This window comes from Loxodonta africana, chromosome 14, assembly GCF_030014295.1.
Source record: "Loxodonta africana isolate mLoxAfr1 chromosome 14, mLoxAfr1.hap2, whole genome shotgun sequence".
Classification (NCBI taxonomy): domain Eukaryota; kingdom Metazoa; phylum Chordata; class Mammalia; order Proboscidea; family Elephantidae; genus Loxodonta; species Loxodonta africana.
In genome coordinates this window covers 6,324,873-6,569,341 of record NC_087355.1, presented here as the reverse complement: position 1 = coordinate 6,569,341, position 244,469 = coordinate 6,324,873, and the positions used below count along the sequence as shown (strand labels likewise).

The 244,469-nt window shown below is 39.9% G+C and overlaps 1 protein-coding gene across 7 annotated transcripts; it reads left to right on the top strand.

Moving 5' to 3' along the window:
• The first annotated feature begins 24,339 nt into the window (after positions 1-24,339).
• Positions 24,340-156,363, top strand: ATP6V1H (ATPase H+ transporting V1 subunit H). Of its 7 annotated transcripts, XR_010317760.1 has the most exons (15): positions 24,340-24,637; positions 26,373-26,526; positions 32,380-32,482; positions 35,282-35,371; positions 40,601-40,714; positions 43,471-43,575; positions 47,187-47,240; positions 58,682-58,779; positions 67,631-67,823; positions 92,969-93,147; positions 95,967-96,092; positions 107,045-107,146; positions 124,319-124,432; positions 128,568-128,657; positions 156,008-156,363. XR_010317760.1 is itself a non-coding variant. In XM_023545691.2 (14 exons), the coding sequence occupies exons 2-14, from the start codon at positions 26,414-26,416 to the stop codon at positions 156,066-156,068; spliced, it is 1,452 nt and encodes a 483-aa protein (XP_023401459.1). In that variant the 5' UTR covers positions 24,340-24,564; positions 26,373-26,413; the 3' UTR covers positions 156,069-156,363. The 7 variants fall into 7 exon arrangements, 6 of the variants coding, with proteins under 6 accessions (XP_023401459.1, XP_064123779.1, XP_010586611.1 ...); XM_023545691.2 differs by lacking the exon at positions 128,568-128,657 and having other exon boundaries at positions 24,340-24,564; XM_064267709.1 differs by lacking the exons at positions 128,568-128,657; positions 156,008-156,363 and adding an exon at positions 147,956-148,628.
• Positions 156,364-244,469: the final 88,106 nt, after the last annotated feature.

Genomic DNA, 244,469 nt, shown 5'->3' with positions numbered 1-244,469 from the left:
AAAATTCTGTATTAGTAATGTGTGTGAGGAAATTGTACTTGACAATCTTGGGCTATGCAATCGATAGGCAGATGCTCAGCCTAATTTTTTAGGTTTCCTAAAAGATCATTTTAATAGCAGCCAATTTTGCAGCTAGAAACTAATCTTAAATTCATATTCTAAACTTAAGCCCAAGCATTGTTACGCCTTTTACTTAAAAAAAAAAAAAAAATTTTTTTTTTTTTTTTTTACTTACATCATGTAAAATTAGTCAAGGTGATTTTCTTATGTGGTAACTAGTCACCTAATGATGAAACCAAGAATTAGCTTCTAATACCATACTTTATATTTGTAAAGTGTTTTATAAATATAAACTCGTTGCCGTTGAGTCAATTCCGACTCATAGCGACCCTACAGGGCAGAGTAGAACTGCCCTATAGAGTTTCCAAAGAGCGCCTGGTAGATCTGAACTGCTGACCTTTTGGTTAGCAGCTGTAGCTCTTAACCACGATTCCACCAGGGTTTCCTTTATAAATACGAGAATATTAAATGGAGTGAAAAAAGCACAGCACATAACACATTTCTCTACGATGTGACTAATGGCCAAGTAACTCTGTGGGGTTAAAGGTGCACAAAGGTAAGGGCTCCACCTGTTGATTACTGGGGACTGTGAGCTGAAGAAATTTTTCTTTTATGGAAGTGCCTGGGACTCCCGAATTAATGTACAGATTTATAGCAATTAATATGAAAATCCTAGCTGCCTTTTTACAGAAATGGACAAGCTGATCATAACATTATTATGGAATTGCAAGGTACCCAGAAAAGCCAAAAAAACAAAATAAAACAACCCTGGAAAAAGAAGAACAAAGTTGGAGGGTTCACACTTTTCCAATTTCAAAAGGTACTATAAAATCACAGTAATCAAAAGAGCACGGTACTGCTGTAAGGATAGTTGTTAAGATAAACTACTGTTTGGTTTTAAAAAGACTTCAGGGGATAGTTTTGGTTTAAGGTTTAAAAATTATCTCAGGGCAAGAATTTTGGTGGTTCATCCAGCTGCCATGGCTCTAGAAAGTCTGGATTTCATGAGAATTTGAAATTATGTTCTGCATTTTCACCCTTTTGATCAAGACTCTTCTGTAGAGTCTTTGGTCAAAATATATGGCAAATTGCTTTTTTTTTAATTTGTGCTTTAGGTAAAAGTTTACATAGCAGATTAGTTTCTCATTCAAAAGTTTATACACAAATCATTTCATGACATTGGTTGCAATCCCCACAATGGGTCAGCGCTCTCCTCTTTTCCACTCCGGGTTCCCCGTTTCCATTCGTTCAGTTTTCCTGTCCCTTTCCGCCTTCTCATCTTTGTTTTTGGGCCAGCGTTACCCCTTTTGGTCTCTTGTATTTCATTGATCTAAAAAGCATGTTCCTCGCATGTGCTGTTGTTTGTCTTACAGGCCTGTCTAATCTTCGTTGGAAAAATGAACTTTGGGCTTAGCTTCAGCTCGGAGTTAGAAGGGTGTCTGGGACCATAGGCCGAGGGCTTCCTTCAGTCTCTATCAGATCGGTAAGCCTATTTTGTCTCTGTGTGTGTGAATTTGAATTTCGGTCTACATTTTTCTCCCACTCTGTCCAGGACCCTCTGTTGTTATCCCTGTCAGAGTGGTCTGTGTGGTAGCTGGAAACTAGTTCTTCAGGGCTCAGACTGGTGGGAGCTGTTGTAATTGTGGTCCATTAGTTCTTTGGACTAATATTTTCCTTGTGTCTTTGGTTTTCTTCATTTTCCTTTGCTCCAGATAGGATGGGACCAATAGATGTATCTTAGATGGCCACTTGCAAGCTTTTAAGACCCCGGACACTACTCAACAAAGTAGGATGCAGAACATTTTCTTTATGGACTATGTTATGGCAATTGACTTACATGTTACCTGAGACCATGGTCCCCAGCCCTCAGCACCAGTAAGTTGGCTCCTCAAGATGTTTGGTTGTGTCTGGGAGGCTTTTATGACTGTGCCACCTTTGGGCTTTACTATATATATGAATATCTTATGTATCCGCTTGTAAATTTTCATTTGTTTTTACTGTTGTTGTACAGTTGTATATGCTATGGTATTAGCTGTGGTTGTTTTTTTTTTTTTTTTTTCCTTGTGTTCTTCTAAGTGTTTTTCTTTGGCAAATTGATTTTTGACAAAGTGCCAAGTCCATTCAATGGGGAAAGAAGCCTTTTCAACAAATGGTGCGGGGACAACTAGATTTCCACATGCAGAAGAAGGAATGTGGATCAAGCTAGTGTTCATGGTAGTGAGAGCATGGCTAGAAACAAAGAAGGAGAAAATGTGGGAAACTGGAAAAAACTGAATCCTTAGGCCCCTCCCAAGCACTTCTGGTCCATTTCCTATAAAGAGCTGCCTATCGTGCTGACAGATGAGAGCTCTGTCTCCCCGACATTAGGCCACTGTTATGCATTACCCCAGGTAAAAGGGCATTTTCTAAACAGTCAGTGGAGTTTACAGAGTTCAGAGGCTTGTATCTAAGACATGTAAGCATCCGAGCAGAAGAGATTAGCGGGCTATTAATCTAGAAAATCTCTGACTTCTTTACTAGCTCAAGAGATGGATAGAAAACAAATGGATTTGAATAGAAAGCAGATGGAGTGAAGTGCTAATGGAGTTGAACTATCAGAAAAACTCTAAAACTGGCAAATCATAACCAAAGTTCTTCCCTTAGGCGAAGGAGGCTAAAGATGTTCAAAACTAGAGAGGGAAATCCTCCCAGATGCTCATCTCAGATGCCGTTACTGGACTTGTCAGGACAGGGAGACCTCTGAGATGGTGCAGTTAGTCCTAGTTCAGACTTGTGGATCAAGGAACTTGTTCTACTGACGAAAGAGGCAGAGTTGGCTGTGTACCATGGACCCAAACTGTTCTTCTCCATCATTGTGTGCTGAGCGTGCTGGTGGTAGATTTAGCACTGCACCATGGGTTGGCAGCCATAAAGACCCACACGTGGACTAGACCACGAGGATTGCAAATCACTAAATGACCCTTGACTTTGAGCCAGACACAATACGGGAAAAGACTCCAGGTTGTCTTCCCTGGAATAAGATGAATACATTTTTAATTTCATGTAGGATATGTTAAGTGGGAACATTTTTGAAAGGTTGTATATGAAAAAAAAGAGAAGTGTGTGTGTCAATACTGAGTTGTCTAGAGGTGAAATGTAGTGGATGTCTTTTTTTTTTTCCTCATCCACCATTCACGTCCTCTTCTTTTTTATGATAACAGCATCCTAGTTTTCTTTGGGGTCATGTGTCTATTCCCTTCTCAGTCCCTGTTACTTAGATAGGGCTGACCCTGTACCTGGAAACCCTGGTGGCATACTGGTTAAGTGCTATGGCTGCTAACCAAAAGGTTAGGAGTTTGAATCTACCAGGTGCTCCTTGGAAACTTCATAGGGCAGTTCTAATCTGTCCTATAAGGCCGCTATGAGTCGGAATTGACTCGACGGCAACGGGTTTGGTTTCTTTTTTTTTTTTGAACCTTGTATCCAGCTCCAGGTCAGTGAACACAACACACACATGGGCTGTCGGTAAATTCCATCCTTCTGCCTACAGTGACTGCTCAATGCCAAGCGTGTAACCAGCCCAATGGAGTCAGTCCTAGGACTTTTGATAATCTGTTAGAAAAGAAGTGCTTGTTTAGGTCTGCTAAATTGGTAGCCTATAAGTGTGGTGTTCTTGGTGTGTATATCTTTACCCGTACTTGGATAAAGGATGCCAAGAATAAACCCAGCTCACTGAGAACCAGAAGTTAGATGCAGAAAGAAAGTGCCTGACATCACTTGAGCAATTCACCATCTTTGATGGTCAAGACCTAGATTTTTCATTTACGTGATCAATGTTATTGTTATTTACTGTTGGGTTGTCTCTGACTCATGGCAACCTAGTGTACAACAGAATGAAACTTTGCCCAGGCCTGTGCCATCTTCACAGTTGTGGGTATGCTCAAGTCCATTGTTGTGGCCCCTATGTATTTCGAGTGACTTCCAACCTAGGAGGATCATCTTCTAGCACTATACTAAACAATATTCTGCTGTAAGCCCTGGTGTTTTCATTGGCTAATTTTCAGAAATTGATCTCCAGGTCTTTCTTCATAATCTATCTTACTCTGGAAGCTCCACGAAATCTGTCTACCACAGGAGACCTCACTGGTATTTGAAAACCTGTGGCATAGCTTCCAGCATCACTGCAACACACAAGCCACCACAGTATGAGAAACTGAAAGATGGGTGGTGGACATGATCAATAACCTCACTAAAATAAAAAAGTATTACTTTAAGAATATTATTTCTATTTGCTTAAGCTAGCTTAATCTGTTTTCTTTCACTTGCAACATATACAAAAGGCATGTTATGGTGCCTGGAACATAATAAACTACTGGTAAGTGCTAAATATTGTTATTATTTTAGTGATGGTGACTGTATTAGTTATCTGTTGTTGCATAACAAATACCCCCAAAACTTAGTGCTTTAAAGCAATGTTGTTATCTCACAGTGTCTGTGGATCAGGAATCCGGGCTCAGTTCAGCTGTGTCCTCCAGCTCAGGGTCTCCAACCAGCTGCAAACAAGGTGTCTGCCAGGGCCGCATCATCTGAAGGCTCACCAGGGTAAGGGTCACCAGGTTTGCTCATGTCGAAGGATCCAGCTCCTCAAGGGCTGGATTGAGGGCCTCAGTCCCTTGTTGGTTGTTGACTGGAGGCTGCTCAGGTTTTTGGCCTGTGGGTCACTCCTTAGTGCAGCTCAGAAAATGGCAGTGAGAGAGCAAGAGAGAAGAGCTAGAGAAAGCACAAGCCAGGCAGAGGTCGTCACCCTCTTTTGTAACCTAATCTCAGGAGAGACACCTTCTTGTTTTTGCTGCATTCTATTCCTAAGGAGATCGTCACTAGGTCTAGCCCATACTTGAGGAGAGAGGACTACTTAAAGGCACGAATCACTAGGAGGTAGGGGTCATTAAGAGTAATTTTAGAAACTGCCTACCACTGTGAACATATTTTTTCAATTTCAAATTTTAGGAGATTGTCCATAGGGGCCAATGGTGCAGCATCATAAAATTAACCTACCTGGAAAATCCAGAAGCTTGATTGCAATGAGAATTTAGGGTACTGGTAAAGCATGCAAGTGAAGCCCTGTGTGATTGATATTGGACTTGCTTTTGGCCATACCAATGGGATAAGCGGCTGTTAGGCTGGTTGGTTACAGCACATGGTAAAGAGGTCATGGCTTTGGTACTCACCGAGCCTGCAAGGAGGCCAAACTAGGCCAGCTTCTTGCAAATGTGTATTGTTCCCAAAGGGATTGTATGAAAGAAAATGGAACAACCATTTTTCCATTAAACTAACAACCTGTTCAGTGAGGAGCAAAAACTACTTAAAATCTTTGTCCAATTGATGGTAGGCTGTTAGCATAATCTTCACTAGGGGGGATTAAGTTTCTATGATAAACCAACTTTTAGAGTGAAATATCCTCTGAAGAGAACTCCTCTGTTTCTACGGGCAAGTGTAAGTTCAATTCACAGTTGGAAAGAAAGGATTCGAAATGATGCGGTCTATAACATTCTAGATATTTTAGACTGAAGAAGTTCCTTCAGAAGTTCATAATTTTTTTACCCCTCTCCTGCCCATTTCCAAGTGATAAACTTAGTAACAAACATGTAATGTGATTCTATCCTAGTGAAGAAATATTAAAGATATGGGACATTGACTTAATTTGATGAATACATTAATTATTACTATTATTTTTCTCCTGTCAATGCAGTTTTATATGACTTCCCTTATACTGAAGAGGCGCGAAGAATATCTTGCCTATTTTTTTAATGCTATTATAATATATATTAGGCCCATTGAGATCAGTAATGGATATATTGAAGAAATAATGTTAGGGCGATATTGCCAGGGAGTTCCTGCCTCTTCTCCCTAATGCCAGACAAATATTTGGTAATGTGTTGCTTGCAGAAATCTATTCCAGATGACTTGAGAAGCACTTGCTCATGGCACCATGACTGGTTTTGTTCCATGCCTTTATGCCTCTCTGAAAAGAGGGGGTTTCATATAATCTGTTGAAGCCTGCCGCATCATGGCACTATGGCTGAGCTAGTGCAGGAAAGATGACATGCAGAACAGGTCTGGTCACCAGCTTTGCTCAGTTTACACAGAGAAATGTGCTCCAGATTTTATTTGTCATGAAGACAACTATTTCATCTTGAAACTGACCAGATTTGCAAGTGGGTTATGAGTGGAAGGAAGCAAAGGACTCATTCAGAATCTAAGAATCAGTCTTTCTTTCTTTTGTCTGGAATGCCCTTAGCCCGCTTCTTGATTTGCCAGCCTTGCCCAGAACTAGTGAAAGTGTCAGTCCTTAAGCAGAGTGTATCCCCCCTGACCTCTGCCTCCTTTCTGGGGGCAGCAGTAATGGCTTCCCTTTCTGTGCTCACAGCCTAGTTTTAGATATGCCTCTATTATTGCACTTACCATCTTTCATTGAAATTATATGACTATAGCAGTGCTCCTCAACTTACTTCGAGAAACTCCAAAGAAACCCCAAAGAAAATTTGAGTGCCTGGCCAATTTTGGATACTCAATAAATGTGTTGTTCCATATGTTCAATATGCCCATATTACTGGCATCAATAAGTCCATTTTATCTAGACTTCCAGGGCAGCTTTCAAAAATTACGGATAAGTTTTACTCAACTGCATTTTGCTAAACTCTTGATGCTTGTAGGCATCAAAGAGAGTAGGTTATGTCCTGTCTTAAAATCAACTTACAGAAAGAAACTTTATATGCATATTATGGAAGAGCCTCTAGGCATATTACAGTATACATTCCAGTCTCTTCCTATTCCGGCTTCATTCACAGAACAACCCACATTCCATAACTAAGTTATTAACAAAAGTAGTAGTAAAGGAAGATTTTCATATTTAATTTTTCAGTTGTTTAGCTCAAATTCTCTCTTTTACTCAGATATTCTTGACATCTCATGATGTATAACATTACGTTGTCCAAACTCTAGAATCCTTCAACCATTCTTAGTCTTCAAGGCACACTGTGACATGAATTGAAGAGGACTTCTTCCAGTACCAAACACGTTGTTGTTAGTTGTGGTGGAGTTAATTCTGACTCCAGGTGACCCCGTGTGTATCAGAGTAGAACAGTGCTCCACAGAGTTTTCAAGGCTGTGACTTTTCAGAAGCAGACTGCCGGACCCTCTTTCCAAAGTCCCTTTAGGTGGGTCTGAACTGCCAAGCTTTTGGCTAGTATTGGAGTGCTTAACCATTTGTGCCACCCAGGGGCTCCCAATATCAAAGATACTGGGATATATATTTTATTTCCCAGTTTACCTTACTTTTTTTTTAGTTAATATAGCTCTTGTTTTATAGTAACCCTTTAATTCAGATTTATTGTGATTTCATCCTCCTTTTTTTTTTCTTTTTTTTACTGTACTTTAGATGAAGGTTTACAGAACAAACTAGTTTCTCATGAAACAGTTAGTACATACATTATTGTATGACATTTGTTAACAACCCCACAACATGCCAACACTCTCCCTTTTCAACCCTGGGTTCTGTATTACCAGCTTTCCTGTTCCTTCCTGCCTTCCAGTCCCTGTCCCTGGGCTGGTGTACCCTTCTAGTCTTGTTTTGTTCCATGGGCCTCTTCAATCTTTGGCTGAAGGATGAATCTCAGGAGTGACTTCATTACTAAGCTGCAAGGGTGTCCATGGTCCATATTCTCAGGGTTTCTCCAGTCTCTGTAAGCCATCGAGTCCAGTCTTTCTTTTTGAGTTAGAATTTTGTTCTATATTTTTCTACAGCTCTGTCCAGGACCCTCTATTGGGATCCCTGTCAGAGAAGTCAGTGGTGGTAGCCAGGAACCATCTAGTTGTATTGGACTCCGTCTGGTGGAGGGCATGGTGTTAAAATCCCACTGTAATTCTCTCAATGTAAAATTACAGTCCCTCGGGGAGTTTGGATGTGTCTATGGAGCTACCATGACCTTGCCTTGTACAGATTGTGCTGGCTTCTCCAGTGTTGCGTACTATCCTGCCCTTCACCAAAGTTAACACTTGTCCACTGTCTATTTAGTGTTTTTCCAACCCTACCCCTCCTCTCCCTCGTAACCATCAAAGATTGTTTCTTTTTGTATGTGTCATGGATTGAACTGTTTCCCCCCAAAAATATGTGTCAACTTGGTTAGGCCATGATTCCCAGTATTCCGTGGTTGTCTTCCATTTTGTGATTGTAATTTTATGTTGAGAGAATTACAATGGGATTTTAACACCACCATGTTTTAGTTTAGTTCTTTAAGCCTATTCAATATTGTTGTTTTAAAGTCTTCTAATCTGTTCATTACCTAGACTTCTGTAGGATTAATGTCCTCGTTCTATTGTTCTTCCAATTGAGTCATCCTTTCCTGTCTCTTTGCATGCCTTGGCCTTGGTATTTTTTTGTTGAAACTGGAGCATTTGAATATTTTAATGTGGTAGCTCTGGGACTCAGATTCTTTCCTTTCCCCAGGGATGGCAGCTTTTCAGTTTCCATATTTTTAATCGCTGATGGCTGTAGTAGTCCATCTGATCAGCAACATTCCCTAACTACTTTTGCCAAGATTGCCTTCCAAAACATGTGTGGACAGTTACAATTTTTTTTTTCTAGAGCTTATGCCCAACTAGTGTTTCAATGGATATCTCCTTATATTCCATTTAAGAAATAAAAATCAAAGAGCATAAAATATCTGATCATCCTACTCCTCAGGGGTTGCTGTTGCCACTTAATGAAAGTTTTAGTCAACTGCTAGTTTAGTGACTATTCTAAGCTAATTTTTAGAAAACACGTGTTCCAATTCTGTTATCTCTGAAGTCAGTCAGTGTCTTGATAGAGTTCACTAGACAATCCTCTAGCCCTTTGAATATACTGGCAGGGTGTAGTCATTTCTTGGAGAGGACTAAAGTCAGTGCAATAGCCTGTACCTGTCCTTCAGGATACCACCAGATCAACCGAACTGTGCGCATTGTGTAAACCCAAATCTTGGAGGACAAGATCCCCATTACCCACCCCAGCACCAGCCAGCTGCTCTAGGAACACAGGCCCTGACTCCACCACCAAGGAGGGGCTGAGGAATAGGGAATATTAGCTGGTGCATGTGGCTCACCTAGGAGAGATCAGCAGTTTGCACCTTCATCAAGCACTTCTCTGGTTGAATTAAGTGTCTGGTCTAGTTCCAGAGTTCTGAAACACTTGATTTCAATTGCTTTTTCCAGTGCTGTTGTTATTTAGGTAGAGGGATGAATCTCTGGAATTCCCTACTCCACCATTTTGTGTAACTGCTACTGTTGTTGTTATTAGATGCTGTCAAGCGTCAAGCTTGTTCCGACTCATAGAGATCCTATGTACAAAAGAACAAAACACTGCCCGGTCCTGTGCCGTCCTCAAAATCATTGTTATGCTTGAGCCCATTGTTGCAGCCACTGTGTCAATCCATCTTGTTGAGGGTCTTCCTCTCTTTCACTGACCCACTACATCACCAAGCATGGTGTCCAGGGCATGGTCTCTCCTGATAATATGTCCAAAGTACGTGAGACGAAGTCTCATCATCCTCGCTTCTCAGGAGCATTCTGGTTGTAGTTTTTCCAGAACAGATTTGTTCATTTTTCTGGCAGTCCATGGTATATTCAATATTCTTTGCCAACGCCATAATTCTTTACCACCACTCATCTATTAGTTTATTGTACTGTGGTGGTTTGTGTGTTACTGTGGTGCTGGAAGCTATGCCACTGGTATTTCAAATACTAGCAGGGTCACCCATGGTGGACAGGTCTCAGTGGAGCTTCCAGATTAAAACAAACTAGGAAGAAGGACCTGGCAGTCCACTTCTGAAAAGAATTGACCAGTGAAAACCTTATGAAAAATTTCCGTAACTATACACTGCTATTAAAAAGTTCTGAATTCTGATCTATGTATATAGGACCAAATTGACAACAACAACTTGAAAGGTTAGATAGGATCCTTAGAGGGCACTGAGTTTATGTTAATGGGGGAAGAGCAGCTCTGAAAAGGAGGATGAGAATGGTTGGACAACTCAAAGAACATAATCAATGTCCCTGAATTGTACGTGTAGAAATTGTTGATGTATGTTTTGCTGTGTATATTCCCTAAAATGACAACAAAAATAAAATAAATTATTAAAAAGTTCAGAATTGTGTAAGACCTCTCACACCATCCCTTTTCCTTCAGGCCTTAGAAGCCAAATCTATGCTTCTGTGTGCCTCATTCTCACTAATTGGTCCCATGTGATTAAGTGCAGGTACTGCCTGGGGACTTTGCTCTGGTGCTTCCCCTTCTGCAGCCTTGCAGGAGTGTGAATGCTGTGTAACTCAGGGGGGAATCATCTTTGCGGCCCTTTAGGCAGCGCCCCCCCCCCCCCACCACAGATACAGACAAACAATAGAATATTCCTCTGGCAAAAGCAAAGTCTGTTTCCTCCACTCCCAAGCCAGAGAGCATGCCTCTGTCTGGGAGTGCAGTTACTGGTTTGTGGTTCTCCCCTTCAGCAGCAGCCTCTGCCCCAGTGCTTCCTGCTGCACAGGTCGGGAGGGCAGAGAGAGTATCCACGATAGAAGGAAAAAAAAGATAATGTTCTTACTGCTTTAGAGGAGGCCTTTTTCTCCTTATTGGTATAAAAAATATATACAGTGAAACCTGTAAGAGCTGGAACTCAACGGGATTGTCTTGTTTTTCCAGGTCTTGCAAGTTTTCTGCCTTTGACAGGGTGTAGTCTTACCATTTTCTACCATGCTTTATTAGCGGAAAATATCTGAATTTTCCTTCTCTATCAGAGAAGGTTTCCTCCTTTCATGGCTGCAATTGAAATTTAAAACAAACAAACAAAAGCAAACAAACTTACAGGGCTCCTGTTTCTCTCTGTCAAGTATTTTTGTGAGTTGCACATGCAAGTTATATAAAAAAAACTTCAAGATTACACTGGAACCTGAAACTAACAGTTGCAGTTGGTTGAAATTCTGAAATCAGGATAGGGTTGTTTACTGGAAAAAATGATTTATTTAATGTTTTATTTTTATTCTCTTTAATATGCATTTCGGGAATTTGCCAGGTATGGATGCTGCAAAATATATACTAGGAAAGGAGAAGAACTACAGAAAACTTGGGAAAAATTTTGCTGTTTTTTTTTTTCTACAACATTAGCTACATTTCAGCATTTGGAAGTTTATTCATATGTGACTAGTTTCTTTCAGCTGCTCCTCTTTCTATGAGAGATATTTCTCCACTGTTAGATTTGCTTTCAAGAAAAAGCTCAGACTTCCACTTCTGGCCAAGATAGAATGACAGTGGCTGAATTTACTCTCCTACCTGAAACAAGGAAAAAACTCAACAAAGTATATGAAAAAAACGGTTCTCAAGACATTGGATAGTGTAGGACAGTAATCCCCAAGAGAGAGGAAACAAACGAGGTGAGCCCTGTGAATGCCCCAGCTTGCTGCAGTGAGAAATTTTCCAGGAAGTAGTGTAGAGAGTGGGATCCCAGGTGGAGATCAGTGGTCTTGCTGAGGTGAGGAGATGCAATAAGGGGACTGGAAAGACCAAGGATGGAATTCTTAGGGTAGAGTACTAGAGAGGAAATAGCTGCACAGAGAGAGAACTTGGAGATTATCAGAGAATCTCCCTTGAGTATTTAGCTGAATGCTGATCAGTGCACTGCTATGAGGAGAGTAGTAGAGGCTGGGAAAGAAACATCTAAAAGGATTAGAGGAAACAATCCATGGAGCTCACAAAGTGCTGAGAATAGTGCTGTTCTTACTGGCCAGAGTCGGAATATTTATAATTCACAAGGCATTGAACGTTTCAGAATTCAGAAGGGTTTTGCCTCAGCAGTGGGGAAAATTAACTCAACTACATAGTGCCCCGGTCCCATCTAAGAAGGTTTAGATGCAAGACCCAAAAGGATTAAACTGAGGGTAACGTAAGTGTGTCCAGAACAAAGCTCAAGAATACTCACAGGAATAATAATCCCAGCACCCACAGTATAAACTCCCACAGATAAAAATCACAGTATGTGGCATCTAATAAAAAATTACTAGGCAATGAAATGGGGATACATGCCCCATCTGAAAAGTTAAACGAATCAATTGAAACTCCATAAAATGACACAAGTGTTTTAAGTAGTGGACAAAGACCTTACAACAGTTAATATAATTGTATTCCATGTGTTCAAGAGTCTAGGGGAGAGGTGGAACACATTAAGTGAGACATAGAAGACATAAAAAAGACTCAAAATGAATTTAGACAGATGAAATTTCTTTAACTTTTTTTTTTTTATTGTACTTTAGATGAAGGTTTACAGAACAAACAAGTTTCTCATCAAACAGTATACATTGCTTTATGACATTGCTTAACAACCCAACAACATGTCAACACTCTCCCTTCTCAAACTTGGGTTCCCTATTATCAGCCTTCTTCTCCCCTCCTGCTGTCTAGTCCTTGCCCCTGGGCTGGTGTGCCCCTTTAGTCTTGTTTTGTTTTATGGGCTTGTCTAATCTTTGGCTGAAAGGTGAACTTCAGGAGTGACTTTAATACTGAGCTAAAAAGGTATCCGGGAGCCACACTCTGAGGGTTTCTCCAGTCTATGTCAGGCCGGTAACTCTGGTATTTTTTTTTTTTTTTTTTGAATTAGAATTTCGTTCTACATTTTTCTCCAGCTCTGTCTGGGACACTCTAGTGTAATCCCTGTCAGAGGAGTCAGCGGTAGTAGCCGGGCACCATCTAGTTGTACTGGACTCAGTCTGGTAGAGGCTGTGGGGTCCATTAGTCCTTTGGACTAGTATTTCCCTTGTATCTTTAGTTTTCTTCATTCTCCCTTGCTCCTGAAACCATGAGACCAGTGGAGTATCTTAGATGGCTGCTCACAAGCATTTAAGACCCCAGATGCTACTCACCAAAGTAGATTGTAGAACATTTTCTTTATAAACTATGTTATGCCAATTGAGCTGGATGTTCCCCAAAGCCATGGTCCCCACAGCCCTCAGCCCAGCAATTCGATCTCTCAGGGAATTTGGACGTGTCTATAGAGCATCCATGACCTTGTCTTTTGACAAGTTGTGCTGGCTTCCCTAGTATTCTGTACCGTCTTACCCATCACCGAAGTTACCACTTATCTATTGTCTATTTAGTGTTTTTCCATCCCCACCTCTCCCATCCCTTATAGCCATCAAAGTTTGTTTCTTTCTGTGTGTGAACCTTATCATGAGTTTTTACAGTACGGGTCACATACAATATTATTTGTTCTTTTTTGATAACTTATTTCACTGAGCCTAATGCCATCCAGATTTATTCACATTATGAGATGCTTCACAGATTCATCATTGTTCTTTATTGTTGCCTAGTACTCCGTTACGTGTATGTACCATAGTTTGTTTATCCATTCGTCTGTTGACGGGCATCTAGGTTGTTACCATCTTTTCGCTGTTGTGAACAATGCTTCAGTGAATATGGATGTGCCTATGTCTATTCGTGTGATGACTCTTATTTCTCTAGGATATATTTCTAGGAGTGGAATTGCTGGATTATATGGTATTTCTATTTCTAGCTTTCTAATGACGCACCATATTGTTTTCCAAAATGGTTGTATCATTTTGCATTCCCACCAGCAGTGCATAAGAGTTCCAATCTCCCCACAGCCTCTTCAACATTTGTTATTTTCTGTTTTTTTTTTTTATGCTGGTAATGCCAGGGTGAGTTGGTATCTCATTGTAGTTTTGATTTGCATTTCTCTAATGGCTAGTGATCGGAAGTGTTTCCTGATGTGTCTGTTAGTTGCTTCAGTGTTTTTGGTGAAGTGTTTGTTCATTTCCATTGCCCATTTTTTAACTGGATTTTTTTTTCTTGGAGAGGTGTTGGACTTTACTGTAGATTTTAGAGATTAGACCTTTGTTGGATTTGCCACAGCCAAAAATTTTTTTTCGCAGTCTGTAGTTCTGTTTTTACTGTTTTTGTGAAGGCTTTTGATGAGCATAAGTGTTTAATTTTTAAGAAGATCCCAGTTATCCAGTTTATCTTCTAAAGTTTCTGTGTTGTTGGTTATGGTTTGTATCCTGTTAATGCTGTGTATTACGGCTTCTAACATTGATCCTGTTTTTTTTTTCTATGAACTTTCTTCTTTTTGGCTTTATATTTAGGTCTTTGATCCATTTTGAATTAGTTTTTGTGTATGGTGTGAGGTATGGGTCCTGTTCCATTCTTTTTGCGGATGGACATCCAGTTTTGCCAGCACCATTTGCTAAAAAGACTGTCTTTTCCCCATTGATGGACTTTGGGCCCTTGTCAAATATCAAGTGACCATAGATGGACGGGTTTACATCTGGGTTCTCAGTTCTGTTCCATTGGTCAATGTATCTGTTATTGTACCAGTACTAGGCTGTTTTGACTACCTTAGCTGTATACTAGGTTCTGGGGTCAGGTAGTGTGAGTCCTCCTACTTTATTCTTCTTCTTCAATAGTGATTTACTATCTGGGGCTTCTTCCCTTTCCATATAAAGCTAATGATTAGTTTTTCCATAGAGATGAAAATTTTATTGGGTGGTATTACTGGCAGAATAGACATTGCAGAATAAAATATTAGTGAACTTGAAGACGTAGCAAAATAAATTATCCAAAATAAAAGAAAAAAATCTGAAAAACCAACATGTGTAGAGCATCAGTGAGTGAGCTGTGAGACAACATGAAGCAGTCTAATGCACATGTATTTGGAATCCTCAATAGACAGCAGGGTAGGATATAAAAAAAAAAATTGACTGAATAATGGCCAAAATTTTTCCAAAGGTGATGAAAACTATAAATTTATAAACCCAAGAAGCTCAATGAACTCCAAGCACAAGAAACATAAAGAAAACTACAACAATGCACATCATAATTAATTGCATAAACTAGTGATACAGAGAAATTCTTAAAGGCAGCCAGAGAAAAACAAAGAATAAAGATAGGAATAACGGTAGATTTTCCTCAGGAACAATGCAAGCTAGAAGGAAAGAAAGAAAGAGAGAAAAAAGAAAAGAAAGAAACTGTCAACCTGGATTTAAAATACTGAAAGAAAAAAAAAAACATATTGTCAACCTAGAATTGCAGTGAGCTTATGGTAAGGGGAAGAACAATTCAGTAAAGGAGGGTGAGAATGGTTGTAGAACTTGAAGAATGTAATCAATGTCACTGGATTGTACACATAGAAACTATTGAATTGGTATATGTTTTGCTATGATATTCTCAACAGCAACAGCAAAGTAAATAAATATTTTAAAAAATTCCTATGGGTCAGAACAACAAAAAATGATTAAAAAGAAGGCGAAATGAAGACTTTTCAGACATACAAAAGCTGAAAGAACTCAACCGCAGCGAATTTGAACTACAAGATACATTAAGTGAATTCTTTATGCAGAATGAAAATGGTACCAAATTGCCAAATCTAGATGAGCACAAAAGAATGAAGAATACTGAAAATGCTAACTATAAAGATAGATATATAGATTTTAAAATTATTTAGTTCTCTTTAAAAGACCGTTTGAAGTAAGAATAATAATTCGTGCTGGGATTTATAACATAAAAAAATAACATACATGCAAATAAAATGTATGACAAAAATAGCACAAAGGTCAGCAGGAGAAAAATGGAAGTATAGGGTTATAAAGTTCTTATACTACATGTGAAGTGGTATGATATCATTTGAAGATAGATTCTGATAAATTAAATTATGTGTACTACAAGCCCTACAATAATATCTAAAATAAAAAAATGAAGGATTATAATTAATAAGCCAACAAAGGAGATACAATTATAAAAAATACCTGAGTAAGCCAAAAGAAGGCAGGAAAAGTGGAAAAAGGAAACAGAGAAGAGATAAGACAAACAGAAAACAAATAGCAAAATGATAGATTTAAACCTAACTATATAATCACATTAAATGTAAATGGTCTAAATACCCCCAAATTAAAAGGCAGAAATTGTCAGGTTGGATAAAAAACAGGAAGACCCAAGTATTTACTGCCTACAAGAAAAACACTTTAAACCTAAAGACACAAATAGGTTAAAAGTAAATGAATAGAAAAAGACATACGATGTTAACACTAATCAAAAGAAAGCTGGAGTGAATATATTAATATCAGACAAAACAGATCTCAGAGCAAAGAATATTATCAGTTATAGAGAAGTTTATTTCATAATGATAAAGGGGTCAATTCATCAAGAGGACAAAACAATCATAATCACTTACGCACGCAATAACAGGACTTTAAAATACACAAAGCAAAGGCTTGTAGTAATGAAAAGATAAATAGATAAAACTCAATTCTATTTGAAATCTCAGTGTCTTTCTGTCGATAATTAATGAAATAGATAATGGGTAAAGATTTGGACAATTTGAACCAAACTGATTTAACTGACATTTACAGAACATTCTACACAATGTCAGCAAAATATACAGAACACTTAACAAGACAGACCATATCCTGGGTCATAAAAAGACTCAATAAATTAAAAGGATTTAGGTCATACAAAGTGTGTTCTCTAACCACAATGAAATTAAATTAAAAATCAATAATAGATGCACAACAAAATACTAGCAAATGAAATCCAACAGCATATTAAAAGGATTATACACCATAACCAAGTAGTACTATTTCAGGAAAACAAGGATCGTTCAGCATAAGAAAATCAATTCAGTGTAATACACTGCAGTAATAGAATGAAGGTAGAAAATCACATGGTCATCTCAAACGACTCAGAAAAGGCATTTGACAAAATCCAACACTATTTCATGATAAAAGTATTCAGCAAACTAGGAATAGAAGGGAGATTCCTCAACATAATAAAGGGCATCTGTACAAAACCAACAGCCAACTTCATTCTTATTGGAGAGAGGCTGAAAATATTCACCTTGAGAACAGGAACAAGACAGGATGCTCTTTATCACCATTCCTGTTTAACATTGCACTGGAAGTCCTAGCTAGAGCAATAAGGCAAGAAAAAGAAATAAAGGGCATCCAAATTGGTAATGAAGTAAAACCGTACCTATTTGTGTATGATATGATACTAGACAGAAAATCCAAAAGACTCCACAAGGAAACCACTGGAACTAATAGAAAGATTCAGCAGAGTGGCAGGATACAAGATAAACATAGAAAAATCAGCTGGATTCCTATACACCAATAAAGAGAATGAGGAAGAGGAAACTAGGAACAATACCATTTATAGTAGCCTATAAAAAAAATAAATACTTAGGAATAAATCTAATCAGGGATGTAAAAGACCTATACAAAGAAAAACTACAAAACACTACTGCAGGAAACCAAAAGAGAACTACATAAATGGAAAAACACACCATGCTTATGGATAGGTAGATTCAACATTGTGAAAATATCAATTCTATCCAAATCAATCTAGAAATACAATGTAATACTAATCCAAATACCGAAAACATTCTTTAAAAAGATGGAAAAACTAATCATTAACTTTTTTATGGAAAGGGAAGAGGCCCTGAATAAGTAAAGCACTACTGAAGAAGGAAAAAGTAGAAGGACTTGAATTACCTGACCTAAGAACCTACTATATAGCTACAGTAGTCAAAACAGCCTGGTAGTGGTACAAGGATAGATAAATTGACCAATGGAGCAGAATTGAGAACCCAGGTGTAAATCCATCCACTTGTGGTCACCTGATCTTTGACAAGAGCCCAAAGTCCATCAAATGACAAAGAGACAGTCTTTTTAACAAATGGTGCTGGCAAAACTGGATCCCATCTGTAAAAAAATGAAACAGGACGCCTATCTCACATCATACACAAAAACCAATTCAAAATAGATAAAAGGCCTAAATATAAAATGAAAAACAATAAAGATCATAGAAGAAAAAATAGGATCCACACTAAAAACCCACTGCTGTTGAGTCGATTCTGCACTAGAGGCCCTAATATACACCAGTAACAGGCTGCAAACCATAACTAACAAACTCCAGAACATGAGCTAGATAAATGGAATCTTCTAAAAAGCAAACACGCTCATCAAAAGCCTCCACCAAAAGAGTAAAAACAGAACTACAGGCTGGGAAAAAATTTTTGGCTATGGCAAATTTGACAAAGTTCTAATCTCTAAAATCTGCAGGAAAATCCAACACTTCTACAACAAAAAGACAAATAATACAACTAAAAAATGGGCAAAGGAAACGAACAGACGCTTCACCAAAGAAGACACTGAAGTGGCCAACAGACACATGAGGAAATGCTCCCGATCGCTAGCCATTAGAGAAACGCAAATCAAAACCACAGTGAGATACCATCTAACCCTGGTATTACTGGCATGAATCAAAAAAACAGAAAATAACGAATCTTGGAGAGGCTGCAGGGAAATTGTAAATCTTATGCACTGCTGGTGGAAATGCAAAATGATACAATCATTTTGGAAAATGATATCACACTTCATTTATTAGAAAGCTAGAAATATAAATACCATATGATCCAGCAATCCCACTCCTAGGACTATATCCTAGAGAAATAAGAGCCATGACACACCCATGTTCACTGCAGCATTGTTCACAATAGCAAAAAGATGGAAACAACCTAGATGCATGTCAACAGATGAATGGATAAACAAACTATGGTACCTACGCACAAAGGAGTACTACACAAGGACAAAGAACAATGATGAATCTGTGAAGCATCACACAACATGGATGAATCTGGAAGGCATTATGGTTAGTGACATAAGTCAATCACAAAAGGACAAATATTGTATGACACCACTAACTGTAAAAACTGTAAAAATTCATGAAAAGGTTTACACACAAAAAGAAACAATCTTTGATGGCTATGGGGGGGGAGGGGTGGGGATGGAAAAACACTGAATAGACAATGGATAAGTGGTAGCTTTTGTCATGGGTAAGACAGTACACAATACTGGGGAAGCCAGCTCAACTTGTACAAGGCAAGGTCATGGAAGCTTCATAGACACATCCAAATTCCCTGAGAGATCGAATTGCTGGGCTGAGGGCTGTGGGGACCATGACTTCAGGGAACATCTAGCTCAATCTACATTCTTCTTTGGTGAGTAGTGTCTGGGGTCTTAAAAGCTTGTGAGTGATCATCTAAGATACTCCATTGGTCTCACCTGGTCCAGAGCAAGGGTGAATGAAGAAAATCAAAGGCACAAGGAAAAGATTAGTCCAAAGGACTAATGGACCACAACTACCATGGGCTCCACCAGACTGAGTGAAGCACAACTAGATGGTGTCCAGCTACCACCATTGACTGTTCCGACAGGGATCACAATAGAAGATCCTGGAGAGAGCTGGAGAAAAATGTAGAACAAAATTTTAACTCACAAAAAAATACCAGAGTTACTGGCCTGACAAAGACTGGAGAAACCCCAAGAGTATGGCCCCTGGACACACTTTTAGCTCAATATTGAAGACCCTCCTGAGGTTCACCCTTCAGCCAAAGATTAGACAGGCCTACAAAACAAAACAAGACTAAAGGGGCACACCAGCCCAGGGACAAGGCTAAAAGGCAGGAGTGGTCAGGCAAGTTGATAATAGGGAACCCAAGGTTGAGAAGGGAAGAGTGTTGACATGTCGTAGGGTTGGTAACCAATTTCACAAAACAATATGTGTACTAATTGTTTAATGAGAAGATACTTTGTTCTGTAAACCTTCATCTAAAGTACAATAATAAAAAAAAAAGCAAAATTTTTCCATTCCTCTATTAATGGACTAAATTTGGATTGTTTTCTATTTTGCTATTATAAAAATATTGAACTGAAAATCTTTGTACATTTTTCTTTGTACACTCATGCTAATCTCTCTCCTGGAAGTTTAATAGTTGGTTACTGAGTGTGGACATTTAACACCTGGAGAGATTCCTGGACGTTTGATAGTTGATTATTGTCATGGATTGAATTGTGTCCCCCAAAAACGTGTGCCAACTTGGCTGTCCGTGATTCCTGGTATTGTGTGATTATCCATCATTCTGTCATCTGATGTGATTTTCCTATGTGTTGTAAATCCTACCATTATGATGTTAATGAGGTGGGATTAGGGGTAGTTATGTTAATGAGGCACGACTCAATCTAGAAGATTAGGTTGTGTTTTAAGGCAATCTCTTTTGAGGTGTAAAAGAAAAAAGGAGCAGAGAGATGTGGGAACCTCATACCACTAAGAAGCAAGAGCCAGGGGAATAGCGTGTACCAAGGTCCCTGTGCTGAGAAGCTCCTTGACTGGGAAAGACTGATGACAAGGACCTTCCCCCACAGCCAACAGAGAAAGAAAGCCTTCCCCTGGAGCTGGCACCCTGAATTCAGACTTCTAGCCTCCTTAACTGTGAGAGAAGAAATTTCTCTTTGTTAAAGCCATCCACTTGTGGTATTTCTGTTATAGCAGCACTAGATAACTAAAACAGTATGGAATGTGCACATTTAACACTTTGAGAGATATTACGTTATCCTTTCTGGCAATGCCTACCTTTGCATCAGATGTGCACAAGACTGTACCTGCAAGAGTAAAGCTACGTCCTTGGCACAGCCTGGAATCCACCTTTGTATCTGGAAGATGAGATCAGTCATAGAGACTGCCATCCACCCACTTTCTCCACAGGAGCACGTCTGATATTTCAGGGTGCAAGTGACTTGAGTGTGGTAGTGTGTTGGTGTCCCTACCTAACATGTATCATCCCTGGTCCCTGGACACCAAATGGTACCAGCATCTCCCCTAGGCATTGCAGTAAAGCCAAGCATCCCACACAGTTTCAAATGCCTTGGGACGTGTGGTACCTTCCCACTCCCAGACCTCTGAAACATGTATCAAGTTTACAATATTTTAGTTAACGGGAACAGTTTCATGACCTACAGATTTGTTACTAGTGAGTTATTTTATTAAGCTGTTATAGAGTGTAGTTACCTGCCACATTTTTTAATTCTAATTTCACTATTTTCATGGTAAACAAGTTCTTCATTTATTTAGGCTAGAGTTTAACTTACAAATGGACTGAACTCATAGTCAATTTTTTTAAAGAAAAATTTTAAATAAACAAAGCAGACAATATAATGAATATTTATGTAATCTGCTACTCAAAGATTTAAAAAGGCTAACATTTTGCCATATTTGCCATAGTTCTTTTATTTATTTTTTGATACTTTTTTTAAAAATTTTGATTTAGGTCAAAGGTTACAGAGCAAATTGCTTTGCATTAAACAGCTAATATGCAATTGTTTTGTGACATTGGTTGTCAACCTTGAGATGTGTCAAAACTCTCTCCTTCTTCACCCCATGTTGTCTGTTTTCATTTGTTCAGTTTTCCTGTCCCTTCCTGCCTTCTCAGCTTTGCTTTTGAACTGAAAGGCCCATTAGTCTCATATACATGGTTGGACTACGAAGCACATCCCTCATGTGTTATTGTTGGCCCTATATGCCTGTCTAATCTATGGCTGAAGGGTGAACCTCAGGAGTGACTTCAGTACTGAGTTAAAAGTGCCCCAGGGGCCATACTCTTGGGGTTTCTCCAGTCTATCAGACGAGAAAGTCTGGTTTTTTTTTTTAATGTGAGTTAGAACTTTGTTCTGCATTTTTCTCCAACTCTGTCTGGGACCTTCTAGTGTGATCCCGGTCAGAGCAGTCAGTGGTGGTAACTGGGCACCCTCTAGCTGTTGTGGGGGTCAGTCTGGTAAAGGTTGTGGTAGCGGTGGTCCATTAGTCCTTTGGGCTAATCTTTCCTTTGTGTCTTTGGTCTTCTTCATTCTCCTTTGCTCCCGCCAGGATAGGACTAGTAGACGTATCTTAGATGGTGATTTGATACTTCTGGCAGGTTTTGAGAGGACCATAAAAAGAGAACCCAAAAGCAGTTTTTCCCCCCATTTTTTTATTGTACTTTTTTTTATTAACTTTTATTGAACTTCAAGTGAACATTTACAAATCAAGTCAGTCTGTCACATATAAGCTTATATACATCTTACTCCTTACTCCCACTTGCTCTCCCCCTAATGAGTCAGCCCTTCCAGTCTCTCCTTTCATGACAATTTTGCCAGCTTCCAACTCTCTCTATCCTCCCATCCCTCCTCCAGACAGGAGATGCCAACACAGTCTTAAGTGTCCACCTGATATAATTAGCTCACTCTTCTTCAGCATCTCTCTCCTACCCACTGTCCAGTCCCTTTCATGTCTGATGAGTTGTCTTCGGGAATGGTTCCTGTCCTGGGCCAACAGAAGGTTTGGGGACCATGCCTGCCGGGATTCCTCTAGTCACAGTCAGACCATTAAGTTTACTCAACCACTTATTTAGTGTGTATCTTCCTCCATATTTGCAATAGGTAGAATAACATTCCCCGCGAGATGTTCACGAACTAAACTCTAAAACCTGTGAATATGTTACCTTACGTGGCAAAATGGAACTAACGTTGCAGACGCGGTTAAGGTTAAGGGCCTTGAGATGGGGAAGTTGCTTTCTATTATCCAGAGGGGCCCAATGTGATCACACAAACCCATAAAATTGGAGAACCTTTCCTAGTTATGTGTATGTGTGCGTATGTGCTCGCTAAAGAGAAAGAAGACTATGGAAGAAGGGTTGCAGAGATGTGATGTTGCTGACTTTGAAGATGTAGGAAGGGGCCATGAACCAAGGCATGTCCACAGTCTCCAAAACCTGGAAAAGTCAAGAAACTGATTCTATGCTAGAACCTCCAGAAGGGAACACAGTCCTGTCAACACCCAGATATTGGCCCATTGACGTCCATGTCAGTTCTGACCCACAAAATTCTAAGATAAAAAATTTGCTTTGCTTCAAACCACTAACTTGTTACAAACAGCAATAACAAGTGGATATAACATTTGTTTTTGTTGTGTTTATTCATAATCAATACATAATATTGGCTTTCAAGGTTTAAAAACTTTACCTAAGTTTAACATTTTTAATAGAAATGTATTATTTAAAAATCTCTTCCAGCACTTTTTAACAAAAACATGCTAGTGATACATAATTTCTAGTTGCAGTGTAGCCTTATTCATTATTAGCCTAAGAGAAAGAGGGTATCTGAGGTCTGGACCAGTGAATCAGAAAACTTGGGGTCCAGATAGGGTTTCCAGATAAATACAGGACTCCCAGTTAAAACTGAATTTCAGATAAAAAACGAATAATTTTTTAGTAGAAATATGACCCAAATATTATATGGGACATACATTATCTAGTAAACAGGCAACCCCAGGTGTCCTAGGCTGGGTTCTCTAGAGAAGCAAAACCAGTAACAGGTATAAATGCATAGCGATTTATAGCAAGGAAACAGCTCTCGCAACTGTAGGGGTTGGAATGTCCCCAGTTGTTGGATCAGGATAGAGTCGTTTCCCAATTCACAGGGCCACAGAAGCTGGTGAACTCAAGGTGAGCAGGTCGGACAGAAGGGCTCCTGCTCAGAGGCTGTGAAGGTCGAGGAATCCCCAAGGTCGGCAGGCAAGGCCGCAATGTTTCTCCTGAGTCACTCAGCTGCAGGAGCTGGCAAACCCAAGGTGGGTAGGTTAGGGAGCAGGACTCTTGCTGGCAGGCCCTGAAGACCTGGATCCAGAACAAGCCAACAACCTTTCCAAGGCAAACGACAACAGTGGAAGGTGGAGAGATGAAGCCTAGAGCTGCTACAGGCCCCACCCCTGCCAGTACCACTCAGCAGATTCCACCATGGGGGTGAGCACATATCAAATTTCAACAGTAAAGTGATCACCACATTTTACAACTGCCAAAACACTAAGGATCATGGCCCATCCAAGCTGACGTACACTCTTAAATATCATACCGGGTTAGGAGAACCCTTGTGACCCTGAGGAACAACTCAGCGTTTTCGTATTTAAAATCAGGATAAGAATGCCTGCTTTATTGAACTGTTAGATCCAAATTAATCGTCTATTTAAAAGCATAGGAGCCCTGGTGGCGCAGTGGTTAAGAACTCGGCTGCTAAGGAAAAGCTTGGCAGTTTCTTATCCACCAGCTGCCCCTTGCAGACGCTGCGGTACAGTTCTAACCTGGAGGGTCACTATGAGTAGGAATCTACCAGACAGCAATGGGGTTTTTGTTTAAAAGGATTAAATCAAACTTTTCAAAGTCATGACTGTTAAATGAGTTTTGGTCTCGCTCGCTGCCTTCCAGCGGGGGTGCTCGGCGGGCTGGGGGCACGGGTGCCTCCCGACGCAGCTCGGCTCACACAGCCGCGGAAAAGGCGCGCCCCTCCTCCGCCTGTTTTGGACGCTCCGGGCGTCCGTCGTCCCTGCCGATCACGTGCCCCTGGTCACGTGACCGTCGGTCCTGTCGTTCTGCGGCCGCTCGGGCTTCTCTCTGCCTTTTCTGCGCCCTCAACGTCTCCTTGGTGTCGGCCTTCACTTTTCGGTTTCTCAGTCTCCCTCCGCAGCTCCGGCCTCCGGAACCGGCAAGAGACGCCGACTGGGCTCTGACTCGGAGCCCCAGCCCGGCTGTGGCAGCGACGCCCCGGCCGCCGCGCCTCCGCCGCCTCCTTTGGGTGCGTTGTAGGGGCCCGAGGACTTGTGACTTAGGGCTGCGCCCGGGCTGTTGGGTCTCCGGCACAGGCCCAGGTGAGCGGGCCCCTGCGGTTTCTCCTTGGTTCCTGGTGCCCCTAGAGCGCTTTCCCTCCCCCCATGCCCCGCATCCCCGCAGTTCACCTCCGTCCCCGGTCCCTCTGACTTTTTTCCTTCTAGGTCTCCGCCACGTTTATGAAACTGCAGATTCTTCCCCGCAGGGGAAGGACGTGAGGCAGGAGAGAACAGAGACGGATGGAAAGTGTATTTCCCCAGGATTGGGCTACGACCTTGGCCAGCTGGAGGGGCGAGTTTTTCAGGGACTGAGCTAACCATTCTGAGACACCGTCACCTTCCCCAGGAGAGACGGGTGGAGCTGAGCCTGCGTGGTTCCAGAGTTCCAGCCTGGCCCGGAAGGAACCAGTTTCTACTTGAGCCTGCCAGTCCTCGGGACTTTTGCTTGTTTAGGCAACAAATCTTTAGACGTAGAGCTAAAGTACCAAACTGACTAAGGTCATTGGGACCCTGGAATAGAGTCGAGGAGCCCTGGTGGCGCAGTGATTAGGCGCTCAGCTGCTAACTGAAAGCTCAGAGGTCCCGCCTCTTTGTTGGGAGAAAGATGTGGCAGTTTGCTTCCGTAAAGATGACAGCCTTGGAAACCCCAATAGGCTGTTCGGCTCTGTCCTGTGGGGTCGCTGTGTGGATGTGTGTCAGAATCACCGTCATGGCAATAGGTTTTTTTTTTTTTTTAAGTGTCATTGTGGTCATGTCCATTAGCCTGAATTTTGTGAACTGGACCTGTGTTTTCTGCCGTGATAAAATCAGCTGCAGGCTTTTCTCCACCAGTTTAGGAGTGAGAATCACTTAGAAGCTATTATGAAAGGTTCCAGTTATCAGACTGGACTCCCACTGCTGGGTGTACCTAAATTGTAAACGGAATTTGTTGCAAAAGTTTCCCCCAAAATTGATTTTGAAAATACTGTGAACTTTGGTTAAAAAAGAAAACCTTTCATCCAAGAAATTACTTTCCCACTGTAGATATTTTAGTTTGAACAGGTAATACAGTGTTTTCAGAAAGGGCTCGTAAAAATCAGACCCATTGCCTTTGAGTTGATTCCAACTGACAGCGACCCTATAGGACAGAGTAGAACTGCTTCTTCAGGTTTCTAAGGCTGTAATCCTTACAGGAGCAGACTACCATGTCTTTCTCCCGAGGAGTGGCTGGTGAGTTCCAAAAGATAACCTTTTTTGCTTAGCAGCCGAGGCCTTAACCACTGTGCCACCAAGGCTCCAGGCTTATTGTATTTTCTTTTATGTATCACTTCACAATGATGCTTAATAAACATTGGTAAAGTACTTGGCCTTAGCTGTTCCTGTCTTTGTCAGAAGAGGAAAATTGATCCTAATTGTATGAAGTTATTTTCTTAATTTGTATGTTTATTCCACTTGAGCATGGTATCTGATATCATTATCTTAAGTAGACACTTTAAAGTTTTACAGCAGTGTTAGTGCAAATAATTAAAAAACCTTTCCTGGAAAAGTAAGCCCTGTAGAAAACAGTTTTATGGAGCAGTGCTGCATAATTGGGCAAGATATGAAATACAGGTGGTACCTTCAGACTTAGGTTATTTAATATTTGAGTTGATGGTATCTCAAATATTTAAATCAGGTTTATTGGCATTTGCCTGTAAGTAAGAATCTTCAGTTTTGAAATGTGATGGTAATATTAATGGTAAATAGTCATTGCAAAAAATAATAAAACCTGGTATTCTGCCTTTACCTTACATCTAAGTTGGAGATCTGTTGAAAAACATTTAAGATCATAAAATTTGGATGACCAAAATGGATATCCGGGGTGCTGTGGATGCTGCCGTCCCAACCAACATTATTGCTGCCAAGGCTGCAGAAGTGCGTGCCAACAAAGTGAATTGGCAGTCCTACCTCCAGTAAGTACTGGCTTACTGTGAATCATAGATAGTCATGTGCTTCTGCGTGGGACTTCTTCATAGTCACGCTTTTATGAGAGAAATACTGGAAAAGTACTAATAAATGTGGAAGAAAATACTTGCTCCTCATGATGATTAGCTGTCATGGGGAGACAGCAGAGTGGTGGAAACAGCTTGGGGCTGTGTAGTGGGGGAGCAGAGCAGCTCATGGTAACTTTCGACATTCTCTGCCTGGCAAGTTGTACCTTTTAGTGGGAAATATAGGTGGAATGTTCACGGGCTATGGAGGGAGGATGGGGTTACGGGCAAAGCCTGCCAGACCAACCAGAGATCTGGTGATCAGTATAGTGAAGGATGGTGTAGCAGAGTGCTTCAGACAACTAGTGAAAAGCAGAGATGATTGAGTTGGGAGGCCTGCATTTGAATTCTGGTTTTTCTATCTACTGGTTTGGTGACTTTAGGCAAATCACTTAACTTCTCTTCAGTTCAATAAATGTGAAATGGGGATACATATCCCGCGGGGCGGTTGTGAAATAATGTATTTAAAGTATGTATTTTTGTTGTCGTTAGGTGCCATCGAGTTTGTTTTTGACTCATAGTGACCCCATGTGACAAAGTAGAGTCCCATACGGTTTTTTAGGCTGTAATCTTTCTGAGAACATTGACAGGTCTTTTCTAAACCGCCAATCTTTCAGTTAATAGCAGAGCGCTTAACTGTCACACCACCTATTGGCAGAGTTTATACACTGAATTTAAGTTCTTCATCTTGTGTGTATTAATATTTAGTGTGGGCTGGTGTTTGAATATTCTTTATTTGTAAGGTAAGCTTTCATTTATTCGTGACCATGTTTTAACATTTTCTAGCTGTTGATTTTGGTATATTTATAACAGTGGTTTATTAGAGAAATTTAGTTTAGCTTTGCACGTATATTTTGAAAATCAAACTAAGGAATCTAAGTTTTACATTTAGCAGTTTATTTTGTTATGGGAGGGATACGTGGTATACAAAAACAATCCTGTTCTATTGATTTAATCACTCATCCAGTATGTACTGAGCACCTGCCAAGTTTGAGGCATTTTCCCTAAAGCAACTCACGCTCTAGTAGGGAGGTCCAATACGTAGCACTGAGTATGTTAACTATGATAATAGACGGGGTGGTCACAGTATGATGGCTGCACCAAAAAAAGGATAGCTAATCCTACCCCCAGGGAGTTTTCTTGAAGAGAATGATCCCTAAACTGAGTTTTAAAGGGTGAGTGGGATTTAGCCATATGCAAGGAATAGACAGTGTGAGCAAAGCAGGGAAGCAGAAGGCAGTGTGCTGATTGAAGGAGTGAAGAATGTTTTGGAGGCAGGCAGTGGGAGGTGAGACTGGAGAGGCAGCCAGGGGGTGCTCATGAAGGCCCTGGGTGCCACTGGAAGGAGTCTGGACTTGATCCTGCCAGTCAGTGCTTTTCGAGCTGAATTCTTAATCTGTGAAACCCATGGTTGATTCTAGTAAGGAAGATCTGCTTTCACTGTTGCCCCATGGAGCAATTCTTTACATAGCAGCAAGAACGATTCAAAAAAAAAAAAAACAAAAAACGCACATCAAAGTGGCCATCCTAGATGCATCAATTGGTCTCAACCCACCTGGACCAAAGGAGAATGAAGAATACCAAAGATGTAGGGTAAAGATGAGCCCAAGAGACCGAAAGGGCCACATAAACCAGAGACTGCATTGGCCTGAGACCAGAAGAACTGGATTGTGCCCGGCCACCACCAGTGACTGCCCTGACAGGGGACACAACAGAGAATCCCTGATGGAGCAGGAGAGCATTGGGTGCAGACCTCAGATTCTTGTAAAAAGACCAGACTTAATGGTCTGACTGCAAATAGAGGGACCCTGGAGGTCATGGTCCCTGGACCCTCTGTTAGCCCAAGACTGAAACTATTCCTGAAGCCAACTCTTCAGACAGGGATTGGACTGGACTATAAGACAGAAAGTGATACTGGTGAGGAGTAAGCTTTTTGGCTCAAGTAAATACGTGAGACTATGTGGGCAGCTCCTGTCTGGAGGCGAGATGAGAAGGCAGGGGGACAGGAACTGGTTGAATGGACACGGGGAATACAGGGTGGAGAGGAGGAGTGTGCTGTCTCATTGGGAAAGAGCAGTTAGGAGTACATAGCAAGGTGTGTATAAGTTTTTGTGTGAGAGACTGACTTGATTCGTAAACTTTCACTTAAAGCACAATAAATTAAAAAAAATGCAAATCAAATAACACCACCTTGCTCCAAACCTTCTAACTACACCCACCTTCTTGCTCTTTCTCACATGGCAAGCATACTCCTGCCCCAGCAGCCTTTGATTTGTGCTTTGTCTCTCTGGAAGTTCTTCCCTCCATTGCTTGGTTCATTAACTCCCTTCCTTTAGGTTTCTGGACAGGTGGCCCCAGAAATGCTTTCTCTGATTACTGCAACCAAAATATTACCTTTCGTCCATTGCTCCTGTCACTTTCTAACCCCTTGCTTAGTTTCAGTTTTTTTTCATAACATTACCATTCCCAACATTATAATGGTATATGTGTGTGTGTATTTACAAAAAATTATTTTTGTATGAATGTATTTTCTATTTGCTCCACTGGAATGCAAGCTCAACCAAAAAAAAAAAAAAAAGAAACCCAAAAAACAAAAAACATTGCCTTCAAGTTGCTTCTGACCTCATAATGACCCTGTAGGACAGAGTAGAACTGCCGTATAGGGTTTCCAAGGAATGGCTGATGGATTCAAACTGCTAACCTTCTGGTTGGCAGCCGAGCTCTTAACCCCTGCGCCACCAGGGCTCCAAGCTCAACAAGGGAGGCCTAATTCATTGCTGCATCTTTTGTTCTTAAAGATGTCTGGTACACATAGACTGCCAGTTACTGTTAGCTGATTAAATCATGAATGAGTAGGGTAGTTGTTGGGATGTGGTGGAGATGAGTGTTTGGAAAAGGAAGACGGACTGGCTAGATAATGAAGGACCTTATAAGCTGTGCTAAAGAGGTTGGATGTTGACGTGATAAGTAACATGCTATTTTACGTTACTTTCATGGCAATACTATGCTATAGGTTTTTCTCGTTTTAAAGAGGAATAGGTAGCTGTTCAGATAGATTAATAACAAATACATGCTCATACAGGTTTTAATTAGTTGACTCATTGAAAAGATTTTTATTGAAAGCCCCTGACTAGGTGCTAGGTGGAACTGCCATCGAAATCCATAGTCTGTCTGATGTGAAAGGAAAAATATGATCAGATGTGTGTGTGAGAAAGCTGTCTGGTAGTGGGTAAGAAGGTGATTTGCAGGAAGGTTGATTGGGAAGCTGGGATCCTGTTGGTGGACTGTTGTTACAGGCCTGAGACGGCACATCCTGAGCCTCCCTGAAGGCTGTGAAGTGGAGAGGAGACCGGCATTAGGTGGAACAATTGCTAGGACTGGTGCCTGATGAGTTGCAGATTGTTAGAGAACAGTCAGTCCCTTGGCTGCTACATTATGGGACTGTCAGAGAAGACTCCCAAGTGAAAAGAACTCAAAAAAGAAAAGTTTTCTTGCAACAAGTGCAAGGAAGTCAGACTTGAGAAGGGGTGGCTGGCCAAATAAAAAGCTCAACAATTATTTAAAAGGAAAAAAAAAAAGCCGCAAAATTATAAGATACCAATGCAGAGGGTAGTTGATGCCCAGGGGTAGTTGGGAGCCCTCGGGGAGAGCCTCACGCAGAACCCAGGTAGAGGGTTAAAAGAGGAGGAGTCAGTGAGAGACTGCAGAGGGGTGGCCTGAGAGGAGGCGAAGGTCTGGGAAGGGAAGGAACAGCATGTCAAGAAGTGGTCACACCGTCACCTGGCCCAGATCTAGGAAGATGAGCCCTGGAAACTGTCCTTTGGATTGATAATGAAGACATCTTTGGAAAAAAGAATGCATGAGAATAGTTGAGAAAACTGTATTTTTTAAAAAAGAGCTTACGTTAAAGTATTTAGAACAGTGTAGAAGCGATATAAAAAAAAAGATAGAACAGTGGATTACAAAGCTCAGAAGCAAATTCAAAGTATATGAAAGAGAGTAGTGTATGGTGGTAGTATATACAAAACCCAAATGGCATAAAGTAAAACCTTGATGGATTTTGGATACATAAAAATTAAGAACTTCTTTGGAAGAGGGTTGGTTGTGGGTGGGAGTGGCAGGGCAGCATGAAGGGTCAGCTCCCTTGTCGTGGGGAGAGGACAGTTCCGAACGTCACTTACATCCCCAGGGTCTCCTGTGGGGCCAGGTGAAGACTGTCCCCCGTAGGACTCCACCTGAAACCCTGGCTTGGTTTCTTCGCATTCTCATCCTGCTCGCTCTCCTCCATCCCTGACCTCTGCTGGGGGCTCATCCTCACTAAATCCTTGCACATGAACCCTCATCTCAGCTTACGTCCTGGGAACCTGCCCAGAGACAGCTCTGAGAAAGAACAGCGTTTCTCCAATTGTGCACCTTGGGAAACCTGCTTCGTATTCGGTGTTTCACGGATTAGTTTGCTGGAACACTAGTCCCTCAAGATACTCGGGGAGGGGTGCAGATTTTAAAATGACTGAGTTAAAAAAATATTGATGTTATTTGAATGACAAAGCACATTGCAAAACGTTTTTTAATTTAAACTTGCCTTTACTAAATGCTTATGTGTATCAGGTGCTTTTCCTTATATTTTCTTATTTGATCTGCGTAACCACTCAGTGGAATAGCATAGGTAGTATAATTGCCATTTTACTGATGTGGAAAGTAGTGGTTGGAGGGGTCAGTGATTTTTGCCAAAGTTTTATGACTGAAGTGGGAACTCCCCCTCTGAGTGGCTTGGATTCTGTGCATTTCTCACGTACTGAGGGTCTGAAAGAGTCGATGTGAATCCCGAATGCCCAGTATCTTACAGAGACCCACAAAGTGGTTCTGCCAGCACATCTTTGAAGAAGGGAGGGCCTGGGCTTAGGCCATAGGAATGGGGGCTTGCTGGGGGATGTGTCAGAGCCACTGATGAACAGACATTTTAGGAAGCAGAGCTGGTTGTGGAAGAGGAAGATGACAAGTTCAGTCTTGGTGGTGCAGAATTTGTGAAAATGGTGACTTCTGAGTGGAGGGAGAAGATGGTAAGAGGTGGTTTGGGAGAGAGGGAAGATGGGACTCTATTGATTTGAATCTTATTGAGGAAAGAGTTTGGAAAAGAAAAGCAAGATCTCAAGGAGTGAGCCGTGAGGAGAAGCCTTGAAGAGAAAAGAGCCAGGGAAGGGGCCTTGGAAGAGGTGGGAGGAAAACAAGAGTGTAGGAGGGCTGTAGGGAGGACAGTGGATCAGGATGAAGGGGCTGTTTTTTTTGAGAGGAGGAGGAGGAGGCTCACCTTTTTCTGAATCTGGTGGGAAAGGATATGCTGGAGAAAATGATTGTGGAAGTTCACGTAAAGTGGCTTTGGGTCTTGATGAATTACATGGCCAAATTCATTGGTTTGGGAGTGGATGTGATGGTGAGACTTTGGATAAGGCTAAGAGATGACATTTTATTGAGTGCTTACTATGACCCAGACACTGTGAATTATTTAATTTCAGCCCCAGTACAGCCCCTTAGAGACAATATGGTGGTTATTCCCTTTTTGCAGGCAAGTTAACTCAGGTTCCAGAGAGGTCAGTCAGTCAGTCAGTCAGTCAGTCCGTCCGTGGCGGAGCTGGGCTTTCTGCCCCAAGGCCCATGCATTAAGCCTCATGTCTTACTACCTAGGAAAGAGGAGAAAGGCTGGGAATTCCTGTATCGTTTCCTCACAGTGGCTATTCAACTTTTATTGAACAAAAACAACTCCTTCTTATTTTCTAGGGGGCAGATGATTTCTGCTGAAGATTGCGAATTTATTCAAAGATTTGAAATGAAGCGAAGTCCTGAAGAGAAGCAAGACATGCTTCAAGCTGAAGGCAGCCAGGTAATTGATACAAACATTATATCATGAACACTTCCCCTTGTTATTAAAACTTCTAGAAAAACAAATTTTAATCACTATGTCATACTCCATTATAGCTGTGTACCATAATTTAACTAAAAATCCTTTTATTGGAAGACATTTAAGTGGTTTCCAGTTTTCATTGTTATTTTGGAAAAGATATTATTTTGAATATGTTTATCCTTCCAGCCTTTTCTGCATTTCTGAATATCTTAGAATAGATTCCTAGAAGGAAAATTTCAAAGTATAGGAAATTTTTAGAGTTGCTCTTTGTGTTCTCACTACCAATGTTTGAAGTGTCTAATTCAATAGGTTAGAAGAAACATCAGAAAGAAGAAAATAAGGATTATTGTATCTGATTTTCCTCAATTCAAGATAATATGCTAACATTTTAGTCTGTACTACACTAGGTATTTTTCTGTACATATGCAGTCTACACATTTATTAATACAAACATGAACTTTTTACAAAAAATGTGGTATTCCACGTGGTTTTGTTCTTTTTGCTTAACTTCATCACCCCTTCCCCATGCCTGTAAAGGTATTTCTGTGGCTTTTTGAAATAGTTGTGTAGGGTTCCCTTTAATGGATGAACCATAATATTCTAAACTGGTTCCCTACTTGTGATTATCTTGGCTATTTCCATTTTTTTTTTCTTTCTTATGAGCAGTTTAGAGATGAACATTCTTAATTATTTCCTCTTAATAAATTTTAGAGATGTAAATTTATTTCAAACTATTTGAAAATTGACAAGGGTTTTGATGTCTGTTAATGAAAATGTCCTTTCAATAGATTGTACTGATTTACAGTGGCTGCCATCAATACATGGGAGTGCTCTTTTCCGGTTCCATCACCAAAACTGGGTCTTACCATGTAGTTTTTTATGTTGGCCATTTTGATAGGTGAAAAATAGTATCTTAATGGAATAGTATTGCACATTTTAAAATGTTTTTTGGTCACTTGAGTATCCCTAGTGATTGCTGATATATACTCTTTATCTTTTCTTCTGCAGCAGTGTTTGTACTATTCTTACTGATTTTCAAATTCCTCTATGTGTTAAGTAGACCAGCTCTGGGTATGCCCTGTCTCTCCACCTTGTTTGTTAAATTTTTCACTTAGTTTAGGGGGCCCTTTGCCATATCGATGTTTAAATTGTGCAGTCAAATCTGTTACTCATCCCTTTGTGATGTCTGCCTTTGGTGTCAGCCTTTGGTGCTTGTGTGCTGGAGGACTTGTCATCGGTGTTCCTTCAGCAGATCCATCATGAGTCCTACCACGTGCATGGTGAGCACTGGGGGAGCAGAGAGGATGAGATGAGACTTGGTCTTGATGGAGTTACAACAGTTATTTCTTAATTACAGTGTCCGCTGTGAGAGGTCTTTATGGGGTGGTTTCCACGATGTAAGTGTGTGGTTTCATCCAAACAGAATGCCAGAAACCACTTGCCATTGAGCTGACTCTATATGTGTCAGAGTAGAACTATGGTCCATAGGGTTTTCAGGGGATGCTTTTTTGGAAGTAGATTGCCAGGCCTTTCTTCTGGTGTGCCTCTGAGTGGACATGAACCTTCAGCCTTTTAGTTAGCAGCCAAGCATATTAACCATTTGCACCACTTAGGTAGTGTGTCTGAAAAGAAGAGTTGTGACAGATTTACCAAAAGCAATTTATATTTTTTTGCTACAAGAGGCTGATTGTTTACCACTTCAATGTTTTGATTTTTAAAAAATTGAAAAGTTTATTGTTGATTTCTTTTTTAGTGATCTGAATGTTGTTATAGGTGTTAATTTTGTAACGTTTCCAATTCCAATATTCAGTGTTATAAGTGGATGTTTACAGAAGATATGGCTCATAGGTATAGCATAAGCTCTGGAATGAGTGTAATTTGACAAGGTATACGTTTTTCTATAGCATGGCCTTATTACATGCTGTTTATGTATTGAGGATTTATTGAATGAATGAATACTGAATGAAATGTACTTAGATTTGTATGTCCTCAGGGTTTGGAAGGTTTCCCAAAGTATGACATCAAACCTATTGGTGAATGGTGTCAGACGCATAGAACCATGTTTTTATGGGTGATTTAAAGAATTATAAAGGATAATTTTGATTTTACACTGTATAGTTTGTATGCTGACTTTAGAACATGACCCGAATAAGATGCATTTCCATGGTCCGTCATATTTCCTGATATAGGGCACTTGTTTGGCTGAAGGAACCCATATACAACTCAGTCTTATTCTTATTACAGTCCTGAGAAAGATGATAGGAAACATATCATTGGCTCTAGTTTTTACAGAATTCTAGAGAGATCGTCACATAGTTGGTAATTTGTAAAAGGGAAGCAAGACAAAGTCTTTTGATTTCAATCCCCTGTACTCTTTTTGCTCTAGTATTCTGTTCCCCAGCAAGTGTAAAAGATAAAAGTAAAAAACAATTCAGGACCAGTTATAATTTTTGATTGTCTGCGTAATTGAATCTTTATGTTATCATGTGTAATCAAGAATTGATAGTCGGAAGGTATGCCTATGTAAAAATTGCAAACATTTTGAAATTTATCATTCTATATAAAAATTTGGATGCAAGTCAGAATGTGGTCCTTCCACACATCATCACAGCAGTATTCGTGAAAGGTACATACTTTGAAAAGGTATACATTTTCTACAATTGAAATCTCTTAGTGGCATTTTACTAATTTTTGGAAGAGAAATAATGTTCCGCTGAAACTCCATTAAAATGTTTGTGATTGGAAACAATAATTAACATTAATTTTATCTTTTTCTAGTGTGCTAAAACATTTATAAATCTGATGACTCATATCTCCAAAGAACAGACAGTCCAGTACATTCTAACTATGGTCGATGATACACTGCAGGTGGGTATACTCTCCCATCTTTCTGTGTACCTCACACTGACGTGTTTGTAAGGCTTCACTTACCAAAACCAACAGAGTAGAACTGCCCCATAGGCTTTCCAAGGCTGAACTCTTTTTTTTTAAATTAACTTTTATTGTGCTTTAAATGAAAGTTTACAAATCAAGTCAGTCTCTCATACAAAAATTTATATACACCTTGCTATATACTCCTAATTGCTCTCCCCCCAGTTGGACAGTGTACTCCTTCCCTCCACTCTCCATCTTCAAGTCCATTCGGTCAACTTCTGGCCCCCTCTGCCCTCTCAACTCCCCTCCAGACAGGAGATGCCAACATGGTCTTATGTGTCTACTTGATCCATGAAGCTCATTCTTCACCATTATCATTTTCTGTCCCACAGTCCAGTCCAATCCACGTCTGAAGAGTTGGCTATGGGAATGGTTCCTGTCTTTGGCTAACAGAAGGTCTGGGGACCATGACCTCTGGGGTCCTTCTAGTCTCAGTCAGACCATTAAGTCTGGTCTTTTTATGGGAACTTGAGGTGTTCCGTTTCTTTATTGAGCTTCTTTCTGGATGTCCTGTCCTTCACCAAAAGTGGTGTGTTGAAGTCTCCTACTATTATCGTAGAGCTGTCTATCTCACTTTTCATTGCTTGATAGAGTTTGTTTTATGTATCTTGCAGTCCTGTCATTGGATGCATAAATATTTAATATGGTTATATCCTCTTGGTATATTGCCCCTTTAATCTTTATATGGTGTCCTTCCTTATCCTTTATGATGGATTTATCTTCAGAGTCTATTTTGTCAGAGATTAATATTGCCACTCCTGCTCTTTTTTTTTGTTGTTTGCTCGATATATTTTTTTCCACCCTTTGAGTTTTAGTTTGTTTGTGTCTCTTAAGGTTAAGTGTGTCTCTTGTGGGCCGCATATAGACTGATCATATTTTTTAATCCATTCTGTCACTCTCTGTCTCTGTATTGGTGCATTTAGTCCACTTACATTCAGCGTAATTATGGATAGGTATGTATTTTTTTTTTTTTATGTATTTAGTGCAATCATTTTGATATCTTTTTTTTGTGTGTTGTTGACAGTTTCTTTTTCCCCACTTAATTTTATGTACTGAGTAGATTATCATTATATATTGTCCTTTTATCATATTTGTTGTTGATTTTGTTTCTGCTGAGTCTCTATTTTTTTCTTGTATTTTATTTTGATGTGTAGGATAGTTTGTCTCCTTCGTGGCTACCTTATTATTTACCCCTATTTTTCTAAATTTAAACCTAAATTTTATTTCATTGTATCGCTTTGTCTTCCTCTCCATATGAAAGATCTATGGCTGTGTTGTTTTCTTTTACATAATAACATCGCTGTTTCCCTGTTTTGAGCGTTTTTTAATCTTGATTTATTTTTGTGATTTCTCTGTCTGTGTTGACTTCTGATTGCTCTACCCAGTGTTCTAGTCTTGGGTAAACCCCAAAACCCCACTGCCGTCTTGGGTAGGTACCTGATATTACTGATTTTGTAACCAGAGAACTCCCTTTAGTATTTTTTTGTAGTTTTGGTTTGGTTTTAACAAATTCCCTAAACTTCTGTTTATCTGGAAATGTCCTAATATCATCTTCATATTTGAGAGACAGTTTTGCTGGATATCTGATTCTTGGCTGGTAATCTTTTTCTTTCATTTTTTTTTATAAGTCATCCCATTGCCTTCTTGCCTGCATAGTTTCTGCTGAGTAGTCTGAGTTTATTCTTATTGACTCTCCTTTGTAGGTGACTTTTCGTTTATCCCTAGGTGCTCTTAAAATTCTTTCTTTATCTTTGGTTTTGGCAAGTTTGATTATAATATGTCTTGGTGACTTTCTTTTAACATCTACCTTATGTGGAGTTCGATGAGCATCTTGGATAGATATCTTCCTATCTTTCATGATATCAGGAAGGTTTTCTGCCAACAAATCTTCAACAATTCTGTGTTTGCTGTTATCCCTCCCTGTTCTGGTATTCCAGTCACTCATAGGTTATTTCTCTTGATAGGTTCCCACATGATTCTTAAGGTTTCTTCATTTTTTTAAATACTTTTATCTGGTTTTTCTGCAAATATATTAGTGCCGAGTGCTTTATCTTCAAGTTTAGAAATTCTGTCTTCAACTTGCTCAATTCTGCTCCTCTGACTTCCTATTGACTTGTCTAATTCTGTAATTTTATTGTTAATCTTCTGAATTTCTGATTGCTGTCTCTCCATGGATTTTTCCAGCTTATTAAATTTCTCATTATGTTTCTGAATAATCTTTTTAATTTCTTCAACTGCCTTATCTGTGTGTTCCTTGGCATGTTCTGCGTGTTGCCTGATTTCCTTCCTGATGTCTTGAAGGGCTCTGTATATTAATCTTTTGTATTCTGCCTCTGGGAATTCCAGGAAGGCATTTTCATTTGTTTTGGGAGGTTGTTGAGGTGATCATCATTTGTTTATGTGAGTTGATATTGACTGTTTTCTCTGCGCCATCTATAAGTTATTGTACTATTTTATGTTTGTTTACTGGGCCATAGTCTCTTGCTTTGTTTTGATATGTTCAGATGGGTTGCTTGAGTGAGCTAGCTTGATTATTTTCGCCTTTGGAGCTCTGACGTCCTGTCCCCAGGTGGCTAGAGCTGTTATCAGGTATATCAGTCTAGAAGTCCATTCACTTTTCTTGTATGAATTCAGCTCAGGTGCCCAGGTAGCTGATCATCAAGTGTGTGGTACAGGCTCTGTCCTACAGTCTTAGAGGGGCAGGAGTGATTGGTGTAGGTACCGGTATCTGGTTGCAGTAGGGTGTCACACTCTGAACAAGGCAGGGGGCTGAGAATCGTCCCCCATGTGTCTCTGAGGAAAGCGTGTCCCTGTTCCGTAGAGTGTACAGGTGGGTGGGTTCTGGAGATGGACCATGGGCACCCGGTGTTTTTGGTTGTCAGGACTGGGAGGTAGCAGTTATCCTTGGACCCCTGTTGCAGGTGGCTGGGCGACCTGAGTGGAGCTACCAATCCTCAGGCCCCTGATGTGGGTAGGTGAGGACCCTGTTTAATGCGCAAAGCAGTATCAAACATCAAACACCGCCTCTCCAGCACACAGCTGAAACAGTTGTAGTCTGCCAACAAGGGCCTATTCTCCTGAAAGAGGGGAAGTACTCAAAGTCCATGGACCATTTATGCCTGGACAGGAGCCGCTGCTGTCCTGAGCTCCCCTGCTTAGTGGAGCTGGCATCTTTTTTTCCATTTGCAAATTTATTCCTCCTCCAAGGCCAGGAGGATAGCTCTAGATGCTCAATGGGGCCTATCTCAGGCCCAGGAAAATCAGCCGCTGAAGCTGGCTTAGGAGCAGGGCAGGGAAGGGAGGAAAGGGAGGTGGTAAAATATACGCAAGTACTTAGCTTTTGTCGAGAGCACCGTTCTTCTCTGGTTCCAGAGGTGTGAGTAGGCTGTGTGGTGGCTGCTTCTCCCTGAGGAAACTGGCCAAATGCTAGTACCAGCCCCCCGCAGCCACTCTTGGGAATGGTGCTTGAGGGCTCCTGGCGATTCAAGTCTGGTAACTCCTCTCCACTTTTGGACTGTCTCTTCCTGCCCCTTCCCCTCAGTTTGTTTTCTAACCTTGCATTTGATGTTCAGGGCTCCTAGCTTGTCATATATACTCGTTTCACTTGTTTTTTGGGTCTTTGTTGTAAGAGGGCTTGCCGGAAGCAGCTGACTATTCTGCCATCTTCGCCTCTCCTCCCTCTAGTCTTAATTTTTGTTCTTTCATTCTGAGTTCAGTCCACTCTGTTTTTTTTTTTCCTTTTTTGGGGACCATTTCTCGGTTTTCGTTTTGAATTTCTGATTCAAAGAGGTTTTTCGTTTTCCCAAGTGTGTGTTTGAAGACATTTAATTCAGTTTTGAGTATTGTGTTACAGTTTTCCTTCATTTTTTTTTTTTTTTTGAGGGAAAATTCATCAGCTGAGATATTTTGATCTGCATCTTCTTGTTTCTTCTTATGGTAGCTTCTTGACTGCTTCTGTCTATTCATGTCATGAATTGGGTTTGGTTTACAAGATTCATAGCCCAGGAGCACCCTCTTTGGTTTTTGCAGTCAGGTACAGTTCCTTGAATGGATGACTCTTCTCTTTTTTTTGGTGGGGGGTGGATTACATACCCTTTGATATTTTTGGTTCTCTTGCCCTTTTTTTTTTTTTTAAGGGCCCTAAATTTCATCCTTTTGTTTCGGAGAAGATGGATTTTAAATTTATATAAAACGTCTTATAAAAGAGTTTTCTGAGCTTTTTTTGTGTAGTGTATTTTGTTCATTTACATTACAATAAGAAACACGGTTTTCACTTTGGAAATAATCCAGTGGAGTAATGATGACCTGCCTGAATTTTGTTTCCCTGATTAAGTCATTATGATATTATCAAAACTATGTGTTATAACTATTCATTAGTGAAATAGATGGTAGTCATTTCCTCAGGTAGGTAACTGTAAGAATTAAAATTTGATTTAAAAATGAGAAGTATTGTTTACGTGGTTATTTGAGCTTTTAGCAAATACCGCTATTTAGCGAGTACACTGTTGTAATGAACCAGAAAGTAGATTACAGCTAGTGATATGCAGAGAAAATTTAAGCGAGAGGTGAAGTTTGCGTGATTTCAGAGAATTTACTCTTTCTTAAATCCTACATCCAGCTTCTAGTGTGGCATGCTGTTTTTTGCTGTCGTTATCTGCCCCCAATTTTTCTGTCGTGGTATGGGGAGAGCAATCTTTAACACTTGATGTTTTTCTAATTTGCTATTTCTCTTGCCTGCTTGCAAGTAGTTTGAGGTGCTTCCTGCTGATCCTCTCTCCAGAGTTCATTTGTGATGTTTCTACCTCTCCTGATTCCCTGTGTGGAGTCAGGGTGCTTGCCCTCCATAACAACAGTACTGAGCCGGGCAGGTCAGAGGTGCGGGCGAGGAGAGGTGATGCACAGTCCTACGCCTTGCACGGCTGGGGCTTCCTAGCCTGTCTTAGTTGATTTAAAATCATCAGATTAACTAGAGGTGGATTTAAAGTATCTGCCCTCTCTCCCACTGCATAACAATAATAACAGAGTAAGATCACACATGTTGGGAAAAAAAGACTCACACTAACTTAAACAGGACTTAAAATGAAAGTTTGAGAAGCAATACATAACTTACATTCTTTAGTGAAATTCATTCTGATTAGTGATACCACTTCTTTTCTTTTTTAGGAAAATCACCAGCGTGTAAGCATTTTCTTTGACTATGCAAAACGTAGCAAGAACACTGCCTGGTCCTACTTTCTGCCAATGTTGAATCGCCAGGATCTCTTTACTGTTCATATGGTAAATTTTGCATTGATCACATTTCTGATTCAGGGAAGAAACAAACCTGGGGCGTTTATGACTTAGTGACCTCCTAATGGAGCCCTGGTAGTGCAGTAGTTAAGAGTTACGCTGTTAACTAAAAGGTTGGCAGTTCGAATTCACCAGCTGCTCCTTGGAAACCCTATGGGGCAGTTTTACTCTGTCCTATAGGGTCGCTGTGAGTCAGAATGGACTTGATGGCAACGGAACCTTCCAGTTCCCAGAGAAGTAACTGCTGCCACATTTAGAAGCATTGTTTTCTTATTGGTGTTTAGTAATGTGATACTAGAATGTCAAAAGGGTTTGGAGCATTTTGTTAAAGTTTTGCAGACCATATGATGAGTTCATTAGCGTAAAAACCTTTTGGTAAATTCACACGCGCAAAAGCTCTAGATTGTGACAGAATTAAACACAATTTACCGTGTAGAAATTAAAATTTACTTTGAAGCAGCTGCTGTGTTTAATTAATTAATCACTTTTGAAATATCTTAAATGCACTACTGTTCTAAATTTAGCCTGAAGGGCTGTCTTTGGAAGCCATAACATTGAAAAGTCTTTTACTGAGCTGGGGGAATGTTTGACAGGAGAGTTGCGAGAATACACCTGTTTACAAGTACTTTTCCTATTCCCGGTGGGGTGCCGCTTCAAGGCTGCCTGTTTCAGGAGGTGCCTCTCCACGTTTTATGTTACGAACCACTGTTGGTGAGGCGTTAGTGAGCATGCGCTTGCTCACACACACAGCTCCCGCTCTGCCTATGCTCATTTATGTACCAGAGTGTTCACATTGTACGTTATAAAACGTTTATAAAGAAAGAAAAAAGGAGGATTCATAAAATTAACTATTTTAAATAATAGTTTTGAAAAATGAGTAATACATTTTCTTCTTTCAAATTGTAGAGGCTTGTTTTCACTTTCCAGATGCCAAGTTTTAAATGTCATGCTAATTTTGATGGTTTTATAATACAGTTGACAAGTTCACGTATAGATGTATTAAATTGTACTTTAGATGAAGGTTTACAGAACAAACCAGTTTCTCATTAAACAGTATGCATGTTGTTTTGTGACGTTGATTGCCAACTCCATGACATAACACTCTCCCCTTCTTGACCTTGGGTTCCCTGTGACTAGCTTTTCTGCCCCCTCCTGCCTTCTAGTTTGTGCCCCTGTGCTGGTATGCCCATTAAGTCTTATTTTGCTTTATGGGCCTGTCTAATAATCTTTGGCTGAAGGGTAAACCTCAGGAGTGACTTCAGCACTGAGCTGTAAGGGCGTTCGGGGGCCACACTCTTGAGGTAATTGACAAGTATATTAACAAATAGACACATAGGGAAAGTTCATCTTTTTTTGGTGTGGCTGTGAATTTTTTTTGTTTATTTTGGTAGAAATATACATAAGAAAACATCTGTCATTTCAACATTTTTTATGTGTATAATTTAGTGACATTAATTATGTTCATCTTGTCATGCAACCGTCATCACTCTGTTTCCAGATTTTTCCGTCGCCCTGAACAGAACCTTACTGTCTCCTAAGCAACGATTCTGCCTTTCCCCCTCATAGTTATTAATTGTGCCAGCAAATGCATGTTTTAACTTCTTGGGGATTTCAGTTATTTTTGGCTAATCTTTCAAATTTTTAGGGTCAAATTGTCACTGGTTTACCTTGTAATGTGCTGATGAAGAGCTTATGCTAGGAGTAGACAAGTCAGATTTCGTATTACTTTGTGTTTTTCTTTTTACTTGTACTTATATTGCTGATATTATTTCAGTCCTTGCTTCCTTTAGATCAGTTAAATCTAGGTAGTGTAAATTCTGTAAATTCACTTAGCTGAGTCTGTGAAAACATTAGTGTGTCACAACTCAGGTGCCCTGCTGCCCCTCCACATTGTAACTTCCAGGTGGATCCCAACACTCGGGCGTCTGCCACGCTGAACTTGGACGTGTGCCTCTGTCAGCCTGGAGAAGCTGTCTTCAAATGTCAGAACAGACGCTGGTCCACCGCCACAGCCTTCCACGCTGTTGGGATTAATTATTGCTGAGAAATTGGGGTTTTAGAACAGTGACTGGCTTTCAGAGAATACTGAAAGAATCTTTATTAAATTGGGGTGCATGTTATATGTGGAGAAATTAGTATTTATACTGCCTGTTTAATAAAACATTAATAATGATTAATTTTGTAACTTGAAGAAAATTGAAAAATCATTGACTGAGGAGAAAGGGTACTTGTTCATGTAGTGAGAGAGATGGCTGCCTAATACCACAGTATGTGTTACACTGAGATGAGGATGAAAGCTGACGGGGCTTGGAAGGAGTGAGGTAGTGGCTAGGAATCTGTTGCAGAGATTTATCAAAACTGTGACAAGTGATTTGGTGAAAGTTTGCCCCTAAGAAGGATTTTTTTTTTGGTTGTTAACTGTCTTTTGCTGGTATTACAATGAATCCTAATCTTACTTTCGAAACACAAAATAATATAGGGAATGTCGTAAAATTCATGAAACAGCTAATTTTGATTGATTTTAATTGAAACATTTAAAAATGCATTTGAATATTTATATATATCTATGTATTTATGTATGTATTTATATTTCAAATATATTCTTTAAAAGGAAATATGAATTATTTTTGGAGGAGGTGAAAGTTTCAAAAATCATATAGCAAAATGGTGATGAGTCTTGGTTTTTAAGGTATATGATCTTTGAATCAGTACAGTCTTCAAATAGTTTTCTTATTTGTTTTTAGGCAGCAAGAATTATTGCCAAGTTAGCAGCATGGGGAAAAGAACTGATGGAAGGCAGTGACTTAAATTACTATTTCAACTGGATAAAAACTCAGCTGAGTTCACAGGTAAAATAAATTTCTTTTAGTATCTTTGAAAGGAATACAGTATTCGTGTTCTCATAAGCTGTGGCAAATACATTATAAAAAAGTTAAAATAATGCCATTTTGAACTTGATGAATAAACCAGAGTGCTCTTAAATTTGGTAGCATGCTTCACCTTTTCTCTCTTTGACTGGATTCAATTCAAATCTTCTGTCTTTTCCTGCTCTTTGGGGACTTCCCACTCACGCTGCTCAGTGGCCACGTGGCTCCTGTGATCACACAGGTCGGAACATTGAAAAGGATTCACAAAACTGCAGAGAGCACCCTCATGTAAGGCTTTTAATGAGGGCCAAAGAAGCTCTGCAGCGGGGGAAAGAGTGCAGGCAGGAGCGGGTAAGGCACTTCCAGCCACAGCTCCCAGCCCACCTCGGGATCGTGGACCACCAAGACGTATGGGAGAAGTCTTGGTTTGGGGCGAGCCTCCATCCCGTCTGGTCGCATAACCGGGCCGGGAGATCCGTCCGGTTACACCAGTAAACACAGTGGCCCTGGGTGTTGCCAGGGGTGTTTCGAGCTGTCAGCTGCACATCAGTGGTTACTAGTGAATCCACTTGTCCTGGTCAGGAACCCGTCCCAGAATTCAGGTGTTCCTGGGCTCCCGCAGAGCTGCCCAGGCCAGTGTAAAATCAATCTCTTCTCGGGACTAATGCTCAGTGACTTGACCGTACCGTTCCGAGACTGAACATTTAGAGCCTAAAGTGAAAACCTGTTCACTGGTCATCTTGGTTGCTTTTGGGCCTCTTGAGCTCTTATTCTCCATGGAGAGAAATAGCTTGATTGCTTAATGACTGGTAAAATGGCAAGATTTCAATGTTTGTGCTCATGGTTCCCCAGAACGGGGCAGAAGAGAGGGCACTTCTGGAGGCTCTGTGGGATGTGCTTCCTTTGTTTGTGTTTCTGGTTATTAAGTGTTTGGTGGTAAAGGGGACCTTGCTGGGAATGATTCTCAGGAAAAGAGTGAAGAAAAGGAGGGTGGCGAGGAGTATTCTGGGGAAGAAAAGGTAGAAGAGAGGGAGATTCCGGTGCTGGGGATGGGTGACACTGGGTGAAGTGGAGCAGTGGGGCCACGAGAAATCATACTGATAGTCATCAGATCGTCAGCATTAGATTACAAATAAGCGTCTATTTGAAATAGGGTTTTGCCAACTTGTAATTTAGATTTTAGGTGACTTTATTGTTTTAATAGATTTTAATTTCATGTGTAAGAGAGAGAGATCATGACTTTTTGCTTTTTAGATTTACTTTTGTCTTACCATTGACTGCCTTTTTAACTTTTTAGCGGGAGATGGCAGGCAGAGGACCTAATTGCCTTTTATATTTGGATAGGATATTTCACAGAGTCTTGAACAAAATTGAGTGCATATTTTTTCATGCCTGTAGCATTGATTTTAACACATTTTTGGCTTAGTTTTAAACATGATTTTTAGAAGAACAACAGATTAGGAGATTTCACTGAATTTGTAAGATTTTTTTTTTTTTTAATTTTATGATGTGTAGACCATGAAACATAGGTGTGTGAAAATGAGATTTTTAAGTTTGTAAATTATGGGGACCAGAATGTTTAAATAGGTACCCTGCCTCCCCTCCTTTTTTTTTTTAATTTGTGCTATTTTGAAATTAGTTCTCCCTTTAAACAGACTACACTTGGCTTTAATGGTAACACTCTGGTATGTTGGTAATGAGGCTCTTTTGTAGCTAAATTCACAAAATGAAAATGGGCAGGAAAGAATGTATACTGTATTTGACCATTAACATTTTGGGTGGTTTCACTTTAAACTTTTCCTCATAGGAAAACATTTATGTGCCTCACAGATGATTTATCACTTTTTGATGAATACTGTGACTATAACCATGCCCTACAATTGGGGGAAATATTTTTATGTCACTACTAAAAGCAAATATTTCAGTGTCTAGATACTTCTGCATCTTGGTGTTAGAGAACTACTCTTAAAGGTGTTTTCTGTATATTTCTGGTGTATTCTCGTATCACTGAATCTTTGGCCTTATGAGTTTTGGTGTGGTATTTCTGCTTTGCAAGTTCTGCGGCAGGGTGACTTTTCAGGGTAGTTAGCAGAAGTTTTGGCTCTGCTTCTGCAGAGCCTGGCCACTGCTTCTGCTGGGCCCTGGCTAGCACTGCCTCTCTTACTATGGATAGACACTCCTTCCAGAGCGTTTTACTAGGATTAAATTCTAGACCTCTTATTTAAAGAATTTCAGGATATGATTTGTCTTGGTCATCTACTGCTGCCATAACAGAAATACCACAAGTGGATGGCTTTAACAAAGAGAAGTTTATTTTCTGACAGTAAAGTAGGCTTAAAAGTCCAAATTCAGAGTGTCCACTCCAGGGGAAGGCTTCCTGTCTCTGTCGGCCTTCTCATCAATCTTCTTTCAGTCTACAAGCTTCTCTGCGCAGGGACCCCATGTCTGAAGGATGTGCTCTGCTCCTGGCACTGCCTTCTTGGTATGAGGTCCCCTGTCTCTCTGCTTGCTTCTGTCTTTTATATTTCAAGAGATTGCCTCAAGACACAGCCCAGTCCTGTAGGTTGAGTCCTGCCTCACTAACACAACTGCCGCCCATCCTCCCTCATTAACAGCACAGAGGCAGAATTTACAAGATATAGGAGAAATCACACAATACTGGGAATCATGGCCCAGCCAAACTGATACATTTTTTGGGGGACATATAATTCAATCTGTGACGTGATTACTTGGGATTTTATTTACTACTTTTTCACATGTTCCGTGATGGTGCTGTGTCTGGAAGTTCCCTTTTTCTCTATCGTGAGTTTTCCCCTCATAAGAAGGACCACAATTTCATGATTCTAATAGAAATAAAATTTCAAAAGTCCAAGTTAGTTGAAAGTGTGGATATTTTGTTTTTCGACTTTTTAGTGACATTTAAGAGCCTTTTTTAGTAGTTCAGAGCATTGTACTTGGGTTGTAGAGGCCAGTGGCTTGCACTCAGTGGACAACATTTATTGAATGAAATAAAATTTTCTGTAAGAAATTGAGTATCGCTTTCCTTTTGCACTTTCAGCCTCTGACTTTCTACCTTAAAATTTCTTTGTTATTTCTTTATAACATTTGAGATTTTTGATTGTCATCATAACTCGTTAGCATTCTATAGGTAGCTTAGTTTTAATACTATAGAGTACCTTCCCATCGTTGAGCACGTATTTCAAAAGCTTCGTCACAGGATAGAGACGTGTAGATCACTGAATATAGATAGTTCAGCATAAGGCAGTCATCTTGTTAGAAAAGTAATTCTGTAAGTAAATCATGATACTTGGCAATATGAACCCGTTTCACTCACGATTTAGGTGGAGCTAGTATTTATTCAGTTTTGGTATTGTTCCATTTGTAGTAATTTATTGATTGAGACTTGCCTGGAAGAGTACAGTGATGTTCAGAACACTCTGCATCATCCCCATGCTGTTTATGAGTTGATGATAAAAATGTATTAAGTAGGATTAGATAAAAATTATAAATTAGCTTAGGTCCCTTTCCTAAGCTGATAAATTAGGATAAAATTAAAAGCAAAACTAAGTAATAAGTTATTTATTTCATAATAGAAACTGCGTGGTAGCGGTGTTGCTGTTGAAACAGGAACAGTCTCTTCAAGCGATGTAAGTATATTCCTTCTTAATTCACTGGCCTCCTAACACTCTAAATATAACTGATTTTGAGTCATAGACATCTAGAATTTTTAAAGCGTTTACCAGTCCCACAAAGGCAAGTCTGTGGTTTTGACCTGTCACCCCTGGTTAGGTTAATTGTATTGCAGAACTGTATGTAAATATTTATGGTCTGTGGCAATCACTTTTTCTGTATGGTAGACATGAGACCCTGCTTCTCCTGTTGCTCTTTTTTTTTTTTTTTTCAGGCCACTTTACTTCAGGCCTGGGAATCAGCGCAAGAGTCTTGAGTTCAGTTGTACAGCTGACACTGCAGACTTCAGTTGTCTGATAAACTGTCTCATATTTGTCTAACAGATAGGTGAACCATGTGTTAAACAGAGGAAAACAGTGACATTACCCATGGCATCAAAATTTGTTGCCTGCCCTTTGTTGTTTAGGGCTTTATGTAGGGTTGTTGGTGCCCAGAACACTTTTTTTGGCCAATCTCTCCCCACACTTCTGTAGAGCCAAACAGTTAAAGGTTAAAACTAATCATGCTCCCCAAGTCCCTTTCCTGGCTAGACTTACCTGCCCCCTTTGGAAATGGCTTAACTTTGCCGTGCTCTAGGGACATCTCAGGAACTAGTTTGCTGAAGTAAGGGTCGCATGATTGGAGTCAGTTGAGAGAGGGATGGGGAAAAAAGAAACATTTAGCTTCCTTTGTTGGAAATATCTCTGGGAAACAGGAAAGCATCCTTAGGAGTAGTGTCTACATCCTGCATGTAATTAACCTAACTGAAGCTCTGTAGAAGCCATTTACTGTCCATGTTAGTTACTGATGCTTCCATAACATGTATGGAACACACCTGTATGTATATTGTGGGTCTGTAGATGGCAAAAACCAAAAACCAAACCCACTGCAGTCGAGTTGATTCCGACTCATAGCGACCCTGGTGATGTAGTGGTTAAGTGCTACGACTGCTAACCAAGAGCTTGGTGGTTCACATCTGCCAGGTGCTCCTTGGAAACTCTATGGGGCAGTTCTACTCTGTCCTGTAGGGTTGCTATGAGCTATAGATGGCAGCAGGGTCTATTTTCAAAGCCAAGAGCTAGGCTTCTCTTGGAACATGGGTTGAAGGGTCTGACGGACTGTTAGGACAGAAAATAGTTATTAGCTTTCTAAAGAGGAATTAGAACAAGGTGTTGAACTAGATGAGCAATCTTGGGGCCAGAGTGTGTGAGGGAGCTGGTGTCACTATTGAACTTAGAAGTCTAGATATTCAATCATTAGCAGATGTTTAAATAGGAAATCTTTCTTTTGTATGACCCGAATTTCTACCAGTATGAGTTTTTGGCTTGTTGCCATTTTTCAACTCGATGGCAACAGGTTTTTTTTTTTTTATGAGTTTTTGAAAAATTGTTTAGTTTGTATACTTTAGAATTGGATGTTTTTAAAAAGGGTTTTCAGAATCATTTATCTTATAAACGTAATTAAATGGCTATTAAAATATGTGTAAGTTACTAAAGGTCATATATTGAGGTTAAAGTTCTAATGGCTTGATGTTTTATTTTGATCATTTCTGTCACTGTATTGGAAAAACAAAACTGATTAATTGAATTAACAGTACATTTAGTCAAGTGGTTAAACTCGTAGACTCGTCCACATACATCCCAAGTGGGAGTTAGCATTCGGGGTAATCGTTAAGTAAGAAAAAGATGACTTTTCATTTCCCACCCCTTCCCTTTATTAGTGCCCCTAAACCTGAATGTATTTTCTGTCTCTGCTTGAAGGTTCTTACTTTTTCAGATGGCTATCAGCTTGAAAAGCAATAAATAGAGAGTAGAATGTTACACTTCCTTTCATATTTGTATTTTAATAGAGGAATCTTAATCTGGCAGCTAGTATGTATCGAGCACTTACTGTGTGCTTGGCATTGTTTTATTCATTTTACATGCACATGTCCTTTAGTACGCACACTTGTTCTTTGAGGTATGTCATGCCGTTAGCCACATTTTATAGATGAGCAAAGTGAGGCCCTGCAGAGAGGCACACCATTGTGTCCAAGGTCATACAGCTAATGAATGGCACAAACTCCAAAGGAATGAACTGATTAGTGACAGAATTACTTCTGAAACAACTGAACTTCAGTAGGATCTTTTGGTATCCCCAAGTCACATATATAGCCTCCTCAGACTTTGTAAAATTGCAGTTATCCCATCATCCCATTGCCGTAGTGTGGAATCCTTAAAATCCATTTAGGTTTTGAGAGCCGAGAAAAGCAGTTGGTAAACTGCGTTACATCACTTTGCCACTTGATGTCAGTATAAAACTCACAAAATAGTTTTATACTACAAAATGAGAAATAAGCATGATTCAACAGTCTTACCTTTTAAAATGACCATAGAAGCATCTTAAAGTTATGGATGGGTCATTGCAAACGCTTACATTTGAATTACATTGCATAAATTTCTTTAAAATGCATTAGGTTGTCTTTACCTAAATGTAAAATTAACAAACTATGTCAGATTCTATGTACTTAAGCTTAACTGTCCAGCTTTTTACCTAGCAGTTCTTGGATGTGAATTGTGAATTCTTTTCTCAGAGGCACCGGTACAGCCTTGGGAGTTGATTGCTGTGCTCATGCCTTGACAGAGACCAGTGCTGTGATCTTTTACAGGCTTAGGAGGATCTAGAAGGAATCTAAAGAGCACTGGTGGCACAGGGGATAAAGAACTTGTCTACTAACCGAAAGATCAGTGATTTGAACCTGCCAGTCACTCCTGGGGAGAAACATGTGGCAGTCTGCTCCTGTAAAGATTTAGAGCCTCACAAACTCTGTGAGTGCAGTTCTGCTCTGTCCTATAGGGTCACTATGAGTTGGAGCTGACTCTGTGGCAGTGGGTTTAGGAGGAATCTGGGAATTGTTTTCTTTTTTCCTCTGCCTTGCTTCATTTACACATGGGTGTAGGAGAGCAAAATGACTCCTAGCTCCAGCATTTGATTATGTGCAGATCCAATCTAGCTTAATTACTACGGGATGAACATTGCTTAATTGGTAGTAAGTAATTTGGTTATGTTGCCAGATTGTCCTTATTGCCTGTCTTGCCTCTTAATGCTCTGGAGCAGGGCTGTCCACTGGAACTTTCCATAATGGTGGGATGTTACGTATCGGCACTACCCAGTATGGAGCCACTTAGTCACGTGTGGCTTTTAAACACTCGGAAATGTGGCTAGTGCAAATGAGGAAGTCAGATTTCCATTTTATTTAGTTTACTTTTATAACAGCTTTATTGAGATAAATTTCACATACCATAAAATTCGCCCACTTACAGTTCGGTATCTTTTAACATATTCATAGAGTTGTGCAACCGTCACCACAGTCTAATCTTACAACATTTTCAGTACCTCATAAAGGAACTCTGTACACATTAAGCAGTCTCTCCACACCCACTGCACCTTCCCAGCCCCTAATCTACTCTCTGTCTTTATGGATTTACCTGTTTATTTCACATAAAGGGAACCCTACAATATGTGATCACTTGTGACTGGTGCAGTGGTAAAGAGCTCAGCTGCTAACCAGAAGGTCAACAGTTGGAATCCACGAGCCGCTCCTTGGAAACCCTATGAGGCAGTTCCACTCTGTCCTGTAAGGTCACCATGAGTCAGAATCGACGGCAGTGGATTTGGTTTTTTGTTTTCTTTCACGTAGCGTAATGTTGTCAGGGTTTGTCCATGTTGTCACACATCACATCTTCTGTTACCTGGTTACCTTGTAATTCTGCAGAATACGGCCGTCAGAGACCATACTCACCAGGAGGTGAGCAGCATTAGTTGCTATTTTCCGTATGATGTGATTATTCCACCATAGTGTAGAAAGAGTTTGCATTTTCAGGAACACTGGAAAACCTAAATCTAAATATTTCTTAAACGTGTTGACACATAAAAATAGTATTTTTCTTTGCTGTTGAGGTTTACTGCATAGTGAGTATATTCGTGGCCAGTTCTTAGCCCAGGATGTTTGGAACAGTGCACAGATCATTAGTGTAAGTGTGAAGAGAGTTGACGTCTATTGTCAATCCAAGATGAACTCTTGGTAATTTCAGCAATTTATATCACCTTTTTAAGCCTTGGGTTCTTAATCTCAAAAACAGGTAGCATAATAATAAGTTATTGCTGCATTAAAAGGAGAAATAAATATGAAGATACTTTGAAATCTATCATATACAATTTAATAAATGAATTATTGTTATAAAAGGATTTTTTTTCCCCCTCTGGCAATTTTTTGGTAGTTGTGAGAGTTGTTGAATCCATTTTGATTACAGAATAAACAGAAAAACTTTACAATGAAAAAGAACTAACAATGGTTGAATGACATGAAAACAAAAAAGAAAATAGTATTCAGGTCACTAAGAAATACAGTGAATATCTAATACATATGTATTTTGTCAGTCTAAATATAGATAGTCATTTGTCAGTGGAGAAATGAATTACTTTAGCAATTTAAATGGAAACTGTTATCCTAGCAAAATGAATTCTTTTACCATAACTATTTTCTAGGAAAATAGGATGGCTTAGGATGCAACTCATATTGATTAGCAATTTATAGTTCTTAAATTGAAATAAAAAAAAAAAGAGAGAGAATAGTATTAGTTAATTATATAAAAAACTAAACCAAACCCGTTGCCATCGAGTTGATTCTGACTCATAACGACCCTATAGGACAGAGTAGAACTGCCCCCCCATAGAGTTTCCAAGGAGCTCCTTGTGGATTCGAACTGCTGACCTTTTTATTAGCAGCCGTAGCACTTAACCACTGTCACCAGGGTTTCCAATTATGTAAGGACCTTAGGAAATACTTTTAATGCAGTCTGATTCAGCCTTGGCTCCAAAAAGATATAAGGCTATAGTGCTATATTAAGTATATTTCTGTAGTATTGACTATCATCAATATAGAAAATTTGGTCAAACTTATAGATAGCCCTTAAGGCTTTTAGACCATCAATCCATACTTACTAGGAATTAGTTCATCTGGAATTAGTGTAAAATATGAAGCTTATTTGCACTTTGTTGGGTTGTTCTTCTGTTAAGGAAACATTTTTTGAGTGCTTCCCAGGAACCAGGTATAGTGCACTGTGCTGAAAGCGTGATCCTGGGCAAGGTGGGCATGATTCCTGCAGTCACAGGGCTTACATTGTGTCTGGGGAGGACCGCATTAAACAAGTGATGACACCACTCATCATTTCAGTATCCTCGTGGCAGCTACTTTTAGGAAGAATTACCGGGTCTTTTGAGAGTGCAGCAAGGGGAGCTGATCTCAGGGCTCAAGTTAACTTGGGTTTTCTCGAGACCTCAGGAAGTGCAGGTGAAGGAACCGTGGACCGTGAGGGCAGTGAGGCCACGTGAGTGTGCTAAGAGTGCAGGGCAGGGTGAGTGGGAGGCATGGACGTGGTAGGCAGGTGGGCCCAGATGATTCAGGGCCTCAAAGGCCACTTTCTAATTGTCTCCTTGGCAACGGGGACCACTGCCGAGTAGTAACAGGGGAAGTGACATGGTAAAGAGGAGCCATGGGAAAAAGGGATGTGTGTGTTGCATTTTATTACGTATTTTGAAATAATTTGCTCTGTTACATCCTTTCTCTGGACTGTAGTGGTAAGCCCTTGTTGCCTACCTAGGTGGCTGCACAGCTTGCCTTCTTATCTTCCTCAGGGCTCTGTCAAACTCTGGGTTCCTCGCTGTAGCCTCACGGCTCCCCTCTTAAATCCTCTTTAAAGAGCCCAGGTGCCTCCCATTTTACATTTCCCATTTCTCTTTCTTGTGTTATTTTTCCTATATTGAACCTGTCAGCCTCTGACACTGTCTGTAATTTGCTTGTTTTTGGTGTGTTGTCCTCCTCCTCCACTGGAGGGTAAGCTGCGTAGTGGCAGGGACCCGGGACTGTCTGTGCTGTGTTCATGGTTGTCGCCCAGCACTACAACAGTGTTTGCCACAGAAGAGACACCCAACAAATGTTTATTGAATGAATCTTGAGTACAGATTTGTAGAGCCTTCTTGGAAAATAGTTAAGAACTGAGAATTATGTAGGCCTTATGTCCCTTATGGAGCCCTGGTGTTGCTGTGGTTAAGGGCTCGGCTAACCAAAACGTCAGGAGTTTGAATCTACCAGCCACTCCTTGGAATCCCTATAGGGCAGTTCTACTCTGTCCTGTAGGGTCACTGTGAGTCAGAATTGACTTGATGGCAGTGGGTCAAGTTATGTCTCTTATTCTCTTTTTTACAGTATAATCTAAGATTGTAGCTGTCAGGTGGTTTGCTAGAGCTGCACAGTCAAACCATCTTCTTAATCTTTGGCTGGATTTTAAGTATAACATATTTGAAAATAAATTAGGGTCCCTTCTGCATGCCAGAGAGTATAAGAAACCCAATAAATATTGTCGAATTAAAGAATGCTTCTTTCGTGTTGAGAGCACCATGGATGAAAATTGTCATGTAAGTAAAGCTGTTAGATATGCAATAGATTTCTGTGTATTGGATTTATTAAATGAAAGAAAATTGCAGAATGACAACTGTCGTATTATTTATACATTTATAAAAAAGGTATATATAATGCATAGAAAGTTTCTGAAATGTGACACAGAAAAATATCTAATAGTGACCCTCTCTTAGGAATGGTAATGGCGAAGGTTGACAGTGAATTTTTATTTTATGCTGTGCTATACTAATTGGATATTTTACCATAAATATGTACTAAGTACCTCATGTAAAATTCAAGTCAATAAAAATCAAGTATGCAAATTTTAATCAGGTGCCGTACTGCTTGTCAAGTCATAGCTCTAGTTTCTAGCTTTTTTTAATACTTGGAAGCTGATCCTGTGGGCGCCCTTCTTGAGTCACGAGGTGAGGAGCCCCAGAGATGCAGGGAGAGGTAAGCCAAGTCAGGAAGGAGAGGCGCCCTCACAACTCTGAGGAAAGGCACAGGGTTGCTTTTCCTCATTTGCTTCTTCCTTGTGATATTTCCATTTGACCTCAGTAAATACTCATCAACTCTGTGGTCCTTGATATTTTCCTGTAAGATAGATTGTTTCTCTGCCTTTGAGTTCTCATCCTGTGAAGTTTGCTTTTGGTGCCCAAAACCTGTGAGATTTCAGGGATTTCTCTTAGCAATTTCAGCTGGGTCAAGAATACTTTTCAAATGTCATAGTATCTGCTAAAAGAATAGGAAAAGCTAGCAAAGATAAAAATATGTGCAGTAAGAAAAGATAAAGCCGAGTGTTTGCATTGAACAATATGGTTAATAGCTGCATGTCTGCATTTTTTATTAACATGGAAATCAACTGCCGAGAAATAAAAATTTGAAATTTGGGGGCTTTTCTTTTTGTTCCTTTTTTTGGAAACATCTTGCTAAGCAGAAAATGAAAATCATTTCACTTGGACAAAATATATCCTAGAACTTTAGGTTCTACTTTTTTCAATTCATTTATTCACTGATTTAAAAAAAAAAAAAATCCAGCTAGCCACCACCTCGAATCCTAAACAAGGGCAGTACAATACTACTAATTATTTTTTGCAAATGGCAAAATCAAGCTAATTAAGGAAAAAAAAATAAAGTGTAAGGAATATTTAATCATTCATTTAGCAAAGAAACTTTATCTGAATGCTGTTATTTACCAGGCATTGTGCTTAAATGCTGAGATTTTAAAAAATTCGTCTTTTACTCTCTCATCTCGTTGGGATGACTGATACCTGTATGTTGTTGTTAGATGCCATCGAGTTGGTTCCAACTCATAGCGACCCTGTGTACTACAGAACAAAGCACTGCCTGGTCCTGCACCATCCTCACAGTCGTTGTTATGCTTGAGCCATTGTTGTAGCCACTGTGTTAGTCCATCTTGTTGAGAGTCTTCCTCTTTTTTTGCTAACTGTCTACTTTACCAGGCATGATGTCCTTCTCCAGGGACTGATCCTTCCTGACAACCTGTCCAAAGCACATAAGAGGAAGTCTCAACGTCCTTGCTCCTAAGGAGCATTCTGGCTGTACTTCTTCCAAGACAGATTTGTTAGTTCTCCTGGCAGTCTGTGGTATATTCAGTATCCTTTGCCACCATCATAATTCAGAGGCGTCAGTTTTTCTTCCGTCTTCCTTATTTGTTGTCCAGCTTTCACATGCTTATGAGGAGATTGAAAATACCATGACTTGGATCAGGTGTACCTTAGTCCTCAAAGTTACATCTTTGATTTTTAATGCTTTAAAGAGGTCTTTTGCAGCAGATTTGCCCAACGCAATACAGGTACAAAAGACTGGAAAAGAAATGAATTTATATATGGCATTGTGGAAATGATTAATTCTGTCTGGAGAAATCAGAATACGATAATAGGACATGCAGCAGCAGCAGCAAATGTTTTTTGACTGTTTCACGACAGGTACCATTGTAAACTCTTTATATGATGTTTTTTGACTGTTTCATGACAGGTACCATCGTAAACTCTTTATATGATGTTTTTTGACTGTTTCACGACAGGTACCATTGTAAACTCTTTATATACACTAATGTAATTGGCTCCAAATCCAATGGGATTTGTCGTATTACCCCATTTTACGGGTGGGAAGCAAATTCAGGGTCACGTAGCTAGTAAGTGGCTTAGCGCAGCAGGCTGGTTTCGTAGCCTTTGCTCTTAACCATTGTGCTATACCAGCTTCTCTCTCTTGGTGGAGGGGTTAACATTTGCTCTCAGGCTTGAAGCAGCTAAGTCAGTTCAGATGGAGAGGAGAATGGAGAAAGAGCTTTCTAGTAAGTAGTTGGAAATAGGGGTGTGGTTCTCAGGAAAGAATAACCGTTGGAGGTCAATTTTAAGGTCATTTGCCATGTTGGTGAAGTGATAAAGCAAAAGAGGGGTAAAATGTGGTCGTAATTCTTTAAAGAAACCTTCATGTATTAGGAAGAGGAAAGAGGCAATGCAGAGATTGGTACAAGGTCTAGGGATAATTTTAAGGTAAGAAATGATTAAGCATTTAGAGGCTGAGAAGAAAAATAACCAAAAATCCAAACCCACTGCCATCAAGTCAATGTCGACTCGTACTGACCCTATAGGACAGAGTAGAACTACCCCGTAGGATTCCAAGGCTGTAATCTTTACAGAAGCAGACTGCCATATATTTCTTCTGTGGTTTTTTTTGGAGTGACTGGTGGGTTTGAACAGCTGACCTTTCAGTTAGCATCCGAGCGCTTAACCACTGCAGTAAAAGGGAGAAGTTGAAGATACAGGAGGGGGTCTGGTTGATGGGCCATTGTTTGGGAGGAATGGGATAGAACCTTTTGGAGCTACTGGTCTTGGATAGGAAGAAGGCTACTTGTCTCTCGCAGGTCAGAAAGAAGTAAGACTGGCTGTAAATGTAGGTAAGTTTAGGGGATGAGATGTTGGCGCTGAGTGAATCTGTAACTAGCTGCCTCTATGTTCTCCTGTCTGCTAAAAGTGAGGGAAGAGAGTAAAACAGGAGGAGAGTGGTGAGTGTCTGAGATCGACCCTGGGGAATGCCTGAGAACAGATCAGATGGCTTTTCTCCAGCAGCATTGAACTGCTCTTGGATGGGATTAGAGCTGGTGGCTGGTTAGATTGACTCAAGGCTGATTATTCTTTTAAAAATTATTGAAGAAACTTTCTTCTAAAGCACAATAAAAACAAATTAAAAAAGACATGGAATAATTTTATATATGTAAATGTATAAAGGAAGCGATACAGTCTACTTTGTTTAATTGAAGGTTTAATTCATTTTGTTTAATTCAGTTGTTTACCATGTTGTCTTAACTATATGTTTTGAACATAATCTCTGGAATGGTGTTTGGATTGCCGTACAATGTGTAATAAGAATGAAGACTGTCATTTTAGGACTAGCGCTATTTATGTCTTTTTTTATAATGTGAAAACAGAAGCTATAAATAACAACAAAGGATCCATATTTGAAATGTGTCATATATTTAACATATCCTGCTCAGCGGAAACAGAAAAGGAAGACTTACAGTAAACCAAAAATGTTTTGCATCGGGAGGACACTGATGACTAGTGGAAGAGAGGAGAGAGTGCCCTCGATTGCCTTCTGGTTTATTCTGTCTAGAAGCCTTGCTCAGGCTCTCTCTCTAAACGTGCAGTATGGTATTCCACATGCCGAAAGGCTTACTACCTGCTGACTTAATTGGAAAAATACAGTTTTTTTCCATCATGGAAGATTGTTTTAGAGCTGAAAATGCATGTTTTTTTGGTCATTAATTTCTGCTAATGTTTTGAGTTTTCAGGCAAATTATATTACTGGATATATTGTGCTCTTGTAGAACTCTTTCTACTACTTTCTAGGTGAAACCTAAGATAACCTTTTCTTGATAACTTTTGACTGTTTCACTAAATTTACTTATGTTATCGTGCTTTTAAAATTTGAGTGCCTAAATGTCTTTGAAGTTTTTAAGAATGTTGATTAAATTAGAAAACAGTGTTTAGAAATATATATTAGATTTTGTGAATTTATATAACAAGCATGATTCTTGCCTTTATAAATTTTTTAAATGTAGCGTGATCTTTGTTAAGGCTAGAATCTGCAATTTCCTCTTGTCTCTCCACTTCTTATTGATATGTCTTGTTGTAAATATTTAGGGACAAGCCCAGGCCAGAAGTTCTTAATGGGTTTGGCAAAATGGAGGGGACTGTGACTTCCTGGGGTGGTTATTCCTGTTTATTTCAAGTTTCAGATATTAATCACAATTTCTGTGAGATAGTGCTATTGAATTGACAATGTTTTTAATCCCAGTCTTTTGAAGTGTTTAATTAGACTCTGTATGTTCTTATGTTATATAGTTTGTTTTTTTTTTAAGTTCCTGTTTATTGAGTTCTATGATATGTCTCTGTTTACTAAATGAACTGTTTCACCTAATCCTCAGAGTACCTGTTCATGGGGCTTGGAGGTGGCATCCTTATTAAAGATGAAAAAAATTGAGTATTGGAGAAGTTCAGTAACTTGCCCAAGGTCATTCAAGTATAGGCCTATCTCAAAACAAACTCTTCTTTTTGTTATCTTATTGTAGTTCTTTGATGTTTCTGTAATTACATAGAGTGGTATTCTCTATATAGTGCCTCTATTCAGGGGTAAATGAACCTTTGCAAGGCAATATACTTACCAGACTATGTCAGAGATATTACTGTGTCCCTGTATTGTCCAAATCGTGTTTGTTAAATAGTCTTGGATTGTGTGTGTTTAATTTGGGAGACACAATTATCTTCATTTCTAAGAGGTAGAGATAAAAGCAAACATGAGGATTGACTTTTGAAAACTATTAGGGAATTTTGGATGCTCTGATGCTAATAAACTCTAGTAAAAAACACAGGGTTTTCTTATAGAGATATTTGTGTATGATCTCATGGCTTTACGTGCCTTCCAGTTTTAAATCCTTGCACTTCTCTTGCGTAGAGCTCTCAGTATGTGCAGTGTGTTGCTGGGTGTCTTCAGCTGATGCTCCGGGTTAATGAGTACCGCTTTGCCTGGGTTGAAGCAGATGGGGTAAACTGGTGAGTGCCCTTTTACTTTTAACAAAGAATCACTTTTTAAAACATCAGTCCTTGACGTTTTCAAAGAAATTAATACATTTAATCATCTAAATAGTGTTTTATTTTTTCCATGTCTGCTTAACATATTAACATTTTTAGAAGTTAGTATAGTAACTATCAAACTGTTTTCAGCCTGGGGTTTTTTTAAATGCTTTTTTTTTTTTTATTGTAGTTGAGGTGAAGGTTTACAGAGCAAACTAGGTCCTCATAAAAGAATTAATACATGTATTGTTTTGCGACATTGGTTGCCAACCCCACAACTTGTCAACACTTTCTCCTTCTCGACCTTTGGTTCCCCATTACCAGCTTTCCTGTCCCCTCCTGCCTTCTATTCCTTGCCCCTGGGCTGGTATGCTCATTTAGTCTCTTTTTATTTTATGGTCGCTATGAGTCGAAATCAACGGCATTGGGTTTTTTTGTTGGTTGTCTAATCTTTGGATGAAGAGGGAACCTCAGGAGTGACTTCAGTACTGAGCTCTAAGAAGGTGTGGGAGCCATATTCTAAGGGTTTCTCCAGTCTCTGTCAGACCAGTGAGTCCGGGTCTTTTTTTGTGTATATGTTAGAATTTTGTTCTACATTTTTCTCCAGCTTTGTCTGGGACCCTCTGTTGGTGATCCCTGTCAGAGCAGCTGGTGATGGTAGCTGGATACCATCTAGATGTGCTGGACTCAGTCTGGGGTAGGCTGTGGTGCTTCTGGTCCATTAGTCCTTTGGACTAATCTTTCCCTTGTATCTTTGGTTTTCTTCATTCTCCTTTGTTCCAGTGGGGTTGGACTAGTGGACTATCTTATATCTTAGGTGGCTGCTTGTGAGCTTTTAAGACCCCACACACTACTCACCAAAGTAGAAAGTAGAACATTTTCTTTATAAACTGTGCTATGCCAATTGTGCTAGATGTTCCCCAAGACCATGGTCCCCAAGCCCTCAGCCCAGCAGTTTGTTCCCTCAGGGAGTTTGGATGTGTCTGTGGAGCTTCCATGACCTTACCTTGGACAAGTTTTGCTGGCTTCCCCAGTGCCACTTACCTGTTGTCTATTTAATATTTTTCCTCCCCACTCTTCCCTTCCCACGTAACCATCAAAGATTGTTTCTTTTTGTGTGTAAACCTTTAATTTCTCTAGAATCGATTGCTAGGAGTGGGATTGCTAGATTGTATGGTATTTCTGTTTCTAGCTTTGTGTGTGTGTGTATGTGTGTAAATCTTTTCATGAGTTTTATACTAGTAGTCTCATACAGGAAACCCTGGTGGCCTAGTGGTTAAGTGCTACGGCTGCTAACCAAAGGGTCGGCAGTTCGAATCTGCCAGGTGCTCCTTGGAAACTCTATGGGGCAGTTCTACCCTGTCCTATAGGGTCGCTATGGGTCGGAATCGACTCAACGGCACTGGGTTTGATTTTTTTGTTTGTTTTGGTCTCATACAATATTTTTCCTTTTGTGATTGACTTATTTTACTCAGCATAATGCCCCCTAGATTCATCCATGTTGTGAGATGCTTCACAGATTCATCATTGTTCTTTATTGTTGCATAGTATTTCATTGTGTATATGTACCATAGTTAGTTTATCCATTCATCTGTTGATGGGCACCTAGGTTGTTCCCACCTTTTTGCTATTGTGAACAGTGCTGCAGTGGGTGTGTATATGTCTGTTTATGATGGCTCTTATTTCTGTAGGATATATTCCTAGAATGGGATTGCTGGATCACATGGTATTTCTCTTTCTAGCTTTCTAATGAAGCGCCATATCGTTTCTAAAATGGTTGTATCATTTTGTATTCCCACCAGTAGTGTATAAGAGTACTAGTCTCCCCACAGCCTCTCCAGTGTTTGTTTTCTTTTTTTTTTTGATTCCTGCAGCAGTCTCGGGGAGATGGTATATCATTGGGGTTTAATTTGCATTTCTCTAATGGCTAGTGATAGCGAGCATTTTCTCGCTTGAGTATCTTCTTTGGTGAAGTGTCTATTCATTTCCTTTGCCCATTTTTTAATTGCATTATTTGTCTTTTTGTTGTAGAGGTGTGGGATTTCTGGTAGATTTTAGAGATTAGACCTTTATCAGATTTGTCATAGTCCAGAATTTTTTCCCAGTCTGTAGTTCTGTTTTTTACTCTTTTGGTGAAGACTTTTGATTACCCTAAGTGTTTAACTTTTAGAAAATCACAGCTATCTAGCTTATTTTCTGGTGTTTGTGTATTGTTAGTTATGGTCTATATCTTGTTAATGCCGTGTCTTAGGGCCTCCAGCACTGACCCTATTTTTACTTCTATGATCTTTATAATTTTTTTGTTTTATATTTAGGTCTTTGATCCATTTCGAATCAGTGTTTGTGTACGGTGTGAGGTATGGGTCCTGTTTCATTTTTTTGCAGATGGACATCCAGTTTTGCTAGCACTGTTTGTTAAAAAGACTGTTTTTTCCCCATTTGATGGAGTTTGGGCCTTTGTTGAAGATCAGGTGACTGAAGGTGGATGAATTTAAATCTCAGTTCTCAGTTCTCAGTTCTGTTCCAATGGCCAGTGTGTCTGTCGTACCAGTACCAGGCTGTCTTTACTGCCGTAGCTGTATAGTAGGCTCTGAGGTCAGGTAGTGCGACTCCTTCTACTTTCTTTTTCTTCTTCTTCAGTAGTGCGTTACTTAGCCGGGGTCTCTTCCCTTTCTATATAAAGTTAATGATTAGTTTCTTCATCTCTTTAAAGAATGCTGTTGGTATTTGGATTGAGATTACATTGTACTTGTCGATTGTTTTGGGTAGAATTGACATTTTCACAATGTTAAGTCTATGAGTGAGCATGGTTTATGTTTTTCGATTACATAGGTGTCTTGGTTTCTTGCAGTAGTGTTTTGTAGTTTTCTTTGCTCTAGCTAGGTCTCCCCGCGCAATGTTAAATAGGAGTCATGATGTCCTTTTCTTGTTCCTATTCTCAGGGGGAATGTTTTCAGCCTTTCTCCATTAAGAGTGATGTTGGCTGTTGGTTTTGTATAGGTGCCCTTTATTATGTTGAAGAATTTTCCTTCTATATCTATCATATTGAGAGTTTTTATCAGGAATGGGTATTGGACTTTGTTGAATGCCTTTTCTGTGTCCCTTGAGATGATTATGTCATTCTTTTATTTATGTGTGGATTACTTTGATTGATTTTCTAATGCTGAACCATCCTTGCATAAACCAACCAATACCTGGTGTAAATTCCACTTGGTTGTGGTGTATTATTTTTTTAATATGATGCTGAATTCTATTGGCAAGAATTTTGTTGAGAATTTTTGCATCTATATTCGTGAGAGATATTGGTCTGTAATTTTCTTTTTTTGTTGTGTCTTTGCCTGGTTTTGGTATCACGGTTATGCTGGCTTTATGGATGAATTCTGAAGTATCCCTTCCATTTCTGTGTTCTGAAATACTCTGAGTAGTACTGGTGTAAGTTATCTGAATGTTTGGTAGAATTCTCCAGTGACACCATCTGGTCCAGCACGTTTTTTTGGGGGGAGAATTTTTTTTTATTATTACCTTTTCAATCCCTTCTTTTGTTAATGGATGTCTTCAGATTTTCAACGTCAGTTTTTGTTAGTCTGGGTAGGTAGTGCATTTCTAGAAATTCGTCCATTTCCCCTAGGTTTTCAATTTTGTTGGAGTATAGTTTTTCATAGTACTCTGTTAAGATCCTTTCTGTTTCAGTTGGGCCTGTTGTAATGTCCCCCATTTGATTTCTTTAATTTGGGTTATTTGTGTCCTCTCCTGTTTTTCTTTTGTCAGTTTGGCCAATGGTTTGTTGATATCGTTGATCCTTTCAAAGAACTAACTTTTGGTTTTGTTGATTCTTCCTGTTGTTTGTGTATTCTCTATTTCATTTATTTCTGCTCTGATCTGTATTATTTCCTTTCTTCTGGTGGCTGTGGGCTTCTTTTACTGTTCTATTTGCTCAAGTTGTGTAGCTAATGTTTTGATTTTGTCCCCTGTTTCTCTTTTGATTTGTGTATCTGTTTGCTATAAATTGATCCCTGAGCACTGTGTTTTCACTCTTATTTGATTCTAGCAATTTTTTAATATCATCTCTGATTTCTTCTGTTATCTAGTGGTTTTTAAGCAGGGTGTTATTCTCTTCTCTAACAATGGTGGTGAAGTTGGTCATTTTAGTGAAATCTTCAGATGACTTCCATAAAACAATCTTAACTCGAGACTTCAAGTTTTTCTTCAGTTCATTAAGCTTGAGAAATGTTCTTCCCTTTTGGTTTTCTAACGCTAGGTCTTTGGACGTTTCATTATAATACTTTGTGTTCTCGAGCTGCCCTTTGAAATCTTTTGTTCAGCTCTTTTACTTTTTCATTTCTTTTAGATTTAGTTACTCTACATTCAGAAGCAAGTTTCAGAGTCTTGTCTGAGATCTGTTTGGTGTTCTCTTTCTTTCCCGTCTTTTTTAATGACCTTTTGATTTCTTATGTGTGACGTAATTGATGTCATCCCACAGCTTGTCTGGTCTTCGGGCATTAGTGTTCAGTGCATCAAATCTGTTCTTGGGATGGTCTCCAAATTCAGGTGGAAGATGCTCAAGGTCGTGTTTTGGCTTTCATAGACTTGTTTTAATTTTCTTCAGCTTCAACTTGAGCTTGTGTGTGAGCAATGGATGACCTGTTCTGCAGTAGGCCTCTGGCCTGTTCTGCCAGATAATATTGAGCTTTTCCTGGTCTCTTTCTGCAGATGTAGTAGATTTCATTCCTGTGTTTTCTATCTTGTGAGGTTCACATATATAGTCATAATTAGTGAACACTTTTTACATAATATGTAGGATGATGAAATAGCATAATTTTGAAAATTACAGAGAAAATAAGATTGCTTAGATTCTGTAATGTATCTTAGGTTTGTAAAAGGGTCTGATAGATCCATATTTTAATTTCAAGATAGAATGAATTTTATCATTAAAGAAATAGTAAATTTTTTGGGGGGGGGAAGACTTGTTTGAAAGAAGGTAAGTCATGAAAAACAGTCTCTAACTATAGGTATAATTGCTCAAAAAAGAAACTCAAATACTAATATTATGTTGGACCCATGGTTATAACAACAGTTAACCAAATGGTTCAGTTGTAATTACTGATACTTAGTATTTTGGAGGACAGTAAGCAATATTAATTGTTCAGGTTAGCCACAAGACCAGGATAAATGTAGTCTATAATATAATATTCTACATTCAACCTATACATTTTGATATGCTAATGACTGTTAATGACCTGAGCAGTAATCAAATACAGAGACCTTTAGGTTGAGAACAAGCATTAATAAAGGTATAATTTACTGATAGTATAGCAATTTAGAAAAGGCATTTAATTTTTTTAGAAGTAAAATGTATACTTTCTAGGTTGCCATTTCTTTTGTTTAGGATTGAAAGGTCTGTTTTCTTTTGGTGTGCCTCAAATCATAAGCAGGAATCCTGTGAGGAAAAAAGATTATCAAGTATACACTGTTTGAAAAGGATAGAAAACTGATTTTTTTTTTAAAAAAAGCCTCAGTACATTTTATCTATATAATTTGGTGATTTCTTTTCTTGGTTAAGAAGCCTATTATTTAAATGACACAACACTGTTTTCTGAATATTTATATTTATATACCTACATACCCACACACTGCTGTCAAGTCGATTCTGACTTATAGCAACCCTATAGGACAGGGTAGAGCTGCTGCATAGAGTTTCCAAAGCTGTAAATCTTTGTGGAAGCAGACTGCCACATCTTCCTTCTGTACAGAGGATAGTGGGTTCCAACTGCTGACCTTTTGGTTAGCAGCCAGTCACTTAACCACTTGCCACCAGGGTTCCTTTCCAGGGCTCCCATATATATCCATGTTATATCAGAAATAACCTTTGCATTGTGTTGTGTTGACTTTCCTAGAAAATCTGAAGATTAGTACAGTATTACCTTTAAAAACAAAACAAACATAAACCCATTGCCATTGAGTTGATTCTGACTCATATAGACCCTAGAGGACAGAGTAGAACTGCCCCATTGGGTTTTCAAGACTACTACATCTTTCTTCCCTAGGGCGGCTGGTGGGTTTGAACTGCTGACCTTTTTGGTTAGCAGCCAAGTACTTAACCACTGCTACACCCAGGTTCCTCCTTTTTAAAATACTGGAGTGTCTAGGCATAGACGGGTAATATGAAATTTGCCTCCAAAAATGGAGGGTGCTAAGAGACCTAAGAGAGAGGCAGATAACTCTAGGGTGTCAGCATAAGAGTTTATTAAGGAGACTTATATATGAGACAAGTCCTGGGTAGCAGCAGGACCAAAACAAATCTCTGCTCTGCAGTGGGAAGGCAGAGGGTTTATAGTAGCGGTGGACAGTAGTGGCTGCAAGCCAGGGGCTTACATAAGAATGACTTAGCAAACTGTAGTGAACTGGAGGAATGTATGAGGGCGCTCATGTTGCCCCTTCATGGAGCTAAGAGGGGGCTTTTGCTGAGGGTAATTGCCTCCACACATTCAGCCAGCATTTATCAATATTTATACCCCCAGTTAGAAGTATTTTGAAAAGTATAAAATAGTGTGTAGATTAAAAGGGAGATTTAAAAAAAATATTACAGCAGTACATTATTGGGTGACATTGAGTGATGAGGTGCTCTGTGGGTTTGAAGAACAGCAGCTAGCTTGAAGTGTACACATTGGTCATAAGCCAGCTGTTTTGTCTCCCTACTGCCTACATTGTTTTTTTTAAAACTTAATAAACAAACAAAACAGAATACTGAGTAGTTATTTTGGCCTCGTGAACATTAGTGTTTCTCCTCTGGGTTTGACAATTATTTATTTTTATTGAGTTCTCTGTGTAAAGGTGTTATTATTGGGAATATAAAGAAAAATAATGACTCTTCCCTTGAAGAAATTTACAATCTAATTGGAAAATATTAAGTAACAAAGGTATCACTTAGGATTTTATAGCATCATTTAGTAACTTTTTTACTGACTTCAACAATAGCTGTAAATTCACCGATTTGATTTTTTTTAAAGCAGGAGTCATATTTAACTTAATGATATGAGGCATAGCAAAAATCTAAATGGTAATTAATGCACACTCATTCTTCAGCTCTCAGCCACTGTCACCTCCTCAGGGAGTCCTTGGCTTCACTGTGCTAGATTGTAAGCCCCTCGAAAGCATGCACAGTGTCTGTTTTCGTCCACCGTATATGCCCTGTGCCTTACACTGTATTCCCACATAGATCGTCAACAGATAAGTGTGATATTACCATGTTCAAGTTTATTATGGGTCTATATGTCCTTTGTACCCCCTTAGCTTATTCTTTTTCATGTTCTGGGTTAGGATTCTTGTCCCTAAATGAATCTCTTCCTCACCCTGGTAAACAGGGAGTTTTATTTTGCTTCATTAGAGTATTTTCTTGTGGTTAATATCTGGATATAGAAAACTTGCTTATTTTTTCAGTGGATTCATACATATTATGGAGAATCTGCTCTTTTTAGCTTGTCTGCATCACTGAGGGCCCCTCCACTTTGAAGCCTTTCCATCTGGGTTTTTGCAGCAGTGCCCTGTCTCTGAGCTCCCCTTAGCCCCTGTGGTCTTTTTTTAATTAGTTTTATTTGATGATTTCTGTCCCTCATTGCCTGAATGTACATATACGCCAGGGGAATTTCTTTACTCCTCTTCTTGGATAATGTATGCTCTGTCTGTTAGTTGTACCTCTTTGATTTCAATGTCACTTTTCCGGTTTCCTTATAGTAAACTGAGGTCAATCTAGAAGCTACTGAGGTCAATCTAGAAGCTTCTGAGGTCTTCTCTAACCCTGAAGCTCAGTGATTGATTATGTCAGATTTCGAACTATCATGGATTTCCTGCAAACTCATCCTCTCTTTTCTGTTTTGAGTGTCCTATTGTCTTAGTCTTCTAGTGCCGCCGTAACAGAAGTAGCACAGGTGGATGGCTTTAACAAAGAAAAGTTTATTTTCTCACAGTAAAGTAGGCTAAAAGTCCAAATTCAGGGTATCAGCTCCAGGGGAAGGGTTTCTTTCTCTGCTCTGGAGGAAGGCTTCCCTTGGTTGAGGAGCTTCTCAGGAGCAGGGACCCTGGGTCCAAAGGACATGCTCTGTTCCTGGTGCTGCATTCTTGGTAGTATGAGGTCCCCAACTCTCTGCTTGCTTCCATTTCCTTCTGTCTCTTGAGAGAGAAAAGGTGGCGCAGGCCACACCCCGGGGAAACTCCCTTTACCCTGGATCAGGGAGGTGACTTGAGTGAGGGTAGTGTTACAATCCCACCCTAATCCTCTCAACATAAAATTACAATCACAAAATGGAGGACAACCATACACTCCTGGGAATCATGGCTTAACCAAGTTGATACACACACTTTTGGGGGGACACAGTTCAGTCCGTGACACCTATATGTTGTAAAGCTATAAATGATCCTCGTGGTGGGCCAGACTCAAAATCATGATGTAACATTGGATTTTACCAGGTCTCACATCCGTGTTGCTAATTACTGTTGATTTTTGCTTATTTCATGTCTGTCATGCTACTCTTACATTCCTGTGCCGTAGCACAAATCTTTGTTAATCTTTTTACTGTCCTCCTCCCTGCAGCAAGTGCTGATGCCTCCGGAGGCCCCAAGACTTTCGGAGAGAGGGTTAAGTAGAGCCGAGGTGGAAAATGGCCTTCTGTGAACAGGGAATCTGGCTGCTTTTCACTGCTGGCAGAAAAGAAATTGTGAACATAATCAAAAAGACTTGTTCTGTTCAGTGCAAAAAGATAAGAACAATTACTCATTTCTTCATCCTTATTATGCTGTTGTATTAACTGTGTTTTCTAAATGTGTTTCTTTTCAGCATAATGGGAGTTTTGAGTAACAAATGTGGCTTTCAACTCCAGTATCAGATGATTTTTTCCATATGGCTCCTGGCATTCAGTCCTCAAATGTGTGAACACCTGCGGCGCTACAATATCATTCCTGTTCTATCTGATATCCTTCAAGAATCCGTCAAAGAGAAAGTAACAAGAATCATTCTGGCCGCATTTCGTGTAAGTGGTTTGTGTTATCTTCCTGTGTGTACCAGGCATTTTTACTCTGCAGGGTATTTGAGGGTTTTACCCATCACCCATTGCCGCCACGTTGATTCCGACTCATAGCCATCCTATAGGATGACGTAGAACTAACTGCTCCATAGGCTTGCCAAGGAGTGGCTGATGGATTTGAACTGCAAACCTTTTGGTTAGCAGCCACAGCTCCCCATTGCACTTAACCACTGCACCACCAGGGCTCCAAACAGGTAGTTTTAGGGTTTTAACAGGTGGGAAAAACTTGATTATTCTCCACGTAGCTATGAAACTATGGAGTCTTGGTGAACATAGAGTAAAATACCACTGATTTATATTTATGGCATGAGGGAGTGGGACAGGTGGAAGAAAGCCATCTAAATGAATGTGTGAGTTATAGAATGCTTGTAAAGGAATGTAATTGTATGATGTTCTGATAGAAGTCCCTTTTTGTTGCAGTACGTTCCAAGAGACTATTGTTGAAGGACTTTTTCTTTGATAAGGCCTGTATTTTAATACAAAATTATATTTCAATACAGGATATACTGACAAGTAGTATTTTATTTTATTTGAGGCAACTACGTTGTTTTTAGGTGCGGTCAAGTTGGTTCTGATTCATGGCAACTGTATGTACAGCAGAACAAAATGCTGCCCAGTCCTGTACCACCCTCACAATCATTTTATGTTTGAGACCATTGTTGCAGCCACTGTCGGTCCATCTCATTGAGGGTCTTCCTCTTTTTTGCTGATCCTCTACTTTACCAAGCATGCTGTCCCTCTCCAGGGACTGGTCCCTCAAGATAACATGTCCAAAGTTTGTAAGATGGAGTCTTGCCATCCTCGCTTCTAAGGAGCATTTTGACTGTACTTCTTCCAAAACAGATGTGGTCATTCTTCTGGTAGTCCACGGTACATTCAGTATTCTTTGACCATGACCATAATTCAAAGGCAGGCATCAGTTGATGTCAGATGGATCTTGGCTGAAAGCAGAGAATACCAGGAAGTTGCTTACCTGTGTTTTATTGACTATGCAAAGGCATTTGACTGTGTAGATCATAACAAACAAAGGATAACATCGCAAAGAATGGGAATTCCGGAACACTTAATTGTGCTGATTGCACAGTCAACCAAGAGGTAGACATTTGAACAGAACAAGGGAATACTGTGGGGTTTAAAATGAGGAAAGGTGTGCGTCAGCATTGTGTCCTTTCACCATACTTATTTAGTCTATATGCTGAATAAAATAATCCAAGAAGCTGGACTATATGAAGAATGCGGCATCCAGATTGGAGGAAGACTCACTTACAACCGCGATATACAGATGACACAACCTTGCTTGCTGAAAGTGAAGAGCGCTTGAAGTGTTTTACTGATGAAGATCAAAGCCAACAGCCTTCAGTATGGATTACACTTCAGTATAAAGAAAATCAAATCCTCAAAACTGAGCCAATAAGCACCATCATGATAAATGGAAAAAAGACTGAAGTTGTCAAGAATTTCATTTTACTTGGATCCACAGTCAACACCCATGGAAGCAGCAGTCAAGAAATCAAATGACGTATTGCATTGGACAAATCTGCTGCAAAAGACCTCTTTAAAGTGATAAAAAGCAAAGATGTCCCTTTGAGGATTAAGGTGTGCCTGACTCAAGCTATGGAATTTTTAATTGCCCCACATGCATGAGACAACTGGGCAAGGAATAAGGAAAACTGAAGAAGTGGCAACTACAAAGATATTTTATCTATTTTTGTTGTACTTTAGGTGAAAGCTTACAGCTCAAGTTCATCTCATACTAAATTTTATACACATATTTTCATGTGGCACTAGTTGCATTCCGGATAATGAGACAGTGCATTCTCCCTTTCTACCCTGGGTTTCTCTTGTCCATCCAACCAGCCCGGTCTCTTCCTGCCTTCTTATCCAACTTCGCAAGAGGAACTGCCAGTTTGGTCTTGTGTATCTGCTTGAACTAAGAAGCACACTCTTCACGAGTATTATTTTATGTTTTATAGTCCAGTTTAATCCTTGTCTAAAGAGTGGTCTTCGGGAATGGTTTTAGTTCTAGGTTAACATAGTATCTGGGAGCCATGGCTTCGGGGGTTCCTCCAGTCTCAGACCATTAAGTCTGGCCTTATCATTTTAAACAGTAAAGTTACCCCATGAGGATATTAAACTTGGCATTAGGAGAGACTTTGGAGATGATCTAAGTGATGTACCTTCTTTGTTAGATGAAGTCAAGGGGACTTCCCATGCAGCGGAGCAGAGCTCAAATCTGGGCCCTCGGTCATCTTGTACCAGGCATTCATTGTGCTGCATGGCCTTTCTTATAAAAGTCTATAAAATGTCCTCTAGGAATAATCTCAAAACACGAAATAGAGTATTGTTAGTTATCTCACACCAATGAATTGCTGTAATTGTCTATCGATAATTTTTTTACGTTAGAATTTAGGTGGGCATCTGGGTCATGGCTTGGTTGACTTAGTGTCTCTTCAAAATGCTGTCTTCGATGATACTGGCTGACAGTGTTCACATGCTGCTTACTCTGCCAGGTGTTGTTCCAAGTGCTTCCTATTTGTTATTTCATGCTCACCACTATCCTAAAACGTAGTCGTTATTGTCGTTAGTATTAGTTTTGGCCTTCTTCTTTTACAAATGGGGGTACTTAGGCAAGAGGTCACATTGCTGGTAAGTGGTAGACAAGCATATCTGGATTGTTGACTTTAGAACCTGTGCTTTTAACCGTTATTTATTCTTGCATAAATAAACAACAAATAAAAAAATGAAGAGTAATACACATGTATTGTAAAAAATAGTGTAGTCATCACATTTGCCAAATGTAGTGGCTAACACTTCAGATTTTTTTTAAGCATGTAGAGATAAATATGTGAATAGGTACATAATTTTGTTTTATGTTTAAAAACTAGCAATGACATCATATTGTAAATAACTGTTTTAAAACTTTATTCTTACCTAACTATATATAGTGAGTGTGTTTTCATTTCTGCATGTGTAGATCTTCTGTATTTTTTCTAGCAGCTACATTTCCCTATGTTGATGTAAAGTGCTTTACTTAACTAGTGTCCAGTTGATGGGCATGTCAGATGTTTCCAGTTTCTTTCACATATATGTTTGCCTACTTCAAACATTTCTGTTGGCTATTTTATAGTTCTGGAGTTGGAATTGCAGAGACAAAGGATATGCTCTTTTACAGTTTCGATACCACTTACCAGTTGCCGTTCCACTTACTGGTTGCCATTGAGTCGACTCTGACTCATGGTGACCCCATGTGTGACAGAGTAGAAGTGTGCTCTGCAGGGTTTTCAATGGCTGATTTTTTTGGAAGTAGATTGGCAGACCTTTCTTCTGAGGTGCCTCTGGCTGGACTTGAACTTCCAACCTTTGGGTTCTCAGCCAAGCTTATTAACCGTTTATACTGCCTAGGGATGCTACAGTTTTGAATAAAAAATAGATAGTGCTAAATCACCTTCCAAAAATGTGCAAATTCAATTCCCGTAAGCTGTACATTGAGAGTGCATTTTTCCATTCTCTCACTAGCGTTTAATACTCTTTTAATTTTTACAAAAAATAGATGAAAAATGAAATCGTTGTTTTAAATCTGTATACTTTTTTATTTTGGTAATATATGTTTAAGAATATTTGCCATTTTAACCATTTTTTGTGTGTGCAGTTAATGTTCACCTTGTATAGCTATCACCACTGTTTAAATTTGTATTCTTTTAATAATGAATAAGGCTGAGCATCTTTTAATATCTTTATCAGCCATTTACATTTCTCCTGTAAGTTGCTTATTCATAACATTTGTCACCTTTTAAATTTTAAAATTTGATGTGTAGGAACTCTTAAGATGCGTGTCACTAATAATAATAATAAAAAAAATAGCTAATGTTTATTGAGAGATTATTGTGTGTGAGACACTATTGTAATTGCTTTTTAAATGTATTTATGCATTTAATCTTTTTGAGAACTCCAGGCAATAAGCATTAGGCCAAGAGAGGTTGAGTAATTTGCCAAAGTAGCCAGAAGTGGCAGAGCAGGGGTTTAAACTCAGGCAGTCTGACTAGTGTTTGTAACCATTATGCCAACCTGTCTCTGATGCTGAGAATAATTGGTACAGTTAATTGAGTTAATTGAGTGATTTTCATGCATTGCCTGAATCTATTACTATTTTTTTATAGGTGAGGAAGCTAAGACTCCAAAATTAATCCCTGAATTAGCAAGCAATAGAATTGGAATATTTCAGTCAGATCTGTCACACTCCAAAGGCCGTCCTCTTAAAACCACTCTGCCATCTTGTTTTGTGGGTTTTTTTTTTTTTTTTTTTTTGGCTCAATGCATTTACTCAGTAACCTTAAAGGTGTCATCAAAAAGGAAGAAAACAATCAAAAGGGAAATTATAGGTAATGCGAGAAAGAAAGTTGGGTTTCTGTGCTTAAAATACCAGCTGAAAGCTTTAAAACCCGTATGAGCTGCCTGACAAGAGCGGAGGGAGTGGTTGAAGCATTGAGGAGTGTCGGTGTCGATTCTGACGACAGTGGAAAGTGAAATGGAAGTGTGAACTGCTAGATGCAAAAAAGTGCCAGCCACCTCCGGACCAAGGGTTGCTCTGCGCACTAGGTTTGCTCCTGATTTTTCTTATTCATAAAAGGTAACATTCTTTTCTATATAAAAATTGTTCTGTAGCCCTTAAGAGGCGTACTCTTTAGAGGTCGGTAAGTGTAGTACTTCCTTACTCCTCTCCCTCCCCACGTTGCCTCTGCCATTAGTTTTTTCTAACAAACTCTATCTACATGATTTGCCAAGGTAAATTTCAGTCCAGTCCAGATAAAGTAATACTCCGTTCTTAAATCAGAGTAGGTTGTATTAATACTGAGATCTTTTAGTAGCTAAACTGAAAGTTTTTTTTTTTTTTCTTAACTGCTTCATTATCCATATTCTTACTGAGTAAAGAAGAAAAGTTCCAGAACGGGGTCTTCTGCAGTCTCCTTTTACTGCTAGAGGTTAATTTAATTCCAGAAACAAATTCCGAGTCTCTTTTATGTGCCAAACCAAAAAACCAAAGCCGTTGCTGTTGAGTCCATTCTGACTCATAGGACAGAGTAGAACTGCCCCATAGAGTCTCCAAGGAGCACCTGGTGGATTCAAACTGCTGACCTTTTGGTGAGCAGCCGTAGCTCTTAACCACTATGCCACCAGGGTTTTCCTTTTATCTGCCAGGCACTGTTAATCATTTGGCAGTACAGATAAACAAGGTCCAGCTTGACATAAAAGGTCTTAGAGCTCAGTGGAGAAGACAGGATATGTAAATAACCCCTAGTGCAATGGAGGATCAGTAATTACGAGAGTAAAAGTAGTAAAAGATGTGCAAGTGTGGAGGACATGAATATTTGGAGGTTTAGGAAAATCTTCAGAGAATAGAGTTCTCAAAGAGGTTTTTGAAGAATGAATAGCTTTTTTTTAGAATTACAAGGGTAGATCATGTTAACAAGTGAAGAAAGGACTTTCTGGAGTTGCCACTAATTTGTTGTGGAAGTGTGGTTGCCGCCTGCTCCCCTCCTGCGAAGTCCTGGCTGCTAAGGGAGTAAATGGAGCACTTATGCCTGGCTCTTGAAAATGCAGTCTTGGTATTTGTGGCCATTTGCTTTCTGCAGGCACAGAGCTTGCTCTAAAAAACCCAGCTTTTGCTTTGCTGATGTCTGTTACCATTCTGGGTATTGAGCTAGTGGGATAAACACTAACCCTTCAGCCAGCCTGTCTTTGACTCACCCCGACTTGAATTCACACTGGGGTACCTTTCCACAATACTCTTCATCAGATCTGACTTTTGCTACTTTATTGTGTACTGTTTTCTGAGGGAATGTGGAATACGAGCTGATTCCTCTTTTACGTTTGATTCACTGTGGCCCAATCTGTATTACACCTTTTCAACTTGATATGTTTATTCCCTGAAGACTTAAAGCTCCTCCCTCTGTTCCCATTTGCCTTTGTTTTGGGGTTCTCTCTTGTCTTTCCTCCTTTCTGTAGTCACAAGAGCCTTTATTTTACTAAACTTTTCCAAATTAAGTACTGACCCTTTTAAAGAATGGAAATAGCTTGATCGTTTTTCTGTGAGTCGGAATCAACTCCACGGCAATGGTTTTTTTTTAATCGTCAAAAAAAAAACACTATAGGAAAAATATTAAGGAAAAAGTCTAAATTGTCTAGTCTGACTTGCCACTATGAGCCTCTGTTGACATTTTAATACCTGCAGTTGATAATCCCTGTTCTCTCCCTACCTGAGAGACCAGCTCCAGAAGAATTGCACTGGGTACTGAAAAGCCAAAGAGGATAGCCTGCATTCTTGAGTCTTCACAGTTGGGGCAGATCCCGTTTTGCATTGAGTATGGCACTAAGGCCCAGGGTGTGTGTGCTCAGGTTGGCAGTGTGCATGTTGGCCCGGCATATGGCCTGGCAATCCAGTGGACTGGCTTCCCGGACTGGTCCTTGGGCCCCTGGCAAGTTGCTTAGCGTCCCTATGAGTCAACAGTTTTCATGCATCGGTGAGAGTGATATTGTCTGTCCTCGGACTCTACTGATGCTAACATGATAACCCATGGAAAAATAAATGTGTGCTAAATGAACACATGGCACACGGTAGGCTCTCCGTAAATATATGTGACTACAGGTAGTTCCGTTCTGACGACTCTGTCAAAAGTCGATTCTGATACAAGTTGAATACGTCCTTTTTTTCCTTACATTCGTTTTTACTGCCCCCTTTTTTTTTTAAATCAGTATCCTAATAAATCCGATCTTTACTTGGTTTGGGGGGTTGGAAATATTACACGTAAACTTATATGGTAATACATACATCCATAAAAAAATGCAAATCATAAAAATTTATTCCAGTGATGAAGAAGAGTTGGATTACATTGGCATTTTGTCAGTTGTGGTAATAACTCCACTTGTGGGAGATTTTGGATCATCCAGATTATCCCTGGGAACGGGGTTGGAGTCTTGAGCCAGAGAATTAGCGAGACTTGTTGGTATGGCCTTTTCTTTTTTTCTTCGTATATTTTCCGGTAACATCTCACTACTTCCCGATGTGCCTCTTAACTTTAACAAAGCAATCAGTGTTTTCAGGCAACCGAAGGCCCTGATTTAGTATAGAAAAAACTCCAGCTAATCCTTTGACTGTAAAATTTTTTTTTTTAATTTTTATTGTGCTTTAAGTGAAAGTTTACAAATCAAGTCAGTCTCTCATACAAAAATTTATATACACCTTGCTATATACTCCTAAATGCCCTCCACCTGAGATGGCACACTCCTCCCCTCCACTGTCTCTTTTCGTGTCCATTCTGCCAGCTTCAGACCCCCTCTGCCCTCTCATCTCCCTTCCAGAGAGAAGATGCCAACATAGTCTCATGTGTCTACTTGATCCAAGAAGCTCATTCTTCACCAGCATCATTTTCTATCCCATTGTCCAGTCCAATCCCTGTCTGAAAAGTTGGCTTTGGGAATGGTTCCTGTCCTGGGCTAACAGAAGGTCTGGGGACCATGACCACCAGGGTCCTTCTAGTCTCAGTCAGACCATTAAGTCTGATCTTTTTACGAGAATTTGGGGTCTGCATCCCACTGGTCTCCTGCTCCCTCAGAGGTTCTCTGTTGTGTTCCCTGTCAGGGCAGTCATTGGTTGTAGCCAGGTGCCGTCTAGCACTTCGGGTCTCAGACTGATGTAGTCTCTGGTTTATGTGGCCATCTCTGTCTCTTGGGCTCGTAATTACCTTGTGTCCACCCAATTGATGCATCTTAGGTGGCCGCTCGCTAGTGTTTAAGACACCGCTCTCCAAAGTGGGATGCAGAATATTTTCTTAATAGATTTTATTATGCAAGTTAACTTAGATGTCCCCTGAAACCATGGTCCCCAAACCCCCGCCCCTGCTATGCTGGCCTTTGAAGCATTCAGTTTATTCAGGAAACTTCTTTGCTTTTGGTTTAGTCCAGTTGTGCTGACCTCACCTGTATTGTGTGTTGTCTTTCCCTTCACTTAAATTAGTTCTTATCTACTGTCTAATTAGCAAATACCTCCCTCCCTCCCTCCCTCGCTCATAACCATCAAAGAATGTTTTCCTCTCTGTTTAAACTATTTCTCCAGTTCTTATAATAGTATTTTTATACAATATTCCTCCTTTTGCAACTGACTAATTTCACTCAGCATAATGCCTTCCAGATTCCTCCATGTTATGAAATGTTTTCACAGGTTTATCATTATTCTTTATCGATACATAGTATTCCAATGTGTGAATATACCGTAATTTATTTATCCATTCATCTGGTGATGGGCTCTGTGGTTGCTTCCATTTTTGCTGTTGTTAGCAGTGCTGCAGTGAACATGGATGTGCATGTATCTGTTCATGTAAAGGCTCTTAATTCTTTAGGATATATTCCAAGGAGTGGGATTGCTAGATTCTATCGTAATTCTATTTCTAGTTTTTTAAGGAAGCGCCAAATCAATTTGCAAAGCGGTTGTACCATTTTATATTCCCACCAGCAGTGTATAAGTGTTCCCCTCTCCACAACCTCTCTAACATTTATTATTTTGTGTTTTTTGGATTAATGCCAGCTTTATTGGAGTGGAATGGAATCTCATTGTAGTATTGACTTGCACTTCTCTAATGGCAAATGATGATGAGCATTTCCTCACGTATCTTTTGGCTACCTGAATGTCTTCTTTAGTGAAGTGCCTGTTCATATCCTTTGTCCATGTTTTAATTGGGTGATTTGTCTTTTCGTAGTTGAGTTTTTGAAGTATCATGTAGATTTTAGAGATCAGACGCTGACCAGAAATGTCATAGCTAAAAACTTTTTCCGTCTGTAGGTAGTCTTTTTACTCTTTTGGTGGAGTCTTTGGATGAGCATAGGTGATTGATTTTTAGGAGCTCCCAGTTATCTAGTTTCTCTTCTGCATTGTTAGTAATGTTTCATATACTATTTATGCCATGTATTAGGGCTCCTTATTAGGGCTCTTAGTGTTGTCCCTATTTTTTCTTCCATGACCTTTATCATTTTAGATTTTATATTTAGGTCTTTGATCCGTTTTGAGTTTGTTTTTGTGCATGGTGTGAGGTATGGGTCTTGTTTCTTTTTTTTTTTGCACATGGATATCCAGTTATGCCAGCACCATTTGTTAAAAAAACTGTCTTTTCCCCAATTAACTGACTTTGGGCCTTCGTCAAGTATTAGCTGCTCATATGTGGATGGATTTATGTCTGGATTCGCAATTCTGTTCCATTGGTCTATGTATCTGTTGTTGTACCAGTACCAGGCTGTTTTGACTACCGTCACAGTATAATAGGTTCTACAGTCAGGTAGAGTGAGGCCTCCCACTTTGTTCTTCTTTTTCAGTGATGCTTTACTTATCTGGGGCCTCTTTCCCTTCCATATGAAGTTGGTGATTTGTTTCTCCATCTCATTAAAAAATGTCTTTGGAATTTGGATCGGAATTACAATAAATCTATAGATCACTTTTGGTAGAAGAGACATTTTTACAGTGTTAAGTCTGCCTATCCGTGAGCATGGCATGTTTTTCCACTTACGTAGGTCTCTTTTAGTTTCTTGCAGTAGCGTCTTGCAGTTTTTTTGTATAGGCCTTTTACGTCTCTGGTAAGATTTATTGCTAAGTATTTTATCTTTTTGGGGGGTACTTTAAATGGTATTGATTTGGTGATTTCCTCTTTGATGTTCTTTTTGTTGGTGTAGAGTAATCCAACTGATTTTTGTGTTTATCTTGTATCCGGAAACCCTGGTGGTGTAGTGGTTAAGTGCTACAGCTGCTAACCAAAGAGTCAACAGTTTGAATCCACCAGGCGCTCCTTGGAAACTCTATGTGGCAGTTCTGCTCTGTCGTATAGGGTCGCTATGAGTCGGAATCGACTCGATGGCACTGGGTTTGGTTTTGGTGGTTTTTATCTTGTATCCTGATATTCTGCTGAACTATTAGTTTCAGTAGTTTCTTGAGGATTCTTTCGGGTTTTCTGTGTATAAGATCATGTCATCTGCAAATAGAGATACTTTTACTTCTTTCTTACCAATCTGGTTGCCCTTTATTTCTTTATCTAGCATAATTTCTCTGGCTAGGACCTCCAGCACAATATTGAATAAGAGTGGTGATAAAGGGTATCCTTGTGTGGTTCCGATCTCAAGGGGAATGCTTTCAGATTCTCTCCATTTAGGATTTATATAAAGGTGTTGGCTTTATATAAATGCCCTTTATTATGTTGAGGAATTTTTCCTCCATTCCTATTTTGCTGAGAGTTTCTGTCATGAATGGGTGTTTAATTTTGTCAAATGCCTTTTCTGCATCAATTGATAAAATCATGTGTTTCTTGCCTTTAGTTTTATTTATATGATGGATTACATTAATTGTTTTTCTATTGTTGAACCATCCCTGCATATCTGCATTGGTCGTAGTGAATTATTTTTTTGATATGTTGTTGAATTTTTTTGGCTAGAATTTTGTTGAGGATTTTTGCATCTGAGTTCGTGAGGGGTATAGGTTTGCAATTTTCTTTTTTTGTGTTGTCTTTACCTGGTTTTGGTATCAGGGATATGCCGGCTTCATAGAATGAGTTTGGTAGTATTCCATCCTCTTCTATGCTCTGAAATAGCTTTAGTAGTAGTGGTGTTAACTCTTCTCTGAAAGATCAGTAGAACTCTGCAGTGAAGGTGTCCAGGCCAGGGATTTTTTTTTTTTTTTTTTGTGCTTTAAGTGAAAGTTTACAAATCAAGTCAGTCTCTCATACAGAAACTTATATACACCTTGCTACATGATCCCAATGACTCTTCCCCTAAGGAGACAGCCCGCTCTCTCCCTCCACTCTCTTTTCGTGTCCATTTTGCCAGCTTCTAAGCCCCTCTACCCTCTCATCTCCCCTCCAGGCAGGAGATGCCAACATAGTCTCAGGTGTCCACCTGATCCATAAAGCTCACTCCTCACCAGCATCCCTTTCCAACCCACTGTCCAGTCCAATCCATGTCTGAAGAGTTGGCTTTGGGAATGGTTCCTGTCCTGGGCCAACAGGGGTTCTGGGGGCCATGACCACCGGGTTCCTTCTAGTCTCGGTCAGACCATTCAGTCTGGTCTTTTTATGAGAATTTGGGGTTCACATCCCACTGCTCTCCTGCTCCCTCAGGGGTTCTCTGTTGTGTTCCCTGTCAGGGCAGTCATCGGTTGTAGCTGGTGTTGGGAGTTTTTTGATTACCTTTTCAATCACTTTGTTTTGTGTCTTATTTAGTTGTTCTACTTCTGTTTGTGTTAGATTAGGTAGGTAGTGTGTTTCTAGGAATTCATCTATTTCTTCTAAGTTTTCAAATTTGTTAAAGTATAATTTTTCATAGTAATCTGATATGATTCTTTTAATTTCAGTTGGGCCTGTTGTAATATTGCCCATTTCCTTTCTTTTTGAGGGTATTTGCTTCCTCTCCTGTTTTTCTTTTGTCAGTTTGGCCAGTGGTTTTCAATTTTGTTAATTTTTTCAGAGAACCAGCTTTTGGTCTTGTTAACTCTTTCAGTTGTTTTTCTATTTAATTCTGCTGTAATTTTTATTATTTGTATTCTTCTGGTGCCTGAGAGTTTCTTTTGTTGCTCTCTTTCTATTTGTTCAAGTTGTAGGGGTAATTCTTTGATTTTGGCCCTTTCTTCTTTTTGGATGTGTGCATTTATTGATATAAATTGGCCTCTGAGTACCGCTTTTGCTGTGTCCCAAAGGTTCTGATAGGAAGTGTTTTCATTCTCACTGAATTCTCTGAATTTCTCTATTCCATCCTTAATGTCTTCTATAATCCAGTCTTTTTTGAGCAGGGTATTGTTCAGTTTCCAAGTGTTTGATTTCTTTTCCCTGCTTTTCCTGTTACTGATTTCCATTGAAGTTACTTTGTAATATTTCAGTGTTTTGAGTTCTGCTAAGGCTTGCTTTATGACCTAATAAGTGGTCTATTCTAGAGAACGTTCTCTGTGCACTAGGAAAGAATGTATAATTGGCTGCTCTTGGGTGGAGTGTTCTGTATATATCTTTGAAGTCAAGTGTTTGATTGTGGCATTTATATCTTCCGTGTCTTTATTGAGCTTCTTTCTGGATGCCCTGTACTTCACCAAAAGTGGTGTGTTGAAGTCTCCTACTATAATTGTGGAGCTGTCTATCTCACTTTTCATTGGTGTTAGAGTTTGTTTTATGTATCTTGCAGCCCTGTCATTGGGTTCATAAATATTGAATATGGTTATATCCCCCTGGTGTATCGTCCCTTTAATCTTTATGTAGTGTCCTTCCTTGTGCTTTGTGGTGGATTGAACTTTAAAGTCTGTTTTGTCAGAAATTAATACTGCCAGTTCTGTTTTTTTTTGATTGTTGTTTGCTTGATATATTTTTTTCCATCCTTTGAGTTTCAGTTTGTTTGTGTCTCTAAGTCTAAGGTGTGTTTCTTGTAGGCATATAGACGGATCATGTTTTTTAATCCATTCTGCCACTCTCTGTCTCTTTTTTGGTGCATTTAGTCCATTTACATATTTTTTTATGTGTTTAGTGCTGTCATTTTGATGTCTTTTTTTGTTGTTGTTGTTGACAATTTCTTTTTCCCACTTAATTTTTTGTGCTGAGTAGTTTTATGTTTAGATATTATCTTTTCCTCTTACTCGTTGTTGATTTTGTTTCTGCTGAGTCTCTATTGTTTTCTTGTATTTTATTTTGATGAGTTAGGATAGTTAGTCTCCTTTGTGGTTACCTTAATATTTACCCCTATTTTTCTAAGTTTAAGCCTAACTATTATTTCTTTATATCACCTTGTCTTCCTCTCCATGTGAATGATCCATGACTACATTTCTTAGTCCCTCTATTGTTTTAATGTTGATTTCTTTCATGTAATAATATCACTATTTCCCTGTTTTGAGCATTTTAATCTCGATTTATTTTTTTGATTTCTCTGTCTGGGTTAACCTCTGCTTTCCCTGTCCAGTGTTCTAGTCTTGGGTTGATACCTGATATTATTGATGTTCTAACCAAAGTACTCCCTTTTGTATTTCTTGTAGTTTTGGTTTGGTTTTTGCAAATTCTCTAAACTTCTGTTTATCTGGAAATGTCCTAATTTCACCTTTGTTTTTTGAGAGACAGTTTTGCTGGATATATGAGTCTTGGCTGGCAGTTTTTTTCCTTCAAAAATTTATATACCTCATCCCGTTACCTTCTTGCCTGCATGGTTTCTGCCGAGTAGTCCAAGGTTATTCTTATTTACTCTCTTTTGTAGGTAACTTTTTGTTTATTCCTAGCTGCTCTTAAAATTCTCTTTTTGTCTTTGGTTTTGGCTAGTTTGATTATAATATGTCTGGGTGACTTTCTTTTAAAATCTTCCTTACATGGAGTTCGATGAGCATCTTGGATAGATATCTTCTCTTCTTTCACGATATCAGGGAAGTTTTCTTCTAGGAAATCTTCAACAATTCTCTCTGTATTTTCTGTTATCCTTCCCTGTTCTGGTAGTGCAATCACCCGTAGGTTATTTATCTTGATAGAGCCCTACATAATTCTTAAGGCTTCTTCAGTTTTTTAAATTCTTTTATCTGTTTTTTCGTCAAATATATTAGTGCCAAGTGCTTCATCTTCAAGATCACCAGTTCTGCCTTCAACTTGCTCAATTCTACTCCTCTGACTTTCTATTGAGTTGTCTACTTCTGTAATTTTGTTGTTAATCTTCAGAATTTCTGATTGCTCTCTCAGTGGATTCTTGCAACTTATTAAATTTTTCATTATGTTCTTGAATAACCTTTTTAATTTCTTTAACTGCTTTATCTGTGTGTTCTTGGCTTGTTCTGCATATTACCTAATCTCCTTCCTAATTTCATTCCTGATGTCTTGAGGAGTTGTGTATATTAATCTTTTGAATTCCGCATCTGGTAATTGAGGGAGGCACCTTCATGAAGAAGATCTGTCGATTCTTTGTTTTGAGAGCTTGTTGAGGCGATCATGGTCTGTTTCTTTATGTGACTTAATATTGACTGTTGTGTCCAAGCCATCTATAAGTTATTGTATTAGTTTATGTTTGCTTAGTGTATCCTAGCTTCTCGCTTTTTTTTTTTTTTATATGCCCAAATGGGTTTCTTGAGTGAGGTAGCTTGATTATTTTCACCTTTGGAGCTCTGATGTCCTGTCACCAGATGGCTAGAGCTGTTATCAAGTATGTCAGTCTAAGAGTCCATTCACTTTTCTTGTATGAACTCAGCTCCAGTGCCCTGGTAGCTGATCATTAAGTGTGTGGTACAGGTTCTGTCCTACAGTCTTAGAGGGGCAGGGGTTGTTGGTGTAGGTACTGGCATCTGATTGCAGCAGGGGATCATGCATTGAACAAGGCAGGGGGGCTGAGAATCGTCCCACAAGTGTCTCTGAGGAAGGCATGTCCCTCTTCCCTAGAGCATGCAGGTGGGTGGGTTTTCCAGAGGGACCATGGGCACCCAATGTTTTTGGTTGTAAGGGCTGGTAGGTACCAGTTATCCTTGGGCCCCTGTTGTGGGTGGTTAGGTGACCTGAGTGGAGCCACCAGTCCTTAGGCCTCTGATGTGTGCAGGTGAGGACTCTGTTTAATAGGCAAAGTGTTGTCAAGCATCAAAATCCACCTCTCCACTGGCAGCTGAAACAGTTGTGGTCTGTCAACAAGGGCCTATTCTCCTGAAATAGGCCCACACAGGTCCTTGCAGAGGGGAAAGGTACTTAAAGTCCATGGACCGTTTATGCCTGGACAGGAGCCACTTCTGTCCTGAGCTCCCCGGTTAGTGGAGCTGGCAAATTATCTTTTCCCCTGGTTGCAAATTTATTCCTTCTCCATGGCCAGGAGGATGGCTCCAGGCACTCAACAGGGCCTGTCTCAGGCCCAGGGAAATCAACAGCCACTGAAGCCTGCTAGGTGGGGGGCACAGTAAAATATACGCAAGTACTTCTATTTTGTCGAGGGTGCTATTCTTCTCTGGTTCCAGAGGTTAGACTAGGCTGTGCTGCTGGCTGCATCTCCCTACCTGTGGAAACTGGCCAATGCTACTACCAGCCCGCCGCATCCACTCCCGGGAATGGTACCTGAAGGATCCTGGCGATACAGGTTCGGCAAGTCCTCTCCACTTCTGAACCATTGCTCCCCCGCTGCTCAGTCCATTTTCTGACTTTGCCTTTGATGTTCAGGGCTCCTAGGTTGTCATAAATATAATCATTTTCCTTGTTTTTTTGGGTCTTTGTTGTAAGAGGGTTTGCAGGAAGCATCTGAGCATTCTGTCACCTTCGCCCCACCTCTCCCATTGTAAAATTTTTTGACACTTCTTTCTTTCTTCTTCCTCATTATTTCTTTCATCTTCAGCATTTTTTTCCTCTTGAAAATCCATTATGTCCTGATCTGTCAGTTGTCATTCTTGGTCATCTTTGAGCTGTTCCACATCGGCAAGGTCATGTTCTAAATTCAGGGTTCTTTCCATATGGACATTTTTGCCACTGATCTCTTCCATCATATTACCCTGATCAAATGCTTGCAGCATGCTCACGTAACTCAGCAGATTTTTCCATATCCCCTGCATGCATTTTCCCATTACTTCCTCCCAGGAAGATGCAACATTCTAGATACACTGACGGTTGTAAGTGTGGTTTGTCATAACCTGAATATGTCATATATCAGGGAATACTTGTATATGAAGGACTGAACAAAAACACTGAAAGACAAAGTAGAAAACCGTTCGGTAGTAGTGTTGTTGTTAGTTGCTGTCAAGTAGGCCCCGACTCATGGTGAACCCACTCACAAAGGAACAAAACACTGCCTGGTCCCGTGCCACCCCCACAATCAATTATGGATCTGTCCATTGTGATCCATAGCATTTTCATCGGTCAGTTTTCAGAAGGAGATTGCCAGGCCGTTTGTCTTAGTTCATCTTAGCCTGGAAGCTCTGCTGAAAGCTCTTCAGCATCATAGTAACATGCAGGCTTCTCCTGACACATGGGTGGTGGCTGTACCTGAGATGCATTGCCTGGGGTTTGAACCCAGGTCTCCCACATGGAAGGCAGGAATTCCACCACTGAACCACCACTGCCCACATTCTGTAGAAATACGATAGTGGTATTGGATTTACTTATATTTTTAGTGGTTTCTATTTTGACTGAGTTAAATTCATTTTTACCTTTTGACTGCTTTGTTTGGTTTCCCACATTTAAAACTACGTAATAGTTTTCTGTGACAGAATATCTGTTTGCCTGGAGTTATTGGTACATTGAAAATGAACTTACCGCAAAGTCTTACACATCTAGTTTCATGATTATGTTAAGATAATACATTAAGAGCTTTTTAAAATCATCCACTTAACAGAGCATCTCACAGAATGCAAAACTAGAGGGAATGTTCCTATTTTTTGTTTGTGTATGGATTTTTTTTTTCTAAATTGGAAGCTGTTTGTAAACTTTATATTGAAGGCTTTTCTCAGAAAATAAGATGTATTTTATACTAGAGAAACTGTTATGAAAAATAGTTACCCTTGACTCGATTTCTTTGCAGTTAGAGTGTATAGGAAAGATATTTCAAATTGTTGGGTTTTTCTTTTTATGATTTTTACTTCTAAGTAATTAACTTGGAAACGATTGGTATTATTTTTCAGTTTATATCTACCTATCCATTTCTGTATGTTAGTTTTTTTTTTTTTGAGGCATAAACATTATACAATTTCATTTATTAATTTTTATTGATACCTTCAGTATGACTTTTCAATTTATCTCCCCATATCTACTTTTCCACCCAGGCCATGGGATCCTGTAGTGATGTTGTCATTGTGTGTCCTTAGTCAATTCCAACTCATATCAACCCTGTATGACAGAGTAGACCTGCTTCCTGGGGTTTCCTAGGCTTTAAATCTTTAAGGGAACAGATCACCATTCCTTTTCTCCTGTAGAGCAGCTGCTGAGCTCTAACTGCCAAGCTTTCAGTTGGTAACTGAGGGCTTAACCATTGCTCCACTAGGGCTCCTTCTCTTAATGATATCTCAGTAGAAATACTTAAATTCTTATTTGGCTTTGTTGTTAAACTCTCGTTGTGGCCTTCAAAATTTAAGGTTATTATAGAACAGTTTCATATTAGGTTCAAAGCTCTTCTGTCTTTAATGCAGGCATGGTGAATGTCTCCAGAGGTCTGAGAGAATGAGTTTGGGGAATATGCAGCTTATTCACACTCACCTCTCTCACCACTGACTTATTTCTTTGGTGACAGGTTAAGAAGAAAGAGAGAGTATAAAATAGAAAATATCTCCTTGTATGAATGATTGGGTGTGGTCAGTTGGCCATTATCTTTTTTGTTGGTTATAATAGAAAACATACAAAAACGGGAGAGTGTAAGTTGCAGTTCACCACCTCTCCCCTTTTTGGTCATCATAACTCATCCAAATCATTGTCTTCAGTCTTTTTTGTTTGTTTTAGATTTTTCTTTTTTAAATTTTTATTGTGCTTTAAGTGAAAGTTTACAAATCATGTCAGTCTGTCACACAAAAACTTATCGACACCTTACTGCCTACTTTAATTGCTCCCCTCTTAATGAGACAGCCCACTCCCTCCCTCCTCCACTCTCTGTTTTTCGTGTCCATTTCACCAGCTTCTAACCCCTTCTACCCTCTCATCTCCCCTCCAGGGAGGAGATGCCAACATAGTCTCAAGTGTCCGCCTGATCTAAGAAGTTCACTCCTCACCAGCATCCCTCTCCAACCCATTGTCCAGTCCAATCCATGTCTGAAGAGTTGGCTTTGAGAATGGTTCCTGTCCTTGGCCAGCAGAAGGTTTGGGGGCCATGACCACTGGGGTCCTTCTAGTCTCGGTCAGCCCATTAAGTCTGGTCTTTTTATGAGAATTTGGGGTCTGCATTATCCCACTGCTCTCCTGCTCCCTCAGGGGTTCTCTGTTGTGTTCTCTGTCAGGGCAGTCATCGGTTGTAGCCGGGCACCATCAAGTTCTTCTGGTCTCAGGCTGATGTAGTCTCTGGTTTATGTGGCCCTTTCTGTCTCTTGGGCTCCTAATTACCTAGTGTCTTGGCATTCTTCATTCTCCTTTGACCTGGGTGAGTTGAGACCAATTGATTATATGTTATATATATAGTTTTAATTAAAATATCTATTTTTCAAAGTGGTGAAGATAATAAAAAATTATTTCTTGTTGCAGGCTTTTGATAGTTTTGTTGATACGATCATTTTTTTAAGATAAAATAGAGGCGTGGGAAAGAGCGTTGCAATAGAATGCTTATTCATGGTCTTATTTTAGCTGCTGGCCTATTTTTTCAAAGAATCTCTCTTGTATCTTTCCCCTTAGTTTAGATAAAGTTACATGGCTCTCTAAAGTATTATTTAGATAATATTTTTAATGCTGTGAACTTGTAAAAGTAAATCAGTTGCTAATACTTTATAGAAGTGGTCTAAGCATAAAAGTACAGTAGCTGTTACAGCCAGCCTTTCCACACACCTACTAAGTTTTTTGTCCCCACTTAGTTCCTCTTCGCTCTCATTCCTTTTCATTTTAGATCATTATGTAGCATAAAAGGGTCATTGGAAGCAGGTATATCTAGTATTGTTATATCAAAGAAGAGAGGTATTAGTGGATATTAGTTGAATCATACCTTTAAGCCCTCTCTCCTTCCCCTCTTTTTTCCTATTGTTCGTGGATTATTTATTCATCTGTCGTTTTATCCATGCATCAGATGTTCATTGAAGACCATATATATGCCAGTCAATGTATTAGTTACTCAGGGCATGCAAAGATCAATAAGACAAGATGCCTTAAGTACTTTGCATTTTGTTTAAATCTTTGTCTTGATGGTCTCACCATGAAGAATGTTTACAATATATAAAGCTCAAAAAAGGCACAAGAAGTATAGGTCCAGATTGAGATTCTTCGTTTTTCTTCTGACTAGATTTGGAAACTCTCTAGATTGACTAGCTACTTTCTTTATGGAAATTTGAGAATTAGGACAGCATAAACCAAACCAAACTCTTTGCTGTTGAGTTGATTCCAACTTATAGTGACCCTATAGGACAGGATAGAACTGCCCCATAGAGTTTCCAAGTGGTGTCTGGTAGATTTGAACTGCCGACCTTTTGCTTAGCCGTAGTTCTTAACCACTACATCTCCAGGGTTTCCATATCTCTTTCCTAATTTTCCTTTTAGTGTGGAGCAGTAGAAAGAATGTGGCCTCCGAAGTGGATAGACCTAGGTGTGATTTATAGCACCTAATTGTTTAAATGCTGGGAGAGTTGCTTAAACTGTCATAGCTGGTTTCTCCATTGATTAAAGGTGGTGGTGGTGGTTGTCGTTGTTGCCTTGGAGTCAGTTCTAACTCATGGCCACCCCATATGTGTCAGAGTAGAACTGTGCTCCATGGGGTTGTCAGGGCTGTGACCTCTTGGAAGCAGATTGCCAGGCCCATCTTCCAGGTGCGTCTGGGTAAACTCGAACTGCCAACCTATTGGCCAGTATTTGAGCCCTTAACCATTTGTGCCACCCAGGGATAAAGATGGTTAATAATTCTTAATTTAATTCAAGATTCGGTGAGGATTAAATGAACTAACAGTGAAATGCCTGCAGGAGTAAAATACACTATGTATTTTTTCCCCTGCCTTTTTTCTCCATAAAATCATAAAATAATAGCAGTTTGCCTCTTTAAATCTCCCACCTCTTAAGTTGGATTCTTGCTGAATTTCTCTTGAACCTAGGCAAGGATCCAGTGCTGTTCCACTTGATTTAGAAGAGGCAGCTTGAATATTTTATTAGTACTTAGCAAGATTTGCAATCTTGTTTAAACTGTATTTACAGTTTCAGTTTTTTACCCATAATTTATGGCATTTACTACAATGATTTCTGGACTTCTATTTGTAATTTTGGATTTCAGACTATTTAAATATGCCCAATTTATTTGCAGAAATTTTCATGTCCAGTTTTTTTTTTTTTTTTACTATCCTGTGCTAAATTGGAATAATGTAGTCAATATGTGAATATGCTGAGTGTTGACAGAAAGCCTCCATTTTCTCCCTTCTTTTAAATCATAAGAATGTCTTTAGATGTCTACAACTTTGATGTCTGCAGCTTAGCTAAAATTGAGCCGTTAGCGAAGACATAATAAACCATTCAAATTTAGGTCATCAAACAGGTCAACAAAAGTTTTTTTGTTTTTTTTTTTTCTTTAGTGTGTATGTCAGTCTTAAATTTCTATAACCTTTTAAAAAGGTTTGACTGATGAGGCTATTTGAGAATGGTCTCGTTTTTTCCCACATCCTGAAACTCAGGAAGGAAATTTTCGTGACTTTAGGAAGCTTGCTGAGCTGCTGTGAGCTGAACAAATCTACCAGCCGATAATTTTTTTTTTTTTTTCCTGTTTGAACTTTATTTTTGAAGATGTCAATCTCAGTTATTCATAGCAGCTGCTGAACTCTAGGTCTCTGCAGTCGTTGCTGTTGGTTAAATTGATTTGTCGATGTTTAGCTCCTAAAATAAACTAGAATGTTTTGAGGCTGTGACTGAGAAAGGTATTAAAGACCATTTTTGTTGTCTGGATTTTTACATCTGTTGGGAGTTTTATTTCTCTTTTTGGCTTTGTTTAGTCAAAAAAAACAAAAACAAAAACCCATTGCCATCAAGTTGATTCCGACTCATAGTGACCCTGCAGGACAGAGTAGAACTGCCGCATTGGGTTTCCAAGGAGTGCCTGGTGGATTCTAACTGCTGACCTTTTGGTTAGCAGCCATAGCACTTGAGCACTACACCACCAAGGTTTCCCTGTTTAGTCAAGAGCCTACGTAATATGTTAGATAATAAGGTAAATGATATTTTTACAACTGTATAATTTTCAGCAGAAAGTTTTAAGAAAAATTGCTACTAAATTGAGTTGATCATGTTTTATTCACAGATGTACACATATATGCACCCACAGACCCAGACCTGCACACGCACATACTCACAGCCTCCTCCTGTGCAAGTAGTTGATAACCATCACTTAGCGATGGCTAGGGCCAGCTCTTGTTTAGTGTCCTGGGGACTGCTTTGCCCACTGTTTTATATGGAAGTATTGCCACCAAGAAAGTTTATTCCCAGGTCTGTCCCTCATTCCCTATTTTAGGACTTCTGCCCAGACCTCTCTTTGATTAACCTCTATCTTGATTATTAGATACCAGGTTTGGATGAGGTGTAGCAAGACAGACATATTTATTCTAAGGGTGAGTCCTTTAATACATTGCTGTTTTACCGCGTAGTTTGCAGTGCACTGCATGCAGTGAGCTGTTTGTTAGCTGCCTGCAACAGACAAGTACAGAAATCAGGAATGAGCACTTAGAAACTTAGAGGAATGTAACAGAATAATGCTGTGTCTGCTGAATTTAATAACAAATCTGAGCTTGTATTTTGCATGTCTTTAAATTCATTTTTCTAGTAAGTAATATTTATTATATTTTATAAAAGTACTCGTTCATGACTGATTGGAAATTAACAAAACAAAACTGGTCACAGATGATATGAGAGCCCTGCAGTCCAATTTTGATGAAGGAAAGATCTGAATTGTCACTTGATTCTGTCTGCTCTGAGTGAATTCATATTTCCTCTACTCCATTGATGTGCTTAAGGCCAAATGATATTTAAATTGGCTTGGGGTGAAGATTCCACTTAGATTTACGGTCTTTCAGAGCCTACATCACCTACAGGTTATCTAGGCTTGCTTCTGGCAGAGTCAGTTTCTTAAGTACTTCTCATCACCTGTTCATTCCTTCTTTTCATTCTTTATAATGAGATGGAGAGAAGAAATTAAGGTAAACTAAGATGAAATTAAGGCATGTTTTGAAGGAAAAATAGATAAAGCTCAAGGATTGATTTGATACAGGATTGGCGGGAAGGGGGCGGGGGCCAAAGGTGATTAAGCTCTGAGGTGCCAGGATCTTGGAGAGTTGAGTGAGGTTTTGGTTTTAGAATACCACAGGGCTGGTCTATATTATTTTGAATGTGTTGAGGTTATAGCTGAAACTGTTAGTTATGATATACCTTAAATATGAAATTTAATTCTCCAAGTGGCAGAAATATAGTGAAAATAACATCCATATGAACAAAACAGCTTTGATATGTTTCCAAAGTTACAATAGATAGTAGTAGGAAAAGTAACTAGAACTTGGAAAAGGGGAAATTTAGTAGAAGAACAAGCAAAATCTCACATAAGAAGGAAAGAGTTTCATAAAGGGAGATTATTAGAATTTAGGGCTACCCCCAGTTTAAGGAACCCTGGTGATGTAGTGGTTAAGTGCTACGGCTGCTAACCAAAAGGTCAGCAGTGTAAATCCACCAGGCGCTCCTTGGAAACTCTATGGGGCAGTTCTACTCTGTCCTATAGGGCCACTATGAGTCGGAATCGACTCGACAGCAGTGGGTTTGTTTTACAGTTTAAGGATTGAGAAAAGAGTTTGTCTAGTAGGAAACCGCTGCTATTCATAAGGTTTTCAGTGGCTAATGCTTTTCAGAAGTAGACTGCAACAGGATTGTATCCTTTCACCATACCTATTCAGTCTGTATGCTGAGCAAATAGTACGAGAAGCTGGACTATATGAAGAAGAACGGGATTGGAGGAAGACTCATTAACAACCTGCGTTATGCAGATGACACAACCTTGCTTGCTGAAAGTGAAGAGGACTTGAAGCACTTACTGATGAAGATCAAAGACCACAGCCTTCAGTACGGATTGCACCTCAATATAAGGAAAACAAAAATTCTCACAACCTGACCAGTAAACAACATCATGAAAAATGCAGAAAAGACTGAGATTTTCAAGGATTTCATTTTACTTAGATCCACAATCAACACTCGTGGAAGCAGCAGTCAGGAAATCAAAAGATGCAAATCAGCTGCAAAAGACTTCTTTAAAGTGTTGAAGAGCAAAGGTGTCACCTTGAAGACTAAGGTGCACCTGACCCAAGCCATGGTATTTTCAGTCGCATCATATGCATGTCAAAGCTGGACAATGAATAAGGAAGACTGAAAAAGAATTGACGCCTTTGAATGGTGGTGTTGGCGAAGAATATTAAATATACCATGGACTGCCAAAAGAAGGAACAAATCTGTCTTAAAAGTAGTACAACCAGAATGCTCCTTAGAAGCAAGGATGGCGAGACTGCGTCATACATACTTTGGACATGTTGTCAGGAGGGATGAGTCCCTGGAGAAGGACATCATGCTTGGCAAAGTACAGGGTTAGTGAAAAAGAGGAAGACCCTCAACAAGGTGGATTGACACAGTGGCTGCAACAATGAGCTTAAGCATGACAACAATTGTAAGGATGGCACAGGACCGGGCAGTGTTCTGTTGTGCATAGGGTCACTATGAGTTGGAACCGACTTGACGGCACCTAACAACAACAGTAGGAAACCATAGGTGTCCTGAAAGAATGGTTTGTAGTAGTCATAGACAGGAGCTACGAATTAGGAAGGAATTAAAAATAATGTCTGATGTCTAGGAATACCCTGGTAGCGTGGTGGTTAAGAGCTACACCTGCTGACCAAAAGGTCAGCAGTTCACATCCATCAGGCGCTCCTTGGAAACCCTATGGGGCAGTTCTGCTCTGTCCTGTAGGGTCTCTATGAGCTGGAATTGACTTGACAGCAGTGGGTTTGGTTTTTTGCATTTTTTATGATGTCTAGTATGGACCTATTGACAAGAATCTCACAGTTTAGTAGCGGAGACAAGCATGTAAAAGTATTAGTATCTTTCATTGCGATTTATTTTTTGACCCATGGATTATATACAAGTGTTGTTTAATTTCTAAATACTTTAAGATTTTTCTAGACAACTGGTTTCTAATTGAATTCCATTGTGGCCAGAGAACATAGGATTTCAGTCCTTTGAAATTTGAGACTGTTTCATGATTCAGCTTATGGTCTGTCATGGTGAATGTAACATGTTGTGTAGTTATTTTCTGCAATAGAAGGATTTGTCTGGTAGGATATCAGTCTGTCAGACCCGAAATGAAAGTTCATGTTACAGTTTTGAAATAATTCTAGAAAGAAGTAATTTAGTTATGCTGTTGCTGCTGTACTCATGATCTATTTATGATAAAAGAATTGCAAGTAATCTGTGATATTTATTCATAAAAGCACTGAGGAAAAAGATTAGTTTCTCAAATATTTTATTGACTCAACTAGAGCTGGATATTGAGCTAAGCCCTAAAAAGTGGTATAAAAATAAATAAGGCATACTCACTAATCTCAAGGTACTTAAGATCTGTTGGAAGTGTAGAGGGAAGAATGGTGGGCATCGATCTCACTAACTTCCAAGTGCCAACGTAAATCTCTTTCTGCATTTAGAGTAATTGGGGTATAACTAGCTTGCAAAAATAAAGAAATTTCAAGTTTTGGCATAGCAGATTTGGAGTTACTAGTTCGTACAGGATTTTTTTTTTGGCATTTGACAGGTCTTTACCAGCTTAGTGAAGGTGGGTTTCTCAAGAGCAGGGGTCATGTCTGGTTTGCTCTTGTCCCTACGGCTTAGGGTGATCTTGCTCAGAAATATTGGTTAATTCAGTGAACAGTTTATAAACCTTGAATTCCTTTGCTGTCTTTATAAGTACTCTTAAAAATAGAAAATCACAGAAGACTAGGGATTGTCTGAATGTCACAGAATTTTTCTGATAATTGTTTTAATTAAGAAGAGTTTTTTATTGCTGTCTTTTGTGCACTTACAGTTTGATTGGAGTTGAAAGTGATTGGCTTGAAAGTAGAGAGAAAGTTGAAGAAACTTATTCTAAGTGCTGTAGGGGCCAAAATTTGGAGAGTTCACCACTGTATACTCAGAAGGGTCCTGAGAAAGTCATAATGGAGTTAGTTGTAAACACGTTCAGTGTTTTGAGGCCCTCATAGGTCACTAATGAGAAATGTTTAATAAGACATATTGATCTGGGAACAGAAGGTCAGGGAAGATAGTAAGGATTTGCGGTGTAGAGTCATCTACTTAAACGGTAATAGTTAAACCCGAGAACAGAAGGACGTGAGGGGGCATAAAAAGAAGTGCAGAGGTCTGAGAACGTTGTGTAATATATTATGCTGTTTCTCACGATCTCATTGTCTAACCCAGAATTTTTTAGAAAAATCAACCGAAAGAGAAACTCGCCAAGAATATGCTCTGGCTATGATTCAGTGCAAAGTACTGAAACAGCTGGAGAACTTGGAACAGCAGAAGTATGATGATGAAGATATCAGTGAAGATATAAAATTTCTTTTGGAAAAACTCGGTGAGAGTGTCCAGGATCTTAGGTATGTATGATTTTCTTTAATTCTTATAGGCTGGACCCATTAGGCCTTGTTTGATTGCATAGTATTTTAAGAAAATCTGGAAACCCTGGTGGTGTAGTGGTTAAGTGCTACGGCTGCTAAGGGTTGGCAGTTCAAATCCACCAGGCGCTCCTTGGAAACTATACGGGGCAATTCTACTCTGTCCTATAGGGTCGCTATGAGTTGGAATCAACTCGATGGCACTGGGTTTGGTTTGGTTTTGGTTTTAAGAAAATCTGAGTTTGTTACCATCTTTAAAAATTAAAGGATTTCATTAAAATGTTATGCCTTTTATTAAAAATTGGAAAATCTAGAAAAACTGGCTCATCATTCTTACTCGGCAACAGTTGGTTAGAGGTGTGCATTCTCTTCAGGGGAGATCCCCACTGCTCTCTGATGTCTGAAATCTGACCAGCTCTACTCAGGATGACAGCCTGACCCTGGAACCACTTGCGAGTCTACCCTTGAGTTAGAGCCTTCTTAAAACAGCAGTGGTTGTTAAATTATGGAGGAGGTTTGCCTCTACGTGGAGAGGTTCCCCCCCCCCCCCCGCCCTTTTGAAGGTCCTGTTACATCATTGGAAACCCTAGTGGCATAGTGGTTAAGTGCTACAGCTGCTAACCAAGAAGTCAGCACTTTGAATCCACCAGGCGCTCTTTGGAAACTCTGTCGGGCAGTTCTACTGTGTCCTGTAGGTTGGCTTTGAGTTGGAATCAACTCAACAGCAGTGGGTTTGGTTTTTTTTTTTTTTTGCATCATTTCATTTTTTATATTAAAAAATCTTGCAAATAAACCCTTATACAGTACAGAGGTGTCTACAGTGAAAAATAAGAGCCTTCCCATCATTTCCTCCTCCTAGTCCCATTCTCCCTCTAGTTTCTTGTGTTCCTTCCACATAAACCTCCACCCCCCCCCCACCCCCATGGAGTTATGCGTAGTCTTCTGGCCCTTGTTCTTTTTCTGTTTAATAATGTCTTGATGATCTTTCCTGTTAATACAGTTATCTTTCATTTTTAACCAGTCAGCATATTTTTAGGAGTTTTACTCTCTGAAGACAAATAACTTCCCTGTAGGTAGGTAGGTTGAGTTTGGGAGAAAGACAGGCTTGGGCTTGAATTGTTTGGCTACTTTCTAGATCTGTGACCTTGAACATGTTTCTTCTTTAAGTCTCAGTTTTCTTTCTGGTAGAATAGCAGTAAAAATGCTAACTTCACAGAATTTGTTGTAAGGCTTTAAAAAAAAAAAAAAAAAAAGGCTTTAGGTACCCAGAAAATGCCCCAGGGGTAGTATATGCCCTAGAAATGTGTCCAACAGATAGTTTAATTTGGTGCATAATCCCAAGGCCCAAAAGATTTCATAGAAATGCAGCGTATTACCTATATTGGTGACTTGTAATGGGTTTTGTAGATTTTTATGTCATTCTAAAATTTTAAAATATGGGTAAGTTGATCATAATATAATAGCCTGGCAATAGGCTTTCACAGTTATAAGTTCTGTTATTATGTTTATTTTTAAAATATGTGATAAGTTCCTCTATAATAATTGTTTAAGGCCTGTTTTTTTAAAAAACTAAGATTAGTCATAGTTAGTTTTGAAAATAATTTAATTCATGCCTCCTTGTTAGCCAAGTATTATCATTGATTTTTTTCACCTTGAATTTGATCATTTGGAAAGTATTTTTATTTACATAATGTGAGTGATGGGTGCAGTTGAAAGAGATTTGTCTCTGATCTGACAGTTAAAGATTTAGGATACTAATGTTAAAAAATACTAAAGTACTTATACTAACTGGTCTTATGTTAAAAGCACATTAATATTTTTTCAAAGGGATATTTTCTGGTCAATTTAACTAGTAAATACTGGTTACACCAGATTGTGAGTCTTAATATTTAAATGGCTACGTCTTTTTTTTTTTTTTTAACTGAAATGAAGACCAAGCATTTCCTTTCGCTGAGTCTTTATACTGGTTGATCACATTTAAAATTTTTATATTATGACGTTTTGAATAATAAATTGTTAGTCTAAGCACAGTGAATGATTTTTTAAAGTACATTGCAGTTATATGTATAACTCCCCCCCCCACCCCCCGCGAAAACCAAACCCACTGCTGTAGATTCTGACTCATAGCGACCCTATAGAACAGAGTAGAAGTGCCCTGTAGGGTTTCCAAGGAGCAGCTGATGGATTCAAACTGCTGACCTTTTGGTTAGCAGCCAAGCTCTTAACCACTACGCCACCAGGGCTCCTGACTTCTAATAGATGAATTCAGTTGATGAATAACCTCTCCATTTTGATAATCATATTGTAAAATATTGAACTGATAGTTGGTGATTTTTCTTTTTTTGTGAGGTAGTAGTGTAGTTTTTTAAATAATGTAATAGTATTACAGGATATTATTTTATGTTGAAGTTCTACGCTTTTACATAAGTTTATATTAATATATCTAGTGGTCTGGCAGTTACAGTAATTCAGGTGTCCTAGTAGAAACTGTGTTAGATTATCAGATAGTTTTATTGACTGACATTTACGTATAAGGGTAAGGATTTTGAAAGCCAATGCTCATTTTAATATCTCGTACCAAGTGTTTAAATTTCAAAGGACTGTGGGTTCTTTTTGTATCTTAATAAAATTTTACATGATTTATTAAAAATTATTTAAACGTTCAGTAAACTTTTTAAAGTGGTAGTTTGTTATAGTACGAAGGATCACAATCTGGGTTATCAGTGAAGATGTTATATTTTGTTTAATTTTGAAGTAACTGTCTGATTTTTATAAACTTTGAATTCTTTAAACCTTTTCAGCTCGTTTGATGAATACAGTTCAGAACTGAAATCTGGAAGGTTGGAATGGAGTCCCGTGCACAAATCTGAGAAATTTTGGAGGGAGAATGCTGTGAGATTGAACGAGAAGAATTATGAGCTCTTGAAGTACGTTTTTATTCCATTTTATTTCCTTACACCTGTGCTTCCATATTCCCTAGTTTCAGGTATTCTCTGGTTTTAATTTGTATTTTCTTGTTGACTAGTGAGGTTAAGTACCTTTTCATATGTGTATTGACCATTTGATATCTTCTTTTCAGGCGAAAGTGCCTGTTCAAGTCTTTTTTTCATTTCGTAGAAGTTCTATATGTATTTCAAACGTGAGTTCTTTATCATATGTATCCATTGCAAATGTTTTCCCACATTCTGTTGCTTTCTGTTTTACTCTTTAATGGTGTCTTGGTTAACAGAAGCTCTAAATTTTAATGTAGTTCAATTTATAAGTCCTTTCCTTTATGGTTAATGCTTTCCTGTGTCCTGTTTAAGAAGGTCTTACCTACCCAAGGTCAAAAAGATATTTTTTTGTTATCTTCTAGAAACATTATTGCTTAACCTTTCACATACAGGTCTCTACTCCGTCTGGAATTGATTTGGGGATAAGGTATGAAGTAAGTGTCAAAATTCATTTTTTTCCCCCTCGCACGGATATCTAATTGACCCAGCACCATTTATTGAAAAGAACATTTTCCCCAGTGCTCCCGGGTTACTCTGTCATGGTAAGATGACCATGTGTGTGCAAGTGTCTCCCTCCATCCTTCCCTCCCTTTGTCCTTCCTGCCCTCCTTTTTTTTCCCTTCATTCTTTTCTTTCATCGAGATATAACTCACATACCATACAACTCACCCATTTAAAGTGTACAATTCAGTGGTTTTTAGTATATTCACAGGTATGTGCAGTCATCACCACAGTCAACTTTAGAACATTTTCATTCCCTTAACAAGGAACCTTATATCCTTTAGCTATCACCCTATTCCCCAGCCTCCCAGGCCTGAGCAACCACTAGTCTACTTTCTGTTTCTATGAATTTGCCTGCTCTGGACATTTCATGTTACTGGGAGTGTACAGTATTTGTCTTCTTGTGACTGACTTATCTCTCTCAGCATAATGTTTTCAAGGTTCTGATAAAGGTTGTAGCATGTATCAGAACTTCATTTTTCATTTCTCTTGGTATACACCTAGGTGTGGAATTATTAAATCATGCAACTCTGTGTTTAGCCATTTGAGGAGCTTTTAGACGGTTTTCCAAAGTGGCTGCACCATTTTACATTCCCACACCAGTGTATGAGGCTTCTGATTTCTCTATATCCTCACCAATATTTGTCATTATCTGACTTTTTAATCGTAGCAATCCTAGTGATTCTGAAGTAATATCTCATTGTAGTTTCAATTTGTGTTTTCCTGATGACTGGTGATGTTGAATGTATTTTGATATGATTGTTGGCCATTTGTCTATCTTTGACGAAATGGCTGTTCAGATTGTTGGCCCATTTTTTAATTGGGTTGTGTTCTTTTGTAATTTGGAGTGTCAGATTCATGAACATGTTATATCACTCCCTTCTTGCTGTTGTTTCATTTCTCGTTTTGTCCATTTTTTTGGGTTTATGCTTTTAAAAAGAAAAACATCCTTTGTCATTTGAATGAGGTAAGGAGCAAAGGTGCTCAGTGAATGAACGTGTGTTCGCTGGAGCCTCTTCAGGTAGACCTGCCTCTGTCGTTCAGATTTATTTTCTGTATGTTACTGAAAATGCTACGTTACTCTTATTTAAAGAAAGTGTCGCAAACCAAAGTGAATGGTTGAGGTGTTGGCAGCACTGATGATGGAAAATAGGTATGAATAGGGTAAGAGTGGTGGTTTTTTTTCAGCATTGTCTTGCCACTTTGAGTTTCTAATTTCAACAATAGCAAAAAAGAGCTCGAATAATGTTTTTCGAATCTATTCTTTGGAAAATTTGAATATGATGGGGAAAGCTTTTTACAGATTTATCACTGAAGCATTACATGTTATCTTTATAATGATACACTTAAAGGGCCTTATAAAATGTACGTTCTATTTTCTGGCATTGGGTTGTAATTTTTATGGCTCCTTGAAATTAAACCTTTACCTTTATATGAGCCTTTGTGATTTTTCTGAATAACCAGAATCAATAACATGTAGCATTTTAGTTTTCTGTTGAAGTGATGATGAGAATATTTGAAGGCACTGTTTGTAGTTTTTGTTCCTACCAATTTTCTGCATGAGGATGAGTGGTAGGAAGAGCATCCTCGTGCTGCTCTTCAAACTAGCTGGTAAAGTAGATGCAGATGAAATCTTTATTTGATTCTGCTGTTAAAAAAGCACAGTGCACACTAGCCTTCTTTTCATCTGTGGAGATGGCACTTATCTAAGGCTGTGACCTGTTTTCCAGGTAATTCCAAGCCTAGCAAGTATATGATATAAGCTCACTTTTTCTCTAGCATGTGTGAGTACAATAATATTCAGAAAATACCTTGTTGCTTTGTATGTTTAATTATGAAATAAATGTGAATTTGAGAAAAGGAATATTCTAACGTATATAACACCATGATGATGATAATTAAGAGAAAAGCAAAAGCTGAGGGAACAAACATGTTTATAAAGCTGAGGAAAAAAGTGAAAGAGAACAAGAGGACACTTGGTGAGCAATCAATTAAAATAATAATGTACATTCTCTTGGATTTAAACCGATACTCTCCAAGATTACATTTCTAGGAAATGTCAGAGGCTGAATTCACATTTAGGTCTAATTCCAAAGCTGTGATATGTTGCTGCCTTGATCCCATTAGAGAATTTGACAGAATCATGGCCTGTGGTTAATGTGGTGGGAGAGATTTGGATTATGATTGAGGGACCCACTATTGACGTAATGACTACTCACGGACAGCTTGGCAGGAGCTCTTTGCTACCACAGAAATCTCTTTTTTGGACCTGTTCTCTTGAACATTTTTATTGATGATTTGAATGTAGAACTAGAAAGCATGCTTCGCAAACTTCCAGAAGATACAAAGATGTTTTCATTATTGCATAAGACTAAATGGTCCTAAGGGATAAAAATACCATTGAGTAATTTCTGTCTTGTATAGGGGATTTGCCTAGGTCTCTGTGATTCCTTTCGGCTGTAACTGTCTTTGAGTCTAAGGCTGCGCTTTTCAAACTTGACTGGAGAGCTTATTAAAATTTAAAATGCAGGTTCTCAATCTGGCCTAGGGTGGAGCCTGAAGTTCAGCATTTCTAATGTCAGGGTGGTGCTGCTGGCTGGCAGACCCTATTTTGGGTAGCAGGGTGGTACAGTCTCCAGTGTTCTTACTGTGCCAGGGTTACCTGAACCTGTGTCTTTACAAAAGGTTATCTGTATACAGGACCATGCTGCATGTATTCATCTGTGGCTTGACTTTCTCACTTAGTATGGCTTGGAGATCTTTCCTCAGTCAATACACAGTCTTTTTTTTGTTATTATGGTAAGTGTATATGTATGTGTGTACGTATATATAACAAAATACCAGCCATCCCAACATTTTTTATGTGTACAATTCAGTGACATTAATTACATTGATCATGTTGTACAGCCATCACCACCATCCAGATTCTTCGATCGCCCTTAATGGAAGTTTAGAGTTCCCTAAGGAATGTCTGTCCTTTTCCCCCTCCTTCCTGCCCCTGTTAATCACTAATAAACTTTGGTGTCTATACATTTGCCTATTTTGAATACTTCATGTAGGTGGGATCATACAGTTTTTGTCCTTCTGTGACTAACTTGTTCACTCAGCATCTTTTCAGGGTCCATTCGTTTTGCGGCGTGGATCAGGACCCCATTCCTCTCTGTGGGTGACTGGTGCTCCGTTGCGTGTGGGAACACCACATTTCGCTCAGTCATTAATTTTGCAGCGTGGATCAGGACCCCGTTCCTCTCTGTGGGTGACTGGTGCTCCGTTGCTTGTGGGAACACCACATTTCGCTCAGTCATTAATTTTGCGGCGTGGATCAGGACCCCGTTCCTCTCTGTGAGTGACTGGTGCTCCATTGCGTGTGGGAACACCACATTGCGCTCAGCCACTAATTTGCTGGTGGACATTTGTTTTCACCTTCAAGTATTGTGAAAGGTGCTGCAGTGAACACTGGGGGTACAAGTGTCTGTGTTCCTGCTTTCAGTTTTTTTGGGCATGTACCCAAGTGTGGAATCCCTAGATAAGTTTTTTGAGGAACCACAGACTGTCTTGCACAGTGACTGCACCGTTTTACGTTCCCACCAGCGGTAGACGAGGATCTCAGTTTCTCCACATCCTCACCAACACCTGTTGTTTTCTCTTTTCCCAATCACAGTTATCCTAGTGGGTGGGAGGTGGTATCTCACTCCCAATCACAGTTATCCTAGTGGGTGGGAGGTGGTATCTCACTCCCAATCACAGTTATCCTAGTGGGTGGGAGGTGGTATCTCACTCCCAATCACAGTTATCCTAGTGGGTGGGAGGTGGTATCTCACTCCCAATCACAGTTATCCTAGTGGGTGGGAGGTGGTATCTCACTCCCAATCACAGTTATCCTAGTGGGTGGGAGGTGGTATCTCACTCCCAATCACAGTTATCCTAGTGGGTGGGAGGTGGTATCTCACTCCCAATCACAGTTATCCTAGTGGGTGGGAGGTGGTATCTCACTCCCAATCACAGTTGTCCTAGTGGGTGGGAGGTGGTATCTCACTCCCAATCACAGTTGTCCTAGTGGGTGGGAGGTGGTATCTCACTCCCAATCACAGTTGTCCTAGTGGGTGGGAGGTGGTATCTCACTCCCAATCACAGTTGTCCTAGTGGGTGGGAGGTGGTATCTCACTCCCAATCACAGTTATCCTAGTGGGTGGGAGGTGGTATCTCACTCCCAATCACAGTTATCCTAGTGGGTGGGAGGTGGTATCTCACTCCCAATCACAGTTATCCTAGTGGGTGGGAGGTGGTATCTCACTCCCAATCACAGTTATCCTAGTGGGTGGGAGGTGGTATCTCACTCCCAATCACAGTTACCCTAGTGGGTGGGAGGTGGTATCTCACTCCCAATCACAGTTATCCTAGTGGGTGGGAGGTGGTATCTCACTCCCAATCACAGTTGTCCTAGTGGGTGGGAGGTGGTATCTCACTCCCAATCACAGTTGTCCTAGTGGGTGGGAGGTGGTATCTCACTCCCAATCACAGTTGTCCTAGTGGGTGGGAGGTGGTATCTCACTCCCAATCACAGTTGTCCTAGTGGGTGGGAGGTGGTATCTCACTCCCAATCACAGTTGTCCTAGTGGGTGGGAGGTGGTATCTCACTCCCAATCACAGTTGTCCTAGTGGGTGGGAGGTGGTATCTCACTCCCAATCACAGTTGTCCTAGTGGGTGGGAGGTGGTATCTCACTCCCAATCACAGTTATCCTAGTGGGTGGGAGGTGGTATCTCACTCCCAATCACAGTTATCCTAGTGGGTGGGAGGTGGTATCTCACTCCCAATCACAGTTATCCTAGTGGGTGGGAGGTGGTATCTCACTCCCAATCACAGTTATCCTAGTGGGTGGGAGGTGGTATCTCACTCCCAATCACAGTTATCCTAGTGGGTGGGAGGTGGTATCTCACTCCCAATCACAGTTATCCTAGTGGGTGGGAGGTGGTATCTCACTCCCAATCACAGTTATCCTAGTGGGTGGGAGGTGGTATCTCACTCCCAATCACAGTTATCCTAGTGGGTGGGAGGTGGTATCTCACTCCCAATCACAGTTATCCTAGTGGGTGGGAGGTGGTATCTCACTCCCAATCACAGTTGTCCTAGTGGGTGGGAGGTGGTATCTCACTCCCAATCACAGTTGTCCTAGTGGGTGGGAGGTGGTATCTCACTCCCAATCACAGTTGTCCTAGTGGGTGGGAGGTGGTATCTCACTCCCAATCACAGTTGTCCTAGTGGGTGGGAGGTGGTATCTCACTCCCAATCACAGTTGTCCTAGTGGGTGGGAGGTGGTATCTCACTCCCAATCACAGTTATCCTAGTGGGTGGGAGGTGGTATCTCACTCCCAATCACAGTTATCCTAGTGGGTGGGAGGTGGTATCTCACTCCCAATCACAGTTATCCTAGTGGGTGGGAGGTGGTATCTCACTCCCAATCACAGTTATCCTAGTGGGTGGGAGGTGGTATCTCACTCCCAATCACAGTTATCCCAGTGGGTGGGAGGTGGTATCTCACTCCCAATCACAGTTGTCCCAGTGGGTGGGAGGTGGTATCTCACTCCCAATCACAGTTGTCCCAGTGGGTGGGAGGTGGTATCTCACTCCCAATCACAGTTGTCCCAGTGGGTGGGAGGTGGTATCTCACTCCCAATCACAGTTGTCCTAGTGGGTGGGAGGTGGTATCTCACTCCCAATCACAGTTGTCCTAGTGGGTGGGAGGTGGTATCTCACTCCCAATCACAGTTATCCTAGTGGGTGGGAGGTGGTATCTCACTCCCAATCACAGTTATCCTAGTGGGTGGGAGGTGGTATCTCACTCCCAATCACAGTTATCCTAGTGGGTGGGAGGTGGTATCTCACTCCCAATCACAGTTATCCTAGTGGGTGGGAGGTGGTATCTCACTCCCAATCACAGTTATCCTAGTGGGTGGGAGGTGGTATCTCACTCCCAATCATAGTTATCCTAGTGGGTGGGAGGTGGTATCTCACTCCCAATCATAGTTATCCCAGTGGGTGGGAGGTGGTATCTCACTCCCAATCATAGTTATCCCAGTGGGTGGGAGGTGGTATCTCACTCCCAATCATAGTTATCCCAGTGGATGGGAGGTGGTATCTCACTGCGGTTTTGATTTGCATTTCCCTAATGACTAATGATGTTGAGCATATTTTCATGTGCTTTTGGCCATTTGTATTTTTCTTTAGAGAAGTGTCTCTTCAGTTCCTTTGCTCATTTTTAGATTGGGTTGTTTGTCTTTTCGTTTTTAAGTTATAGGAGTTTTTTTTTTTTGTTGTTAATATATTCTGGATATTAAACCCTTATCAGATACACAATTTCCAAGAATTTTCTCCCAGTCTCTGGATTATCTCTTCACTTTGTTGATAAAGGCCTTTGATGAACAAAAGTTTTTAATTTTTATGAAGTCCCATTTATCTATTTTGTCTTTGGTTGCTTGTGTTTTCCATGTCATAGCTAAGAACCCATTGTTAAAAACTAAGTCCTGAAGCATTACCCCTATGTTTTTTTTTAAGAGTTTTATGGTTTTAGTTCTTACATTTAGGTCCTTGATCCATTTTGAGTTAATTTTTTTTCTGTCATGTGAGGGTGTAGGTCTAGTTTGCATGTAGAAATCCAGTTGTTCCAGAACCATATGTTAAAGAGACCGTTCTTTCACCATTGAATGGACTTAGCAGCCTTGTTGAAAATTCTGTCTAATAGAACTTTTGAATTATTAAAGGTAAAAACTGTCAGTTTTCTAAGACTTTTAAATATTCTAAGCCTTTTAAAATTCCTTTGCCACCCCAAGATTTAAAAAAATAATTTCCCATATTTTCTACAAATATTTTTATGTATTCTTTTCCTTTATGCCTGTTAGTAAATTATTTTCATATTTCTTCAGTTAGTTCTTGGCTCACTTCTTTTTAGACCAATTCCAAGATATTTTATAGATTTCTGTTTCTCTACTATATTTGCTGCTTGGTAATTATTGAAGTATTAGGAATTTAGTTTTTATATACTTGCGTTATACACAGCTATTTATTTTATTCATAGATTTGTGATTTTTGAAGTGATTTTCTTTGATTTTGTAGTAATCAGATTGAGTGGAAAGAGTGACAATATTCTTTCTATTTGTCATACCTCCTACTTCTCTTTCCTTACTGCATAGCTTAGGCCTCTAACATCTTGTTAGATTTTAGTAATCATAGTGTTTTTTTCTGAATTTGGCTTTGGGTTGCTAATAAATCTCTTTACAAGACTGAGGAAGTATCCACCTGGTTCTGGTGTACTGATGCCTTTTTTTTTTTTTCTTCCCAAAACAGCTGTTGAATTTTTAATTTTTTTTTTAGCTTTCGTTAATATAGTCCTATGTTCATCCCCCATCTACAAATGTACTGAATTACATTAAAATATATGTTACATTATTACATGAGGAAATGCTCATCGTTAGCCATTAGAGAAATGCAAATTAAAACTACAATGAGATACCATCTCATCCCAACAAGGCTAGCATTAATCCAAAAAACACAAAATAATACATGTTGGAGAGGTTGTGGAGAGACTGGAACACTTATACACTTCTGGGAGGAATGTAAAATGGTACAACCACTTTTGGAATTTTATTTGGTGCTTCCTTAAAAAGCAGAAATAGAAGTACCATGTGATCCAGCAATCCTACTCCTTGGAATATATCCTAGAGAAATAAGAGCTCTCACACGAATAGATACATGCACAACCATGTTCATTGAAGCACACTCTTCTCAATACCAAAAGGATGGAAACAACCTAGTTGCCCATTGATGGACAAATGGATAAACAAATTATGGTATATTCACACCTTGGAAAACTACGCAGTGATGAAGAACAATGATGAATCTGTGAAACGTAGCATGGGTGAATGTAGAAGGCATTATGCTGAGTGAAATTAGTCACAAAAGGGCAAATACAGTATGAGACCACTATTATAAGAACTCAAGAAAAGGTTTAAACAGAAGAAAACATTCTTTAAGGGTTACAAGGGTGAGGAGGGAGAGAGAGGGGTATTCACTAACTAGATAGTGGATAAGAATTATCTTAGGTGAAGGGAAGGACAATATACAATACAGGGGAAGTCAGCACCCTTGGACTAACCAAAAGCTAAGTAGTTTCCTGAATACAGCCAAACACTTTAAGGGACAGACTAGCAAGGGCAGTGGTCTGGGGACCATGGTTTCAGGGGATATCTAGGTCAATTGACATAAAGTTTATTAAGAAAATGTTCTGCATCCCACTTTGATGAGCGGTGTCTGGGGTCTTAAAAGCTAGGGACATGGCCATCTGAGATGCATCAATTGGTCCCAACACACCTGGAGCAAAGGAGAGTGAAGAACACCAGAGACACAAGGAAAATACTAGCCCAAGAGACAGAAAGGGCCACATAAACCAAAGACTCCATCAGCCTGTGCCCGGAAGAACTAGATGGTGCGTGGGTACCACCAGTGACAACCCTGACAGAACACAACAGAGAGTCCTTGACTGAGCAGGAGAAAAGTGAGGTGCAGAACTCAAATTCTAGTAGAAAGACCAGATTAATGGTCTGACTGAGACTGAAGGAACCCCAGGAGACATGGCCCCCAGACTCTCTGTTAACCCAGAACTAAAACCATTCCCGAAGCCAACTCTTCAGACAAAGATTAGACTGGACTATAAGACATAAAATGAAGAGTGTGCTCCGTATTTCAGGTGGATAACCTACACATGGGGCCAAATGGGCAGGTCCTGTCCAGAGGTGAGATGAAAAGGCAGAAAGGGACAGGAGCTGGTTGAATGGACACCGGAAGTCTGGGGTGGAAAGGAGGAGTGTGTTGTCAAATCACAGAGCAACTAGGGTCATATAACAATGTATGTATAAATTTGTGTGTGAGAAGCTAACGAGCTGTAAACTTGCACTTAAAGCACAATTAAATATATGTTTATATATAATACTTTAAAATATGTATTTTAATGTTGAACCATCCTAGCATTTCTACCTGAAAAATGACATTCTCTTAGTATACCTATACTTACAGAATGTCATTTTTCAGGTAGAAATGCTAGGATGGTTGGAGATTTGAGCCTACCCAGAGGTGCTTCAGAAGAAAACCCTGGCCATCTGTTTCCAAAAATCAGACGTTGAAACTCCTCTCCCTGTGGAGCACATTTCAAAATTGACTTGATGGCAACTGGTTTATTCCTAAGTCACTGGCATATTAGAAAGTACTTATATTTTAATATGTTAGTCTTCTACCTAGGCATTTCAAAAATTACTCATTCTGGTTGGTTATCACAGTTATGCTCTCCTTGTAGAATGGAGTGAGAAGTTTTCCTGTGCTCCTGAGTCTTTACGTAACACAGGAATGGTCTATTCCTTGTACTGTCCCCACTTGGAAGCATGAGGAAGGCAGTCCTTTTCCAGCTCTGTGGGTTCTGAGCCGCATAGCCCTCTTCCTCCACTCCCAAGGACGCACATACCTCGTGGGTAAATCCACCCTCTCCCTGGAGGTCCTCAGGAAAGGCATACATTTGTGGTTGTGGCTTTGGCTCACCAGAGGCAAGCGTTCTCTGCTGTTGATCCTTGGTTCCTGACCCGGAAGTACCCCTCAGGCTGCAGCATTAGCTTTACTCTGCTTGTATAGTTGCTCCTGAATACATATTGGGAGGGAAAGGAATTCAGAACTGTACATTTGGGCTGCCGTGTTCTCAGAAACATCCATCTCCTTTTATGGATTTAGTCTTATTTGTACAATATATATTCCAGTTTTTTGTGAGATTTGGGGCAAAGAGAGGGGAAATGTGTGTGCTCAGTGTTTAGTCACCCATCTTGATCAGAGAGTGCTGAAAGTAATTTGTTTCTAATAATAACAGAAGGTGTTAAAGTTCTAGAATGATGTATTTTTTAGAAATTAGTAAGGATTCACTGGTGGCCTTACATTAAAATAACTTTTCCATGCGATAGAGTTCCCAATGTTTTGGGAATTGTGCATGATATACATTGCAAATCTGCAGTTTATGTGTGTCTAAAAGGTTTGAAAATTGCTAACTTATGTATAATAGTGAAATTAGTGGGAATATATGATTTTAAGGAACCATTTTTAAGGGAGGAGCCCTGGTGGTGCAGTGGTTAAGAGCTATGGCTGCTAACCAAAAGGTTGGCAGTTTGAATCCACCAGCCGCTCCTTGGAAACCCTATGGGGTAGTTCTACTTTGTCCTACAGGGTTGCTATGAGTTGAAATCAACTGGATGGCAATGGGTTTGAGTTTTTTTTGGATCTGTATTATACCTATGCTCTATTATGCTCTATGGAAAAATTAAAAATTTATCTCTCTTTGGATTAAATTTATTTCAGAATCTTGACAAAACTTCTGGAGGTGTCAGATGATCCACAAGTTTTAGCTGTTGCTGCCCATGATGTTGGAGAATATGTGCGGCACTATCCACGAGGCAAACGGTATGAGAAAAACATTTGGGTTTTCCGAAACGGTCAGCATAGAACCTTAGCTGGTGTACTTATCTAAAGTAGAGTAGTTCAGCAAAGGGACTTATGAAATAAATGACGATTATCATAATACTGGTAATTATGGTAAACCTATTTTTTTTAATTAAAAATAAACCCATAAAAAAAAAAATGCAGTGTAAAAATATAAGTACACTTGTTTAATCCTACTGTAGCCAAGAGAGATCATACTGGAAACTTCGTGTTAAAGATTTTCTTTGGTTTCTATGGTTTAATTCAGTGGTCATTTTGTGAGCAGCGGTTATTTTTCAACTTCTGTTTGAAGTTGCAGAAATGAATTAGACATAGACTAAGGAGCTCTAGTGGCTGAGTGATTAAGCACTTGGCTGCTAACCTTAAGGTCAGTGGTTTGAACTCACCAGCCGCTCCATGGGAGGAAGACCTGGCGATCTGCTCCCGTAAAGATTATAGCCTAGGAAACTCTATAGGGCAGTTCTACCGTGTCCTGTAAGGTCAGTATGCATCAGAATTGACTCAACGGCACACAACAACAACTGACCTCAATAGGTTCAAAGTATAAAAAGCAATATGAATATAACACCTGTAGAGAAAAGTTAGAGTAGGTGTATAGTGGCATAGTAATGGAATTTACATATTTGACAGTTTTGACAGAAGGGAACTTAGCGTGGGAGAGAACAGGTGAGGCCTTACAGAGGAAGTGATGCTGCTTATAAATGACTTAAAATGACTGAGGTACATTAACACTGAAAAGATAGATTTATTTTGCAAAAATAAGAAATGAAAAGAAAACATTAAATATGACAGGAGTGATATCATGTCCTGTGGAAAAGCAGGAATGTGTAGTGCTGTGGTTCAGTTGTTGCTATTCTACATGCTAACTAGTTTCCTAATCTATAAAATGGGATGTTAATAGTGTTCCTTCCTCATGAAGCTGATGTTAGGATTAAATGAGTTAATCCAAGTACAGTGCTTAGAACAGTGCCAATAGATACATAGTAAGTACTCAATGGGTATTAGCTGCATTTTTTATTATTAATACTAATACTTTATATTTGTCAAACCAGTCTATAAGGACAGCACATAACAATCTTTATCTTATTTATCAAATAGCAGTATCAAAATGTATAAACCCAAAACATCCTAGGATGTAAGGAAAAACTGACACAGCCAAAGTTGTAGTTGTAGACTTGAATATTCTGCAATGTTTATAAGAAGACTTTTTCTTTGATTGTGCTGTATATAAGTATTTAAACATCTAAAAAACCAAAAACCCACTGCCGTCGACTACGACTCATAGTGACCCTATAGGACAGAGTAGAACTGCCCCCATAGAGTTTCCAAGGAGCACCTGGTGGATTCCAACTGCTGACCTTTTGGTTAGCAGCTGTAGCTCTTAACCACTATGCCACCAGGGTTTCCAAAAATATCATAAGATATCATGTAAATGATTATATGGACATCTGTCCCTTCAAGCAGAAAAATTACCTTTTCCCCTCCAAGTGTCTATGGAATATATTACTTTTGAGCTTTACTTTGTTTCTGTATCTGCTTCATAGTAGCTCCGGCTGCTTTGTGGACTTTGGTAACCCTGACTATAAACCTATGACAGTTTCATCTGCAGCAGAATTTGCCAGTGTCGTGGAATGTAACTTGGGTCACATGCTGAGTTGTAGGGGTTGAGCACTATTATATGTAGAACTAGGCTTAGGTTAGAAGTAGGTTCAGATGCAGGGAGGAGAGGTCGTAATTCAGGTCCCTTTGGAATAAAAGGGAACTTTTCTCTTGTGTTTCTTCTGGGTCGGAATAACGGCCATGAACATCTCAGAACTCAACATGACGGGTCACTATGGTAAACATGTAAGATGCAACATGGTAGCCTCTGGGTATGGAGGGTAGGTGTACCCCGTAATTTGAGCTCCTCTTGAAGGTAAATGAGATAGATTGACACAATAGCCGCAACATTCGACTCAGACATACCGATCAATGATCGTGAAGAGGGACAGCAACATATCACCTCATGTTCAAACTGCAGAGTGTTCTCGTTCTAACCCAGTAGTGGGAACTCTTGGTAATGGTTTTGCATAGGTTCAGAGAGAAGGTGGCTCAGATTTGGACGTGTGTGTGTGTAAAAGAACTTAGTATCAGAAGCAAGATCACCCCTCTGAGCTGCAAGTCTGCATGACTGATGGCTTTGCTGGCTGGAGCCTCTGGCAAAGGGAGGCGGTATCCACCTAGAGGCACCCTTGGGGACTTGTCGCCCTGCTGACGATGCTCTCAGGCACACCCCTTTTGAAAAGTCACAGCGTGCAAGCTGCTGTTGAGACAGGACCACCTGACTCAGATAGGCCTGGTTACTTTCTGCCTTACATTTCCAATTTGGTGGGTCAACTGAGACTCCATGATTAACAAGCTGTGAAGGCCCCAACAGGCCTCATTTGTCAAGTGGAGTCCAGATATGTCACCATACAGCAGGCCCCAACAGCATATTGGCTGTTTGTGAAAAAGTAATTAATACCACTTTGGGGGACACTTTGGCTCCCATTCCGCCACCTGAAGCAAAGCCATTGGTTTACTGGAGCCCTGTATTCACAGAGGTCCACTGAATGCTTGACCTGAATGCTTGATGGCTCAGCTAAGCTGAAACTTGGTAATACCCATCGGGCTGCTGGGGCTGTTTGATCTCAGCACCAGCTATGCTGAGACGAGCATGGACATGGTCACTAAAACTAAGTGGACAGGGTTTCAGGCTGGGTCGCAGCTCTGGCCATCATAGCTGATGAACTACTATATTTTTACTGACTGCTGACTCTTGAGCTGTTGCCAGTGGCCTAACTGCTTGATCTGCCACTCAGGAAATAATAGTCTAGGATATTAGAGACACCCCTCACTGGGTGAGAACTATAGAAAGACAAGTCACAGTTACTGGTCAAACCCACACGGCCCGAACCAGCATTGGTGTTGGGATCCAACATAGTAACAGGCCTGGTAGCACACCCATCAGTCTTCACTGGCACTGAGGAAAGCATTCTGTGGTTCTGATGTGGAGGCTGGTTTCAGCAGAGCTTCAGGCTAAGACAGACTAGGAAAAATGCCTGACAATCTATTTCTAAAGCTTAACGAGTAAGAACCCTATGGATCACAACAGAACTTCGTCCAACAATAGTGTTGAAAGATGAGTCCCCCTAGGTTGGAAGGCACTCCAGATGCACAGTGGCTTCAGCAGTGGACTCAAGCCTACCAATACTTGTAAAGATGGTGCAGGACTAGATGACATTTCGTTATGTTGTACATGGGGTTGCTATGAGTTGGAACCTGCTTGTTGGCAACTAGCAACAACAAGTATATAAAAAGAATATATTTAGAGGAATATTGTAGTTTCTTACACCCTTCTCTTTTATCAGATATTCCTGAATTTCTAATGTTTTTCTTAAGTTTAATATACTCTGGTTTAATGTGGGGGTACTTCTCTCCCTTTTAAAAAATAATTTTAGTGTCTTTATCCTTAAAATATGAAAAATCTTGAGGCGGGGCCAAGATGGCGGAGTAATCAGACTTCTGCGGTGGTCCCTCTTACAATAAAGACCCCAAAAAACAAGGGAATCGATCATATATGACAATCTAGGAACCTTGAACATCAAAGGCAAAGTGGAGGAATCGGACTGAGTGGCAGGGGGAGGGAAAGATAGAGATGGTTCAGAAGCAATGAGGAGTTGCCAGACCTGAACCAGTGGGAACCAGCACCCTGCAGGTCAGCAAGCAGTGGCGTTTGGGATGTGTTTTCCAGATCAGGAGAGACCGAGTGGCGGAGAGTTCACTCACACCTCCAGAATGAGTGAAAATCAGCGCTGTTAGCAAAAGATGAGTACTTGTGTCTAATCTACTGCGTGGACCAAAAAACACCCCTTTGAAAAAAACTTCCACCCATTTAACTGACCCCTCCCCGCACTGCACCGAGTCCCAAGCTGGCTTCAGTGATAGCTGGTTTCCCTGGGCCATCCGCCCAGCCTTGGAGAAGGTACAGATTAACAAATGGGGAAAAAACAAGCTGGGAGCTCAGGGCAGAAACAGTTCCTTTTCCCTAGGCATAGGCATAAGCGGTCCACATACTTTGAATGCCTTTCACCCCTGCATAGACCTGTTTGGCCCATTTCAACAGCATAGGCCCTCATTAGCACAGTACAACGGGGTATATACCTGATGGCTAACTTCAGCTGTTTCAGCTGTATGGTGGAGAGGCAGGTTTGTAATGTCTGACACCACTCTGCCTATTAAGTAAGGTCCTCACCTACCCACATCAGAGTCCTGAGGACTGGTGGCTTAACCCTCACCACCTAGCCACCCTCGACAGGGGTCCAAGGATGAGTGGTAACTGCCAATCCTTATAGCCAACAGCAATGGGTGCTCATAGTCCGGCTGCAAAACCTACCCACATAGGCACTCTAGGGAACAGGGACACACTTTCCTCACAGACACTCAGGGGCAGTTGTCATTCCCTGGCCTTGCTCAGTGCGTGACCCCTCTACTGCAGGCAGACGTCTGTGCCTACACCAATCACCACTGCTCACGTAAGACTGTAGGTGAGAGCCTGCATCATACACTTGGTAACCAACTACCTAGACACCTGAGCTGAATCCATATAAGAAAAGTATAGGGACTTCTGGGCTCGTATACCTAGTAACGGCGCTAACCACCTGGTGAGAGGACGTTAGATCTTCAAAGGTGTTAAAGTCAAACTAGCTCACTCAAACACCCTATTCGAACACATCAAAACAAGAAGCAAGAACACAGCAAAAATAAATGAATACAATAACTTACTGATGGCTTAGAGACAATAATCAATAAAGAAGCACGCCATGATGGCTTTAGCAGCCTCCCAAAACAAAGAATCAAGAAATCTTCTGGATGCAGGGAACTTCCTGGAACCACCAGAGGTAGAATACAAACGATTAATATACAGAACTCTTCAAGACATCAGGAAGGAGATCAGGCAAAACACAGAACAAGCCAAGGAACACAGAGACATAGCATGAGAGGAACTTAAGATTAGAGAAGAGCATAATGACAAATTTAATAGTCTCCAAGAATCCATAGAGAAACAGCAAACAAATTCAGAAGATTAATGATAAAATTTCAGAATTAGACAACTCAGTAGAAAGTCATAGGAGCACAGTTTAGACAATGGAAGACAGAATTAGTGAGATTGAAGATAAAGCACTTGACACCATAGTTGAGGAAGAATCAGGTAAAAGAATTAAAAAAAATGAAGAAACCCTAAGAATTATGTGGGACTTTATCAAGAGTGATTGGAGTACCAGAACAGGGGGGATAACAAAAAACAGAATTGTTGAAGATTTGTTTGCAGAAGACTTCCCTAATACTGTGAAAGATGAGAAGATCGTTATCCAAGATGCTCATCGAGCCCCACGCAATGTAGATCCCAAAAGAAAGTAACCAAGACATATAATGAAACTTGACAAAACCAAAGATAAAGATAGAATCTTAAGAGTGGCTAGGGATAAACGAAAAGTCACCTACAGAAGAATCCGTAAGACTCAGCTTGGACTATTCAGCAGAAACCATTCAGGCAAGAACGCAATGGGATGACATATATAAAGTCTTTCAGGAGAAAAAATTGTAAGCCAAGAATTATATATCCAGCAAAACCGTCTGTCAAATATGAAGGCAAAATTTGGGCATTTTCACATAACAGAAGTTTAGGGAATTTGCAAAAGCCAAACGAAAATTATAAGAAATACGAAAGAGAGTCCTCTAGTTAGAAAATCAATAAAATCAGGTAACAACCCAAGACTAGAACACAGGATGGAGCAACCAGATATCAACCCAGATAGGGAAATCACAAAAATAAATCAAAACTAAAATGCTCAAAATAGGGAAACGGAGACGTCATTATGTAAAAGATGACAACGTTAAGTGAAAAAAGAGGGACTAAAAAGAAGTCATAGATCTATCATAGAGTCAGTCATGGTGATATGAAGAAATAAGTGTTTGGTTTAAACTTAGAAAAATAGGGGTATATATTAAGGTAACCCCAAATGAAACTGCCAATCCTACACATCAAAATAAAAAACAAGAAAAACATACTAAGCAAATACAAAAGCAACAGCAATGAAAAAGAGGAAAAAACTGTATATAAAGAAAAACTACTTAACACAGAAAATGAAGTGGAAAGAATACACTGTCAGCAACACACAAAAAAAGACATGAAAATGACAGCACTAAACTCAAACCTATCCATAATTATGCTGAGTGGAAATGGACTAAATGCACCAATAGAGTGGAAGAATGGATAAAAAACACAATCTGTCCATATGCTGCCTACAAGAGACACACCTTAGACTTAAAGACACAAACTAAAACTTAAAGGTTGGAAGAAAGTATATCAAGCAAACAATCAAAAAAGAGCTGGAGTGGCAGTGTTAATTTCTGACAAAATAGACTTTAAAGTAAAATCCACTGTGATGGATAAGGAAGGCACTATATAATGATTAAAAGGTTAATATACCAGGAAGATAGAACCATAATAAATATTTATGCACCCAACGACAGAGTTCCAAAATACATAAAACTGACTCTAACAGCACTGGAAAGAGAAATACACAGCTCCGCAATAATAGTAGGAGACTTCAACACATCACTTTTGGTGAAGGACAGAGCATCCAGAAGGAAGCTCAGTAATGACATGGAAGATCTAAATGCCACAGTCAAACATCTTGACCTCATAGACATATACAGAACACGCCACCCAACAACAGCCAAGTGTACTTTTTTTTCCAGCGCACATGGAACATTCTCCAGAGTAGACCACGTATTAGGTCATAAAGCAAGCCTTAACAGAATCCAAAGGGTCAAAATAGTGCAAAGCATCTTTTCTGACCATAAAGCCATAAAAGTAGAGATCAATAACAGAAAAAGCAAGGAAAAAAAATCAGACATAAGAAAACTGACTGAACAACAGCTTGCTCAAAAACTACTGGGTTATAGAAGAAATTAAGGACAGAATAAATTCATAGAATCAAATGAGAATGAAAACACTTCCTACTAGCACCTTTGAGACACAGCAGAAGCGGTGCTCAGAGGTCAATTTATAGCAGTAAATGTCCACATACAAAAAGAAGAAAGGGCCAAAATCAAGAATTATCCCTACAATTTGAGCAAATAGAGAGCAGCAAAAGAAGCCCTCAGGTACCAGAAGAAAGCAAATAATAAAAATATTAGCAGAATTAAGTTAAATAGAGAACAAAGACAATTGGAAGAGTTAAGAAGACCAAAAGCTTGTTCTTTGAAAGGATCAACAAAATTGATAAACCAATGGCCAAGGCGACAAAGGAAAAACAGGGGAGGAGGCAGATAACCTGAATAAGAAATAACATGGGCAATATCGTATCAGACCCAACTGAAATTAAAAGAATTGTAACAGAAACACTATGAGAAATTGTACTGTTAACGAGTTTGAAAACCTAGAGGAAATGGACAAATTTCTAGAAACACACTGCCTACCTAAACTAACACAAACAGAGGTAGAATAACTAAATAAACCTATAACAAAAGAAGAAATTGAAAACATAATTTAAAAACTTCCAACAAAAAAAAGTCCTGGCCGTGACGGCTTCACTGGAGAATTCTTTTAAACTTTCAGAAAAGAGTTAACACCACCACTACTAAAGGTATTTCAGAGCATAGAAAAGGACCGAATACTCCCAAACTCATTCTGTGAAGCCGGCATAACCCTGATACCAAAACCAGGTAATGACACCACAAAAAAAGGAAATTACAAACCAATATCCCTTATGAACTTAGGTGCATAAATCCTCAACAAAGTTGTAGCCCCTAGAAGTCAACAACATATCAAAAAATAAGTCACCATGACCAGGTGAGATTCATACCAGGTATGCAGTGATGATTCAAGATTTGAAAAACAATCAGTGAAATCCATCACATAAATAATAAAGACAAGAACCACATGATCTTATCAATTGATGCAGAAAAGGCATTTGACAAAGTCCAACACTTACTCATGATAAAAACTCTCAGCAAAATAGGAATAGAAGGGAACTTCCTCAGTGTAATAAAGGGCATTTATATAAAGCCAACAGCCAACATCATCCTAAATGGAGAGAGTCTGAGAGCATTCCCCTTGAGAACGGGAACCAGACAAGGATGCCCTTTATCACCACTCTCATTCAACATTGTGCTCGAGGCCCTAGCCAGAGCAGTTAGTCTAGAAAAAGAAATAAAGGGTATCCATATTGGTAATGAAGAAGGAAAAGTATCTCTATTTGCAGATGCTATGATCTTATACACAGAAAACCCTAAAGAATCCTCAAGAAGACTACTGGAACTGATAGAAGATTCCAGCAAAGTATCAGGATACAAGATAAATGATACAAAATTCAGTTGGATTCCTCTACGCCAACAAAGAGAACTTCGACAAGGAAATCACCATATCAATACCATTTATAATAGCCCCCAAGAAGATAAAATACTTAGGAATAAATCTAATCAGAGATGTACAAGACTTAAAAAAAAAAACACCCAGTGCCGTCAGAAAATTAAAAGACACTGCTGCACGAAATCAAGAGAGACCTACATAAGTGGAAAAACACTTGCTTATGGATAGGAAGACTCAACATTGTGAAAATTCTATTCTACCCAAAGCAATCTGTAGATACAAGCCAATCCTGATCCAAATTCCAATGCCATTTTTTAAGGAGATGAAGAAACAACCACCAACTTCATATGGGAAGAGGCCCGGCCAAGTAAAGCATTACTGAAAAAGAACAAAGTGAGAGGCCTCACATTACCTGATTTTAGAACCTATTATACTGCCACAGTAGTCAAAACAGCCTGGTACTGGTACCACAAGATACATAGACCAACGGAACAGAATGAGAATCCAGACATAAATTCATTCACCTATGAGCAGCTGATATTTGACAAAGGCCCGAAGTCTGTTAAATGGGGAAAAGATAGTCTCTTTAACAAATGGTGCTGGCATAACTGGATATCCATCTGCAAAAATGAAACAAGACCTGTACCTCACACCATGCACAAAAACTAACTCAAAATGGACCAAAGACCTAAATATAAAATCTGAAACAATAAAGAGCCCGGAAGAAAAAATAGGGACAATGCTAGGGGCCCTGATAAATGGCATAAACAGTATACATAACATTACTAACAATGCACAAACACTAGAAGAGAAACTAGATAACTGGGAGCTCCTGAAAATCAAGCACTTAAGCTCATGCACGGATGTCACTCAAAGAGTAAAAAGACAACCTATAGTCTGGGAAAAAAAATTTTGGCAATGACAAATCCGATCAGTGACTAATCTCTAAAATCTACAAGATACTGCAAAACCTCAACAACAAAAAGACAACCCAGTTAAAAAATGGGCAGGGGATATGAACAGGCACTTCATCAAAGAAGACATTCAGGAGGCTTATAGATGTGGAAATGCTCATGATCATTAGCCATTAAAGAAGTGCAAATCAAGACTACAATTAGATACTATCTCACCCCAGCAAGGTTGGCATTAATCCAAAAAACACAAAATAATAAATGTTGGAGAGGTTGTGGAGAGACTGGAACACTTAAAAACTGCTGGTGGGAATGTAAAATGGTGCAGCCACTTTTGAAATCGTTTTTGTGCTTCCTTAAAAAGCTCGAAATAGAACTATCATACTATCCAGCAATCCCACTCCTTGGGACATATCCTAGAGAAATAAGAGCTCTCACAGGAATAAATATATGCACACCCATGTTCATTGCAACACTGTTCATAATAGCAAAAAGATGGAAACAACCGGGGTGCCCATCAATGGATGAATGGATAAATTATGGTGTATTCCCGTGTTGGAATTCTACACAGTCGTAGAGAGCAACCGTGAATCCGTGAAACGTCTCAAACATGGAGGAATCTGGAAGGCATTATGCTGAGTGAAATTAGTCAGTTGAAAAAGGACAAATATTGTATGAAAACACTATGATAAGAACTCAAGAAAAGATTTAAACACAAAAGGTTTTAATTATTCACTAATTAGATAGTAGACAAGAATTATTTTAGGTGAAGGGAAGGACAACACATAATACAGGGGAACTCAGCACAACTGGACTAAACCAAAAGCTAAGAAGTTTTCTGAATGGAACCAAAGGCTTCAAGGGACAGGGTATCAGGGCAAGTGTCTGGGGAACATGGTTTCAGGGGACATCTGGGTCAATTTGCATAATAAAGTATTTTAAGGAAACACTGCATCCTACATTGGTGAGTGGCATCTGGGGTCTTAACAGTTAGCAAGCGGCCATCTAAGATGCATGAATTGGCCCCAGCCCACCTGGAGCAAAGGAGAATGAAGAACACCAAAGACATGATGAGTCCAAGAGACAGAAAGGGCCACGTAAATCAGAGACTTCATCAGCCTGGGACCGGAAGGAACTAGATGGTGCCCGGCTACCACCAGTGATTGCCCTGACAGGGAACACAATGGAGAATCCCTGATGGACCAGGAGAAAAGTAGAATGCAGACCTCAAATTTTAGTACAAAGAGCAGACTTAATGGTCTGACTGAGGCTGGAAGGACCTCAGAGGTCATGGCCTCTGGAATCTCTGTTAGCCCAAAACCGAAACCATTCCCGAAGTCTACTCGACAAAAGATTAGACTGGGCTGTAAGACATAAAATGATACTGATGAGGAGTGTTCTTCTTAGCTCAAGTAGATACATGAGACTAAATGGGCAGCTCCTGTCTAGAGGCAGGATGAGAAGGCAGAGGGGGACAGGAGCTGGCTGAGTGGACACAGGATATACAGGGTAGAGAGGAGGAGTGTGCTGTCACATTATAGGAAGAGCAGCTAGGGTCACATAACAATGTGTGTCCAAGTTTTTGTGTGAGAAGCTGACTTAAACTGTAAACTTTAACTTAGAGTAAAAAAAAAAAAAAAAAAAGTTTGTAATTACCCTGGTTAAATCTTAATGTCGGTTGTAGTTCTTTTAATACTTCAAATTATCCCCCAAATTCACTGTTTAGCATTAGCTTAAGTTGTTTTCTTTGTGTAAACCCGCTGCTGTCAAGTAGATTCTGACTCATAGCAACCCTGTAGGACAGAGTGGAGCTGCCCCATAGGGTTTCTGAGGCTGTAATCTTTACTGAAGCAGACTGCCACACCTTTCTCCTGAGGAGCAGCTAATGGGTTCGAACCACTGACCTTTTGGTGAGCAGCTGAGCACTTAGCCACTGTACCACCAGGGCTTCTAAAAATGTCTACACTAGAGAGTAGAGACAGGGGCTGCATTAACAGTGTTCTCTCCTGCACAGGGTGGATGTGCGGAAGTGTTGTAATCCAGATGTTGGGAGTAAGGACTGGGTGAGTCCGTTAAGGATGGAATTAGTGGAATATACAGTTGGTATTTGGCTAGGCCGTCAAGGAGTTTTTCGAGATCCTTGAGGGAACTGTATGTACAGAGGAACCCAAAACAAGGCTAAATACTCATGTTAGCATGGGTTTTTGCTCCACACTTCAGTATGGATTCTAGTAAGGTTGGCTGGAGCATGTGGATAGATGATCTCTCCTGTTTTCGTTAGACCTAAGTGCTGTGAATCAGAGATGGTCCCAGGCCCTCAGTGTCTGCCACCTCCTCTCCAATACTGTCGTTTCCTCCTGTGTTTAAAGCCAGGACTGTGGGCTTCACAGAAGGTGAGAAGCAGAGCTGTCGCTGCCAGAGCCAGAGTGAAGAGGCAAGCCTACAAGTTGTGTTTGCTTACAGTACCTCGGGTCGGATCCCTCGAAGCTGACTTGCCCAGGCCTTCTCAGGCTCTGGTGGCCATCCAGGGCCCTGCTTCTTGAGGAAAAGAAAGAGAGATAATGGAAGTTGATCACAGGACAGGAGTAGAGATGGGGTCGGAAGAAGCCTTAGGTAGTCCCTTAAGTCACTACACTTGTGGGTGAAGGACAGGGGCGAGAAAAAGAGAAGGCAGGTGGGTGGGGGCTGTTCCCTGACCTCTTTGGCCTTCAGAGTCACACTAGACACTGCTCACTGACTCAGGGTCCTTGGATTTGGTCAGCGCAGACCAGCAGTCCTCTGCTTTTGGGTGAGAGGAAGGAGGCAAAACACAATCTTCCCTTAGTGGAAGACACAAAGATGTGCAGATATGTCCACGTATGTGAAACTGCAGAAGAAAGGGACTGAGTAACTTGTCTGAGAGCATCTTGTCCTGACTTGTAAATCAGTATGCAGAATTGGGTTTGCTGTTTCATTCCTGTTATTTACCCGTTTTTTGCCTGAAAAACAGTACTGTTTACATGTGGTTTATTATTATTTTTTTGGTTGGTGTTTATTTGGAATGTATTACTGTATGATTCATATAACTTCATTAGCCTCCAAACAGCCATCAGTAGCATGCTAGACAATAGAACCCTTATCAGAATAATAGTTTATGTAAATTCAGCTTCATCATTTAGAACAGCATTAAGAGGGAAAAAGACCTTTAGTACAAACTATAAAAGTGCTGTGCTTTTTAGGATATTTTAAAGTTTTCTCTAAAATTATATTTGTTTCACCAGTTGGTACATTTCTTATATGTTCTTACCAACATCGTGCTGTTTATGAAATACCAAACCAAACCTCTTGCCATTGAGTCAGTTCTGACTCATAGCAACCCTGTAGGGCAGAATAGAACTGCCCCGTAGGGTTTCATAGGAGCTTCTGATGGATTTGAACTGCCTACGTTTTGGTTAATAGCCGAGCTTTTAACCACTGCACCACAGTGAAGTACTTGAATCTAGTTCTCAATTAAATCACCAAAGTATCCTGCCTTTGTAATGATGCCCTGTCTTGGTCTACCAACTGGCAAGATTTTTTTTCCCACCATTTTATTTCTACCCCCGTAGATTTTCAGACAACTGTGGTGGTATCTGATTAGTCTGGAAGTAGTTGGTGTGTAATTACACCTGACATTTAGGAGATGAGAAATGGTGGTTTATTTTACAGCCGTAAGTCTCAGTGGGTTGGAGATTATCCATCTCTCTGTGTGAGATTACAGAATCTCAGGTGGAGTGCAGTAACATGAATAGTTTAAAAATGAACGCTTAATAAATCAACACAAGAGTAAGTTATTAAAAGCAAAGCTCTTCAGAGTTTTCTTGGTTGGTGGTGATACAAGAAGATAGTGTAAGGTGCAAGGGTTTAAAATGTCAAGAAAATACAGCTCTACAGAGCTCTAGACAACACACTCATTGTTGTGAGGATTAAATGAGATAAAAAGTGTAGAGCATTTACCCCACATAGAAAAAGTGCAGGTATTATTACCATTATTGTTATATACAGCACGGGGTCTGTTTTTCCTTCTGTTATATTTCACACATAATGCAACTTTCTGAGAGTGTGTGTCTATTCATATATTTCCGTGTGTTGGATGTATTCAGAAGTGGCCCAATGAATAACCCACTTCTGGCTGCTGAATTCTGAACCATTTGGGAAACATGACAAAGGAGAGAGCAGGTTGAGGCTGATAAAGCCGACATGGAAGAAGGTGGTGCGTGCACAGTAGGCACTTAGCCTTCCTGACACCGAGTTCCACACCTGGGCCAGCTCATTGGCCCAGTGGCACCGGGCCCTTGTAGAAGGGAAAGGAAGGAGTGGAGACATGCACGCCCCATTGCTGCTTCCAAACTCACCACTCATGGTAGTACCCGCTGGGGAGGAGTAAGTGAGGGCAGGGGCTACGGGGTGTCCCCTGGTGTAGTGGAGATTTCCCCTGGCAGGCAGCGGCAGGGGTAAGAAGCCAACCCTGCCAACCCCCTTGAAGTAGTGTGAATAAACAGTTTGTGATGAAATAAGAACATGACCTTTTGATCCCCAACGTTCCTTTAAAATTTATTCAGTGATAATAATATTCCACGCCTTTGAGTGAAAATCAAACCTGGCAGGTCTCATCACTTTCTGTTCACCCTTTTGGTTATTTTAAATCACAGGTGGTTAGTTCAAAATATGAAATGACCCTTTTCACATTTATTCACCAGTATTTTGTTCCCTCCTGTACTCCATGCCCTGGCAGATGAGAACCTGTGTCCTCTAGCTCACTCACAGTTGCTTTAGTTTCTCTGGAGCTGGGAAATGGAAGTGGAGGTGAAGGGAGAAGCAGGGCCTTTGTGTTCTCTTACCTGTGCGTGTTGGAAGCTGATTCTTTTCGTGCAAACACTTTTTTGGGTTCATGGTAGGTGCCTCTCCTGAAACACCCAGCTGCAGCTCTTCGTAGGTTGGGGTGAGCCGTTGTTGTGTTTCCTCTGACCTGTGGTGACTCTTAAGCTCTGGAGATGTAGGCTGGTCCCATCGCAGCCGCCTCCACCCCCTATGCAGGGTGCTGTGGCCTCTCAGGCTTGTGCCGGGTACCAGGCCCCTTGCCCTTCCACTTGCAGGAAATCCTTCAGTCTCTTGTCACGCTGGGACCTGGGAGACTCACTAAGCGGGGCCTCAGAGTTAAAATTGTTCTCTGTCTTTGTAAGTTCTGCATGTGGTATTATTTGACAAATCTACTTCCGTGTCTGAAACCTGTGGACTTGGCATCTTGGTTGAAATTAAGACAGAAGGAGTTCTGTGTTACCACCATATCACGTACATGTATTATATACATGCCAGTTTCAACAGTTCCAGAACATTAAAAGGTACTAGAATATCATTAATGATTACAAAGATATTGGGTAAACCAATGTTTACTTAAATAATTTGTCAGCATGGGCAAGTATTTCCTAGTGTGGCAGTTGATAATTTCAAGCACATGTGAGAGTTGGGCACATTGAACCTTGTAGGTTCCTTGTTCCTGCATCTTAATCCTGATTTGTATGCTTTTCTTTTGAATTTCTGTTCTCTGTCATTTGTCCCCATGGCTATTCCAGGCTACTCACTGCTCTTGTAATAAAAAAATAGTACATGCAAATCACGTGGTAGATTTGCCATTGTTATTATTTTGAGTTCAGTAATGGTATGCTGCTGTAGTTGAGGAAAGGATTACCCCCAGGCAGTATTGCTGCGGTAAAGGTCCATCTTGTTTGAAGACCTGCTTGTCCTTTAACTGTGAGAATGAGATTTGATGAAAGAGAAACCGTACAGTAGCCAAAAGTCTCAGCGTACTCTCAGGTTGCCTTCGCTTTGGACCTGCAGTATATTCTGCTTAAAATAGCATTTCAAATAAATCGAGAAGAGTTTGACTATTGTTTTATAATCTGCCTTTAAGAATTAATGTTATGTCATTAAATACTCTTTAGCCAGGTGGGCTTTAATGGCCAAGTAACACATTCCCTTAGTAAATATTTAATGAGTGCCTTCTGTCTCGAGCCCTGGGAGTTTAAGGGTGAGTGAAGCCATGCATAGTTCTGGCCCTGATGGAACTTCTTATATAATGGAGAAGACAAATTTAATAGTCATTTAGAAACAAACTTGTAACTTAGGAGCATACAATGAAGGAGAGAGATATATCGCCATGAGAAGGATATATTAAGGGGATTAACATAATACTGGGCTAGGGACGACTTCTCTGAGGAAGTGACAGTTAAGCCAAGATCTGAAAGAGGTAGAGAGAGATCTCCATGAAGAGGGATAAATGGGAAAGCTTCTGGAGGAGAAAATAGGGCCTGCAGAGGTGTTGTGGCTGAAGAAACTGAAAGAAGGCTGGTGGGGTTAGGGTGCAGAGAGCATACTCTATGAAGCCAGAGAGGAGGGCTCAAGTCAGACTGTGAAGAAGGGCCTGGTTGGCCAGTTCAAGAGTTTCGGTCTTTGTGCTAAGAGCAGTAGGAAGTCACTGAATTGTTCTAAGCAGGGGAAGTGCCATTCAGATTTTTGGAGGAGCAGCTCCTACAGTGAAATGGCCTTATCTTACTTCAGGGACTGTTCCATGTGGGCTTCATGTCCTGAGTCTTCACAGCCATTCTGTCAGGAGACGCCATTGTTCTGTTTGCCAGGGAGGAATTAACTAGGTTAAATTACTTGCCTGTTGTCATGTATCTGACAAAGAGCAGAACTGATATGTTAAATAAGATAATGTTGTAAAGCATAGTGCCTTACATAACTAGACTCAATTAATATTTTTTTATTGTCCTTCTCCCCACAGTTTAATATATTTTTTAAAAAGGATGTTTGAAAAAGTCAAGTATAAAAAGACATTCAGATAAACGTCTCCCTCTCACCTCTGTCCCCCATCCACCCATTTCTTACTGATCCATGAAGCCTTACTGATCCGTGAGGTTGTCTTAAACCACCAAATGCCCTATTGCATTAAGGTGTCACATTTCACTGACTGTGTAGGAGTGATACCTACCATCCGCAAGACAGTGCTGATGGACAAAGAATGGACAAGGAAGTTCATACTTTTATGCTGGAGCTAAGAAATGCCACAGCTGTAGCCCTAGCCACGTCCTTACAGAAGAAGAGAGAACTTCTTCCCATTCATAAAGTGAATAACCACTTTTCACTCTACATCTGCATCTGCAATTAAGCGGATTTTCAGGATGTTGGGGTGCAGCGGTAGACAGCAGCATCACACATCATGGTGCTCTTGGTAATGTGAATTCTCTCTTCTGTTTCACTTCCAAGGAGGCCACGTGGCATACTCCATCAGTATGAGAAAGGGCAGAGATCTTAAACTCAACAAGGTCTTTTTCGGAAAATTAATATGGCCTCTATTGGGTGCTTTCCACCGTGTTTCTCCTGCTGTCTGTGCCTAAGCCTGTATGTGTCACGTGTCGTGATTACTGATGGAATTGATACTGATGTTATGTTGTTAACGGGTATTAGATGATGTTCCATATACTTATTTTAAGTAAACCAGAAATACCAGTAATAAAGAAGTTAATTCTCAGCTACCTGTGAGGTGCCCAGGTAGATGCTATTTTCTTGGAGTAGGAAATGAGACTAACAGTTGGATTTATAATTAGGAATTCAAAAGAGAAACTATTTGAATACTTTTTATGTGTGATTCAGAGAAAATGATGTAAAAAAGCCAAGTGTGTTGGTTTACTTACCTATATTGTAACTTTTTAAAATCCCTTGGCATGCGTTTGAACTTTGTGCTTACTAGCAGCATGAGTTTGGAAGTGACTGAAGCGTCCTCAGCACTGCCCTTCTGCTCTGCAGGGTTATCGAGCAGCTCGGCGGGAAGCAGCTGGTGATGAACCACATGCACCACGAAGACCAGCAGGTCCGCTACAACGCTCTGTTGGCTGTGCAGAAGCTGATGGTGCACAACTGGTATGTGCTGGCACTTCCTCGCGCCACAGGACCCTCTCTGAGAGATGGTAGTTCTTAAAGTCAGTGATTTTTATTACAAATCTAGAAAGATACTTTACTCAGAGCAGTGGCATGGTAGTTGTACAAAGTTAAACCGTGTTGTTTCAAGAAAGGTACATTCATCCTACCAGCATCAAAAATAGCTCCAGAAGCAGCTAAATGGACCCTTGAGACATAAAGTGAATTATTCTTTTTTTGAGTTGAGTGGGATACAGCTGGACAACCGATTAATTTGAGAACTATGAATTCGCAAGGTTTAATTATTCAGCATACGGTTATCCTGAATGGATTTTACCAGTTCACATAAAACCACTAAAAATAGATCGTTCAGTTTAGATTCAACTCTCAGATTTCATTCATTATAGCCCTTGGCTTTTGAAGTAACCAACGTCATATTTTCTCTGTTCTTTTATTTTTAAATCAAAATTATTGACCTTTTTTAGCACTTAAAACAAGGTAAATTAAAGAGTGCTGCTTAGACCTAATGGAGCCTTCTGTATGAATGAAGGAACTAACCAGGGTTCCCTTTGGCGTGGCTGTCTCAGCCGTGGCCTGGGGGTGCAGTACGTTCAGTGCTCTTCTGAATAGTTCACATGCCTGTCCTCTACCCGTGGGAAACGTGTTTCTGTGAGGCGCGATGAATAGATACACGTGGCCTGTAGCTGACAATAATGCCGCCAGCCCTTCCAAAGGGAAGAATTAATGGAGCATTAGAATGGGTTTTGGAATGATGTAGGCTAACAGTGTAGGAGAATATTCTGGAGTGCTGCTGTTGGATCATATGTTAAGTATCATGGTCTTGTCACTTCAGCACTTTTCTCATAGATCCTGACGTTTCTGCCTCCTTTCAACAACTACTTTTTGAGTACTTAACAAATTTGTCTCGGGATAAGTATAGCCAGAATTCTCCTTAGAAGCAAAGATAGGGAAACTTTGTCTTACATGCTTTGAACAGATTATCAGGAGGGTCCAGCCCCTGGAGAAGGACATCGTGCTTGGTAAAATAGAGGGTCAGCAAAAAAGAGGAAGACCCTCAGTGAGATGGATTGACACAGTGGGTGCAACAGTAGGCTCAAACATAGCAACAATTGTGAGGACGGTGCAGGCCTGGGCAGTGTTTGGCTTTGTTGTACATAGGGTTGCTGTGAGTCAGAACCAACAGCACCTAACAACAGTAACCAACTTTGGAGCCTGTTGTTCTAAGTGCTGGGCTGTGGATAGGATGGAAGAGGCTGCAGCTTCCTATCGGGTGGTTAGAGAAGTGTCTCTGAGGAGGCCAAACCATGAAGCTGAGACAGTGACGGTGAGGAGAAGCCAGCCATACAGTTCAGTTATTGGGGTGAGCATTTCATACTGGGGTATAGGGAATGAGAGGTGAAAAGCCATAAGACAGGAGTGAGCTTGGCTTGTTTAAAGCAATGCCTGCAGACATGTTTGGTTGTCACAGCTGGGGGCGATGATGCTACTGGCATCTAGTGGATAGAGGACAGGGATGTCTTTAAACATCCTGCAATGCACAGAAGAGCCCTCCACAACAGAGAATTATCCAACCCAAAATGTTAATAGTGCCAGGTTGAGAAGCTCTAAGTTAAAGAACGGGAAGAGAGCCAGTGTGGGAAAAGATGGGCTAGGAGAGGTGGGCAGGGGTCCGATCATGGAGGGTCTTGTAGGCTGCTTTTATACAAGGAGTTGAAAGCCATAAGGTTTTTAATGGGAGAATGAGAAGATTTGATTTATGTTTTCAAAAGATCACTTTGGTTACTTTATGGAGAATAGACATTTGAGGATTAGTGTGAAAGCAAGACAACCATTTAGGAGGCTCTCATGGTGGTTTCATGGTGGTCTCAGGTAGAGGTGGATGGAATAGGGTGATAAAAGTTGGGATAACAAGAAGTAGATGGGTTTGGGATAGGTTTCAGATCTAGTGCTGGCAGCTCTTGATGGCCTGTGTTCTCAGTGCAAGAAGAATGAAATCAAAGCAGAGAGCATTCCAAATGTTTTTATGTAGCGGGGGAAAAGAAAATCAAGTCTGTCAGTAAAACAAATACTTCATTGGATTTCCATCCTTGTTTCACTTCACCCCAAGCTATAATTTTGAACATAAATGAATTATTTAGTAATTTGGCATCTCTTAGTTTGTTTATGTCTGCTTCGTGGAATTAGTTTGAAGAATGTTGATGTTTAATACAGTTGAAGCTGTTGGAACCAATGAGCTTTATGTTTGACAGAATGTTCCTCTGAGGTTTTCGTGTAACAGCCACAGGTCTATTTTCCATATTTGTAGGACTGTTGAAATGTAATTCTCGTTTTACTGATAAAATACAATTCATTTTGGTATTTCTTCTCTTGATGAATTTATTATTGGGTTTAGCAGCATTTATTTCAGTTTTAATGTATATTCCTGATATGAAAGAAAAGAATTACGATAATGACTTTTCTTTTGCCAGTGGGGACAGGTTTTTGGTTGAGAATTTTTGTTTTTCGCGTGATCATGCACTGAAGTTGAAATGTTTAATATTAAATTTTTTTGTTGTTGAATTAAGGGACTTGACTTAGTCTCGTAGTACATTTTTCAAAGAAAAGGAAAAAAAAGGAAGAGCAAATATCTTTCTACCAGAAACTGCTTTTGTGACTATCCCTTCTCTCCCTCTCTTATTATGGGCCAAGCTATTTTAACTTTAGAATTTTTAATTAAAAATATTTTAATTATGATAAATCTCCTTTGTATTTAATGGAGAAGCTTAGTATCAGTGTATTCCTATACCTTCTTTATAAAGAGTTCTTCACAGAAGAAAGGAAGATTAGAATTCATATGTGACTCTGGCGTTTTCTGCTAGAGAATGAAAATTGCTGAAATAATAGCAGTTTATTTCAATATCAGATTAATATGATGCTGAGTTGAATATAATTTGGACAGTAAATCTTCTGCAGAATATATCCCCAAATGCAAAAGGGCTTGTGATCACTGTCTTTATGTAGGCAACTAAGTTGTCTTTATTAAAACCATGACGGTAGAAGGCTACCTTTTTACCTCGTGTGTAGGCTTTTCAGCGTTGTGGTACTGATGTTTAAAATATGTTTATTGCTTGAATCTTACAAAACATTCTTGGAATTATTTACTATCACACCAAAAAAAAAAATTAAAAACTCGATCAACTTTGTTTTCTCTTAGCATTTTGTTCCGACTTAAAATGTTTTTATAAATGATGTATTTTAAAATAAATTAGTTAGAAATAATTAAAATATAATTATGGACAAAAATAGAACAAAAGTGTGCCTGAATGGCAGTGATAGCAGCTCTTTACCATTTTTTGCATGCTGTCTATAGTCAGTTTTTCTAACATACCCTTAGCTTTCTTTTCTATGTTAAATTATTTTTAGATTATTTATATTGCGTTATGCTTAATGTATCTGTTTATTAGACAGAGTCATAATTTTTGATATGGTAAACTTAACGTATTCTTTTATTTCAGGGAATTTTTAAAAGTATAGTTTTAAAATTACATTGTAAGTGTAAAGTGGATGGAGACTTTTGAAATCATGGAACTAGGCTGGTTGCGGATCTTGATTTGGATTCACTTTTAAGGAGTTACGTATTAAGTTTCCTAATAAAGTAGAGATGGATTTCAGTTTATATAACATGGAGTTTAGAGTTTTGTAACAGACAAAAACACTGATTTAATTCTCTTTGATGATTTTATAATTGATCTCAAAATTATTTCAGTTAAGCACAGGTCTTAGAATAGCCAGTGTTTCTCCCTTGCACTTGGGTATCTGTATCTACATGAAATAATCTGGATTACAGATAACCTAACCAAGTTGGTTCGGAGGTGCTAGAGTGGGAGAAAGAGCTGCTAGGGAGGACAGGGCGGCTGCCCAGCCCTGTGCACGCCCCTCTCTGAGGGCCCATAGCTCTCTACCCCACACTCTGTGGCGTTCCTGTGCATCCCTGCTTTTTTGAGCAGTGCTGGATTTTTATATTTATAAATTTGGCAAAATATATAAATAATAACTTACCATAGAGAAATTTTGTAGATATCCCCAATTTTTGCTTTGTAATTTAACATCGTAAAATGTCATCATTTTTCTCCCACAGAGTGATTTTAAATGTAATCAGCCTCTAATTCAGAAGCAACATATGTGCGTTTGGACAGCTCAGGACTTCAGGAAAGAAACACTGAATTTTGTAGGTAGAGGGTCTCGTGGAGAATTTTCTGTTTGTGTTTCTAGCTTCTTTTTCAACCTTTTTTTTTTTTTTTAATCTGAGCAGAATAACAAATTTACAAGGGTTACCTGCCCTCTCTGGATCTTTAATGTGTAGATAAATTATAGTAACGGGGTAAGAGTTTCCAGGTCTGGGTGAATGCTGCTGCGTTCTCTGATGTTTACGTTTGCTTAGGACTATTCTTAATTATTCTGTAAGTGATTAAAGAGGCTTCTTGTGAACTGAATTGGAGGAAAAAACCTTGTTTTAACCTTTCAGCATTAATAATTATTAACATATTAACATTCCATAGGACTTTGAACACACACGTGACATTTACAGACTTAACATTTTCAAGGATTAATTTAGAAAATTGTGGTGTCTCTCTGGTGCCTTAAATTTTTCTCTGTGTTTTTATGACATTTTTAGTAGATGAACCTTTGAAAATGTCTTTAGTGTCATTGGCTGTGCATATTTTTCAGAAACAAATGTAACTAGATTTTAAAAAAACATCTAAATCAGGCCCAAGGAAAGAAGAGTTCTTTATTGCTCTTGGCCCACCATCGGTTGAGCAAACTCCCAGTCTTCCAGTCTAAAGATGCCCCTGCTTTGCTAATTAGGGATATTTTGAGGCAATACTGACTTACTTTCGTGGGCACTATGTAACAATTACAGTCGATTTTGAAGATGCCAGCATAACATAAATCTTAGATTGCCACTTGGCCTGTGCTTTATAGATCCTTCAGAACCCAATTAAGGTATATTTGTCTTAAAAAGCCTTTCGTAACTAAACAAAACTAACACATGCACTTGACCCAACAGATTCTTACGACTTAGTCGCGTGCATCTCTGCTTGAAATTTGTGTTTGATTTTATATTGAATTATAAAGTACATAAGCTCAGTTATCTACCAGCGGTTTTATTTTCTTTATTGTCAAAGTGTTTCTTATCCACCTTTTCAAGATGTTTACTTAGGCTAGTACTTTGCAACAATCAGATAAACCTCAGTAGAATAGTCGATAGAGTATGCTAGAAAATAAAAATAAAGCAAATTTCATTTACTCACTTAGGGATTTAATTAAGTTTTTGAATTATTTTCTTAGTTTCCTTTTAAGTATGTTACCCAGATACTACATCTTGATGGGGGGTGGGGGACTCATGAATAACAGGAGTGCGTTGACAAGTTTTTGTCACTATTGAAAATTTGAAGAATCTGTTTAAAAAAAAAAAAAGGTGATTAGCCTGCCATCTTAAGAAAGGTACCATTTCATGGAAATTATTCTCTAACTGAATTTTCATTAGATTTATATTTTAGAAGAATTTTACAATGACTTGGTTTTTTTTTTTTCCCTAATATTCTAAATGTAGGTCCCCCCCTTATATGAGTTCAATGAAGTTTATTTTCTTTTCTTAGTTATATTTTAAAAACAAATTGAGTAAAATGGTGCTGGAATGTTAGTACAAGGGCCAGAGTCTTTCTTAAAAGATCATATTTCTTATACCCACTTAGCATCAAAGTTCTGGAACATTTCTCTTTACTTCTGTACCTCTACAAGCTTTTTTTTTTTTTTTTTCTATTTTATTATGCTGTAAGCCAAAGTTTACAAATCAAGTGAGCTTCTCATACAAAAATTTGTATACACTTTCTGTGTACTCTTAGTTGTTCTCCCCTGAATGAGACAGCATGCTCCTCTCCACCCTGTATTCCCCGTGTCCATTCAGCCAGCTTCTGTCCCCCCTCTGCCTTCTCATCTCCCCTCCAGACAGGAGCTGCCCACGTAGTCTCATGTGACAACTTGAACCAAGAAGCTCACTCCTCAGCAGTATCATTTTCTATCTTACAGTCCAGTCCAATCCCTGTCTGAAGAGTTGGTTTTGGGAGTGGTTCCAGTCTTGGGCTAACGGAACGTCCGGGGACCATGACCTTCAGAGTCTGTCTAGTCTCAGTCAGACCATTAAGTCTGGTCTTCTTATAAGCATTTGAGGTCTGCATCCCACTGCTTTCCTGGTACATCAGGGATTCTCTGTTGTGTTCCTTGTCAGGGCAGTCATCAGTTGTAGCCGAGCACCATCTAGTTCTTCTGGTCTCAGGCTGATGTAACCCACTGCCGTCAAGTCGATTCCGACTCATAGCGACCCCTATAGGACAGAGAACTGCCCGATAGAGTTTCCAAGGAGCGCCTGGTGGGTTTGAAATGCCAGCCTCTCGGTTAACAGCCGTAGCACTTAACCACTACGCCGTCAGGGTTTCCAGGCTGATGTAGTCTCTGATTTATGTGGCCCTTTCTGTCTCTTGGGTTCATAATTACCTTGTGTCTTTGGTGTTCTTCATTCTCCTTAGGTCCAGGTGGGTTGAGCCCAATTGATGCATCCTAGATGGCCGCTTACTAGTGGGATGGAGAATGTTTTCTTAATAGATTTTATTAAGCCAGTTGATTTAGATGTCCCCTGAAAAAAAAAAAAAAACCCAGACCTCTGCGCCTGCTACTCTGGCCTTTGAACCATTTGGTTTATTCAGGAAACTTCTTTGCTTTTGATTTAGTACACTTGTGCTGACCTCTCCTGAATTGTGTGTTGTCTTCCCTTTCACCTAAAATAGTTCGTATCTACCATCTAATTAGTGAATACCCCTCTCCCTCTATCCCTCCTCACCCTCATAACCATCAAAGAATATTTTCTTCTGTGTTTAAACTATTTCTTGAGTTCTTATAATAGCAGTTTCGCACAATATTTGTTCCTCTGCAACTGACCAATTTCACTCAGCATTCTTCCATGTTATGAAATGTTTCATGGATTCATTATTGTTCTTTATCAATGTGTAGTATTCCATTGTGTGAATATACCATAATTTATCCATTCATCCATTAATGGACACCTTGGTTGTTTCCATCTTTTTGCTATTGTAAACAGTGCTGCAGTGAACATGGGTGTGCATATATCTGTTCGTGTAAAGACTCTCATTTCTCTGGGATATATTCCAAGGAGTGGGATTGCTGGGTTGTATGGTAGTTTTATTTCAAGCTTTGTAAGGAAGTGCCAGATCGATTTCCAAAGTGGTTGTACCATTATACATTCCCACCAGCAGTGTGTAAGTGTTCCAGTCTCTCCACAACCTCTCCAACATTTATTATTTTGTGTTTTTTTGGATTAATGCCAGCCTTGTTGGAGTGAAATGGTATCTCATTGCAGTTTTTATTTGCATATCTCTAATGGCTAATGATCGTGAGCATTTCCTCATGTAGCTGGTAGCTGCTTGAATGTCTTCTTTGGTGAAGTGTCTGTTCATATCCTTTGCCCATTTTTTAATTGGGCTATTTGTCTTTTTGTTGTTGAGTTTTTGTAGTATCATATGGATTTCAGAGATCAGATGCTGATCGGAAATGTCACGGCTAAAAACTTTTTCCCAGTCTGTAGGTAATCATTTTACTCTTTTGGCAAAGTTTTTGGATGAGCTTAAGTGTTTGATTTTTAGGTGCTCTCAGTTATCTAGTTTCTTTTCTGGTGTTTGTGCATTGTTAGTAAAGTTTCGTATACTGTTTATGCCATGTATTAGGGCTCCTAGCATTGTCCTTATTTTTTCTTCCATGATCTTTATCATTTTAGATTTTATATTTAGGTCTTTGATTCATTTTGACTTAGTTTTTGTGCATGGTATGATATATGGGTCTTGTTTCATTTTTTTGTAGCTAGATATCCAGTTATGCCATCACCATTTGTTGAAGAGACTGTCTTTTCCCCGTTTGACTGACTTTGGTCCTTCGTCAAATATCAACTGCTCATAGGTAGATGGATTGGTGTCTGGATTCTCAATTCTGTTTCATTGGTCTCTGTATCTGTTGTTGTACCAGTACCAGGCTGTTTTGACTACTGTGGTGGTATAATAGGTTCTAAAATCATGTAGTATGAGGCCTCCCACTTTGTTCTTCTTTTTCAGTAATACTTTACTTATCTGGGGCCTCTTTCCCTTCCACATGAAGTTGGTGATTTGTTTCTCCATCTCATTAAAAAATGTCATTGGGTTTTGGATCGGAATTGCATTGTATCTATAGATCGCTTTCGGTAGAACAGACATTTTTACAAGGTTGAGTCTTCCTATCCATGAGCAAGGTATGTTTTTCCACTTATGCAGATCTCTTTTGGTTTCTTGCAGTAGTGTCTTGTAATTTTGTTTGTATAGGTCTTAAGATTTATTCCTAAGTATTTTATCTCTTGGGGCTACTGTAAATGGTATTGATTTGGTGATTTCTTCTTTGACGTTCTTTTTGTTGATGTAGAGGAATCCAACTGATTTTTTGTATGTTTATCTTATATCCTGATACTCTGCTGAACTCTTTCTAGAAGCTTCTTGTCTCACCTTCCTTAAGGGCTAGATATGTTTAGAGGCCTGAAGTGAAAATAGTCTCTTGGCCCAAAGTTGTTCCTACCTTGCTAGGTATCCCAGAAATAACTTATGAGATAACACTTTAGTGTTTGGTTTGAAAACAGTGCTGTTCCATTTGTACCTGGTTAAGGATGGCATAGTGGTTAAGTGCTACAGCTGCTAACCAAAAGGTCGACAGTTCGAACCCACCAGGCGCTCCTTGAAAACTTTATGGGGCAGTTCTACTCTGTCCTATAGGGTTGCTGTGAGTTGGAATCGACTCAATGGCAATGGGCATGGTTTTTTGGTTTTAAGGGGTATTTACTTTTAACTCTGCATTAGCCCTCTCATCTCTAATATAGGTGTGGACAGGAATACTTATTATTCAATAAGTGCCAAAAGAGAATATGAAGTAGAAAACAAAGCTGTAGCTCACAGTTTGAGTGTTGTGTGATGAGGGCTATGACAGATGTATGACAAGGTGTGAGAGGAGCCTGGAAAATAGCCTAACCCACTTGGGCTTCCAAAGGGAAGCTTTCCTGAGGGAGTGACACTTGAGCTACAACTTGAGGATGGAGAAAGGAGTTCCTCAGTGAGGACATGGCTGGAGTACAGGGAGGAATGGAAGCATGCTGTGAGCTTGCCCTGCGCTGGGGAGCCACCTCAGAGTTGCTGGAGCAGAGAGTTGGGGCATGGCTGCATCACCATCGATTGCCGCCTTCAGAGTCACGTGCATTGTCTTGGGTTACAGGGAGAATCTAACATCATCACGGCAATCTGAATACCCATTTTATTCCTTTTAGAGTTTTGTTTTACGTAAATGAGGGATTTTTCTTTCTCATGTAACATGAGCCCTGTGTGTATAGACAATCTGAAGCAGTATAACTGCTCAAGAAGGTCGCAAAAGAAGCAAGCTTCCTTAACCTTCCTGCTCCTCAATCCTTAGGGTATGGCTTCATCCTTCCCACAGTGGAAAGGGGAAGTGTGAAAAGAAAAAAGTTTTCTTATAAACTTTGACTTTTTTTTCTCCTGTTTAATTGGAAAACATTTCAACTCTCCAGGTAGTCCCTGACTTATAACATATTCAGGTTACAACGAACCACACTTAGGACTGTCCGTTTTTCTTTTTATTTTTTGTACATCTCATCTTTAATACATCTTCCTGGGAGTTAAGTGAACACGCTCCAAGCTTTTGATCAGGATAATATAATGGAAGAGATCAGTGGAAAAATGGTCCATATGGCAGAAACCTTGAATTTAGAACTTGATATTGTTGATGTGGAACAGATCATAGATCACAAAGAAGGGGAATTAACAGATTAGGACTTAATAGATTTTGAAGAGGAAAGAAATAATAAGGAAGAAGAAAGAAGTTGTCAAAAAATTTTACAATGAAAGGATTAACTGGAGTTTTTTTCTACACTAAATCAGGGCCTTCAGTTGCTTGAAAACATGGACCCAAACACTGATGGCTTTGCTAAAGTTGATAGGCAGATGCAGGAAGCAGTGAGATGTTACCACAAAATATATGAAGAAAAAAAGAAAAAGACCATTCAGACAACTCTCGCTAATTTTCTAACTAGAAATGCCATCCCCATTCCCAGAGATAATCCAGATGATTCAGAACCTTCCACAAGTGGAGTTATTACCACAACTGACAAAGTGCCAACTCTTCTTCATTGTCAGAGTAAATATTTATTATTTGTATATTTTTTATATCTAAGTTTATATGTAATGTTTCCAACCCCCAAAGGCAAAGATTGGATTTATAGAGATACTGATAATAAAAGGCAATAATAATGTAAACTAAAAAAAAAGTATTTGACTTACATCAGAACCAGCTTAAGACTGAGTCATCGAAACGGAATCCGGGGACTACCTGTACACCATGGATTGCCAGAAGAATGAACAAATCTGTGTCGAAGGAAATACAGCCAGAATCTTCCATAAATAGGAGCAAGGATGGCGAGATTTTGGCTCACTCACTTGGGACCTGTCATCAGGAGGGACCAATTGTTAGAGAAAGGACATCATGCTTGATAAAATAGAGGGTCAGTGAAAAACAGGGAGATACTCAATGAGATGGATTGACACAGTGCCTGCACCAGTGAGCTCAAACGTAGTAACAATTATGAGGATGGTGTAGGACTGGGCAGTGTTTCATTCTGTTATATATGGGGTAACTATGAGTTGGAGCCACCTTGACAGCATCTAACAACAACAGTGCCTTTTAAGACTGCAAATTGTATTCCTTGGTGCATACAGACCTGAATATTAAGAAAAAGATATAACAATTCAGTGAAGCATCTCTCTGGGTTGTATTGAGAGACTGGGGGAGAAGGTGAGAGGAATGACTAGGGCTTGTTCTGAGTAAGAATTTTATCCTATTTTAATTTCTCCTTTCCTTCTAGCACCTAAGAAACGTTAGATAAGATTCAATTCAGAAAAAATTGATGCAGTGTCTCAGTTACGGTTTTCTGAAAATGACATTAGATCTTTGATCTCTTCACGGGTTTTTGTTTGTACTTTCAGTGAAGGTTTACGGAACAAACTGGCTTCTCATTAAACAGTTAGTATACATATTGTTTTATGATATTTGTTAACAACCTGATGACCTGTCAACACTCTCCTTCTCGACCTTGGGTTCCGTATTACCAGCTTTCCTGTTCCCTCCTGCCTTCTAGGCCTTGCCCCTGTGCTGATATGCCCGTTTAGTCTCTTTTTGTTTTATAAGCCTGTCTAATGTTTGGCTGAAGGGTGAACCTTGGGAGTGACTTCATTACTGAGCTAAAAGAGTGTTCGGAGGTCATACTCTGGGGCTTTCTCCAGTCTCTGTCAGGCTAGTAGCCTGGTCTATTTTTTGTGAATTAGAATTTTGTTCCACATTTTTATCCAGCTCTGTCTAGGACCCTCTATTGTGATCCCTGTTCAGAGCAGTTAGTGGTGGTAGCCAGGCACCATCTAGCTATACTGAATTCAGTCTGGTGGAAGCCATGGTAAATTGTCCTTTGGACTAATCTTTCCCTTGTATGTTTAGTTTTCTTAAATTTTTTTTGCTGCCAAAGGGGTGAGAACAGTGGAGTATCTTAGATGGGTGCTTACAGGCTTTTAAGACCCAGGCACTACTCACCAAAGTAGAATGTAGAACATTTTCTTTATAAACTATGTTATGCCAGTTGAGCTGGATGTTCCCCAAGACCAAGGTCCCCACAGCCCTCAGCCCAGCAATTCAGACCCCCAGGGAGTTTGGATGTGTTTCTGGAGCTTCCGTGACCTTGCCTTGTGCAGGTTAAGCTGGCTTCCCCAGTATTGTGTACTGTTTTACCCTTCACCAAAGTTACCACTTGTCTATTTAGTGTTTTTCATCCCCACCCCTCCGCTCCCTCTTAACCATCAAAGATTGTTTCTTTCTGTGTGTAAACCTTTCCATGAGTTTTTACAGTAATGGTCTCATATGATATTTGTCCTTTTGTGATTGACTTATTTCACTCAGCATAATACCATGCAGATTCATCCATGTTGTGAGATGCTCTGCAGATTCATCATTGTTCTTTATCATCGTGTAATACCCCATTGTGTGCATGTACCATAGCTTGTTTATCCATTCATCTGTTGATGGGCATCTGGGTTGTTTCCATCTTTTTGTTTCTGTGAACAGTGCTACGGTGAACATGGGTGTGCATATGTCTATTCATTTGTGTGATGACAGTTATTTTTCTAGGATATATTCCTAAGCATGGGATTGCTGGGTCATATGGTATTTTTATTTCTAGCTTTCTAAGAAAGCACCATACTGTTTTCCAAAATGGCTGTATCATTTTGCATTCCTACCAACAATGCCAAAAAAATCCCATCTTCCTGCAGCCTCTCCAACATTTGTTATTTCCTGTTTTTTTTCATTCCTGCCAGTAATGCCAGGGTGAGATGATATCTCATTGTGGTTTTGATTTGCATTTCTCTAATGCCTCAGGATTGCAAGCATTTACTCATGTCACTTGGCCACTTTAATGTCTTCTTTGGCGAAGCGTCTGTTCGTTTTCTTTGCCCATTTTTTAATTAGATTATTTGTCTTTTTCTTGTAGAGTTGTTGGATTTTCCTATACATTTTAGAGATTAGACCTTTGCCTGATTTGTAATAGCCAAAAGTTTGTTCCCAGTCTAGATTCTCTTTTTACTCTTTTGGTGAAGCCTTTTGATGAGTGCAGGTGTTTGATTTTTAGAAGATCTCAGTTATCAAGCTTATCTTCTGAAATTTTTGTATTGTTAGTTTTGTATTGTTAGTTATGGTTTGTATCCTGTTAAGTGGTTTGTATCCTGTTAAGTTGTTAAGTGCTACGGCTGCTAACCAAAGGGTCAGCAGTTCAAATCTGCCACGTGCTCCTTGGAAGCTCTACGGGGCAGTTCTATTCTGTCCTGTAGGGTCGCTATGAGTTGGAATCGACTCGATGGCACTGGGTTTATCCTGTTAATGCCTGTAATGTTGATCCTATTTTTTCTTCTATGAACTTTATAGTTTTGCCTTTATATTTAGGCCTTTGATCCATTTTGAATTAGTTTTTGTGTTTGATGCGAGGTATGGGTCCTGTTCCATTTTTTTGCAGATGGACATCCAGTTGTGCCAGCACTATTTGTTAGAAAGACTGTCTTTTCCCCATTTGGTGGACTTTGGGTCCCTGTGATCAAGATCAGGTGACCGTAGGTGGGTGGATTTACATCTAGGTGTTCAGTTCTGTTCCATTGGTCAGTGTATCGGTCATTGTACCAGTACCAGACTATTTCGAGTACTGTAGCTGCATAGTAGGTTCTGAGGTCAGGTAGTGTGAGTCCTCCTATGTTGTTATTCTTCTTCAGTAGTGCTTTACTTATCGGGGCCTTCTTCCCTTTCCATATAAAGTTAATGATTAGTTTTTCCATCTCTTTAAAGAATGTCGTTGGTATTTGGATCAAGATTGCATTGTATTTGTAAATTGCTTTGGGTAGAATTGTCGTTTTCATGATGTTGAGTCTCCCTATCCATGAGCATGGTATGTTTTTCCATTTGTGTAGATCTCTCTTGGTTTCTTACAGTAGTGTTTTGTAGTTTTCTTTATATAGGTCTTTTACATCCCTGGTTAGATTTATTCATAAGTATTTTAATTTCTTAGTGGCTATTATAAATGATATTATATTCTTGATTTCTTTTTCATCATTCTCTTTATTGGTATATAGGAATCCAACTGATTTTTGTATGTTCATCTTGTATCTTGCTCCTCTGCTGAATCTTTCTATTAGTTCCAGTAGTTTTCCTGTGGAGTCTCCTGGGTTTTCTGTGCATAGTATCATATCATCTGCAGATAGGGAAGTTTAATTTTTTCATTACCAATTTGGATGCCCTTTATTTCTTTTTTTGCATTATTGCTTTAGCTAGAACTTTCAGCACAGTGTTAAAATAGGAGTGGTGATAATGGGCATCCTTGTCTTGTTCCTGTTCTCAAGGGGAATGTTTTCAGCCTCTCTCCATTAAGAATTATTTTGGCTGTTAGTTTTCCATAGATGCCCTTTATTGTGTTGAGAAATTTCCCTTCTGTACATATTTTATTGAGAGTTTTTATCAGGATTGAGTGTTGGACTTTGTCAGATGCCTTTTCTGTATCAATTGAGATGATCATGTGATTCTTTTCCTTTCATTTTTGTGGTGGATTACATTGATTGATTTTCTAATGCAACCATCCTTGCATACTTGGTATGAATCCCACTTGGTTGTGGTGTATTATTTTTTTTGATATGATGCTGAATTCTATTGGCTAGAATTTTTGAGAACTTTTGCATCTATATTCATGAGAGATACTGGTCTGTAATTTTCTTTTTTTGTTGTGTCTTTGCCTGGTTCTGGTATCAGGGTTATGCTGGCTTCATAGGATGAATTCAGAAGTGTCCCTTCGTTTTCTATGTTCTGAAATAGTTTGAGTGCTACTGGTGTAAGCTCTTCTGAATGTTTTATAGAATTCTCCAGTGATGACATCTGGGCCATGGCTTTTTTTTTGTTGGGAGTTTTTTTTTTTTTTTTTAATTACCTTGTCAATTTCTTCTCTTGTTATGGGTCTGTTCAGATTTCAACATCGTTTTATGTTAATTGGGTAGATAGTGTGTTTCTAGAAAGTTGTCCATTTCCTCTAGGTTTTCAAGTTTATAGGTTTTCATGATACTCTGTTATGATCCTTTTTATATCAGTTGGGTCTGTTGTAATGTCTCCCGTCTCATTTCTTATTTGGGTTCTTTGTATCCTCTCCTGTTTTTCCTTCTGTCAGTTCGGCCACTGGTTTGTCAATTTTATTGATCCTTTCAGAGAACCAACTTTTGTTTTTTGTTGATTCTATTTTTTTTTTTTTCTATTCTCTTTCTATTTCATTTATTCCTGCTCTGATCATTATTATTTCCTTTTTCTTCTGGTGGCTGTAGGCTCTTTTTGCTGTTCTCTTTCTATTTGTTTGGGTTGTGCTTTGATTTTGCCCATTCTTTTTTGATGTGTGCATCTATTGCTATAAATAGGCCTCCGAGTACTGCCTTTGCTGTCCCAAAGGTTTGGGTATGATATGTTTCCATTCTCGTTTGATTCTAGGAATTTTTTGATTCCATCTCTGATTTCTTTTATTACCCAGTGGTTTTTAAGCAGGGTGTTAATTCAGTTTCCGTGTAACTTGATTTTTTTTCCTTGCTCTTCCTGTTGTTAATTTCTGCCTTGATGGTGTTGTGGTCATAGAAGATACTTTGTATTATCTCAGTGTTTTGGATTTTGTTGAGGGTTGTTCTGGCTTAAGATGTGATCTATTCTGGAGAGCGTTCCATGTGCTTTGGAAAAGAATGTGTAGTTTGCAGCTGTTCGGTGGAGTGTTCTACGTATGTCTGTGAGGTCAAGTTGGCTGATTGTGCCTTTCAGCCCTTAGTATCTTTTTTGAGTTCCTTTCTAGATGTTCTGTCCTTTACTAAGAGTGATGTGTTGAAGTCTGCTATTATTACTGTGGAACTGTCAGTTTCTCTTTTCAGTGTTGTTAAAGTTTGTTTTATGTATTTTGGAGCCATGCCATTGGGTGCATAGATGTTTATTTTGGTTATGTCTACATGACTGATTAATCATTAGATAGTTTTTATGGGTTTAGTGCCTTTCTTTGTCTTTTATGATGGATTTTTGTTTTAAAGTCTATTTTATCCGATATTAGTATTTCCACTCATGTTCTTTTTTTGGTAACTGTTTGATATATTTTTTCCCATCTTTTGGTTTTTTATAAATTTACATCTTTGTTTCTGTGGTGCGTCTCTTGTAGAGAGCATATTGATAGATCCTGTTTTTTTATCCAGTCTGTTTACTCTCTGTCTCTTTATGGGTGCATTTAGGCCATTTACATACAGTGTAATTATTGATAGGTGTGCGTTTATTGCTGTTATTTTGTAGTGCTTTTTTGTTGTGGTGCTGATATTTTCTTTATTCTCTAACTCTCCTGTGCTAAATTCCTTTTGTTCCTGGATTTTTTTCTTCGTTTGTTTTTACTGAGATTTTATGTTTTCCTTCTTTATTTTGATGAATAGGTTTATTAACTTTCTTTGTGGTTTCCTTGAAATTTACTGTTATCTTCCTAGGTTTGAACCAGTGTATTATTACTTGGTAGCACCTTGCCTTCCTCTCCATTAGAGAGTTCTTTACCTATACTGTTCTGACATTGTCATTTACAGATAAATCTCTCCAGTTTACTGTTGTAATTCTTTTGGTTTTGGATAGTCCTTGAGAGTTCATTTCCTAGGCTGGTATCTGGTTGGTGCAATCTTGCCTCCTAGATTCAGGCTGTGGTCTGCTGTTGTTGTTTGTTTTCAGATTGAAGGACTACCTTTAATAATCCTTACAAATTTGATTTGGTTTCTACATATTCCCTTAATTTCTGTTTATCTGGAAATGTCCTAATTTCACCATCATATTCGAACAAGAGTTTTGCAGGATATATTATTCTCATTTGGAAATTTTTGTCTTTCAAGGTTTTACATGTCATCCCGTTGCTTTCTTGCCTGCATGGTTTCTGCTGAATAATCAGAGCTTAGTCCTATTGTTTCCCCTCATTTTTTGTTTTTCTCGAGCTACTTTCAAGATTCTTTGGTTTAGTGAGTGTGATTATGATATGCCTTGGTGATTTTCTTTTGGGGTCTGTCCTATATGGGGTTCGTTGAACTTCTTGGATGGTCACCTTTTCATCTTTCCTGATATTCGGGAAGTTTTCTGTCAGCAATTCTTCAGTGATCCTTTTTGTGTTTTCCATTTTATTTCCATTCTGGAACTCCGATCACTTGCAGATTTTTGCTTTTGATTGTATCCCACGTAATTCTCAGTGTTTCTTCATTTTTCTTCATTCTTTTTCTGATTTTTCCTCTAACAAAGTTGTATGCAGGTGTTTGTCTTCTATTTTGCTGATCCCGTTTTCCATTGTTTCAGACGCACTTCTCAGCCCTTCTGTGACACTGACCATTTTTGAAATCTTGTTGTTCACCTTTTGGATTTTTAATTGTTGTTGTTGTGTAATTTCTAATTGTGAGCTTTTGGCATTTTGTTCCTGTATTATTTTCCTGAATTCTTCCTCTTTTTTGCCTGTAATTTTTATGAATTTGTCTGTTTTTTTCAATGAATTTTTTTATTTTTTCCTCATTTCTCTCTACTTTTTGCTGCAACTCTTGGATAACTGAACATTCAGGAGTTGAATTCTGTTTCAGGTAGTTCTAGTGCCATTTTTTCTACTGGAATGTCATCTTTGTTTTATTTTAGATCCCTCCTGGAACCATCCTGTCTTGTGTTTTTTAATATGTTTTGATATTTTCTCCTGTCTTCAGGGCATTCAGTAGTTATTTTCTTCGTTTATTTATTGTAGGTCTGTGTGCTCTTTTCTGTTTGTGCATCTGTGGGCAGGATGCTTTTCACCTCCTTGTCCAATGGGTAGGGTCTGTCCCTCAGCTATGGTGCAGCAGGTCAGGTCCAGCTGAAGGGGAGAGGTTGGGATGGATTGTTTGTGGCTCCTACCAGGGCTGACAGAGCTGGCCATGAATCAGTGCAGGGAAGGTTGTGGTAGGCCATGCCAGTTCTGCTTGGGGGTATGATGTTCAGCACACAAGGTAGGTAGGCAGGAAGGGGAGGGAGTAGGTTGTGAATGTGTGGAGCTAAGATGGGTGTGGGAAAGGAGAGACAGAGGAGAGAAACAGGAGCCAGAAACAAAGAAAAAAAAGAAACAGACAAAAAGTGCTAAGGGAGCTTGCTATTGGAGTGGAGAGATGAGAAACTGAGGAGTGGAGAAATAGAAAAACAAGAAAAATAAAATAAAAGAAATAAAAATTATATTAAAAAAAAAGCCACCAGAGATCCCACCGATGTGGCTATGAAGACTGGGGAAGTGGCTCTCAGTCCGTGCAGTACCCCCTGGCTAGAAGGGGCTCCCAAGCCACGAGAAGAAAAGGAAACAAGGAAACAAAGCAAAACAAAGAAAAATGGAAGTGCCCCCATTGATTCCCACGGACACTACTGCACAGACCAGGCAAGTGGCTCCCAAGCTGGACAGGATAGCCTGGCTTGAAAGGACTCCCAAGCCACAAAAAGAAAACAAACAAAAGACAAAAAAAGGCCTTGGGGATCCCACCAGCATTGTAGCGCTGACCGAGGAAGCAATTCCCCAGCTTAGTGGCGCTTCACAGCCTTTCAGGAAGAAACAAAGCTGGCACGGGGAGCCAGGTGTTCACGAGAAAGGAGGGGGGTGGTAGTGTGAGGTAGCAGGGGATCCAATAGAATGGGGAAAAGTAACACCAGCAACGAAGAAATGGCACTGATGGAGCCAGCCAGCATGGGCAGGATGAATCCAAGCGGCACAGGGCTGGATCCGGTGCCTCCCAGCCAAGAGACTGCACCCGGTGGGAAACAGGAGACCGAGCCGGGGGAAGAAGGGTGGGAGGTGGGAAAGTGTATATCACTGGTTACGGGGTGCTCTGTATCCTGCTGGGGGCTCCATGAAGCTGCTTTCCCATACCCCTTGTTTGCTGACCTCTTGTATGGATGGGACAAATCCAAGCAGCACGGACCCTGCTCTTCTTGGCCAGCTGAGCAACCTAAGCCAGCTATGAAGCGGGGGAGGTCAAGCAGGGAGGAGAAGGATGGGGGTGGTGGGAAAGCATGTATCGCCGGTTACCAGGTGCTGTATCTCCTGCTGGAAGCTCTGTGAAGCGGCTTTCCTGGACTCCCTGTCCACCAATCTCTGACAGGGAACCAGGAGGGCGAATCTCTGTTGCGTCAGCTGGTAGAGGACCTCTGCTCGTATCTCTCCTTGCTGTCTATTCTCTGTCAGTTTCTTATTCTATTTGGTGCTTGGCTGAGCTCTTTATCTCTTTACTTGTCGCTTAGGGCCCCAGGACTGACATTTGTCTCTATTTTACTTGGTTTTTTGGGTCTTTGCTGGGGAGGGATGGCATGGTGCTCCTGTCTGTAGCGCTGTGTTCGCTCTACCTCCCTCAAGGATGTTTTTTTATGATAGACCTTGTAATGCTATTAGAAAAATATTTCCTAGTTGAGCTTTTCACTAGACCTTAGCACTAGGGGTTTTACTTGATATATCCAGAGTTCGTGTTCTCCCTCGTTAATACATTTGAAGAAAGTTAATCATAAGGTTTGTAAATTACTGCAGACATTTGTTTTCTTCCGCTTTTAGATGTATAAGTGATGAGATGTCTTGTGTGATAAGATGATAATATATTCATGGTTAGTATATTAGTAAAATATTTAACATGATTTTGAGACTTTTTTTGCCAGATTTTGTTCTGCCAACCTAAGAAGATTGTGTGCATGCACCCCTGTTTTTTTCAAAGATCTTTTTTGCATATCCTTTTATTTAAAATCAAATATATCCAGTTTATCATCTCCTGACATCCTACAATTTTGCTTCTTTTCTTCCAAAAAGTTTAAATTATTTTTAACTAAAAATATGTGTTCTTATGTATTAACATTTTTTATAAAATTGAAGGGATGGTAAAAAATCTTTGCAGTATTTTTTATAGATTGTCAGGAGAAGCTGTACGTGTAGCCAAGAAGTAATGTAAATGAGAAAATTGTAGAGACAGTTAGCCGTTAAGAGGTTCCACCAGAACAAAGCAGGAATGTAACTGGCCACTGCTGGTGAGACAGAACCTTAGTAAACTAAGGCCTAAATGTCCTTTTTTTCTTTCTTGCTTTTTATCTTTGTCAGGAATGGTTTGTTCGCAAGAAACAAAAACCTGTGAAAGCTAGGTTAAACATAAGGAGGTCTATCTATTATAAGGGATCGTGAAGACGGCGCACGACCTGGCAGTGCTTCATTCTGTTGCACGTGGGATCGCTGTCAGAGTCGACTTGATGGCAACTAACAACAACATTATAGGGTACTACTGGGGAGTTCACACTGTCCCATAGAAACTGGGAGCCCAAGGCTGGCAGGAATCACGGCAGCATGTCTGTCCCACTCCCTTTCCCTTTGGGGTACCATGTTTCTCATCTCTGTAGCCTGTCTGCTTTCCCCCTTTTTATAGACTGCCTTTTCTGCCCAAGACTGTCCTGGTTGCTCCAGAGGGCAGCCTGAACTTCTGTATCTTCATGGTTTTCTTGTTTTGGTTTCCCCACTTATTGAGCATCCAGATTCCAAATTCCAGGAGTGGGAAGCTGCTCATCGGCCAGTTGTCTCTCCTTTACATAGTAAGCTGAAGCTCAGGCAGTAGGTAAGGTTACCTAGGCGGGTGGAGTTGCCTAGGCCCCTCTCCTTCATCAGCGGCTTGAAGGTACTTCCGAAGAATTGAGTGTGGGCTTGGCCACCCTTTCTTCCTCCTTGCTCCCAAAATATCAACTGCACTCTTCTCTGGCTCTAATAATTTGAAAGATACAAAGTATAGCTCAAAAAAATTAAGTTGTACTTAAAAAATTAAGTTAGACTTACGAGGGATGTGCTGGAGGGGCCACTGAGGAGGGTGGCTGTTCTGGCCAGAGGTGGTGAGTTTTCATCCCCTGCTGTCAGGTCTCAAGTGGTCAGTTATCAGCAGAACTGGAATCACAGGTACTAACTGTGTGAGTTACCAGTTTATTCAGTCAGGGTGTTTGGAGCCCCTGTTTCATGCCAGGTCCTGTTTTAGGCTTCTGGGAGGTATATTTCTGGTCTCAGGGAGCTTAGAGACTGGTGGAAGAGCTGGCCTAGAGAAAATGAGAGCACCGTGTGCTACATCCTGAGGTAAGACTGGGTGCTGTGTACTCTGGGAAAACAGCGGAGGGACGTTTGACTTTGTCCTTGTGAAATCAGCACTGTCTCTTCCCAGAGGAAGGGCCTCTAAGCCAAGGCCTTGAGTAGAAGTTGACCCATGTGAAGAAGGCAGAGAAAGCACATAGAAAAGCCTCTCTCCAGGGTCCTGGGGGGCGGGTCTCTTGTGCTCTGCTGGCTCTTAGTGCATAGGCAGTGCCTGGCTCAGAGTAGCACCTGGTGAACATGTAGAGTGAGTGATGCTGCTAGGAGGGGAAACCCGGAATGAAGAGTTACTGCTCAGCACTCAGTCGCCTGGAGCAGCAGCAGCCAGTGGACGTACAGTGCAAGCCACACATGATATTTCAGATTTTTTGGTAGCTGCATTTAAAAAAGTAAAAAGAGGCAGTGAAGCTAATTTTAATAATATATTTAACTCAACATATCTATATTATTTTAACAAGTAATTGGTAAATGTAGCATCATTGTATCGTGGTATTCAGTAAGGTGTACTTGGGGGCCCTAGTACCCCCTCCCTGAACACAGTGATTAGGTTCTTCTTAAGAGATACTGTCCGGGCTCTGGTTTGGCGTGCAAGTGGCACTGCTGTGGGACTCGTCCATCCTCTGCCGCTTCTCCCTGTTCCCATTCTCAGTGCCTGTTGTTTACCGTCCTGATCATTCTTTTCTTTTTTTCTTAAACCCTCGCTATTTCTCTCTTGATTGAAACCAGCACATCTGCAGTTTGCTTAGGGATTAGATTTTTTTCTTTAATTTGTGATCTCTCATCTCTCGTTCCTTCCACCCACTGGCCTTGTGCAGGATGACTGGCTGTGTGTAGATCTTCCTGCCAGTCAGACACCTCTGTCACGTGATCATGGGATCAGATGGAGCCTCCCCAGAGGTTGATGGTCTAGCCTGTCATTCTTTTTGGTTCGTTTAAGCATTGTCTGCTGCTCTTTGTTCTTTCTGCTGCTCTTTGTTCTTTTTTGATGGAAGAAGATGCATTTCCACCTCTGTTTCCTAAGTTGACTTGAAGTTCGTTGTTGTGTGCTGTCAAGTTGATTCCAACTCACGGTGACCCTGTATAACAGAGTAGAACTGCCCCCTAGTGTTTCCTAGGCTATAATCTTTACAGAAGCAAATCTCCAGATCCTTCCTTCTGTAGAGCTGCTGGTGGGTTCGAACCCCTGGTCAGCAGCGGAGCACTTAACCATTGCTTCTCTAGGGCTCCTTAACTTGAGGTTTAGAGTGATGATTTCGTTGTCACCAAAAGGGAAAGTGACTTACTTTCTAGGAGTTAAGAAAATGACTTCTGAGGAAAACTTAACTCTTGCCTGACTCATAAGTGCTACAAATTAAGGATCTTCTCAAACCTTTTTAGGAGAAGGCAGAATATGAGTGATAAGCGTTGTAACCAGGTAAATATAGCTTTCATCATAACCTTGAAATTTTACAGATTAATACTGTTTTCTTCTGTTTTTGTATCTTGGTTTTTTAAATCATGCTGGTAGTTTCCATCTCATTTAATCACTTGTTTTTATTTCCATTTAATGACAGAAAAAGTTATATTATTTGTAAGTATAAAATTATTTATATAAATTATTATATAACTATAACCAAAAACCAAACCAAACCCATTGCCATCGAGTCGATTCCAACTCATAGTGACCCTTTATATATATAATTACATAATTATAAATTATATTATAAATTGCATTATAATTATTTGAATAATATTTATATTGTTTCAGTTAATAAATCAGGAGAAGTGGTATAACTACTTTAATAGTTTAATTTCTTAAATATTTCAAACATCAACAGTTTTTGGCAATAATTATGCTATAATTATGCTCAGGGGCATGAGTGGGAATTAGAGAAAGGGGCAACAAATGTTAGATGAGCTCTTGATGGAGATTCTCAGCACTGCTGTGTGTGGAAACTACCCACGGAGGAAAAGTTCCAGAATTGTAGTATGAACAAAATCAGAACACTGCTGCGGTCTGTCTGGATTTATCTAAACTTGTAGGTGAATGGCTGCCTAAGCGTATTTTAAACCCCCGGTTGGTTCATCTAGTCACATACATTTGCATTAAAGCTGTGTCTGCCTAGTATTGACACGTGCCAAAAAAAAACCAAACCCGTTGCTTTCTAGTGAATTCTGACTCATGGCAACCCTTTAGGATTTCCAAGGAGTGCCTGGTGGATTCGATCTGCCAGCCGTTTGGTTAGCAGCCGAACACTTAACCACTGTGCCACCAGGGCTCTAGTGCTAACAAAGACAGTAGCAAATTCCATGCAGACCATTGATTATGAGGATCTCTACTAAGAAAGCCGGGACCGTGGGTAGAAGAGGATAGAATGGATTTGGCATATTGAGGAGATGGACTCTCCAAGACATGGAGACCAGTTAGAGTGGAGGAAAGAGAGGAGCGCAGTGACTCCCAGGTAGAAATTGATATTCTTAGTTGCTAAACAAAATCAGCCAATCAGATGAGCAAATCAACCAACTAGAAGCCTCTTGTCTCCTTGTATATAGTGTGTAAAAGTTAAGGATAATTTGCATTGTTCCTTAAACTTAAATAAATAGCTCTGAGACTCCTATTTCAGGTGATTGTAAATTCATATTGGAGGAACTAGCAATCAACAACATGTTTTGGTTTATTTTAGTTTTTGCATATCTCATGGACCTCGCCAGATAGAGCACAGAGAAATCAGATAGACTACATCTGTGGAAAGGGACAATGGAAAAGCTCGATATCATCAGTCAGAACAAGGCCAGGGACCGACTGTGGAGTAGACCATCAATTGCTCATATGCAAGTTCAAGGTGAAACTGAAGAAAATCAGAGCAGGTCCACGAAAGCCAAAATAAGACCTTGAGTATATCCCACCTGAATTTAGAGACCATCTGAAGAACAGATTTGACGCATGAACACTGGTGACTGAAGACCGGACGAGTTGTGAAAGAACACCATAAGTGAAGAAAGCCATACGTCATTGAAAAGACAGGAAAGAAGATGGATGTCGGAGGAGACTCTGAAACTTGCTCTTGAGCCTCGAGAAGCTAAAGCAAAAGGAAGAATTGATGAAGTAAAAGAACTGAACAGAAGATTTCAAAGGGCCTCTCGAGAAGACAATGTAAAGTTTTACAATGACATGTGCAAAGAGCTGGAGATGGAAAACCAAAAGGGAAGAACACCCTTGGCGTTTCTCAAGCTGAAAGAACTGAAGAAAAAATTCAAGCCTCGAGTTGCCATAGTGAAGGATTCCATGGGGAAAATATTAAATGACGCAGGAAGCATCAAAAGAAGATGGAAGGAATACACAGAGTCATTATACCAAAAAGAATTAGTCAATATTCAACCATTTCAAGAGGTGGCATATGATCAGGAACCAATGGTACTGAAGGAAGAAGTCCAAGCTGCTCTGAAGGCATTGGCGAAAAACAAGGCTCCAGGAATTGATGGAATATCAATTAAGATGTTTCAACAAACAGGTGTAGCGCTGGAGGTGCTCACACCTCTGTGACAAGAAATACGGAAGACAGCTTCCTGGCCAAGTGACTGGAAGAGATCCATATTTATGCCTATTCCCAAGAAAGGTGATCCAACCGAATGTGGAAATTATAGGACAATATCATCAGTATCACACGCAAGCAAAATTTTGCTAAACATCATTCAAAAATGGCTGCAGCAGTATATCGACAAAAATTCAGGTCGGTTTCAGAAGAGGACGTGGAACCAGGGATATCGTTGCTGATGTCAGATGGATCCTGGCTGAAAGCAGAGAATACCAGAAGGATTTTTACCCGTGTTTTATTGACTGTGCAAAGGCATTCGACTGTAGTGATCATAACAAACTATGGATAACAGTGCGAAGAATGGGAATTCCAGAACACTTAATTGTGCTCATGAGGAACCTTTACATAGATCAAGAGGCAGTTGTTTGGACAGAACAAGGGGATACTGATTGGTTTAAAGTCAGGAAAGGTGTGCGTCAGGGTTGTATTCTTTCACCATAGATCTGTATGCTGAGCAAATAATCCGAGAAGCTGGACTATATGAAAAAGAATTCTCAGTCAGAACAAGGCCAGTCGGTCCCTGGCCTTGTTCTGACTGAGAATTCCTCAGGATTGGAGGAGGACTCATTAACAACCTGCGTTATGCAGATGACACAACCCTGCTTGCTGAAAGTGAAGAGGACTTGAAGCACTTACTAATGAAGATCAAAGACCACAGCCTTCAGTACGGATTGCACCTCAACATAAAGAAAACACAAATCCTCACAACTGGGCCAATGAGCAACATCATGTTAAAGGAGAAAAGATTGAAGTTGTCAGGGATTTCATTTTACTTGGATCCACGATCAACAGCCATGGAAGCAGCAGTCAAGAAATCAAAAGACGCATCGCACTGGATAAATCTGCTGCAGAGGGCCTCTTTAAAGTGTTGAAGAGCAAAGATGTCATCTTGAAGACTAAGGTGCGCTTGACCCAAGCCATGGTATTTGCAATCACATCACATGCATGTGAAAGCTGGACAGTGAATAAGGAAGACAGAAGAAGAATTGATGCCTTTGAATTGTGGTGTTGGCAAAGAATATAGAATATACCATGGACTGCCAGGGGAACAAATAAATCTGCCTTGGAAGAAGTACAACCAGAATGCTCCTTAGAAGCAAAGATGGCTAAACTGCGTCTTACATACTTGGGACATGTTGTCAGGAGGGATCAGTCCCTGGAGAAGGACATCATGCTTGGCAGAGTACAGGGTCAGCGGAAAAGAGGAAGACCTTCAACGAGGTAGATGGACAGTGGCTGCAGCAATGGGCTCAAGCATAACAACAATCGTAATGATGGCTCAGGACCAGGCAGTTTTTCATTCTGTTGTGCATAGGGTCGCTATGAGTCGGAGCTGACTCGACAGCACCTAACAACCACCACCACGTGGGGAAATGAGTAGGAGATCGTCTAAGCTTAACAATAAAGCTGATTTAATTCACTTTCATTACATATCATTAAAGCATTGAATGAGCCTTCTAAAACGTTATTTCTTTGCTGTCCATTTAGTCAAGCTTTCTTGTGTTATACGCAGACTCTAGTTAAAAGTAATTTTAAATTTTATGTGAGTAATTCTGGCAGTAATGGACTGGCTTAGATTATGGGGTAGTTGGTAGGCTTACTGCTGGTATATGGGGAGAATAACTTCGTTATTGTGAATTCTGCATAAATTGCTTTTTTAATATACTGTTTGTTTTAATATACTCTTTTTTAATATACTGCAGTTGCTTTTAAAATGTGCTTTTAATTTCTTAGGACCACAAATAATAAAAATAGACTGTACTTTTAGAATCACTGGCCTCTTTTTTTTTTAATTCCAGGGGTCACCTCTTTATGGATACTGCTAATCTGTTAATCTTTGAATTTAGATGCTTCTGGAAAATGAAGTGGCTAATGATTATGCGAAATACACTTGAGAAAATAAATTGAGGATTCACACTGTGATGTTTTTAAACTCTTCATTCTCACTGCTGTGCAGTAATACAGCTCCAGCCAGTGAGAGGTAGAATGTGCTATGAGCAGTACTGTGTGGTAATAAACACTGAGCTTTAACATCTGACAGACCTGGGGACACACACTGTCCCCGCCACTGACTAGTTATCATAACCTCACAGCACAGTGCTGGTCCAGGGTGTTAGTCTCTACATTTTCTAGGAGATAGTTTGACGGTATGCACTTTGGTGATTTAAAGATTTTCCTGTGAATTTGATGCAGATGAAAGAGACCACCATGATTTGTACATGATTCAGTTGTTACTTAGGAAAATCAGTTTATGAAAATAAAATTTGCTTTGTTGTATATGTTACTCAAAATCATGATAAAATGTGGAGGAATCACTCTTAATTTATAACTTAACCATAGTGAGTCAGCATGAAAGAAAACAGGACTATGTAAAATTATTTAAAATTTATTTTTTCTCCTTACCAAATATAAATCTATATTGTAGACCACTGTGAAATTCACATTTTCTAAGGTATTTTTATATATTCAGAGAAGAATGTTTATGATTTATATTATGCCCACTTGTTTTCTAAAACAGGACAGGTAAAGGTTCAGAGGAATGTTGTATAATTTTGACTTTCTTGTGGTTTTAGTAATAATTATGATAAACTTGGGGGAAGAAGCAGGATATAGAATTCCGTCTACATTATGATTCAGTTACAAAGAATTACACACTGAAAGAAGATTAAATAATATAAAAATGGTAGTAATTGTGGGTTTTCTACCAAACTTACTGGCAGGCAATGCAAAAGGAAAATGAGGAAGATTGTCGTTTTCATTGATATGCATGTCAGGAGAAATATCCACTTTTTTCCTGGCACTAAATGATACAGGAGAAGCTACCTTGTGGTTTCTCGTATAAACACATCCAACAGCATCAGAGTTAGTGTCTTCCACAAAGGTTTTAAAGAAAGAACAGAACCACCCTCAGTATACGGTGAAGGCATGGCACTTAATGACAATATGGCGAAGGCCTTGCTGCTATGTATTCTAAGAGTTCATTTAACTCAGGCAAGAGCTCTCTGGTGGTCTTGCTTCTAGCACAGTAGGGCCTGGGCAGTGAAGGCCGTCGTTAGACCATTGCTGTCACACTTTGGGAATTGGATTCGTGCTGATCCTCAGCACGCAGTTAGCAACAAAGGCGGGATTAGCTCACTGTGCCGCTGGTTTAGTGCAGTTAGGGTTAAAGATAAAAGAAAACGATTAAAGTTCTCAAATTCTGCCTCTTAGGTAGTTAGAAGCAGAGACTTAATGGTAAACTGCTGTAGGTTGCTGATAGAAATTGGGCACCTTTTGAGTGAATTATAAATCGAATTTTTGTTGGATTGATCTTCATGTATAGAGAGAAAGACTTAATCAGTACTGAGATTTAATTTATTTAAATTGTCTCTATAGATACATTATAATCCTCTGAAGTAAGGTCCATAATAGCTTTCCTTTTGTCTGACACTAATAAAGCGTTAACCTGAGGCAGTTGTTCACACTCACTTAATTGGGTTTTCTAACCTGTGTCTTTGTAGACTCCTCTCAGTGGCCATGCAGCCTGATAGAGGAAGGAGATGGGGTCAGAGCCCCATCACAACATTTGCTCACTTTGCCCTTGAGCAATTTATTTGAGTTTTTGGAGGCTCTGCTCCCTCACGTCCAGGGGTGCTATAAGTACTAAAGAGGAATACCTGTTAGTGAAGTTCTCTCACAGCCTGTAGCAGAGTGTGGCACCTTAGTGACCATGCACTGTCCTTGGCACCAGGCACTTGTGTGTGCCTGCCATCACAGAGTTCAGAGGCAGGTGTGGCTCCCAGGTTTGGGGACTTTTTTTTTTTACTATGTCTTGTCATTGGGCAGGTTCAAAGGAGTAAATTTTCTTCAAGCTCTGTATAGACTAAATCTTTTTCCATATTACTGTATCTTTTCTAGTTGACTCATGAGTGTTAGTTTCCTAGGTTGGCCATAATGATTACAAATTAGATGGCTAATAATGAGAATTTATTCTTTCATAGTTGTGGAGGCTAGAAGTCTGAAATCGAGGTGCTTCACTGAAGGCTCAGGGGAAGATTGTTCCTTGTCTCTTCAGCTTCTGGTGGATCCTGGGGTTCCTTGACCTCTGGCAGCATCACTCCAATCTCTGCTTTCATCTTCACATGGCCGCCTTCCCTGTATCTGTGTCTCTTCTCTTTTTATAAGAATACCAGTCTTGCTCACCCGAATGACCTCATCTTAACTTAATCACATTTTCAAAGACTCTATTTCCAAACAAGGTCACATCCACAGGTGGAGGGGCTAGGACTTCAGCATACCTTCTAGGGGGACACAGTTTAACACATTAACACTGTGTTTCCGCTCCTTCTGATCTTTTAACAACCCACATCCCATAACAAACATAGCACTTTCAAGAAAGCCTGAGGAGGATATTTGATTCTTCTTTCCACGGGTCCCAGCTGGGCTCTTCTGGTGGCTTTTGGCGTTTGTGACCTATAGTGTCACAATTGAGCTCAAAAAAAATAATTCTGTCTGGGGCTCTTGACATGTGAGAGCTCCCAGTTGGACACTTAACGTGTATGTGTGTCCTTCCCCCAAATCCTAAATTACATAAACTCTGGTCAGCGGACTAAGGACAAAAGGCCCTGGTTTCTCTACAAGCCAAGCATCAAGGTAATGAGGAAGCAGTGCATGTCTCTGGGCTGTCTGCTGTGTAGGAAAAATACAGGTGTGGGAGAGGACATTACCCATAATAGGTATCTTTGGGCAGGAAAACAAAGGAGCGGAACATGGGAGGGGAGGAACCACAGCACCGTTCTGTTGCAGTATCCTCCTACGTTGCACCTACTCCAAGAGTGTCTTTTTGTGAAGAAATCAGTTCTCCCTCCCTGCCCCTCTCTTGAAGGATTCCCCGTTGTCCCGTAAATATTAGTTAAGTCTGATGAGAACCACCCTTCACATCTCTGGGGAGGATGGAGCTGTCGGGACCCCTCTGGTCCCTTAGTCGTTGACAGCACTGAGTCAGGGAGGCTTGGACATGTTCTCGGCAAGTTGTCTTGGAAATTAACATTGAGAATATGGTCCTTGACATTAGCCCATTATTGAAAGAGCCACAGCTTCTTGTAATTGAAGGTAGCATGGTACACCTTAAACATGGTTTCTAAAGAATCACACTACACAGAATAACGTTCAGCATTGGAATATTTGAAGACCCTATTGAAATGAAGCGTACCTAGTTTTAGGCTTAAATCCTTGAGTATATGTGGGGAATATATATCTGTGTGTGTGTGTGTGTGTGTGTGTGTAGGAAACCCTGGTGGTGTAGTGGTTAAGAACTACGTCTGCTAACCAAAAGGTTGGCAGTTCAAATCCACCAGGTGCTCCTTGGAAACTGGGGCAGTTCTACTCTGTCCTCTGTCCTCGAGAGCAACAGATTTGATTTATATACATATATATACACACAGGCATATACGTATGTACGTATGAATACGTATGTATGTATATATATATAATTTAAGACCTGGAAAATTTGTAGTAAATATTAATCTCCTTCCCTACCCGCCAGCCCCTCCCAAAAAATAAATAACAGACAGCTGCAGCTGCTCTCTGGTTGCAGTCTGCTTCTGGAGTGGCAGCATTAACAGTGACCATACACTCTTTCTTTCTGTCTAACAAAATTTATAGGATGGCTTCCCTTTTAGCCTTTGCATAAATTAGAACTATTTACTTAACTGTTGATTTGGAAATAAGATCACCATTGTCTAAATCACTCCTAGTTAAAACAAGCATCTCTTTAATGTGACTTCCAGAATTAATGAGAATTTTCTCCTAAGGATAAAAAGACTGTCTTCATACCAATAGGGGGTTTTGGTCGGTCCCCCAGTATTTCAGTCCTGGTCCAGCTTCTTAAGCTCCCAGGAGGTCCCGGGTTAGATGGACACCTCAGCCCCTGGGCCCTCTGCCACTGCTTTCCAATTCAGAATGCCGCTTTCCTCTCTGGTTCTTGATTGGACTAAGGCTGTGATATGCAGAGGACACAGCAGGGCAAATGAGTCAAACCCATCAGTTGGGTCTGGTGGCACCCAAGGACTGTTTCCAGGGAATGCACAGACAGGAGCTGTTGGATGACCTCTTGATGGGGGGGGCGACACTGACAGAGTCTGCCCACCGCCCATCAGGCTGCACCCAGGTGCCTCCCTGCATCAGCTTCCTCAGCCTGGCAATGACCTTGTGAAGGTGTTTTTGACCAGGCACCTGACCCCAGAGATGTCAGGTGACCTCTTGAGCCCACACATCTAAGAAGTGGTGGAGCTGGGGTGGGAACCCAAGTCTCTGTTCAAAAACTCACGTGGTTTTTCTTTGTTGTTTTTATAGGAAGGACTTTTATTGCCATTATTAGTTGGTTCCAAAACAAAGGTTTGGGCAACTCCTTCACAGAAAAGTGGGGAAATGATTGTTTTGTCCTGGGATTAACAGGCGTCCCTGTGGTTAATGCGGAGCTAAACATACACATATTGTGGGCACATGCTCAGTTTCTTTTTTTACGGAAGGAGAATGTGTCTAAAAAGTGGGCCCTCAGCCCCAGTTGTCGCATCTGTGAAGTGAGGGCAGCGCCACTTGGTTCTGTGACTGTTCTGTGGGTTAAATACGACTCTTCATGACGACTTTCAGGAACGCCTATGGAAGATACAGAGAGCCCCTCTGAGTGTTGTCATTCTTGGTGTCATCTCAGTGACTAGGTTCGTGTGCTTTTGTAATTTACCCCAGGGTGAAGATGCTTATATTCACCACGTCAGATTTGTTTGTCATGTGTCAGTCCACTTACTTGGAATAATACATTCATTTTTTAACTTCTTGGATTGCAAATGAGGCAGCAGCAGTACCCAAGACCTTTTACCTGAACAGGAAGGTAGACCTTACTGGAGAAATGGTCCGTCTGTGGTTAACCATGTATGCGTGCAGGATAGGCCGTACATAGGAGGACTCCACTTAGCATTCATAAAACATAGGTGCTTTTGAAATGTGGAAGGGTTTGATTTTCTAGGGCTGTTGGTTTTATTATGTCTACTGAAATATATTTTTTAGATATTTAAGTGTATATGACAGTATATACTATGCAGTTTTGAAAGAGATTCTTATTTAAATTCTAATTTATCTCATTATTTTACTTCTGTGTTTCAGGGAATATCTTGGCAAACAGCTACAATCTGAGCAGCCTCAGACAGCTGCTGCCCGAAGCTGAACTCTGCTCCTGTCTTTAAATTTCCAGCTTTCCCATTTTACCTGTGACCGCGTACCTGGAGTGGAAATCTCAGTATTTAGGGTCAAGAATAAATAATTTTAAATTTTACTTGTAGTTTTCTTCTGTTGTATAGCTTTTTCCAGTGCCAATTTCAATAAAAGTGTTTGCCCATTAAATTGTATAAAAGTAGGTGCTTTCTGGGTCCATGGAAAATACTACTGTTATACTGCTTGCAATTTCTGTATTTATTGTTCTCTGGAAATGATTATAATTATTAAAGGATTCTCACTCCAAATACGTCATTTCTCTTGACTTCTTCCTTAGCAACTGTGAACAAAAGTCGCTGGTTGTCCCCGTTCCCAGACTGGAAAGAGTTGTCATCAAGCAGTGAGTGGCCACAGAACTTTGGGAAATCAGCCGCCTGTCTGAATGTCTGTCATCTGTCCGTCTGACGGTCATCTGTCTGTGCATAAACACACATTCCAGCAATCTTCTGCTTTATTAGAGCTAATATTTAGAGAATTTTAAAATTTTAAGTTAATTTTTAATATGATACAGTGGTCCAAAAGATTTGCTGATGGTGCTAGTGAAGAGTTTTACCTTTAGGTTAATTTAATTGATTTCTTATATTTTGGTTCTTGGTTTTTAGTACCTTATTTGTTTGTTTTACTACTTTTTGGCTTAAATAGTGCCAAATAGAGATTTTATTCCAGCCCCTTCTGGAATGGCAGCCCTTTATAGCTTGCTAACATCTCAGCGGTTCAGCAGCGCAGCCATGGTGTGTGCACCCGCCATCTGAGCCCTTCGTTTTTTAACTTCATCAACTGATCTCTGAGTCTTGTTTTTCATTCATTCTCCTTTTCTTTTCATTTTTCATTCCTGGCAGCTCTCTGATATTTGAGTAAATGTCCCATGGCAAATAAACAATTTGTTTTGGTAAGTTCTTTTTCTCCCATAAAAAGACACTCATAGGCTCCATCTCCTGTATAAGGATCAAAAAGATTGTTTCAGTTTCAAGATAGAGATACTGTGGGGAAAGTTTGTAGAAATGGGGGGTGCTTTTCTTGGTCAGTGGGTTCATGTGACTTCATGTTTGCCAGAAAAATAGGTAGTCTGATCAAACCAGTATTTTTTTGATGGAACGTTTTACATTTTTAAAGTTGCTTAAACCTAGGTAATTTCACTTTCTAAAACATGGGAAAAATACTAGACAGAATTTTTCTCAGTGGTAATTACGGATCTTGCATTAGCAAGAGAAGTTTTTTGTGTTGATATATTGTGGGGCTGTGAAGTTACCAGGTTTTTAAGGCACTCAGATTTCTAGAAGTTCCGATAACTAGAAGACTGCAGTCTGCTGAATTTGGTAGGAACACGTGACCTCTTTGATGTCCTCCCTCCTAATTGTCTCATTTAGCACACCCTGCTGTTCTCAGGTAGAAGGCAGTGACAGTCATTCTGCTGGGAACTGCCAGTGCTTTCATGCCCAAGAAGTGCTCTTGTACACTGACAGCAGTGTTCCCCTGTCCTGGTGCTTCCCTCATCATCCCATGTGTTCACCTATCTCTGGACATCTTTCTTTTCTTAAGACTTATTATTTATAACAAAACTTTTTTTTTCTTTGCTTAATGTGTTTGATTAATATCCAATGATTAAATCTTCTTTAATATTTACTATCCCTTACATGATCAATTAAACTTCAGACACACCCCAGAGTGGATTTGTAATCTGACAAACTAAATCCAAGGACTTAACTCTCATATAGATCTTACCAGGCATACATTCAGTAGGAAAAATTCTGGTGAGCATTTTGAAGGATCTTAAACAGGATAGCAAACAGCACAGTACTACACAGTCTGTTATTACGCTTGTATAAACAATGGACACAAAATCATCAGTTTTACAGGATGAGTAATTTCTTCATTTTCTCTGTACTTGTTTTTCTGTCTTCTCTGGTTTCATAAACACTCCCAACCAAGAGGGCCAGGACCTGCCATTTCAGCCCAGCTGAGGTTAATAGATGAAAACTCCAGGTATCACATCTCTGTGGGTAACATCTTTTGGTTGAATTCATGAAGCTGCTAAATGGCAACAAAAACACCTAGAACTGGAAGTCTCGGAGGGAATCCGCAGCTGATGGGGTGCATTTCTTTTTAGGGTCAGTTTTTTTTTTTATGTCAATTGACTTTAAAATCCATGCCCTTCAACGAGTTCTAATCAATTAAATTTGTGTTGCTTTGCACCTAGTGGACAAGGGGGTGTCCCATTATCACCCTGAGATAGCCTGCTTAGAATGTGGTATGCCTCCTCCTTTAGCTGCAGTTTTTTTCTCCCTTTCTGTTTTAAAATCCTTTGTATCTCATTGACCGTAAGTCTCAATTTGTCAGAAATAATTTTGCTGTAAGTTGAAATATATTGGGAAAAAATTGGTATAGAATAAAGGTATTGCTTTATTGAATTTTTTTATTTTTTACTTTTTATCACATAGACTTCCAAGTTTGACAGGAAACCCAACTAAATTAAACCAATTTCTAAAATACCCATTAATTATTTCTAATAAAATTAGCTGGTGCAGGTGTGTTCAGTAATTTTACAAGAAGAAAACTTAGAATTTTCAGATCTTGAGAGGCACACAGGTATTTGCATCACACCAACCCAAAACCCCCATAGCTTGTCGAGTCGGACCCATGGTGACTGTATAGGGTAGAGTAAAACTGTCCATAGGGTTTCCAAGACTGTAATATTTACTGAAGTAGACTGCCATATCTTTCTCCTGTGGAGCTGCTGGTGGGTTCAAATTGCTGACCTTTGGGTTAGCAGCTGAGCTCTTAACCACTGTGCCACCAGGGTTCCTTATTTTTATTAAAAGGTGAATGAAGTCATACCTGGTTTTCTTTGAAAACTTTTTTGGTCTTGTTGACCCTAGTATTTTAAGAGATGCCTGCAAGTAGACTCCCTTTGGCAGGTGAAGCTCGACTCTACATTGCATTCCAGTGGTTGCACCTGGCCAGCCCCAAACCAGAGCTACAGAATATTCCAATTAAAATCTTTTCTTTCTGTTAAGCCACATCGGGATAATTGAGCGAAATTTTCACACAATTAAAATAATTTTGTAACCTCTAGCTGTAGATAACATGTCAAGTCTTGGAAAGCACAGAGCCAAGTTGTGATGGCTTTAATTTGAAAGTTGCTTAAAAGTTTCTCTGTTCTTATTCTTTTGTCTTTGAAAATACAGAATATTTTAGAGTAAATTTTGGAACCACTCAGTAGGTGGCAATGTTACTTTCCAGGTCTGAACCTTATGATGACATCAGTTTTTAGTCTGAAATTTTTTTTTCTTGTACAAAATGTTCTCTGAGAGATGCAGCTCCTTCAATTTCTGAACGTGTTTCCAATGGAAAAGTCAGCTGGAAAGAAGAATGAGCTGTGAATAATTTCAAGATACTTCATCAACATTATATGCAAATCTGACACCTAGTTCACCATCTATTTCAGTTCCTAAGAGAGTGTTGACTCCTTTTCCAAAAACAGAGTAAAAGTGGAAGAAAAACTGCCATGATGGAAGGGACATTGGCCCCAGAACTTTTGCCTTCCAGTAACTGTCTATGCCATTGTCTTTTTCCTCTTCTCAAAGAAGACAGACAATATTAGCAAAGTTGATTGAAAGAACAAAGGCACAAAAGAAACAGTGTTTCTTAAATATGTAGAAATAAAAAACTGGAACAATAGCACAAAGGTAACAGGAGGGAGAAAATAGTATTCTGCTCATGTAAGATTCTCACAGTATGAAGTGGTGTAATCGTGCAAGGTAGACTGACAGGTTAGCGGTGCATATTAAATTCTAGAGTGATCACTAGAGAAATACGCTGAAACTAAGAGGGAGGCATCAAAAACTATCAGTGCAAATAGAGTGGAAAACCAAAAATACTCAACCCAAAAGAGGGCAGGAGAGGAAGAACGAGAGAGGGGAGAAGCAGAAAATTAATAGCAAGAAAGTAAACCAAAACCCAACAGTAACAATAATGACATTAATGGGAAGGGGAACTGGGACTCCCACCGTTACCATATATAGGATTTGAACTGCTGTCAGTGCCACCATCTTCAAGGAAACCATTCAGTTCTAATTCCCAAGGTTAGAAGTGCTAACTGGTTTATTTTTATTGTCTTTTCCTCCTTTGCAGGCTGTTGATAGAGTGGAAAAGACAAACATAAGTCATTACCGTTTGTTAGCTCCAGTCTCCAAAACGTTATTCATAGCACTCACGTGCTGTCGTCTTCTCTTTTGCTTTTTGTCCTTGTGGGTTTATTCCTTTTTTATCCTTCCAGCCTTTTGCGTGGGGTTGGGAAGAAGCAAACATAAATGCTGTGCTCACGCCACCTGGTTTAACCAGGATCTTGAAGGTGATATTTTAAATCACTGTTGGCATATAAGGTCAGCCTACAATAAAACTGAGAATTAGTGGGGAGAGGTCTGCCCACGTGTATGGACTCAGAGAATCTATCCTAACCATGCTTAACGTCTGAGTTGTGAGAAATAAAATTAATGTCCATAAAAGGTTGAAAATGAATAGTAATTATTAAAAGTAGTTATTACTATGATTATGTAGCAGGACGGAGAGGTGGGTATCTTATTCTGCCTCTACTTGATTTGTACCAGGGACAGGCAACTTATTTATTGTTAACAGCTCTAATCAGATTACTTTCTTGCTGTAAGCTAGACTCAGTTTCTTGCAAATTTCAATATTTGAGCCAAATTCTGCCTTTGGAATAACACTGAACAAGTCTTTCTTGTGAAAGGTTAGTTTTTATGATAATCCAATAATAGCATTAGAATAATGTCATTCTGATGTATTTTATATGTTACATGTAATGTTATTGAATTGGGTAATTCAGTAACAATAATTCCTTATTTTTCCAATTGAGATCCTCCACAGATTTCCTTAGTCTCTGCAGCACAAGTAGATGCAGGTGCGATGGCAGCCATATTTATTTTGGTGAAGTTTTATTCCTTATTTTAACGTAATTTCACACATATAGAATAGTAGCAAGAGTAGTATAAAGAGCTCCCACACGCCCTTTACTGGAATTCATGCTGACTTAATTATTAACATTTTATTATACGTTGTAAAGCCTGGTAGGCCAGTCTCTGATGACTTCTTTTCCCAAGCATTTTTTAGTTTTCTTGCCTGTTTATTTTCTAGATGAGATTTGAATCATCTTTACATGTCCCAAAAGATTCCACTGGGACTTTTGTGTAATTTATTTTGATCTATGTATTAATTTGGAAAAATTACAGTATTTCCATACAAAAAATATGGAATGTCTCTGTTCAGTCACTCAGCAAAGTATGAAAGTTGTAGTTTTCAACATATAGATCCCACAATTTTTTAAGGCTAATTCTGCCTTTCAGAATTTTTGTTGTGAAAAGAATTTCCTCTCATTATGTTTGCTAACCATTATTTCTGGCATGCGTTGTTGTTAGGTGCTGCTGTGTTGGTTCTGACTCGTGGTGACCCTATGTACCACAGAACAAAACACTGCCCAGTCCTGTGCCATCTTTGAGGCAGGCAGCCTTAGAGCCCAACCCTTCTAAGAGACACCTGCTCTGACTTATCCTCCTACACCAAACAAAATAAGCTGCCCTTTCTTCTGAAGGAAACCCTGGTGGTGTAGTGGTTAAGTGCTACAGCTGCTAACCAAAGGGTCGGCAGTTCAAATCAGCCAGGTGCTCCTTGGAAACTCCATGGGGCAGTTCTACTCTGTCCTATAGGGTTGCTATGAGTTGGAACCAACTCACGGCGCTGGGTTTGTTTGTTTGTTTTTCTTTTTTGGTTTCTTCTGAAATCGTCCTTGATGAGATAACCACAAAAAGGGCCATAGATGGCTTCAACCTGCCTCTGGGTGGAGACTTAACATCCTAATGAAGAAAAATTCATCTCTTCCTCCATCTTCGGGGATCAAACCCTTGTCTAAAGAAAATACAGACATCCCCAAGCTCTGAGTGCCTGTGTGAAGGTCAACCCTGAATATTCATGATGAATTTGCATTTCCTTGTCTGTTCTCTGTAAAAGCCCACCTCCCCAAGCTGCCTGCGAGCAGCCTTGAAGGCAGCGGCCCTGATTGCTCCTTTCCTTGTATGAGGAAATAAAGGCACCTTTCTGATCTCCCACCTCAGCCTCTTGTTTATTGGTTGTAAGAAGTCATGCCTAGCAAAACTTAGGGTTTTCATCTGGCAACATCCGTAGAATCATTGTTATGCTTCAGCCCATTGTTGCAGCCACTGTGTCAGTCCATCTCATTGAGGGTCTTCCTCTTTTTCTGCTGACTCTTCTTTACCAACCGTGATGTCCTTCTCCAGGGAATGATCCCTCCTGAAAAATGTCCAAAGTATGAAAGACACAGTCTCGACATCCTTGCTTCTAAGGAGCATTCTATTGTACTTCTTCTAAGACAGGTTTTTTCATTCTTTTGGAAGTCCGTGGTACATTCAATATTCTTCAACACCACAATTCAAAGGCATCAATTCTTCGGTCTTATTCATTGTCCAGCTTCCACATGCATATGTTGTGGTTGAAAATACCATGGCTTGGGTTAGGCGCACTTTGGTCTTCAACGTGATAACTTTGCTTTTCCACCCTTTAAAGAGGTCCTTTGTAGCAGATTTGCCCAATGCAATGCGTCTTTTGATTTCTTGACTGCTGCTTCCATGGCTGTTGATTGTGGATCCAAGTAAAATGAAATCTTTGACAACTTCAATCTTTTCTCTGCTTATCGTGGTAAGGCTTATTGGTCCAGTTGTGAGGATTTTTGTTTTCTTTATGTTGAGGTGTAATCCATACTGAAGGCTGTGGACTTTGACCTTCATCAGTAACAGCTTCCAGTTCTCTTCACTTTCAGCAAGCAAGTTTGTGTTATCTACATAATGCAGGTTGTTAATGAGTCTTCCTCCAATCCTGATGCCCCGTTCTTTATATAATGCAGCTTCTCAGGTTATTTGCTTAGCATACAGATTGAATAGGTATGGAGAAAGGATACAACCCTGACACACACCTTTCCTGACCTTAAACCACTCAGTATCCCCTTGTTCTGTCTGAACAATTGCCTCTTGATCTATGTACACGTTCCTCATGAGCACAATTAAGTGTTCCGGAATTCCCATTCTTCACAATGTTATCCATAATTTGTTATGATCCACACAGTTGAATGCCTTTGCATAGTCAATAAAACACGGGAAAACATCTTTCTGGTATTCTCTGCCTTCAGCCAGGATCCATCTGACATCAGCAATGACATCCCTGGTTCTACGTCCTCTTGTGAATTTGGCCTAAATTTCGGGCAGTTCCCTATCGATATACTGCTGCAGCCACTTTGGAATGATCTTCAGCAAAATTTTGCTTGTGTGTGATATTAATGATATTGTTTGATAATTTCCACATTCATTTGAATCACCTTAATTGGGAATAGGCATAAATATAAATCTCGTCCAGTAGGTTGGCCAGGTAGCTGTCTTCCAGATTTCTTGGCGTAGACAAGTGAGCACTTCCAGTGCTACATCTATTTGTTGAAACATTATCAGTTGATGTTCCGTCAATTCCTGGAGCCTTGTTTTTTTGCCAATGCCTTCGGTGCAGCTTGAACTTCTGCCTTCAGGACCATTGGTTCCTGATCATATGCTACCTCTTTTTTTTTTTAATTTTTATTCTGCTTTAAGTGAAAGTTTACAAATCAAGTCAGTCTCTCGTATAAAAATTTATATACATTTTGCTGTATACTCCTAGATGCTATCCCCCCTAATGAGACAGCACACTCCTTCTCTCCACTCTGTATTTCTGTGTCCACTCAGCCAGCTTCTGTCACCCTCCGCCTTCTCATCTCCCCTCTAGACAGAAGGTGCCCACATAGTTTCATGTGTCTGCTTGAGCCAAGAAGCTCACTCCTCACCAGTATCATTTTCTATCTTACAGCCCAGTCCAATCCCTGTCTGATAAGTTGGCTTTGGGAATTGTTCCTGTCTTTAGCTAACGGAAGGTTTGGGGACCATGACCCCCAGGGTCCTTTCAGTCTCAGTCAGACCATTAAGTCTGGTCTTTTTACAAGCATTTGAGGTCTGCATCCCACCACTCTCCTGCTCCCTCAGGGATTCTCAGTTGTGTTCCCTGTCAGGGCACTCATCGATTGTAGCCGAGCACCATCTAGTTCTTCTGGTCTCAGGCTGATGGAGTCTCTGATTTATATGGCCCTTTCTGTCTCCTGGGCTCATAGTTACCTTGTGTCTTTGGTGTTCCTCATTCTCCTTTGGTCCAGGTGGGTTGAGACCAATTGATGCGTCTTAGATGGCCGCTTGCTAGCGTTTAAGACCCCAGACGCCACTCTTCAAAGTGGGATGCAGAATGTTTTCTTAGTAGATTGTATTATGCCAGTTGACCTAGATGTCCCCTGAAACCATGGTCCCCAGACCCCAGCCTCTGCTACTCTTGTCATCAAAGCGTTTGGTTTATTCAGGAAATTTCTTTGCTTTTGGTTTAGTCCAATTGTGACCTCTCCTGTATTGTGTGTTGTCTTTCCCTTCACCTAAAATAGTTCTTGTCTACAATCTAACTAGTGAGTACCCCTCTTCTTCCCTTTCTCCCTCCCCATGCTTGTAACCGTTGAAGAATATTTTCTTCTCTGTTTAAACTATTTTTTAAGTTCTTATAATAGTGGTCTCACACGATATTTGTCCTTTTGCAATTGACTAATTTCACTCAGCATAATGCCTTCCAGATTCCTCCATGTTATGAAATGTTTCATGGATTCATCATTGTTCTTTATCGATGCATAATATTCCATTGTGTGAATAGACCATACTTTATTTATCCATTCATCCGTTAATGGGCACCGTGGTTGCTTCCATCTTTTTGCTATTGTAAATAGTGCTGCAATGAACATTGTTGTTGTTGTTAGGTGCCGTTGAGTCGGTTCCGGCTCATAGAGATACTATGCACAACAGAATGAAACACTGCCCAGTCCTCCCCCATCCTTACAATTGTTGTGCTTGAGCTCATTGTTGCAGCCACTGTGTCAATCCACCTTGTTGAGGGTCTTCCTCTTTTCCACTGTGCCTGCACTTTGCCAAGCATGGCATCCTTCTCCAGAGACTGATCCCTCCTGACAACATATCCAAAGTATGTAAGATGCAGTCTCACCATCCTTGCTTCTAAGGAGCATTCTGATTGTACTTCTTCGAGACAGATTTGTTTGTTCTTTTGGCGGTACCAACACCACAATTCAAAGGTGTCAATTCTTCTCTGGTCTTCCTTATTCATTGTCCAGCTTTCACATGCATATGATGCAATTGAAAATACCATGGCTTGGGTCAGGCTCACCTTAGACTTCAAGGTAACATCTTTGTTTTTCAACACTTTTAAAGAGGTCCATTGCAGGAAATTGGGCAAATCTGGTGCAAAGGACGCAATGAACGTGGGTATGCATATATCTGTTCATGTAAAGGCTCTTATTTCACTAGGATATGTTCCAAGGAGTGGGATTGCTGGATTGTATGGTAGCTCTATTTCTAGCTTTTTAAGGAAGCACCAAATTGATTTCCAAAGTGGTTGTACCATTTTACATTCCCACCAGCAGTGTGTGAGTGTTCCAGTCTCTCCACAACCTCTCCAACATTTATTATTTTGTATTTTTTGGATTAATGCCAGCCAGATGATGGTATCTCATTGCAGTTTCGATTTGCATTTCTCTAATGGCTAATGATGGTGAGCATTTCCTCATGTATCTGTTAGCTACCTGAATATCTTCTTTTGTGAAGTGCCTGTTCATATCCTTTGCCCATTTTTTAATTGGGTTATTTGTCTTTTTGTTGAGTTTTTGCAGTATCATGTAGATTTTAGAGATCAGACACTGATCAGAAATGTCATTGCTAAAAACTTTCTCCCAGTCCGTAGGTAATCTTTTTACTCTTTTGGAAAAGTCTTGGGGTGAACATAGGTGTTTGATTCTCAGGAGCTCCCAGTTATCTAGTTTCTCTTTTGATGTTTGTGCACTGTTAGTAATGTTTTGCATACTGTTTATGCCATGTGTTAGGCCTCCTAGCATTGTCTATATTTTTTCTTCCGTGATCTTTATTGTTTTAGATTTTATATTTAGGTCTTTGACTCATTTTAGTTTTTGTTCATGGTGTGATGTATGGGTCTTATTTCATTTTTTTGTGGATGGATATCCAGTTATGCCATCACCATTTGTTAAAGAGACTGTCTTTTCCCCAATTAACTGATTTTGGGGCTTTGTCAAGTATCAGCTGCTCATATGTGGATGGGTTTATGTCTGGATTCTCAATTCTGTTCCATTTGTCTATGTATATGTTGTCCCAGTACCAGGCTGTTTTGATTACTGTGGTGGTATAATAGGTTCTAAAATCAGGTAAAGTAAGACCTCCCAATTTCTTATTCTTTTTCAGTAATACCTAATTTATCTGGGGCCTCTTTCTCTTCCATATGAAGTTGGCGATTTGTTTCTCCATCTCATTAAAAAATGTTATTGCAATTTGGATCAGAATTGCATTGTATCTATAGATCGCTTTTGGTAGAATAGACATTTTTACAACGTTGAGTATTCCTACCCTTGAGCAAGGTATGTTTTTCCACTTATGTAGATCTCTTGGTTTCTTGCAGTAAGTGTCTTGTAATTTCCTTTGTATAGGTCTTTTATGTCTCTGGTAAGATTTATTCCTCAGTATCTTATCTCTTGGGTGCTACTGTAAATGGTATTGATTTGGTGATTTCCTCTCCAATGTTCTTTTTTTTTTTTTTTTGGTGTAGAGGAATCCAACTGATTTTTGTGTTTATCTTGTATCCTGATATTCTGCTGAGCTCTTCTGTTAGTTTCAGTAGTTTTCTTGAGGATTCGTTACGGTTTTCTGTGTATAAGATCATGTCATGTGCAAGTAGAGACAATTTTACTTTTGCCTTACCAATCTCGATACCCTTTATTTCTTTATCTAGCCCAGTTCTCTGGCTAGGACCTGCAGCACAGTGTTGAATGAGAGTGGTGATAAAGGGCATCCTTGTCTGGTTCCCGATCTCAAGGGGAATGCTTTTAGACTCTCTCCATTTAGGATGATGTTGGCTGTTGACTTTGTATAAAAAAATGCCCTTTATTACGTTGAGAAATTTTGCTTCTATTCCTATTTTGCTGAGAGTTTTTATCATGAATGGGTGTTGAACTTTGTCAAATATACTTTCTGCAACAATTGATAAGATCATGTGGTTTTTGTCTTTTGTTTTATTTATATGATGGATTAAATTCATTGTGTTTCTAATATTGAACAATCCCTGCATACCTGGTATGAATCCCACTTGGTCATGGTGAATTATTTTTTTGATATGTTGTTGAATTCTATTGGCTAGAATTTTGTTGAGGATTTTTGAATCTAAGTTCGTGAGGGATATGGGTCTATAATTTTCTTTTTGTGTGTGTGTGGTGTTTTTACCTGGTTTTGGTATCAGGGATATGCTGGCCTCGTAGAATGAGTTTGGGAGTATTCAATCTTTTTCTATGCTCTGAAATGCTTTTAGTAGTAGTGGTATTAACTCTTCTCTGAAAGTTTGGTAGAACTCTGCAGTGAAGGTGTCCAGGCCACGGCTTTTTTTTTGTTGGGAGCTTTTAAATTATCTTTTCAATCTACTTTATTATGGGTTTAGTTAGTTGTTCTACCTCTGTTTGTGTTAGCTTAGATAGGTAGTGTGTTTCTAGATATTAATCCATTTCTTCTAGGTTTTCAAGTTTATTACAGCACAGTTTTTCATGGTAATGTGATGTGATTCTTTCAGTTTCAGTTGTATCTGTTGTGGTATCACCCATCTCGTTTCTTATTCATGTTATTTGCTTCCTTTCCTGTTTTTCTTTTGTCAGTTTGGCCAGTGGTTTATCAATTTTGTTAATTTTTTCAAAGACCCAGATTTTGGGCTTAAGTCTTTCGATTGTTTTTCTGTTCTCTATTTCAGTTAATTCTGCTCTAATTTTTACTATTTGCTTTCTTCTGATGCCTGAGGGTTTCTTTTGTTGCTCTCTGTTTGAGTTGTAGGGATAATTCTTTGATTTTGGTCTTTCTTCTTTTTGGATGTTTGTATTTATTGCTATAAATTGACCTCTGAGCATGGCTTTAGCTGTGTCCTGAAAGTTCTGATAGGATGTGTTTTCATTCTCATTGGATTCTATGAATTTCTTTATTCCACCCTTAATGTTTTCAATAACCCAGTCATTTTTTAGCATGGTATTATTCAGTTTCCAAGTGTTTGATTTCTTTCCTGTGCTTCTTCTCTTAGTGATTTCTACTTTTATGGCCTTGTTGTCAGAGAAGATGCTTTGTAATATTTTGATGTTTTGCATTCTGTTAAGGCTTGCTTTATGACCTTATATGTGGTCTATTCTAGAGAATGTCCCATGTGTGCTGGAAAGGAAATTATACTTGGCTGCTGTTGGGTGGAGTGTTCTGTATATGTCTATGAGGTCAAGTTGGTTGATTTTTTCATTTAAGCCTTACTTGTCTTTATTGAGCTTCTTTCTGGATGTTCTGGCCTTCACCAAAAGTGGTGTGTTGAAGTCTCCGCCTATTATTGTGGAGCTGTCTATCTCACTTTTCAATACTGTTAGAGTTTGTTTTATTTATCTTGAAGTCCTGTCATTGGGTACATCAATATTTAATATGGTTATATCCTTCTGTATCTTGTCCCTTTAATAGTTATATAGTGTCCTTCTTTATCCTTTGTGGTGGATTTAACTTTAAAGTGTATTTTGTCAGAAACTAACATCGCCACTTCTGCTGCTTTTGATTGTTGTTTGCTTCATATGTATTTTTTCCATCTTTTGAGTTTTAGTTTGTGTCTCTAAATCTAAGGCGTGTCTCTTGTAGGCAGCATGTAGATGGATCATGTTTTTTATCCATTCTGCCACTCTCTGTCTCTGTATTGGTGCATTTAGTCTACTTACATTCAGTGTAATTATGGATAGATATGAGTTTCGTGCTATCATTTTGATGTCTTTTTTTTGTGTGTCGTTGACAGTTTCTTTTTCCCAGTTAATTGTTTGTGCTGAGTAGTTCATCCTTATATATTGTCTTTTCCTCTTATTGATTGTTGTTGACTTTGTTTTTGCTGAGTCTTTATTTTTTTCCTGTATTTTATTTTGATGAGTTTGATTGTTAGTCTCCTTTATGGTTACCTTAATATTTACCCCTATTTTTCTAAGTTTAAACCTAACTTTTATTTCTTTGTATTGCCTTGACTTCCTCTCCATATGAAAGATCTGTGGTTACATTTCTTAATCCCTCTTTATTGTTTTAATGTTGTCATCTTTTACATAATGATATCGCTGTTTCCCTCTATGGAGTGTTTTTTTAAATCTGGATTTATTTTTGTGATTTTCCTATCTGGGTTGACATCTGGATGCTCTGTCCTGTGTTCTAGTCTTGGGTTGACATCTGGTATTGATTTTCTAACCAGAGAATTTCCTTTAGTATTTCTTGTAGTTTTCATTTGGTTTTTACAAATTCCCTAAACTTCTGTTTATCTGGAAATGTCATCATTTCATCTTTATATTTGACAGACAATTTTGCTGGATATATGATTCTTGGATGGCAATTTTTTTCTTTCAATGCTTTATGTAAGTCATCCCATTCCCTTCTTGGCTTCTGCTGAGTAGTCCGAGCTTATTCTTATAGACTCTCCTTTGTAGGTGACTTTTTGTTTATCATAGCCATTCTTAAAATTCTCTCTTCATCTTTGGTTTTGGAAAATTTGATTATAATATGTCTTGGTGACTTTCTTTTTTGATATACCTTATGTGGAGTTCAATGAGCATCTTGGGTAGATATCTTCTCATCTTTCACGATATCAGGGAATTTTCTGCCAACAAGTCTTCAACAATTCTCTCTCTGTATTTTCTGTTATCGCTCCGTGTTCTGGTACTCCAATCACTCGTAGGTTATTTCTCTTGATAGAGTCCCACATGATTCTTAGGGTTTGTTCTTTTTTTTTAATTCTTTTATTTTTCTTCAAATGTATTGGTGCTAAGTGTTTTATCTTCAGTGTCACTAATTCTGCCTTCTGCTTCTTCAATTCTGCTTCTCTGACTTTCTATTGAGTTGTCTAATTCTGAAATTTTATTGGTAATCTTCTGGATTTGTGATTGCTGTCTCTATGTGGATTCTTGCAGCTTACTAAATTTTTCACTATGTTCTTGAATAACTTTTTTAATTTCTTCAAGTGCTTTTTCTGTGTGTTCCTTGGCTTGTTCCGTGTTTTTCCTGATTTGGTTCCTGGTGCCTTGAAGAGATATGTATATTAATCTTTTGTATTCTGCATCTGCCGATTACATCAGACGCCTTCATCAGGAAGATTCCTTGATTCTTTTTTGGGGGGAGCTTGTTGAAGCAATCCTGGCCTGCTTCTTTATGTGATTTGATATTGAGTGTTGTCTCCGAGCCATCTATAAGTTATTGTATTAGTTTATTTTATGTTTGCTTACTGTATCCTAGCTTCTTGCTTTGTTTTGTTTTGATAGGCCCAGATAGACTTCTTGAGTGAGCAGGCTTGATTATTTTTGCCTTTGAAGCTCTAACGTCCTGTCACCAGATGGCTACAGGTATTACCAGGTATATAAGCCTAAGAGTCTATTCAGTTTTCTTGTATGGATTCAGCTCAGGTGTCCAAGTAGTTAATCATCAAGTGTGTGGTACAGGCTCTGTCCTACAGTCTTAGAGGGCCAGGGGTGATTGGTGTAGATATAGGTATCTGGTTGCAGCAGGAGGTCACACACTGAAGTAGGCAGGGGCTGACAACTGTCTCCTGAGTTGTCTGTTAGGAAAGCGTGTCCCTGTTCCCTAGAGTACACCAGTGGGTGTATTCTGCAGCTGGACCGTGGGCACCTAATGCTTTTGGTTGTAAAGACTGAGAAGTACCACTTATCCTTGGACCCCTGTCGTGGGTGGCTAGGTGAGATTGGTGCAGCCACCAGCCCTTCACCCCAATGTTGGTAGGTGAGGATCCTGTTTGATAGGCAAAGTGGTGTCAAATATCAAACACCCACCTCCATCACACAGCTAAAACAGTTGTAGTCTACCAACAAGGGCCTATTCTCCTAAAATGGGCCCACACATGTCCATGCAGGGATGAAAGTTAATTAAAGTCCTTGGACTGTTTATGCCTGGGCAGGAGCCGCTTCTGTCCTGAGCTCCCCAGCTTAGTGGATCCGGCAGATTATCTCTTCCCCAGTAGTGAGATTATTCCTTCTCCAAAGCTGGGAGAATAGTTTAGAGTATGCAGCAGGACCTATCTCAGGCCCAGGGAAATTGACAGCCACTGAGGCCAGCTTGGGGGCTGGGGGTGTGGTAAAATAAATGCAAGTGCTTAGCTTTTGCTGAGAGTGCCGTTCATCTCTGGTTCCAGAGGTGTGAGTAGGCCATGCGGCTCATTTTCTTTCCCTGAGGAAACCGTGTCTGGAATGCTACTGCCAGCCCCACCGTGGCCGTTCCATGGAATGGTGCCTGAGGGCTACAGGTGATTCAGGTCCGGCAACTCCTCTCCACTTCTGAACCGTCTCTCCCTCCCCCTGCTGCTCAGTCCATTTTCTAACTTTGCCTTTGATGCTCAGGGTTCCTAGCTTGCCATATATATAATCATTTCACTTGTTTTTTCAGGTCTTTGTTGTAAGGAGGATCAGCAGAAGTCTGACTACTCTGCCATCTTTGCCCACCTCCCATATTCTACCTCTTAATATGGTTGAACGTTGACTAATTCTTTTTGGTATAATTTCTCTGTGTGTTCCTTCCATCTTTTGATGCTTCCTGGGTTATTTAATATTTTCTCTATAGAATCCTTCACTATTGCAACTTGAGACTTGAATTTTTTCTTCAGTTCTTTCAGCTTGAGAAATGCTGAGCGTGTTCTTCCCTTTTGGTTTTCTATCTCCAGCTCTTTGCACATGTCATTGTAATACTTTACTTTGTCTTCTCGAGCCGCCCTTTGAAATCTTCAGTTCTTTTACTTCATCGTTTCTTTTGGGACCTACTTGACATTCAAGAGCAAATTTCATAATCTCCTCTGACATCCATCCTGGTCTTTTCTTTCTTTACTGTCTTCAATGACCTCTTACTTTCTTTATGTGTGATGTTCTTGATGGCATTCCACAACTCATCTGGTCTTTGGTCATTAGCGTTCAACACATCAGATCTGTTCTTGAGACGGTCTCTAAATTCAGGTGGGATATATTCAAGGTCGTATTTTGCATCTCGTGGACTTGCTCTGATTTCCTTCATTTTGAACTTGGACTCGCATATGAGCAATTGATGGTCTGTTCCACAGTTGGCTCCTGGCCTTGTTCTGACTGATGATTTTGAGCTTTTCCATCATCTCTTTCCACAGATGTTACTGATTCGATTTCTGTGTATTCCATCTGGTTAGGTCTATGTGTATATTCGCCGTTTATGTTGGTGAAAAAAGGTATTTGCAATGAAGAAGTCATTGATCTTGCAAAATTCTGTCATGTGATTCCCGTCATTGTTTGTATCACGGACTACCAATCCTTCTTCTTTGTTTCCAACTGGCACATTTCAATCACCAATAATTATCAATGCATCCTGATTGCATGTTTGATCACTTTCAGACAAAATCTTCGATTTCTTCATCTTTGGCCTCAATGGGTGGTGTGTAAATTTGAATAGTAGTCATATTAATTGCTCTTCCTTGTAGGCACATGGATAGTATCCTATCACTGACAGCGTTGTACTTCAGGATAGATCTTGAAATGTTCTTTTAGAAGACAGCGAATGCAACGCCATTCCTCTTCAAGTTGTGATTCCCGGTAGACTACGTGGTTGTCTGATTCAAAATGGCCAATATCAGACCATTTGAGCTCATTAACACCTAGGATATCGATGTTTATGTGTTCCGTTTCATTTTTGATTATCTCCAGCTTTCCTAGATTCACGCTTTGTAATTTCCAGGTTCTGATTATTAATGGATGTTTGGAGCTGTTTCTTCTCATTTTGAGGTGGGCCACATCAGCAAATGTGGGTCCCAAAAGGTTTACTCTATCCGTGTCATTAAGGTCTGCTCTACTTTCAGGAGGCAGCTCTTCCCCAGTCAGTGTTCCGCTGTTATTTGTAAGGTTTTTACTGGCTAATTATTTTCAGAAGTAGACTGCCAGGTCCTTCTTCCTAGTCTCTCTTAGTCTGGAAGCTCAGCTGAAATCTGCTCTCCACGGGTGACCCTGCTGGTATCTGAATACCGGTGGCATAGCTTCCAGCATCACAGCAACATGGAAGCCCCCACCATACGACAAACTGACAGACAAGTGTGGGTGCTCGCATGTAGGAACATTATTTATAAACATGTCTAATTATCTCATAATATCTTGTGTCTTATTAACAGTTTTTGAGTCTTATTTTTTCTGGAGTATAATTCACATATTCTATAAATAATGACAGGTTCATTTCCTTCTTTCCAACAATTATACAGGTACTTTGTTTCATGGCAGCCACAGATCTGGTTTAAATATCTACTTTGCCTCATAGTACCCGTTAGATATTATCTAATTTCTTTAGGCTTCAGTTTCATCATCCTTAACATGATAATACTAGTTTCATAGATTTGTAAGTATTAAAGGAGATGGTGCTTGACCCTGCACATAATAAGCACTTGAAATGCTCAGTTTTAGTTGTTATCTTGGTCTCAGCTCACGGAAAGGTGTTATGTCATACGGCATACTTTGTGGTTCTTCATTTTAAAGGTAATGCCCCTAGTGTTTCATTCTTATGTAAGATACAGCTGTTGATCTGAGTTGTTTAAGGATGGGTACTCCTATACTAGTCTACTAAGAGTTCCCCCTAATTAAGAACAAAAATACATTGCGTCAAGTCGATTCTGACTCATAGCGACCCTGTAGGACAGAGTAGAACTGCCCCATATCATTTCCAAGGAACAACTGGTGAATTCAAACAGCTGAACTTTCAGTTAGCAGCCAAGCTCTTAACCACTGTACCACCACTCTAATTAGGAGTAGATGTTGAGCTTTATCAAATGCCAGTCTGGCATCTAGTGAACTAATCCTACAGGAGCTCTTATTTGACCTATTGATGTGACCTCCTAAGGTGAACTTCAAATGAATCTGGGGATTTCTTCTTCTTTTTTAAAATTTTATTGTAGTAAAATATATGTAAGAAAAAAGTTGCCATTTTAATGATTTTAAGTGTACTTATTCGATGGTATTAATTACATTCATCATGCTGTGCTAGTGCTGCCACTATCCATTTTCAAAAGATTTTTATCACCCTAAAGAGAAGCTGAGTTCCACTTAAGCAGTAAGTACTCATTTCCCCTCCCCTATCCTCTGGTAACCACTAATAAATTTTTGTCTCTATGCACGTGCCTATTTTGGATATTTCGTATAAGTGGGATCATACAATATTTGCTTTTTTGCGTCTGACTTATTTTACTCAGCATATTTTCAAGGTTCACCCATGTCATAGTATATATAAGAACTTTATTTCTCTTTATGGCTGAATATTATTCCGTTGTATGTGTATACCACATTTTATTTATCCACTCATCTGTTGAGGGATACTTGAGTTTTTCCCACTTTTTGTGTATTGAGAATGAATACTGGCATACAAGTATTTGTTTAACCTTTTGAAGAACTACCATACTGTTTTTCCCAGTGGCTGCACCATTTTACAATCCCGGCAGCAATGCACAAGTGTGCTAATTTCTCCATATTTTTGCCAACACTTGTTCTTTTTCTCTTTCTTTTTTTCCCCTGATAATAGCCATCCTGGTAGGTGTGATGTGGGTGTCTCATTGTGGTTTTGATTTGCATTTCTCTAGTGACTAATGATGTTGAGCATCTTTTCATGTGCTTATTGGCCATTTGTATATCTTCTTTGGAGAAATTTCTATTTAAGTCTTTTGCCCTTTTTTAAATTGGGTTTTTTGTTTCTTTGTTGTTGAGTTGTAGTAGTTCCTTATGTATTCTATATATTAAATCATTAGCATATATATGATTTCCAAGTATTTCTCCTGTTCTGTAAGTTGTTGGTTCACTTTCTTGATAAAATCCTTTAATACACAAAAATTTTATTTTTGATGAAATCTAATTCATGTATTTTTTTTATTTTGTTGCTAGTATTTTGGTGTCATATCTAAGAATTCATTGAAGCTTTACCCTATGTTTGCTTTTAGCTCTTATATTTAGATCACTGATCCATTTTGAGTTAATTTTCATATATGGTGTGAGGTAGAGGCCAAACTTCATTCTTTTGCATGTGGAGATACAGTTGTCCCAGCACCATTTGTTGAAGAGACTATTCTTTCTCCATTGAATGGACTTGGTACCTGTCTTAGTTATCTAGTGCTGCTGTAACAGAAATACCACAAGTGGATGTCTTTGACAAATGAAATTTATTCTCTCACAGTTTAGGAGGCTAGAAGTCCAAAATCAGGATGCCTGCTCCAAGGGAAGCCTTTTTCTCTCCGTTGGCTCTGGGGGAAGGTCCTTGTCATCAATCTTCCTCTGGTCTAGGAGCTGCTTAGTGCAGAGACCCCAGGTCCAAAGGACATACTCTGCTCCTGGCTCTGCTTGCTTCGTGGTAATGAGGTCCTTCTGCTGTTTGCTTGCTTCTCTCTTTTATATCTTGAAAGAGATTGACTCAAGATACAATCTAATCCTATGGATTGTATCCTGCCTTATTAACACAATTGCCTCTGATCCTGCCTCATTAACATTATAAAGGTTAGGATTTACAACACATAAGTAATTACCTCAGATTACAAAGTGGTAAACAACTATACAATACTGGGAACCATGGCCTAGCCAAGTTGACATACATTTTGGGGGGACAAAATTTAATCCATAAGAGTATCCTTGTCAAAAATCAATTGGCTATGCATGTAGGGTATATTTCCGGACTCTTAATTCTATTCCATTGGTCTATATTTCTAGCCTCAAACCAGTATGACACTATTTTGACTGTTATACCTTTATAATATGATTTTGTAAGGGATAAACTTCCTGGATAACTTTGCCAGTAAGAATTAGGATCATCACCAAGCTGGTTCCATCCTCCCCATTTTTCTGACACCAGTCATCCCGTGACACACTCTCTGTCTACTAGGTTCAATAATTTGTTACAACGTCCACAATATTTACAGAAACAGCATACCTGGAATAGCAACTTGAATATAACAGAGAAGGATATAAACAGGGAAGGACATAAATGAAGGAATGCAAAGGGCAAAGTTCAGGAGAGGTCCCAGTATGGAGCCTCTGTGTCTCAAAGGGGACCCACTTATGTTTCAAAGCGACCTGCTTACTCTTCCCTCACCCATCAGAAAACTTTTCAACCAGGAAATATTCTTGTCAGGACTTGAACTGTGCTCCAGCTGAGCTGTCAGTCATTCCTTTCCAGGTACAGCCACCACTCTCTGCTGTTTCCTGTGGGCCCGGCACCCTGTCACTGCTGCTCCCACTGGCAGCTGTTCCTGCATGCAGCTGTCAGGTGGTGCCCCATGGCAGCTCTTGCAGTGCTATTAGGCAGGTCCTGAGGCTGCTCCTGCAAGCCCTCCACTCCAGGCGGGCCACTGGGCCCTGCAACACTGCCTGTGGTCTGGGCCTTGGCCCCATGGCTGCTCCCATGGTTTTGTTAAATGGCACCCTGTGGCAGGTCCAGATCTTGTAGGCTGGTCATGCTGCATGCTCACGTCTAGTGCCAGGCCCTTCTCCCAGCCTGCTGCTATTCCTGGGCCAGCCCAGCTCTCAGTTGGCCCAGCTCTTACAGGTCTTAGTATAGCAGCTCTGCTTCTCTGATCACTCTGCTACTGCTTGTCTGCCCATCAGGTGCCTGCTTCTGTTTTTCTGCCACCACCACCATACAGCTCTGGGTCTGCTCCTTGTCTCTGCATGTTACAGCTCTTTAGCAGTGTTACTGCTCTTTAGCACATGTACAGCTCTTTTTCCGGAATCAGGAGGTTCCTCAGTGCAGGAGGAATGCACCTACCCTTCCAGTTTTCCTTGGCCAGGAGGCCCTCCACACCTCTGTGTTTCAGGTGTTTATACAGGCCCCTTCTTTTCAATTTCAAGGCAGGTCCTTTCTAGCAGGATCAGAGCCCAAGCAATTCTTGATTGCCTAGGAAATGTCGGTCAACTCAGGCCTTGTCAATTACCGGGGCCAAACCAGACAAAAGTAACAAACCATCAGGTTGTTTACAGATTACCCAGGAAATGTCAATCAACTTGAGAAATCTGCTAAGTTATTTTTTCCCACAAACCCAGAGCTAAAAGGCCACATACAGCCACACAGTTTTGAAATCAGGAAGTATGAATCTTCCTACTTTGTTCTTCATTTGCAACATTCCTTTGGCTATTTGAGACCCTTCGTATTCCATATGAATTTGATGATTGACTTTTCCATTTCTGCAAAGAAGCCTCTTAGAATTTTGATAGAAATTGCTGAATTGTTGAATACGTAAATGATTTTGGGTAGTGTTGATAACAACATTGTGCCTTTCATTTCATGAACATGGGATATTTTTCCATTTATTTGGGTGTTTCTTTCCACACTGTTTTATAGTTTTCGGTCTTCAAGTCTTTCACCTCCCTGGTTAAATTTATTCCTAGGTATTTTATTATTTTAGATGCTATTGTAAATGGAATAGTTCCTTAATTTTCTTTTCAGAATGCTCATTGGTGGTGTATAGAAAGACAACTGATCTTGTGTGTTGATCTTGTAACCTGTCACTATGCTGAATTCGTTTATGCACTGCAGTAATTTTCTTGTAGATTCTTTGGGATTTTCTATATACAGAATCATGTTGTCTACCAAGAGGGGTGGTTTTACTTTTTTCTTCCTGATGTGGATAACTTTTATTTCTTTTCTTGTGTCATTCCTCTGGCAAGAACTATTTCCTTCTCTTGATAACTTTAGGTTCGGTTTGCTCTTTGTTTTCTAGTTCTTTAAGTTGTAAAGTTATGCTATTGACTTGAGATCTGTCCTATGTAATATAGGCATTTACTGCTATAAATTTCCCTCTGAGCACTGCCTTCTCTACATTCTTTAAGCTTTGTTCTGTTGCATCCTTTAAGTTTTGGTATGTTGTGCTTTCATTTTCATTTTATACTTTTTTTTTAAATTTCTCTCTTGATTTCTTCCTTAACCCATTGGTTGTTTAATATTATGTTATTTAATTTCCATGTATTTGTGTATTTTCCAGCTTTCCTTCTGTTATTAAATTCTAGTTTCCTTATGTGGAGGTCAGAGAATATTCTTTGTATTATTTCAATCTTTTAAAATTTATTGAGACTTGTTTTGTGACCTAGCATATGGTCTTCCCTGGAGAATGAGTCATGTGCACTGAAGAAGAAAGTGTATTACCTCCTGGTTGGGTGAAGGTCAATATATATATCTGTTAGATTTAGTTGGTTTACAGTGTTGTCCAGGTCCTCTATTTCCTTACTAATCTTCTTTCTAGATGTTCAGTCTAATATTGAAAGTGGTGTATCAAAGTCCCCAACTTTTCTTGTAGAGCTGTCTATTTTTCCTTTCAATTCTGTCACTGTTTACTTCAGATATGTTAGGTCTTTGTTGTCAGATGTACATATTTTTATAATTATTATATTTTCTTGATTAATTGACCATTTCATCATTATATAATATCCTCTTTTGTCTCATAATAAATTTTGACTTAAAGTCTACTTTGTCTGATAGTAATACAACCACTCTTGCTGTCTTTGGCTGTTGTCCGCATGGAATATTTTTTTCCATCCTTTCTCCTTCATTCTACCAGTGTCTTGGTCCACTTGATGATGATCCACTGTCCCTTGTGCTCCGTTCACTTTTCTTTATGCTCTTCAGGTCAGTAATTTCAGTTGTCCTGTGTATATGTTTACTGATTCTTCTAGCTCAAATCTGCTGCTGAACCCTCTATGAATTATGGCTGCTGTGCAGTTAATTACTTTTGTGTGTGGCCTTTCTAGCCATGGTCTTGTAACTCCCACTCAGGTGATTGTGTGATAGGGTAATTGTGGCCTATCAAGAGGACTGGTCATTTTTGCCTTAGAAGTGAGCCAGTTCCCAATCAAAGAGGAGGAGGTCACCACCACCAAGGACAGAGAGGCTAACAGGAGAGACCCAGCAGCAAAGACCTGGCAGCAGGAGATGGCATGGTGGGCTTCCCTGCCCACAAAGAGAGAAAGCTGAGGGAGAGGTGTGCCTGCGAGCGTGGCTGAGAAGAGCTTATCCTGATGGAAGGACTGTATTCTGGGTGTTCTTGAGCCTGAATTCTAACTTTACTTCCCTAATAAACCCCATAATTGTGTGTATGATCTGTGAGTTCTGTGTGTCCTTTGCAGTGAATTATTGAACCCACTAGAGAGTGCTGTGGGAGGGATGGTTGATGTCAGAATTGGTAGAGATGGCAGAGAGAGGAGGCTTGTCTGGCCTTCACCTCATAGGAGTCAGCCTTGCGCTGTTGCTCTTGGTTTGCATTCTCCCTTGTGGGGTTGGAGGAGGCCAGATACTGCCCCAAGCTGTTTTTACAATGGCATTTTTTTTTTTTTTTAATGTACAAGTAAATTCTATTCATATTCCCAAACCCTGACTCTGCTATTCAGTTTTTTAGCAAGTCCTCTCAGCTTTGCCCAAAGCACACTTGTTGTTGTTAGGTGCTGTCGAGTTGGTTCCGACTCATAGGAACTCTATGCACAACAGAACAAAACACTGCCCAGTGTGAGCCATCCTCACAATCGTTGTTATGCTTGAGCTCATTGTTGCAGCCACTGTGTCAATCCACCTTGTTGAGGGTCTTCCTCTTTTCCGCTGACCCTGTACTCTGCCAAGCGTGGTGTCCTTCTCCAGGGACTGATCCCTCCTGACAACATGTGCAAAGTATGTAGGATGCAGTCTCACCATCCTTGCCTCTAAGGAGAATTCTGCCTGTAACTATGAATTTTGTGGCCTTATCCAACTTGTTGATGAAAATTCTGACCAGATTTAGGGCCTAAAAATGGATTAAAAACTCCTATTAGAACATTACTTTTGTTCATTAACTATAAGGTCATACTAAAGAGACTTGGATTTTTTGTTTGTTTTTACAACTTTGGCCTGCAATGTATTTAGTGTTGAGTATTTCTGTGTGCCTTACAAAGTGTGTCATTTAAGATGATTTTGGCTGCAAGCAATAGAAAACTCAACTCACATGAGCTTAAAAACAATTACTACATCACATGACGAGTAGCCCAGAGGCATCTTATTCTCGTGATTCTCTTCATTCAGCCCACTTCTGTGCATCTGCCTGGCTGTAGGCTGACTCCCTCCTTGTCCCAGACACCAGGCATCCTACAAGACACAGCAGCATCCAGAGGAAGGAGAGGTGCTCTGTCCTCACACATCTCCTTGTTTTTCTAGAAGTCCCTGGTAGACGTTCCCTCACTTCTCATCAGCCCAAAGCAGTCCACAGTTAATGGAAGGGGAGAGGGGTCACATGGCCTAGCCTTGTTGGCTTTATCACCAGGACTGGGAATAGCATCACCTTCCCCTGAAGCATGCAGAGGAGGACCCTTGAACAAATGGGCTTCCACTGGCAAAGAAGAAGGGAGGACATGGAAGTTGATTAGGCAGTCACCCATGTCTAGCATTGTGGTTAGATAAACCAGGACTTCTGATATAGGATATCAGAGAGACCATCTCTCACGATGTACCACATAACCAAGTGCACTTGGATGGAGGACAGATAAGAAGGAAGAAAGGGCTCTTTTCAGAATTCTGCTTATAGGACTGGAATTTTAATTTGCACCACCATCAGTATAAGGAAACAGCTCACAAAACAATCACCACTTAAAGTGTCTGGTAAGTGAATGCTGGTGTCTTCTCCCCTTTCCATCTATACCAAAGCTGCATTGTTAATGATCTGGATAAAATTGTTACTTTGTACTGACATTCATTCAGTATGAACTGTACTTATCTCAGGTGAGCAGTCTATGATTTCTGTTGCTCTGGGTCCAGGATCTGTCAGCTTGATTAGTTGGCCTTTCCAAAGCTGTACTCTAAATCATCAGCTTTGCTGTCAAGGTGAGCATCAGGTCAAGAAAACCAAACGGTGAACATCAAAGAAGAGGCTCTGAGGATGATGACTCTAAAAGGAAGGTTGATGGAGCCAAACATAAAACTCATCCCAAAGACATTGCAAACTGTCTCAAGCCTATCCTTTGAAATAATGTGTGACAAATGCCACAGATCAGCCAATTATCATTATTTGCAATAGTCATGTATTGTAAGTCATTGTGAATATGGAACGATGATGTCTCAGTCTAGGTTCTCTAAAGGAGCAAAACCAGTAAAACGTGTGTGTGTGTGTGTATACTTCAAGGAAATGGCTCATGCAATTTTGGGGGCTGACAAGTCCCAAATCCATGGATCAGATGGCAGGCTAACAACCTCTCCTGGCTCATGTGGTTGCAGGGGCTGAGGAGCCCAAAACCTGCAAGTCAGATAAGAGCTGGAGGCCTCTGCTGGCTCATGGGGTTGCGGGTGTTGGTGAATCCAAAATCTGCAGATCAGGTGACAGGCCAGGGGCCCCTGCTGGCTTATATCCCAGAAACTGGGGTCAGACACCGAGGAGATTGCAGGATTTCAAAGAGCGCAGCTTTGCCAGAACATTTGTTTATATCATGGATACAGACCACACCCCCAAGGAAACTCCTCTTCCGAACTGAGAGGTTGCTCACATCAGATCACAAAGTGGAATGTGATACATAGTGTCTACAAACCACTGAGAATTACAGCATAGCCAAGCTGACACATAGCATTGACCATCATAGATGGTGCCTACGGGAATATGGGGTCAAGGTCCTGCAAGTCTCTGACATTTCCATCAACCAGTCAATACACAGCCTTGTTGTATGTGTATGTCTGTCTAAAACCACCTTATTTAATATATATAGTTGATTCATCTACATGGAGCTCACAGCCAATAGCACTGTAACTCATGCCTGAAGGGAGCTTATTGAACACACGTCATTTCTCTGTAAGGTACATCGCAACATTCTTGTGTTTGGGAATACTAGGCAGTACTTCAGTACTATGGCTGGGGGGCCATTTTAAACAGAAAAACCACCAACAAAAAAAGCACAAAAACATGAAAAGGTGGCACTAAATTGGCTGTGAAAAGGACATGTGTTCACAGCATGAGAGTTGAAACAAAAAGGCAGTGTCAAACAAGCGGCGTTTGTTTGATCTCAGCTGGGACCACACATCTTCCAACTCAAATATTTTTTCCCTCTGCACATGTCCACAAATGACTGGGAAAGCACCATGAGTATTGATTTTGGGGTCACAAATATATTTTAGCAAGTAGACGAATTTTCGCGTAATGAAATTCGTAAGTAATGAGGATCAACTGTGCACTCTGATGGGAATTAGGTTTCTTTGAATAATAGATAGCACCAGAAAAGGACTGGCCATGAATACCATGGCATCTGTGTACTCTCAGGACTGGAGACTTTGAGATTTTAAACACGTGTCTGACCTTTTAAAGCATGCCACACAGTGCACTTGTACTGAGGAGGACCTATTCCCAGTTTTTTGGGCAAGACTTCAGAAGTACATTTCCAGGTGGGTGAATAAAACCCGCAAACATGAAGACATTTTACTGGACTTGGGCTCTTACTTGAGGCAGTGGTTAAGAGCTACAGCTGCTAACCAAAATGCCGGCAGTTTGAATCTACCAGCTGCTTCTTGGAAACCCTATGGAGCAGTTCTACTCTGTCCTACAGAGTCACTGTGAGTCAGAATCAACCTGAAGGCAATGGATTTGCTTTTTTTTTTTTTTCCGGCTCTTACTATCTTTAGATGCAAACAGGACAGATAGCTCTGCTCCTCACAGCCCTGGCTTCTGTTCTCCAAATTTGCCACATGCTGCTGCCACTGTGAACACAGGCATGGCGGCTGTCACCCCCAAGGCCGTGTAAAGGCGCCTGGGACCAGAGGGATGATGGGGACTCAGTTCCCTTGGACGAGGGGCTGTCAGATTTCTCTCATGACCTTTTGAATAAAAACAATCCTCCAAACTTAAAAAAAATTTTGAAAATCACTCTCTTGGAATATGAATGTTGGAGCCATATGTGACATTTATATAATAAAATCCCATTTTACAAAATGCCACTTAATTAAAAAAAATTCCTTTTCTGAAAAGATGATATCTGAGTGATTCTACATACTCATATTATGCAGTTACTATGCCTTTTTATTGTTGTATTTAAATTTTGAGAGTAAGAAATAAGTTTCCTAAACTCCTGCTTGTCTTTTTTTCTCCCCCTACCAAGTTGCCGCCCAATAAATAGTTGAATGACTATTGAGGAATGAGTATTTATCATCTGCTCAGTTCCCTGCTAAGCCTGGCTGGGAAACCCCTGACAGGAAGGCTGAAATTTACTTTCCAATACCTGTGAGCCTCACAAAATGCCAGTTGTCTAACATAGCTTTTCTTAGAAAAATTACTTCATTCCCCGCTGAAGAGGATCAATAAATGATGGTTTTCATGTGTATCATTTGTACCTAGATGGGCTTCTAGCCAGGACTGCTTTGCTTAGAGGAAAAGCGACACTCCAGCAAGTAAAATTCCATTGCAAGTGAGCGCAGGTGTGTTTAGAGCTGGCTCTCCCAAGCTGAGATGAAGCTGCACAGCCCAGCCTGATTTGGTGAGCCCTGCACTAACAATGTCTGAATAACCTGGGCATCAGGTTTGTGGACAGCTGGATGACGCCGGAGTTCATTACCTGCCCTGCACTTGGACATTTTTGGATGAGTCCGGTGTCAGCAAAGACTTCCTGAAAATGGGCCCCAACCATCCTTCTAACGTGCTGTATTGTATTCCTAAGAGCAAGAAAGCTGTGATGTGCCTTATGGAGAAAACATGTGTCTTAGATAAGCTTCATTCGGGCATGTACTAAGGACCATGGGACACATAAGGATATTCAGAAAGCACACTCTTCTCTCTTAAGAAAACTACAATCCCCTTGGGAGGCAAGGGAGGAGAAATGACATGTGGAGAGTGAAGAACCACCGGAAAAAGATGCAGAGTAAGATGCGGAGTTAGAGGCACAGACTAAACTTGCTTTTGGTCCATTCAGTTGGAGACATTGAGCTGGCTTCAGAAACAGAATCATGGCTTTTGTCTATTCAGTCAAGGTAATTTTTACCTCCATTAAATACTATATACATCAGTCGGCTCAGAAATCTCAGCGTCCATTTCAGTTTGGTGCCTTCTGCCTCTCTCACTCTCTCTTTTTTTCTGCCCCAGTGAGTCTCCTCCTCATCTAAGCTCTCAGACACTAACAGTTTTTAACATTCTTAGAGAAGTGTACGAGGGAGAAAGCAGTTCTTATGGAATACCCATTCTTTGAGGGTGTGGTTTGGTCCATAGCAGGCCAATGATCACAGCATCAGTAGCATCTGTTACAAATATGTGCCCTATGCTCTAGCTCTGTTCCAAAAAAGCTCACATCCAACTTCATCCAGCAACTATTACCTGCTCGGAGCCAATATGAGCATGGATGCACCTTCCACTCATGGTTTCCGGAGAATTGTTAGTGCAGAAATGCTATGAGTTACAGAAAATGAAAGACAAGGGCTTTTTGAAAGCTGGCACACCCTCTGACAGGGCCTTCAGAGAACCACCTCTGTCCGCCAGCTCACCTTTCTTTATGTTACATCCTTGTTTATGGCTTTTGGAAAAAGTGCCTTGTTGACCTGCAACATTGAGAAGACATGCTACCTCAGCGTTCTTTGTTTCATTCATTTCTCTGGATCTCATGTCCTGGATTTTTACATGCCTTGTAAGGTCTATCCACAGTCCTGGGCCCCAGGGGACAGAATGAATCTTTCCAGTTAGGACTTTGTGTATCTTCATATTAAGGGAATTACCTACAAATATATATATTTATTTATTTATTTTTACCTACAAGCAAAAAATAATCCGTCTTTCTGAAAATGATTGAACTCCAAGAAACTATGTAAACATCAATTCCTGGAATGCCAACAAGAAGTATAGAATATATTCTAGAATGTCATAATACAAGTATTAGTGTATAGGGAAGTCATTAAATGGTACCTAAATTATAAAGGGGAGTCCCTGGGTCATGCAAACGGTTAATGTGCTCTGCTGTTAACCAAAATGTTGGAGGTTTGAGTCTGCCCTAAGGCACCTTGGAAGAAAGGCCTGGTTATCTACTCCTGAAAAATCAGCCTTTGAAAACCTTATAGGGCACAGTTCTGCTCTGACACACTTGGGGTCACCATGAGTAGGAGCTGACTTGACAACAACTGGTTAAATTATAAAGACTGACCAATTTGGGGCCTTTACCATGGACATTAGCACTTTCCTCTCCTTTTAGAGGTAGACACTGATTCTCTCATCTGGACACAAGGAAGACTGTTCCCCCAAATCCCCTCACAATTCAAAGAAGGCACGTGACATGGGCTGAGGATAAATGATATACGTAGCTTCCACGCTGAGTCTGTGTAAGCCCATGATGGAGTCTCCAGCTTCTCTTCCCTTGCCTTGACATCCAAGAGATCCACATGTACAGCTCTTACAAATGAGAGATTAAAAAAAAAAAATGGGGGTCTGGAAGAGGGCACAGGAGACAAGTGGCCTTTAGAGAGATCACAGTGTTTGTGAAAAAAGGCTGTCTATGGGGCAGATGAGAGAGTCCCTTTACTGGTTTACTTCTCTAAAGGCAAGTTGGATGAGTTCCTTACATTTGTGGTGCAGAAAGAAGGGGTTATTGGCATCTCATTTCCCATCTGGTTGTCCTCTTAGCTGCTGAGATAGCTGACCTGCCCTTTTCTACTGGGATAGGATGATGACAGATGAGGTAGTTTGGTCAAGAAGAAAGGGAGAGCAATCATCTCCCTTAGGGTAATGGAGTTGGACCATGATGAGACTAGAGGCTTCCTGTTTACTGGAGATCAGTCAGTGCAGGAAACATAGGTAGATGCATCTGAGAATTGTTGCATGATGCCACCAGGTAGGGCCTACTGAAAGACACACTAAATGTCTCCTACCATGAATACATAGCAAAGCTGCTCAGGACTTAATTGTCAATGGGTTTTGTTGGGGCCTCTGCCAATACTCATCAGTTCTAAAGACAATGAACTAATTTCAGACAATTATGTTCAATAAAAGCACAGCAGTAGTCTCACCCTCATCATGTTCTGGTTTATAGAATGTATTTGAAATGAGAATCAACTCAGCAAACTCAACGGGAGCAGAGTCCCGCTTCTGCATGCATATGAGGTGACAGAAAATATCATGGCTTGGGTCAAGCCCACCTTAATCCTCAAAGTGACATCTTTACCTTTGAACACTTTGAAGAGGTCTTTTGCAGCAGATTTGCCCAATGCAATACATCATTTCATTTCTCGACTGCTGCTTCCATGGGCATTGATTGTGGATCTAAGTAAAATGAAATCCTTGACAGCTTCAATCTCTGTTTATCGTGATGTTGCTTATTTATTGACCTACTTGTGAGGATTTTTATTATCTTTATGTTAAAGTGTAATCCATACTGAAGGCCGTAGTCTTTGATCTTCATCAGCAAGTGCTTCAAGTCCTCTTCACTTTCAGCAAGCAAGGTTGTTAATGAGTCTTCTTGCAATCCTGATGCTATGTTCTTGTTCCTATAGCCTGGCTTCTCAGATTATTTGCTCAGCATACAGATTGAATAAGTATGGTGAAAGGATACAACCCTGACACACAGCTTTTCTGATTTTAAACCACTCAGGATCCAGATGTTCTGTTTGAACAACTGCCCCTTGGTCTGCCTACAATTTCCCATGAGCACAATTAAGTGTTCTGGAATTCCCATTCTTCACTAAGTTATCCATAATTTGTTTTGAATCACACAGTCAAAGTCTTTGCATAGTCAACAAAACACAGGTAAACATGTTTCTCCACCACACATCTGCTAGTTTGTTGTACTGTGGTGGCTTTCCTGTTGCTGTGATGCTGGATGTTGTGACACTGGTACTTAAAGCACCACTAGGGTCATCCATGGTGGACAGGTTTCAGTGGAGCTTCCAGACTAAGATAGACTAGAAAGAAGGACCTGGAAGTCTACTTCTGAAAAATTGGCCAGTGACAACCTTATGATTAACATGGGAAGATGAACCCCTCAGGCTGGAAGACACTCAAAATTAGACAGGGGAAGAGCTGCCTTCTCAAAGTTAAGTCAACCTTGATAATGTGAAAGTAGCCAAGCTTTCAGGGCCTTCATTTGTTGACATGGCATGACTCGAAATGAGAAGAAAGAACAATAAACATCCATCCATAATTGGAACGTGGAATGTAAGAAGTATGAATCTCGGAAAATTGGAAGTTGTCAAAAATGAAATGCATAAAATTCAATATCCTAGGCATTAGTGAGCTGAAATGGACTGGTGTGTTGGCAATTTTGAATCAGATAATCATATGGTCTACTACGCCAGGTGTCACAAATTGAAGAGGAATGGCATCACATTCATCCTCAAAGAGGACATTTCAAGATCTATTCTGAAGTACAACACTGTAGTGACAGGATAATATCCATATGCCTACAAGGAAGACCAGTTAGTATGACTATTATTTAAATCTATGCATCAACCACTAATGCCAAAGATGTTGAAATTGAATATTTCTACCAACTTCTGCAGTCTGAAATTGGTCAAATATGCAATCAAGATGCATTGATAATTATTGTTGATTGGAATGGAAAAGTTGGAAACCACGAAGAAGGATCAATAGTTGGAAAATATAGCCTTGGTGATAGGAACGATGAGGGAGATAGTATAATAAAATTTTGCAAGACCAATGAATTATTCATTGCAAATACCTTTTTTCAACAACATAAAGGGCGACTATATACAAGGATCTCATTGGATGGAAAACACACAAAGGGACATCTGTGGAAAGGGTTGTTGGAAAAGCTCAACATCATCAGTCAGAACAGGGCCAGGGCCTGATTGCAGAACAGATCATCAATTGCTCATTTGCAAGTTTAAGTCGAAGCTGAAGAAAATTAAAACAAGTCCATGAGAACCAAAAGACAACCTTGAGTACATTCCATCTGAATTTGGAGACTATCTCAAGAATAGATTTGACACACTGAACACTAATGCCTGAAGACCAGACGACTTGTGGGATGACATCAAGGACATCTTATATGAAGAATGCAAAAGGTCATTAAAGACAGGAAAGAAAGAAAAGACCAAAATGGATGTCAGAAGAGACTCTGAACTTGCTCTTGAATGTAGAGTAGCTAAAGCGAATGGAAGAAATGAAGAAATAAAAGAGCTGAATGGAAGACATCAAAAGGTGGCTTGAGAAGACAAAGCAAAGTACTACAATGAAATATGCAAAGATCTGGAGTTAGAAAACCAAAAGGGAAGAACACGCTTGGCAGTCAAGAAATCAAACCACATGTTGCATTGGGCAAACCTGCTGCAAAAGACCTCTTTAAAGTGTTCAAAAGTAAAGATGTCACTTTGAAGATTAAGGTGGGCCTGACCCAAGCCATGATATTTTCAGTCACCTCATATGTATGCAGAAACTGAACAATGAATAAGGAAGACCGAAGAAGGATGCCTTTGAATTATGGTGTTGGTGAAGAATACTGAATATACCATGGACTGCCAGAAGAACAAACAAACCTGTCTTGTAAGAAGTACAGTCAGAACACTTCTTAGAAGTGAGGATGGCAAAACTTTGTCTCATGTACTTTGGACATGTTGTCATGAGGGACCATTCGAAGTAAAGGGTCAGCAAAAAAGAGGAAGACCCTCAATGATAGATTGACACAGTGGCTGCAACAATGGGCTCAAAGCATAGTGACAATTATGAGGATGGCACAGGACCTGGAAGTGTTTCTTTCTGTTGTACATGGAGTCTCTATGAGTCAGAACTGACTTGACGGCAACTAAGAACAATAACAACAACCTCCACATGCCTCCTCCCCTCTTTCACCAATTTTTCAATCCTGTTCCTTCCAAACCCCCGACCATTCAGACAAACCATTGACCCAGCCCATGAATGGTACACAACTGTACGTCTAGCCATTACTCCTTCTAAGAAAAATGAACAACCAGGTACACTGCTCAAAGTTCTGCCCGCTGGGAAGATTTCTCTTTACCATGTCCTTCAGTGAAGTCCCAGAAAGGCGCTGCAGTGTTTTAGATGTTCACTTCTGAGTGGTACCGGCATGTCACATCGAACTGTCTATAAATCAGAGATGAGTTTTCTCTTCCTCAGTCAACTAATCTTAAGGAACTCGCCCTGAGACCATAGGTGCAGACATGAAGATGGAGGGTAATGTGACAGAAGTGGAGACCATGTGCATTTGGGCCACTCCCTCATGTAACTTACTTGTGCCTTCAGGTCCTGCTCAGGCCTGATCTTGTATATACCGCTTCCGTTTAATGATGGAGTGCTGCGGTGCATGTGCAACTTTATGACTCTGTGGGTCAGGCAACACACAGTTCATGATGGGCAGCTCAGGCTGCACTGTGACTTGGTGTCCCATGATTATGTGTTCAGTCTCTCCTAATGCTGAGTAACTAGCCAAAACTGTTTCTCAAAAGGAGAGGGGTTATTGGTAGAGGATGGCAGGACTTTGCTCCAAAATCCTAAGTGTCTGTGCTGTGAGTTACCCAAAGCACCTGCCAAAGACTATAAACAGCATCCCTATTTGTCACTGACACTTTAAGCACCATTGGATCAGCTGGGTCATATGGCTTAAGTGGCATGCACAGTAGCCTGAACCTATTGCAAAGACTTCTCTCGTTTGAGGACTCACTCAAAACCAGCAGTGTTTAAGCCACTTAATAGTCTGGAGTAGCATAGCCAATGAGAGATGCGGTGCCTCCAAAATCGAAACAGACCCATGAGGCATTGCACCTCCTTTTTAGTCGTAGGAGGGGCCAGATGTAACAATGTATCCTTCACTTAAAAGGAATATCTTGACGTGCCTACACCACTGGACCCCTAGAAATTTCCACTTCCATGGAAAGTGCCTGATTTTTTTTTTAGATGAGGGTTTACAGAAAAAACTAGCTTCTCATGAAACAACTAGTACACATATTGTTTTATGACATTGGTTAACAACCCCACATGTCAATAATCTCCCTTCTTGACCTTGGGTTCCCTATTACCAGCTTTCCTGTTCCCTCCTGCCTTCTCATCCTTGCCCATGGGCTGGTGTGCCCCTTTAGTCTCATTTTGTTTTATGGGCCTGCCTAATCTTTGGCTGCAGGACAGACCTCAGGAGTGACTTCATTACTGAGCAAAAATGGTGTCCGGGAGCCATACTTTCAGGGTTTCTTCAGTCTTTGTCAGGCCAGTAGGTATGGTCTTTTTTTTTTTTTTGTATTAACTTTTATTGAGCTTCAAGTGAACGTTTACAAATCAAGTCAGACTGTCACATATAAGTTTATATACACCTTACTCTGTACTCCCACTTGCTCTCCCCCTAATGAGTCAGCCCTTCCAGTCTCTCCTTTTGTGACAAATTTGCAAGCTTCCAACTTTCTCTATCCTCCCATCCCCCCTCCAGACAGGAGATGCCAACACAGTCTCAAGTGTCCACCTGATACAAAAAGCTCACTCTTCATCAGCATCTCTCTCCTACCCACTGTCCAGTCCCTTCATGTCTGATGAGTTGTCTTCGGGAATGGTTCCTGTCCTGTGCCAACAGAAGGTTTGGGGACCATGACCGCCGGGATTCCGCTAGTCTCAGTCAGACCATTAAGTCTGGTCTTTTTGTGAGAATTTGGGGTGTGCATCCCACTGATCTCCTGCTCCCTCAGGAGTTCTCTGTTGTGATCCCTGTCAGGGCAGTCATCAGTTGTGGCCGGGCACCAACTAGTTCTTCTGGTCTCAGGATAATGTAGGTCTCTGGTTCATGTGGCCCCTTCTGTCTCCTGGGCTCTTAGTTATCGTGTGACCTTGGTGTTCTTTATTCTCCTTTGATCCAGGTGGGTTGAGACCAACTGATGCATCTTAGATGGCTGCTTGTTAGCATTTAAGACCCCAGATGCCACATTTCAAAGTGGGATGCAGAATGTTTTCATGATAGAATTATTTTGCCAATTGACTTAGAAGTCCCCTTAAACCATGGTCCCCAAACCCCCGCCCTTGCTCTGCTGACCTTTGAAGCATTCATTTTATCCCGGAAACTTCTTTGCTTTTGGTCCAGTCCAGTTGAGCTGACCTTCCATGTATTGAGTACTGTCCTTCCCTTCACCTAAAGCAGTTCTTATCTACTAATTAATCAGTAAAAAACCCTCTCCCACCCTCCCTCCCTCTCCCCCTCATAACCACAAAAGTATGTGTTCTTCTCAGTTTATACTATTTCTCAAGATCTTATAATAGTGGTCTTATACAATATTTGTCCTTTTGCCTCTGACTAATTTTGCTCAACATAATGCCTTCCAGGTTCCTCCATGTTATGAAATGTTTCACAGATTCGTCACTGTTCTTTAACGGTGCGTGGTATTCCATTGTATGGATATACCACAATTTATTTAACCATTCATCCGTTGATGGACACCTTGGTTGCTTCCAGCTTTTTGCTATTGTAAACAGAGCTGCAATAAACATGGGTGTGCATATATCTGTTTGTGTGAAGGCTCTTATTTCTCTAGGGTATATTCCGAGGAGTGGGATTTCTGGGTTCTATAGTAGTTCTATTTCTAACTGTTTAAGATAACGCCAGATAGATTTCCAAAGTGGTTGTACCATTTTACATTCCCACCAGCAGTGTATAAGAGTTCCAATCTCTCCGCAGCCTCTCCAACATTTATTATTTTGTGTTTTTTGGATTAATGCCAGCCTTGTTGGAGTGAGATGGAATCTCATCATAGTTTTAATTTGCATTTCTCTAATGGCTAATGATCGAGAGCATTTCTCATGTATCTGTTAGCTGTCTGAATATCTTCTTTAGAGACGTGTGTGTTCGTATCCTTTGCCCACTTCTTGATTGGGTTGTTTGTCTTTTTGTGGTTGAGTTTTGACAGAATCATATAGATTTTAGAGATCAGGCGCTGGTCGGAGATGTCATAGCTGAAAATTCTTTCCCAGTCTGTAGGTGGTCTTTTTACTCTTTTGGTGAAGTCTTTAGATGAGCATAGGTGTTTGATTTTTAGGAGCTCCCAGTTATCTGGTTTCTCTTCATCATTTTTGGTAATGTTTTGTATTCTGTTTATGCCTTGTATTAGGGCTCCTAAGGTTGTCCCTATTTTTTCTTCCATGATCTTTATCGTTTTAGTCTTTATGTTTAGGTCTTTGATCCACTTGGAGTTAGTTTTTGTGCATGGTGTGAGGTATGGGTCCTGTTTCATTTTTTTGCAAATGGATATCCAGTTATGCCAGCACCATTTGTTAAAAAGACTATCTTTTCCCCAATTAACTGACACTGGGCCTTTGTCAAATATCAGCTGCTCGTATGTGGATGGATTTATATCTGGGTTCTCAGTTCTGTTCCACTGGTCTATGTGTCTGTTGTTGTACCAGTACCAGGCTGTTTTGACTACTGTGGCTGTGTAATAGGTTCTGAAATCAGGTAGAGTGAGGCCTCCCACTTTCTTCTTCTTTTTCAGTAATGCTTTGCTTATCCGAGGCTTCTTTCCCTTCCATGTGAAGTTGGTGATTTGTTTCTCTACCACCTTAAAAAATGACATTGGAATTTGGATCGGAAGTGCATTGTATGTATAGATGGCTTTTGGTAGAATAGACATTTTTACTATGTTAAGTCTTCCTATCCATGAGCAAGGTATGTTTTTCCACTTAAGTATGTCCTTTTGAATTTCTTGTAGTAGAGCTTTGTAGTTTTCTTTGTATAGGTCTTTTACATCCTTGGTAAGGTTTATTCCTAAGTATTTTATCTTCTTGGGGGCTACTGTGAACAGTATTGATTTGGTTATTGGTATGGTCTTTTTTTGTGAGTTATAATTTTTTTCTACATTTTCCTCCAACTCTGTTTGGGACCTTCTATTGTGATTCCTGTCAGAGCAGTCAGTGACGGTAGCCAGGCACCATCTAGCTGTACTGGACTCTGGTGGAGGCTGTGGTAGTTGTGGTCTATTAGTCCTTTGGACAAATCTTTTCCTTGTGTCTTTAGTTTTCTTCATTCTCCGTTGCTCCTAAAGGGGTGAGGCCAGTGGAGTACCTTAGATGGCCGCTCACAGGCTTTTAAGACCCTAGACACTATTCACCAAAGTAGAATGTAAAACATTTATAAACTATGTTAAGCCAATTGAGCTAGATGTTCCCCGAGACCATGGTCCCCACAGTCCTCAGTCCAGTAATTTGGTCCCTCAGGGAGTTTGGATGTGTCTATGAAGCTACCATGACCTTGTCTTGGCCAAGTTGTGCTGGCTTCACCAGTATTGTGTTCTGCCTTACCCTTCACCAAAGTTACCACTTCAAAAAAACTCTCATTGCTATCAAGTTGATTCTGACTCATAGCAACCCTATAGGACAGAGTAGAACTGTCCCATAGGGTTTCCAAGGAGCAGCTGGTGGATTAGAACTGCCGACCTTTTGGTTTACAGCTGTAGCTTTTAACCACTAAGCCACCAGGGTTCTCAGGTTACCACTTATCTGTTGTTTATTTAGTGTTTTTCCATCCCCACACCTCCCTGCCCTCATAAACATCAAAAATTGTTTCTTTTTGTGTGTAAAACTTTTCATGAGTTTTTGTAGTAATGATCTCATAGAACACATGTCCTTCGGTGATTGACTTATTTCACTCAGCATAATGCCCTCCAGAGTCATCCATGTTGTGAGTTGCTTTTCGGATTCATCATTTTTCTTTATTGCTGCGTAGTGTTCCATTGTGTGTATGTACCATAGTTTGTTTATCCATTCGTCTGTTGATGGGCATCTAGGTTGTTTCCACCTTTTTGCTATTTTGAACAATGCTGCAATGAACATGGGTGTGCATGCATCTATTCGTGTGAAAGCTCTTATTATTCTATGTTATATTCCTAGGAGTGGGATTGCTGGATTATATGGTATTTCTCTTTCTAGCTTTCTAAGGGAGCGCCTTATCATTTTCCAAAATAGTTGTACCATTTTGCATTCCTACCAGCAGTGCATAAGAATTCCAATCTTCCTGCAGCCTCTCCAGCATTTGTTACTTTCTGTTTTTTTGATTTGTGCCAGTAATGCCAGGGTGAGATGGTATCTCATTGTGGTTTTGATTTGCATTTCTCTAATGGATAGCAGGAAACCCTGGTGATGTAGTGGTTAAGTGCTACGGCTGCTAACCAAAGGGTCAGCAGTTGAATCTGCCAGGTGCTCTTTGGAAACTCTATGGGGCAGTTCTACTCTGTCCTATAGGGTCACTGTGAGTTGGAATTGAGTTGACGGCTCTGGGTTTGGATTTTTGGAATGGCTAGATCTCTCGTATTTCCTCATGTGTCCGTTAGCCACATTGAATGTCTTCTTTGGTGAAGTTTCTGTTTATTTCCTTTGCCTTTTTAAAATTGGATAATTTGTCTTTTTGTTGTAGAGGTGCTGGATTTTCCTGCAGATTTTAGAGATTAGACTTTTCTCAAATTTGTAACTGCCAAAATTTTTTTCCCAGTCTGTAGGTTCTCCTTTTATTCTTTTGGCAAGGTTTTTTTTTTTTTTAATAATTTTTATTGTGCTTTCAGTGAAAGTTTACAAATCAAGTCAGTCTCTCACACAAAAACCCACATACACCTTGCTACACACTCCCAATTACTCTCCGCCTAATTAGACAGCCCGCTCTCTCCCTCCACTCTCTATTTTTGTGTCCATTTCACCAGTTTCTAACCCCCTCCACCCTCTCATCTCCCCTCCAGGCAGGAGATGCCAGCATAGTCTCAAGTGTCTACCTGATCCAAGAATCTCACTCCTCACCAGCATCCCTCTCCAACCCATTGTCCAGTCCACTCCATGTCTGAAGAGTTGGCTTCAGGAATGGTTCCTGTCCTGGGGCAACAGAAGGTCTGGGGGCCATGACCACAGGGGTCCTTCTAGTCTCAGTCAGACCATTAACTGTGGTCTTATGAAAATTTGGTGTCTGCATCCCACTGCTCTCCTGCTTCCTCAGGGGTTCTCTGTTGTGTTCCCTGTCAGGGCAGTCATCGGTTGTAGCCAGGCACCATCTAGTTCTTCTGGTCTCAGGATGATGTAGACTCTGGTTCATGTGGCCCTTTCTGTCTCTTGGGCTCCTAATCACCTTGTGTCCTTGGTGTTCTTCATTCTCCTTTGATCCAGGTGGGTTGAGACCAATTGATGCATCTTAGATGGCTGCTTGCTAGCATTTAAGACCCCAGATGCAACTCTTCAAAGTGGGATGCAGAATGTTTTCTTACTAGATTTTGTTATGCCAATTGATTTAGATGTCCCCTGAAACCATGGTCCCCAGACCCCTGCCCCTGCTATGCTGGCCTTCGAAGCTTTCAGTTTATTCAGGAAACCTCTTTGCTTTTGGTTTAGTCCAATTGTGCTGACCTCCCCTGTATTGTGTGCTGTCTTTACCTCCACCTAAAGTAGTTCTTATCTACTATCTAATTAGCGAATGTCCCCTCCGTCCCTACCCCCTCTTGTAACCACAAAAGAATGTTTTCTTTTCAGTTTAAACTATTTCTGAAGTTCTTATAATAGCAGTCTTTTGCAATATTTGTCCTTTTGCAACTAATTTCACTCAGCATAATGCCTTCCAGGTTCCTCCATTTTATGAAATGTTTCACAGATTCCTCACTGTGCTTTATCTATGCGTAGTATTCTATCGTGTGAATATACCATAATTTATTTATCCATTCATCTGTTGATGGGCACCTTGGTTGCTTCCATCTTTTTGCTATTGTAAACAGTGCTGCAATAAACATGGGTGTGCATATATCTGTTCGTGTAAAGGCTCTTATTTCTCTAGGATATATTCCAAGGAAAGGGATAGCTGGATCGTATGGTAGTACTATTTCTAGCTTTTTAAGGAAGCGCCAAATCGATTTCCAAAGTGGTTGTACCATTTGACATTCCCACCAGCAGTGTATAAGTGTTCCAATCTCTCCACATCCTCTCCAACATTTATGATTTTGTGTTTTTTCGATTAATGCCAGCGTTGTTGGAGTGAGATGAAATCTCATTGTAGTTTTGATCTGCATTTCTCTAATGGCTAATGATTGTGAACATTTCCTCATATATCTGTTAGCTACCTGAATGTCTTCCTTAGGGAAGTGTCTATTCATATCTTTTGCCCATTTTTTTAATTGGGTATTTGTCTTTTTGCAGTTGAGTTTTTGCAGTATCATGTAGATTTTAGAGATCAGGCTCTGATAAGAAATGTCATAGCTAAAAACTTTTTCCCAGTCTGTAGGTAGTCTTTTTACACTTTTGATGAAGTCTTTGGATGAGCATAGGTGTTTGATTTTTAGGAGCTCCCAGTTATCTAGTTTTTCTTCTACATTCTTTATAATGTTTTGTATACTGTTTATGCCATGTATTAGGGCTCCTAGCGTTGTCCCTATTTTTTCTTCCATCATCTTTATCATTTTAGATTTTATATTTAGGTCTTTGATCCATTTTGAGTTAGTTTTTGTGTATGGAGTGAGGTATGATTCTTGTTTCATTTTTTTTTTTTTTAATTTTTATTAAGCTTCAAGTGAACATTTACCATTCCAATCAGTCTGTCAGATGTAGGTTTACATACATCTTACTCCCTTCTCCCACTTGCTCTCCCCCTATTGAGTCAGCCCTTACAGTCTCTCGTTTCGTGCCAATTTTACCTTCTTCCCTCTCTCTCTATCTTCCCATCCCCCCTCCAGTCAAGAGTTGCCAACACACTCTCCTGTGTCCACCTGATTTAATTAGCTCACTCTTCATCAGTATCTCTCTCCCCCCCACTGACCAGTCCTTTTCATGCCTGATGATTTGTCTTCGGGGATGGTTCCTGTCCTGTGCCATCAGAAGTTCTGGGGAGCATTGTCTCTGGGATTCCTCTAGTCGCAATCATACCATTAGGTGTGGTCTTTTAATGAGAATTTGGGGTCTGCACCCCATTGGTCTCCTGCTCCCTCAGGAGTTGTCTGTTGTGTTCCCTGACAGGGCAGACATCGATTGTGGCCGGGCACCAACTAGTTCTTCTGGTCTCAGGATATTGTAGGTCTCTGGTTCAAGTGGCCCTTTCTGTCTCTTGGGTTCTTAGTTGTCGTGTGACCTTGGTGTTCTTCCTTTGCCTTTGCTCCCGGTGGGTTGAGACCAATTAATGTATTTTAGATGGCTGCTTGTTGGCATTTAGGACCCCAGGTGGCACAATTCAAAGTGGGATGCAGAGTGTTTTCATAATAGAATTGTTTTGCCCATTGATTTAGAAGTCCTCTCAAACCAAGTTCCCCAGACCCCAGCCCCTGCTTCGCTATCCTTTGAAGCTTTCATTTTATCTCGGAAACCTCTTTACTTTTAATCCTGTCCAATTAGGCTGACCTTCCATGTTTTGAGTGTTGTCTTTCCCTTCACCCAAAGCAGTTCCCATCTACAGATTGATCAATAAAAAGCCCTCTCCCTCCCTCCCTCCCCCCTTTGTAACCACAAAAGTATGTGTTCTTTTCCGTTTTTTCTATTTCTCAAGATCTTATAATAGTGGTCTTATACAATATTTGTCCTTTTGCAACTGACTCATTTCGCTCAGCATAATGCCTTCCAGATTCCTCCATGTTATGAAGTGTTTCAGAGATTCGTCACTGTTCTTTATCGATGCGTAGTATTCCATGGTGTGAATATACCACAATTTATTTACCCATTCGTCCGTTGATGGACATCTTGTTTGCTTCCAGCTTTTTGCTATTGTAAACAGAGCTGCAATAAACATGGGTGTGCATATATCTGTTTGTGTGAAGGGTCTTGTATTTTTAGGGTATATTCCGAGGAGTGGGATTTCTGGGTTGTATGGTAGTTCTATTTCTAACTGTTTAAGATAACGCCAGATGGATTTCCAAAGTGGTTGTACCATTTTACAACCCCACCAGCAGTGTATGAGAGTTCCAGTCTCTCCGCATCCTCTCCAACTTTTATTATTTTGTGTTTTTTGAATTAATGCCAGTCTAGTTGGTGTCAGATGGAATCTCATCGTAGTTTTAATTTGCATTTCTCTAATGACTAATGATCGAGAGCATTTTCTCATGTATCTGTTGGCTGCCTGAATATCTTCCTTAGTGAAATGTGTGTTCATATCCTTTGCCCACTTCTTGATTGGGTTGTTTGTCTTTTTGTGGTTGAGTTTTGACAGAATCATGTAGATTTTAGAGATCAGGCGCTGGTCTGAGATGTCATAGCTGAATATTCTTTCCCAGTCTGTAGGTGGTCTTTTTACTCTTTTGGTGAAGTCTTTAGATGAGCATAGGTGTTTGATTTTTAGGAGCTCCCAGTTATCTGGTTTCTCTTCATCATTTTTGGCAATGTTTTGTATTCTGTTTATGCCCTGTATTAGGGCTCCTAGGGTAGATCCTATTTTTTCTTCCATGATTTTTATCGTTTTAGTCTTTATGTTTAGGTCTTTGATCCACTTGGAGTTAGTTTTTGTGCATGGTGTGAGGTATGGGTCCTGTTTCATTCTTTTGCAAATGGATATCCAGGTATGCCAGCACCATTTGTTAAAAAGACTATTATTTCCCCAATTGACTGACACTGGTCCTTTGTCAAATATCAGCTGCTCATACATGGATGGATTTATATCTGGATTCTCAATTCTGTTCCATTGGTCTATGTGCCTGTTGTTGTACCAGTACCAGGCTGTTTTGACTACTGTAGCTATATAACAGGTTCTGAAATCAGGTAGGGTGAGGCCTCCCACTTTCTTCTTCTTTTTCAGTAATGTTTTGCTTATCCGGGGGTTCTTTCCTTTCCATATGAAATTAGTGATTTGTTTCTCTATTCCCTTAAAGTATGACATTGGTATTTGGATTGGAAGTGCGTTGTATGTATAAATGGCTTTTGGTAGAATAGACATTTTTACTATGTTAAGTCTTCCTATCCATGAGCAGGGTATGTTTTTCCACTTAAGTGTGTCCTTTTGAATTTCTTGTAGCAGAGTTTTATAGTTTTCTTTGTATAGGTCTTTTACATCCTTGGTAAGATTTATTCCTAAGTATCTTATCTTCTTGGGGGCTACTGTGAATGGTATTGATTTGGTTATTTCCTCTTCGGTGTTCTTTTTGTTGATGTAGAGGAATCCAAGTGATTTTTGTATGTTTATTTTATATCCTGAGACTCTTCCAAACTCTTCTATTAGTTTCAGTAGTTTTCTGGAGGATTTCTTAGGGTTTTCCATGTATACGATCATGTCATCTGCAAATAGTGATAGCTTTACTTCCTCCTTACCAATCTGGATACCCTTTATTTCTTTGTCTAGCCTAATTGCTCTGGCTAGGACTTCAAGTACGATGTTGAATAAGAGTGGTGATAAAGGGCATCCTTGTCTGGTTCCCGTTCTCAAGGGAAATGCTTTCAGGTTCTCTCCATTTAGAGTGATATTGGCCGACGGCTTTGCATATATGCCCTTTATTATGTTGAGGAATTTTCCTTCAATTCCTATTTTGGTGAGAGTTTTTATCATAAATGGGTGTTGGACTTTGTCAAATGCCTTTTCTGCATCGATTGATAAGATCATGTGGTTTTTGTCTTTTGTTTTATTTATGTGATGGATTACACTAATGGTTTTTCTGATATTAAACCAGCCTTGCATACCTGGTATAAATCCCACTTGATTAGGGTGAATTATTTTTTTTGATGTGTTGTTGGATTCTATTGGCTAGAATTTTATTAAGGATTTTTGCATCTATGTTCATGAGGGATATAGGTCTAAAATTTTCTTTTTTTGTAATGTCTTTACCTGGTTTTGGTATCAGGGAGATGGTAGCTTCATAGAATGAGTTGGGTAGTATTCCGTCTTTTTCTATACTTTGAAATACCTTCAATAGTAATGGTGTTAAGTCTTCCCTGAAGGTTTGGTAGAACTCTGCAGTGAAGCCATCTGGGCCAGGACTTTTTTTTGTTGGGAGTTTTTTGATTACCGTTTCAATCTCTTTTTTTGTTATGGGTCTATTTAGTTGTTCTACTTCTGAATGTGTTAGTTTAGGTAAGTAGTATTGTTCCAAGAATTTATCCATTTCTTCTAGGTTTTCAAATTTGTTAGAGTACGATTTTATGTAGTAATCTGATATGATTCTTTTGATTTCATTTGGTTCTGTTGTGATGTGGTCCTTCTCGTTTCTTATTCGGGTTATTTGTTTCCTGTCCTGTTTTTCTTTAGTCAGTCTAGCCAATGGTTTATCAATTTTGTTAATTTTTTCAAAGAACCAGCTTTTGGCTTTGTTAATTCTTTCAATTGTTTTTCTGTTCTCTAATTCATTTAGTTCAGCTCTAATTTTTATTATTTGTTTTCTTCGGGTGCCTGATGGATTCTTTTGTTGCTCACTTTCTATTTGCTCAAGTTGTCGGGACAGTTCTCTGATTTTGGCTCTTTCTTCTTTTTGTATGTGTGCATTTATCGATATAAATTGGCCTCTGAGCACTGCTTTTGCTGTGTCCCAGAGGTTTTGATAAGAAGTATTTTCATTCTCGTTGCTTTCTAAGAATTTCCTTATTCCCTCCTTGATGTCTTCTATAACCCAGTCTTTTTTCAGGAGGGTATTGTTCATTTTCCAAGTATTTGATTTCTTTTCCCTAGTTTTTCTGTTATTGATTTCTAGCTTCATTGCCTTGTGGTCTGAGAAGATGCTTTGTAATATTTCGATGTTTTGGATTCTGGAAAGATTTGTTTTATGCCCTAATATGTGGTCTATTGTAGAGAATGTTCCATGTGCGCTAGAAAAAAAAGTATATTTTGCAGCAGTTGGGTGGAGAGTTCTGTATAAGTCAATGAGGTCAAGTTGGTTGATTGTTGTAAGTAGGTCTTCCGTGTCTCTATTGAGCTTCTTACTGGATGTCCTGTCCTTCTCCGAAAGTGGTGTGTTGAAGTCTCCTACTATATATGTGGAGGTGTCTATCTCACTTTTCAATTCTGTTAAAATTTGATTTATGTATCTTGCAGCCCTGTCATTAGGTGCGTAAATATTTAATATGGTTATGTCTTCCTGATCAATTGTCCCTTTTATCATTATATAGTGTCCTTCTTTATCCTTTGTGGCGGATTTAAGTCTAAAGTCTATTTTGTCAGAAATTAATATTGCTACTCCTCTTCTCTTTTGCTTATTGTTTGCTTGATATATTTTTTTCCATCCTTTGAGTTTTAGTTTGTTTGTGTCTCTAAGTCTAAGGTGTGTCTCTTGTAGGCAGCATATAGATGGATCGTGTTTTTTTATCCAGTCCGTGACTCTCTGTCTCTTTATTGGTGCATTTAGTCCATTTACATTCAGCGTAATTATAGATAAGTAAGTTTTTAGTGCTGTCATTTTGATGCCTTTTCATGTGTGTTGTTGGCCATTTCATTTTTCCACATGCTTTTTTGTGCTGAGACGTTTTTCTTAGTAGCTTGTGAGATCCTCATTTTCATAATGTTTAACTTTGTGTTTATTGAGTCGTTAACGTTTTTCTTGGCTTTTTTCTTGAGTTATGGGATTGATATTCCTTTTTGTGGTTACCTTTTTATTTACCCCTATTTTTCTAAGTAAAAACCTAACTTGTATCCTTCTATTTCGCCTTGTATCACTCTCCATCTGGCAGTTCAATGCCTCCTATATTTAGTCCCTCTTTTTGATTATTGTGATTGTTTATCTATTGATTTCCATGATTTCCTGTTGTGTGTATTATTTTGTTTATTTATTTATTTTTTAGAATTAGTCTTAATTTGTTTGTTTTTGTGCTTTCCCTGTTTGAGTTGCGTTGATATCAGGACGTTCTGTTTTGTGACCTTGTATTGTGCTGGTACCTGATATTATTGGTCATCCGGCCAAACAATCTCCTTTAGCATTTCTTCCAGTCTTGGTTTAGTTTTTGCAAATTCTCTAAACTTGTGTTTATCTGTAAATATCTTAATTTCTCCTTCATATTTCAGAGAGAGTTTTGCTGGATATATGATCCTTGGTTGGCAGTTTTTCTCGTTCAGTGCTCTGTATATGTCGTCCCATTCCCTTCTTGCCTGCATGGTTTCTGCTGAGTAGTCTGAACTTATTCTTATTGATTCTCCCTTGAAGGAAACCTTTCTTTTCTCCCTGGCTGCTTTTAAAATTTTCTGTTTGTCTTTGGTTTTGGCAAGTTTGATGATGATATGTCTTGGTGTTTTTCTTTTTGGATCAATCTTAAATGGGGTTCGATGAGCATCTTGGATAGATATCCTTTCTTCTTTCATGATGTCAGGGAAGTTTTGTGTCAGGAGTTCTTCAACTATTTTCTCTGTGTTTTCTGTCCCCCCTCCCTGTTCTGGGACTCCAATTACTCGCAAGTTATCCTTCTTGATAGAGTCCCACATGATTCTTAGGGTTTCTTCATTTTTTTTAATTCTTTTATCTGATTTTTTTTCAGCTATGTTGGTGTTGTTTCCCTGGTCCTCCAGAAGTCCCAGTCTACATTCTAATTGCTCGAGTCTGCTCCTCTGACTTTCTATTGCATTGTCAAATTCTGTAATTTTATTGTTAATCTTTTGGATTTCTACATGCTGTCTCTCTATGGATTCTTGCAACCTGTTAATTTTTCCACTATGTTCTTGAATAATCTTTTTGAGTTCTTCAACAGTTTTATCAGTGTGTTCCTTGGCTTTTTCTGCATTTATCCTAATTTCATTTGTGATATCTTTAAGCATTCTGTAAATTAGTTTTTTATATTCTGTATCTGATAATTCCAGGATTGTATCTTCATTTGGGAAAGATTTTGATTCTTTTGTTTGGGGGGTTGGAGAAGCTGTCATGGTCTGTTTCTTTATGTGGTTTGATATGGACTGCTGTCTCCGAGCCATCACTGGGAAACTAGATTTTCCAAGTAGTCAGCTGGTGCGCTGGCTCCTAGTTCTGAAAACAGTCGCTGTCTGCCCGTATTTGTTCGTTTTCCGTCTCTAAGTCTGTGCTTGTTTTTCAGAGTTCGTAGATTGTTATGTATGTGATCGATTCCCTTGTTTTTCCGAGTCTTTGTTGCAAGAGGGATCCGCGGTAGCGTCCACCTAGTCCGCCATCTTGGCCCCCGCCTCTGTTTCATTTTTTTTGCAGATGGATATCCAGTTATGCCAGCACCATTTGTTAAAAAGACTGTCTTTTCCCCCATTTAACTGTTTTGGGGCCTTTGTCAAATATCAACTGCTCATATGTGGATGGATTTATGTACAGATTCTCAATTCTGCTCCATTGGTCTATGTATCTGTTGTTGTCCCAGTACCAGGCTGTTTTGACTACTGTGGCGGTATAATAGGTTCTAAAATTAGGTAAAGTAAGACCTCCCAATTTCTTCTGCTTTTTCAGTAATGCCTTATTTATCCGGGGCCTCTTTCCCTTCCATATGAAGTTGGTGATTTGTTTCTCCATCTCATTAAAGAATGTCGTTGGGATTTGGATTGGAATTGCATTAAATGTATAGATCGCTTTTGGTAGAATAGACATTTTTATAATGTTAAGTCTTCCTATCCACGAGCAAGGTATGTTCTTCCACTTATGTAAGTCTCTTTTGGTTTCTTGCAGAAGTGTCCTGTAGTTTTCTTTGTATAAGTCTTTTACATCTCTGGTAAGATTTATTCCTAAGTATTTTTTCTTCTTGGGGGCTACTGCGAATGGCATTAATTTGGTGATTTCCTTTGTGATGTTCTTTTTGTTGGTGTAGAGGAATCCAACTGATTTTTGTATCTTTATCTTGTATTCCGATACTCTGCTGAACTCTTCTATTAGTTTCAGTAGCTTTCTGGTGGATTCCTTAGGGTTTTCTGTGTATAAGATCATGTCATCTTCAAATAGAGATACTTTTACTTCTTCCTTGCCAATGTGGATACCCTTTTTTTCTTTATGTAGCCTGATTGCTCTGGCTAGAACTTCTAGCACAATGTTGAATAAGAGTGGTGATAAAGGGCATTCTTGTCTGGTTTCTGATCTCAATGGGAATGTTTTCAGGCTCTCTCCATTTAGGGAGATGTTGGCTGTTGGCTTTTTATAAATGCCCTTTATTATGCTCAGGGATTTTCCTTCTATTCCTATTTGGCTGAGAGTTTTTATCACGAATGAGTGTTGAACTTTGTCAATTGCCTTTTCTGCATCAATTGATAAAATCATGTGATTCTTGTCTTTTGTTTTATTTATGTGGTGGATTACATTGTTTTTCTAATGTTGAACCATCCCTGCATACCTGGTATGAATCCCACTTGGTCATGGTGAGTTATTTTTTTGACATGTTGTTGAATTTTATTGGCTAGAATTTTGTTGAGGATTTTTGCATCTACATTCATGAGGGACATAGGTCTATAATTTTCTTTTCTTGTGGTGCCTTTACCTGGTTTTGGTATAAGGAATATGGTGGCTTCACAGAATGAGTTTGGTAGTATTGCATCCTTTTCTATGCTCTGAAATACCTTTTGTAGTAGTGGTGTTACCTCTGCTCTGAAAGTTTGGTAGAACTCTGCAGTGAAGCCTTCTGGACCAGGGCTTTTTTTTTTTTGTTGGGAGTTTTTTGATTACCTTTTCAATCTCTTCTTTTGTTATGGGTCTATTTAGTTGTTCTACCTCGGTTTGTGTTAGTTTAGATAGGTAGTGTGTTTCTAGGAATTCATCCATTTCTTCTAGGTTTTCAAATCTGTTTGAGTATAGTTTTTCATAGTAATCTGATATGATTCTTTTAATTTCAGTTGGGTCTGTTGTAATATTGCCCATCTCATTTCTTATTTGGGTTACTTCCTTCCTCTCCTGTTTTTCTTTTGTCAGTTTGGCCAGTGGTTTATCAAATTGGTTGATTTTTTCAAAAAACCAACTTTTGGTCTTGTTAATTCTTTCAGTTGTTTTTCTGCTTCATTTAGTTCAGCTCTAATTTTTATTATTTGTTTTCTTCCAGTGCCTGTGGGTCTCTTTTGCTGCCTACTTTCTATTTGTTCAAGATGATTCTTCGATTTAGGTCTTCCGTGTCTTTATTGAGTTCCTTTCTAGATGTCCTGTCCTTCACCAAAAGTGGTGTATTGAAGTCTCCTACTATTATTGTGGAGCTGTCTATCTCACTTTTCAGTCCTGATAGAGTTTGTTTTATGTATCTCGCAGCCCTGTCATTGGGTGCATAAATAGTTAATATGGTTGTTTCTTCTTTGTGTATTGTCCCTTTAATCATTATATAGTGTCCTTCGTTATCCTGTGTGGCGGATTTAACTTTAAAGTCTATTTTGTCGGAAATTAATATTGCCACTCCTGCTCTTTTTTGATTGTTGTTTGCTTGATATATTTTTTTCCATCCTTTGAGTTTTAGTGTTTTCATGTCTCTAAGTCTAAGGTGTGTCTCTTGTAGGCAGCATATAGCGAATCTTGTTTTTTAATCCATTCTGCCACTCTCTGTCTCTTTATTGGTGCATTTAGTCCGTTGACATTCAGGGTAATTATGGATGGGTATGGATTTAGTGCTATCATTTTGATGTCTTTTTTTTGTGTTAACAGTTTCTTTTTCCCACTTGATTTTATGTGCTGAGTAGATTTTCTTTATATATTGTCCTGTTCTCATATTTGTTGTTGTTAATTTTGTTTCTGCTGAGTCTGTATTTTTTCCTTGTATTTTATTTTGATGAATAGGATAGTTTGTCACCTTTGTGATTACCTTGTTATTTTACCCCATTTTTCTAAATTGAAAACTAACTTTTATTTCTTTGTATTGCCATATCTTCCTCTCCATATGGAAGGTGTATGATTACTTTTCTTAGTCCCTCTTTATTATTTTAATGTTGTCTTCTTTTATATAGTAACATCGCTGTTACCCTGTTTTGGGCTTTTTTTTTTTTTTAATAATCTTGCTTTGTTTTTTGGATTTCCCTGTCTGGGTTGACTTCTGGTTGCTCTGCTCAGTGTTCTAGTCTTTGGTTGATACCTGATATTATTGATTTCCTAACCAAAGAACTCCCTTTAGTATTTCTTGTAGTTTGGTTTGGTTTTTACAAATTCCCTCAACTTGTGTTTATCTGGAAAAGTCTTAATTTCACCTTCATATTTAAGAGACAGTTTTCCTAGATATATGATTCTTGGCAGGCAATTTTTTTTCTTTCTATTTTTAAAACATGTCATCCCATTGCCTTCTTGCCTGCATGGTTTCTGTCGGGTAGTCCGAGCGTATTCTTATCGGCTCTCCTTTGTAGGTGACTTTTCATTTATCCCTCACTGCTCTTATAATTCTCTCTTTATCTTTGGTTTTGGCAAGTTTAATTATAATGGTCTTGGTGACTTTCTTTTAAGATCTACCTTATGTGGAGTTCGATGAGCGTCTTGGATAGATATCTTCTCATGTTTCACAATATCAGGAAAATTTTCTGCCAACAAATCTTCAACAATTTTATCTGTATTTTATGTTTTCCTTCCCTGTTCTGGTACTCCAATCACTCATAGGTTATTTCTCTTGATAGATTCCCACAGGATTCTTCATTTTTTAAAATTCTTTTATCTGATTTTTCTTCAAATATATTAGTGCCAAGTGATTTATCTTTAAGTTCAGAAATTCTAGCTTCTACTTACTCAATTCTGCTCCTCTGACTTTCTATTGAGTTGTCTAATTCTGCAATTTTATTGTTAATCTTATGAATTTCTGATTGCTGTCTGTCTATGGATTTTTCCAGCTTAGTAAACTTTTCATTATGTTCCTGAATAATCTTTCCAATTTCTTCAGTTGCTTTATCTGTGTGTTCCTTGGCTTGTTCTGCATATGCCTCATTTCCTTCCTGATGTCTTGAAGGGTTCTGTATATTAAACTTTTGTATTCTGCGTCTGGTAATCCCAGGAATGCACTTTCATCTAGAAAATCCCTGGATTCTTTGTTTTGAGGATGTGTTGAGGTGATCATGGTCTGTTTCTTTATGTAACTTAATATTGACTGTTGTCTCTGAGCCATCTATAAGTGATTGTATTAGTTTATTCTTGCTTACTGTGTCATAGCTGCTTGCTTTGTTTTGTTTTGGTATACCCCTATGGGTTGCTTGAGTGAGCTAACTTGATTATTTTAACCTTTCAAGCTCTGGTGTCCTGTCCCAAGATGGCTAGAGCTGTTATCAAGTATATCAGTCTAGGAGTCCATTCAGTTTCCTTGTATGAATTCAGCTCAGGTTTCCAGGTAGCTGATATCAAGTGTATGGTACAGGCTCTGTTGTACAGTCTTAGAGGGGCAGGGGTGATTGGCGTGTATAGCAGTATCTGATTGCAGCAGGGGGGCATGCTCTGGACAAGGCAGGGGGCTGAGAACTGACCCCCAAGTGTCTCTGAAGAAAACGTGTCTCTGTTCCCTAGAGCGTGCTGGTGGGTGGGTTCTGCAGAGGGACCATGAGCACCCAAAGTTTTTGGCTGTAAGGACTAGGAGGTATCAGTTATCTTTGGACCCCTGTCGCTGGTCGCTGGGTGACCTGAGTGGAGCTTCCAGTCCTTCGGTCCCTGATGTGGGTAGTTGAGGACCTTGTTTAATAGTTAAAGCAATGTCAATCATCAAACACCCAACTCTCCACCACACAGCTGAAATGGCTGGAGTCTGCCAACAGGGGCCTATTCTCCCGAAATAGGCCCACACAGGTCCATGCAGAAGGGAAAGGTGCTCAAGGTCCATGGATAGTTTATGCCTGGACAGGAACCGCTTCTGTCCTGAGCTTCCCTGGTTAATGGAGCCAGCAAATAATCTTTTCCCCCCAGTTGCAAATTTTTTCCTTCCCCAAGGCAGGGAGGATGGCTCTAGGTGCTCACCAGCATCTATCTCAGGCCCAGGGATTCAGCCACTGAGGCCAGCTTGGGGGTGGGGAGGGGGGCACGGTAAAATGTACGGAAGTACTTAGCTTTTGCCGAGAGCACCATTCTCCTCAGTTCCGGAGGTGTGAGTAGGCTGTGCGGCTGGTTGCTTCTCCCTGAGGAAACTGTAGCCAAATGCTAGTACCATCCTGCCCCTGCCACCGCCATTGCTCTGGGAATGGTGCCTGAGGGCTCCCTTTGATTCAGGTCCGGTAACTCCTCTCCACTTCTGAGCAGTCTCTTCCTTCCCCTGCCCCTCAGTTCGTTGTCTAAGCTTGCCTTTGATGCCCAAGGCTCCCAGCTTGTCACAAATATTCTCGTTTCACTTGTTTTTTCCGGTCTTTGTTGTAAAGCGGGTTCACTGGAAGTGTCTATTTCGCCATCTTGGCTCTGCCTGGCAAAGTCTTTTGGTGAGCATAAATGTTTAATTTTTAGAAGATTCCAGCTATCTAGCTTATCATCTGGAGTTTGCGTGTTGTTGGTTATGGTTTCTATCCTGTTAATACCGTGTATTAGGGCCTCCAGTGCTGATTCTATTTTTTCTTGTATAGTTTTTGGCTTTACATTTAGGTTTTGATCCATTTTGAATTAGTTTTTGTATATGATGTGAGATATGGGTCCTGTTCCTTTTTTTTTTTTTTTTTTTCTGCAGATGGGCATGCAGTTTTGCCATCACCATTTGTTAAAAAGACTGTCTTTTTCACATCTGATGGACTTCGGGCCCCTGTGGCCAAGATGAGGTGACCATAGGTGGATGGATTTACATCTGGGTTATCAATTCTATTCTGTTGGTCAATGTATCTGCCACTATAACTGTACCAGGCTTTTTTGACTACTGTAGCTGTATAGTGGGTTCTGAGGTCAGATAGCGCAAGTCCTCCTACTTTATTCTTCTTCAGTAGTGCTTTACTTATCCAGGGCTTCTTTCCTTTCCATATAAATTTAATGATTACTTTTTCCATCTCTTTAAAGAATGTTGTTGCTATTTGGTTCGAGATGGCATTGTACTTGTAAATTGCTTTGGGTAGAGTTGTCATTCTCATAATGTTGAGTCTGCATATCCATGGGCATGGTATGTTTTTCCGTTTATGTAGATCTCTTTTGGTTTCTTGCAGTAGTGTTTTGCAGTTTTCTTTGTGTAGGTCTTTTACATCTCTGGTTAGATTTATTCTTAAGTATTTTAACTTTTTAGGGGTTATTATAAAAGGTATTGTTTTCCTGATTTTCTCTTCATCATTCTCTTTATTAGTATATACGAACCCAACTGCTTTTTTTTTGTATCTTGTATCCTACTCTCGTGTCTGTCAGTTTGTCATACTGTTGGGGCTTGCATGTTGCTGTGATGCTGGAAACTATGCCACCACTATTCAGATAGCAGCAGGGTTACTCATAGTGGACAGGTTTCAGCTGAGCTTCCAGACTAAGACAGACTAGGAAGAAGGACCCAGCAGTCTACTTCTGAAAAGAAGGACCCAGCAGTCTACTTCTGAAAAGAAGTAGCCAGTGAAAACCTTATGAATAGCAGTGAAACACTGTCTGATATAGTGCAGGAACATGAGCCTCCCAGCTTGGAAGGCACTCAAAAGACTACTGGGGAAAAGCTGCCTCCTCAAAGTAGAGTAGACCTTAATAACATGAATGGTGTCAAACTTCTGGGGCCTTCATTTCCTGATGCGGCACAACTGAAAATGAGATGAAACAGCTGCAAGCAACCATTAACAATCTGAAGGTGGAATGTACCAAGTATGAATCTAGAAAAATTGGAAATCATCAAAAATGAAATGGAACACATAAGCATCACTATCCTAGGCATTATTGAGCTGAAATGGACTGGTTTGGCCATTTTGAATCAGAAAATCATATGGTCTTCTACGCTGGGAATGACAACATGAAGAGGAATGGTGTTGGATTCATCGTGAAAAAAAATTTCCAAGATCTATCCTGAAGTACAGCACGGTCAGTGATAAAATAACGTCCATACGCCACAAGGAAGACCAGTTAATATGACTATTATTCAAATTTACCTACCAACCACTAGAGCCAAAGATGAAGAAATGGAAGATTTTTACTAGCATCTACAGACTGAAATTGATCAAACATGCAATGAGGATGCATTGAATACTAGTGTTTGGAATGTGAAAGTTGGAAACAAAGAAGAAGGCTTAGTAGTTGGAAAATATGGCCTTGGTGATAGAAACAATGCCAGAGATCGCATGATAGAATTTTGCAAGACCAATGACTTCTTCATTACAAACACTTTTTTCCACCAACATAAATGGTGAAAATACACTTGGACTTCTCCAGATGGAATTCACAGGAATCAAATCGACTACATCTGTGGAAAGTGACGATGGAAAAGCTCAATATCATCAGTTAGAACAAGGCCCAGGGCTGACTGTGGAACAGACCATAAATTGCTCCTATGCAAGTTCAAGCTGAAACTGAAGAAAATGAGAACAAGTTGATTAGAACAAAAGTACGACCTTGAGTATATCCCACCTGAATTTAGAGACCATCTCAGGAATAGATTTGACACGTTGAAAACTAATGACTAAAGACCAGATGACTTGTGGAAGGACATCATACATGAAGAAAGGAAGATGTCATTGAAAAGACGGGAAAGAAAGAAGAGACCAAGATGGATGTCAGAGGAGACTCTGCAACTTTCTCTTGAATATTGAGCAGCTAAAGCAAAAAAAAAAAAAAAATTTTTTTTTTAAAGCAAAAGGAAGAAATGATGAAGTAAAAAAACTGAACAGAAGATTTCAAAGGGCAGCTCGAGAAGACAAAGTAAAGTATTATGATGACATGTGCAAAGAGCTAGAGATAGAAAACCAAAAGGGAAGAATATGCTCAGCATTGCTCAAGCTTAAAGAACTGAAGAAAAAATTGAAGCCTGGGGTTGCAATACTGAAGGATTCTGTGGGGAAAATATTAAATGACACAGGAAGCATCAAAAGAAGATGGAAGGCATACACAGAGTCATTATTACCAAAAAGAACTAGTCGATGTTCAACCATTTGAAGAGGTGGCGTACTGAAGGAAGAAGTCCAAGCTGCTCTGAAGACGTTGGCGAAAAATGAGGCTCCAGAAATTGACTAAATATCAACTGATATGTTTTATCAGCTGGATGCAGCCCTGGAGGTGCTCCCTCATGTATGCCAAGTGATTTGGAAGACAGCTACCTGGCCAAATGACTGGAGGAGATCCATATTTATGCCTATTCCCAAGAAAGGTCATCTAACCAAATGTGGAAATTATCAAACAATATCAGTAATATCACATGCAAATAAAACTTTGCTGAAGATCATTCAAAAGTGGCTGCAGCATTATATCAAAAGAGAATTGCCGGAAATTCAGGCTGGATTCAGAAGAGGTTGTGGAACCAGGGATATCATTGCTGATGTCAGATGGATCCTGGCTGAAAGCATCGAATACCAGAAAGGTGTTTATCGGTGTTTTATTGACTATGCAAAGGCATTTGGCTGTATGGATCATAAGAAACTATGGATAACATTGTGAAGAATAGGAATCCCAGAACACTTAATTGTGCTCATGAGGAATGTGTACGTAGATGAAGAGGCAGTCCTTTGAACAGAACACGGAGATGCTGTGTGGTTTAAAATCAGGAAAGGTGTGCGTCAGGGTCGTATGCTTTCACCATGCCTATTCAATCTGTATGTTGAGCAAATTATCTGAGAAGATGGACTGTATGAAAAGGAACAGGGCATCAGGGTTGGAGGAAAACTCACTAACAACCTGCATTATGCAGATGAAACAATCTTGCTTGCTGAAAGTGAAGAGGACTTGAAGCACTTACTAATGAAGATCAAAGACCAGATCCTTCACCTCAACATAAAGAAAACAAAAGTCCTCAAAGCTGGACCAATAAGCAGCATCATGATAAATGGAGAAAAATTTGAAGTTGTCAAGGATTTCATTTTACTTGGATCCACAATCAACAACCATAAGCAGCGGTCAAAAAATCAAAAGACATTGCATTGGGAAATCTGCTGCAAAAGACCTCTTTAAAGTATTGAAAATCAAAGGTGTCAGTCACCTTGAAGGTGTGCCTGACCCAAGCCATGGCATTTTCAGTCACCTCCTATGCATGTGAAAGCTGGACAATGAATAAGGAAGACTGAAGAAGAATTGACGCCTTTGAATTGTGGTGTTGGAGAATATTGAATATACCATGGACTACCAAAAGAACTAATAAATCTGTCTTGGAAGAAGTACATCCAGAATACCCCATAGAAGCAAGGATGGCGAGACTATGTCTTACATACTTTGGACATATTATCAGGAGGGATTAGTCCCTTGAGAAGGACATCATACTTGGTAAAGTACAGGGTCAGCGAAGAGGAGAAAGATCCTCAAAGAGATGGACTGACACAGTGGCTTCAACAATGGGGTTAAGCATAATAAAGATTGTCAGTATGGTGCAGGACCGGGCAGCGTTTTGTTCTGTAGTACATAGGGTCACTATGAGTCGGAACCAACTCGATGGCATCAAACACAACAACAGCATCTTGTATCCTGCTGCTTTGGCAAATCTTTCTATTAGATCCAGTAGTTTTCTGGTGGCGTCTTTTGGGTTTTCTTTGTATAGTATCATATCATCCACAATTAGGGAGAGTTTAACTTCTTCATTACCATTTGGATGCCCTTTTTTTCTTTTTCTTGACTTATTGCTCTAGCTAGGAATTCCGGCACAATGTTAAATAGGAGTGATGATAAAGGGTGTCCTTGTCTTGTTCCTTTTCTCAAGGGGAATGTTTTCAGCCTCTCTCCATTAAGAATCATGTTGGCTGTTGGTTTTCATAAAAACCCACTGCCGTCGAGTTGATTCCGACTCCTAGCAACCCTATAGGACAGAGTAGAACTGCCCCATAGGTTTTATTATATTGAGAAATTTTCTTCTATACCTGTTTTATTGAGAGTTTGTATTAGGAGTGAGTGTTGTACTTCGTTGAATACCTTTTCTGTATTGATCGAGATGATCATGTGATTCTTTTATTTATGTGGTGGGTTACGTTGATTGATTTTCTAATGTTGAACCATCCTTGCATACCTGGCATGAATTCTACATGGCTGTGGTACAACATTTTTTTAAAATATGATGTAGAATTCTATTGGCTAGAATTTTGTTGAGAATTTTTGCATCTACATTCATGAGAGATATTGGTGTGAATCTTTTTTTTTTTTTTTTGGTGGTATCTTTCCTGGTTTTCATATCAGGATTATGCTGGCTTCATGTAATGAATTCGGAAGTATCCCTTCCTTTTCTATGTTCTGAAATAATTTAAGTAGCAGTGGTGTAAGCTCTTCTCTGAATGTTTTGTAGAATTCTCCAGTGAAGCCATCTGGGCGGGATTTTTTCATTGTTGGGAGTTTTTTTTGTTTTTTTTTTAATTACCTTTTCAATCTCTTCTCTTGTTATGGGTCTGTTCAGGTTTTCAACATCCTTTTTTTTTGTGTTAGTTTGAGGTAGTGTGTTTCTAGAAATTTGTCCATTTTTTCTAGGTTTTCAAATTTGTTGGACTACAATTTTTTATAATACTGTTATGATCCTTTTTATTTCTGTTGGGTCTGTTGTAATGTTCTCCATTTCATTTCTTATTTGGGTTATTGTGCCCTCTCCTGTTTTTCTTTTGTCAATTTGGCCAATACTTTGTTGATCCTTTCAAAGAATCAAATTTTGGTTTTCTTGATTCTTTCTATCGTTTTCCTACTCTCTATTTCACTTTTTTCTGCTCTGATCATAATTATTTCCTTTCTTCTGGTGACTGTGGGCCTCTTTTGCTGTTCTCTTTCTATTCGTTTGAGTTGTGTAGCTAATGTTTTGATTTTGTCCCTTTTTTTTTTTTTGATGTGTGCATCAGTTGTTATAAATTGACCTCTGAGTACTGCCTTTGCTTTGTCCCAAAGGTTTTGGTATGATGTGTTTTCATTCTCATTTGATTCTAGGAATTTTTTGATTCCATCTCTGATTTCTTCTATTATCCAGTGGTTTTTAAGCAGGGTGTTATTCAGTTTCCATGTAATTGATTTTGTTACCTTGTTTTTTCTGTTGCTAATTTCTATTTTGATGATGTTGTGATCAGAGAAGATACTTTGTCTTATCTCACTGTATTGGATTTTGTTGGGGGTTGCTTTGAGGCCTATGATGTGGTCTTTCCGGAGAACGTTCCATATGCGTTGGAAAAGAATGTTCTATATGTCTATGAGTTCAAGTTGGCTGACTATATCCTTTAGATCTTCTGAATCTTTGTTGAGTTTCTTTCTGAATATTTTGTCCTTTACCAAGAGTGGTGCGTTGAAGCCTCCTGGTATTGTGGAACTGTCTATTTCTCTTTTCAGTGCTGTTAGAATTTGATTTATGCATTTTGGTGTCCTGCCATTGGGTGCGTAGATGTTTATTATGGTTATGTCTTGCGATGTATCATCCCTTTAATTCTTATATAGTGCCCTTCTTTGTCTTTTATGGTGTAGTTTATTTTAAAGTCTATTTTATCTGAGATTGGTGTTGCCACTCTTACTCTTTTTTGGTGGCTGTGTGCTTGATATATTTTTTTCCATCCTTTGATTTTTAATATATTTACATCTTTGTTTCTAAGTTGTTTCTCTTGTAGACAGTATATTCATGGATTTTTTTTTTTTTAATGCATTCTGTCACTCTCTGTCTCTTTATGGGTGCATTTAGGCTACTTACATTCAGTGTAATTATTGATATTTATGAGTTTATTGCTGTCATTTTGTAGTGCTTTTTTGGTGGTGCTGACGTTTTCTTTGTTCCTCTTATACTTCTGTGCTGAATTCCTTTTGTTTGTGGATTTTTTTTTCATTTCTTTTATTTTTATAGATTTTGTTTTTACTGAGAGTTTATGTTTTTCTTCTTTATTTTGATGAGTAGGTTTGTTAGGAAACCCTGGTGGCGTAGTGGTTAAGCACTACAGCTGCTAACCAAAGGGTCGGCAGTTCAAATCCGCCAGGCACTCCTTGGAAACTCTATGTGGCAGTTCTACTCTGTCCTATAGGGTCACTATGAATCGAAATCGACTCAACGGCACTGGGTTTGGTTTTGTTTGTTTGTTTGGTTTAGGTTTGTTACCTTCCTCTGTGGTTACCTTGAAATTTACCCCTAACTTCCTAGGTTTTAACCAGTCCGTTATTACTTGGTATCACCTTGTCTTCCTCACCATTAGAAATTCTATACCTACACCCTTTATTACCTCTTTTATTTTTCTGACATTGTTATCATTTAGAGATTATCCTCTCTGGCTCCTTAATCTTTTAGTTTTGAATATTCTTGAGAGTGCATTTCCTAGGTTGATATCTGGTTGGTGAAATCTTGCACCCTAGATTCAGGTTGTCGTCTGATGTCGTTCTCAAACTGAAGGACTCCCTCCAATAATTCTTGTAAGTTTGATTTGGGTTTTACATATTTCCTTAATTTCTGTTTATCGGGAAATGTCTTAATTTCACCATCATATCAGAACAAGAGTTTTGCAGGATATACTATGCTTGGTTGGAAAATTTTTTTCTTTCAAGGTTTTACATATGTCATTTCATTGCCTTCTTGCCTGCATGGCTTCTGACACGTAATTAGAGTTTAGTCTTCTTGTTTCCCCTGTGTATGTGACTTTTCATTTTTCTTGAGCTACTCTCAGGATTCTTTCTTTGTCTTTGGTTTCAGCAAGTGTGATGATGATATACCTTGGTGATTTTCTTTTGGGGTCTATCGTATATGGGGTTCGTTGAGCTTCTTGGATGGTCAGCTTTTCATCTTTCAAGATATTAGGGAAGTTTTCTGTTATCAATTCCTCAGTGATCATCTCTGTGTTTTCCTTTTTCTCCCCCTGTTCTGGAACTCCAATCACTCACAAATTTTTGCTTTCGACACTCGTAAATTTTTGCTTTTGATCGTATCCCACATAATTCTCTGTGTTTCTTCATTTTTCTTCATTCTTTTTCTGGTTTTTCCTCAAAGTGGTATGCAAGTATTTATCCTTAATTTTGCTGATTCTGTCTTCCATTGTTTCGAACCTAATCCTCAGACCTTCTGACACTATCCATTTCTGAAATCTTATCTTTTGGATTTCTAATTGTTATTTTTGTAGGATTTCAGTAGTGTATTTATTTTGGCATTTTGTTCCTGTATTATTTTCCTGAATTCTCCCATTTTTGTCTGTATTTTCCATGAACTTGTCTACCTTTTCCATAAATTTGTCTATTTTTCCTAATTTTCATCTGCTTTTTGCTTCAACTCTTGTATAGCTCTGAATATTAGAGATTTGAATTCCCTGTCAGGTAGTTCTAAAGCGTTTTCTTCTACTGGAGAGTTATCTGTTGTTTTATTTTGGATGCTTTCTGGAAACATCCTGTTTTTTTTTTTTTTTTTATATGCTTTGATATCGTTTGCTGTCTTTGGGACATTCAGCAGTTATTTTCTTCATTTATTGAGTCAATTTGCTTTTTCATATTGCTTTTTTGTTTTATTTGGTTATGTCTGAGGAGGCGTGTTGTGCATTCTTGGTTGTTTGCTCATCTGTGGGCAAGATACTTTTCACCTCCTTGTCTAATGGGCAGGGTCAGTCACTCAGCTATGGTGCAGCAGAGCAGGTTCACCTGAAGGGGAGGGCCTGGCATGGGTCATTTGAGGCACATACTGGGGCCTATAGGGTTGGCTATGGGTCAGTGCAGGGCAAGTTACAGCAGGTAGTGCTTGTCCTTCTTGGGGGTGTGATGTTCAGTGCATGGTGCAGATAGGTGGTGAAGGGGTGGCTGCGATGTGTGGAGCTAAGTTGGGTATGGAAAAGAAAAGAGTAGAGAAAAACAGGAGCTGAAAAAAGTGCTGAAAGAGTCTGCCATTGGCGTGGAGAGATAAGAAACTGAGACATGAAGAAAAAAATGAAAAGAGAAAAAAAGATAAATTAAAAAAAAAGAAAAAGTAATGCCCCCAGAGATCTCACTGGTGACTGGGGAAGTGGCTCTCAGGCCTCAGGATACAGTCTTTTTTAGAAGGGGCAGAGATGGACACAGCACCAGGGATTCAGGAGACAGGAAAAGAAGGGAAGTAGAGAGAGATGAGAAAGTGAGAAATGAAGAAAAATGAAAAGGAGAAAAGAAAAAAAAAATAATGAAAGAAAAAGGAAATGCCCCCAGGGAGCCCACTGACCACTGGGAAGGTGGCTCCCAGGCTTCAGGGCACAGCCTGTCTAGAAGGGGCAGAGATGGCACATAGCACCAGGTATTCAGGAGGCAGAAAAGGAGGAAAGTAGAGAGAGGTGAGAAATTGAGAAATGAAGAAAAAGAAAAAAAATGCCCCCAGGGTCCCATGGGCAAGGGTGGGCATACCGACGAAGTGATTCCCAAGCAACACAGTACTGCCTAGCTAGAAGGGGCAGAGGTGGCACACAGTACCAGGTATTCAGGATCCAGGAAATAAAGGAAGCAGAAAGATGAGAAATGAAGAAAAACAAAAACAAAGAAATAAAAACAAACATACAAAAAACGAAGCACCCAGGGATCCCACCAGCATGGCGGTGTGGACTGGGGAAGCCAAAGAGTGCTTCATAGCCTGTCAAGAAGAAGCAAAGGTGGCACACCGAGCCAGGTGTTCGAGAGAAAGGAGGGAGAGGAGGTGAGAGACAGAGAAGAAACCAAAAAAAGCAAAAAAAAAAAAAAAAAAAATGCAACATCGGCAACCAAGAACTGGCACTGAAAGAACTGGCCTATGTGGGTGGGGCAAATCCAAGCGGCACGGAGCTGGTGCCTCTCAGCTGAGTGACAGCAGCGCACTGGGAAGCAGAGGAGGCTGAGCAGGGGAAAGAAGGGTGGGGGCTGGAAAGCATGTATCCCTGGTGACTGGGTGCCCTGTCTCCTGCTGGAATCTCCTTGGAGCTGCTTTCCGGTACTCCCTGTCTGCCCATATCCAACAGAAGCCCAATATGGTGAATCTGTGCAGCGTTAGCTGATAAAGGACCTCCGATTTCTATCTCTCCTCACTCTCTGTTCTCTGTCAGTTTCTTATTACATTCAGTGCTTGGCTGAGGTCTTTATCTTTTCTTTTGACGCTTAGGATTCCAGGATTGACGTTTGTCTCTGTTTTACTTTGTTTTTTCAAGTCTTTGTTGTGGAGGGACCATGTGGTGCTTCTCTTTACAGTGCCATGTTGTCTCCACCTCCTCCAAGGGCCTGATTTTTGTTGGAGCATTTCCAACCCCCTGACAGGCAAAAAAGTCTTACCAGTAAGTCTAGAGTCATTGATACCACTTCTTTACGAGGTTCAATCAGCATAATGCAATCAATGTAATGTACTGGTGTGATGTCTTGTGGAAGGGAAAGGTGATCAAGATCTCTACAGACTAAATTGTGATATAGGGCTGGAGAACTGATACATCTCTGAGGTAGGGCAATGAAAGAGTATTGCTGGCCTTGCCAAGTGAAGCCAAACTGCTTCTAATGGTCTTTAGAAGCAAGAATCAAGAAAAAGTCATTGGCTGGATCAATAGCTGCATACCAGGTACCAAGAGATGTATTAACTTGCTCAAGCAAAGAAACCACATCTGAAACAGCAGCTGCAATTGGAGTCATCACCTGCTTTACAATAATCCACGGTTATTCTCCAAGATCTATCTGTTTTATGCACAGGCCAAATATGTGAGTATAATGGGGGAGTGGTGGGAATTACTATCACAGAATCCTTCAAGGCATTGATGGTGGCAGTAATCTCTGCAATCCTTACAGAAATGCAGCATTGGTTTTGGTTTACTACTTTGTCATGTAGCCTGAAATGCCTTGGCTTCCACTTGGCCTTTTCTACCATACTAGCCGTTACTTCACATGCCAGGCATCCCATGTGGGGGTTCTTTCAGCTGCTGAGTATGTCTATTCCAATTATGCATTTTGGAGCTGAGGAAATCACTGAGGATGGGCTGAGGGACACACTGGACCCACTGTGAGACAGGCCTGAGCGAAAAGCCCATGAATAATCTGACCCCCATATGTCCCTACTCTTACTGGTTGGCAATAGTAATGTTTTGGATTTCCTGGAATTAGTGTCAGTATACAGCCAGTGTCCACTGCTTCCCCAAAAGTCTGATTATTTCCTTTTCCACAATGAACAGCCACTCTCATCGAAGGCTGTAGATCCTTTTGGGGAAGGCCGGGAGAAAGACTAACTGTATGAATTTTTGGCAGTGTAGTGGGGTCCTTCCTCAAGGAGTCCCAGTCTCCTCTTCATTCAAGGGGTTGTAGGTATGTAAATTGGCTCAAGTTTGGGAATTGATTGAGGGATTGTAACTCTCTATTTTTGTGATTCAATGTAGCTGACATTCACTTGACCTAGAATTCTTTCACATGTATGCTAACTAACGCATTACCATCGAGTCTATTCCGACACATAGTGACTCTATTGGACAGAGTAGAACTTCCCCATAGGGTTTCCAAGGAGTGGCTGGTGGATTCAAACCATCAACCTTTTGGTTAGCAGTCTAGCTCTTAACCAGTATAAAAAAAACCCAAAAAAACAAAAAACCAAACCCATTGTGTTGAGTCAATTCCAACTCATAGCAACTCTATATGACAGGGTAGAACTGCCCTTAGGGTTCCAAAGAGTGCCTGGTAGATTCGAACTGCTGACCATTTGGTTAGCAGCCATAGCACTTAACCACTATACTTAGCCAGTACATATCAAGTAAATATTTAGGAGGTTTCCCATCTGTTTTACTCAAAGGGACACCACAACTAAGTAGCCATGTCATAAGTCCATGTGAGTCAGAGTATTCTGACTACTACTTCTTTTTTTTTTTATAATTTTTATTGTTATTTAAGTGAAAGCTTACAAATCAAGTCAGTCTCTCACACAAAAACCCATATACACCTTGCTACACACTCCCAATTACTCTCCCCCTAATGAGACTGATTACTTCTTTGACTTTGCTGTCATTACAGTAACGATGCCCACTTTGTCTTTGGTGATTAAGTGCCACCACTTGGCCTCTGCCACCTCAGGATCCAATCACCCCATTGTAATTAGGTATCCCAATTCAGTGAGGGCAGCACCTGCTGTAATATCTGACCTACATAGAAAAGCAATCATAGCAGTCTTCAAGGATGCTGGTGCTCCTTTCACAACTTTATTTCTCACAGTTGTGGTGAAAAGTGTGTCCTCTGGCACTCTCTGGGTGGATCTGTGGGTCCAACATGATAAATCTCCTCTAACAATTCTAATTTCCTTAAGCCTCTGCATACCTTCTTCTACAGCATACCAAAACAGTTTTGGCATTTCAACTTCATTTACTGCAGGCCACTTTTTTGGTTCACTCTTCAGTCAACCAACCAAAGAAACTATTAGATCCTTTTCTAACACTGCCAGCTGAAATATTGAATGAAGAATCTCTGCTTAGTGGGTCCGTTGTGTAACTATACCATAATTTGCATTCATCCATTGAAGGGCACCTAGGTTGTTTCCATCTTTTTGATATCGTGAACAGTGCTGCAATGTACATGGGTGTGCATATATCTACATTTTGTCTTTGCAAAACCCACAGAGTTGTATAATGTGAAGCATGAACCCTAGTATAAGCTATGAACTTTAGTTGATAATAATGTATCAATTGTATCAAAAGTATCACAGAATGTGAGATGTTGGTAATAAGGGGAACTGTGAGGGGAGGAAAGGAGCTAGATGGTTACACACTGCCTCCACATCCCCAAAATACTCTCCTTAACTCTTAGAGTTTAGTGTCTTCCCTCACTACTTTATTGCTGTGATTCTCAACCTTTGCTGCTCATTGGATTCTCCTGGAAAGCTTTCAAACATCCTGATTTCCAGTCATTGTAGCAAGGGCCAATTATATCAGAGTCTCTAGGAGTGAGACTCAGGCATCAGTATTTTTTAAACTCGCCACGAGATAACAATGTGCAGCCAAGGTAGTGGGTTTCTGCTTTACTCCAACTGCTCTCTCAAACATCACTGATGGCCACCTAACCCAGAATGAATTGCTTCCGCCATATGTTCTTTAGGCTTTTTGCAGAGTTTCACAAGATGTCTTTCTTGGCCTTGGGCTTCTTGCTTTGGGACACAGCTTGATCCAGACCCTTCTCGTGGCTTTTTGTGTCCCTAGTTCTTCTTCTTCCTTCACCTCATTCCTGTGCTCTGACTTGTCTATCTACTCCCTTTCTTCCTTTACACTTGCCCCACAAACTTTCACCCTGATGTCCCTCAAGGTTTAGGACCAGTTTTTTTTTTTTTTTTTGCTATCCTGATGGTCAGCCACTCAGGCTTATGATAAACTGACCAACTCCTCAGTCCAGCTACACATTAGGCTTCTCTTTTTTTTTTTTCATTTTGGATGAAGGTTTACAGAACAAACTAGCTTCTCATTAAATGATTAGTACACATATTGTTTTGTGACATTCGTTACCAACCCCATGACATGTCATCACTCCCCTTCTCTATCTTGGGTTCCCCATTACCAGCTTTCTTGTCCACTCCTGCCTTCCTGTCCTTACCCTTGGGCTGGTGTGCCCTTCTAGTCTCATTTTGTTTTATGGGCCTGTCTAATTTTGGGGTGAAGGGTGAACCTCCAGAGTGATTTCATTACTGCACTAAAAGGGTCTCCTGGGGCCATACTTTTGGGGTTTCTCCAGTCTCTGTCAGACCAGTAAGTCTGGTCTTGTTTTGTGAGACAACTTAAGCTTCTTCTGGTCTGTTTTTGACATATCATTCTCTCAGTAATGAAGGTTCAAAACCTCAAAATCAGCTTTAACTCATTTCCAATCTTTCTTCAATTTGCCAAGTTGTGCAATTATGTAACAATTTTACAACATCTTGCACATCTTCCAGGCACCAAATGAATGGTAACAGTATAAATTATAAAACACGTAATAAAAAATTATAAGATTTATTCCATATCTATGAGGAATTCATAGTCTAGCCACTAAGGTCTGTCACTTCAGTTTCAAAAACACCTGCCTTTTTCATTCCATTCCAATTCGTGCTGATATTGTTTGGGTCTCATGAGCTCTGAATTGTTTAGTTACAGAGGTGTCCTAGCTGACTATCTTTTTTCCTCCACCACAATCAATTCTATATGCTGCTGTTAGATGATTTTTTTTCGTAATTTGTTCCTAACACTTTACACACTGTGTTTTAGTCCTGGTATCCAAAGGCCTTCACAGTGTGGTCCCAGCTCCAGTCTAGCCTTGTGTCCATTCTCCTCTTATTATGCTGGCTTATGAGCCAGGTGACAGTCCTGCCTCTTCCTTGGCTCTTCTTTTTACCTGTAATACTGACCCCATTCTTCCAATCTTACCAATCTTTCATAACATAGTTCAAATCCCACTTCTGTAACCATCCCTGGTCTGCCAGCTGGGTGTGCTCTCTTCCTTCTGTGATGCACATAAATGCCTTGTGTCACACTGGTGTCCCTTCCCATATTTTGCCTTGTACCAGTGTTGAGTACTATTTCTCTGTCTTCACCCCATCCTTGCACTAGACTATGAGGCCTGAATGTGAAGGTTGGGTATTCCTCAGGCCTTGCAAAGGGTCTGGTGTTGAGCAGGTACACAGGCTTTCATCATCCGCTGGGTCTGCCGTCTAGTGTGTCTTCCCCATCTGCACAGGCTGGGAAGCCCAAAGCTACCCTTTCCATAAGAACGAGGAGGACAGTTGAGGTAGACACTATTTCCATGGTGCTGTGGCTCCTTGTTTTGGGAGATGTTGGGCTTTTCCACAGCAGTGCCTGTGTCCGGTACTAGGGCCGTGGGGCTGAGAACTGGGGAGTGCAGCAACAGCAGTGGCAGCAGCAGCTTCCTGAGCCCTGGGCTGCAGTGCAGTATGTGCTCTTGAATGCACCGGACCAGTGGCCTCTTTCTGACTTCCCGTATGATGGTGACAGAGGCAGCAGCAGCCTGGTTGGCTACTTTGATGGACTTGTTCTGTGAGTCCTTTCCAAGAGCTTGCTGGTACAGGTCTTGCAACAAGTTTTTAAGCAACTAATTCCCTTTACTATTTCTCTTTCCTGAAACTTAATCCTAGTTTGTACAAAACAAAACAAACAAAATCAACTTATTCACTTGAATATGGCAGTTACAGAAGTCATAACTAACAGAGAAGCCTTTATATACACATCACTGTCAGCAATAAGTAGCCAACTGGGTATCAGAAATGTATGTTATAGGTAAACAGAAAAGCAATGACATATAACATATACCTAGGTGCTGAGATAAGAGTTCTAAGTGTAGTCTTGGTTAATGTCTGGATTGTTCTCTGCATAACACCTGTCTGAATGCATCTAAGGAAAAAAATAGGTGAACAGAAAGCGTGAGCAATGATGACTTACTCAGCACTGTCCTGGGCAGGGTGGCTTCCCCAGGTGACTAGATGCTAGACTGTCTTATGTCTGTTTGACAAGGACTATAGTACATTCTGGAGTCTCTGGGTAGTGCAAAAAGCTAATATGCTTGGCTGCTAACCAAAAGATTGGAAGTTCGAGTCCACCTACAGGCACATCAGAAGAAGGGCCTGGTGATCTATTTCCAAAAAATCAGCCACTGAAATCTTTATGAAGGACAGTTCTAATCTGACATACATGGGGTCACTGTGAGTCGGAGTCAACTCGACGGCAGCTGGTTATTAGTTATGGCACATTCTAATTATCAGGGAGCGCTCATTGGGGGATTTTCCCTCCCTGCTATCTGGTTCCCTGCCAGGAGGAAGGGAAATTCTGGTGGAGGTTATGGAAAAACTTGAGTCATAGATAGGGTGCTGCTCAGCCAACATGCAGTGTGAGTCCTGGATGAACACACTTGGCTTTCTAAACGAACACACTTGGCTTTCTAAACTGACCAATTGACATTTTGCATATATGCTGCTCTCTTTTGAGTTCAGCATTTGAAAGGCTGATGCACTTTTGATATCTTGGTAAAATCATGGTCCTGGGACTGCAAGGCTGAGGAGCAGGTCTTGGACTATGGGTGCCTAGGTGAGGTATTGCCAAGAGAGATCCTCTGCCTTGAGAAGTACAACTTTAGCTGAGACATGCCAACAGATCTTGCCATTTGACACAGAACCACTGCTTGTCAAGCATATTAAAATTCAGCGGACATCTCAAGTGAAAACTAGCCCAGGTATTTAGCTCTAGAAGACACATCATGCGTATGCAATCTTTGCAGGGATATTTACTCAGCATATGATTAATGCCTGCAGATCTATTCAAATTAATTTATATTTTGAGGTGAAAACATGACACTGAGATGGAAATAAATTGTGTGATTATGAAGCTGTTTCAGTATTTCCACCGTATAATCCAACAATAGATCAGTGAAATGGAACATTCATTTAAACATGTAAGTTTTTAAAAAATGTATAGCACATTGATTCAATTCAAATCAACTAACATTAAGCAACTACTAGGTGCAGGGACTAATGTAAGCATTCGTTGTGTCTAGGGGTGTGAGCGTGTACGCAAGAGAATGTGTATGCGTGTGGTGGGTGTGTAAAAGGATGCATGAGATATGCTGCTTCCTGCCTTCAAAGAATTTATAATGCAGAAGGAGAGAACTCATGGACACCAAGGTCTATAATACAAGACATGAGTTATGAGTACTTTGGTAAAATTCAAAATGTTTCATGTGGGTACCGGGATTGTTGTATTGCTTTGGTTTGGAGAGACTGAGAACCTTTCACAGAGGAAAGGATGAGATTTGAGGTCTGTGTACCTTTTCATCAGGATCTTTTCTGAGTCCTCAGTGCACCCTAACCTGGCTTTCTCCTGCATGCCTCCAATGTACCTGTTTTTAACTACTTTACCTCTAGACGTTATTGTTGCAAAACCCAATGGGCATTTGTCAGTCTGTTAACACAATTTCGTGAGTTAGAGCCGCCTGCTGCAAACAGCCAATTCTTGAGACGGGTTGAGGTGTGTAGCAAGAGCTTTATTAGATATACCAGTATATGGAGGCAGAGGGGAATGATCTCCTCCTAAAACTGTCTGTCTCCAGGAACTGCAGGCCAGCTAGGGTTTTAAAGGGAAAAGGGCCATGGGTTTTGGTGTTTGGTTTTGGTGGTCCTATTTCAAACATGTTGATCTTTTCTTGCCATTATCTCATCAGCCCAGGAGGTGGCTAGTACCATCCTTCATCCTGTTTGATAGGCTTAGATTGATATCACTTGTTTACCAGGGTCCTAGTGGAAACATCAGTTAGCAATTAACTTTTAGGGGAGTTAACAGCAAAATCATACTTGGAGACAGAGACAGGCTAGGGAAAGGAAAAATGGCATAGCTTCTGATCAAGATATGGCTGAGCAGCCTGTTTCAAGTCCTTAACCAATCAGGCATCTCAGAATTTGCTATTCTCAACTACTCCTGCTTTCTTTGAGGTTGATCGTTTTCAGATTTCATTCTGGCTCTGGTGGGATGAGACTTTCCCACCTATTGACTAGAGGGCAGGGCCAACACTCAGGTGAGAGAGCCTGGTCACGGCCCTTGCACAGCTGCTCTCACCTTGAAGAAATGCAGACATGAAAAATGGATATTCCAAAGAGGATTGGACCGCACTGGTTGTCTGGGACACACAGAGGAGGATCCAGACTGAGCCAGCGCAGAAGCAGTCTATTGATGAGGAGGAAGCAGGAAGTGATCTTGCAACCACCTCCTTCCTTTAAGACAGTGCTCTTCAGTGCTCTTCATGTGGATTTTACCTTGCAAGTTTTGATGGCTCCTGTTTCTCACTTCCTCTTTAATGATGTTTGTTCTGGATTGAAGTTTGTCCCCCCAAAATATGTATTGCAGTCTGGCCCCTGTAGGTGTGATCCTGTTTGGAAATAGACTTGTATTTTGTTATGTTAATGAGGTCCTAACAGTGTAGACAAACAAAAAATCTGATTCTGATTCACCAACCCTATAGGACAGAGTAGAACTTCCACATAGGGTTCTGAGGCTGCAGTCTTTATGGAAGCAGTTTCCTGCAGGGCGGCTGGTGGATACTCATTAGCAGTAGAGTACTAAGCCACTGTGACACCAGTGCTCCTCTAACAGTGTAAGGTGGGTCCTAAATCTAAACAGTTCTGAGTCATAAAAAAGCAGACTATCCACAGATATACGAGGGGAAAACATGCCGAGGAACACCAAGGAATGCCGAGGGCTAGGGACAAGGAAGGACCTTCCACTAAAGCTGTGCCCTGAATTCTGACTTACAGCCTCCAGAACTGTGAGAACAGAAATTTCTGTTCTTGAAAGCCAACCATTTGTGGTATTTTTTTGGGAGGGGGGGGGTGGGTTAGGGCAGCACTAGGTAACTAAGACAAAAATCTTTCTCCACTTTACAAATCAAACACATTCCTATTACCCATTCAAACAACCTGAGATATTGATAAGGACAAAACTCCTTTTTTTTTTTTCTCAAGGTTTCTTAAACCCACATCAGGGTTTCTGGCATTTCTTTCTGTTAAGAGTGAAGAAGACAGGAGAAACAGAGTATTTTGGTCAATATTGGGATTTTCGGAACTCAGATATATTGTGGAGTGAAGGAGAATGAGTATGCCTATCTTTATTTTCTGACCTTTCTTTCCTGCCCTGGCTGTGTCTCAGGAATGCACCCCTTTCTAGGGAATGTTCCCAAAGAGTGAAGTTTGGAGAGAATCAGCAAAGGACTGGCTGTCCTGAAGCCACAGCATCTCCTTTACCCAGGTGCAAACTCATGGCAAAACTCCATGCCTTAGCTGGAGTGTCCATAGGATCGAACACTAAAGATTTGTAAAAAGCATGCCGGCAAACACAATTCGGCTCCAAAATGAGGTCTCTGTATTTTCCTACCCTCCAGAATGAGGCTCTTATTTCCCCATTTCTTGGACTCTGTCTCAGTTCCAAGTTCTGAGTGATTTCTCGGGGGAGGACATGAAAAGATTCATATTTACCTCCAGATAAATGTTACGAGTTTGCATAAAAGAAACATATATCAGAGATACATATTTATTTTATGCTTTCATGAATGTTTATTCAGATTCATAGGGGAAATAAAACATTTTCATTCATGTTTGTGAAAATATTATTGGAAACTGTGAATAGATTGATTTAATAACAATTGTTAATACATCTTTTGTAAGCCCTGTGCCTAATAGTGACTCAGTAGCACCTCTTCTGTTTGCTGTTTATTTCCACAGAGATTACATTGTACCCTTAAAAGCAGAGCCTCTTCTTATGCATGTTGTTGTTGTTAGTTGCTGTCAAGTAGGCTCTGACTCATAGTGACCTTGTACAATAACAAGTTGTCTGGTTCTGTACCATTTTCATGATCGTTGGTATGTTTGAGCCCGTTGTTGAGGCTATTCTGTCAATCTGTCTCATTGGGGGTCTCCTTCACCTTCACTGATACCATCTATGATGTTCTTTTGTAGCAATTGATCTTTCCTGATAACCTCTCTAAAGTAAGGGGACCCAATACTGCCGTCCTTGCTTCTAAGGAACATTTTGGGTGTATTTCTTCTAAGGCTGACTTGTTCCTTCTTCTGGCTGTCCATAGTACAGCGTATTCAGTATTCATTGCTAACATTACAATTGGAACACATCAATTCTTCTTCTGTCTTCCTTTCTCATTGTCCAGCTTTCAAGTGCATATGAGGCCATTGAAAAAAACCATGGCTTGGGTCAGGCACACCTTAATCATCAAAGTGACATTTTTGCTTTTTACTTCATATACAGGTAGAAACAAAATCTCCTACAAATTCAATTTAAGCTATAATGCCCTAAACTTCAGAAGCCCTTTTAGTTTCATTACAGTTTATTTTTGATGCAGATAAAGTCTTCACTTGATGCTGTAATTCCCCAAAAATTCTTTATTCTAAATTTAACCATTTTAAATTATTAAATATTGTTAATTAATTTCTATATATTTCTTAAATGTTTTCCTACATCTTTCATATCTTTTTAATGCAGATTGACACAACTAAGAAAGCAGAAATTAAACATGAAGCTATATGTTTTATAGTCAGTGGAAAAAAATCCTAAAATATTAAATATTCAATTTCGTAGGTTTAATTTTCACTCTAGTTTTACCTTAGTTCCATAAACTCAGTGTTTCTAAGTAAAGAGGATCAATTGTAACGAATAGTCATTTGCTAGGTTAAAATCCTTTTAAAAAATGCTTTCCCCAAGTTGAGAAAGAAAATTAGTGGATAACAAATCCTGTTGAAATTCAAGTGATTGCCAAATCTTTGCTTTCAACACATTTGATACAGGATCTAAGTGACTTGCCAGTCAAGAGATTATTTAAAATAATTTTTTATTGCTAAGTCAATCTATGCATTTTTGGCATATAAATCAGCAGGAGTTCAAAGAATTCAGCAATACTGGTAAAACTCCTTCCTATATACTTATTCTTTAGCGCTTAGAGCTATATCAATGAAAAACTGGCATACAAAGAATGCCTAACCCTGTCTCATCTCATTGTAGTAATAAATAATCTTCATGTATGGATACATTAAAAAAATTCATCTAAGGAAAATTTTACTTTTTTACAGTTTGTGCTGTACTGCTAACCTGAAAGTTGGCAATTTGAACCTACCCAGCAGTACTATGGGAGAAAAGACCTGGCAATTTGCTTTCATAAAGATACAGCTAAGAAAACTGTACAGAACAGTTCTACTTTGTAACACCTGGGGTCAACATGAGCTGGAATTGATTCAATGGCAACTAAAAACAACAATAATTATTATTAAAGTTTATAAAATATTCATGTTGGGAATAACCCAATGTGGAAGAAGTTGTTTTTCACACTTAGAAAATGAAAGTGCTAGGAAATTAAAAAAAAAAAAAAAAGTCTATGTATCTATCAAGGAACCCTGGCGGCTCAATGGTTAAGTGCTCAGCTGCTAACCAAAAGGTTGACAGTTCGAACCCACTGGCAGCACTGTGGGAGAAAGATGTGGCAGTCTGCTTCTGTAAAAATTACAGCCTTGGAAGCTTTATGGGGCAGTACTACTCTGTCCTGTAAGGTTCCCAGGAGTTGGAATTGACTTGACAGCAAAGGGTTTGGTTTAGTTGGTTATGTATCAGTCTATCTATCTCACACAGAAATGATCAACAAAAGATTTTACGCATAAGAATATATTTAAATGAGTTAAATTCTATGGAGGAAAAGACTGGAAATATGAATTTAAGGAGAAAAAAGAATGATGTCAATTTTGTGACTGTTAAATAATAGGACTTATTGTTCAAATTCTTTTAGGACACGTGAAAGCAAAAACATTTGAAAACCACTGTCTTAATTCCTTTTAAAAGGAAGCCCTTTGGGGACATCTACATTAATTGGTGTAACACAGTGCATCAAAACAATGTTCTACATCCTACATTGGTGAGTAGGGCTTGGGGTCTTAAAAGCTTGCAAATGGCCATCTAAGACACAACTGGTGGTCTCTTCCCATCTGGAGTAAAGGTAAGTAAAGACACTAAACGTTCAGTTAGTCCAAAGGAATAATGGGCCATGTATACCACAGCCTACGTGACCTGAGACCAGAAAAGCTAGATGGTGCCCAGTTACCACTACCAACTGCTCTGACTGGAATCACAGAGAGGATCCCAGACAGAGAGGGAGAAAATTGTAAAACAAAAAAATCAAATTAATAAAAAAGACTGGACTTACCTGCCGAATAAAGATGAGGAATCCCTGAAACTGTGGCCCTATGACTTCCCTCTTACTTAGAACTGAAGCCATTCCCGGAAACCACCTGCCAGCCAAGAAATAGACAAGCCTATAAAATAAACAATAACACCTGAAAAGAAGGTGCTCCATAGAAGAAACAATTGTACGAGACCAAAAGGGCAACATTTGCCTGAAAGCATAGAAGAGAAGGTGCAAAGGGATAGGAAAGCCAGATGAAAGGAAACCAGGAAACCAGGGCAGAAATTGGGAAAGTGTTGACAGGTGTGAGAATTGCAGCCAATGTCATGGAACACTTTGTATACAATTTATTGAACGGGAAACTAATTTGCTCTGTATAAAAAAAAAACACAATAAAATATTAACAACCACAACAAAAAAAGGAGCCCTGATGTCACAATGGTTAAGCGCTTGACTATTAACTGGAATGTCGGTGGTTTGGACCCAGCAGCCACTCCTGAGGAGAAAGATTTGGCAGCCTTCTTCCATAACCCTAAGGAAACCCTGTGGGGCAGTTCTACTCTGTCCTATAGGGTCACTATGGGTTGGAATTGACTTGATAGCAACAGGCTTGGTTCTGGAGTTCCTTTTATATTAGTATGTGGATTGAGTGTGGATTTTAATTTCTCAGTATATTCTTTTGCCCCTTCATTAAGACTTGTGTCAAGGAAACCTTTTAGGGATTACTATATGTAGACTATGTGGACTGTGTAGATCTTTCCTGAATTTTAAAGCTGTGATTCTCGTTTCTAACATTCCGAATAAAGAATATAGTTTTCTAGGAGCCCTGGTGGTGCAGTGGTTAAGATTGGCTGCTAACCAAAAGGTCAGCAGTTTGAATCCACCAGCTGCTCCTTGGAAACCCTATGGGGCAGTTCTACTCTTTCCTATAGGTTTGCTATGAGTCGGAATCAACTCGACGGCAATTGGTTTTGAGCTCTTAACAAGCTGTATTTTTGTCTGGTTATACTATGTGTTACACCTTTCATGAGTAGAATCCCATGTGTTTCCAACATATGGTATCTATACCAGCCCCTGGAGTTGGCAGAACAAGTCTGATTTTATTCTCTTTTTACAGATTAGAATAATGAGACTAGATATGAGCATATTCCTAATTAAGGAAATCCTTCACTCTGTAATGACCTCAGAGACATTACAAATTTCTATATAAAGCTTCACTGGAAAAAGTAATTTGAGGTTGAGTTTAATCTGCCTGTGTGACAACAGGACAGTGCATGGACTCCGCAAAAGGAAAGGCATGGAGGCAATGGGGGCGGGGGGCTTCCCCTTTCCCCACCTCCAATCGTCCTAACTCCCAGAGGAAGCCACACCGTATGCAGCATTGAGTTGTTCTCCTGCCCTTTGGGGACCAGATTAGCTGTCAGCTGTGCCTAGCCTGGTACTTTATGATGCAGGGCTCAGCTTGGGACCTTGCTACTTTAACATCTCCATGGGACGGTACTTTCTGTTCTTCCTCAGCATTGCAAACTAGAAGTGGGATTGATTTTCTTCCTGCTATGAAGAGTCCACCATGCATCTGTCAATTGTACTTTGATGTGATACTGGAAACTTTGCCACTGGTATTTCAAATACCAGCAGGGTCACCCTTGGTGGCCAGGTTTCAGCAGAGCTTCCAGACTAAGACATACTAGGAAGAAGGAACTGGAAGTCTATTTCTGAAAAAACTGGCCGGCAAAAACCTTATGAATAACAGCTGAACATTGTCTGGTATGGGGCCAGAAGATGAACCCCTCAAGTTGGAAGGAACTCAAAATGCAACTGGGGAAGAGCCGCCTCCTCAAAGTAGAGTTGACCTTAGTGACATGGATGGAGTCAAGCTTTTGGGACCTTCATTTGCTGATGTGACATGACTCAAAATGAGAAGAAATAACTGCAAACATCTATTAGTAATCAAAGGTGGAATGTACCAAGTATGAATCCAGGAAAATTGGAAGTCATCAAAAATTAAATGGAAAGCATAAAGATTGATATCCTAGGCATTAGTGAGCTGAAATGGACTGATGTTGGCCATTTTGAATCAGACAATAATATGGCCTACTATGCCATATTATTGACAACTTGAAGAGGAATGGCATTGCATTCATCGTCAAAAAGAACATTTCAAGGTCTATCCTGAAGTACAACACTCTTGGTGATAGAGTAATATCTGTATGCCTACAAGGAAGACAGTTAATATGACTATTACTCAAATTTGTGTGCAAACCACTAAGGCTAAAGATGAAGAAATTGAAGATTTTTACCAACTTTTGCAGCCTGAAATCAATCAAACATGAAATCAAGATGCATTGATAATTACTGGTGATTGAAATGCGAAAGTTGGAAATGAAGAAGAAGGACTGGTGGTTGGAAAATATGGCCTTGGTGATAGGAACGATTCTGGAGATCTCAAGATGGAATTTTGCAAGGCCAATGACTTCTTCATTGCAAATACTTTTTCAACAACATAAATGGCAACGATAAACATGGACGTCACTGGATGGAAAACACAGGAACCAAATCAACTACGGTGTTGGAAAGAGATGATGGGGAAGCTCAATATCATCAGTCAGTACAAGGCCAGAGGGTTACTGCAGAACAGACCATCACTTGCACTGCTGCAAGTTCAAGTTCAAACTGAAGAAAATTAAAACAAGTGCATGAGAGCCAAAATATGACCTTAAGTATATCCCACCTGAATTTGGAGATCATCTCAAGAACAGATTTGACTCATTGAACACTAATGACCAAAGACCAGATGAGTTGTGGGAAGACATCATACATGAAGAAAGCAAAAGGTCATTAAAAAAACAGGAAACAAAGAAAAGACAAAATGGATGTCAGAAGACTCTGAAACTTGCTCTACAATGTAGAGTAGCTAAAGTGAATGGAAAAAATGATGAAGTAAAAGATCTGAACAGAAAACTTCAAAAGGCAGCTTGAGAAGACAAAGTAAAATATTATAATAAAATGTGCGAAGACCTGGAGTTAGAAAACCAAAAGGGAAGAACAGACTTGGCGTTTCTCAAACTGAAAGAACTAAAGAAAAAATTCAAGCCTCGAGTTGCAATTTTGAAAAATTCTATGGGCAAAATATTGAATGACACAGGAAGCATCAAAAGCAGATGGAGGGAGGCAGGGTCAAGATGGCAGGGTAGTCAAACACTTCCAGTGATCTCTGTTAAAACAAAGACCTGAAAAAAACAAGTGAATCAATTATATATGACAATCTAGGAGCCCTGAACATCAAAGGCAAAGTTGAGGAATCAGACCGAGTGGCAAGGGGAGGGAGAGATGGTTCAGAAGCAGGGAGGAGTTGCCAGGCCTGACCTGGCAGGAATCAGCACCCTCCAGGCCGGATCAGCTGGCGTCCGTGGTGAGGCAAGCAGTGGCATTCAGGATGCATTTCCCACATTGGGAGAGACTGAGCAGCAGAGAGTCTGCTCAACCTTCCAGAACCAGCAAGAAGCAGCTATCAATTGGCAAAAGATAAGTACATCCATCTAAACTACAGCACGGATCAAAGAACACCTCTTTGGGAAGAACCCCTCTCCCATTTACCTACTCTGTCCCTGCTCTGCACCAGTACCGGGCTGGGTTCAGTGATTGCTGCTCCCCCTGGGCTGGAAGAAGCACCCATCACAGGCCCTGAGCCATTCTTCCACCCTGGCAGAGGGAACAAATTAACAAACAGGAAAAAATAATCTGCCAGCAACCCTAAGCTGAAAACTCAGGACAAGTAAGTACACATCCTTTGTCTAGGCACAGGCATAAGGGGTACGCAGACTTTGAATGCCTTTCACCCCTGCATAGACCTGTGTGGGACCATTTCAACAGCATAGGCCCTCATTAGCACAGTACAACAGGGTATATACCTGAAGCCTAACTTCACTGTATCAGCTATATGGTGGAGTTGCAGGTTTGTAACATTTTATACTGCTCTGCCCATTAAGCAGGGTCCTCACCTACCCACATCAGGGGCCTGAGGACTGGTGGCTCCACCCACTCCACCTAGCCACCTGCAACAAGCATCCAAAAATAAGTGGTGCCTCCCAGTCCTTACAGCCAACAGCGTTAAGTACCCATAGTCTGGCTGCAAAACTCACCCAGCTATTCACTCTAGGGAACAGGGACACTCTTTCCTTCCAAACACTCAGGGGCAGCTGTCAGCCTGCACCTTGCTGAGCATGGGACCCCCTATTGCAGCCAGTTACCTGTGTGTACTCCAATCATCCCTGCCCGTCTAGGAGTGTAGGAGAGAGCCTGCACCACACACTTGGTGACCTACTATCTGCACGCCTGAGCTGAATCCATGCAAGAAAAGTAAACGGACTCCTGAACTCACATATCTAGTAACAAATCTAACCACCTAATGACAGGACCTTAGAGCTTCGAAGGCACCAATTATCTAACTAGCTCACATAAGCAGCCTATTTGGACATATCGAAACTAAACAAAACCAGAATCTATGACACAGTAAGCAAACATAAAATATATAAATACAATAGCTTATTGATGGCAAAGGAGAAAACAGTCAATATCAAATCACATAAAGAGGCAGACCATGATGGCTTCAGCAAGCTCCCAAAACAAAAATTCAAGAAATCTTCCAGAGGAAGATAAATTCTTGGAATTACCTGAGGTAAAGAATACAAAAGATTAATATAAAGAACTCTTCAAGAGATCAAGAAGGAGATCAGGCGAAATGCAGAACAGGTCATGAAACACACAGACAATGCAAGGAGATTATAGAAGAGCACAATGACAAATTTAACTTGCTGCAAGAATAAACAGAGAGACAGCAGACAGAAATCCAGAAGATTAACAAGAAAATTTCAGAATTAGACAACTCAAAAGAAAGTCATAGGAGCAGAATTGAGGCAATGGAAGTCAGAATTAGTGAGACTGAAAATAAAGCAATTGACACTTTGAGGAAAAAAACAGATAAAAAATTAAAAAAATGAAGAAAACCTAAGAATTATGTGGGACTCTATCAAGTGGAATAACCTAGGAGTGACTGGAATACCAGAACAGGGGGGATACAGAAAATAAAGAGAGAATCGTTGAAGATTTGTTGGCATGAAACTTTCCTGATATCATAAAAGATGAGAAGATATCTATCCAATGGGCCATCGAACCCCATACAAGGTAGATCCCAAAAGAAAGCCACCAAGACATATTATAATCAAACTTGCCAAAACCAAAAATAAAGATAGAATTATGAGAGTGGCTAGGGATAAACAAAAAGTCACCTACAAAGGAGAGTCAATAAATCTAAGCTCAGACTACTCAGCAGAAGCCATGCAGGCAAGAAGGCAAGGGTATGACATATATAAAGCCTTGAAGGAAAAAAACTGTGAGTCAAGAATTATATATCCAGCAAAACTGACTCTCAGATATGATGGTGAAATTAGGACATTTCCAGATAAACAGAAGATTAGAGAATTTGCAAAAACCAAACCAAAATTACAAGAAATACTAATGGAGTCCTCTGGTTAGAAAATCAATAACATAAGACACCAAGCCAAAACTAGAACACAGGACACAGCAATCAGATATCAACCCAGATAGAATTTCCTATGGGGCAGTTCTACTCTGTCCTATAGGGTCGCTATGAGTTGGAATCAACTCGACAGCACTTTGTTTGTTTTTTTTTTGTTGTTGTTTATTAAGGTAACCACAAAAGAAACTAACAATCCCATACATCAAAATAAAAAACAAGAAAAACATAAAGACTTAGCAAATACAAAATCTGTTGATGAAAACATAATACGTAAAGAAAAATGACTGAGCACAGAAGATTAAGTGGAACAAAGAAACTGTCAACAACACACACACAAAAGACATCAAAATGACAGCACTAAACTCATGCCTATCAATAATTACACTGAATGTAAATGGACTAAATGCACCAATAAAAAGACAGAGAGTGGCAGAATGGATAAAAAATACTATCCATCTATATGCTGCCTGCAAGAGACACACCTGAGACCTAAAGACACAAATAAACTAAAACTCAAAGGTTGGAAAAAAATATATCAAGCAAAAAATAATCAAAAAAGAGCTGGAGTGGCAATAGTAATTTCTGCCAAAATAGACTTTAAAGTAAAACCCACTATGAAGGATAAAGAAGAACACCATATAATGATTAAAGGGTCAATACACCAGGAGGACATCACCATAATAAATATTTATGCACCCAACAACAGGGTTCCAAAATACATAAAACAAACTTTAACAGCATTGAAAAGAGAGATAGAGAGCTCCACAATAATAGTAGGAGACTTCAACACTTTTGGTGAATGACGGAAAGTCCAGAAAGAAGCTCCGTAAAGAAATGGAAGATCTAAATGCCACAATCAACCAACTTGACCTCATAGACATACACAGAACACTCCACCCAACAGCGGCCAAGCACACTTCCTTTTCCAATGCACATGGAACATTCTCCAGAATAGACCACATGTTAGACCATAAAGCAAGTCTTAACAGAATCCAAACCATCAAAATATTACCAAGCATCTTTTCTGACCATAAAAGTAGAAATCAATAGCAGAAAAAGCATGGGAAAAAAATCAAACACATGGAAACTGAACAACAACTTGCTCAAAAACTACTGGGTCTACAGAAGAAATTAAGGATGGAATAAAGAAATTCACAGAATCGAATGAGAATGAAAACACATCCTACCAGAACCTTTGGGACACAGCAAAAGCAATGGCCAGAGGTCAATTTATACAATTGTCTTAGTCATCTAGTGCTGCTATAACAGAAACACCACAAGTGGATGGCTTTAACAAAGAGAAGTGTATTCTCTCACAGGCCAGTAGGCTAGAAGTCCAAATTTAAGGGCCAGCTTCGGGGGAAGGTTTCTGTCTCAGCTAGCTCTGGAGGAAGGTCCTTGCCATCGGTCTTCTGTTGGTCTGGGAGCATCTCAGCGTAGGAACTTCAGATCCGAAAGACGTGCTCTGCTCCCTGCACTGCTTTCTTGGTGGTATGAGATTTCCATTTCTCTCTGCTCATTTCTCTCTTTTATATCTCAAAAGAGATTGGCTTAAGACACTATCTAATCTTGTAGACCTCATCAGTGTAATTGCCACTAATCCATCTTATTATATCGTAGTGATAAGATTTATAACACATAAGGAAATCACATCAGAAGATAAAATGGTAGATAATCATACAGCCATAGAAGGGAATCATGACTTAGTCAAGTTGACATATTTTTTGGAGACACAATTCAAACCATGAAAGCAATAAATGGACACTTCTAAAAAGAAGAAAGAACCAAAATCAAAACATTAACCCTATAACTTGAACAAATAGAAAGAGAGCAGCAAAAGAAGCCCTTGGGCACCAGATGAAAGCAAATAATAAAAATTAGAGCAGAATTGAATGAAATAGAGAATAGAAAAACAATTGAGTTAACAAGACCAAAAGCTGATTCTTTGAAAAGATCAACAAAATTGATAAACCATTTGCCAAACTGACAAAAGAAAAATAGGAGAGGAAGCAAATAACCTGAGTAAGAAATGAGATGGGCAATACCACAATGGACTCAACTGAAATTAAAAGAATCATAACAGAATACTATGAAAAACTGTACTCTAACAAATTTGAAAACCTAGAGGAAATGGACACATTTCTAGAAACACACTATATACCTAAACTAATACAGAGGTAGAACAACTAAATAAACCTACAACAATAGAAGAGATTGAGAAGGTAATTAAAGAAATTCCAAGTCCTTGCCCTGATGGCTTCACTGGAGAGTTCTAACAAACTTTCACAGAAAAGTTAACACCACTACTACTGAAGGTATTTCAGAGCATAGAAAAGGATGGAATACTCCCAAATTCATTCTATGAAGCCAGCATAACCCTGATACCAAAACCAGGTAAAGACGCCACAAAAAAAGAAAATTACAGACCAATATCCCTCATGAACTTAGACACAAAAATCCTCAACAAAATTCTAGCCAATAGAATTCAACAACATATCAAAAAAAAATAACTCACCATGACCAAGTGGGATTCATACCAGGTATGCAGGGATGGTTCAAGATTAGAAAAACAATCAATGTAATCCATCAAATAAGTAAAACAAAAGCCAAGAACCACATGATCTTATCAACTGATGCAGAAAAGGCATTTGACAAAGTCCAACACTCATTCATGATAGAAATTCTCATCAGCAAAATAGGAATAGAAGGAAAATTCCTCAACATAATAAAGGGCATTTATGCAAAGCCAACAGCCAAAGTCATCCTAAATGGAGAGAGTCTGAAAGCATTCCCCTGAGAATGGGAACCAGACAAAGATACCCTTTATCACCATTCTTATTCAACATTGTGCTGGAGGTCCTAGCCAGAGCAATTAGGTTAGAAAAAGAAATAAAGGTCATCCAAATTGGTAAGGAAGAAGTCAAAATATCTTTATTTGTAGCTGATATGATCTTAAACACAGAAAAACCCAAAGAATCCACAAGAAATCTACTGGAACTAATAGAAGATTTGAGGAAAGGATCAGGATACAAGATAAATGTACAAAAATCTGTTGGAGCCCTCTACATTAGCAAAGAGAACTTTGAAGAGGAAATCACCAAATCAGTACCATTTACAGTAGCCCCCAAGAAGATAAAATACTTAGGAATAAACCTAACCAGAAACATAAAAGACCTATACAAGAAAACGACAAGACATTACTGCAAAAACCAAAAGAGACCTACGCAAGTGGAAAAACATACCTTGCTCATGGATAGGAAGACTCAACGTTGTGAAGATGTCTATTCTATCCAATGTGATCTACAGATGCAATGCAAACCCAATCTAAGCTCTAACGGCATTTTTTAATGAAATGGAGAAACAAATCAGCAACTTCATATGGAAAGGGAAGAGGCCCAGGTAGGTAAAGCATTGCTGAAGAAGAACAAATGAGAGGCCACACAATACCTGGTTTTAGAACCCAGTATTGTTTTTTATACCACCACTGTAGTCAAAACAGCCTGGTACTGGTACAAAAACAGATACATAGACAAATGGAACAGAATTGAGAATCCAGATGCAAATTCATCCACCTATGAGCAGCTGATATTTGACAAAGGCCCAAAGTTCATTAATTGTGGAAAAGGCAGTCCCTTTAACAAATGGTGCTGGCATACCTGGATATATCTGCAAAAAAATTAAACAAGACCCACACCTCATACCATGTACAAAAACTAACTCAAAATGGATCAAAGACCTAAATATAAAATCTAAAATCATAAAGATCATGGAAGAAAAAACAGGGACAATGCTAGGAGCCCTAATACATGGCATAAACAGAAAACAGAACATCACTAACAATGTGCAAGCGCCAGAAGAGAAACTAGACTACTGGGAGCTCCTAATAATCAAACATTTATGCTCATCAAAAGACTTCATCAAAAGAGTAAAAGGACAAACTGGGAAAAAATTTTTGGCTATGACAAATCCAATCAGCATCTAATCTCTAAAATCTATAAGATAGTGCAAAAACTCAACAACAAAAAGACAAATAACCCAATTAAAAAATGAGAAAGGATATGAACAGGCACTTCACCAAAGAAGACATTCAGGCAGCTACCAGTTACATGAGGAAATGCTCACTATCATTAGCCATTAGAGAAATGCAAATCAAAGCTACAATGAGATACAATGTCACCCCAACAAGGCTAGCATTAATTCAAAAAGCACAAAATATTGAATGTTTTAGAGCTTGTGGAGAGACTGGAACACTTATATACTGCTGGTGGGAATGTAAAATGGTACAACCACTTTGGAAATAGATTTATACATACATAACCATGTGTGTATAAATTTTTGTATGAGAAACTAACTTGAACTGTAAACTTTCACTTGAAGCACAATTTTAAAAAAAAGGAGGTGGGGAGAAGAAAAGCAGATGGAAGGCATACATTGTCACCATACCAAAAAGAATTGGTCAATGTTCAACCATTTCAGGCTGTAGCATATGATTAAGAACCGATGGTATAGAAGGAAGAAGTCCAAGCAAGCTTCACTGAAGGCATTCGCTAAAAACAGGGCTCCTGGAACTGACAGAACACCAAATGAGATGTTGCAACACATGAATGCAATACTAGAGGTGCTCACTTGTCTGTGCCAAGAAATTTGGAAGACAGCTACCTGGCCAACCAACTGGAAGAGATCATTATTTTTTGCCTATTCCAAAGAAAGGTGATCCAACAGAATGTGGAAATTATCGAGCAATAAACCCTGGTAGAGTAGTGGTTAAGTTCTACAGCTGCTAACAAAAAGTTCGGCAGTTCGAATCTGCCAGACGCTCCTTGGAAACTCTACGGGGCAGTTCTACCCTGTCCTATAGGGTTGCTATGACCCGGAATCGATTCGACAGCAGTGGGTTTTTGGGTTATCATCAATATCACACAGAAGTAAAATTTTGCTGAAAATCATTCAAAAATGGTTGTAGCGGTACATAGAGAACTGCCAAAAATTCAAGTAGGATTCAGAAGAGGATGTGGAATGAGGGATATCATTGCTGATGTTGCGTGGATCTTGGCCGAAAGCAGAGAATACCAGAAAGATGTTTACCTATGTTTTATTGACTGTGCAAAGGCATTTGACTGTGTGTCATAACAAATTATGGATAACATTGTAAAAAATGGGATTTCCAGAACACTTAATTGTGCTCATGCGGATCCTGTATATAACCAAGAGGCAGTCATTTGATCAGAGCAAAGGGATGCTTCATCATTTAAAATCAGGAAAGGTGTGCGTCAGGGTTGCATCCTTTCACCATACTTATTCAATCTGTATGCTGAGCAAATAATCCGAGAAGCTGGACTGTATGAAGGAGAATGTAGCATCAGGATTGGTGGAAGGGTCATTAACAACTTTCTGATGTGTGGATTACACAACCTTGCTTGCTGAAAGCAAAGAGAACTTGAAACACTTACTGATGAAGATCAAAGACTACGGCCTTCAGTATGCATTACACCTCAACATAAAGAAAACAAACTCCTCACAACTGGGCCAACGAGCAACGTCATAATAAACGGTGAAAAGATTGAAGTTGTCAAGCATTTCATTTTACTTGGATCCGCTATCAGTTCTCACGGAATTTGTTGTTGTTAGGTGCCGTCGAGTCAGTTCCGACTCATAGCGACCCCTAAGCACAACAGCACGAAACACTGCCTGGTCCTGCGCCATCCTTACAATCGTTGTTATGCTTGAGCTCATTATTGCAGCCACACGGAAGCAGCAGTCAGGAAATCAAACAACGTCCTGCACTAGGTAAATCTGCTGCAAAAGACCTCTCTAAAGTGTTAAAAAGCAAAGACGTCACTTTGATGACTAAGATGTTCTGACCCAAGCCACGATATTTTCAATCACCTCATACGCATGCAAAAGCTGGGCAATGAATAAGGAAGACCAAAGAAAAATTGATGCCTTTGAATTATGGTGTTGGTGAAGAATATCGAATATGCCATGGAACGCCAGAAGAATGAACAAATCTGTCTTGGAAGAAATACAGCTGGAGTGCGCCTTGGAAATGAGGATGGTGAGACTTCGTCTCATGTAATTTGACATGTTAGCAGGAGGGAACAGTCCTTGGAGAAGGACATAATGCTTGGTAAAGTAGAGGGTCAGCAAAAAAAAGAGGAAGACCCTCGACTAGATGGTGTGACACAGTGCAACGATGGGCTCAAACATAGCAATGATTGTGAAGGTGGTACAGGATGCAGCAGTATTTTGTTCTGTTGTTCATAAGACTGCTATGAGTGGGAACAGACTCGATGGTACCTAACATCAACAACAACAACGAGAAGTCAGCTTGTTCATGGTAATAGGCATTTAAGCAGCTTGTATAAGTGCAAAAATAAAAACGAATTGCTAACTCCTTCTTTTCTGATTCAGTTGACTCCTGGTTGTGTGACTGTGTCAAGGATGCAGAATCTAAACATAGATAGCTTCAGAAACCTACCAAGGCTGGGCTCCCTGGTCTATTTGTGAAGTCAGAGCTCTCCCCACGGGGAACAGGTTCATGGCTCTGAGCCTGGGCCAGTAGCTGTAGCGCAGAGTGTCTTTGTGATCAGAGCTGAGTAGGAGTCAGAATGCTGGACCATACTGTCATTCTAAAAGCTCCCACTGAGATGGTGGCTGAGTGTGGCCTAAGACGGAGATGACCTGAAGCCAGCTTGGCATCTTGGCAGTTGTGTGGCCTGAGTAAGTTGCTTAGCATTAGATGTTTATTTTTTTTTCCTGTAATTGTTGGATGACAATAGTACTTACCTTATGAGGTTGTGAGAATCACATGAGTTAGAGTGGGTGACATGCAGTCATGAAGACTGGGCTGTTGCTACTCTCCCAGGAGTGATGTCCTCCTGACTGTCAGTGGGTGTTTGTCTAGCCACACATATTGAAATCAACCATTTTTCAGCATAGATCGACATTCAGATATCAATCCTCTACCTGAATATAATTTTCATCTGAAAAGATGAGAGTTATAATTAAGTCAATATTGTGTGAAATTCATTCATTCATTCACTCGCTCACGTACTCATTCAAACATTTGTTGACTGTCTGCTAAGTGCCAGACTGGTAGACAGTAAAATCACAATCCGAAGATTGTTAGGTTTTTGGGTTTGTTGAGGGCTCCCAGAGAAATATGGTATAGGTAAAAGTCTGAATTAGGAGCAAGATATATTTGATGTGCCCATGAGGGTATGAATTACACCACCATTGTCTTGCAGACAGCATGAATTTATTTTTTGAAGAAAATGTTCTTGCCGTGAAAGTGAACCTATTTTGGGTAAATCATTGGACGTTCCAGGGCTTATGTTTCTCTTGCACAAGGAGAATCTCTGATTTGTATGTGGATAGCTATTTAAATCACTGGGCTGGGGGTGGAGCCCTGGTGGTGAAGTGGTTAACAGCTTTGCTGCTAACCAAAAGGTCAGCAGTTCGAATCCACCAGCCACTCTTTAGAAACCCATGGGGCAGTTCTACTCTGTCCCATAGGGTGAATCGGAATTGACTTGACAGCAAAGGGTTTTTGGGTAGGGGCTGGGGGGTTGGCTGCACCTATCAAGTCACAGTCTCAGGGTGCAGATTCTGTAGTTTTAAAAGAACCTGATCAGTTCTGTTTTGAGACTTCCTTCTACTGATGACAGAAAATTGGGCACAGGAAAAATCAGTTAATTTAGGCTTTTCCGGGCCAGTCTGAGGTAATGGGCTGGCCTTGGGTCATCCCTTTTGGGTCATGCTGAGTTGATAGCAGCCCTTCATGATCTGGTTCCCATTTCCCATGGGCCACCCTGTGTCCTCATTGTCCTGACAGCAAGGCCACATGCTTGTCTTTTCTCAGAGAATCCTGTTTTTTTAGTATTTATTTTCTTCATCGCTTGGTGCGTAGCAAACGCTCAAAGAGTAGTATCTGTAGAGTAAAGAAATCTTCCCTCCTGAGGGTCAGGGAGGGGTTTGTGAGAAGCTCAGGTACCCTTGTGGCTCTGGGGACATGGAGGATATCCCAGCTCTCCGTGTACTGACACTTCTGCCCGCCTACACTGTCTCTGAGCCTCGTGAACATGCGCCTCCACTTCCTCCACACCTGAGGCTCAGCTCCCCAGACTTGGGGAGATGTGGCCTCCTGTGCGCCTGGGCCAGGAGCTCAGGCTCTGCTCGGAGGCAGGCTGGGTGGGACGACAAGGAGCCCTCGGGACTCGCCAGCATCCATCCCACCCCCATCCTCTTCACTCTTCTTTCTCCACTTTATGAGTCTTTATTAAGTCTCTCTTCATCTGTGCCACCTAAATCTGTTGTTTATCTGACACATCTATTTAAAGCAAACTGCCCCATTTAGTAAAGATGTAGAATTGGTGCATCTAAATCAGAGCTTCTCAACTTTTTTGATGTCATGAACTCCTTGAAGAATGTCATGAATTTCAGGGACCCTCTTCCCAGAAAAAAGCAAAGAGAATGTAGTCCCTCAGGATTTGATGTCCTGTTCAGGTAGCTCATGGAATGTTGTGGCCCTGACGTCAACCACGGGCTGTCGTAGCATCAGGCAAAGATTTCACTATGTGAATTTCCAAAACATAAAAGCCCCTGTAAGATGGTAAAATGTACTAAAAAATACAAGTATTGGAGTGGTTTCTCATTTCTAGAGATAAGAAAGATTTGTAGAGGCTTTTGTTTCAGCCATGAAGGAACGAAGGCCTGAGGAGGATCAAAGAATTCCGCTGATTATGGGCTGCAGGTGAGGGCCATGAAGGTTTGGCACCTGTCGAGTATGCTGCTATAGGCTAGTCAGTCTGCACCACACTCTCCAGGCAGGGCAGGGCAGCAGCAGACTAGTCTTGGCTCCGAAGACCCAGCTCGACTTCTGATTTAGACCACTGGGGCTGGCTATTTGGCCTCTTAGAGATGTAGTTTTCTCTTATGAAAGAAGTAAGACCAGAAACTATCTTTTCCTTCCCTTCTTTTCTGTCTTCCTTCCTTCCTTCCTCCCTTTCTCTTTTCCTCTGTCCCTTCCTCCTTCTCCCTTCTTTTTCTGCCCCTCTCTCTCCCTCTCTTTATTTCTTCCTGTTCCCCGTAATCTGCCTGTAATTGTTATGTTTGAGTAATTTCTTCACTTTTGCAGGCTAGATTGTCCGGAAGCTGTCTCTGGGACAGAGTGTGGGTGCCAGCTCCTCACTCTGGGCCAACACCTATGAAAGGAAGTGGGAGGAAGCAGCTTGGGTGGAGGGAGGTGCTGAGCTGTGAGGTAGCACCACAAAGCTCCCTC

Coding starts and splice junctions, on each gene's coding strand:
- ATP6V1H (XM_023545691.2), top strand. CDS start 26,414: ATGACCAAAATGGATATCCGGGGTGCTGTGGATGCTGCCGTCCCAACC. Junction 47,241..58,681: donor GAACAGTCTCTTCAAGCGAT/GTAAGTATATTC, acceptor TCTCTTGCGTAG/AGCTCTCAGTATGTGCAGTG. Junction 93,148..95,966: donor GAGAGTGTCCAGGATCTTAG/GTATGTATGATT, acceptor AAACCTTTTCAG/CTCGTTTGATGAATACAGTT.